General features: G+C 43.8%; 2 protein-coding genes and 1 long non-coding RNA gene across 6 annotated transcripts; 1 reads left to right on the plus strand and 2 right to left on the minus strand.

Moving 5' to 3' along the window:
* Positions 1–65,561: 65,561 nt before the first annotated feature.
* On the minus strand, positions 65,562–68,737 carry LOC142488651 (uncharacterized). The gene is made up of 3 exons (XR_012799561.1): positions 68,448–68,737; positions 67,930–68,040; positions 65,562–66,773 (listed from the first exon to the last, which is right to left on the minus strand). It is a non-coding gene; the product is annotated as an uncharacterized LOC142488651 (long non-coding RNA).
* A 56,964-nt stretch (positions 68,738–125,701) lies between these two features.
* Positions 125,702–168,065, plus strand: ICE1 (interactor of little elongation complex ELL subunit 1). Of its 4 annotated transcripts, XM_075586026.1 has the most exons (21): positions 125,702–125,991; positions 127,234–127,379; positions 129,640–129,698; positions 133,606–133,640; positions 135,312–135,330; positions 135,867–135,978; positions 137,092–137,168; positions 140,399–140,436; positions 141,723–141,805; positions 146,122–146,161; positions 146,260–146,316; positions 149,167–149,250; positions 149,365–149,418; positions 149,560–149,945; positions 152,196–157,088; positions 157,825–157,993; positions 162,485–162,645; positions 162,800–162,990; positions 163,831–163,937; positions 165,509–165,607; positions 166,175–168,065. In XM_075586026.1, exons 2-21 carry the CDS (start codon positions 127,293–127,295, stop codon positions 166,363–166,365), a joined length of 6,942 nt encoding a protein of 2,313 aa, XP_075442141.1. In that variant the 5' UTR covers positions 125,702–125,991; positions 127,234–127,292; the 3' UTR covers positions 166,366–168,065. The 4 variants fall into 4 exon arrangements, with proteins under 4 accessions (XP_075442141.1, XP_075442142.1, XP_075442143.1 ...); XM_075586027.1 differs by lacking the exon at positions 149,365–149,418; XM_075586028.1 differs by lacking the exons at positions 125,702–125,991; positions 127,234–127,379; positions 129,640–129,698; ... (4 more) ...; positions 140,399–140,436; positions 141,723–141,805 and adding an exon at positions 142,250–142,453.
* Positions 168,066–171,828: 3,763 nt separating this feature from the next.
* GALNT12 (polypeptide N-acetylgalactosaminyltransferase 12) lies at positions 171,829–239,599 on the minus strand. The gene is made up of 10 exons (XM_075586031.1): positions 238,014–239,599; positions 211,188–211,357; positions 207,316–207,505; positions 198,788–198,973; positions 193,796–193,913; positions 192,728–192,904; positions 189,325–189,456; positions 183,889–184,002; positions 182,587–182,742; positions 171,829–176,824 (listed from the first exon to the last, which is right to left on the minus strand). Exons 1-10 carry the CDS (start codon positions 238,433–238,435, stop codon positions 176,687–176,689), a joined length of 1,803 nt encoding a protein of 600 aa, XP_075442146.1. The 5' UTR covers positions 238,436–239,599; the 3' UTR covers positions 171,829–176,686.
* Between the last annotated feature and the right edge of the window lie 48,759 nt (positions 239,600–288,358).

Here is a 288,358-nt window from a genome sequence, read left to right on the forward strand (position 1 = left end):
CAGATAGAAGATCGAGTTTTGATACAGACTCATCTGATAACATGGACAGGCCTTCCGTGTCCTTTTCTAAACAGAATTCAAAAGATAATAGAGATTCTGAGGATGGCTACTTCAAAAACACTTATATGACTAATTCAAAAGAGGATAGATCCAAACCCAATCCCTCCACTACACAGCAGGTACAGTCAAAAAACGGAAGGGGTGCAGAAGGGGGAAAAAGAGCAGAGAAAACATCAGGCTCAGACAGCAAGAGGAAGAAATACTTCTGAATCCCTCACTCAGTAACATCATTAACATCTCTGATACCCCCCTCACTCACTATTTTTACTCACACACAATTATTTTATGTTTGATTCACTATTTTATCTTCAGACACAGGGCACGGCTATGGGGACGTCATTTGCGCCCTCATATGCCAATCTCTTTATGGGTCTTTGGGAGTCCACACACATTTTCGGTGATCACAACATCTATCGTTCTAATATTGTTTTCTATAAACGCTATATAGACGACCTGCTTTTCATTTGGGATGGGGACTTGAACACATTACACTCTTTTATAGACACTTTAAACACTAATGACATGAACTTAAAATTCACTTTTAATACAGATGCACATGATATCAATTACCTTGATGTGACACTCCATGGTGGCCCAGAAACCGTTATCTCTACAGATATTTTTACCAAGCCTCACTCTCGCAATTCATACCTGTATGCAAAAAGTTGCCATCCCAGATCCATGATTCGTGGGATTCCTAAGGGGCAGTTCTTACGCTACAAAAGACTCTGTTCTGACCCAAACAGTTTTCTTCAACATTCAAGGGACTTGAGTCATAGATTTGCTGATAGGGGTTATTCAGAAAAGGACATAGAGCAAGCATTTGGTTATGCAGACTCCACTGATAGAACCATGTTATTAAAAAAGAAAGACAAACACACATTGGTTAAGGATGGATGTATGGATAACCCTTTATTCATAACCAAATTTAGCAGGCAGGCTCCACAGATACAACACATTATATACAAACACTGGAATGTGTTGAAACTTGACCCAGACCTTGTACCGTTTGTTTCCAAACCCAGATTTGCATTCAGAAAAGCAAACACTCTGGTCAGTTCACTTTCAAAAAGCCTTTTTCAAACAGCCCCACCATCCAAGATTAGTAATATCCCTAAAGGGTTTTTTTAATGTGGGTTCTGCAAATGCTGTCAGTATGCAACACCCACCAAAAGAGTGACTACTGTGTCTACAGGGAAGAAATTCCGAATTTCATCATTCATTAATTGCCACAGCAGCTATGTGGTATATGTGATATCATGTGGTTGTAATGCCAAATATGTGGGTAGGACCATACGTTCATTACATATCCGTATATCTGAACACATAAGACTCATTAGGAGAAGGGACCTACTACACCCGGTCTCCAAACATTTCACTATGTGTCCAAATGGTGGCTTGAAAATTTTTAGTTTCTTTGGCATTGCACATATTCCCATACACATCAGAGGGGGCAATCGACTTAACAAGTTGAACAAAACAGAGATGCAGTGGATTTTCCAATTAGACACCCTGCACCCCCGTGGTCTCAATGTAGATTGGGAATTGCAACATTTTTTGCATGAATGATCATTATGCATATTTAATTGCCTCCTTTCTCCTCTCCCGTCCCATCCCTCCTCTCCCCCTCCCACCTCCCCTTCCTTGCCCCCCCTCCTCCCCACCTTACCCTGCACCCCCCCTACTCCCACCACCCCCCCCCCCCCTCTCCCCCTTCTTTCCCCCCCCTTCTCCCCCCCCCCTTCTCCCCCTTCTTTCCCCCCCCCCCATTCACTCCTTCCCCCGCCCCCCCTCCCCCCCCACTTTCCCCTCTTTCCCTTCATTCCCCCTCATCCACTATTAATCAAAAATTTTTTGATATTTTTCCTATCCACTTCCATTCGATCAGTGTTCTAGTTAAACTCATTTGCATAATAATTTTAATGGAGATGTATTTATCTTACAATATTATGTTTAACTATGTTTAACAGACTTATGTCTCTTATATGTTGTCATCTCACAACGTGCCCGTTTTCCACTATGTTTGCATGTATTTCTTCTCAGGCATTACATGTTCACTATACCTCAATGTCATCTAGTGTTGGCACGCTTTTTAAATTGGTTTTTAACTTTGATTGATGTTAGGCTCATTACCCACCCTACCTGATTTACTTCAGGGACAGGTGTTTTGAGTTAATGTTTGCCTATATATCTTTGTATCTCACAGCTGATGGATCACTCTTTGACGAAGGCCTGCGAGCCGAAACGCGTCAGAGGATCCACCAGCTACTGATGTCTGTTCAATAAATTTTCTTTTAGTCACCACCTTCGTTTTACCCTGTGTTCATGGCTGTGCAGCGCTATACTTTCGGCTTGGCTGAATGATTTTTCCTTCTTGTAGAACCTGCCTTTGGCCCAATTCAAGGAATTCTCTGCTTGAGATGTCAAAAGCAAGTTCAGTCCCAGTTTCACCTCATTAAGGATCCCCAGTGGTAGACTGTTTCCGTGTCTCTGATGGGCCGTGGTGAGATTTGCTATCCTATCTTTAGCTGCCCTGATTTTATCTTCCCTTTCCCTCTTCCTTCCCAAGGCTAGGCTGATAAGCCTTACTCTCATGGTAGCTTCCTGATTCAAGGCCAATGTGAGTAGCGTGACCTCACAATTCACACTGTGGGAGGCTCATAAAGCCCAGTCTTCCTCCACTAGGTCTCTTAGATCAGGACCTTTCAACAGGGACTCGTTCAGTCTCCATTGAGAGTTTAGTGGCCGGATGATTAGGCCTGAGCACCGGATTTCTACAGGGGCATGGTCCGACCAAGAACACATGTATCCTGGCCTGTGAATTCTGGGGATTAGTCTTGTTGGGGCAAAGATGTAATCAATTCGCGAATAAGAGCCGTGCATCGCGGAGAAAAATGTTAACACTTTGGCCAAGGGAACAGTTCTCTCCATATGTTGACAGCTACAGATTCTTGGGCCCTTTGAGTAGGACTCTAGTGCCCTCCTTCCTATGGCATGTTTGGTGGCATGTTTTGTCCATCTCTGGGATTATTGCCAGATTGAAGTCTCCTCCCAGGAACACCTGCCTCACCGCTACCTTTTCCAGAGTATTAAAAAGTCTGCAACAAAAAACAAACAAAGATGCCCAAAGCTACTTCCAATGTGACAAAAATACACAGTATAGTACCATATATTCTCTTGAAAAAGGGTCATTTAGTTTAACCCTTTGGCCAAAGCATCTTAAGCCTGCTGCCACTTTCAAGGCATTACCGTTAGCAGGTCCTAACACTCCCTGCGTTAAACTTCTTATTTACCTGTATAATTACAGGAAGAATGATCTGCATTGGATCTGTCTTAACCTGGCAAAAGGAAACTGACCTGCCAACTAGGAAGTGGGGATGGACAAGTTTAAACCTTGGGTGGGAGGGGCCACTACCCTCCCAAAAGCAGCTGAGACCAGCTGCACACATAGATACCCAACAAGCTCTGAGAAACCCCAAAGTGGCAGCAGGCTTTTGACACTTATATACATATATATTTGTTGGTAATGTTTGGGGTTTCTCAGAGCTTGTTGGGTATTGTATGCCTTTATTTATATAGCGCCAAAAGTGTACTCAGCGCTTCACAAAGAATACAGTATAGGGAATTTTAAAAATACATTAAGTGCAGCAAACATCAGACAATGGGAAAGGAAATCACTGCCCCAAAGAGCTTACAATCTAAGAGGTTTCTGTGTGTTTATTAAAAAGTCTGGACAGAAATTTGGTGCCGGCTTCGTTGGGTGCGTATACGTTCGCTAGTGTTAGGTCCTGACCGTGGATCGAACCTGCCACAATCAGGAATCTACCTTCCCTATCTGCCCTCACTGTAGTGGGCTTGAAGGGGATGGAGTCACCTCTTTTTTTGTACTTGGGTTGTAGCGTGAAATGTCTGTAGCGTGAAATGTCTATCGAAACAGGAAGACACTCTGCTTTGTTTAAAATGGGTCTCCTGCAGTAGAATTAATGTCTGCTTTTAGTCTTTGTAGTCTGATAGGACCATGCGTCTATTACATGGGTTATTAAAACCCTTCACGTTGTGAGAAATGATTTTCAGTGACATTGGTATTTGAATAGGGCCGCCACTTCAGATTTTCTGTGTGTTGTTACCAGCCTCAGGCTTGGTGTGATGTGATAGGAGCAAAAGTTCAATAGCGCACTTGTATCCAGGTACAGTAGGTATATGTTAAAAGATAGAAAAAAGGAAAAAAACACACAATAGTGCAACACAGTAAAAATAAATGAAAAATCCCCGAAAATATCGCAATAGTCTTACATTAAGTGCGAGTAATATGGGCCTTTCGGTTATTATGAGTAACCAACTCTAGTTGTAGGTCATCAGCGGCAGGGTAGACAGGATGCTCCCAAAAAATAGAGGAGAGGACACAAGGAGAGTGCAGATAACTTTATATAGACATAGTAATAAAAATAGTAAAACTCACAGGCAGAGTATAGTCATAGGCAGTGGGACCACCCTGGGTCAAAAAGTGGTAGAAAGTCCAATGGAACCTCTTCACAGGAACCTCTTGGGGGCCGTCCACAAACAGGTCACCGGATCAGGGGTGTCCAAAAGATCTTGGGCGATCCTTCACTGTACAGCAAACTCTCCTCCGCTTGCAGTCTAGCCCTATGCGTTTCATCCGAAAACTTCTTCAAGGGGAATTGTAGCCATATCCTCTGTTGTCCTATCTTCAATGTCCTGTGAGTACGCGCCCATCTGGGGCTTCGGGTGACATAAGCTTGACGCGCTTCTTTGCATGTCATTAACTTCCCTATATCCCAGACTTCTTGCGTGTCAAAGGCATAGCAGCGGGGAATGGAGCTGACGTCATCTGATCTTGTTGTGCTGCAGATCAGCACCGCAAGTACTGCTATTGGCATGCATACTGAGAATTATGGGAAGTTATGAATACCACCCGATGAAAAACTAAACATTACATTTTATGCTATAAGTTATGATTAAACATAAAGGCTGGATACATCTATGTGGCCACATATATAATAGCAAGATAGGAAGGAAAACATATGGTTCTCCTAACAGTTCTTATAAGGGCATAACATAAATAAAAGCACATATGCTTTACATATAAAACCAATAGTGTCGATGGATGATAATTTCTACACTAGAGAAAGATAATATTAATTTAGTATAATTTATAAGGGTTGTAATTTTATAGTCTCATTTATTAGTTTTATATGTGTCTTTTATTGCATCTATGACCTCCTATTTTTAGAATGTACTGTATCTTTATTTCTTTTTTATAACTCATATTTTATTAATCGCTATTTTATAGTATACCTTTTTAATAGTTATCTTTGTTACAGTCTTTTTTGTATTTAACCTATTTATTCATTATGCATTTTCTAGGTATTCTAGGTACCTGTGGTATTAATATTATCTTTCTCTAGTGTAGAAATTATTATCCATCGACACTATTGGTTTTATATGTAAAACATACTGTGATATGTGCTTTTATGTTATACCCTTATAAGAACTGTTAGAACCATATGTTTTCCTTCCTATCTTGCTACTATATATGTGGCCACACGGATGTTAATGTTTAGTTTTTCGTCGGGCGGTATTCATAACTACCCATAATTCTCAGTGTGCATGCCAATAGCCAGTACTTGCGATGCTGACCTGCAGCAAACAAGATCAGATGACGTCAGCTCCGTTCCCCGCCTCTATGCCTTTGACATGTAAGAAGTCTGGGATATAGTGAAGTTAGACAGACAACGTAGCGCGTCACGCTGACGTCACCCAAAGCCCCGGATGGGCGCGTACTCACAGGACATTTAAGATAGGACAACGGAGAATATGGCTACAATTTCCCTTGAAGAAATTTTCGGCCGAAACGCATAGGGCTAGACTGCAAGCGGAGGAGAGTTTGCTGTGCAATGTTACTGTGAAGGATCGCCCAAGGTCTTTTGGACACCCCTGATCCAGTGACATGTTTATGGACAGCCGCCACGAGGTTCCTGTGAAGAGGTTCCATTGGACTTTCTACCATTTCTTGACCCAGGGTGGTCCCACTGCCTACAACTATACTCTGCCTGTGAGTTTTACTATTTTTATTACTATGTCTACATAAAGTTATCTGCACTCTCCTTGTGTCCTGTCCTCTCTATTTTTTGGGAGCTTCCTGTCTACCCTGCCGCTGATGACCTACAACTAGAGTTGGTTACTCATAATAACCGAAAGGCCCATATTACTCGCACTAAATTAGAGTAAGAGTATTGCGATATTTTGGGGGATTTTTCATTTATTTTTACTTTGTTGCACTATTGTGTGTTTTTTCCTTTTTCTATCATTTAACATATACCTGGACGTAAGTGCACAATTTAACTTTTGCTCCTATCACCCTTGTAGATTTGGACTGAATCCACCTGAGAAGCAGCACCCAATACAGGACAGTATTCGCTTATTTATTTATCTTATAACTTTTTTTCATATTCACTCTTTTTTATTTATTCACTGCAGTATTTGCGCTCAATCTCCTGTTTTCATCTTAGTTTGATGTGCGAATGTTGGAGGTGGAGAATTGGGCTAGTTTACCACCTTTCAGTATGTAGAGGGAGGGCTCTAACGGAGGACGGGTGAAAAAAAAGGCTGTGCAGGATGCCCAGAGTGGGCAGTGCCCGAGGCCTGAGGTCCCTTGGGATAAGGGGGGTGCCAAGGGGGGATTCGAGGTTCACACAGAGACCTGTGTTACTTGATTGGAGGCGCATTGCAGGGAATACAGTAAGGCTGACTGAGCACCATTCAGCGACCCCTGGGACTTGGCAGAATGTAGAACACAACCAACAATAGCAAGATATTAAACATATTCAAGCTTATCAGAGTATAGAACATAACTAAATCTAGCGTTGCATAGATCAAAACAAAACGTAGAACTATTTTTTTTTGAGTAGAGGAAAAAGTCAAGAGTCAGGCCAATTAAGAAAGACGCAGAAGGTCGCTATCTCATTCTCACTGGAACAATCCATGAACAGCCCATGACATTGGCCTCCATATATGCTCCTTGTGTACAAGAGGCATCTTTCTTTGACAGATTCTTTCGCCTGTTGAGTTCAGTAGCTAAAGGATATTTCATAATTGGAGGAGATTTCAACATTACGATGCAATCTTCCCTGGACAGGTCAGGAGGAGGCGACTCTGATAATAAAAGAGCTCAAGACACCCTACGCAGTGCATTGAAAGACATCCAATTAGTAGATATATGGAGGGAGTTGCATCCAACATCTAGGGACTACACCTTCTACTCTCACCCACATACCTCGTACAGTAGAATCGATTATCTCTTCGTTTCGTGTCACATGGTTCCGAAGGTCACTAATGCAATGATCCATGATATTTCATGGTCTGACCATGCACCAATCGAGCTTAGGTGCAACAATATTGTGACCAGTCGACTAGGCGCAAATTGGAAACTCAACGAATCTATCCTTAAAATACCCGAAATTTGTACTACAATAGCTCAGGAAATAACTCAATTTTTTGAGGTTAACACAGGCTCTGTGGAATCCCATACGGTCTTATGGGAGGCTCATAAAGCAACTTTAAGGGGCATAATAATCAGTATTACCGCCAAAAGAAAACGAGTCAGAGATTCCAAAATTCGGACGCTCCAATCCAAATTACATTCCCTGCTATCAAATCATAAAACCAATTCAGATCCAATTACAGCAAAGGAACTGAAAGACACAAAAATCGAATTAAATATGCTATTGACTTCCCGAGCAGATAAAACTTTCTCTTAGACCAACATAAGGAGTTATGAAAAAGCTAACAGGCCGGATACGATGCTAGCTCGAGCACTAAAAGATAGGCAATCTAAGTTTAACATCCAAGCTATACGCTTAAAATCAGGTATTCCCACGGCCAACCTTAAAAAAATAGTAGAAGAATTTGGTTCGTTCTATGGTTCCCTATACGACGGAAAGAAAGTGGCACACAATAAAAACACGAGCAGTGCACTGAGAGATTTCTTGGCCAGCTCAAAACTGGAGAGATTGATAGAGCGTGACAGAGAAGCTATGGGTGCTGACTACACATTGGAAGAAGTGTCGCAAGCCATCAAGGAACTGAAACCATCAAAAGCACCAGGTCCTGATGGCTTTTCGGGGCTGTACTACAAGAAGTTCTCTGAATCACTCGCCCCACAGTTGCTCCATATGTTTAACGCTATTTTAGCAGGAGCCCCTATTCCCGAGGATATGCTACGGGCGTCTATATCACTAATACATAAACCTGGCAAGGATCCGCTCAATTGTAAAAGCTATAGACCAATTTCTCTAATCAATACCGATATAAAAATATATGTCAAACTTCTGGCCAATAGATTGAGTCTAATCCTACCCAGACTAATACATCCAGATCAAGTTGGGTTTGTTAAGGGGAGGCAGGCAGCGGATAACACCCGGCGATTCATTGATCTGTTAGAATTGGCAAACAAAAATAACACAAAAAGCATGTTATTAAGTCTGGATGCAGAAAAAGCTTTTGATAGGATAGACTGGCCATATCTACGAGAGACGCTCACGGCATTTGGCTTCGGAAATAGGGTGAGTGGAGCGATTATGTCACTGTACTCAGGCCCATCTGCCAGAGTCATACATCAGGGCTTCCCCTCAGACACTTTTCCTATCAAAAGTGGCACGAGACAGGGGTGCCCATTATCTCCCCTCCTGTTTGCCCTATGTATTGAACCCCTGGCGGCACGTATTCGAGAAAATCCGGATATCTCAGGGTTAAACGCATACTCCCAATCACACAAAGCGGCCCTGTATGCAGATGATATCCTATTAATCATCTCAAAACCCCTCACATCATTACCTAATCTATTTGACCTTTTAGATAAATTCTCTAAGATCTCTGGGTTTAAGATAAACCAATCCAAGTCTGAGGCTCTGAATATCAATCTCCCCGGACATATAGAGAAACTACTGAAATTGAATTTTAACTGGCAAAAGAATTCACTCAAATATTTGGGGATCCGTATCACCAAAGATGCAAAAAACATCTATAAGGCAAATTATCCCAAACTAATTCGGACTCTAAAACAAGACCTAATCAGATGGTCCTCCAAGAAGAATTCTTGGATAGGAAGGATACACAGCGTGAAGATGAATTTACTTCCCCGTATCCTATACCTCTTCCAGACATTGACTGTGCCACTCAAACTGAAGGATATACTCTCACTTCAGTCTGAAATATCCAACTTTATCTGGGGAGGTAAAAAACCGAGAGTAAATAAATTAAACATGAAGAGACCTACTTTAGCAGGGGGCTTAGCGGTACCCTGCCTGTTGTCATATTTTAAAGCAGCTCAATTAAGCCAGATCATTCAATGGCATTCCGACCCTACTGTAAATTAAAAAGATGGGTGGAGCTAGAAACTGCTGCTTGCTCCCCATTAGAGCTTAATAATCTGATTTGGCTACCTAAATCGTCAAGGAAAGACACTTTGTTCCCACTCACCTCAACGACTAACTCTTTATCTGTCTGGGAAGTAACAAGACTGAAAAACTCACTCACATCAGCAAACTCGCTGATGTCACCTATTTGGAACAATCCTAATTTTGCGCCGAGTGTTATTGGTCATAATCACTCAATCTGGAGACACAAAGGATATGATAGACTCAAAGATCTGGAGGGCTTCGATCTAAAAATTAAATCATTTGACCAACTCAGATCAGAAAATGATATTCCCCATGCTGAATTCTACAAATTCCTTCAGATCAGAGCATTTTATAATAAATTCGCCCCATACCCCCCATTGACGAATTTCGAAAAGCTCTGTCAGGCAGAAACCGACACAAAGGGACTCATATCTACAATATACGGAGAGGTAGTCGAGCCTGCAACTTCAAAACAACAAATGCCCTCATTTCGTACCCAATGGGAGAGAGACCTTGGGGAGACCTTAGAGGACGAGGAATGGAATACTATATTTTTAGGAGCCGCAAAAAGCTCGATGTGCACCACACTGAAGGAGAACACATATAAAGTCCTCATGAGATGGTACCTCACCCCACTCAAATTATCTAAGTTCATACCAGGGTCCTCTCCATTGTGCCCTAAACAATGTGGAGGAACAGCTGACCTGTTACATATCCTGTGGTCCTGCCCACGGATATCCCCGATATGGGAAAAGATCAGAAATTGGATCCAGAGAATATTTGATCTCACAATTCCCCCAGACCCGTGGCTGTTTCTCCTAAACAGACCTCTAAAGGGCCTATCAAAATCCAACAACAAACTAATTGCACACTTTGCAATCGCCACGCGGTGCGAGATCGCAGCATTAGGGAAACGCCCCAAAATTCCAATTATCCCAAAGATTCGGAACCGTATTTGGTATATCTGCCAGATGGAAAAGCTAACAAGCCTAGTTAATGATACTGGTGACAACTACTTAAAAGTTTGGGCCGCATGGCTAGCTCAGACAGACATCCCAGGGGTAGAGCGTGACACAATTGGCTATAATAGTAATAGATGCGTTCTCCTTGGGTGGAGTGGAAAATAAGTTTACGGCTGGATCACCATTCCCACACATTATTAACTACTTATGCTGCCACATGATCTTCTACAAGGTTCCATAGTTCATGAGCCATCTTAGTAGACTCCTGAAACCTCTACATCCTCACCCTATACGTTCCCTTTCCCCCTTCCACCCCCCGCTACCCTACCCCCCCTTTTTTTTTATATTATTTATTTATTTTATTTTCCCTTGTTTGTAACAAATATTATTTTACCATGGATACACATAACCTAAAATAAAATCTTTACCTACGCGGCGGAGTAGGGCTCGAAAAACCGCGTGGGCTCAATAGATATGTTATACCTACATCATTATGTAATATATGCTACCCTGTTCACCATGTATTGGATATGTTTTTCATGTATATCATGTATTTACACACCAATAAAATACAAGTTATAAAAAAAATAAATGTGGCAGGCACAAGCCTTTACCTATCTGTGGGGCAATAACAGCCCTATAATGAAAACGAGCATATGCATTCCCTCATACATGTTATGTTGCTGTCTGGTAGAAGGTTACACAACATAACATTGGGTGTGTAAAGACAACATGGTTGTGCAGCAGTATGAGTTTAAAGCTTCTCTTCCTGTCGCTAAGATGTTAACAAATCACAGACCCTTTACATAATTTGGTTAAACTTGCCCTGTATGCATTGGTCATTGTCATTGCTTTCTCAAATATTCATTGGAAATCAACAGCAGTACATAATTGCACACCTGTGCAGCCTTACACACACCTGAATTAATCACTTGCTGATAGCAAAGCATTTCACTGTGACCACTGCACAGCATAGGAATGGCGGATGCGCAACTGCAGCTCATACATTTTTGCTTTGCTAAACGAAGATTTGTTATTCAACATTTACACAGGGCAGGACAGCTTCAGGACAGACACCATGACGGGCCCGACGAGAGGTTGGAGGAGGGGATACAGGAGATACGGCAAGACATGGTGGAGGAGAGAGTGGACAGGAGACAGGGAATAGTAGAATATAGGGCAGAGGACAATAATGACTTCCAACGTCAAATTGAGAGACAACAACAAATTAGGATACGGGAGAGAAGGCGTAGAGTTCCTAGACTACGTATGATACGTGAACGTACATTACTGGAGGGCCTAACAGAAGATGAAATTTGTACAAGATATCGCCTAAGTTCTGTTGCATTGCTACATTTATATTCTGAATTGCAGGAAGCTTTAGATAGGCCAACAGAGAGAGGGCATGCAATTCCTGGCATAGCACTAATGCTAAGTAGTATTCATTTTTTAGCATCCGGATCATTCCAGAGTACCGTTGGAATTGTTGGTGGACTATCTCAATCAGCATTTTCAAGAGGCCTTGACATTTTTCTACGTGCTATCACTAAACTGTCTCGCAAATACATCCATTTCCCCACTGACAATGCACAGTGGATGGAAGTTAAAAATGCATTTTATGTTGTGGCAGAGCTGCCATGTGTCATGGGTGCAATAGATTGCACCCTTGTCGCTTTAGTACCACCGTCTTTCAAGGAGTATGTCTATAGGAATAGAAAACACTTTCATTCCATAAATGTACAGGCTGTATGTGACTCCACTATGAAAATAATGAGTGTTGTGGCGAAGTACCCTGGTTCAACACACGACTCGTCAATTCTAAAGAATTCGTCAGTTTTCCATGCTTTTAACACTGGATATTACGAAAACGGATGGCTAATTGGTAAGTGTATATGTATGTTCATGGCCTATGAACAAAAGATGAGTTTCATGTGTGCAAGCATGTGAACATATAACTTTCTTCCATGTTTTACTGTGCTGACAGCACATGTTTACTTTGTTTTCTTTTTTGTCTTTTTATTTCCTATTTTTAAAGGAGACTCAGGATATGCCTTACAGACTTGGCTATTAACACCTGTAGCAAGACCAGTTACAGTGGCGGAGCAGAGTTACAATGTAGCACACATTGCAACTAGGTGCATAATTGAACGAACTTTTGGATTGCTTAAAAGCAGATTCAGGTGCCTCGACAAATCAAGGGGTGCATTGCTATACAAACCGTCGAAGGTTGCATCGATAGTTGTGGCTTGTTGTATTTTGCACAATATAGCGTTGGCTTACAATGTACGCTGCAATGTACCTGACATAATGGACGAGGAACCTTTTGCAAATGATGTTGTGCCTCAGGAGCAAGCACCCAATGCAGTTGCAACGAGAAGACATGTAATAGTTAACTATTTTTCTGGTAAGCAAAGTAATCGTTATACATGTTTTGTAAACGCTGTGCATCATAACTCCCTGTGATAACGTAACATTTTCAATTACATAGGTTGAGGGTTGATGATACCATGTGCTGACCATCTATAACATTGAACACGGTAAGTGGATGTGTTGACTTTACTGTTCATGAATGTTAAGCATATTATATTTGCACAGAAAATTTTACTAGCACATATCTATGTCCTTTTTGTGAACGCTATGCTGTATACATGTCCCTTTCAGTTCTATCCTGCATGTATAACTCTTGTCCCGTTATGTGCTACACTGTTCTAATCATCATTGTACATAGATGTGTATAATGATATGACAAATTTCATTGGATATAATGAGCACAGTTCAATAGGTTCAGTGCACATAAGACAAGAAATAGTATAAGCATGAACTATGTGTACTACAACACTTTCGTCTTTCTGTTACAAAGTTAATATACATGGAGTAATGGAATTAATATGTTGTGTTCAAAGATAAAGACACACAATTACAGAAAAAATTGGACACCTTAGAAAGGGACACAGATAATAATAAAACCAAAAAATTACATAGGGATGAAGAAGATTATAGAAAGGGGGAGCAAAGGAACTGGACTCTTAATAGAACATATAAAAAACATTATAAACAAGATGTGGCAGGACGGCCTCGCGGCGGGGTCAGTAAGACGCTAGACACAGTGGGAAACTTTAAACACTAGTGGTTTATTAGCCACAACCAAAATAAGTACGGGTGCACTGTCCCTTTAAGAAACTACTTTCTTGAAAATTAAAGCCTAGTCCCGTTAAGGACACTAACTCACTTCTTGAGCCCTTACTAACAGGACAGCCAGCTAATCTGGTCATGCCCAAAACATGCTATACAAAGGATAACTGATACGTATAAGAATAAAGTCTTATCTGTTTTGCCGCTCCAGTAACAAACAGGAACACGGTTCCGGGGAGCAGGCTGTGTCCAGCCTCGCAGCGATCTTGATCTTTATCCTGGGTTGGGGTCCCAGCTGGTCCCAGCAGCAAAGCTCCTCGCAGGACTGGGGGACCAGAGCAGCAGCAGCTACGGCTTCCTAGCCGGGAGAAGTCTCTCCACCCTCACGTGGAAAAACAAGCTCACCTTGTGTGAGCAACTTCCTGCTTTTTAAAGCACTTGTTTCACTGATAGTTCAGCCCCTGTTTAATTAGGCTGCAGCTGTGCTTTCTCTGTCTGAGGAGATTAACACTCAGTGATTTGGCTGCAGCATCTCTCCATTCACTGTCACAGCCTACTGTGTCACATATCCCTCTCCCCAGCGAAACATTGTCCTGTGGAGCGGCCCGTGCACCATTCCCGTGCACCAGCATCTTTGTCGCCAATGTCTGACGTCGGCCCTTCCCTCCCCCCTTTTTTTTTCTTGCCTTCCAATTTAGGCATTTTCTTTTTGGGGTAATTACCAGGCCATCTGGGCCTGAGGACTGGTACCTCACTATCTCCTTTAATTCAGATGCAAGACTGAAATCTTGTAAAACTATGGAGTCCTCCAAGGCTTGTTTGGCTTCGTTAAGCTGCACTCTTAAATCTGCAATCATTAACTGTAATTTCCTTGATTTCGCGGCATCCGCTGGTATATCCACGCAAACAATTGGCTCTCGCAGCTCAGAGACTATTTCTGCCACAATCTGAATTCTCCGGTCATCATCTTTAACAATACGGAGCAATAATTCCACTAGACACGTTATAAGGGAAGTTGGTGTTTTAGGTATTACAAGCATCTCTTGTAGGACAGCAAGAAGGCGTTTCCTGCCGCCTCCTTCACTGGTATCTAGACAGCCGACTATAAGAATCAGCTGCTGACCTATAAATTCTTTAATCAGCATGTCTTCAATTTGTGTCATATCCGCTTTTTGTTCTTCTGTGAGAACAGCAGGGTTTTGAAGATAACTTAAGAGATAGTCTGCATAGACAGCGGGCTCTGGTAAAACATGTTCCAGTGCAGCCTCCCCTTCATCATCCTTTGACTTTTTCTCTACCGCCACCTTTTCCTTGGACTGCTTCAGTGACCCAAACGTCTGTCTTGGGCTTGTAAGCTTTTCCTCCAGCTTCATCTGAGAAACCTCGTGCTGGGCAGCAGTAGAGTCCAACGTAGCGTCCCGCTCAGACTTTAGAGACTCGAGCTCCTTGCCTAGGTCACACTTTTGTTTCTCCGCCATCCTGCGGCCAGCCCGCTCAGACTCCAGGTCCTTCCTCAGGTCTTGAAGCAGTCCTTCTGCCTTTCTTCTTTCACTCAGTACGGCTGCTAGTTCATCTTCGTTAGAATTGAGTCGCGATTCTACGTCTCCTAGCAGACTCAGAGCAAGGCTTAAATCTGTCTCTCTTTCTTTATTCTGGACCTGCAGCTGCTGGTGCTCCTCCCGGACCTTGTCTAGCTCAAGCTGTAGCCGGGCCCCCTCATTGGTCGTGTAGTCCAGCCGCTTGTGGATATCAGCCATCTCAGTTTCATGGTGCAACATCAGGCAGGCCACCTGACGGACGGACACCTCCTCCGTCTTGGCGCGCTGCATCTTGTGCTCAGTCATCTGCGTTTGCAGCTCTTCAGTTCTTGTCGCCAGTATCGCTGTTGCTTCTGTCTTCCAGGCTTCTTTCTCCTTGGCATACTGACTCATGGAGATGGAGTTGTCTCTCTGCTTCTCCAGCTCTTTCTCCAGTCTTTGGACCTTCTCATGTTCCCTCTCACACAGAGTCACCTGGCTTCTAAGCTCCGCCTCCAGCGATGCTCTTGTGGCGCTCAACGTGATCTTTAGCTGCTCCAGGGCGAGGCATTCTTTTTCCAGCATTTTCTCTGCATTCTGCAGAGCAGCCTGTACTTCATTTTTTTCTTGCGCCAATTGCGTCTTCACTTTCTGCGCTTGGTGAAGCTTCTCAGTCCCATCACTGACCTGACCAGTCAGGTTTAAAACCTCTTCCTTCAGGTTTATATTCTCCATTTTCACAGTCTCTATATCCCTTAGGACCGTTTCATTGGCTTTCTTCAAAGTACCCAGCTCTGCCCCTAGCGATGCTCTTGTGGCGTACAGCGTTGCCCTCAGTTCCTCATGCTGTTATGTGGGGACATACTGGGTACTCAGCCGTTCCTGTAGCACTCGCTGCTTCTCCTTGGCTGCTTGAAGACTTGCATGTAGCTCTTGCAGCTGGCTCTGCCATAAGTGCGTTGCCTGTGTGTGCTGCTGCAGGGAGACACGTTGCATCCTCTCTGCATTCTGCAGTGATGCACTGTTTTCTTTAATGCCGCATACTCTTGTATAGCTGGGAGTATGTACACCTCTGTACCTTGGCATTAGCTTCTCGCTCCCTATTCAATTGTTCCTGCAAGACATCATAATCACGCTGGGCAGTTTGGAGTGCAGAAATTAAGGCCTCTTTTCCCTGGATCAAGGATTCAGCTTCCCATTGCTCCTCCTTTTCCTTTGCCACCGTTCCTGTGACAATTCTGCCGGTCACTCCGGTCTGCAGCACATCTCTGCGCCTTTCTGACGCATGTCCTGACAGCGCAGGTTCAAGTGGCTTGGTCACTTCCCCTGTGATTTGAGGAACAGTTTTCTTTTTGCTTTATTAGCTCCAGAGATATCAGTGGTACTGGGCACACGCTCACTGGTATCAGCTTCCACATCTTGCTTGCACTCATAGGGCGTTGCTTGCTTTTGCAGCTGTTTGTCTTTGAAAATTTTGGGGCACACATCTTCCATGTGACCTACATTATGACAGGCCCAGCATACTAACTTCATCTGTGGGTACGGCTCTCCTCCAGGGGCCACATACGAGTCGTCATCATCATCATCATCATCATCATCGTATGGCCTGAAGGGACACTGTTTTGTATAGTTATGTACATTGCAAAACTGACACTTGACGGCGGCCATTTTAAAACCCCGTTTTTTGTTTGTTTTTGTTTTTCACACCCGACGAGGCAGACTTTGCACAACACACGTAAGTTGTACGAGCTTTACAATCTTTGAACCTTCTGGGTTCTTCTTAGGGCAACTTCTTTGCAAAAATCCATTTTCACTTTCTTTTTTACCAGACAGGGCAAACTTTACCTCACAGCACTTGCTAGCTGCAAATTCACTCACTTCAGCAAAAGGCATTAGCTTTACACAGCAATCCTTTCATAGCCGACGGGGCAAAATTTACACTCAGCGCTTGCTAGCTGTAACTTCCATGCTTCAGCAAAAAAATCATTTATTTTTTTTTCCGCTTGAGTTCAGTGTCTCAACACATCTTCATCTACTGACCCCCAGAGGCGTAGCATCCCACCCCTGCTACCACCTGTGGCAAGACAGCCTCGCGGCAGGGTCAGTAAGACGCTAGACACGGTGGGAAACTTTAAACACTAGTGGTTTATTAGCCACAACCAAAATAAGTACGGGTGCACTGTCCCTTTAAGAAACTACTTTCTTGAAAATTAAAGCCTAGTCCCGTTAGGGACACTAACTCACTTCTTGAGCCCTTACTAACAGGACAGCCAGCTAATCTGGTCATGCCCAAAACATGCTATACAAAGGATAACTGATACGTATAAGAATAAAGTCTTATCTGTTTTGCCACTCCAGTAACAAACAGGAACACGGTTCCGGGGAGCAGGCTGTGTCCAGCCTCGCAGCGATCTTGATCTTTATCCTGAGTTGGGGTCCCAGCTGGTCCCAGCAGCAAAGCTCCTCGCAGGACTGGGGGACCAGAGCAGCAGCAGCTACGGCTTCCTAGCCGGGAGAAGTCTCTCCACCCTCACGTGGAAAAACAAGCTCACCTTGTGTGAGCAACTTCCTGCTTTTTAAAGCACTTGTTTCACTGATAGTTCAGCCCCTGTTTAATTAGGCTGCAGCTGTGCTTTCTCTGTCTGAGGAGATTAACACTCAGTGATCTGGCTGCAGCATCTCTCCATTCACTGTCACAGCCTACTGTGTCACAAAGACTATAAGAAAAATACATACAGAGACAATGATTTATTTCACGAAAGGATAATATCAGGAGAAACATTCAACAAAGAGAGACAGAGAAGTCATCAGAGGGAAAGAACAGATAGAGACACTGATAAATCCCCTAGAAGAGATTCAGATAGAGGTAGGGATAGAGCCAATTATACCCCTATAAATCAAACGAAAAAAGAGAAAAGGGAGGAAGAGAGACTTAACAAGAAACTTAACAGAACTAACTCTTTAGACTCTAGAGACAGAGAGGAAAAGAAAAAGGGACCAGAGAAACACACTTGCATGGATTCCTCTTTTTTAGGACCGGGAGAGGGCCCTTCCACTTTGTGGGACGGGAAGAATGTATCACATCACAAACCAGAGAAAGGACAAAATGGAAACTCCAAAAGAGGAACAGAGTCAGAGGAAAGAGGGGTAGAAGAAAAAGGGAGAGAAACAAAAAGGAGTGCAAAATAAATATGGATAATGTCTTTAACCTAAGCAATGCCTCTTTAACTGATTAACAGAAAAGTATTTTATCAAAAGGGTTATCATTTGCACCCATGAAGGGACAGTAATTTCGATTTATTTATCGATGCAAATCATTACCTTAGGAAACTTACAGTTAAAAGGTATTTTCTAGGAAGAAATTTGGAAACAAAATTGGATAGACAGGTGCCCCCAATTGTAGAGCAAGAAAGACAATTTGTCCATACAGGGTTAAGACCCAAATCAACTTTTTTCCCACTTTGCCTCTGGTAATCATTTGGAGGTTTTCTTCCAAACGATTACGAAAGATTTTGAGGATCTGGCCACAGAAGAGAACAAATTGAATCAAAAAAGAAAGGTTGAAAATCTCACTAAAATTGAAAAAGAGGGCCTAAAACAACTAATGGAAAACGAAAATGTAATAATAAAACAGGCGGACAAGGGAGGGGGTGTGGTCCTCATGGACAAACCCGATTATGAGAGAGAGCATTAAGATTGCTTGGAGATGGCAATACATACAAAGTGCTACCTTCTAATCCCATTAATGGTTACACAGAGGATTTGAAAAAATTATTAGATGAGGGAAGAGAGACCGGCATATTGGACGAAAAGGAATATAAATTCCTATATCAAGATAAAGCCAAGATGCCGGTCTTTTACTTCCTTCCGAAGGTACACAAAAGTGTAGTCAATCCCCCAGGCAGACCAATAGTCTCGGGGATTGACTCACTAACAGCTAATCTCTCCATGTATATCGACACTTTCTTGCAAAAATATGTAGTGAAACAAAAATCGTATCTGAGGGACACGGTTGATTTATTGAATCTGCTAAAAGATGTGGTATGGGAGGAACACTACATCCTAGCAACATGTGATGTTGCATCATTATATACTGTGATCCAGCACACACAGGGATGTGCAGCAATTAAAAGATTCTTACAAGAGGACAAGACCTTGCCATTGTCACAAATTGATTTTATTAGTAGTAGTATTAATTTTATACTTCATCACAATTATTTTTGGTTTGGGAACACTTTTTATCTGCAACAGTGTGGAACGGCGATGGGGACGAGGTTCGCGCCTAGCTACGCCAATCTATTTGTAGCAGATTGAGAGGAAGCTAACATCTGGCAGAACTGCGAGCTGGGTGCGGGCCTTGTCTATCGTCGTTACATTGATGACGTGTTTATTATTTGGAGTGGGGGTGAGGAGAATTTATTGGCATTTTTGGATAATATGAACACTAACACATATAATCTCACATTTATCAATGAATGGAGCCATTCAACAGTCAATTATTTAGATCTAAACTTTTACATAGAAAACAACGTATTAAAAACAAAAACTTATTTTAAAGACACTGATAAAAATAACTTTATTAGAAGAGATAGTTGCCACCTTCCAAGGTGGATGGATAACGTGCCAGCCAGTCAACTAATTTGCATCAAAAGAAATTGCACAGACATGGAACAATGTAATATACAATCAGAAAAGATTCAGAATAAATTTTTGGAGAAAAATTATAACAAGGAAATGATTGTTAGAGCAAGGGATAAGGTTGATAAGATCGATAGAAATGAACTACTAAAAGTAAAAGAAAATAAGCAAAGAGAAAATGGTAAATTTGAATTTGCTTTCATCACCGGATACAACAGGGAGGCAGGAAGGATCAGGAACATCATTACTAAGCATTGGGAGATACTGAGAAATGACCCTATTTTAGGCCAGGTCATTCCAGACAGACCTAATATTATTTTCAAAAAAGCCAACAATTTAAAGAATAAACTGGCCCCAAGTGCTCTTAGAGATAAGAAATCCAGGGAAAACAGCTGGTTAAACATGAAAGGTATTTTCGGATGTAAGAACTGCACAGCTTGTCGGTTCCTATCACCTGAGCATAAACACTTTACTTCTACTGTGACAGGCGAGAGATTTTACATAGACACTTTCATGACCTGCAGGACAGACCATGTAGTTTATCTCTTAGAATGTTCCTGCAGGTTACAGTACATAGGAAAAACTATTAGGCCTGTACGCATAAGAATAATTGAACATCTGAGTGGTATAAATAGAAGATTATTAAACCATAATATACCAAAACATTTTGTAGAATGTCATGCTGGTGAACCCACAAGCTTGCATGCAGTTCAAAGCAATAGAAAATGTATTACCGCACTGGAGGGGAGGAGATAGGGGATCAGAGTTGATCAAAAGGGAGACATTCTGGATCCACCGTTTAAAAACACTTAGCCCCAAAGGTCTTAACGCAGAAATTGATCTTGCACCTTTTCTGTTGTAAACATGGATATACTAATGATGTTTCCTCTTGCTTTTTCCTGCTCCAATCATTTCGTTTCAGCCTTCTGCGTCATCTTATATGTATGTACAGTACCTTGTTTTTCCCTTAATTTGTGAAATTGTTTCATGTCTGTGTTATTAGACTGTTGTAAAATGGTTATCTAAGTATGTTTAATATTCTGTTTATAACAGATGTGTCAACTATCTAAGAAGTTAATATGAACATGTGATTCATATGTATACATTGATATTGTTACATTTAACATCATAGACTGTATTTAGTAAGTTAGACTGTTGGGATTGCAACAATTAATGTGTTCTGAAAACTTATTGAAACCTCTCCACTTTACTGATTATGTAAATGAAACGTCATCATTGATTTCACGTTTAAACAACCACTAAAGAATTATGAATTAAATAAACACACAGAATTAATTATTATGATTAATATAATATATACACTTATATAATTTAGATAAGTTTATCTTCTATGTGCAAGGTCTCGCACCACTGTCCTATTAGATCTATTGTTAGGCTGTATAACTATCATCACAGCCACATAAATATCATTAGCCTCCAGTATATATACATGTACCTTATATTAAGCATAATTAAGTAGATAAACCTATATTGATTGATACATTAAGTGTAGCACCCATTATCTCCCCCCTGTCCACTGTTAGGTTATTTAACCATTATAACATCAAGGAAGTTATTATCATGCATCAGTTTATACTTATGCATTTTGCATAGGATCTCATTTTGGGTATATTCCACTTTAATTGATTTAGTTTTATCACTATGATCCACCACTCTGGTTTAAATTAAGAAAATACCCTTTATATAAACATTTATCTCTCTCCCCTCCATTATTAAATCATTATTATAATACACTCGAAGTCTTAATCCCTAACTGATGACGGTTCATGATTTGAATTATGTATTTTGTATTGTCAAAATGTTATATCTTTGTTATTATGATTATTGAATTATTGATTAGAGCAGCCTTGCTTAATTATATTGCACTACAGCGCCAGGGACATTGGGGCTTATGCAGAGAGGAAAGTTATATAATTGTGAAACGGCAATAAAATAGCCACAGAATTGCCGTTACTTAAGGTCTTATGCTGAAAACGTTGTTACCTCTTTTTACACATGGTGTCAATTTCGGCGAGTTCCGATTTGCCTTAAACTCGCCATACCGTAGCGCGAGCTGTATAGCCAACATGTATCTGTGCTGGTCTGACGTGTGACCAGTACCGCGCGGCTCTCGCGAGAGCGGGAGCGTTTGAGTGACAGTTTTTCATGTACCTCAGCAAGAGGGAACACTCATTTTTCGCGCTCAGCGTTTCTGTTCCACCACAGTGAACCATCTCCCCGTGACATATTACAGTAACCCTGTCGCAAACTTACAGTGTTGTGTGTGTTCTGTGTTGTATTAGGAGAAATATATGATTTTTGTGATCTCTTTACACATCTGGATGTACCCCTAGCACTGTAAACTCTGGTTATCTGCGGCTTGATTTGCAGTCAGTGCCGGTAGCACCGTATCCCTGTAGCATACTTGAGTTACCCTTTTGTAAAGGTTGCTGTGTGTGTATCCTCAGTTTATTTGATACATATATATCAGTATTTGTCCTTGGCCGTCCTATTTTGTTGTGCTTACATTGTGTTTGATTGTATCCTTTTGTTTTTTTAGTGTGTAATTTTTTGGTCTTGCTTGTCAACAGTGCACTCTTACTCCTGAGAACCGTACAAACATGGCTGACGCTGAGGGGGTTCACTCTGTAGGTCTTTCTGATGTTGCACTCTCTTTTGGCGTGCCTCGTTTACTTCCCGGAGCATCATCCTCCTTTGCAGGCAATGCGACGGCAACAGTGGGACGATCAGGTCCTGTAATTCTGCCTGATGTTCAGGGTGCAGGAGTTAATGTAGTTAATGTAGTTGGTCGTGGTGGTGTAGGTTTCAATGCAGGTATGACAGCAATGGTTAGTGGTGCATCTGTGTTGAGTGCAGATGCTGGCGTAATAGCGGTGTGTGGTGCTGTGAGTGGTGACGGTGTGTGCGTGCGGGGTGCTGGTGTGCGTGTGAGGGGTGCTGGTGTGGGCGTTAGGGGTGCTGGCGTGTGTCAGGGGTGCTGGTGTGGGAGTGAGGGGCGGTGCCCGTGTGCATGGGGGACATGTGCGTGGTAGTGCTGCAAGAATGACAAGTGGAGGAGTACTGTCAAGTGGCGCACTAATGCCTGGTTGTGGTGGTAATGTGCGGCGTCCAGGGATGGCTAGGGCTCACAGAGGAGTCATTCGGTCGTCTTTGGGGACCGTGGGTGGCATGTTCGATGTAGAGTCGAGTGTGTGTCCGTCAGAGAGTGTGTATAGTTATTGCGGGTCAAGTGAGCGTGACCTGCAGTCCCTTCCTGTAGAGGAAGGAGAGTGCAGTACAGGGGACCATAGCACAGAAATAAAAAAAAGAAATAGAAAGTTTAATGATGAGGAGAATCGTGTACTTGTGACCGGTGTGCTCGAGCACTATGATCGTATTTTTGGCCACCTAGCAGGTACAAAATGACATTAAATGTATTCCTATGACATATGTATGTGAAAATGATCAGTGGTCATATTGCATGTTGTGCATACTGTTATCCCGCTGAAATAAAACAGAACTGTTGTAACATGGTATCTACAGCAGCGCATATCACTCAACTAAACAATTGCAGCTATCCCCAAAAACATAAGCCTCCGCAATAGTTCTACAAAATGTGAAAAAGCTGAACTATCACATGCACTGTTAGATGCCATGTAAGAAATGTCAATAAAAGTACACGTGCAATAATGTCAACGATTTATTGTCTCCTGCACAACTCAAGGGAAAACATCCGCCGTTACCAAGCGCACATGTTGGGAGGAAATACGAGTTGCAGTCTCTGCATGTGGACGTCAGCAGAGATCCCACGACAACTGCAGAAAGCGGTTCGATGATATCAAGCAAAAACTTAAAAAAAAAATACAGCAAGGGATCTTACATGCGTCCGCAACTGGCGGAGGTCCTGCAGCGGAACAATTTATATTGTCTCCATTGGAGGAGCAGCTAGCTGCCAAATTTCCAGCTGTACAAATATCTGGTGTGGAGGGTGATTTCGACATAGGCGTTTACCAGCAGCCTTTCCCACAAGGTTGGTTAAAGTGACACGTACCTATTGTGTATCAAATATGTGTATTTTGTACATTTTTTCAAATCTGTGTCAATGTAATTCTATGTCACAACTGTGTTTACCAATATGTTTACCAAGTTGGTGAACAGTACCATAACATTTGAAATGTCTATCATAAAACTAGTACCAACTATCCAGTTTGTGGAACGTTAGCACATAACTGCAAGCTCTCCAGTAACAAATCCAAGCATGCAAACGTATCCCAATTTGCTGCTATCATTGATATTGTCAAGGAGGATGTTTATGTTTTTATTCAACAATTGAACACAGCCTACAGATGGTTATCATGCTATGTGCATGTAAGTGTCGTTGTAAATGGTGTGTGCAGTTGCATCGCATGACTCATCGCCAATGGTATATCTTTTTCTTCACAGTGTGTCACCTACAGATGAATACACAATGGCCATGGAAAAGGAATATACTAATGATACGGCAGAATGTGTCTCCTACCTCAATGGCTGCAGAAGAAGGTGAGATATTAACAATGCAACAGAATGTATGTGGGTGTGCATGCACAAACATATGTCGGACCATGGTAAACATGCAGAAACTGCATTGGGTAGGTGTTGTAAGACTGTGACGAAGACAGTGCTACTGTCGATCAATTACCCGCATAAAGAAAAATTTTATGACAGTGTCAGGTTGTGTGATGTGTGATCGAACTAATATAACAGTTATGTTTCATGCTATAGTGCATTCTTTAAATACACATTAGATACATATGCACAGGGTTTACTTTCCTATGCATTGGTGTTGTATGTGTTCTGCATGCTCTCGCACAAGCATGACACTAAGTATTTAACTCACATTGATGTTGCTCGAAAGGTTACTTAATATGAGATTCTCGTGGATCTGTGTATGTTGCCATAATGGTTTCCCTTTACTGGTTTGTGGCATTGTATTGGCATGGCTGTACAGTTACGTGCCTTTAACAAACCAATTGTAACTCGTACAATTTTATGTTGGTTGTCAGTGTTTACAAAGGGACAAACACAGAAAGTATGTGGTGCATACATGAAGGCCTCATGTTCATGTCGTCAGTTACAGCATTGAAAAGGACCTTTCAGTTATTTGTTTGTCATAAGGTTGTTGCAGTTTCCAAAACCTATAAGGATGTGCCATTAAGGCCAGTTGGAATGTACGTGTGTTCTGTATCTGAAATGTAATGTTATGTTTTCCTGTCCTTTCACAGAAATGATAATTGTACGTACGGTGTCTCGAAACCTCCTGCAAAGCAGCAGTGTTCCTGAAGTAATTACAGGTTCACAATCAAGGGAAGAAACAAGCAATGATGCAAATGTAGGGATTCAAGAGCACCTTAACACTTTCGAAAGATGTGAGGACAAAATGATGCTCCTTCATCAGGACAGACATGAACAGTTAATGGGAGTACATGGTAAACTGTTGTCGGTAAATTATTGAGATAAAAGACTTAATGAAACACACCAACGAACTGTATGAAAACCATAATGCCTTTATGGGTGAAATTGCCGACACACAAACAAATTGTTGATCGAGACAATGTGCAAAGGCCTGTGTCGACAAATAGTCCTCCAGTCGTAGCTACACGCCAATTACCATTGTCTTCCCCATCGGGAGTGGGTGGGCAAGTGGAACATATATTGTTAATGAGTTAATGTTCAAGAAAAAATATTGATTTTTATAAAAATGTTTTATTATTTTGTGTTACCGATTATTCATTTATTCCAGCCCTTTGTATTCAGTATGTCTTTATCGAAACCAAGTGGTAGTAAAACTAAACGAAAAATCGCTGACGAACATCGAAATTTCCAAGAAAAGTGGGAATTGAAGAATTTTTGCTGTGAAGTAAAAGATAAAATAATCTGCTTGATATGTAATAATGCTATTAGTGTACCAAAGTTATATAACATTAAACGTCACTATGAACAACATAAATCAAAATATGATAATTACGAAGGATTAATGAGACAAGAGAAGTTGAAAGAGCTCAAGTTGTGACTGAAAAGACAACAGTTCATGTTTACTAAAGTATTACAAGAAAGTGACGCGGCGGTGCATGCAAGCTACGTCTTGTCGGAGTTGATAGCTAAACACTCGAAACCTTTTACCGAAGGTGATTTCATCAAGGAATGTCGAATTAAAGCTGCAGAAATTGTTTGTCCTGGAAGTGTGAAGGCTTTTCAAGTAATCTGTCTCGAAATACATTTGCGGAAAGAGTTACTGATTTGGCCGGCAATTTAAGTGATCAGATCAAAGCAAAATCATCAAGTTTCTAAGCTTTTTCCACTTCCTGTGCCGAGAGTACGGACATTGGGGGCGTAGCACAATTAGCTGTGTTTCTTCGTGCTTGCAACATGGATTTCAACATTTTTGAGGAATTATTGGAACTAGTACCGATGCGTTGCACTACTACAGGACACGATATATTTAATTGTGTTTATGAACTTCTGCAAAAATACAATCTACCTCTGTCAAAATTAACTTCTGTAGCTACAGATGGAGCTCCTTCAATGACTGGAAAAACCAACGCTTTCCTGGCATTACTGCGAAAAAAACAAAGTGAAATGTAAGACGGATCTAAGATTCATCATACGCATTGCATTATACATCAATAAGTATTATGCCCAAAGGTAATAAACATGGCAAATGTGTTGTCATCTATTAAAAAAAATGATTAACTTCATAAGATCTCGAGGCTTAAATCAGCAACAGTTCTCTGCTTTCTTAAGTGAATTAGAAACGAATATTCCGGTTTGTCCTACTATACCGAGGTACGTTGGTTATCCTGCTCCAAGGTTCTTTAACAATTCTGGGACTTGAAAGAAGAAATGTCAGTTTTTAATAACTAAAAATCAAGACACAAGCTTGTTTTCTGATCCAGTATGGTTGCAAGATTTATCCTTCATGGTTGATATAACAAAACACTTATACGATTTAAATTTAAAACTGCAAGGAAAAGATCAGATCATTACTAACATGTGTGACCAAGTTAAAGCATTCAAATGTAAGCTAGTTCTTTGGGAAAAGCAGTTGAAAAATTAAGATTTAACGCACTTTCCGACATGCAACATGAACAAATCAAGTTTAGGCGAAACTGCATCGTATCAAAAATACGCAGAAATTTTTTAAGTCTTAGAACTGAATTAAAAACAAGGTTTGCAGATTTTGATTCTTTGGAAGACAAGTTTTCTTTGTGAATCAGTACCTAATCATATGCATCATATGGATGTGATTAAGATCTAGTGCGATTCACATTTGAAGGCAAAATTCAGTGAAGTTGGCGTGCCTGAATTTTACAAATATTTGCCAGCCAGGTTTGAAAATAATCGAAAATTCGCATATGAAATTATTTCCATGTTTGGAAGTACTTATCGGTGCGAGCAGTTATTTACACTTATGAAAGGAAATAAGTCCCCCATCAGATCCAGAATTACTGACATTCACCTTGGATCAGTTTTGAAAGTAATCACTGCGAACAAGGTTTCCCCCGAAGTAGGAAAGATAGTAGCAGAGAAGAGATGCAAAGTGTCAGGAAGAAAACATTAATTGTATCGTTGTTCTTGTTGTTTTTTTTATACTGTACTTTTCGAAATAAACCTACGTTTCTATGAAAATTTAAGTTTTTGTTTTTTTGCGGCCCACATAAACTTAAACCTTGTTTAATTGGCCCGTGTTAGCCTTTGAGTTTAACATGCTTGGTCTAAATAGTATTAGCTGTGAGCTCACCAATGACCAGTTATTGGATGTGGTTCATCAGCACATACAATGTTCGCAATACAGTTGACTGCTTTCTCAAAATACGTATAGAATTGTCTCCTTGGATAGGGAACACAATGTGAGCATATATACTGTATGCCTCTGTCGCACAGAAGTTAGAAGTGTATATGCAACAAGATGCATGTCTAACTGATAACATCTCTTCCGTTAGTGGCAGTGAAAAATATTGCTGCCCTGATTTTAAAAGAACAGGCCAGTGCTGCAAACACAGCTGAGAGCAGGCACATCAGGTGTATATTGAAACCTGCAGGCGCAGCCTTTCCAATCACTGACATTTCGAAAGAGGCCAACACTGTTAAGCATGTTTTACAATGCTTCACAACAAAACACTGATGGTTTGGGTGCATCATACAACATTTCATTGTTGATTGCTAAGTCTAGAAAGCCACATACAATTGGTGAAGAAGTCATCCTACCAGCAGTTAGTCAGGTTCTGAGTTCTGTTTTACATAAGTCACCACATGATATAATTAAGACGATTCCTCTCAGCAACAATTCAGTGCAAAGACGCATAGATGAAATGGCTGAGATTGTGGAAGATACACTGTGCAGCACACTAAGGACAACAACATTTGCATTACAGCTGAATGAGTCAACTTTACAAGGCAATGAATCTTTGCTTCTCGCTTATGTATTCTTTAAGACGAAAGTTTGGCTGAAGAGTTATTTGCAAGGCAACTCAAAATAGATACTAAAGAAGATTCAATATTTTGTGTTATTGAGCAGTTCTTCAAAGAATAGGAAATTTCGCTTACTAACATACTTGCTTGTGCAAGTGAAGGAGCACCATCATCCTTGAGAACAAGGCTATCTAGGGAATGTAAAAACAGAATCAGTCTAGAGACTATTTTTAGGAAGGAAACTAGAAACTATGGGAGAAAAGGAGAACAGAACAGATACTTTAAACCAAGGACATAGTATTACAAACACTCCCCAAGATATGATAATTTTGGAAATAAAAAAAGGGCCGGAAAGAGAGAAAAACCTAGCAGGGCATCTAAAAATAAAACCACATTTGAATTTCTAAAAAACCTACAGTATCTTTAGGGGTAGATATCAGGATTATGAATCAGGTAGGAACTAACCTGATTCCTCTCTTTTAGAGAACAGAGAGAATACAGCTCTAAGAATCAACTCAATCGAGGAGGATACCAAGGAAAGATGGTTCCACAAAAAACGTTTTTCCCCATTTGAGGGCTATATCGAGGATAGCATCCCCCCAAAGGTGAAAAAGAGACAGTGACGAGACTCCACAGGGGTAGTAGGAGGTGCACAAAAAAAGAGTAAGTGACAACCCCTAAGGGGATTTTCAATCTATGTGATATAGCACTTTCAACGGACCAAACATCGGTGCTTAATAAAGGTCCTAACTTTGCACTGTCTTTGGGACCTACTGTAACACGTTCAAATTATTTGTCGATGCAAACAAATTTCTAAGGAAGTTAATCTTGAGACGCTATATTCTTAAATGCAATTTAGATGACTTCAAAGATAGCGTAACAGAATTACTATGATTATGAGTTCCGAATATTATCTGCAAGAAGCGAATATAATTCTCGGGGACTCAAAAATATATCAAATTCTTCGTAGTGATCCTACCATAAAGTTTCAAAAAGATTGGAGGAATTTCTTATAAATGGCAAATCAATTGGCATTATCAGTGATTCCGATTGTAAATCTCTCTTCAATAAATTGCCTAGATTATCTACTGTATTTTTTACTTTATTCCCAAAATCCACAAGTGTCTGCAGAATTCACGGGGAATACCTATAAATTCTGGGATTAATTCCATCTCATAGAACCTTTCCGAATATATTGATTTCTATTTACAAAAATATGTGGTTAAATTGCCATCTTACTTACGAGATACCACTCAACTAATCAATCTTTTGGATTAAATGATCTGGGAGAAAGATTTTCTATTCGTGATTTATGTCACAGCCCTTTACACCAGTATTGAACACACAGGGGCTTATGCAGAGACGTACGAGAATGCAAATTGAGCCATTTTTTGGCCAAAATAGTCGGCAGAAAAACTTTTCCTGCCGAGAACATGGCGAGAATCCTAAAATCCGCCAGAAGTGTTTTCGTGACATTAAAATTCGGCAAACACGTGGAGAGAACCTTTTATTCGCCATGTTTATATAACGTGGTATTTCAGTAGCCCCGATGCACAAGAACGCGCCATTCTGGGCGATTATATGGCGCGTTTCAGTCCGCCAGCAAAAGCTGGCAATTAACTGCAGTTCGCCGCCGCTAAAATACTTATGTGAAATTACATAGACATTTTCATGTGTGGCCTCGCTGAAGGGGGGGTTCAGAGCTATCCACTGTTAATACGTGATTACGTGATTACACTGATTCCCCTTGAGAAAGGGCACCAAGGTGCCTGAAACGCGTAGGGTGTTTATGTATTAGTTTTTTGTTTGTTCTTTTTTTCTTTTTTGTAGTCCTTATTAAAAGTTTTTATTCCTCCACTTGGTGAGCTGTTGGTGCTTTTCTTGGGGCTTCAGCGATTCAACGTTCCAATCCTCATCTTGTTTGCTGCCACTGCTTGATTGGAGTGACGCGCTGAGGATCGGAGGATTCGTGGGTGCTGGCGGCTGTTCAACTCTCCCCCGTGAAATCAGGTGTTTACAGGGAGAGGAAGATTTTTCCGGACGGACCGGATGCACCATCACGTGCTTCCAGCACTCGGGAACTCGGCGCCATTGATGGGAGACGGCACAGAGGACACCTAGGACGGCACCGTCCCCTCTGCGGAGAAGACTGCGTTGGAGGAGGGCTACACGAGGGATCCATAGAGGCGCTGACCCAGGCCTTCTATACTTCCAGGATCTCAGGTAGCGTTCTCCATTGGAACTCCTCCCTTACACACGCAGCCTTACTATGTCTCCCCCATCTGCTTCCATCCTTTCCACACCCACGCTGTGGATTTCCCTCGTGGCTTACCTCAGCAGCCCCACATATTATTAACTCTTATTTGACTTTTTTGAGCTCTCTGTTTTGAGCTGTCAGTAGCCTCACAACTCATCACTGTTAATACGTGGCCTGAAACCTCCCTCTAAGATTTATCACAAGCTGAAATAAAGGAAAAACATATAAATTTGTTACACGTATTGTTGAATATGTTGGTAAATGAATGTGTTATGCATCTGTGAGCATTGTATGGTTGGTGAACCTGTGTAGATCAAGGTGAGTATGCAATGTGTGCGGGGTGCTAGTTTACTTGTTTCTGGAAGTCTACATGGCCATCCTAATTTCTGCATGAACAGAACGGTTAAATCAGCAGTGGATATAGCGTGCACAACATCAGGCGCAAGCCATAAGCATACAATGTTAGCGCGACCATAAATTGCACCCATCCCAGCATACATGAATATATTAATTATTTAAATATCGTTGAAATATGTTAAAAAAGATCTCAAGCATACTACTGATTATGGAATATATCTATCGCAATGCATGTGTATGAGCAGGTTATTCAGGAGCAATAGGCAAATATGCATGTATATATATTATTACTTAACTCTCAAAAAAATGTGTACAAATATACATATATACAGTAAAATATCAAAATATATATACATATATGTATATAATACTCCATTAACCACATAACTTCACAAACCGTCTAACCATGCGCTGGAATGACACAGTACTCAAGCGATGGACCTCGGTTATTCCGCTTTGTTTGCACGCTTGCCAGTTGTATGTTTTGTTGATACACAAAATGTCATGCAAACACCTGTAACTGTTAATAAAAGTAGTACTATGTAAATCGTTTACGTTCAGTCCCTGTTACGGTTTGTAACCGTGCATGGAAGTAGCTGTTATCTATAGTAAGTGCTTAACCCATTGTCATGCAAAATTCTCAACACATAACCACAATGTAACTCAACCCACCCTACTCAGCATAAACCATCAAATCCCGCAAGACACCGTGAGGCCAATCCTCGTTCCCTTGTGGAAAATCCCCTAGAACCCCAAAACACAGTAGTAGAACACTGCACACAGCGTAACGACATTTTAAATTTTTTTACAATACTCATCGTTACCCAACCAACAGCACATAGCATTAATATTTATGAAACAATGAAGCCAGTACTTACTGTATTGGTTCGTGAGTGTTGAAGATCAGTATGGGTGACGTCACCCGTACGCCAACACAAAGTATAGTGGCGTAATGAAATTGTGCATCGATAAGTTGAAATTCTTATATACAGAATAGTTACACAGTTAACATATGTGGATCTGACCATAGGATTTGCTATACCTTTCTATATAAATGTGTGTGCAAAAGTAACGTTTGTGTTTCACATATTTGTGTATGTTCTCATGTATGACACAATGTGCGGAGACATCTCACGGGACATTGCATGTATGCATGTGCAACATATTACCTGGCCTTCACACCATGACATCCAAATTGTTAACCACTCCATTGTAGGTACCTTCAAAGTTGATACGTCAAAACAGAAAGCAGCTATCCACAGTACTGAACAGTGGATAGCAAAATAACAGTGCAAGGACACATTACTGTTGCATGTAAACAGTATTGCCATGCAGTTCTCAAAATGATTAAAAGCTCAGCAATCAGTACACGAGTGACACACAACGTGTTACATGTGTCCTAAAGATTGTCCCATAAACACTTGACAAAATGCAAAGTATGACCTTTGAAACTAAGTTGGAAAAAAAAAACAACACATACGCAACATTGGTATGCTACAGCAAAACCATAATGTATCAAATAATAGTGTGAACTACCATGTTCATACACACATTACATTAAAGTACGTAAATGAATACATGAATGAAAGAGCAATATTGAAGTACGTGTGGGCTCGAACATGCTCACATGCAGTCTGCCAGATCTCAATTGATATTGCAGTGTGTTCAGTTAATTGTACACATACACATAACAATAATGAAAAGTGCCAACGATGTTGTGTGAACATAGTAACATGCTCTGAACCGTTGTGAAAGCACGCATACATGTACTTTATTGTACAGCGTGCAGTACTTCAACATCTATATACATGACCATACCATTGTCAATGAAACACAAATTCACACGGCAGGAATGAACAAAAAATAAAACTTAACAGCGACCATAAATCGCATTCCATCGCTGTCCTTACCAGTACATGACCATTGACGTCCGTAATCGAGAACTGAAATGTATTCCAATCATGCAAGTAAACGAACAAGGAGCACAGGACATGTGCAGAAATCGTAATCCGCAATACAAAAATCTGTATTGTTTTTTTAAACCATTCCGTTGCTGCTTAGATGTTCCTAGTATTCCTAAAGGCTTGTGTTGTTTTCATCCAATTTTTGAAGTAATGGTCCGTGTAGCTCCTTCATGTGTTTTGCAGGAGACTTCCTGTGTCCACAGCGTTAGAAATGGAAATGTGACGAAATATGTTTTTTTAGCCATGTGACGTCACATGTGACATTTCATTTTTTCACGGGTCTTATTGGAGCGGTGCACACATTCGTAATTTTTTTCGACTCACAAAATTGATGATCTAATTTTAAAGGACATGTACTCAGCCAACCGTCATGGCTGTCCTTTCTTTAACTGTAACATGACGTCGGCCAAAAATAAAATGGGTCTCGTCACATGTTACAAGGCACAATGAGATTGCGGATATTCATGGAACTATCTCATTCGCTGTCGTTCCATGTGTCCACAGCTTGTTGTTAGTTTGAACGTCATATTAAAGGTAAATGTAGCAGATGAATTGTCATTGGCTGGTTTCCTGTACTTTAAGGTATGTCGAGGAAAAGAAGGGATCCAGCGCTCCACGGATTTCTGAATAAGAAAGATTTATTGTGCCACACAACGTTTCGACCTTATGGTCTTTATCAAGTGCCTAGTCATGTGTTTATGAGTTTATGGCAGGTACTTCCTTGAACCAGCAGCACCGGTAAATTGTATGCATCTTTCTCTTTTTTGTGGAGTGCAGCCTTAACCCCTCTTACACTTTAAGGTATGTCATCATTTTTGTCAGCCTATTTGGAAAACACATGGTTTGCAACGACCAATCATAACCCTGATAAGTTAAGGATGCGAAATGTGACGTCATAGGGCTATAAAAGTCCATGTCGTGTCATTTTGTTGGTCGACGCTGTAGGGTGAGGACCTTAGCTATCAAGAAGATGGATGGACGTGGCACATCGAGATAATGCTACAACTACAATGTGACGCAGACATTGCACAAGACATACGAGCTAGGAGCACAGGCGGAATGGATAACAAATTGAAGATGTATCGAACCCAATTGGATTACAAAATATTTTTTTTTTGTGTGTTTCCTGGTTCAGCCTGTCAAAGTTTTTCCAGTCATCGCGCTGGGCCCCTAAGTCCGTGTTTGGTCGTCAAAAGGTATGTACCTGCAATAACAAATGTTTGATTTTCTTATATATTTCAGTGTGTCTTTGTTTTACCAATACATACTATTAGTATTGATGGCAATGTTAAATATATGTTTTGCATTACATCCCAAGGGCACTATATCCGTGATTTACAAAGTATGGAGTTGATCCCCATGAGGATAACAGAGTTAATCAATGTGTTGAAGCTTTATTTGCGGCCCCAGTTTGACATTGTCTGCGGTACATGCCGTTGGCAATGAAGTTCATTCGTAAATAGTAAGACAATTCCATGGCTATTGCGTTTGACGCAGCGTACATTTTAAATAGTGTATGTATATTGTCATGTTCATTGGCCAACATTGTTTACATTATGTATACACTGGTTTTTGTAATGGCATACTTTATGCATTTCAATGCGGTTGCCGTCTTCTTCAGGTACATGTACAATAGAAGAAATAGGCGTGTGAAGACTCGATTGGAAACATAATTCTCTTGTCTACTTTTTGCCTTAGAATTTGTAAGTCAATGTAGGAGTGCTTAGTTAATTTTTACAAATGCAGTTCCGCGCTTTACATACAGCAGTAGTTAATAATGAGCAGTACACTTATTGCAAAAAATAATTATGTCACGAATGTACTTAGGTTTGGAAGGAATAGATGTAGTGCAAAATTTATGTTAAAGTGCTATATATATATGCATATTTTCTGTCTTTCAACAGTACCAGGAAACTTCACAATTACATTTCAGATGTTTGCACATGCCCATAATTAGTCGCATAAACCTTGTTTTGGAGATAGCGTTGTGGTCTTTACACAGTACCCTGTCTTGTTGCACGTTAAATCAACAACAAATATTGGTTTTACCCATATGTATATTTAAGGAACAGTGTGTACATGTATATTTTTTTATTGGTGTATATATATTTATACAACTATATATAAATATATATATATATTGACGCTGAGTGTTGAATGGTCGTTTGAAGAGCGTGGTTTCAGGGGAATTTCATTCTGAATTGCATGCCGCTTTTATGATGTCTGTGACGTAACATGTGGTCAATGAAGAAGAGTATGTATTCGCTGCACGTTGTTTGTCAAGTGAAATAAATGTTACAATTTGCTTTTAGCGCCGACATTCAGTATTGAAATGATGCTGTGCTTTTGTGTGAAAGGGTAACATTCCTAAATTGCAGTATTTCTATGCCTCCATGCGTGTTGGGGCGTGGGTGGCAATGGGCCACAGGGGATACTACCGGCGATGTATGTCTCAAAGGGTATTATTGTGTGGGTTTGTACATATTTTCCTTCCCTTCGATAATATACCTGTTTGACTTTGAGGGACACAGGCAGAGTATACTACCGATCATGTAGTGAGATTGCAATGTGTGGTTTGTATAGAAGTCTAGATTTGACTGTTGAGTCGCGAACATAAGCGGATGATGCTGTTAGTATGACAGTTAGCAGTTTATCTTGTTGTCCAGGTAACATGGAAGGCTAATGTTCCACGTGACAACACGTCACGTACTGTTGTTGCAGGTTCAACGTAGCGTACTCCTTTGTTCCTTAATTTTGGGTGGCAACATGGTGTTGTAGTTTTTAAAGTGCATTGTTTGTTGAGAACGTAAAAACATGTTTTATAACAGTTCATGACTCTGTTTTTAGACTAGAAGCGGCATTTATAACAAAATCTGTATGCATGAAAAATGTACTTATGCACGCTATGCTCATTAGTGTCATTCTAAACTGGTGAAATGTTATTTAATTAAATAATTGTAACGAAGGAGTTTAACGCTGCTAAATCTAAAGTCGATAACCTGCTGTGTGCGCAATGGTGTTTTATATACATAGTCGTTATTGTACACTGCAAAGCGATAGTGTCATTAATATTTGCAACATTTTGACACATTGCGGTATGTTTGTATTGGTTTTCACCAGCGGAACGGCTTTGTGTTTACGACAGTGAGCATAGTAGTTTGCTACATTAAGGTCATGTTTTTATATCCGTGTCTGCAAATGAAATGTGTGTGTGTAGCGGCACGTGACAATAAAATTGTCACTTAACAACAGATATGGACATCCATTTACGTTGGTTAAATCACTTAATGGCTGTGTTTGCAGGTGATATAACGAATGGGGCTCATGGCGGGAGACCCCCGGTCCATGTGAAAACATTTACATGCAGATGTTTGAAATGGACGCGCGAATGGCTGAACCATGTGTTTACACGCGGCCTATACATCCATGACGTCATGCCCTATTGTTATGATACTTGTATACACCTATTTTCCTTCATGCACATTGTGACAGGGGCAAGCAGGGCATTGTGACAAATATGTTTATGTGCAACCCAGGCCGTAAAAGCGCCACACACACACGAAATCTCACAGCGTTTATGCATTATAAATGTGGCAGGCACATTTGGCGGCGACGGTGAGGAAGATGGAGCCTTGATTTCTGAGCTCCTCTCCCACCGGCATTAATAAAGCTAATAACAGCAACAGATCCCACGATCTAACTATATAAACCATAAAGAAAAACTTATAAACATCCAAGGATGCCAGCAGGCAGGGTGGCCCGAGCTAAAAGTCAGCCGGTCACTACATATTTTAAAAAGAAAGCAGAGACACCAGCGGAGAAATCAAAGCTTCCCGCTCAGCTTGATAACATGGACCCTGACAGTGATCCCTCTCAGGAGGATGAAAGGGACGAGGAGATGGTCAGACGAAAGGACTTGAAAGAATTTTGTGCCAAGATGCAAAAAAAATTTAAGACTGAATTATGGGTTCTTAGGAAGGAGGTGGACGCACTTGGGGAACGAACTGACACCCTGGAGAGAAATGCTGATGAAACTACAGCCACCATTGCACAGACACAGGATCAAGTCTCCACAATGAATGACAGAATCAAATTTCTGGAAGATAAAGTGGAAGATGCTGAGAATAGAGACAGAAGGTGCAATATAAGGCTGAGGGGTGTCCCAGAAAGTGTCCTCGACCCTGAGGATTTCACAAATAGCTGGCTGGAACATATTTTCCCTGATAAACCAGAGTCTGAAATCAAACTGGACAGATGCCATAGAGCTCTCCGTGGCAAACCTCAGAAAGGTGACCCCCCAAGAGACATTGTGGCCCGCTTCCACCATTTTCGCACTAAAGAGGAGGTCTGCAGACTTGCCAGAGAGGATAACTCCCTAGCCTTTGAAGGAGTTAAAATACAAATATTTCAAGACCTAGCACCGGCCACCTTAATCAAACGAAAAGCCTTAGCACACATCACTAAGGTTCTCAGGGATAACAACGTGAGGTATAGGTGGTTGTTTCCCTGCGCCCTCCTATCCATTAAAAATGGAGTAGCACACACGCTGCGGAGCCCTGATGATGGTGAGGGATTCTTAACCAAACTTGGTCTCACCGGAGCGAACCATATTTCACCCCACATCGCTCCGACCCGTTCCAGCATCCCAACACCCACCTGGAGCCGCGCTGGCACCTCGAGCACCAGAAAACCCACCAAAGATGGCGCAACCGGGTCAGCAACAGGACCTGCTAAAGATTAAACAACTATACGTGCTATGCCATGCAGGATCCCGCACTCATATCCCCCCACCCTGCACTAGAGGAACCGGAGTGCCGCCGGAATACTAAACTACTGACTCCCCGACTCTCTGATATGGACCAGCCTTACCTAGATGTCCCCTGGATGTAAGACATCGTTTATCACCTGGAGCCGACATGCACCCAACTTTAGCACGGCAGCCATCTTACCAGGCTCCTTCCTGGTCTTGCGCGGGAAGCAGAGTGGCTTTCGCACGCTTCAGGAGCTGACGTCATCACCAGGCGCCCTCTTCTCGCGAGATCACGGACGCCACCGGATGACATAGGCACTGATCTCGCGAGATCCAAGATGGAGGCCGGGGATTGTCCGGGAGGGGAGTGAGGTGGTAGGAGAAGTGCTGAAATAGTAGCACTCCCCTCCGACCGCCCCAGACAGTTTGAAGTCCAGGCCAAAGTGCCTCACGGGGGTCACTCACACATACAGTTCACCCAAAACAACACAGCAAATAAAGAGTCCCCCCTACACACCCATTTAAATATTGTTATATTCAGTAAATTAAGGTTATACCATAAATATAAATATAAGTAGATATGGTTATATTATAGATATGGTTATAGACAGTGTTTGACAAACCTATACATTTGCTCGCCCCGGGCGAGTGGATTTAACCCTTGGGCGAGTAAATATTGGCCCAAGCAGCACACGTTTGGTACTAGGTGGCGAGTAGATTTTCTTGTGTGGCGAGTAGATTTTTTGGTGATTTGTCAACCACTGGTTATAGATATGGTTATAATATAAGTAATAAAATATATATAATGTATATAAATGTATATAAATCATCAATTAACATGGTTCATAATATAAATGATTAGGATATATTTTATATAGTTAATTAATTAATGGTTTATAATATAATTAATTAATTCTGATATATTTTATATACTTTCTACATTCATAGTGGGGTTCCAGAATATTAAGCACAGACGCCATAATATAGATTTGATATATATGAGCTATGTAATAGTTGTAGATATATAATGAAGTATACACAAGTAAGGGCATATTATTGATAAATAAGCTGTATATGTTAACATTTATTTCACAAAGATGGTTATATGTATTTTTAGGAATATGGTTATGTGTATGTATAGGTGTTTATGCACAGATATGTATGTATATGTATGTACGTATATATATATATATATATATATATACATACAGTATATATATATATATATATATATATATATATATATATATATATGTACAAGGGAAAGTTTATTTGGATATGTATATGGATATATAGATATATATATATGGATGTGTATGTATTTATATGTGCCCATATAGGTTATATGCCCACAGTAGCGAATATATAGTGTATATAGTTAAGCATAGGTATATTTTAGTTATATAGGAACAGTTAGTTCAAATTATATAAATTACATACTATATGACAATGGACGGTCTAGACAAATCTGAAAGCGGACGATTTAGACAAATAATAAAAATGACAGGTTGGATGAGTGCGGAATTCTGATGGGTTTGACAAGGTTGATTAGTTAGTTTGTTAAGTTAATTATGACAGATACGTTTTATATGTGTATCTCTCCTTCGTGCATGTACCCCCTTTCTCGGTCCTCAGTTTGGAAGGACCGTTACCAAGACCCAGGGTGGTTGATCTACACTTTAGGAGACTGGCCCATCATGAAATTGGAGCCAGACACCGCACCCTCTGGGCGCAGGAGCTACTCTCAGGGGCTCCCGAGATACGCTCTTGTATCCGGTGTTTTTCTTTTTTATTATTTATTTTCCCTCCCCACCCTTCCCTGCAGCAAACCCATCGTTGTTTCCCATGTATTGTCTACCTATCCCCACCCTTTCCCTCACCCCTCCCTCCCTAGGATGTATGATATACAGGCACCACATCAAGCTGACATAGCAGGTATGAATATTACTGTAAGAAACCCCAGGAAAAACATCAAGAGTAAGTACAATGCTCACTTTACATATTTTCTCTTACACATGAAAAATGGTGCTTACACGTATTTCACATAATGTAAAGGGCTTTAATAGCCCGATCAAAAGAAAGCTGTCTTTCACAGATTATAAGAGAAAAAAGACGGAGGTGTTATTCTTGTTGGAGACGCACTTCAGCAAGAATAACTCACCTGGGTTTTTAGACAAAGGCTTCACTCAATTTTACATGGCTTCAGCATCTGTCAAGAAAAGAGGAGTGGCCATTTTATTCCATAATACCATACCCTTTGTACTCCAGACAATTAAGAAAGACGCAGAAGGTCGCTATCTCATTCTCACTGGAACAATCCATGAACAGCCCATGACATTGGCCTCCATATATGCTCCTTGTGTACAAGAGGCATCTTTCTTTGACAGATTCTTTCGCCTGTTGAGTTCAGTAGCTAAAGGATATTTCATAATTGGAGGAGATTTCAACATTACGATGCAATCTTCCCTGGACAGGTCAGGAGGAGGCGACTCTGATAATAAAAGAGCTCAAGACACCCTACGCAGTGCATTGAAAGACATCCAATTAGTAGATATACGGAGGGAGTTGCATCCAACATCTAGGGACTACACCTTCTACTCTCACCCACATACCTCGTACAGTAGGATCGATTATCTCTTCGTTTCGTGTCACATGGTTCCGAAGGTCACTAATGCAATGATCCATGATATTTCATGGTCTGACCATGCACCAATCGAGCTTAGGTGCAACAATATTGTGACCAGTCGACTAGGCGCAAATTGGAAACTCAACGAATCTATCCTTAAAATACCCGAAATTTGTACTACAATAGCTCAGGAAATAACTCAATTTTTTGAGGTTAACACAGGCTCTGTGGAATCCCATAAGGTCTTATGGGAGGCTCATAAAGCAACTTTAAGGGGCATAATAATCAGTATTACCGCCAAAAGAAAACGAGTCAGAGATTCCAAAATTCGGACGCTCCAATCCAAATTACATTCCCTGCTATCAAATCATAAAACCAATTCAGATTCAATTACAGCAAAGGAACTGAAAGACACAAAAATCGAATTAAATATGCTATTGACTTCCCGAGCAGATAAAACTTTCTCTTAGACCAACATAAGGAGTTATGAAAAAGCTAACAGGCCGGATACGATGCTAGCTCGAGCACTAAAAGATAGGCAATCTAAGTTTAACATCCAAGCTATACGCTTAAAATCAGGTATTCCCACGGCCAACCCTAAAAAAATAGTAGAAGAATTTGGTTCGTTCTATGGTTCCCTATACGACGGAAAGAAAGTGGCACACAATAAAAACACGAGCAGTGCACTGAGAGATTTCTTGGCCAGCTCAAAACTGGAGAGATTGACAGAGCGTGACAGAGAAGCTATGGGTGCTGACTACACATTGGAAGAAGTGTCGCAAGCCATCAAGGAACTGAAACCATCAAAAGCACCAGGTCCTGATGGCTTTTCGGGGCTGTACTACAAGAAGTTCTCTGAATCACTCGCCCCACAGTTGCTCCATATGTTTAACGCTATTTTAGCAGGAGCCCCTATTCCCGAGGATATGCTACGGGCGTCTATATCACTAATACATAAACCTGGCAAGGATCCGCTCAATTGTAAAAGCTATAGACCAATTTCTCTAATCAATACCGATATAAAAATATATGTCAAACTTCTGGCCAATAGATTGAGTCTAATCCTACCCAGACTAATACATCCAGATCAAGTTGGGTTTGTTAAGGGGAGGCAGGCAGCGGATAACACCCGACGATTCATTGATCTGTTAGAATTGGCAAACAAAAATAACACAAAAAGCATGTTATTAAGTCTGGATGCAGAAAAAGCTTTTGATAGGATAGACTGGCCATATCTACGAGAGACGCTCACGGCATTTGGTTTCGGAAATAGGGTGAGTGGAGCGATTATGTCACTGTACTCAGGCCCATCTGCCAGAGTCATACATCAGGGCTTCCCCTCAGACACTTTTCCTATCAAAAGTGGCACGAGACAGGGGTGCCCATTATCTCCCCTCCTGTTTGCCCTATGTATTGAACCCCTGGCGGCACGTATTCGAGAAAATCCGGATATCTCAGGGTTAAACGCATACTCCCAATCACACAAAGCGGTCCTGTATGCAGATGATATCCTATTAATCATCTCAAAACCCCTCACATCATTACCTAATCTATTTGACCTTTTAGATAAATTCTCTAAGGTCTCTGGGTTTAAGATAAACCAATACAAGTCTGAGGCTCTGAATATCAATCTCCCCGGACATATAGAGAAACTACTGAAATTGAATTTTAACTGGCAAAAGAATTCACTCAAATATTTGGGGATCCGTATCACCAAAGATGCAAAAAACATCTATAAGGCAAATTATCCCAAACTAATTCGGACTCTAAAACAAGACCTAATCAGATGGTCCTCCAAGAAGATTTCTTGGATAGGAAGGATACACAGCGTGAAGATGAATTTACTTCCCCGTATCCTATACCTCTTCCAGACATTGACTGTGCCACTCAAACTGAAGGATATACTCTCACTTCAGTCTGAAATATCCAACTTTATCTGGGGAGGTAAAAAACCGAGAGTAAATAAATTAAACATGAAGAGACCTACTTTAGCAGGGGGCTTAGCGGTACCCTGCCTGTTGTCATATTTTAAAGCAGCTCAATTAAGCCAGATCATTCAATGGCATTCCGACCCTAAATTAAAAAGATGGGTGGAGCTAGAAACTGCTGCTTGCTCCCCATTAGAGCTTAATAATCTGATTTGGCTACCTAAATCGTCAAGGAAAGACACTTTGTTCCCACTCACCTCAACGACTAACTCTTTATCTGTCTGGGAAGTAACAAGACTGAAAAACTCACTCACATCAGCAAACTCGCTGATGTCACCTATTTGGAACAATCCTAATTTTGCGCCGAGTGTTATTGGTCATAATCACTCAATCTGGAGACACAAAGGATATGATAATCTCAAAGATCTGGAGGGCTTCGATCTAAAAATTAAATAATTTGACCAACTCAGATCAGAAAATGATATTCCCCATGCTGAATTCTACAAATTCCTTCAGATCAGAGCATTTTATAATAAATTCGCCCCATACCCCCCATTGACGAATTTCGAAAAGCTGTCGGGCAGAAACCGACACAAAGGGACTCATATCTACAATATCCGGAGAGGTAGTCGAGCCTGCAACTTCAAAACAACAAATGCCCTCATTTCGTACCCAATGGGAGAGAGACCTTGGGGAGACCTTAGAGGACGAGGAATGGAATACTATATTTTTAGGAGCCGCAAAAAGCTCGATGTGCACCACACTGAAGGAGAACGCATATAAAGTCCTCATGAGATGGTACCTCACCCCACTCAAATTATCTAAGTTCATACCAGGGTCCTCTCCATTGTGCCCTAAACAATGTGGAGGAACAGCTGACCTGTTACATATCCTGTGGTCCTGCCCACGGATATCCCCGATATGGGAAAAGATCAGAAATTGGATCCAGAGAATATTTGATCTCACAATTCCCCCAGACCCGTGGCTGTTTCTCCTAAACAGACCTCTAAAGGGCCTATCAAAATCCAACAACAAACTAATTGCACACTTTGCAATCGCCACGCGGTGCGAGATCGCAGCATTATGGAAACGCCTCAAAATTCCAATTATCCCAAAGATTCGGAACCGTATTTGGTATATCTGCCAGATGGAAAAGCTAACAAGCCTAGTTAATGATACTGGTGACAACTACTTAAAAGTTTGGGCCGCATGGCTAGCTCAGACAGACATCCCAGGGGTAGAGCGTGACACAATTGGCTATAATAGTAATAGATGCGTTCTCCTTGGGTGGAGTGGAAAATAAGTTTACGGCTGGATCACCATTCCCACACATTATTAACTACTTATGCTGCCACATGATCTTCTACAAGGTTCCATAGTTCATGAGCCATCTTAGTAGACTCCTGAAACCTCTACATCCTCACCCTATACGTTCCCTTTCCCCCTTCCACCCCCCGCTACCCTACCCCCCCCCCTTTTTTTATATTATTTATTTATTTTATTTTCCCTTGTTTGTAACAAATATTATTTTACCATGGATACACATAACCTAAAATAAGATCTTTACCTACGCGGCGGAGTAGGGCTCGAAAAACCGCGTGGGCTCAATAGATATGTTATACCTACATCATTATGTAATATATGCTACCCTGTTCACCATGTATTGGATATGTTTTTCATGTATATCATGTATTTACACACCAATAAAATACAAGTTATAAAAAAAATAAATGTGGCAGGCACAAGCCTTTACCTATCTGTGGGGCAATAACAGCCCTATAATGAAAACGAGCATATGCATTCCCTCATACATGTTATGTTGCTGTCTGGTAGAAGGTTACACAACATAACATTGGGTGTGTAAAGACAACATGGTTGTGCAGATCATTATTTACAGTCACTCGTGCGATCTATGCCTTCTTATATCAGGGACAGCAATGACCTCTTGGAGCAAATTACATTTATTGATTGGAAAGGAGGTTACATCTGGGTAACACTGGATGTGACCTCCTTGTACTGCTGCGGCCAAGTTTATTCGAGCATTTGCCCGTTCTTGGCCGCAGCAGTAGCCTGGCGCGCGCCCGATAGTGACGGGCGCGCGCCGAAGCAGCGGAAGAGCGCCCTCCGATCGGGGCGCTCTCCCTACCGCTGCCGGGTCCCCCGGAACCCCCTGCCGCTGTCCCGCGATCGCGGGACACCAGGGCTCCCTCGGGGAGCCCCTGGACGCGCGTGCAGGGGGCGCACGCTCCCGAAGACGCGTGACCGCGCCGAGGGGCGGCCACTAGCAAGCCGGGAAATCTCCCGGCTTGCGGATCTGGCCGCAGTGTGATTAAGTGTGTCGGTAGTGTATACTATTATTGCACATCACCATGGGATGGCAGCTGTCAGGTTCTATTTAGATCACTCCACTCTTTTACTCACACAAAGTAGCTTTATTATGGATTGTATGCACTTTTTATTAAATCACAATTTTTTTTTTGTTTGATGGGGCTTTTTATCTCCAAACACGTGGAACTGCTATGGGTACCAGGTTTGCTACCTCGTATGCCAACCTATTTTTAGGTTGGTGGGAGTCAGTCCACGTGTTTGGAGATAACAACCCCTATTGACAATTTATCACGTTTTATAGGCGACATATAGATTTAATTTTTATTTGGGATGGAGGGGTAGATTCACTTTTATTATTTATCGAATATCTTAACACCAATGATTTAAATCTAAAATTCACTTACACATGATTTTCATCACATTCAGTATCTAGATTTATTGTTATTTATCGATATGAACATGATCAGTTCTGATGTGTATAGGAAAAATAACTCACGTAATACTTATTTGAGGGCAGACAGGTGTCACCCCAGGTTTCTTCTTAATTCCATTCCCAAAGGACAACTTATACGATTGAAAAGAATATGCTCCAATAATGAAGATTTCCTTAAACAATCACAGGAACTCTTAGCCAGGTTTGAAGAAAGGGGCTATTCATACTCTAATCTCAAGAGGTCATTTGATGAAGTGGCAGGCATGAGTAGGGATGACCTTGTGAACAAAGAAAAATGAAAAAATCTAATGACAACTGGGATAGTGCCAGCCCAGTTTTTGGCACTCAATATAATGTACAAGCAAATTGTATAAAAAATAATGTAAAAAAAGCACTGGGCTATTTTATCTGCAGACCCATTGTTACAAAAGGTTTACACAGGAGGTCCACGCTTCGTGTTTAAAAAAGCTAAAACTATAGCTAATTATGTATCTAGGAGTCTTTTCTCTTCTCCCAAACTTGTACAGGGTGGGAACCTCCCTAAAGGATGTTTTAAATGTTTGAAATGTGTTTCTTGTGCCCATATGGAGTCATGCTCTAATTTTACATCATTTAATACAGGACAACAATTTCCTATCACATCATTTATCAATTGCAATACCACATTCACAGTCTATCGACTCATTAAATTGGGAGATCTTACTCACCCGGTTGCCCAACATTTTACGAATTGCAAATTTGGAAACATCAATAAATTTAAATACAGAGGTATAGAACATGTCCCTAAACCCATTAGAGGAGGCAACAGAATTGATTCATTAGATAAAAGGGAACTCTATTGGATATTCACTCTTAACACAAGAATACCAAATGGTTTAAACTCAGATTGGGATCTGAGCCCATTTTTACATCAGATAAGCCAACAGAGATTCTTATGTCTCCTTTTCCAATTACTTAATATCACAAAAATGTATATATATATACAGCTTTTGCTGGTTTAATTCTCTCTCAGACGTTTAGTAACATTAAAAAAAAAAAAAAATTATATGCATTGACGTTACTATTAATATACATGTACTTTTTCCATCAATAGTGCAGATAACATCTGTACACGTTTATATGGTCATTTCATTCTCGATTTCTTTTAGGCATCGGATACACAGATATGATCTGAACTATCGTTTTTGTACCTGATGCCTTGGATTCATTAAATATTTTCTTTTTATGGGACACACTCTCTTGCAGTTTTTTCTTTTTTCACTGTCTACAGTTGTGCTCCAACTTTCCTTTGCCTGCCTATATATATATTAAGGTACACAGTATTATCATCAGTCTTCTATATGGGCTCATTTAATGACTTGTTCACATAAAATCATCAAGGGATTCATTGTTATTAAGCTTTAGGCTTTAGGACTATGTCAGCTTTTTTTCTGCCTGCAGTTATTTTTTTGCTAATGCCTTTTCTCCTGACAGTTGAGTATGCGCATGCGCAGTGCAGTAGACAGTGTTAGTGGGTGTTTGGAACGCAGACGGAGCCTATGATGCCCTAGATGATGATTACAATATGTGCAGCAGCATAGTGTGTGGCTTTGTATGCATGATCCAAGTCTCTTTGGTTTCCGCAGCAATTTTTGTATTATCCCCTTTCCCTCTGATGACGGACATACGCGCGGCCATGTTTACAATGTGTACTGTTGCTAGTGATGCTGGCGGGACTATATTTACATGCTCCATACGATCAGAGGATAGGGGCAGGATACAGTTAGCTGCACAGTAGCTGCTATATGCTGAAGTGTCTAGACAGCTGCTTTTTATGTGATAGCTTAGGTTAATCTTACAGAACTTTCTTTGTTGACTTATATCTCGGTAACCATATGGTGACACATGCGCAGTCTAGAGAGATAATAGGATAGATGTAACCAGCAACAGGTTTATTGAATTTCTTCATTAGGTACATGGTGCTTGATTATGACATCACTGGGACTTCCTGGCTTTGAATGCTGATTTAGTTCTAACATTGTGTCTGGGGATACAGCTGTTGTTAATTGTCTAATTATGTCTTTGTCACTGTATATATAGGCGTAGATGACCTAGGCGCAAAAAAAACATGCAGGCAAGAAGAAAAAATTATTTGTAAATTGTGTATCCAACACCATAAATAGAACGGAAAGACACTCGCAGCTGATTGGAATATGAATATACTTGTCTCTAAGTTCAATATTAGATCTCAATCAGCTATTCAACAATGTTGCATCCGTAGAATATAATAATTGAACCCTTGGTTAGTATATCAAATGTCCAGGCTGATATTGTGGTTTAATCAGTGCAGGGCTGAGAAGGATATTATCTTTGGAATATTTATTAAAAGACTTATGTAACCAACAACTGGTATACAACCATATTAATACATGCAAATTAAGCAATCTATGAGAGAGGATCACTGATGCTGAGCTGTATATGGAGACTGACTATATCCTTTAGACACAGTTCCTTACACGTGAGGTGTATAGTGAGTAAGAATCTCAGTTGTTCACCTTACCCACTATGATGATCTTCTGGGTGGTGGGTCTGGGGCAAAACTGCTTGCTAGCAGTGCAGTAGTGTAAAACGCAATTGCGAGGATGTGACGAGGGAGGAAGCGGTTAAACTGATTTGCTATGCATTACTGTGTTTGCCCTGTCCCAGCCATTTTTATCCCCCATTTGCAGGCCATTCACTGCCTGCAAGGTTAAACGACAAGATGCATTGCTTGCCATACCCTCTAACCTACACATGATGGCAGTCTAGCAGCTGGCATTTCAATGAGAAATACTCATTCTAAAACGAAAGACCCAAGAAACCAGATTTTTGAGGTGCAAGTACAGTACGACACCACATGCATCTACACATAAAAATTACAGTTATAACACAAACGGAACATGTTGTTTTAATAAAGTGTGTAAAAACTGCAGATCTTAATTAAAGGCAGGAGGTATTTTTTTAAGCCCAAGCAGGAATTCCGTGGACATTCAGCTGTGATATGGGTGAGAGAGCTGGGGTATTTTTATGACTGAGCCTCAAAGGCATCCAGCTGATTTAGCATCTCCCTGTCTAAATGAGTGTCAGTCATGAAAAGAGACCCATAATATATACACCTCCGGCATTCTGAGGTATAACAGATGACAGGCTATTGACACCTCTGGGTCAAAAATCAGACGCAGCGGCGCCAAAGTATGGGTGTATCCCATGTATGCTAAGTGGCATGGGTGTCAACCTGACCCAGGCGCTTTGCATACCGGACAGCCTTTTTGACTGGTATTATGAACTGTGGGCAACCTGGCTATTGGTGGGGTTTTTTTTGTTCCCACTAGGCGATTGGATCCACATGTTAAAGATAGCTTTGGCCAGGCTATAACTGGCTCCCCAGGTATCCCCAGTGTGATTTCTGAATTTTGATCCATGTTGTAAAGATGCAAGACTTTGTTTCAGCACAGCGGCAACTGGTCCAGGAGAGAAGGGGGTTAATAACAACGTAACCACAGAACTTTTATACCAAGGTTGCATTTCTGGCGCTGGCAAGGAAAGGACAATTTATTTCATTCCAGGGACAATTTATTTTATTCCCTTATCCCAGTAAGTGTTGTTTTAAGTGTATTCTGCAGATGTTGTGTGTTTGTCTATTAAGGAAATAAATCACAATTTATTTTGCAACTTGTTCTGTTCAATCAAGTACCCAGAAATATAAATGTGTTGATAAAGTCCATCGTGACAGAGGGAGAGGTGAGAGATGGGGGAAGGGGCTAGCCTGCCTCTCCTTCCGTCTGTTAACTCACCCCTCTTCACGGTACCCGTCTGGGGTATTCCAAACAGGAGTTCTTCAGCGTCTCCAGACACGCAGCTTTCCTCCTGCTTACCCGACCTCACTCACCGCTTCTGCATCACGTGGGGGTGTTTTACTCTAGTCGCGCGAGATTTCAAATTAGGAATGATTTCGTCCCATGTACTATCCGAGTTGTAGCCTATTCCACTCTGGCTACCGGCTCTTAGCAATCTGAGGGGGGGAAAAGGCAGTCCTCCCACTCTTGTGATCCTCACTGCAATAATAACCTACGCGTTTCAACAATAATGTCTTCGTCAGGGGTTAATGTACTGTCTATCCCTACTTTATATAGGCACCTCCACCCTTACACTGATTAACAACAGATGATGATGTTTGACAATAATCAACCCATTAGAATTATAGACAATTTTTAAACCGTACTTATACAGGTAAAAAGTAAAAAAAATACATAGCGCAATTAAATATTTAAATAAGCTATAGTTCATTGTTTATCAAAATCATGTATTTTACAGTGTGAGACTGTTCTGTATTCAATAACCAACATTTAATATAAACCAACACATTTAAGACAATAATTATCTTATATCCATTTTATTACATATAGTTATTCCAGGTTTTACATAATTGGAGTTATTGGGATGGGAAAAATATATGACTTTATAATATTGAGCAATTACACCACAATTCATAGATCATCAAAGGGATAATATCCTCATTATAATGAAAGGGGTCTTAATATTTCATTAAATTTGCTTATTTAATACACATTTATTTATTTATGCATATCATGAGAAAGGGATTACTTAAGCCAATAATTATTTATTATACAAACCCACTCTTTTTAATTATATCTTCTATTATGTGTACAATAATTTAACCCTCATATTTTTTATATATTTAAGAGCTCTAATCATAAGATATGTGTACTGAATTACATTTACAAGTAGTAAAACGTATACTATCACAGGAGGTGTGGGATAATACTATATTGTAAATATTTATATACTCCAATCCATATATTTTGGAGAGTTGATCGATATATTGGGGAATTCTTAAACCAATTACTATAATATCAGGGAATATATTAAATACCATTTGAATGATACAACATACCAAGAAGGCATATTTCTACCGTAAACGGAATATCACATTAGTATGTTCAGAGATACTTAGTACACGAATAACATCCTTATACACTTGTGAAAGTAACTGATTCATACAATAGGGAATACAGAGTAATGGAAAAAACCGGAGCACAGCCCACCAGCACATCACAGGACACAAAGGTCTTCTTTAGAATGGTTTATTGATAATAGAACATAGGGCAGAGTTCCTAAAGACGCTCTGACATGTTTCGCGCACAGGGCGCTTTATCAAAGAAAGCTCTTTTTTTTTTTAATAACTTAAATTTTTATTGAGTTTTACAGATATATTGTACAACAGAACATGACATATAAAATGTAGTATGTCTACATAAGATATAAACTTAAAACATATATTGGGTGAGTCCGCCCGGCTTTTCGAGCCCTACTCGGCCGGGCGGCATACTATTGTCTAATAGTTTGACTGAACAAGTTCTTGCGTTTCGCTAAAAAATGTAAGAAATATCATCGAACATATACCCACACAAATAAGCCAACAAACAAACAAAAACAAAAAAAGGTGGTGGGGGGAGCAGGGAAGGAAGGAGGTGGGGGGGGAGGTAGGATAGGCAGTGTCTGTGGTATTACACCTCCTTTTCGCTTGAAACGTTCCAAGCTGCGGTCCAGCTTGATGTAGACGGGTCCTCCCTTATGTCCCTGTGGAATCTCAGTGGTGCTATAGGGTTATGTCCTGTGTCTCTAGATTGGAGATATGCGCTCCCTCCCGAGGAGAACGCATCTGTTTCTATCATAGCCAAATTGAATCTCTCTCCACCCCCGGGATATCCGTCTGGGCCAGCCAAGGCGTCCAGACTTTTAGATAATTGGTGCCAGTGTCGTTAACTAAACTCGTTAACTTCTCCATCTGGCATATAAACCACATTCGATTCCGAATCTTTGGGATGTCGGGGCGTTTCCATAATGCTGCGATCTCGCACCGCGTGGCTAGTGCAAAATGTGCGATTAATGTATTACTTGCTTTGGTGAGGCCCGTTAATGGTCTGTTCAGAAGGAACAGCCATGGGTCCGGTGGTATTTCAAGATCGAAAATCTTCTGGATCCAATTTCTAATTGATTCCCACAATGGGGAGATCCGCGGGCAGGACCACAGCATGTGTAACAGGTCCGCCGTTCCCCCGCACTGTCTCGGGCACAGCGGGGAGGGACCCGGCACAAACCTTGATAATTTTAGTGGGGTGAGGTACCATCGCATAAGGACTTTATATGCGTTCTCCTTAAGAGTGGAGCAGATAGAGCTCTTTGCCGTGGCCAAAAATATAGCCTTCCACTCCTCATCCTCAAGGGTCTCTCCTAGATCTGTTTCCCATTGGGACCGGAAAGAGGGTGTTTGTTGTCCCTGTCCAGCAGAACTAACTACCACACTATATAACTGTGAGATAAGTCCCTTAGTGTCTGTTTCTGCCAGACAGAGCTTTTCGAAAGAAGTTAATGGGGGATATGGAGCAAATTTATTGTAGAACGCTCTAACCTGGAGATATCTAAAGAATTCTGAGTGGGGCATATCATTTTCCTCTCTAATGTGATCGAACATTTTGATCTTCAAATTATAACCCTCCAGGTCTTTAATACGTCTATAGCCTTTTTGTTTCCTAATACCTAATAGGCCAGGAGCGAATAGGGGGTTGTTCCATAGGGGGGGTCATCATAGTATGTGTTGACGTGAGGGAATGCCGCAACTTATTTGCCTCCCAGACTGCGTGAGTTGGTCACCGAGGAAAGCGGCGTGGCAGCGGATTTTCGCGCTGTTTTGGGCATCCAAATCAAGCTGCGAAGCTCCAATGGGGAGCAAGCAGCGCTTTCGAGCTCCACCCACCGTTTCGAATTTGGGTAGGATTGACATTGAACAATTTGGCTTAATTGTGCCGCTTTGTAGTTGGAAGAGGTAAAGGATACGGGGGAGTAAATTCATTTTAACGCTGTGTATCCTACCTATCCAGGAAATTCTCTGGGAGGTCCATCTATGTAAATCAGATTTTAGGGTCCGGATCAGATTGGGGTAATTGGCTTTATAAATGCTATATTATAAATCTTTAGTGATGCGGACGCCAGGTATTTAATACTCTTCTTTTGCCAATTAAATTTGAAATTCAGTTGAAGTAATTTCTCAGTATGTCTAGGGAGATTGATGTTGAGAGCCTCAGATTTAGACTGGTTGATTTTGAACCCTGAGATCTTTGAGAATCTATCTAACAGGTCAAAAAGATTTGGCAGGGAGGTGAGGGGTTTTGTAATAATCAAGAGGATGTCATCTGCATATAGGGCCGCTTTGTGAGATTGTGCATAAGCGCTCACCCCTGAGATGTCTGGGTTGCCTCTGATTTGTGCCGCCACTGGTTCAATGCATAGGGCGAATAATAGGGGTGAAAGTGGGCAGCCCTGTCTCGTGCCACTTTTTATTGGAAATGGCCGAGAGGGGTAGCCCTGATGTATGACCCTGGCGGTAGGGCCTGAGTAAAGCGCCAGAATCGCCTCACTCATCTGATCTCCAAAGCCGAATGCCGCAAGCGTCTCTTTCAGATAAGGCCAGTCTATCCTATCAAAAGCTTTTTCTGCCTCCAGACTAAGTACCATACTTTGGGTGTTTGTTTTATTAGCCAATTCTATCAGATCAATAAATCGTTGGGTATTATCCGCTGCCTGCCTGCCTTTAATAAATCCGACTTGATCTGGGTGTATAAGTCTGGGTAGGATATGACACAATCTATTGGCCAGTTATTTGGCGTACAATTTAATGTCTGTATTAATTAGTGAAATTGGCCTGTAGCTTTTACAGTCCAGCGGATCCTTACCAGGCTTATAGATTAGCGATATGGACGCCTGCAGCATTTCACTGGGGATGGGAGCTCCCGCTAAAATCGCGTTAAACACTTGGAGCAGCCTCGGGGCGATCAGTTTGACAATTTTTTTGTAATATAACCCCGAAAAGCCATCCGGCCCAGGGGCCTTTGATGGCTTCAGCTATTTGGTTGCCTGTAAAAGCTCCTCGATAGAGAAATCTGCCCCGAGGGCCTCTCTATCCGTAGCTGTCAATCTCCTTAGATTTGAGCTAGCCAGGAAATCTCGCAGAGCCCCGCTCGTTACAGGATTATGGGCCACCTTCTCCCCATTATATAGAGATTCATAGAATGAGCCAAATTCTTCAACTATTTTCATCGGGTTGGCTGAGGTGGACCTGGATTTTAGGCGTATGGCTGGGATATTATATTTCGACTGCCTGTCTTTGAGCATACGCGCCAGCATTGTGTCCGGTTTTTTTGCCTTCTCGTAAAATTTCCTTTTTGACCAACTCAGTGAATTCTCAGCTTTTGAAGTCAAAAGTAGATTCAACTCAATTTTGGTGTCCTTAATTTCTAGAAGGGATTGCGGGTCTGGGCTATTTTTGTGTTTTAAGGAGAGTGAATGTAATTTAGATTGGAGTGTGGCAATTTTGGCTTCTCTTTCTCTTTTCCTTTTGGCCGTGAGATTAATTAGCGTGCCTCGCAATGTTGCTTTATGAGCTTCCCATAATGTGAGGGGGGAGTTGACCGATCCTAGTTTGAGGTGGAAAATTTGTTTGATTTCACTGCCAATAGCCTCACACATCGAAGGGATTTTTAGTATAGATTCATTGAGTTTCCAATTCTCTCCTGGTCTAATGGCCTGAATATTATTGCACCTTAGCTCTATCGGTGCATGGTCTGACCATGAAATATCATGGATCCCGGCTAGGGAGACCATAGGAACCAGTTGACATGAGATAAAGTAATCAATTCTGCTGTATGAACCATGAGGATGGGAGTAGAATGTGTAATCTCTGTCCGTCGGGTGCAACTCTCTCCAAATATCAGTCAACTGATTAGTTTTGAGGCCCCTACGGAGAGAGATCCCGGCTCCTTTATTATCTGCACCTGTCCCTCCTGACCTATCTATATGTGGTTGCATGACATATTGATATCTCCTGCGAGCAGGACGCTCCCCTCGTGTAATTTAGGATCTTAAAGAAATGATCGAAGGACGCATCCTGCTCGCAAGCTCTTTGATTCTAATTCTCACTGTCTCTTTCATCCATTTTGCGCTTTGGATAATAGCCCTATCAAAATGTGATAAATAAATCCATTTAATTGCCCTGTCGGTTTATTTACTAATTCCTTCTCTACATCATCTGCCTTAGATTGTTATCTGGAGTTTAACAGCTGTGTTAAACTCATAAAATCTTTATAAATCAGTATTGCTTAGGGTTACCATATGTCCGTATTTTCCCAAACATGTTCGGCTTTTTGGTCCTTAAATCGCAGTCCGGGAGGAATTTTGAAATATCTAAAAATGTCCGGGATTTTGCATTTATTATTTTTATTTTGTATTATTTTGCTCTTCCAGTGCCTGACGAATCTGTACCCCTAGGAGTGAAAAGGCCATTGGGAGTCCATGTTGACGACACATATGCGACGCACAAGCTGTGTTATGTGAGGTAGTGAGTGTGCGGGAGGCTATCTAGATCTAGTTGGAGGGTTATAAATCCTGTTACATCACCACCTATTCGGCTCCTCACCCATACAGTATTCCACTTCAGTGTCGGCTTGATGGCAGTGCCATCGGTGACTGTGCTCCAAGCCCCGCGGTTAAAGAGGCCCCGCGGTTAAAGAGGCCCCGCACTCTTCCTCACAACAATTAAACTTATTTTCGTGGAAGAGCGCAGGGCCTCTGTAACTCTCTTACCTTCTCCTTCGCCATATCTTCTTGAAGGGTCCCACATCATGGCGCCGTGACGTCAACTAGCATGGCGCTGCCATGACAACGGCGTCACATCATGTTATGGCAATGCGACACTATTTTATGTTGTGGCACGATGATGACGGTCCCTGCAGGAAGATGCCACACAACACGTCTGCACTGAGCCCCACAATATTCCCTGTTCAGGACTCTATATAACCATAGTTCTGGAGGGGGCAATATAGGTGGGAACTGTATACTTGCCTTATGCTACCTGGAACCTAGATTTACCCATTTAGGGAAATTCACTCGGATGTTAAACCTGCAAATTTACCATTGCAACTACACAGCATTATATCATGTGCCACTGAGCACTTCCTCGGCAATATATCACGGCAGAGGTGACTGTATGCTGCCTCCACACGTGGGATTTTCTCATATGGTATAGCCTCCTCACATTTTTAATATACAGTATTACTATATTCCCCACTAGTAATAATTGTATTCTGTGGTTTATTTTCAATATATCATTAAAGGTTAAGTTTTATCTGCATCTTTCAAAGCTGTGCTCTACAAGTGGACCTTTTCCATTTGGGACTCGTATTCCTACCAGTATTCAAATATATTGTTGTTTATTGGTTTTGGACGCGTCAAGTTCGCTACATCGTTCAGTTTTCCTTCTGGACACGAATGATCCTTTTTCCATAGTGCAACATCGACAATTTCAGTGTCGTATCTGAGTTCATACCGCACAGTCCTCAAGAGCTCATTATTTTATATTTTATTTTATTACCCCAAACACAATGTTAAAACGAAAGTGTAAATTCACTGCACAACTAAAGATGAAATTCCTGCGTTTTCGAAGTGTTAGAGAAGAAGGGAAGCGGAGTGCTTGGAATGTAGACCTGTACTTACAGTACATCTCTGAGAAAAATAAGGCTCTAATGATCTACAAACTCATGTAAACTCAGACAAGCACAAAAAAGCAGTTCAAGGAGAGAGCTCATCAACAAAATGTACAGATTTTGTAAAACCAGGCAGCACATCAGAGGATGTCTTCCAGATATGGGGAGCGCAGGAAATTCACAACGTTGGTACATAGAATGAAAAATATATATATATATATATAATAGTCTAGCCAGTTTTACAACAACTCACTAAATGTGTAGGTGTGCTGGTTCCTCTCACACATTTTCTTTAGGTATATAGAATATCAGAGATTCAACCTCTCTATGCAGCAATTGTTTTTTTTCCCAGTGGCGTTTCTATGGATGCAGCAGCCTTCCTCCAATATATCTGAAAAGTAAAATATAATAGAAACAATTGTAACATCAACTGTATATAGTGCAAATAAAATAAAACCAAACAATATCAACGTGATTGTGATAAAAACGCAAGGTCTAACTTAATCCATACATGCATGAAGTGATGGTATTCAGCATATGTAAGAAAAAAGAAAACACAACATAGTGTAATACTGTTAAACTTAAGCAGGCTAAACTACATAAATAAGGAACATATAATTCATCAGAGGTAGGGGGAAAAAATCCAGAAAGGAAGATAAAAAAACGAACATTTAATAATGAAATATAAAAAACATGTACTGTCAGCCAAATGAACAAGTCAGAGGAAAGAGGGGGGGTGGGGGGAGCTCAGAAGAGAAAAACATCACCGACACGTAAGTCAGTAATCACCAATATATTTAATATCAGTAAATACACCCCGACTGAGTCCGAAAAGAGGGTTCTAAATAAAGGCCTCTCTTTCGCACCTGTCAATGGCACAAACAGCTTCCAATTGTACATTGAAGTACATAACAACATGAGGAAGCTTTCACTGAAGAAATATTTCATAAAAGACGGTGTAACTAGCCAAATTGGTAATAGTATTTCTGTTCCACATACCTCCATCAATCTTCAAACCACCAATGGCAGTACGCCATTTAGAAATAAATCAACTTTCTTTCCCAAACATATATGTGGTCCTTTCATTAACACATTTGATGAGATGGTAATGGAAGACTTAGATAGTCAAAGTCGTGCATTTAGAATTACAAAAGACAACTTAAGTGCGGAGGAGAAGATAGCCTTAGGGAAATTGGAAAAAAAATTAAGCAATAGTTATAAAACCGGCTGATAAGGGGGGTGGGGGGCTTGGTGGTTATGGATAAAAAATACTATATTAAGGAGTCTATGCGAATTCTACAAGATGTCCATACGTACCAAGCCCTCCCCTCTAATCCTATGGCTCAATACCAAACAGAATTGGCCACACTATTGAAGATAGGACTAGATAATCAAATTATGTCACAAAGAGAATTTGAGTTCTTAAATGTATTGCACCCAAGAATTCCATTGTTCTATATAATTCCCAAAATACATTAATGTCTGGAAACACCTCTGGGCCGTCCCATCATCTCCGGCATTAAATCTCTCTCAGTTTATAGACTATCACCTACAAAAATATGTTGTAAATTTACCATCATATTTGAGGAACACAACCCATGTACTGCAGGCCCTAAGGGGCATCGAATGGAAGCCAAACTACGTGTGGGTAACAGGAGACGTAACTAGTTTGTATACGGAAATAGATCATCAACAAGGCTGTCATGCCATTAACAAAGTGTTGGAGAGTGACCCGGATGTTTCCCCTGAATTGAGATTCTTTCTTGTGTCAAGTATTCAGTTTATTCTCACACATAGGGGCCTATACAGAGACGTGCGAATACATGCCGTTTGGCATGTATTCGCCAGAATTAGCTTCCAGAATGCAGAGAGGCGTCCTGGAGTGGCGAATTTTGAATTATTCGCCAGTAAATTTTCAAAGCTGCATGATTCCGCCAAAGTGTTGGCGAGAAGTGTTTTTTTGGACAACATCGCCATGTTTATATTGTCGCCATATGCAGGAAAGGATAATGTGAGATATTAGCCATGTCTGCTGTAATTTTCTGCGCTGAACTCGGCAATAGAGAGCGCCAGGAAAAAACGGCAGTATCCGTCCCGATCCACGGCAACTGCTTTGTGTTGCTGTCACACACGCTTCAGCTGCTCACGTCACCCAAAGACGTCCGCAAAGTTTCAACGCTGTCCCCTGCTGTAATGCCAAGAATGCAAGTATGAAGAAGTGCAATGAAGGGCCAATGAAATGCCTCTTATTGCCACTCTTCTTCATGCTGCATTCGTGCGCCCTCACCCCCACCTCACCCTTACCACTCCCTCCCACAAAGGGCATCTCCTGTTCTGTTCGATCACCTATCACATTGGCAGCCTCACTCACCCCCTTTCCTCCCGCACTCCGTTGCGTTAAAGGCATGTGGTTGTCAGGAAGCCGTCCCGATCCACGGCAACAGCTTTCTGTTGCTGTCACACACGCTTCAGCAGGTGACGTCACCAAAAGACGTCCGCAAAGTTCCAACGCTGTCCCCTGCTGTAATGCCAAGAATGCAAGTATGAAGAAGTGCAATGAAGGGCCAATGAAATGCCTCTTATTGCCACTCTTCTTCATGCTGCATTCATGCGCCCCCCCCCCCCCACCTCACCCTTACCACTCCCTCCCACAAAGGGCATCTCCTGTTCTGTTCGATCACCTATCACAATGGCAGCCTCACTCACCCCCTTTCCTTCCGGACTCCGTAGCTTTAAGGGCATAAACTTGTCACAAAGTAGTAACAATAAAATTTATCAAACCTTACATCTACTAAAACTTTTTTTTCCAAGGTGATGATGCTTCCGTCACAAATACGTGCAACATGCCCCGGCACTTGCAGTCCTGTATTTTTGTATAAAACAGCAGTCATACATGCATAGTACTGAATTAATGATTACAATATGACACAGTATGGATGACCGATTGCACACGTTGCACAGGTCTGTGTTGTGTGTGATATTTTATGTGGGGCGTACCACTGAGAATATTATGGGACATGTGCCTTGTGCAGTGCGCGTGTCCAGTACTGTATATTATATAAAGAATGTGCCTTACTACATAAGAAATAACATGTTGTTCACATATGTAATGTTGTGTATGATTACATAAGTAAAGTTACAAATATATGAAGGAAATGTGTCATTGTGTTGTTGCGCCGAATGTTCAAGTACAGTCATACGTATTGTAAGTGGCATTCCATGTACGTATCATATCAGCACATGCATAATAGTTAAGCGTTACACACGACATTTGAACCGAAAATGTTGACTTATTAACACAATACTTGTATCAATTTTGGTACTTTCGGGAAAATGGAGGCAACAATCTGTACAACAGTTTCATCATTCTGCTTGTGCCAACTCTATTGTTACAGCGTCAACATACACCTGATCTCATTTTTGCTTGTATATTACTTTTTATTATTCTGTAATGGTACATGTTTCATAAGATGTACAAGTATAGGAACAGTAACATGAATGTGACAGTTGTAGTAGCAATGTTGACACGGGGTTAAACAATCGGCAATGAAATGGCAAAAAGTATGTAATGTTAACATGTGTGTGACACGTACATTATTCATGTTTGTACACATGATGTTCACGTATGTTGCATGTTCTTCATAATTATGGCACATGCATAATAACATGTTCTACCTGTCATGACTGTGATGAAACTGTACAAGTTTTGTCTGTGCTGTGCTTGTAAATAAAGTTTCACTTGTTCACTTTACCTCAGTTGTGTGAATGTGAACTTGCACTTACCTCAGCGCAAGCACAGACATATTTCATTGACATGGCAGATGAAATGATAATGCAATTTTTTTTGGGAAGAAGATTACTAGTACAGGATAGAATGAGGAGGCAGGAGAGGAGACTTCTGCGACAGGCAGAAATAGTACAGGACCCAGTCGAGGACAGGAGACATGTTATACCACAGGAGAGGGTGCAGGAGAGGGGAAACCCCAGAGGAAATAGGAGGATGCAGGGCATGATGGAGGGCAGACGAGAGGAGAGGCGTCAGTTCATACAGGAGAGGAGACAGAGAAGGAGAAATGTGTTGCCAAGGCCACGTCTTGTACGTGAACGTACATTTTTGGAGGGCTTAAGTGAGGAAGAGATAGTGATCAGATACCGCTTGTCGTCAACTGCAATACTTGCTCTCTATGCGGTGCTAAGATGTGATCTTGACACAGTAACAAACCGTGGGCATGCCATTCCCGGAATAGTAAAAATGCTCTGTGCACTTCATTTCCTAGCATCTGGGTCTTTTCAGACCACCGTTGGTATAGTCGGTGGCGTTTCACAGTCTGCCTTTTCAAGGGCACTAACATTATTTCTAAATGCACTGTGTAAACGTGCCAGAAATTACATTAGTTTTCCAAAAGACCACACAGGATGGCTTGCCCTGCGTAATGGATTTTACCGAATTGCTGGCCTTCCTTGTGTTATGGGAGCCATTGACTGCACACACATTGCATTAGCGCCTCCAAATATTTATGAACACGTGTTTCGTAATAGGAAACATTACCATTCAATTAATGTTCAGGTAATATGTGACCATAACATGAGAATCATGAATGTTGTGGCGAAATATCCTGGTTCCTGCCACGATGCATCGATATTGAGAAATTCCAGTGTCACTACTGCTTTTGAAACAGGATTTTTCCCATCTGGATGGCTTGTGGGTGAGTGCAGTGAAATAGCAATATTTGTACGCGTGTGTTCAATGTGTGAATATTTATTCAGTTTTTGTTGAGGTGCATAGCTAATGGCTACTGTATAAAAAATTTGAAATTTAACCAAAACTTTTCATCACTTTTATAGGTGACTCTGGCTACGGTGTACATAATTGGCTGTTAACTCCGCTGCTGAACCCCACCACCTTGTCAGAAGAGCGGTACAACGCAGCACATATAGCGACTCGTTGCGTTATTGAACGAACGTTTGGCTTACTCAAAAGTCGTTTTCGCTGCTTAGATACATCTGGAGGCGCGTTACAATATAAGCCAGAAAAGGTCTCGCAGATTGTAATGTGCTGCTGTATTCTGCATAATGTGGCGTTAAGTCACAATGTCAATATAGCTGTGTCAGAGGAAGTGCAGGAAGATGAAATAGATAATCTCGCTGCTGAGCAGGAGCATACAGCAAGTGGAGTGGAGACTAGAAGACATGTGATAGAAACGTATTTCGATGGTACGCAAACTGCATAGTATTGTCTTCTCTGACTATAGCGAGGTTACAGTGTGTCAAAAGTAATGTTGTTTTTTTCTTTTCACAGTGTAAGACATGGATTCAAAATTGAACCTTCACATTCCCTGTGTACAAAGTACCTTCTATGAGTTACGTGTTCCACTATCTTATATGCAACGGTCACATCGTTAGTAGGAAATCATAAGTAATAAAAAGTGTGTTATAGTTCAACATAAGTGTTTTGCTCTCTGGGTGGTCTTTTGCTTGTGAATTGTCACACGCAAAGAATGTGTGAATGTCTGTGGTTAATCTGTGACTTTGTAGCAGGTATGTAGCAGAGGTTTAAAATGTTTATTGTAACTGAACATGTTGGAATGTGTTTCAACACAATGTTTCCGGTTTACTATGCAATGTGTGCAGAAATATTGTGTAACTATACAACACAAATTGGAACGCAAGCTAGCAATGCTGAACATGTGTGTTGACGGTGGGGAAAAAATATCGGACGCCAAACCCACGAAATATATAACCCCAATGTGTATGTTTATTGGCTAATGCATAGGTGAACAATGGGTTAATTAATAAACAGCAATGTCTTCACAGGCAATCTCCATCATCTACAGATATATAGTTAGATATAAACACACATGTTATCATATCAATTTGTTGTAAAAAGAGTAGAATGTAAAGTGTTGCAAAAGAGGGGGAGCAAAATGCTGTAGAAATACATGGCAAAGTTGAAAGTACAACAGTCTGAACACAACATTAATGCCATTACAACCTGCTATAAAGACGGAATCAATAGCCACACATTACTCATTCATGAATGAAACGGTACAACTATTGCACAACAATGTAACAACTGATAAGGCGATAAATACTTAGGGGACACATTCATAAACGACTGTGTCAATGCATGTGCAACTAGCATGATAACATTTTTGTTGTACCGTGACATAGCTACCAAGACTACGGCATGTAACAGCTTTGTGCACATACAAATCAATACGGGCCAGCAGATTGTAGATGCATTCATTAATGGCATGTATGACACTTCAAAACTGCATTGTAAAATTACAGGTGTCAAGTAATGCAAGGTGTTAACATACATATGTGTAAAGTGTATGTTAAGATGCGTGATGTAAAACATACAAAAACATACAGTAACGCTAAACAACCGTAACAATTGTGAAATAATGAACCTTGATCACGCCGATGTAATACGTGAACAAATCATGTATGCATGAACCTTTTGCGTCACATGTTAATATAAATGAAACACATGCAATCACAGACCTACAACACCATAGGTAAGGTCTCAATAATAATGTGTGCAGGATGTAGTAAACATACCAATATATTGCAATTTTTAACACACTGCTTACAAATCTCAGATTAGTACACATATGTGGATTTAAAACTGTCACCGTCATACTAAGGAAAATTAATCTGCACACTGATCATGTGTTAGTGTAATAAAGTTCTGTACTGCTCTTCACTACGGTTTCAAACAACTATTCACAGTGACAGTCAACAGGAAACATAATTACAAACTAATACTGCATAATAACAAAATAAACATGTACACATATCAGAACACAGTTATCCATAATCGTGAATAATAGGAATGATGTAACGTTCATGTATGTCATAATTTACAGTGTACTGTACGCCACTGTGTTCATTCATTTCCAAGCTCATATATATATAGACGTGCTGCTCACTGTGTTAGCCTCCCTATGATAAGCACTGTCAACGGAGTAACAATCCCCGATGGCGGCAATTCCTGCTATTTCGGTCCCCATCTTTTGTGAGTGCGGCATGGAATTTGCCCTCTTCAAAGATGGCGGCGACAACCGCAAAACACCGGAAAAGCAGGGGCATATAAATATGTGAAATGGGGAGCAATGATCGACCGCATGATGTTGTTACGTCGTCATGTTATCCTTCTGCCGCACAAGCATATTCCAGCTAAATTATTGCTGCGTATGCAGTATATGCCTTGTAAGGTTCATAAATTAAGGGTTTACATTAATTTCTTCAGGTACTACACTGCTTCTCGAACAACTGCTGTGCTTCTCGTGCACTGTATTCCTGGGTGTTCAGAACCGAGTAATCAGTCATACAGGAGATACACAGCACTGGAATGTGTGCCGTAACGGGTAGCGAAATAGACGGACGCCGGTCACGTGACCCGGAAACGTTTTGCCTGGATCTCATCCCGGAAGTGCTTAATTGCACTTACATTTCGTGTACCCTTGTTGTGACTGGCGTAACAGCACTGTGTTTCTGTAAATATGACCCTACTCGCATGCGCTATTATTATTATATATGCTATAGCACTGGACGATCTCGGCAACATGACTTGAATGGAGATTGAACCTCTTGATGGGTACAAAACCGGAACCGTTGTCTGCAATTAGGTTACGTGTGCGAGCGTTATGTTATGTACCTGTGCTACGCACAATTCCTGAACTTAAAGGTATGGTTCTGTTAGGCACTGAAACAAACGCTCTGCCGACCTTTGTGTGTTGCATCTTACGATTACGTTATTATGTTACATGCAACATGTTGTACTGTCGCTGAGGACACAGCGCTTTCACTTGTGTGTGTACGTTAACGTTCACGACGAAAAGCATAAACATAGATGTGCACGCTGTCACCTTCTTCATGAGTTACGTTACTGTTTATGTTTACATGTATATATGTGTATATGTATGTCCGATCACCCGTGTGGTTGACGGCATATGTGTACGTACATATATATATATGGCTCAATATAGGTACCTGTTTAGACATAAATATATATACATATATTTATATATGTAAATAGATATGCCTATGTTTCAGTCATGCATGTGTGCACAATATAAGCGGAGCAAGATAATAATTTTATTAAGTGTTGAAATGTATGCAAAAAATATTTCAATCCCTCTAACATTTTCCCATCCGTGCACTGAATACATGTCATTCATGTGACAATGTGTTGAAGGAACCACTACATTATTGACCTACGTCCAGACGCAACTGAATACTTTAATAATCTGTGAGAACGTTTCTGACATTATGCATAAATGCTGCACTGACACAGTGTACTTGTTCGTAGAGGCACGTCACATATCGTCTGCATTGAACCTGCAATGTAATGTACAACTGTACATATTAAAGGCATTTATGTGTTTATGCTGCTCTTCTATGGCTACAGAGTTATACTTTGAAATAAACTTTTCATTGCAAGTACTCACACATTTATTGTCAAAGTTTGTACTTGTTTACATACACGTATATAACATGTATACTGTTCACAGCAAGGTGTTTACATAGACTTGCGCAGCGGTGCTAGGTTCCACTGTGCCCGCATTCTTCATCCTTAATGAAGCGTCTCTTCTTCCTCCTTGTGTGCAGTCTTTCTGTGAACAGAGAGCCACATTAAGTGAACTGTGGCTATAATTCAGCATTATGTCAACTAACAATGCGGTGCATGATGCGCACCATTAATATTTGAGAAACAAGGGGTTTTACACACAGATACATGTGGAATAACACTTTATAATGTCTATTGAACTGCATGCGTGAGAAAGTTGTTCCTGTCACACTCATTGTTGTATCCAATTAACATGGTCTGTAAATGTACTGACACGCTTATTTCCCTTTATTACAACATGCTCACATGATGATACACCAATGATTATGCAGCATGGAGATTTCCTACTAATGTTGTGTATTGCCTGTTCATAGACAGGTGATGTAGTATTGTTTGTTATCATGCTAATCTGTATTATTGATACAGACCTTTAATTTTATGTTGTTAATTTGAACGACATTATTGATAGAATGTAAAAATATCTAGCAAATATGGCAGCCACAGTCTTGAATGTGTCACAAATACTATTGACTCAAACAGTACTAACATCAAACACATACTAAGTAAGTCATAATTTATAGCAACAGATGACCGTATACTTTATAAAGGTTTTGCCATTGATAAGTTGTCTAATCTGCGTGCATGCAATGTATTGCGCTCTATTTATATGTAATAACTATACTACATTATGTAACACACGATTAACACTGATAGTCTACATGTGGTAGTGTTACAAGCCGTTACTACAACAAGTCACACAAATTATGTTCACTATACCTTTACAAATGAACGAAAGTTATTGCAGGACCATTCATATTCTCCATCAACATTTTCTCCTTCACAGCTTCTGCTTCATCATTTGCTGCGTTTTCTTGCACATTAACACCTTGATGACCACAGCATGCTCTATCAGCGGAAGCTGTTTGGCTGTGGATGAGCATTGATTGTCTAGAAAGACCACTATCATTCCCCCATTCATTATGCTGCTCATGCTGCATGTTTCGATTCATAACAATATCTGTAGAACATTGTCCTGTGATTTTAGCACAATCCTCTTTATTCATAAGGTGACACGTATCCACGGCAGTGGCACAGGAAACAAATGTGCCAGTTTCTTTTAGAACGTGACAACAGAAACGTAATTTCCAGGCCCCCAAGTTTTCTCCTTCACGAGAACTTGTTCGCACAAAACAGGCTTGTAAACATAGATTCTTCCTGATTCCATTTTTCCAAGTGATACTTTGCGGTGCCAATTTGTAATATTCGTAGTTATTTTCTGCGTATGCATAAATTTCCCTTACTGTTGCTTGTTTGTCCACCTTATTAGAAATTGCTGCAACAATTATTTCTTTATTAGTGACTTTTGGTCTTTGCTGCAGTGCATCGCGTGTATCCATGTTGACCATAGATGAATGTGTAAAACATTTTTAAAAAGCATATATGAGCGTTAAACTTGATGCAGAAATGTAACCTTTTTATCTGCTCTTTCTCCTGTTCAAGGTTATTGTACAAAGGAAAGTCTGAAAAAATTTTACACTCCCTAACACAGATGTTTGAAGGCAGCTTTAAAGGAAATAATTCAGAGACATATAAATGTACAAATACTTTAATTTGGCATTGCATTTTGTCAGTACAATATGATGAACTTTGTGTAAACGTGTAAATGAAACACAACAGTACAATATCTAATTCTCTTGGTTTGCTGACAGTTACACTATGAGCTATCCCATGTAAATGATAGGTTGTGTATTGCAACAAACTATTTTTTGTTACATGTGCCAGGCAACAGAATGTGCAAAAAGTTGTTCAAGTATACACGGATAGCCTGTTGTAGCTGTAGTCACATAAACATGGCTTGTGACAGTTTCTTTAAGAGGCTGAAACATGTATTTGACAGTAAACTAACAATGTGTGTTCGATGAAAGCTTTAAATGTTTATACATAAGCAAGATGCCTTGGTACAGCTTTCTGCTTTTGCTGTGTTTAAACAAAGTCATAAATTTGTTTACTTGCATGTTTTGGAACGGGTAACGCGAGCAGCAACTGCACTGCGTGCATATTTACCTTTTCTCAAACATTTTTTACCGGGTTGGCTAGTAACACTCTGCGGGCACTCATTTGTGCTAATATTTTTGGAATCTGTCTGACTACTCACAACACTGCCTGATTGCAGCACATCAGATTGACAGGACACGCCACGTGTGGATGTGGCAGTTTCACTAATTGCTGATGTGTGTGCGGTTTCTGGTTGTACAAGTTGTAACAAGGGCACGCCAGTATTATCCGCTAAGTTAAGATTTTCTATTTGTTGATCATTTGCAATATTTTCATAACTACGGCATGTTTCTGTCTGCTGTGTTGCAATTGCACCTTCCGCTTGTGAATTGTTAGGGCAGGTGACTTGAAAACTATCTGTACCCTCCAAAGTGGCTAGAAACGTGGATGGCAGAAATGACGTCAAAACAGTAGAACTTTGGAGGTCATTTTTTTTCAGTAAACATGTAACTATTGCCTCCATGTACGAATTATGTTTCCGAAGTTCTGTTACTGTATCTTTCAAAATGTCTTTTACCTCAACAATTTCCCTGACCATTTTCTCATGCACACACATTAATTGAGTGTGCTTCTCTGAATTGCTTTGAAACAAACGTTGCTCTGCCTCCTGAATGGACAGCAGTTCATGATGGTTGCCGCTGTCAAAATCCATTATGTGGTCAGTTACATTACTTGCTACTTCTATGAGCGGGGAACATGGATCCTCAGACACATTCATGAAATTCCTGGTTTCTTCGCTCGGTCTATCTATGGAAGACATGATTCGGGTTCAGATAAATAAACAGAGTGTACCACAAAACATTACTATACTATGCCACAATCTGAACACAGTAACCGCACAAAGTTAAGTGGTAGCCGCAGAAAGTAACAACCATGCATATGTAAGCAACTATGCATACATCAGTTAGGCAGCACAAACAGTTGTTGTGCAGCAAAAGTGAGGTACAAGTATGCAATGCAGGACATTACATTCCGAGCGACAAAGGTAACTGTGTGTTCCAGTTTTTACTCACATGGGAGTGTAGCTGAAAGCATTGGAAATAAAGTATTAACGCATTTACATTCATAAAAAGCCATAGGTACTCATAGTACTATAAATATTTCTCATTAGCATACTATTACTTCGCCCATCATGACAATGTTATCGCTTATCAAGTATGCCCGGTATATACATAATATAGCTATTGACAACAAAAGTGGCCAATCTGTGTATCATCCTGTCACAGTCACTTTGACCTATAACACAGCATTGGCTTCAGAAAGATAACCTTTACTTATTACTTCACATTTCTGTTGCGTGACTGTTCATGTCAAACATGTGTTTGCATTGTTTTTCATCACATTCCCTCATTTAACCGTGTGTCAGAGCCTTGTCTCGGTGGTTAAATAAGGGAGTTGTATCTATATTGTGTGTTCATTTTTTTCACCATCCCTGTCAGCACCACCTCTGTACCCTAATTGTAACTAATTTTAGCGCTCTCACACACGTCTCACAACACTTTCCAGTAACATTGTCCAACCATGGTGCTGCGGTAGCTACTGATTGAGCACTTAATTTTAACGGGAAAATTTAAAACCTAATCATACAAAGGCAGATACTAGAATTTCTACGTCGTACTAACTGACAATGTTTATCCCCATGTGCTACAGATTGGCATTTAACATAGAAGACACACAGCATGTGACATGCACAGCTTTGTTATTAGTGCGTGGGTCTGTTACGTGACATGGTTTGACACAAACCACGCACTACCAAGTCATATAGACATGCAATGCTGTATCGTTAGTTTGGTTATGGACTGTTATTGGAACAAGTGGAAGATAAAATGTTAGCAAGGCACAATACATGGAAACAACAGTTTACAACTGTGTGAAGGATAACATATGTAAAAAAACAATGTACCTTCAAAATCTGCATCTGAATTTTCCGGGGACGTGACTTGTCTTTACATGCTGTCTTGTAGAGTGTCATTAAGGCAATTCTCTGACACAGCTGATGGCGACACACTGACCTCTGCAATGTATACATGCATAACATTACCTTAACTAAGCACTACTGTCATTGCTGTTACCTTGCATACTGAGTAATGTCTCATGTGTGTGAACTAGCCACGTTTGATGCGATTGTAACAGTCAAACGTGTTAGGAAACGTTACATTCATCATTGCTGGCAAGCACTACAGTTGTAATATAGTTTTCTTTCTGTGATCATACACTGTGCTACATTGTTTATCTCACAGTATTGTCAATGTTGCTGTGACTGCATCAGTTTCAGAATGAAAAGTCAACAAACACATTGACATTGCATTGACACAGTATTGCCTCTTGCAGTGTATTGTTTTGTTTGCAATAGTAAAAAGACACATCTTTTGGTCATTATAATGTGTTTGTGATGATAGAAAACTTGTGCTAATTATTCACCTTCATAAAATTCTTCATCGAACACACCTATATCGAAATCGCCTTCCAATCCCTCAACTTGTATAGCTGGCAACTTCGCACTAAGCTGCTCCTCTAGTGGTGTCAGTTTTAAATGTGACGCTGGCGGCCCTCCGCCTGTTCCGCCGGCATGATTTTTAATGGTCTGCAATTTAACTTTTAATTTTCTTTTGATGTCGTCAAATCGTTTTCGGCAGTTGTCATGCGAGCGCACTTGGACACCACATCCTGAAACAGCTTCACGGATGTTTCTCCACAACGCCCTCTTCACCGCTGCAGATGTTTTTACTTGAAATACACATCAAGAACACAGTTTACATGAATATTTGTTAGATTAAAAAATTTTTGTCAAACTGCAAACGATAATGTGAAAGGCAATATATATCTTTTTACTATGCAGGTTGCTCATGTGTCACTATTTGTTCAGAAAGTGGAACAAAAGCAACTGCATTGTACATTAGCTTTCTTTACACACAATTTCCACACACGCCATAGCATGATAGCAGAAACCCTATGTAGAGGGACAGCATTCCAACTGTTGTGCCATGCCATCATTTAACCTGCCTTTATCTCTGGGTGGCATCAACACAGTGCATGACATCATCGGTAGACGGTGGCATGTATTAAACCTTTAAAAGTTACCAACAAGATGGCCAAACAGGCGATCATAGTTCTCAACAATTTCCGTTACTAGTACCCGATTTTCCTCGTCACTGAATTTAATGTTTCGTTTTCTCCCATCATGCTGTGATTGTGTATTTGTATGTGGTACATGCTGGTCTGTTGTATCTCCATCTTCGACATCCATGGACATCATGCTGATTTCCTGGTCAACATGCTGCGATTCCTCAATTGCATCAGCATACACAGTGGCATGCGTTGTTACCATGGGGGCTGCATGCACATTTGTGGGAACACTACCACTTGCACAAGCTGTTTGGCCTGCACTAGCAGACACAGCGATAGTAGGACTGCCACGAGTATGCGTTGCAGCCCTCACACCGCCACGTACAGCACCACGTCCAGTAGCAGGCACACTAACAGCCACAACACGACGCAAACTACCACGCACAGTACCACGCACACTAGCACGGTCACAACCCCGAACATTACCACGGACACCACAACGCACACTTCCTCGGACATTACCACGTTGACTACCACGCACATTTCCGCCGACACTAACGCGCACAGTACCAGACAGTGCCACGCACACTACCACGCTCACAACCACGAACATTTGCACGCACACCACGACGCACATTACCACTGACATTACCACGTTCCATACCACTGACATTTCCACTGACACTTCCACGCACACTTCCACAGACATTACCACGCACACTGTTTGGGGAGGTACCCGGGCGCTATCTCTGTTTGTCTTATTTGATCTGTGGAAGTGTATATGGAGAATGGTGTTATACTGCCTGTAAGTGATTTTCAGGTGGTGTCCTCTTGTGACTCGGAACCCCAGCAGGATCTATCCAGGACCCTTGTAGGCAATGAATATAAAAAGGGGGATGGGGGAGCACAATCGTCGTAAACAGGCAACAGTATGGATCTAATGAATGCTCTTAATGTGAAGCAGTTGTTACCATGAGCAAATTAGGTAGCTCAGGTGGCTAATGTCTAATTGGAAGGGAAGACACACATAGGTTTGTATGTATTAATGAGTTGGTAAGATAAAAGTATATATAACTTACACGGCCTTGTGTAAGCTCAGTCACATCAAGGTTTCTTTGGGGATCCCGTGTTCTGCGGTTGATGCTTTTCTTCTTGCGGTGTAGTTACTTCTTCTTGTTGTCTATGCCGTTATCTTCATTAGTTCCAGGTGCCGCTCCAGGGGGATTTCCTCTCGTATAAACAGAGAAGGGGGATAGGATTAAAACATATACATATATACGTTAATAGGGGGGAAGGGTGACGTGGCTATAAACCAATGGACAATATGATAATCTAGCACTCACACGGGCTAATGTGAGTGTGTTCTTATCTTGGTATCTTGCTCATGTAGGGTTATTACCCGATCGGAGGCAAGTGATGAAAGGATGGGGTATAAGGTTATAAAAAGTGAAAATATATCTGTGTACTCACACTGGCCCGTGTGAGTATTGAGATATATCTCAAGTGAAAATATATCTCAATACTCACACGGGCCAGTGTGAGTACACATTCCTAGCGGTATCTTTCTTCTTCTATTGCTGGTACAGCTGAAGTGAAGATGGGAAGAACACATACAAAGGACACTAGGGTCTTCAGGGTAAAGCTAATTTTAATGAATATAAAAACACAAAAGATAAAAAACAGAAACCAAGCGTTTCTGTGGGACAGTAAAAGCAAGGGAGGGGACAGTGGGGTGTATGGTGGTAGGGGGTCTCCTCTTCCGCGTCCGGATGGGGAGCTACAACTACACCTCTGTCTCCTCTGTATAGTGCTGCAAAGTATTCCAGATGAAAGAGCAACGCGTTTCGTCCAAGTACTGGACTTCCTCAGGCTCTGTAGATGTGGACTTGCTGTTCCCAGCCTCTTTTATGCCAGGTTTGGCCAATCCTGGCCTTGGTGTGGTCTCCGTCCCGCTTTCTGATGCGACGGGACGTCGCCATCTTGTAGAGTTGCGCGCGCATCCCATCTTCTATTGGAGTCGCGCGTGTGAGGAATTCACTAATAAAGTTTTTTTCATTATTGAGGAGTCGCGCGTCTTGCTGGCATAGACAGGGCAGCCCCATAGTGTCCATGGATGTCTCAATAAAGTTTGCTATTGAAAAAAAGGTTTAGTATTGTGGAAATGGAGAAGTTGCGCACGCAGTCCCCTGCATACTGCGTAATTGTCTGCCCTGTTAAGGGTCTCTTGGAGTTCTCTGGATGTCGTGGAATTTCAAAGGGGATAAAAATGACTTGGAGGGTGTCCAAAGATGCCTCCGATGATGGCTACATTGGCATTGATGAATATAACGTGCCATAATCCTCAAAATGTGAGAAAAAAAAAACCACGCACACTGGCATTTCCACGCAAATTCTGCCTGCCAGCAACATTCGCCCCAAAAACAGCATCATCATGACTGACACACGGTGATTCTATAGACACTGCAGTGACACTTGTTGACACTGAAGGAGCACAAGATTCCAAAGCGGAAAATGTTGCATTCTGTACAACTGTTTCATGTACACTAACAGGACCGGCCACCCCACTAACTCCAGCAGCACGGATCGCTGTGGAACTTCCAACCACACGCACATGTGTGCGTGCTGAAGCAGTGGAAATTACATTTCTGACTGCATGTGCACCACTTCTCCTCACAGTACTAACGCGCACTACGGACATTCTTATACTTTGCACAATGTCGAGTGCCCGCTACTACTGTGCTTACACGCTCTGTCTGTGACTGTATTTGGCTGCAGATAATAGAGAAAGTGACACTGTAAACACTGTGATATTTTCACTGTATCAAGCGTTTACGTGCTTCTAGCACTGTGACAGACACAAAGGCGCCGTTTCTCTGCTATGAAAATACAAAGAAGCCGTCCGTCAGACGCTGTGACAGGAATCAGCTGTTTACTTCACAAATTGCCCGCAACTTGAAATCACGTCTCGCGAGACTCACGAGAGCTACTTCAAAACACACTGCATGAGATTCTAGCCGAATGCAAGTACATCCGTCAGTAATGGCGACATTAGCTGTCGCCATTACTACAAATTGAGACTTTATAGCCAATCTGCTGTTTCTGCATAAGGTACATTAAATACGCCAAAATTTGTCACTTCTCAAACAATGGAGATCTATTTTCCCGATCGTCTCTGCATAGGCCCCATAATTTTTTTTAGTTTTAATCACTATTATTTAAAAACATGTGGGACGGCCATGGGACCAGGTTCGCACAGTTACTCCGACCTATTTATGGGCGTATGGGAAGATAACATCTGGGCTAATTGCCCCCTCGGTGCGGACCTGGTGCTATGGCGTCGCTATATTGACGACATTTTATTTATTTGGAAAGGGATTCTAAATAATTTATGTTTATTTATTTCACACATTAATAACAATGACCATAATTTGATATTCAAATGTAAAAGTAGTGTAGAGAAAATTGAGTTTTTGGATTTGGAGTTATTAATAGTTGATAACAAAATACATACGCAGACATACTAAAAACTAGTTCAAGCTAATAATTACCTTTTAGCTACTAGTCACCACAACCCAATGTGGATTATAAATGTCCCTAAAGGTCAATTTATTAGATTAAAACGTAACAATAACAGTAATGACAATTATTTGACAGGGCAAAGGAACTAAAATCTACATTTCTCGAAAGAGGTTATAAAGAACATCTGGATGAAAGTCTCTCAAAAGTACAACAATTGAATAGACAAGATCTGTTAAAATATAAAAAGAAATCAATTAATATAGGTGGAAATGTACCTTTTATTACACGATATAACCAGGTGGATCCGGCCATACGAAGAATCCTGAATAAGCATTGGCCAATCCTGTTAAAAGACAGGGATTTGGTTGGGATTCTTCCAGGAAGGCATTAGGTTATATTCACCAAAGCAGAAAACTTGAAATCCAAAATATCCCCATGTTGTCCAATCACTAGAACAGAACAAATACGTTATTTTAATAATAAGGGATATACTTGTTGCACCTGATGTACTGCTTGCAGATACCGTATAAATTCTACTAAATTTAAGTCTAATGTTACGTCACGTAAATATCAAATTAAAACATCCATCCAATGTACTAGCCCATACGTTGTCTATCTGTTGGAGTGCCCCTGCAGCCTGCAGTACGTGGGGAAGACAACCAGGCCTGTCAAAAGGAGATTGTATGAACATATATATATAACATCAAAAGAGGCCTGGTTACCCATAATGTGTTACATCATTTCAAATTGCTACAGAACCAAAATCCACAGGGACTGAATTGTATAACGATAGAAACATCCATTCAGAACTGGAGAGGTGGTGATAGAGTGAAACAGCTATCTAAAAGGGAACTATTTTGGATATATGAACTTAGAACCTTGACCCCTTGGAATTGAACGTTGATTTTAGAATAAATGTTTTTCAGGAAGAATAAATTGTATAAATATGAGTATGTTGATATCTGGATAAACTAACTAACAGTATTGCTATGGTATGCTTTTACCAAACTTTGTGGCATGTTGCTTATATTAATGACACCAGCCGACTGTTTGGTTATGTGTATTTTGGAGTCCAACAGTCTATTGATATCAATAGCTGAACATACTATAGTTACATTACTAATAGCGTTATAAAATAGCTTTAATTCAACAAACAGCCGCAACATGTTATCATGCATTATATATTTGTTCTAATTAAGGTCCAATGAGTGACTCTTTGTAGATAGATTTATTCTACATCTACTAATGGCCCTATTGATATATAAGAGTTCCCCAATCTAATTTGTGATTGATATATGTGGTGTAAATTGACTTTCAATTGACACTTGTATAGCAATGTTAATTATTATTGTATAAGTTGTTTGTTGCTTTATGTTTCGTGTGTGTAGCCAGGTCCCCCTCTGCCCGTCGCCCCTCACTCACCTGGCTGGCGATCGCGGGTGCCGCCGAGCCCAATGGCGGACCCGTCGGCGATTGCAGGAGTGAGGGGCAGATGGGAACCGGAGCGGAAGTTGCCGGGGCCGCGGGCGTGTCGCTAGGGCTCTCGGCGGCTCCTGTGCAGGGCGCCGCCATCTTGGAATAGTTGCACATGCGCAGTAGGTTCGGGCGGCCGGGACAGTTGCGCATGCGCGAGCAGCAAGCGCACAAACCCTAGCCGACCAGGGAAGGCTCTTGGACGGGACTACGAGTCCCATGAGCCTTAGGGGACCCCATGTGACGCCAGGGAGCCAATAGGGCTTTAGGACCTCGTACCACTGGGAATTAGATACATTTCGCGGGGTTGGAAGCGTCAGTGGAAGCAGGGAGCTGGGTAGGTGAGGGTGCAGGGGAGCAGTAGCCCCTTGCACTAGGCCAGTCACCCCCCACAGGCCCCAGATAATACTTTCCCTTGCCCCCAGTTTGTGGTTGCTTCAGGGACAGGCCTTAAGTTAAGGAGATCTGCCCCTTTAGCTATTTGGTTAAGTAAGGAGACGTGTAGTGGCACGCAGCCTGATTCCTGGGTCTGGGATCAGACCCTTCTATATATAAAGACTATCTTCCCAGAGACTTATATACCTAAAGACTATCTTCACGGAGGCCACGCCAAGCAGCGACTGCGGCCTGCCGGCTGCAGACGGATCCTCGCCAAGGTACAGACGGTGCGGAGCCGCGGTGATATTATCCACGCCGGAATTTACCCCACACGTAGGAGGACATCACGTCGGAAGAGGCGGATCCAAACCCAGTGGTATAGCGGCACCCATGGATGGAGCCCGGCCAGGTATTTATAAAGAGTGCACCAACACGTCACGGTATAGCGCTATCTCCAACACACATTGGGTGGGTTTGGACATACGGGACATCAGGGAATTGGTGCCCAGCACCCAGGTACTTTGGAGGAGGAGATACATATGTGGATGTGTGCATCAAGGGAAGTTACATGTATGTTGGTTATATGCTAATGGTTCTTGTTATTATCCTGTCAGTAAAACTGTTATCCAATCACGTGTGGTATTATATATATGTGGGTTCTGATAAGGGCATACTCCCACCTCGTTGGGATCCCCGCTGCACCAAGTGTAAGTACACCCTAGGCTCCCAGCGGCGGAGACTCAGGTCTTATGTTATCCTAACAGGTGAAGCAGTACCAGTAATACCGTACCCCAGGGGTACACCCGTTACATTTGGAGGCGCTGCTAAGATTCAGACCTGGGGTGCCTAGTAAAATTTTGTATAAATATCCAAATTGCTCATGTTCTCCCCGTCCAGCCCGGAAGTCCACGCAGGGGCCTTCAAGGTCAGAGAACCACCCAGTCATGTAGTAGCTGTAGGGAACGTCCCGGCCACAGCGTCCGCAAGCAAAGTACGAGATTTATTAGGGAGACTTCTGGGTATTGACACTTTGGAGCGCACAGGGCAGCGGGAATATGACTTCAACTTTGAATGGAGCACCATGCTATTTACGGCAGGATGGGAAATATGCCGGGAAAATGTGCCCCAGACCTTACAAGGCCTGGAGGCCCCGCCCGGGGTTTATACGTTAGTATTCGCAGCCCTACCCGAAATCTGAGGTATTTACCTCCCCAAGCTCTCCAATCACTGAACTGGTCGCAGATGAACCCTCTACCAGTGACTGGCAGACGATAACGCCCATCTCAAGTACCCCTGCCAGTACTTCTCGCCCATCCCGAGTGACCTTTTCTTTAAGTGCATTAGAGGGAGCCACTAGCTGGGCCAGGAGGCAATCACCATCGTCCCCTGTCCCTGATGGGCCCTCAACAAGTGCTCCGGCGAGCCCTACTGAAAATTTCGAGACTGATTGTGGCCCCATCCCTGGAGGGTTCCCCCTAAATATGACTGTGCCTCAATTTATGGAAACAATGACCCTCGCCTCTCAACCTCAAAGTTACCGGAAACTAAAAGCCCTTTTCCGGAACACTACCGACACCTACCGGAGAAGAAGGGTTTGAAATATGGAGAGAACATACCATCCATATACTAGCTGAATGGTCGTGTCCAGAGCCGGTCAAGCGGCAAAGACTAGTGGAGAGTCTCCAACCCCCAGCTGCGCTACTGGTTCGAACGCATCGGGAAGTAGAAGGAGAGGTGACGGCTTATGAGTTGTTAGAAATGCTCACTCAGTCCTTTGCGTATGAAGACGATGAAGATGAGCTGATGGCAAAATTCAAAGCTCTTCGACAAAAGGAAGGAGAAGACTTGTCTGCATTCGTCCGCAAGCTCCAGCTGTCCCTAGGGAATCTCCTGTCAAAGAAGATTGTGGTGGCCGCTGAAGTGGACCGGCATCGATTCAAGCAACTACTGAAAGGTTCGTTGCCTCAGCACCCTACCGCTATATGGATGCGAGGCGCCCCGGTCACTGCAACACCACCCAGCTACATGGAATTAATGCGGCATATCCGGAGGCATGAGGTACAACTGCATTTTCACACCCCTAAGAAAGGAAAGGACGGCCGCAAGGAGGATGCCAAGGAAGCACCAGTACCTAAAGAAAAGGGGACCAAGAAGGAGAAAGATGTGGAGGCTACTGAAGTGTCACGATCGCTCCCCCGGTCCTCAGGCTGGGCAAGATCGCGCCCGGACTTACGCTGTTACAACTGTGGGGAAGACGGACATATCGCAAAGTTCTGCTCAAATCCTCGAAAACCCCATACGGTCGCCAAGTCCTACACGTAAGGGCACAGCAAGCCCTCACTTCCTTCTCGGCATTACCCGAGGAGATAGAAGAATCATGGGGTGCTGTCCCAACTGAGAATCCACAACCAGACGCTTACTGCCGAGTAGGGCCCACCGCCATAATCAGAATCGTCGTGGAGGGGATCTATTCTTCAGCATTGATGGATACTGGGTCACAGTGGACCATCATCTACCGTCCATTTTATGACCAGCACCTCAACCATCTGCCCTTGCAGTCCGCCGATAAGATGACTTTGTGGGGGCTGAGCAAAGATGATTACCCCATCGACGAAATAGTGGCGGTCAAGCTAGACATCCTGCAGTTGAACACCAACAAGTCGCACCCCATGTTGGTGGAAGCCCTGGTCTGCCCGGAGGCTCGAGAACATCCCAGTGCTCCCATCATACTGGGCACGAATGCAGATATAGTGAGGTCGGTGATTCGCTCCTTTCTGCAAGAAGCCGGTGTGTGAGCTACCGTTGGTATCCCTGAATATAGCCCCTGGCCTACGGGAAGAATGCTGCCGAGTGGCGTATGAAGAAGAGTATGGCGATATCTTTTATCTAGAGCAAGGATTACTGGAGATTCCGCCAGGGGGAGTACTGTGTGTGACGGCGCTTATCGCGTACCCCAAACGGTATGAACAGGACCGATACTTTTCGCTAGAGACCCTTCCCGAGTCTGAACTCCATTGGGGATATCGGATGATACCTGAAGTACGAGAGTGGTCATCCAAAGTCCCCAGGAAGGTTAAGGTGGCTATCCAGAACATGACACTTCATACGGTGTCACTGGAACGAGGACAACGGCTGGGTAGAGTTTACCCGGTGGATCCTGTAGACGACACAGCAAAAGTCCAGGCCGCCCGCGTAGGAGGAGAGCCTGAGGTGCAACAATTTGACTTCGGAGAGTCTCCCCTGGAAGAGGAATGGAAGGAGAGGCTACGTGCTCAGTTGAGAGAGAGACGGGAAGGATTCTCCACTAGCGAGATGGATGTGGGATGCAGTAGAAGAGCTCAGCACACCATTCGTCTGAATGACTCCGTTTAGAGAAAGGTCTCGGCGTATAGCCCCTCGAGACGTGGAAGATGTGCGAGGTGTCTTGAAAGAGATGGAAACAGCCGGTATAGTGACCGAATCTCGAAGTCCTTATGCCTCGCCAATTGTGGTGGTCCGCAAGAAGAATGGGTCCGTGCGATTAAGCGTGGACTACAGAACTCTGAATAAACGTACTGTGCCTGACCAATACATGCTACCACGCATAGAAGAGATCCTCTGTGCATAATCCGGAAGCCAGTGGTTTAGCATGTTGGACCTTCGATCAGGATACTACCAGGTTCCCATGAGTACGGCTGATCAAGAAAAAACAGCGTTCATCTGTCCGTTGGGCTTCTATCAGTTCACCCGGATGCCCCAAGTATCTGCGGTGCTCCCACCACCTTCCAACGGCTTATGGAGAAGACGATTGGAGACATGTGTCCTCGTGAGTGTCTGGTATACTTAGACGACATAATTGTGTTCGGAACAACTCTCGAAGAACATGAGACTCGGCTGATGAAGGTGCTGGATCGATTAGGTCAAGAAGGATTGAAACTCTCCTTAGACAAGTGTCGTTTTTGCCGGACCTCGGTCACTTATGTGGGCCATATAGTATCGGCAGATGGAGTGGCCACTGATCCGGCCAAGGTAGAGGCGGTGGTGAATTGGCCGAGACCCGAGAATGTGATGGAACTGAGGTCCTTTCTCGGGTTTTGCGGGTACTATCGGTGGTTTGTAGATGGATACTCCAAGCAGGTGGCTGTGCTGAACAACTTGCTGAAAGTCTATCCAGAAGAACCCAAGCAGAAGACCACTCTGAGAACACCCTTCGGGGATCGGTGGACACCAGCATGTGAAGAAGCAGTTATTTAAAGGGCTTAAGAAGAGTTTAACGGAAGCTCCAGTCCTGGCTTATGCTGACCCTGAGAAGCCTTACATCTTGCACGTAGATGCCAGCCTTAACGGATTGGGAGCGGTGCTACATCAGAAGTATCCTACTGGGCTGCGACCTGTGGCCTATGCAAGTAGAAGTCTGACCCCTAGTGAAAAGAACTATCCTGTCCACATGTTGGAGTTTCTTGCCCTCAAATGGGCCATATCTGAAAAACTACATGACTATCTCTACGGGGTTACTTTCGAAGTCAGGACAATAACAATCCGCTGACCTATGTACAAACGATAGCCACATTAGATGCGACCGGTTATAGATGGATGGCCACCCTCGCCAATTACCGTTTTTCTCTGAAATATAAGCCTGGACCTCTCAATATAGGCGCCGATGCTCTATCTAGAAGATCGGGATTGAGCGAGATCTCCGATGATGGGCCTTGGGAAGAAATCCCGGGACCAGGGATGAGAGCCATGTGTTCCACTGCTGCTATTGTAAATGATCGAGTGGCTTTCTCAGAGTTAAGAGTCGCGGATTCTTTAGGGGGTCGACCTCAAGGCCTTCCAAAAGCTTACTGTCACCCTGATGGCATGGGTCTAACCCAAAACGTTATCTTCACTTGGAAGGAATTGGTGATAGCACAGACACGTGATCCTGCGGCTAAGGGCTTGACCCCGCTGCCTACTACAGCGTCCGCTGTGGCGAACGCTGCACGGACGAGCCCTTACCTCCATGGCGCCGGGCCCGCTGCGAGGGGGGGGCCGCAGCGATGAGGCGAGAGCTGCTCCTGCTCTCAATAGAATTGAGAGCTGCTCCTGCTCTCAATAGAATTGAGAGCAGGACTCGCTACGGAGCGCAAAGCCACGCCCCCCGGCGGTTCAGCCAATAAGGACGAACCTGTCGGGTGACATCATGGCCACGCCCCCGTCACTCCCCCGCCACGCCCCTCGGTCTCTCTTACTGCAGCTCCCTGCAGACCAGGTAATCGGCTGCACGCGCCGCCAATCTCGCGGGCGCGCATTGCAGCTGAGTTACCGGGGCCTTAGCCTAAGGCTATCCGAGAGGTGCTACACAACAATGATTCTTCCCTAGTGAAACGGGCTCCTTCCAATGATGTAAGCCTCCTCATGCGAGAATGGGACAAGTTTGTGATGGATAACGGGCTACTCTATAGGGTTGTTCAATTCCACAATCATCCTGACTGTCGACAACTCTTTCTACCCCGGCAACTGCAATGCCTGGTTTTAAGATCACTACATGATGATCATGGACATTTGGGAGTGGATAAGACTCTGGGTTTAGTGCGAGACAGGTTTTTTCTGGCCAAGAATGAGGGAGTCCATTGACCAACACTGCCGGAAATGTTTACGATGCTTTCATAGGAAGACCCTGCCCCCACTCGTGCTGCCCCAATGGGCCATCTCAAGAGCCTATGGATGTAGTATGTATGGACTTTCTGTGTATAGAGCCAGATTCAAAGGGTATAGGGAATGTACTAGTAGTGACAGATCATTACACTCGATACACGAAAGCCTTTCCCACAAAAGATCAGAAAGCTACCACTGTGGCTAAAGTGCTGTGAGAGAAATATTTCGTGCATTATGGCCTGCCCAACAGGATGCATTCAGATCAGGGACGAGATTTTGAGAGCAAGTTGATCAAAGAATTGTTAACACTGTTGAACATTCAGAAATCAAGGACTACTCCTTATCATCCCGAGGGAGATGCACTCCCGGAAAGATTTAATCGGACATTGCTGGATATGCTAGGCACTCTGAAGGATTCCCAAAAGGGGGAGTGGAGCAAGCATGTAGAGGCTTTGGTACATGCCTACAATTGCACTATTGTATTGTATTGTATGTCTTTATTTATATAGCGCCATTAATGTACATAGCGCTTCACAGCAGTAATACATGTGGTAATCCAATAAATAACAGATAATATAAATAACAGATCATGGGAATAAGTGCTTTAGACATTAAGGAAGAGGAGTCCCTGCACTAGGCACGAGTCCACCGGATACACACCATACTTTATGATGTTTGGAAGAGAAGGCAGATTGCCAATTGACATACGCATGCGGGTATCTACCGATGGGGTACCCAATATGGCTCACTATAAATATGTAAAAAGACTCCAGGACAGTCTGCACCATGCTTATCAGTTAGCAGAAAGAGCTACCGCCAGACTGAACGCCAATAACAAAAGGAGGTACGATCACAAAGAGACGCAGTTCTTCTACGCAACTTAGGGATCCCTGGCAAGCACAAATTAGCCGATCGCTGGAGAGGGACCCTTCCAAGTAGAGTCCCAAATGCCGTGTCTCCCTGTCTATCGCATACGTGACGTGAATGGCAGGGTCAAGGTCTGGCACCAAAACCATCTATTACCTATCCCACAACTGGGAGCAGGTGATCCAGAAACAGTAGTAGATGACAGTGAGCCCGAAGCATCTACCGGGAATTCAGGGGCCACAGAGGAAATGATTCAAGACCCTTTGGAGGGAACATCCAAAAGAGATTGGTGGGCACCTCCCGAAGGAGCAACGGGTAATGGGCCTGCGTTTCAAGCACCATCTTCCGAAAGTTTATCATGTAATCAATCGTTAGATCCTACCACCCCGAGTTTTGTGCCACAAAGAGACAAGGTTCAGTTACAAAGAGACAATGTTCAGTTACAAAGAGACAATGTTCAGTTACAAAGAGACAATATTCAGTTACAAAGAGACTTTCTCCAAACTGGTTCACCCTCTTATTTATTTATAAAATATTTCACCAGGAAGTAATACATTGAGAGTTTCCTCTCGTTTTCAAGTATGTCCTGGGCACAGAGTTAAGACAAATAATACATGGTTACAAATACAGTTACATAAATGAACAGGATATACATTATATACAAGACATTGCATGCACAGTTAAAGATAATATATATTATAGGCGTATGTAACAGTTACAGACCAGATTAAAATGTGAGACAGCCTTAGATTTGAAAGAACTTAAACTGGTGGTGGATGTGAGAGTCTCTGGTAGGTTGTTCCAGTTTTGGGGTGCACGGTAAGAGAAGGAGGAACGGCCGGATACTTTGTTGAGCCTTGGGACCATGAACAGTCTTTTGGAGTCAGATCTCAGATGATAGGTGCTGCATAGGTGCTCTCTGCCAGAGAGTCTAGGCCTCAAGCCTACGATGATATCTCTCATGATGAAGAATTGGAGACCGAGACTCGCAAAAGTCAGCGAGTGAGACGCCCTCCCACTAGAGTGGCTTATGATTCATAAGGGGCACCTCACTATGGGTCTCAGCAGCAAGATAAAGCCAAGCTAGCTTCGATTATAAATATGTTTGTTGAAATGTACAATCTCGTACAGAGCAATCGTTAAGTTGTACTCAAGGACTTGCTTTTGTTATTATTATAATATGGTTATGTATGTTTTGGTTCAAGCGGGGACGTTGATTTTTTTAACCAGGGGGAGGATGTAGCCAGGTCCCCCTCTGCCCATCGCCCCTCCCTCACCTGGCTGGCGATCGCGGGTGCCGCCGAGCCCAATGGCGGACCCGTCGGCGATTGCAGGAGTGAGGGACAGTGGGAACCGGAGTGGAGGTTGCCGGGGACGCGAGCGGCCGGTTGTTAGGGCCGCGGGCGCGTCGCTAGGGCTCTCGGCGGCTCCCGTGCAGGGCGCCGCCATCTTGGAATAGTTGCACATGCGCAGTAGGTTCGGGCGGCCTGGATAATTGTGCATGCGTGAGCAGCAAGCGCGCGAACCCTAGCCTACCAGGGAAGGCTCTTGGACGGGACTATGAGTCCCATGAGCCTTAGGGGACCCCATGTGACGCCAGGGAGCCAATAGGGCTTTAGGACCTCGTACCACAGAGAATTAGATACATTTTGCAGGGTTGGAAGCGTCAGAGGGAGCAGGGAGCTGGGTCGGTGAGGGTGCAGGGGAGCAGCAGCCCCTTGCATTAGGCCAGTCACCCCCCACAGGCCCCAGATAATACTTTCCCTTGCCCCCAGTTTGTGGTTGCTTCAGGGACAGGCCTTAAGTTAAGGAGATCTGCCCCTTTAGCTATTTGGTTAAGTAAGGAGACGTGTAGTGGCACGCAGCCTGATTCCTGGGTAAGGGATCAGACCCCTCAATATACTGTATAAAGACTATCTTCCCAGAGACTTATATACCTAAAGACTATCTTCACAGAGGCCACGCCAAGCAGCGACTGCGGCCTGCCGGCTGCAGACGGATCCTCGCCAAGGTACAGACGGTGCGGAGCCGCGGTGATATTATCCACGCCGGAATTCACCCCACGCGTAGGAGGACATCACGTCCGAACAGGCGGATCCAAACCCAGTGGTATAGCGGCACCCGTGGCTGGAGCCCGGGCAGGTATCTATAAAGAGTGCACCAACACGTCACGGGATAGCGCTATCTCCAACACACATTGGGTGGGTTTGGACATACGGGACATCAGGGAATTGGTGCCCAGCACCCAGGTACTTTGGAGGAGGAGATACATATGTGGATGTGTACATCAAGGGAAGTTACATGTATGTTGGTTATATGCTAATGGTTCTTGTTATTATCCTGTCAGTAAAACTGTTATCCAATCCTGTGTGGTATTATATATATGTGGGTTCTGATGAGGGATCCCAACGAGGTGGGAGTATGTCCTTATCAGTGGAGGCAAGTGTAAGTACACCCCAGGCTCCCAGCGGCGGAGGCTCAGGTCTTATGTTATAATAACAGGTGAAGCAGTACCAGTAATACCGTACCCCAGGGGTACAACCGTTACATGTGTATGTATTTTTATTTTGAGCAGGCAGAGGTTTAAGGTAGATGATTCAGTCAGTTATGATTTTAATCTTTTTTAATTACCTTTTTGGTAGTGTGCTTCCCTTATTAAGCAAATTGCGGGACTATTTAAGAAACTAGGACGTTTCTAATTTCCATACACTAAGCCCCTGAGGAAGCGTAGGGATCTGTGAAATACGTAGGGCGGAGCTACCATATCCCTATGTCATCGCAGACTGACGTGCACATGCTTGCGAAAACATCTCTTGGAGGACGTTTGCTCATTTTTTGGCGGTCTGCCTGGGATTTGTTGCCTGGAGATCGCTGCATTAACAACACGAGCGGGCGCAGCAACTTCAGGGTGGATACCGAGTAACGAGTTGGACACCAGTAGGAGGGGGACTGGCCGAGAGACCCGCGGAGTCGGAGGAGCCATCTGGCCACCAGCTGGTCTGGAACGAGTGCCGACGGGACTTCCCGGTCTGCGGAGCACTGACGGCAACCCCAGTAAAGAACGTATTGAAGGTGCATTTCCAACTGTCTTCCTGTAAGTAGGATTCTCATTTTCGCGTACATGAGGAGTGAATTAATTTGGCTGACAGCACTTTTTTTATATTTCATTATTAAATGTTCTTTTTAATCTTCCTTTCTGGATCTTTTTTCCTACCTCTGAGGAATTATATGTTCCTTATTTATGTAGTTTAGCCTGCTTTAGTTTACCAGCATTACACTAAGTTGTTTTTTCTCTTTTCTTACATATGCTGAATACCATCACTTCATGCACATATGGATTAAGTTAGACTTCTTGCGTGTATATCACAATCACGGTGATATTGTTTGGTTTAATTTTATTAGCACTATATACAGTTAATGTTACAATTGTTCTTATTATATGTTTAGGTGCCAATCTGTTTTTCCAATCTGTATATTTTTCTGTCCTGGGTGGTCAGAATTACCGGATAGGCAGCCGCACTATTAACACTAAAGTATTTAACGTAAGTGGTAGTTACACCTATTCACAATTTTCCTAAATAGAATAGCGCAACACATTTTTCTTTTTCAAAAGTAAAATAAACTCAAATAGTATAGTCTGTCTCACAATTTTAAAAAAATACAAGTACCGTAATTTCCGGACTATAAGCCGCAACTTTTTTCCCACGCTTTGAACCTCGCGGCTTAAACAATGACGCGGCTAATATATGGATTTTTCCCGCTTTCAAATTTTTTTTTCCAAAAAAACACATTCTGTGACGTGCTCAGTTTTTTGGCGGCATGAAGCCGAATAATTGCATAATTGCCGAACGGGTTAAGGTCAAACAACTTTTTTGTTTACCGTTTAGATTAAATCAAGCGCGCTCAAACTTCCCATCATTCTGAATACGGTAGTCATTTTGTCACCCTCATAATGGCAAAGACACGGAGAAATGCATATGATGCAGCTTTCAAGTTGAAGGCGATTGATCTGGCTGTTGGAAAAGGAAATAGAGCTGCTTCACGGGAGCTTGGTCTTAATGAGTCGATGATAAGACAGATAAGACGATGGAAACAGCAGCGTGAGGAATTGACTCAGTGCAAAAAGACAACTAAAGCTTTCAGAGGGAAGAAAAGCAGATGGCCCGAACTAGAAAATGAGCTCGAAGACTGGGTCAACACACAGAGAGCAGACGGCCGAGGTGTTTCAACTGTGCAGATCCGACTGTGCAAAGCCAAAACAATTGCCACCGCAATGAAGTTTGAGGATTTTAGAGGTGGACCATCGTGGTGTCTCAGATTTCTGAGACGTAAAGGCCTGTCCATCAGGGTACGGACGAGTCTGTGTCAGCAGCTCCCTCCCGACTACGAGGAAAAAGTTTCAAACTTCCGCAAATTCACTGATGCAAAGATAGCGGAGCATTCCATTGGCCCGCACGACATCATAAATATGGATGAGGTTCCTCTGACGTTTGACCTGCCTCTCACTCGGACTGTCAACAGGAAAGGCGAATCATCCGTCACGCTGAAAACAAGTGGGCATAAAAAAACGCACTTCACCTGTGTTCTGAGCTGCAAGGCATCGGGAGAAAAGCTTCCACCGATGGTGATTTTTAAACGCACGACGATGCCAAAAGAAAAATTCCTGAGAGGAATTGTTGTGAAAGTCAACAAGAAAGGATGGATGAAGGAAAGCCTAATGCATGAATGGCATACGGAGTGTTACGGCATGCGACCGGGAGGATTCTTTCACAGGAACACGGCATTGCTCGTTTTGGACAGCATGAGGGCCCACATAACAGATTCGGTGAAAGAAGCCATCAGGAGGACAAACTCAATTCCAGCTGTGATTCCTGGGGGCACAACAAAGTATTTGCAGCCACTCAACATCAGTGTAAATCGTGCATTTAAGGTGGCGCTCCGTGTTCAGTGGGAGGCTTGGATGACAAGTGGGGAGAAATCCTTCACTAAAACGAGCCGCATGCGAAGAGCAACTTATGGTCAAGTCTGCCAGTGGGTCCTGACAGCGTGGAGCATTGTCAAAAAATCCACTATCATCAACGGGTTTCGAAAGGCTGGACTGCTGCGTGTTGAAGAGGGCTCAGCGGGGGATTTGCCTCCGGATGAAAGTGACGAGAGTGACAATGAAAACGATCCAATATCGGATGAAGCAATTCTGAGGCTATTCAACTCCGACACCGAAGGAGATGACTTCAGTGGTTTCAGTGCACAGGAGGAGGAAGATAGTGACCAATGACTTTCTTGGTAGGCTACTGTTTACTGCTAATTTTTTATTTTTTGTTACATGCCGTGTTTCGTTAAAGCCGTGTTTCGTTAAAGCCTATTTATTTTTGTTACAAGCCGTGTTTCGTTAAAGCCTTTTTATTTTTGTTACAACCCGTGTTTCGTTAAAGCCTGTGTAAAGTTCATTTGTTTCAATGTACCGGTAGGCACCTGCGGCTTATAGACATGTGCGGCTTATTTATGTTCAAAATAATACGTTTTTTAAAATTCAGTGGGTGCGGCTTATATTCAGGTGCGCTCAATAGTCCGGAAATTACGGTATGCAAAAGTACACTCACATTTTGCATAAGTAAAATGCGCATTTGAATAGTAGGAGCTGTGTGTCTGTGCCGTCTCTCTCGACGATTTTTGCCTGCCCTGTAGTCACTTCTGCAATCCTACATCTCATCTGAGGGCATAGGCAGCTACACTACCTATAAAATATTTGAGTGGAACAAACACACTTCCACATATATTGAGTTGTTGTAAAACAACACTATTATATATTTATTTTTCATTCTATGTACAAACGTTGTGAATTTCCTGCGCTCCCCTTATCTGGAACACATCTACATCATATACAGTATAAACCTGAGAAAGGTCTACAAAAGGTCTTTAGTACAGGATAATATTCAGGAATACTTAATGGAAAACAAAATGAATAGTAAGTCAGCATGGATTTATAAACGATAGGTCGTACTAACCTTATTAATTTCATTGAGAAGGAAGGTAATTAGGAATTTAGACCTGGGCAATACATTTTGGAAAAGGCTTTGGATACAGTTCCACACAAGTGGTTAGTGTAAAAAATAAAACAAATTGGACTCAGTAAAAATATTTGCACCTGGATTGAAATCTGAATGACAGAGAGTTGTCGTAAATTGAACTTTTTGCGGTTGGGCTACAGTTGTCAGTGGAGTACCTCAGGGATCGCTACTGGGATCCCTGCTTTTTAACTTGTTTATTAATGACCTTGAGGTTGGCATAGAGAACAAAGTCTCCATCTTTGCTGATGACACTAAATTGTGTAATATACAGTAGTAGAATCAGAGCAGGATGTAATTTCTCTTCAGAAGGACTTGGAGAGACTGGAAACTTGGGCAGGTAAATGGCTTAATACAGATAAATGTCAGGTTATGCATTTGGGATGCAAGAATAAAAAGGCGTATTACAAATTAAATGGGGATAAATGAGAAGAATCTTTGATCAAGAAGGATTTACGAGTGCTTGTAGACAGAAGGCTTAGCAATAGTACCCAAAGTCATGCAGTAGTTGCAAAGGAAAAAAAGATCTTATCTATCATTAAATGGGTAATGGATGGAAGGGAAGTAAACATAATTATGCCCCTCCATAAAGCATTAGTAAAACCTCACCTTGAATATGGAGTACAATTTTGGACACCACTACATAGAAAAGACATTATGGAACTAGAGAAAGTGCAGAGAAGAGCCACCAAATTAATAAGTGGTGGCTAATCTGACCTATTAGGAAAGGCTAGCTAAATTAGATTTATTTACATTATAAAGGGGGCATCTAAGAGGGGATATGATAACTAAAAACAAATATATTTGGGGACAGTACAAGGAGCTTTCAAAATAACTATTCATCCCAAAGGCAGTACAAAGGACACAGGGTCATCCCTTAAGGTTGGAGGAAAGGAGATTCATCAGCAACAAAGTTCTTTACAGTAAGGGCAGTTACAATGTGGAATTCATTACCCATGGAGACTGTGATGGCAGATACAATAGATATGTTCAAAAAAGATTAGACATCTTTTTAGAAAAGAAGGATATACCAAATAAGTAAACATGGGAAGGATGTTGATCCAGGGAGTAGTCTGATTGCCAATATTTGGAGACAGGAAGGAATTTATTTTTTCCCTTATGATATATCATTAGATATTTCACTGGGGGTGAGGGGGGGTTGCCTTCCTCTGGATCAATATACTGTAAACACAAATATAGGACAAGTATCTTATCTAAATTTAGCATAGGTTGAACTTGATGGCATGTCTTTTTTCAACCTCATCTACTATGTAACTTCTCCCAATACTATCCAAAGTCATGGGAAAATGTGTTCACTCCCAATTAAGCGATTACTATACCAAGACAAATTCCCCTAGCCAATTCCAATCTGACTTGCGCCCCAAAACACTCCACGGTAACTACCCTGCTAAAAGCTTGTACATACAAAAAGAGAAAGAATCCCTGTATAACAAGCACTCTTCCTCTACTAATTTTGATTAATTAATTTTATTGTGATTATAAAGGAGACAAACAAAAGAGTTAAGACCTAAATGATGCTAATGTGGTAGATGCCCGCTCATCCACACAGAGAATGAAATAAGTGTAATGTACATAAATTTTATATTTGATTCTATGTGAATAGCACTGGATAAATCAATCTGGTTGATATCAACATACATGGAATATTAAATCCCTAGTATATACAGTACAAGCGTTGGTAAATAGGCCATGAGGCGATGCAAATTCCATGATATATCCCAGGAATTAAAGCATCAACAGCTATGTGCGCCTATAATCACACTGTTCCCTGTATTATATGGTCTTGTACCAAAATTACTGTAGTGTTGTTTGATACATAATCAGCCATTTATTAGGCACATATCAGACCATGTTCGTAGTGTACTAAGTGTTGACCACAAAATATGACCTCACACAGTTAAAAATAATTCCCAATATCCAAAGACTTTTCAAGTACACACGTATTGTCAGACTGTGCGCACACAGCGTTGTTAAATCAAAAAAGCTCTGTGGGAAAAATACCCAGTGAGGAAGGAAAGGGAATATACCAACCGCCACCTGTATTCGCGGGCTAGTTCACCGAATCAGCACATGATCACACATGCCTGTGAGTCAGGTAATCACCCTTCACAGCTTAGTGTATCGTAGATGTGTACCCAGAAAAACCGGAGCACTGTCCTCCAAGCGGTTACCCCTCTAGCACTGGCTATTTCTAGTGGATACCTCCTGTGGCCCACAACTTAGTTTAACTGACTGAAACACAAGGCACACAAATTGCTGTAAAATTACCCGCTAACAAGCGGAACTAGCACGGACCGTAGCCTAGTACTGCGGTCGCGTCCCTGACGTCACTAATGCCCACGTCATTGAAACCCGATGCACGTTTCGTTCCCGTAGGAACTTCTTCGGGGGTGGGCGGATACCTGCAAACTTCCTTCTATATATATCCCTCTCGTTGTAATTGGCTACCTCTGAGCCAATCGGGGTTCGCCCATATCGGACACTTGATATTGACATTGAAGGTGTTGCGTTATTAGCCCTGTTTAAAATCACTGTAGCATGTATTAAAAAACATAAATCGACACAATGATATGAACTACACAATGTGTAAACTGGGTAAATAGCGCATCATACACACAGAGTCTGCGCATCCACCAAAACACTTAAGGCAGTTAATGATCAGTTACTTAAACCATGCAGAGTGACATTTGTGGTTATGTGTTTAATGGGAACCCAGGTATTTTGGGCTAATCCATACATAACACTATTTTGAGTTACCTGGCTACCTTGCTACGAAGGACACTGATGTAAATTCTCCTTTACTCGTCAGACCACATGATCATCATACTATTCTATATATTATGTATAGAGAAATGGTTCTTATCAGTTCTTAGAAAAGATCTCCACAATAGTGTTATGTTATCTCTCAGAGTACCGCTAAAAGTTTGCAATGAAATCCAGTGTGGAATGAAACGGGGACAACTCACTAGTGAAATATTCCTAGATCATGCAAATGCTTTTGATCATGTTATCATCTTGCTTAACAAACTCCAGTGCTCTGGAATAGGGAAGCATGCTTTAAACTGGTTTCATTCCTACTTATCAGGTAGATCCCAACATGTGCTATCTCAAGCTCTAACTCCAACCCTTGGATATCACCTGTGGCGTCCCGCAAGGCTCTGTTCTGGTGTCCCTACTCTTCTCAGTGTTTATCAATGATCTTCTTACAGCTTGTAAGGGAGCGTCAAAACACATGTATGCAGATGACACAATCTTATATGCACACAGCCATAGCCTCTCCGACCTTGGATTTCCCAAAACAAATTGTTTTTAAACACTGACAAGACTGTAACAATGGTATTTGGATCCAAGGCTAAATTTCTAAAGCTTCCAATGACTGAGCTCCAGATCAGAACCAACGCTAAAGCCACTCTAACTGTTACTAGTTTTAAATACTTGGGCATATGGTTTGACTCACATTTAACATTCTGGATGCACATTGATACCCTGACATCCAAAACCTACAGATGCAGCGGCCGTTATTCGAAAAAATCATGGAGCTGTTTTCGTGTGGGCTGCTGTACTCCACGTGGCATTAACGCGGCCAATCGCCCCAGGCACCCGTGTTTATCGCAGTTGCTTTGTTTGAATTTCTTGGATTCTGTTTCTTTGTGTGCAATGAAATGAATGAATTGTAATGTGTACAGTACTGTGCTACTGTGTCAATTTCAGTGTTTAACACTGTTACTGTGGGTTAGGAACCTCGCTCAAAAACCCCTAGATGGTGTTAGCGTGCTGCCAAGGGAGTGTAGGTATAAAGATAAAGAGATGTGCCTAAAGGAGGCACCAGAGGTCCCTTTTGAGAGGCGCACAGCAAACCTTTATAGTATAATGTGGTCAGGGGTGAACTAATATACATAAAATAAAAAAGATTTATTTAATAACTTCGTTAAAATCGTGTAGTGTAGTGTGATGTATATGACAGATAAAAATAGACTGGTAAAGTCTATAGTACTGCTCAGTTATCCTATTCACTACCAATGGTGAACAATGCTAAAGAGATGGTTATACTAAAGTTGCACTCATAAGAGAGCTATCAGGGTGTGAAGTATTGCTGCTTGTAGCTGATCACTGAGTCCAGACTAAATGGTGTACATCCGTTTGCTATCGATGCTAAGCCTCACATAGGTGTCCTGAGTATGCAGGGGATATCTGCTAGCAGAGAATAGCCAGTATGTAAAGGCTCTTAATGGGCTAGACCCTGTGCTTATATCATGGACGTGGTCACCGTGGAGTCCTGAAAGCACATACCCAGCCAAAAAAGGTAAGTAAGATGGCTGTAAACTGCAGGCGGTGTCTTATACTGTAGCGCTAACAGCACATATATTATAATGTTTAATTACTCTGTATCACCAGGACTGGTGGAAATATAGTGTTCTGCACAGTGGTACTGTGTTTATTATTTTTATTGGAGTGATCCCTCACTGTGCATGTGTCACAATGTGCTTTTGTGGATCAATATTTTGCACATCAGAGCAGGTGAGATCAGTACACAGTAAAAATCACCTATGAAAAACGGGTCAGGTTTTTCACTACAGGTATATGCAGTTTTAACCCTGAAGCCTAGTATGCTCTCAGAACAGGACAAAGGGCTAAAATAACAGTTTTTTTAGAGAGTGCCCTTTCTCGGTGCTTCATATCAGAGTAGCTGTTCTAATGTTTATCCTCTTCACACATATATATATTGACTGCCAGATATAGTTTAAACGAATCAGATCCCCAGCTGCACATAGTTAAGTCCTGGATCTAGGCAGGGAAAGTGTGTATGTTTCCTAGGAAGCTCCACTAGAAACGGGTCAGGTTTATGCTACAGGTATATACAGTATGGGGTATTCCCCTCTGTGTATTAACATATAACTGTGGTGTGCATTTGAACTCTAGTGCTGGACAGGATCGCGATCTCACACTGTGCAGGGCTTGCTTGCTACAAATAATTGTTTGTCACAAATGGAGCAGAGTTGAAACGGTAAGTAATAAAACTCTACTGATGAAGTTTTTAGCCCTGAAGCCAGTACCATCTCGTTGGTGTGGGTTGGAGGTCCAGCTATATATGATTAAATGCTAGTTTTTAGGTAGATTCCCTCAGTACACAGTGAGTATCCCCACTGAAAAACGGGTCAGGTTTTCACTGTAAATATATACAGTTTTAATCCTAGAGCCTAGTGTGCTCTCCAAATGGGAAAAAGGGCTGATATAACAGTGTGTTTGAGTGCCCTTTTTCAGTGCTTCACACCAAAGTAGCCGTTCTGATGTTTAACCTCTTGGCACATGTACTTGCTGCCAGATACAGTATGAATGAATCAGATGCCCAGCTGCATATAGTTAAATGCTGGATCTTAGGCAAGGAAGGTGTGTATGCTTCCTAGGAGCCTCCACTGAAAACGGGTCAGGTTTTTTATGTGAGTATATACAGTGTGGAGGGGTTCCCCTCTATGTGTTAACATATATATTTGCAGTGTATATTTAGACTACAGTGCTGGACAAAATCGCAATGTCACACTGCACAGAGCATGCTTCCTGCAGATACTGTCGGTAGGTTCTCCAGAACTCCTCTGTTCACCGGGTGATAAAAGCCCAGCCTAGAAAGTTATAAACACCTCTTTAAATGGGTGTATCAGGAATAGTAGCCATGAGCATTGTTCAAACGTGCAAGTAGCAAGTATGAATACCATAAGTGAGTTTATTGGTCGTGCTAGGTAGTAAACTGGTAGTACTTTGTCGGCAAAGACCTGACATGCGGCATGTTTCGTCGCTTCTTGCGACTTCTTCCGGGGTGGGCGTGTCTGCGTCCCTGGCGGCCCCTTTATACCCGGTGGTTGCCATGGTAGCCGCGGGACGCTTAATTGCCGAGATTGATAGTGGTGGTGCAGAGGTACTGCATCCCACATGTAAAATGTGTTAAAAGTCATCCTGACCATGATGATACATTGTGAGAAATACATACACTGTCTCAAGATAATGCAAAGCATAGACAGCCTGTTTAGAAGATGTTATAGGAAAGGAGTGAATACAAAGCCCTCATTCATACCAGATGGATAGTGTGTATTAAGGAGATAGATCCATCTGGCTTCACATTGCAATAGCTTTTTGTCCCAGTTTCCTCTACGAATACTGGGTGGTATATGATCTATTCCTTGGAAAGTCAGAGTATTGATCTGTCCTGCATGGAAATCTCTGACGTGGCGAGAGACAGGGGTGTCCAGTGAATTTCGTATGGCTCCGATGTGCTCCAAAACCCTGCGTCTCAGTTCTCGTTTGGTTTTGCCAACATACTTCTTGCCACACGTGCAGGTGATCAAATAGATGATGCCAGAGCTTTTGCAATTCATGAATTGTTTGATTTTGAATGCCTTTGTATCCCCAGTGTTTGTAAACTGTTTACTTTCCTTCATGTAGGTGCAGGCTTTGCAGCCATGACATTTGTAATATCCTTGTATGCTAAGCCACGTTTTACTTCTTTTATTTTTTGCAGAGAAATGACTGTGCACCACTTGGTCCTTGATATTGGCTGACCGTCTCCATACGATTGACGGACGATTTTTTAAGACCAATTTCAGGTCATTGTCAGTTAGTATATGCCGATGCTTGGACAGGATACTATTAATATCTCTCCACTGGTTGTGGTATGTTGTGATGCACCTAATTTCTTTCATATTTGATTTCTCTTTTGACTTATTTTTAAGGAGATCATGGCGTGTGGTGTTGATGGCCCGGTGGTACGCTGTCTTTAGTTGTCGTTTCGAGTATCCTCTCGCAAGGAAATTGTCCCTCATTTCCATACTTTGCCTTTTAAAGGTTTGGGTATCTGAACAATTCCTTCTAAGGCGCAAATATTGGCCTGCGGGGATACCTCTAATGAGAGGTTGGGGATGAAAACTGTCAGCTTTTAAATAGCTGTTGGTGGCAGTTTTTTTCTTGAAATTGCTTGTGGATAAATATCCATCATCATTTACAGTAATACGCAGGTCCAGGAACGTGATTTCTGTAGCACTTATCTCCGAAGTGAGCTTTAGATTGTGATCATTGGAATTAAGTACACACAAAAAGGTTTCTAGCTCCTTTTTGGATCCTCTCCAAAGTAATAGGATGTCATCTATATAGCAGATCCACAGGTCTACATGGTCAGTGTATAGTGACATACCCTCGGAGAAGACACTAACCTCCTCCCACCAACCTAGATACAGGTTGGCGTACGTAGGGGCACACGTAGTCCCCATGGCTGTGCCTTGTATTTGGAGGTAGTATTTTGAATTAAATAAAAAGTAATTGTGTTTCAGTACAAATTCCAATAGCTCTACAACAAATTGATTGTGATCAGAGAAGAGGCGGCTGCGGGACGAGAGAAAATGTTCGACTGCCAATAGACCAATGTCATGTTTTATACTTGTGTACAGGGATTCAACATCAAAGCTCACTAATAAGGTGTCAGGTGTAACCTGTATCCCTTCCAGTCTATTCAGGACGTCCTTTGTGTCCTGTACAAAGGATGGCAAAGCTGTCACAAATTTTCTCAACACTTTGTCAATATAGATACTGGAATTTTCGGTGAGGGAACCGATTCCGGAGACTATCGGTCTACCTGGAGGTTTAATTTTGCTCTTATGTATTTTGGGGATACTGTAGAAGGTGGCGATGGTGGGTTGTTTTGGTGTCATAAATTCACGTTCTTTGGTTGTTATCACCTTTGTTGCTACGCCCATTTCCAGTATCTCATCCAGAGCTTTTTGAAATGTTTCAGTGGGATCTTTTGGGAGAATCCTGTAGCATTGTTTGTCTCTTAGTAGTCTATGATTCTCAGCTAGATAGTCCTCAGTTCTCAGTATCACTAGGTTGCCTCCTTTGTCTGCTGGTTTTATTGTTATTTCAGACATTTCTTTTATCTCTTTCAGTGCATTGAGTTCCTGTTGACTCAGATTGTTTTGTTTTTTTTGTCGACTTTAGACCCTCCAGATCTCTGGTGACCACGTCCATGATATAAGCACAGGGTCTAGCCCATTAAGAGCCTTTACATACTGGCTATTCTCTGCTAGCAGATATCCCCTGCATACTCAGGACACCTATGTGAGGCTTAGCATCGATAGCAAACGGATGTACACCATTTAGTCTGGACTCAGTGATCAGCTACAAGCAGCAATACTTCACACCCTGATAGCTCTCTTATGAGTGCAACTTTAGTATAACCATCTCTTTAGCATTGTTCACCATTGGTAGTGAATAGGATAACTGAGCAGTACTATAGACTTTACCAGTCTATTTTTATCTGTGTCATATACATCACACTACACTACACGATTTTAACGAAGTTATTAAATAAATCTTTTTTATTTTATGTATATTAGTTCACCCCTGACCACATTATACTATAAAGGTTTGCTGTGCGCCTCTCAAAAGGGACCTCTGGTGCCTCCTTTAGGCACATCTCTTTATCTTTAACACTGTTAAACACTAAAACGCAATTTGTGCACTCGTGTCTTAAGGCGGGAAGGGGCAGTACGATTGGAAGAAATCCCGCGCCATGAAATGGGTATTCTGAGGTATACAACACTGGAAGTGTTCGAATAACGGTCGCTGCATCTATACTGTATGTCAAACTAGGTGTACTTTACAGGAACAAATCCTCCCTAAGTCTGCTGGTCAGAAAGCGTATCGCACAGCAGATGCTAATGCCAATTATTGACTATGGGGACATAGTGTACGGCTAGGCAACCCAAACCCACCTTAGCAAACTTGACACCCTCTACAATTCAATATGCAGTTTTTTTCCAATGCAACTACAACACACATCACTGTGAAATCCTCAAAGAACTAGATTGGTGGGGGGCGTGTCCAGGACGCCGATGAGAACGGTCGGGTAGCAGAGGAGCTCCCCAGACCCAAGAATAAAAACAACGAAAGAAGCGCTTTTCCCCCCCAAAAAAACTGGCAGAAACTGGGATAAAACCTGCAGGAAACCCACACGAGTGTAATGGCAGGCAAACAAAAAGCCCAAACAGGCCAAGGAGTTACCCGCTTCTTTTCCCCGTCTCAACGGAGCTCGGAGGCTGCCACAAAAAATCAAGATGGCGCCGGCTGCACACACTCACGCGGGACCAAGCATCCAGCAATGGAGCGCGACTGCACAGAAACGCCACCGCCACCAGAAGAAAGCCCTAACGCGGGACTATATGCAAGAGTTGATCACATCTATGTTAAACAATCTCCACACTTCATTAAAGGTGAACTTAAATGCTGCGGTCTCCGAATTGAAGCAGGAGATATCAGGCCTCACTGAACGCACCACGGTGCTAGAGACTAAAATGGCCGACGCATCACAGGCCCAAGAGGACGCCGCGAATGAAATTTACCGGCTGGGGGCTGAAGTAAGCAGCCTTAGGGACCAAATGGAAGATCAGGAGAACCGAGATAGACGACAAAACGTCAGAATCCGAGGGATCCCGGAATCGGTTCTCCCAGCCCAGATCAAACCCTATCTGCTGGACCTCTTTCAGTCAGTATGTCCAGACCTTACAATCAGGGACTTAGAAATGGACAGGGCGCTTCGGGCCCTAGGACCAAGGTCGGACGACCCTAACCGGGCAAGAGATGTGATAGCGCGGGTCCACCACTATTCCATAAAGGAACAGATAATGGTGGCTTGTCGTGCACAGGAGCCAGTCAGATATAAGGACTATCATCTCCAAATATACAATGACTTGTCCAAGCGCATGGCCCTTAGGAGAAAGGAAATGCAGCCACTTACTAAACTACTCCGCGAAAAGGAGATTAAATATAAATGGGGCTTCCCATTTAAATTGCTGGTGCAAAGAAATGGCAAATACCACACTATCAGGCACCCAGAAAATATGGCGCACTTTGCCAAAGCAATGGGACTGAACCCGCCAGCGGAGTGGAGTGAGGACCCCGCCAGAACCCAAGGCCCGGACACACTGGACCCTCCGGTAAGAGCTTCTGAAAGACTGGCGGGACAGAAGCAAGGACAACCCAAGTGATGTGTCCAGAGGCCTCACAAACAAGGCCACTCCAAGTTACTTCCTACAACCAGCCAAACACACCAGCCTACTACCTGATGGATTTCCCCCTCCTCCCTCTCCCCCCTCCCTCCCCCCCCTCTTCACCCCCCTCCCTCCCCCCCCCTCTTCACCCCCCTCCCTCCCCCCCCCTCTTCACCCCCCTCCCTCCCCCCCTCTTCACCCCCCTCCCTCTTCCCCCCACACTCCCCCCTCCACCATTCCCCCTCCTCCTCTCCCTCCCTCCCCCCCCCCATCTATACGTGATCCACGCCAAATAATCTCCACAGGGAGAAGGGTTGGAACTAGGATCTTCCTGCGTATGTCAAATAAAACTGTATGTCAGCCGAAAGATTAGCCCCCCCCCCCTACTTCCCTCCCCCTTCTCCTCCCCTCCACACAAGAATGATGGTTAGGCAAGAACAGCAAAAAGGAAGCTGACTGAGAACCAGTAAATGCCATGTCTATGCTGTAAATGCCACTGTATATGGAAAAGAAATGTATGACCCCCCCCCCCTTCCCTCCTTCCCCCCGCCTCCTCTCCCCACCCCCCCCCCCCCCCACAAGACCCACCGCCTCTCCTACCCATTCCTGCCCTGGGGAAAACCTGTCAATCAATATCAGCTTAAAAAAGTTGCAAGACAATGGGTACACAAATGAACAAATGCCTTGTTTCTGCCATAAACCTGATGAAAACTGTAAAGAAATGTACTACGTGATCCACGCTAAATAATCTCCACAGGGAGATGGGTTAGATCTAGGATCTTCATGTGTTTGTCAAATAAAACTGTATGCCTCCCGAAATATTAGCCTCCCCCCCCTCATTCCTTCCTCACCCCCCCTCCTCCGCCCCTCCTTCCCTCCCCCCTCCCCCCCCATCTCGACAAGAGCTTCTCTCCACACCCATACCAGAATGATGGTTAGGCAAAAACAACAAAAAGGAAGCTGACTGAGAACCAGTAAATGCCATGTCTATGCTGTAAATACTAATGTATATGGAAAAGAAATGTATGACCCCCCCTTCCCTCCTCCCCCCCTCCCTCCCCCGCCTCTCCTACCCATTCCTGCCCTGGGGAAAACCTGTCATCCAACATCAGCTTAAAAAAGCTGCAAGACAATGTGTACACAACCGAACAAATGCTTTGTTGCTGTCATAAACCTGATGAAAACTGTAAAGAAATGTATTCCCTGAAATGCCCCTTGCCCGCGCCCCTTCCCCCCCACCTCCCCCCTTCCCCTCCCCCCGCCCTTCCCCACCCCGGCGGAGACTTGTCAATTTACACCAGGCAAAAAAAAAAAGTTGCGAGACTCAGGTTACAAAAATGGAAAAATGAACTGTTCATACCAAAAGGTTGATGCAAACTGTACAGCAATGTCCTCACTGAAAATGCCCCCTGTTCCCGTCCCCTCCCCCCCCTCCCTCCCTCCTCCTCCCCCCCTCCCTCCTCCTCCTCCCCCCTCCCTCCCCCCTCCCTCCCTCTCCTCCCCCCCCTCCCTCCCCCTCCTCCTCCCCCCCCTCCCCCTCCCTCCTCCTCCTCCCCCCCCTCCCCCTCCCTCCTCCCCCCCCTCCCTCCCCCTCCTCCTCCCCCCCCTCCCTCCCTCCTCCTCCCCCCCTCCCTCCTCCTCCTCCCCCCTCCCTCCCCCCTCCCCTCCCCCCCCTCCCTCCCCCTCCTCCTCCCCCCCCTCCCCCTCCCTCCTCCTCCTCCCCCCCCTCCCTCCCCCTCCTCCTCCCCCCCCTCCCCCTCCCTCCTCCCCCCCCTCCTCCCCCCCCTCCCTCCCCCTCCTCCTCCCCCCCCTCCCCCTCCTCCCCCCCTCCCTCCCCCTCCTCCTCCCCCCCCTCCCCCTCCTCCCCCCCTCTCTCTCTCCCCCCCCTCCCCCCCATCCCGGATGAGACCTATCAAACTGTAATAGCTCAAGAAGTTGCTAGACCAAATGTACAAAAATGAACCAATGGAATGTTCTCACCCAAAGGTTGAGGTACACTATAAGGCAACGTACTCCCTTATACGCCTCCCCGAAATTGCAAAACTGCCTGGGCCACACAACTGACGTATATGGCATAATAGCACACAACCTGGAAGACTCACCAGGCACTCCCCCCCCACCCCCTTTTTTACCCTTACAGCTACCCCCCCCCCCACCCCATTCAAATGCAATACAACACATCAAAACCAGAACAAGGTAACAGAAAGGGGAAAAGCACAATACGCTAGCAACCTAGGGTCTGGACCCATCTGTTGCACACCGGTCCTTGGCACCGGAACCTCCCCAGGCGGGCAAATTTGCCCAAATGCCGGTCGCTACAAGGCCTGGCAACACTATATTAGGACCTAGAAAGGACCTAATCCTACCTACTCTTTATCCGCTGACCCTGTCTAGTAGTAAGAAGAGGGGTGTGGCTATCCTTATCAGACAAGGCACCATGGGCGTCCGCAGGAGGGGGCAAGGGGGGGCGCTTGCCCCCCCTGGATCCAGGGCCGCCAACAGGGGGGGCACAGGGGGGACAAAGGATACTGCTTCCCGGGCCCCGTGGGTCAGGCCGGTGGGCCGGTGGGTGGGTGCCCCTGGCGCCGCGGCAGGCAGCTGTGGTAGGCTAGCCTATGCTGCTACGCAGGAGGAAGCGCAGCACACTGTCATTGGTAGCACTCGGGAGTGATGCGGCTCTCATTGGTAACACTACCTACCAATGAAAGCCGTCTCACTCCCAAGTCGGGACCAATCTGTGCTGCAGCCGGGACCGCCATTGCGCTGCGGTTATAAATTATGTCCGTCCCCCCCCCTGAAAAAATTTCTGCGTTCGCCCATGCAAGGCACCCCATTTAATCATGTCAAAACAACAATGGACCCAGAGGGTAGGTTCCTAGTGGTATATGGCTCCCTGGCGGGCTCGGCAATTGTTCTGATCAATGTACTGCACCGACACACTTTATTCGAGCAAATACCCAGTATGTACCTGGCAGATACCTGGAATGCACCGCTCCTCACCTCTGACAAGCCCCGTTGCGTTTGCCTTCCCAGCCTGGGTTCATGCCTGGCTGACGGGCGGCTGATCTGTTAAATGATAATGATTAGGATTTAATAGGCTGCAATGCTTCGCGTGTCTACCAGATGGCATAAATTCATGAATTGTAATGCAGTATATATATATATATACTGTGCAGTATTGCAGCCAGCGGGAATAAAATGCTTCAATCCCTGCTTGGAAAATACCTCAATGCACTCGGGCAGAAAACAGTCACAAACCTCAATACACCCGGGTATACCCAAATTCGTGGGACTAGCCGAGCTCGAATAAAGTGTGTCGCCAGTGTATACGCCCCGAACGAGAACCAAACAGAATTCCTACAAACTGTTCTCGAGGGCGTTGACCCGGGATACCTGTCATCGATGATAGTGGGAGACCTAAATATGGTCTTAAACCCCACCGAGGACAGATCAACCAGTGGGTCCCCCCCGTACAACCCACTCCCAAATCAAGGGGAAAAGGTTTAGGGGGATCCTGAGCGAGTTTTCACTAGTGGATGTCTGGAGATCCCAGCATCAGGGCCAGAGAGACTACACATTTTACTCAGCACCTCACCAGACTTACTCTCGAATAGACCATTTTCTGATCACCAAAAATGTGATGGCGGCAGCCATTGAATCAGACATTGGCTCAATCACCTGGTCCGATCATGCCCCGATCACCCTGACACTGTCAATCCCTTTCGAAAAAAACAACAAACTACTCCTGGAGACTGAATGACTCACTTCTAAATCATCCTGAGATAGAAAGAGAAATCAGATCCTCACTTAAGGACTATTTCTTTTTCAACACAGGAACAGTCTCCTCTCCAGCAATCCTATGGGAAGCCCATAAGGCAGCCATCAGAGGGAAATTTATTTCCATCGCATCCCACAGAAAAAAAGCCCACCAAGCGCTAATCAAAGAGCTTACAGATAGTATAAAAGCAATAGAGCACGCCCATAAGGCTAACCCCTCAAAAAAATATACAAAACATTGCTAACTGCTAGAACAAAACTTAGGCAAACCCAGCTGGAGGACGTTGAAAAGGCCCTCAAATGGATCAATCAACAATATTATGACAAGGGCAACAAGGCCGACAGACTCCTGGCCAGTAAACTAAGAGGGGTACAAAAAAGATCCCAAATAACGGCGATCAAGAGTAGGTCTGGTGAGATACAATATAGTGACAGCAAAATTGCAGCGGAATTCACAAAATATTATACAGAACTCTACAATTTAAGAGCTAAGAACGGCCGACCTGAACCGATAGCATCAGAACTTATAACACAATATTTAGATAAATGCCAACTCCCCACACTAACGGAGGAGGAAAACACAGTCCTCAACGCTGAGATTTCTAAAGAGGAACTGGAAGAGGCGGTCAAATCATTAAAGATCACTAAGTCTCCTGGCCCTGACGGCTTCACCAATGTCTACTACAAGAGATTCTTGCCTACCCTATCCACGCATCTCTTAAAAACATTCAACCATTTTATGGAAGGGAACCAAATCCCCCCAACAATGTCCCTGGCCAGATTGGCTATTATACACAAGGAATTTCTCAAAACATCCAGGGGGAGCATATATGGGAATAAAAGAACAAAATACACAAATTTAAGTGCAGACGTTTTTAAACAAGTGGAATTATTAAGCAGCGTCTTGGCTCGTATAGTTGCTCTACTCACAGGACTTAAGAGTTAATAAAGGCAGTTGGCAAATTGGGTTGCCACCCATGTAGGTAACTGTGCACCGGACCCCCTATCGAATTCTCCGTCAGCAAAGTACGCATGTAAAATGAGAGAGAAAGCTACAATGTCTCTGGCCAGCTTGGCTATTATACACAAGGAAGGCAGAGACCCGATGCAATGTGGAAGCTATCGTCCAATCTCCCTTCTTAATAGTGATCTCAAATTATATAGTAAAATTCTGGCAAACAGATTAAACCCCATCTTACCGAGGCTAATTAATATTGATCAAGTAGGATTTGTCGCGGGGAGGCAGGCCTCAGACAACACCCGGAAGATAATCAATATGATTGATCATGTCCACCTCGCAGGCACCAAAGCACTACTTTTAAGTCTAGACGCAGAGAAGGCGTTCGATAGAATAAACTGGCAATTCCTGGACCACACTATGTGCAAATTTGGCTTTAAGGACGCATATTTACAGGGGGTCCGTAGACTGTAACAAAACCCGTCGGCAATGGTAAAACTACCAGGGGGCAATAACCAGAGATTCGAGATCACAAATGGAACTCGGCAGGGATGCCCCCTATCTCCTCTCCGCGCTAACGATAGAACCACTGGCATCGGCAATACGACTCAATAAAGACATCCAGGGAATAGAAATTGGACACAGGCAGCATAAAATATCCCTATTCGTAGATGATGTCATCTTAACCCTTTCCAAACCCCAAATCTCTCTACCCAGCCTTCAAAAAAAACTCCGAGATTTTGGAAAAATCTCAGGATATAAAATAAACAATGACAAGTCAGAAGCCCTGAACCTAAGTCTGCCAGAGCCAGAGGTGAAACTCCTCAAACTAAACTTTAATTACCGTTGGAGTTCCTCCTGTATCAAATAGTTAAGATATCGAGGACCTACCAATCCCTATATCAACACAACTATCCGACCTTGTTCCTTAAAATCAAACAAGATTTGGAGAAATGGGGAGGATACCAGATATCATGGATCGGGAGAATGGTCTCGGTCAAAATGAATATACTCCCTAGATTATTATACTACTTCCAGACTCTCCCGGTCCACATCCCTGGCTCAGAATTGAAAAACATCCAAAAGCTAATCTTCCACTTTATTTGGCAGGGAAAAAAAACCAGAGTTTCCAGAACAGTTCTCCTGGCCTCAAGGGGGAGAGGAGGAATGGGAGTCCCAGACATCACAAGATACTACCTGGCCGCCCAACTGCGACAGGTGGTAGTCTGGAACGCTAACCCAAATCAATATTGTTGGCTGGATATAGAAACACATTATGCCGGGACGCCTTCACTGCCGGCCTGCCTTTGGTCCCTGAGCAAGGAGGACATGCAGAATAGTAAATTCAAACTAGGCCCAATGAGACACACATGGGAGACCTGGACGAAAAGCAAACTCAAATATAAGCTCACAACACCAAAATCCCAATTTACACCAATTCATAAAAATCCGAAATTCCCTCCTGGCTGTGAGCCCAGACAATTTGACCAATTCCAAGCAAAAAATATCAGAGCGATTGCCGACCTCTTGAGCTTCGGGGAGTTCCTGAGCTATCAAAACTTACAAACCAAATATGAAATAGTAGGGCTGAACGTCTTCAAGTACCTACAAATTCGGCACTTCATTCAAACACTATCCCCAACGTTGGAATTTCCCCCTCTCACAGGCTTCGAGCGGCTCTGTAGAGAAACAGCTCACCAGAAAGGTCTAATAACGCAAATTTGTGCAGAACTAGAGAGGGCCATAGAAGCCCCCGCACACGACTATATGCTACATTGGGCAGCAGAATTGGATATAGTTATAGACCGAGAGGATTGGGAAAATGCCTCAGGGACCTCTATATGTACCACAATCAAAGAAAATATATACAAAATATTATTTCGCTGGTATCTCACTCCAGTTAGAATAAATCAAATCTACCCTCTGGCCTCCGATCTGTGCTGGAGAGGCTGCGGTCAAAAGGGGGACATGGCCCATATTTGGTGGACATGTCCGGAAATTCAGAAGTACTGGGAAACTACACAAATTTAATAAGAGAAGTCACAGACCTCACAATATCCATTGACCCGCTGACCTACCTGCTGGCCAGACCCTTAGAGACACTGGACCGACCAACAGACAAATTAGTCTCCTTCATTCTTACGGCGGCTAGATGTGCGGTGGCAGCTGCCTGGAAGAAAATGTCTCCCCCTTCTAAACAAACAATAATAAAAAGGGTGCAGGAGGTGATGGAGATGGAGAGACTATCTGCCTTTCTGAAGAGGTCTACTACCTCCTTCAATAATATATGGGACCCATGGCTAACACATATGGCTCTCCTGCGCCGAACTGCCCCATAACAGTAAAAAGAGTTACCATGATAAAACAAAGACCCGTGCTGTGGACTCCAAGGAGGAGAACAATGTTTTGTTTTGCTTGCTGCCTGCCTTGACCTTGTAACTGAACCTGACTACCCCTTGCCTGCCGCCCACCTCGACCTGAGAACCGGACCTGACTACTCGTTGCCTACCTTGATAAAGTGCTGTTACATGAAACGCGTAGGTGCTTTCATGTAGTCCATGTATTGTTAATAGCCTGCAATAAATTTTGATCTGCTCTTTTGCCAATTTGGAGTTGCCTTGGATATTTTTCCTCTTTTGCATAGCTGGAAGCTGGAATTCGTTGGCAGTGCTGTCTTCACCTGCTATCTTCTGGATCTTCTATTTGGATGGATTGCATGCCGCAGATATTTGGATTGTCCCCACAAAGTATACAGGTAAAGGGCTGCACTGCCCCACAATGGTTCCTGTGAATACTGGACATTGCTTTATGTGTTTATACTAATTGGGTGGTTATTAGTGTGTCAATCTTTGTGGATGTCAGCTGGACACCACTAGGCACATATCCCTCTCGGTTACCTTCAGTGACTATTTTCTGGACACTTCATTAATATCTGGACACTTGATATATATGTCTCTTAGATAGAACCATACCTGATTGTTGAGCACCATATCTTACCTCCATTTGTACTCTTTGCCTGCCGCCTGCCTCAACCTCGGAACCAGACCTGACAACCCTTTGACTGCAGCCTGCCTCGGAACCGGACCTGACTACCCCTGCATCACAGGCCTCTGATCCCAGGCCAAGGTCGCCAAGGTCAATGTATTACTTCCTACCTCTGCCCTGCAGTCAGCAACGTTACAATAAGAAGGTACTGAAGTAATAAGGGGAGCTGGGTTCGACAAACTAGGAACAAAGTGAATACACCTCCTTTGTAGTGTTGAGTGTGGGCACTAATGGAAGTAACAGAAATCCTGTATGTTTGGTAAAAAGAAGTACATCGTCTACAGTTTGAATGTGAACAGTCCCCGTACCTGGGAACCAGAATATTACAAAAATTCCTGGCGCCCATTATTATACATCGTTGCTACCTCATTATCCAGCTGCCTGAAGCCAGTATCCTGAGTCAAGGTAATCCATGCCGAGTAGTAAAACATTGCACAATGATGTAAACTCCCTAGGAGCCAGCAGAAAGCTGAAATACAGAAAACTGCTCCCTCATAGCAAGACACAATGGCTGTCATTATTTACGGGCATTACAAGGCTGATAGAAAGAATGACTTCAAGGCCGAAAACATCTCTGTCACAGGACAAACCACCAAGTCATTGACATTTTTTTTTAGCATGAATTTTGTGAGATTTACCTTTTGCACATGCATTCACTCATGAGTGTATTCCAAACACACATCCAAGAAAATGAAAGGGATAGCAATTCTGTTGTGGAAGTGCTGAAAAACTTTAACTCTGTTCACACCATCCTTCTTGAACACAAATCACAACTTTATGTCCTGGAAAGTTAAGGGCTACTGGCACAAAAACACATTAAAGGAATTGATGAAGAGTGTGACAAATTCTGTGCTGAAGTACATAATATGTAAAGCAGATGCTTATAATATTTGGAGAAGTGGATTAGACTCCTGGAAGACTTCTCATGTTTCAAGTGGATTTCCCGAGTCAGACACCGAATTGGACTGCTGTGGAACCTTGTATGAAGTGCCTGGTCGATAAGGGGGTGCAAATTGATTACGTGAATTGTTTTGATCAGGTCACAAACCTGAAGAATTTTACGGCAAGTTGCAATAGTAATGAAGAGTTCAGTGATTTTCTAGCACACCAGAAGTGGACCAAATATTTTGAGAAATCCAAAAACATTGTGTGCCATTCAGAACTGTTAAAGATTGCACAGTTCTTCTTTGCAATTTCTTGTCACAAGGTAGAGCGATTTTTTTGACCGATGCAAAACCAGTGATTAAAACAATAAACAGTGATAATATCTTTAGTATATGTAGCAGTGCTTCCCCCACCCTCTGGGAAATTCCTCGACTACCAGCTCCAAGTGTGTAATGGTGCTATTGTGCATCTAGCTGCTGTCAGCAGATGTGTGATAGATTTGTTTGTGGCATACGACACATTGGGCACTGTTTTCCCTAGGATCAATTACGGGGTCCATTGGTATAGAAACATCAAACACCCTGGTGATCTTTCTTATAATTTTCCTTCAAAAGGTCCAGAATATATGAAATAATGTGCCTCTACAGCCACAATTTCTCCAGCACAGCGCATTCGCTCCCTTATAAATATGTGCAATCCTATTCGGTGTTAAATACCATCTCATCATAATTTTATACCTACTTTCTTTGATAATGGTGCAGAGACATGAGCTCGCTGCTGCCTCCCAGATCTCTGCCCAATCTTCTTTAGAAATCTCTGCTCCTATATCTTTTTCCCATTGAGTCATATACAGGTGTTTTTCATTTTTGTCCCGAGAGCACAGTCTAGAACATATATTTTATATCAACCCTCTTTGGTGTGTTTGTACTGTGCACCTTTCTTCAAATGTGGTTAATTGTGTATCCCCTTGCAGGAAAGATTTTGAAATGATAAAATGCCTAATTTGTGTGTATCTGAAAAACTCAGCGAGTGGAATATTATATTTCTTTCGTATTTCTTCAAATGTATATATTTTCCCCTGAAACATAACATCTTTAATCCTAAATATTCCTCTTAAGATCCAAATATTATTCCTACCCAGTATACATCCTGGGGGAAATGCCTCATTCCTCCATAGAGGGGTTATAAGTGACGGTCGTCCCTTTAATCCCTTTCTTCTCTCCCAACTATCCCAAATATATAATGTAAATGTAATAACCGGTTGACTGTATACCTCTTGCGGTCTATTCTTTTTAGGGATCCACAGTACTATACAGTATCAATATTCTGCTTCGGGCTCTCATTTGTCTCAATGTCCACCCATATAAAATATTTATTTAATACTGGCAAAGCCAGTCAACCTTCTGACCTTAATGAATTAAGCACGGTTCTTTAATTCTCGTTGTTTTCTTTCCGCAGATAAGTGAAAATTTTACTTTGCATATCATTTAAAATTTTGGTTGGAATGGAGATTGGAAGGCTATGAAACAGAGTAGTTAAGGAAGATAATTAATCTTTACTGATATTATTCTGCCAATCCATGATATACAGTACCTGTTCCATTCCTCCAGATCTCTCTTTATTGTCTAAAACAGTTTTGGGTAATTGGCCTTATAAAGTTCTGAAAATCTAGCAGTCAGATACACCCCAAAATATTTGATACTATTTTCTTCCCATTTAAAATTGAAATGTAGTTTTAGTAATTGTAATGTCCTTGCCTCTACTCCTAATGCCAGTGCTTCTGATTTCGTGTTGTTTATTTTATAATTTGACAAAAAATTGAATATTGAAATCGCCTCAAATAGATTAGGAAGTGATGTCAGTTGTTTGGTAAGTGTTAGTAAAATATAATCTGCGTAAAGTTATTTTATATTCTTTAGATTGTTTTTTCAGTCCTTTGATATTTTTATTGATCCAAATTTTATTTGCTAACGGTTTTAGACTCAGTGCAAATAATAACGGAGACAATGGACAACCTTGTCTGGTCCCATTATTAATATTAATTACACCGGAGCTTATCGCGGCCATCTTTAACATTGCCCCTGGTTAGTTATATGGCGCTTTAATACCATTTAGTATATTTCCCGATTCCAAATTTTTCTAGAGTTGTAAATATACACGACCAGTCCACGGTCAAATGCTTTCTCAGCATCCAGTGAGATTAGTAACGTAGGTATTTTTGATATATTTTCTAAATGTGTGAGATTTATTACTCCTTATATTATCGGCTGCTTGTCTCCCTAAAATGAATCCCACCTGATATGGGTTGATTATTCTAGGTTTGAAGGATAATGCTGCACTCCCCCCAAAAAAGGAATAATTATCAATAAATACCGGTGCTTCTGGTTCAGGAATCTCTGTTAGGTACTCCCAATATCATATGAAAGGAAAAAACCTGAGCACTGCGGATTTCTGCTTAAAAAATTTATTCAGCCAATGGTCTGACGTTTCGGCCACAAGGGCCTTTCTCAAAGGTAAATGGCATAATGAACGAACAACACATAAAAAATTCTATAAGTAGACCCCACCACGTGTCCTTAATTGTCCCTGATTGAAGTAAATTGCCTTCTGCGTCCCTTTCAAATGATGTGTAGGGCAACGCTTCAGCCTCATTTATTCCTCCCTCTCTTTCCTCCAATCCCACGACATTGTGACGTCATCAGTAGGTGTCTCTAATCCTCCAAGTCTCGCGATGCTTGTGATGTCATCACATGTTGTCCCGTCTCCTCAGTGCTCTGTTTTGCCATTCTGATGTATGCCTTTTTCCTTACTCATTCCAGACGTAGGGCGGTGCTTATCAACAAGGCATGGGGTGGTGCTTATCCTCCATTGCTCCATACACATTCATCTAAGTGTGACGTCATCATGTTCTCTGTAGTTCGTTCTCTATGAGGATTTGTCAGTATACAAAAAAGAGGCTTAGAAAATACCTATTTCAGCCCTTTAAATTATTCAGAAGAAACAGGGTACAATGCTTAACCCCATTAAAAATGTTAATCTTTATTTTATTTTAAAATACTTAAAAACTCCAGAGGTATGTATGATATTACAAATCCCATATTAGAAAAACGTACAAACCAAAACACTGATCAGAGAACTCCAGCAGCAGCAGCAGGTAAAGAATCATCTCTCAGTAAGAAAACAAACTAAGGATAGATTATCGTGTAACCCTTTTGGATAAACCGTATCCAACGTGAATATCCAATACGATTCACGTTGTAATAAAAATATATTTTTATCCAATCCTGTCATGTTGTTTTTTTACCTGTTCTATACCCATTACTCTGAGTGAAGTCACTGAATGTCTGAACTCTCTGCAGTTTAATCAATTCCGTCTCCTCTGTTGCATTATTAATCTTACTTTTATGCTTATACTAGCGATAACGGGGGGGGGGAGAATAACCCTCGCTACTGCTAAATACCAACGGAGTAAGGTGCTGCAATCTTGGGTGAGTGAAGAATGTAAACTAAGAGAAAAAGGACCCCAATTGGGAGCACTCAATATAAATCTCTTGGAGGGGACACTGGTAACTGGATACAAATACATCTCTAAAGTATATGGTCAAATGTATAATCAGTCTTATTAAAATAATTTTATTCAGAGCTATGCTCCAATTTAAATTAAATGAGAAAAACAAACACACACACCTGAACAGATAGTCCTAGCGAATAGGGACTAAAAGAAAATATACTGATAAAATCTGATGCTTCCAATATGCTGCTGGCAGAAACAGGGATAGATCAAACTACACTGTCAATCTCATAAATCCTAGTGGATAAATGTGTATCACTTCACATGCTGAAAAGTTCCAGCCTCAGAGCCACTGCACTAAGGTACCCCAAAAAGTCCAAAGTGGGGTATATCGCAGTGGTAATGGCTAAGCTAAATGATGTTCCAGTACTTGGATTAAATACAGTATTCCCTAACAGATGGCCCCTGTGGTAATGTACTCAGGACCTACAGGTTTCCTAGGACTGCTAAGAAGATGGTCACTGACAGGATTAACATCTATCTTCTATAGTGACAAGAGATCTCCAGACACATCAACCTAATGATGCCCTCTTATCCCGGACCGCTTCAATGTCTGTAAATTGTCAAGCAATACCTAGATGAAATTTGGTGTTGTGTGCTGGATCCCAGATGAGCCTCGTATATGGCTCACTTAAGATCACTCCTTGCACAGCTAGGTGAGTACTTGTATATGATAAATATAGCCACATGTTGGACCTGGAGCGAGCCCTTTACTTGGCTTGCTCTGGGTCTCTCTTTGCACGGATTAAGTACAGATACATTCAGAACTGGAAATCAGTCTTTTTGGTGGATCTCGAGTGAGCCTAGTATATGGTTCACTCAGGATCACTCCTTGCACAGCTAGGTTAGTTGTTGTATACAGTGTATACACTCGTGTTGGACCTGGAGTGTGCCCCTTACATGGCTCATTCTGGGTCACTATTTACACGGCTTTGGTTCAAGTACCTTCGGAAGGTGAAACCTGCATGAATACCGACAAGGGCTGAGTATTCGTCTCAAATACACATCTCTTCTCCACCGATAGGTGTAGTTGTAATATAAGATAATGTACGAATATACATGTTGGACCCTTGGTGAGCCTAGTGCTCGGCTCACTTAGGGTCACTGCTCACATGCTTAAAGTCGGAATTCTGTATAGAGCGGGAAGCCTGCCATGATATAGATGCTGCCTTCTCATAACTCCTTCATGTGAGTAGATCTATTCAGTGTTTACGCATAATTCTCGTGTCAAATAGTGTATACTCGTGCGTGTTGGACCACGAGTGAGCCTAGTATATGGTTTACTCAGGGTCACTGCTTACACTGTTTAAAACGGGACTGCCTACAAACCCGGAAGCTTGCCGGATTGGAGGTTGTGAAGGTAAGTAATATGCCTGCAGCGGGGGATGTCGCTCACACAATGATAGTAGACTAGCTTCCCCAAATTGCATCCGTTATCTAAAACAAGTTAAAGTCTCGATAGTCAAGTCTGCAAGGGGCATTCTTGTATCGATCCCACAGCAGACTTGCTATATATGAGCGTTCTCAGATCCGTGGCCTGAGATACTACTCTGTGACGTCATCACGTCTTCCGCCGACGTACGTTTCGCTGTAGCTTTCTCAGGGCTGGAAGTGAGCACCTGATGTGGACAGGTAAATATAGGGCGTGCTCCATCCCTATTGGTTAAAATTCATGTCACTCAAAGATGGTAAAGACATGTAGTAAACAGCAAGGTGTCTTAATGATGTAATATACTATATATCATGACAGACTGGGGGATAATATTCGACCTTTACACCTAGATTACAGCTTATATCCTAATGTTGTGTGTTATTTAGGATATGTTATAGTTAAGGGACTTGAGCACGTGCTATGAAACATGTTCCTTTTGAAGAAAATCACATATACCTCACATTTGCAATAACAACAGTTGTACCCTAGTTCCTAAATAAATGGGTAGAACACAAAGTCCTCATTGAGGCCACGAGGGGAGATGGTCCCAAAGGTGTAAATCCACCTGGATTCCTTTTTCAACAGTTCTTGATCCCAATCACCTTTCCTTATCCCAAGGGGTAGATGGTCTATGCCTGTGAATGTCAGGACCGAGCTGTCCCCTTTATGATCTTCGAGGACATGTCTAGCCACCGGGTTATCAGTTTGATTCCTGATCATCCCCAGGTGCTCCAAGACACGTTGTCTAAAGGGACGCCTGGTTTTACCGATGTATTTCTTCGTACAAATGCACTGTCACGTAAATGACACCTGTTGTTTTTTTTTTTGTCCAAATAATTTTATTAGGCAGTTAGATATGGAAGCAGGTACAACAAGCGATATAGCCTAACATTTTTAAATCGACATATTTTTTGGGGGAAACAGATTGACAACCTCAGTTGTCTGAAAAGAGGGGGGGGGTGCCTTCCAAGAGGGGAGGCAGGGGGGAGGGGGGGGGAGAGGGGGGATGTAGTCTCGCAGGTAGTTTTTGTTCTCTCAAGGAGAGGGGGTAGTCCTCTGTCTCGTTGGAGCTGGCTGTCTGACCCTATTGCAGGAGATCCATGGTTCCCAGATGTCCTCATGGGCGGGGAGTTCTTGTCTCACTATGGCGGTAAGTCTTTCCATGATCATCACCTCGCTGACTCTTTTTTTGATCGTACCAAGTGCCGGCGTGGTTGTTATCCTCCAGGAGGCCGCAATACAGCATCTTGCCGCGGTCAGAATGAAGGATATTAATTTCCTGGTTGGCCGGACTATGTCGGTCATTGGTGCAGCCAACAGGTAGGTCAGTGGTTCGATAGGTATTTCCAGGTCGGTGACCTCTTTTATCAAAATTTGGACCTTGGCCCAATACTTCACAATTTCTGGACCGGTCCACCAGATGTGGACCATGTCCCCTCTATGACCACAGCCTCTCCAACATAGGTCTGATGCCAGAGGGTAGATCTGGTTTAACCGTGCTGGGGTAAGATACCAGCCAAACATAATTTTATAAATGTTTTCCTTTATTGTAGTACATAGGGAAGTTTCTGAGGCTGCCTGCCAGATTTCCTCCCAAGTCTCTCTGTCGATATTTATATTTAGGTCTGCTGCCCATTTGAGCATATAGTCATGCTCTTTGGGGGTCGAGGAGTGCTCTAGAGCACCATATATGTCCGAGATTAGACCTTTCTGGTAGTCCTTTTTCTCGCAAAGGTGTTCAAACGTCGTGAGAGTGGGGTATTCTGGTAGAGGGCATGTTGTCCTAACAAGGTTTCTGATTTGGAGGTATTTAAATGTGTCCAATTCTATAATTTTATATTTGGTCCTCAGTTCTTGGTAGCTCAGAAGCCTCCCTAGGCTCAGTAGGTCCGCAATCACCTCTATACCCCGTGTGTTGAATTGGTCGAACAGTTTAGATCCACATCCCGGGGGGAACTTTGAATTGTTAAAAATAGGGGTCAATTGGGAACTTTTGGTGGTAAGGCCGTATTTGTATTTACATCTAATCCATACGTCCCACGTGAACCGTGAGGCCTGTAGTTTAAGATTGTGTGTATGCCCCTCTCCTCTGTCCAGGCTCCAGAGGCAGGCTTGCAGAGAAGGCATTTTTCTCTTTGTACTCTATGTGGATCCTACAGTTAATGGGTACCATAACGCTGGGTCAAAAAAGGGGTGTAACGCGTAACTTGGGACAATGGGGAGAGTCCAACATGGAAGTATGTGGGGTTAACAGTTTTACAGACCGTCTGTAGGTGCTTCTCCGCTGGAAGCGACTCGTATGTCCTGCGCCGTCAACCCCCTCGTGGAGGGGAGGAGCAAACGAGACCGGGGGACCGTTAGGTGAAGCTTTAGGGAGCCATAACTAGACCTCAACAGCCGAGGGGGGGTGACAGCGAACCGTCTGAGGTCAAAGCTGGTGCGGGGTTCGGCGGTTGCCGTACGCTCGGTTCCTCTGGTCGGGTTCCATCTTCCGGGGACACGTGATGCGGAAGTTGGTGTCAGATGGATGGGGACCGCGAGAGGTGGTGACGTCAGCTTCATCTCGCTCTGGATGTGGCGTGGTGCTCCTCGGCGGGGTGAGGCCTTCCCGGGCGCCATTTTGTGGGGATCCGATACCCACGAGGCAGGCTCCATCCTCCGGTCTTCTGCGATGCGGCGGCTGGAACCGGGGATGTTTGTCAGGAGACGGAGTCTGTCGTTCGTCTGGGAATCGATAAGGATCTTTATGCGGAGGTAAGTGGTATGGCCTCGTCAGATGCGTCTTTATGCAGAGGCATGCGGTGGGGCCTCTTCAGGCGCCATTTTGTGGGGTGTCTGGGAGGAAGATGGTGTTCTCCCGGGAGGACTTCATTGTTTGCTGGGGGTTTCCCTTCATTTGTCTCGGGACTGCCTCTGCTCCGCAATTCTTTCCGAAGCTCTGACAGGTTGGTCCTCTCTGTCTCGGGGTCTGTTGCCAGTTTGGTGGGCATATTGGAAGGGTTCCGCGGGGAGGCCCAGGGTCTTTGCCAGTGGCTCCATTTCCTCGGGATGTCTGATGGCGAGGAACTTTCCCTTGTGGGATATGATCAATTTAAAAGGGAACCCCCATTTATATTTAATTCCTTTTTCACGAAGGAGTAGTGTAAGGGGGCGCATCGTCGGTCCACGGTAAGTTTTGAAAGGTCATTATAGACCTGGAGTGGCTCATTTTGGAACGTGATCGTGTCCCTTTCTCTGCTGGCTCCGATCAGTTTGTCCTTTGACAAAGGCCCCACGGGCTGAAACGCGTCAGAGGACCCGTTAGCACACTGTTTAAATCAAGCTTTTTCCAGTTAGCCCATCAGCCTTCCTTCGTTTTTCCATTTTGGCTGTGCTGCGCCTTTACCTCCTGTGGGAGGGTTTCCTTTGCATTATCGTCTGCTGCAAGCACGCCGGGTTGCTGTTGTCTTCCTCGCTATTCACCGCTGTTCCCTGCTGTTCCCCGTTGATTCTGAGTGACGTCACAGCCGCCGGTCACGCGACCACCCACTGCGACGGAGCAGTTGCAGGAGGGTTGGCGGCAAGAAGAGGTGCATCATATCGTGAAGTTACGGCGCCACATACTGATTTTACAGTCTCTATTGGGCGGAGAATCATAATGAAACCAAAGTGATCACCAAATATTTGGAGGGTGAACAAGCGAGAAGGATCATTAAGTCACGGCATCATCCACTTCACCTAAAAGTGAGTCTTTCTATCTCAGTGTCACTAGAGCTTATTTGGAGCCAGCTGCTAGGAAGGACAATGTTTATATGCTTAAATGTATACTTGTGTGGAGTCTATAACCAACATCAATGATTATGCTTGAAATAACATATGACAGCACCTTAATTCTTCTGAGCACCTGATGGGTTAAACATTTTGTTTCACTCATGTACATAACTCTTTGAGCAGGTCCGGAGTACCCTTCCACAGTAAGATCACATTGTCGATGAACCTGTACCACATTATAACAACTATATGGTTAGTGTTCTGTTCCATCCCCTCTTGGAAGACTACTTCCGCTTCCCACCAGCCCAAGTACAGATTTGAGTATGATGGGGCACATTTTGTCCCCATTGCTGTTCCTTGGATCTGGTGGTACAGTGTTTTATTGAACAGGAAGTAGTTCCTTTTCAGTACGAATGACAGGAGCTCCAAGACTAATTTATTGTGGCCCCTAAATTGTGTACCTCTGGTACTCAAAAAATGAGATATGGCTTTCAGGCCAGTATCATGGGGGATACTGGTATAGAGTCCTTCTACATCAAGGGACACCAGTATGGTGTCAGGCGTAACATTTACATTTACGTTATACAATTTTGCAAAGTATGTCCTTAGAATCCCTTAGATGGGAGGGTAGGGCCACAACGAAAGGTCTAAGGATATGATCGATATAGTTGCTGGCAGGCTCTGTTAGACTGCCAATGCCAGATACTATCAGGCAGCCCGGTGGTAGTATCTTTTTCTTATGAACCTTCGGCAGGCTATAAAACGTTGCGATCTTCGGGTATTTCACCAGAATAAAGTCTTTTTCTTTTGTGGAAATAACTTTTCTCATCAAAACATCAGCCAGAATTGTATTAAGTTCTGTGTTATACTGGTTTGTTGGATCGTATTTGAGGATCTCATAGCATTTTCTGTCTGATAAGTGTCTTATGTTCTCTTTCATATAGTCCTCATTGTTGAGGATCGCCAGATTTCCACCCTTATCCGCAGGTTTTATTATAATCTCAGTGTCTTTCTCGAGTTCTTTAGTGCCGTGATTTCACTAGCACTAAGATTGTTACTACTCGAGACCACTAAATCTTCAGTGACTAAGTCCACAAATTCATTTATTTTAATTTGGTGCATAGCTCTGAATAAAATTATTTTAATAAGACTCATTATACATTTGACCATATACTTTAGAGATTTATTATTTGTATCCTGTTACCAGTGTCTCCTCCAAGAGATTTATATTGAGTGCTCTCAAATGGGGTCCTTTATCTCTTAGTTTACATTCTTACTTTTATGCTCAATATATCTTGTTTTAAGCATACGTTTCGTCTTGCCAATATAACATAAGCGACATGGGCAAGTGATCTTATATATGACAGACATCGTGGTGCATGTGATCCTTCTTTTGATTTTATATTTCCTCCCAATCCTAGGGTGGGTGAATTCAGTACAGGCAGTCCTCGTTTTACAACGCTTCGTTTTACAACGCTTCGTTTTACAACGAATGGCTTATCCAACGCTATGCAATGCATACCTATGTTCATTTTTACAACGCCAAAACGGCTTATCCAACGCTCTTACGACGCTTTGCAAAGTTGTTTGTGTATATAATATATATATATTATACTATATAATATATTATATTTTTATATTATATTATATATTATGTTATATTATATATATAATACAGTATATACACTATATAATTTATGTGTGTGTTGCATATCTTGTCTGCGTAACATATTTTGTGTATTTTAGCATTAAAAATGCCTTCAGGAACGGAACCTTTCATTTAAACAGTGTTCCTATGGGAAAACGTGTTTCGCTTTACGTTTCGATATCCAACGCCATTTTGAGTAACGCATTGTGTCGGATAACCGAGGACTGCCTGTACCTGTATTGAGGCTGTTGCACACTGAACAGTTGCAGCACCGATAACACCCTGGTTTCGGATTATCAAGAAAGTGGGGTACAGTATAGCCTCCCCTCTATCTGCACTGATTAGTAGATCTTTAAGATTTTGCCTCCTCTGGTACGCAAATCTCGGTTGCAATTTACACGCCTCCTTTAAAGTACTATGACTGTTCAGAATTTTCCAGTGTCTCAAAATGCTCTGCCTTAGGAACTTACTAGCTGTAGTATATTTTGTCACGATCGTTATCCTCTCTGTATCATCATGCTGTCGACATTGCGTGATTGGACGTGTGAACGCTTTCTCTATTGCTGATTTAGAGTGTCCTCTGGAAAGAAACCTTGATTTAATATCATATGTCTCTTCTAGTTGGACCGGTCTGTAAACAATTTTTGTGGCTCTAACTTTCTGTGAATATGGCAACATCTGTTTAAGATGAAAGCTCATGGCATGTAATGTAGTGTTCCTGTCCGTGGGTTTCCTGTATAGATTTGTATTTATCTTATTCCCACTTTTGATGAGCAGCACATCTAAGAATGAAATTTGTGTGTCGCTCCAATTTTTTGTAAGCTTTACAGGTGTGTCCAGATTGTCTAAATAGTCAAACAATTCCAAACGTTTATTAGATGTGCCTTCCCACAGAAAGAACAAATCATCGATGTAACGACAAAAGAAAAGCATTTTGGGAAAAAACGGAGAATCATATATGTATCTTTTTTCAAAATTGGCCATAAATAAATTGGCATAGGAAGGTGCCACATTGTTTCCCATTGCCGTACCTGATATCTGCAAATAAAAATCCCTCTCAAAACTAAAATAATTTTTATAAGATAAAGTGCAACAACAGAAGAATATAATCGACTGGGGGTCCTATCAGCTGGATCTCACAATCTTTGTCTCACTACATCCAGACCATCAACATGTAGTATAATAGTGTAAAGATTAGTGACATCCATTGTCACCATGAGGTAGGTCTTAGGTTGTTTTCTTACTGAGAGATTATTCTTTACCTGCTGCTGGTGGAGTTCTCTGATCAGTGTTCTGGTTTGTATGTTTTTCTAATATGGGATTTGTAATATCATACACAACTCTGGAGTTAAGTATTTTAAAATAAAAATACAGATTTTAATTTTTAATGGGGGTTAAGCATTGTACCGTACTGAATAATTCAAAGGGCTGAAATAGGCATTTTCTAAGCCTCTTTTTTGTATACTGACAAATCCTCATAGAGAACCCGATAACGTCACAATTAGATGAATGTGTATGGAGCAATGACTGTGTATGGAGCAATGGAGCAATGGAGCAATGTGTATGGAGCGTACCAGAGGAGGCAAAGCACCAACCCATGTCTAGTGGATAAGTCCTACCTCTGGAATGAGTGAGAAAAAGGCATACATCATCAGAATGACAAAACGGAGCACTGAGGAGGCGGGACAACATGTGATGACATCACAAGCATCGCGAGACTTGGAGGATTACAGACACCCACTGATGACGTCACAACGTCGTGGGATTGGAGGAAAGAGAGGGAGGAACAAATGAGGCTGAAGAGTTGCCCTACACATCATTTGAAAGGGACGCAGAAGGCAATTTACATCAATCAGGGACAATTAAGGACACGTGGTGGGGTCTACTTATAGAATTTTTTGTGTTGTTTGTTCATTATGCCATAAAGTCCAACGTCACTAGGGGGCGCCATATGGTAGCTCTGACGTCATCAGGTGGGCGTCAACATCCTGGTTATGTGGCAGGATGGGGAGGGGTGAGTATCAGGGGGGTGGTATATATTTTGACTGTTTCATGTGTTTGGTAGCCTTCACCTTGAGAAAGGCAGTATTTGACTGCCAAAACGTTGGACTTTATGGCATATTAAACCTCCTTTTGAGTAAGACCTTGTGCCTGCTTCTTCTTCTTTGTACTGGAACATTTGGGACTACAGGAGCTCCCCAGGACCAGCGCACCGGCAGCTAAGTACCCCACCTCTATTACCATTGATATTGAGTGCGTGTCTCATCCTCTGTCTTTGTTTGTTCATTATGCCATTTATTTTTGAGAAAGGCCCTTGTGGCCGAAACGTCAGACCATTGGCTGAATACATTTTCTTAAGCAGAAATCCGTAGTGCTCAGATTTTTTCCTTTCATTTGATTATTCTAGGTAACAGTTTATTTAATCTTATTGCAATAATTTTACTATACATTTTAATATTGGTATTGATCAGTGGGATAGGTCTATAATTACTACAGTGAACAAAACTAAGAAAAGTAACCCAACTTGTAGTACTCTAAATCCCTCTGCTGATTGGTATTTGAGTGAATTAAAATAAATCTTTAATGGTCACAATATCTAAAATAATGGTGATTAAAATTAATAGACTGTGGACACGCTGTTGATCCTATGTCGAGTGCTGGAGGCACTCTGGATTACTTAATAAAACAGATAGTTGAGCTTGATTGAATCAACTGTCTGAAAGGGGTCTGGTATGCAGATACACCTTACTGAAGGTCTGACTAGGTATAATGAAGGAGTAATGGCACTAGATATATATATTAATGTCTGATATCTCAGTATCCAAGTGATTACTTAACTCCTACAGCAAAACTTTAGCTCTTAATTAGCAGAAAGCTGTTGTTGACATAACAGCTTGTATAACGAATAGCGCTCTCCTATCGGTGAATACATGTTGTAGTAAGCTACAGTGTACCGGTGCTCTATATTAGTGTTAATTGAGTGTTGCTCTCATAACAAATATGGCCACCAGTACATACATGTGATACTGAGCGGCAGAACGAGTGTGCTGTTAGAGCTCTTCTGAAATGTAGCACTGATAACACACTGTAAACTGGTGACTAAGTTGGTCTAATGTTGAACACACATATGTATTCTATGCTTCCTCAGTAATAGATACAAGTTGATCAGTGGTGTGGCAGTTTGTATAACAATTGCCCATATTCATGAAGGAGCACAGACCGCTATAGCCAAGTACTTTATATGTAATAGGAACTATAAGTTATTCAGCGGTGTGGTAGTTGGTATACCAATTGCCCATATTGATGGATGAGCTCATATCGCTATAACTAAGTCCTATCTGACACAACAGAAACTATATGTAGCCAGTAAACAATATATTGTAGTCTGACAAAGTAAAATGAACACTCATACCTAGTGGACCTGAAGAACGGAGACTACCACTACCCATATAATGTGGTTACAGTCTCCCTCTGGCAGGAGCAAGAAACAGGCAGCTTGTCGCCTTGCGAGCAGAATGCTGCCTTGTGTATCTGATTCCTGCTCGTGCACGTGAATGGAGGTAGCCAACACGCGCGTTTCGCGTATCGAAACGCTTTCTCAAGGCTTTTGTCAGTCGAGGGGTCCCATAGAACAGGGGCGGGTTAAATAGTTGTGTCCCACAATTTGATTGGTCTAAATATTACCTGTTAGCCACTGTATGTGCTTGTCTGCATTGAGCTTGTAATAGACGATAGCTGTGATGTTGACACTTCGTGACATATGTGGCTATTTAAGGAAACACTAAAACAAAGCACCCTAAGTATAACCAGTCAAAATGTGAGTTAATTGGCTGTTATACAGTAATAAATGGTGGGGCTTTTTTGCCCTTTTCTTGTCCTCATGACCATTAAATAATTATTTTTTATGGGAAATGCACTCTCCTGTTAATTTTTATATGGACATTTGTTGTAGTGCTCCACCATTCTTCCTTTTTCTCGTTATACAGTAATAACCTAACTTACACCGTAATGTCTTACTGACTTTGTAAGGAAGGTATAGGTGCATAGAAGAGTGCCCATAGTTGGGCAAGGGAGGGATATGACTTCCTCTCATAGTGATGACAGGAAAATAAATAAAAAAATGAAGATAATTGGCGATCACAATTTCCCATGATACTTATCTATTTATGGGAGAAAATTAATGGGGATATCAACAATAGCCCATCAGTGGATACAGCAATTCCACAATTGTTGGTATTCATATCCTAAGTCGATCAGGATGGTATAATTACAGGATTGAAAGAACCCCACTAGCGAGAGATGGAAGCGAGGAAGGACTCTATAAAATTACTATCCAATGGTTTTACTCTACAGGGAGATTAAAAAAAGCCAGGAGAGGTAACTACGCCGGACAAAATTAATGGTAACACGGTTCGTTTGAGCTCAGATAAAGGATGTAAGCAAAAAGCCTTCATTAAGACCATTAGCAAAAAGTGTTTTAAGAGTGTAGATCTATTTGACTTATTTTTGCAGTAGTCTGGTGTCCCAATCTCCCCATGTGGGGCCGCATGGGATCTGGTCTACACCCAAAAATGTAATGGCTGTGATATCTCCATGGTGGCAGTTGCTTACGTGTCTTGCCAGGGGTTTATCAGCTTGGTTGTGGATTGTGCCCATATGTTCAAGTTCCCTGTATTTTAGTAGGTGCCTCGTTTTGCCTACATAGATATTTCCGCATTTGCATTCACCCTGGTAGATGATACCTACACTAAGACAGTTGATAAACTTCCAGATCTGAAACCCCTTAGATTTATCCCAATTAGAAAATTATTTCGTGATTTTTATGAACTGACAGGCTTTGCATCTGTTACAGCTGAAAAATTCCAATATTTTTGGCGATAGCCATGTTCTCGGTTGGATTTCTCGCAAGTGGCTATGAACCAGATGTACTCGTAAGTTCCGAGCACGCCTACTAAACATTGATTTAAGGCTGTAATATGTATTTTATGTTTGTGTCAGCCCTGATGATGTGCCAGTGTCATTGGAGTATATCTCTTGCATTCTGCCATTGTTTGTTAAACGTCCCTACAAAGCGTACCAGTTTGTCATTAAGCTTAGTTGTAGTATCGATCAGTAATTCTCTGCGATGCGTATATTTCGCCCTTTTGTAGGCTTATTTAACGACCCTTTTGCTGTAGCCTCTTACATAAAAACGCCTCGACGTGTATAGATTGTGTCTCAAATTCCTCATTGGAGCTACAGTTCCTCTTGAGGCGTAGGATTTGGCCTATGGGAATACTATTGACCTGTGATTTATAGTTGTGGCTACTTGCTGTAAGTAGACTGTTGGTCGCAGTAGTTTTTCTAGATGGTGGTTTCTATAGAATCGCCTTTACCTCTTGAGATGCGGATATCTAGAATCACGATGGTGTTCAAATCGTATTCTAGAGTGAGGTGTAAGTTCAGTTGGTTGTTGTTCAACGTATTAATGAACAGTTTCATGTGTCATACATGTGTCAACTGGCCCCTTCCAAAGCATCATCACATCATCGATATAACGTATCCATAAATCGATATGAGATGTGTACATATCGAGTTGTTCAGCAAAAACTATCTGCGACTCCCCCCACCCTAGGTAGAGGTTGGTGTATGAAGGTGCACATTTGGTCCCCATGGCCGTTCCCTGAATTTGGTGATAGAACTTATTTGTGAGAACAAATTCAAGGTGATCAGTTATGAATGTGTTATGAGTTTGGTGTAGTCGGCCTCTCGTGTTGAGAAAATGTCACCGCTCTGATGCCTGCTTTGTGGTTAATGCTCGTATAGAGTCCTTCGACATCTAGACTGACGAGTAGTTTCCTTAGAGATCACTATGCTCTCTAATCTTCTTAGGACATTTTTAGTGTCTCTAAGGTAAGAAGGTAGAGATACTACAAATGGTCTAAGTAGGCGATCAACATAAGCACTCACTTTCTCTGTCTGATTACCAACTCCTGACACGATGGGTCTGCCAGGTGGGGGACTCTTCTTCTGCATCTTAGGCAGACTATAGAAGGTAGCAATTCTAGGGAATTTAACAAACATGAAGTCAAACTCCTGTTGGCTAATGACTTTTAATGTTAGTCCCCTATTTAGTTGAAACAACGGGTAAGGAGGAGGGAGGGGAAGGGAAGAAAAGTTGAACCCCTGCTCAGCTAAATGATAGAAAAAAAGAATAATGTGAAGATAAGGTGCTGGACAGAGAATTGTGTAAACAAATATACCATAAGAGAAAGACCTCCGTTTCAAAATAGCACTCAAATATCTATGGTAGTGTGTGTAAATATTAAAATTAATCTTTAATAAAGTTGGTTAAAATAGATGGTGCAACAAAATTAATAAAATAAGAGTAGCATCCGAGGAGTACCTAATAATTAACACTTGCAACTGCTGTGTCAATATAATAGTGTAATACAGTTATTAACAAAAGTATTACAGTTAGTCAAATGACTAAGTCTATAGGTACTGAGTACTATTTAAGCCTCTAAGATGAGCTCTATATGATTAAAAGACTCTATGGGAGTCTAAGCTGGAATAATGCCAGCAGTTTATTGATCACAGCTTAGATAGCAGACCCCTAATGTCGGTCTATATTGTGGTAATATCCAATCGCTTATAATCCTAAGAGTATGGACCGCAGCTAGCATGTATATGATATAATACTACCCTCTGGCCTGGAGGGGAGTGTAAGTAGGGTTAATATTATACACTTATATGGCAAGTGGCATCCTGTAGTGTATAGGTAGTATCTATATATTTTGAGGTGACAGTGCTTGGTAAGGCTTCTATCTGCTATAGTCAGGCGGAGAGAACATATAGCGTAATGATGGTATACGCAGCCTATCTCCTCCGATATTGCAGCTGTGTATCACTATTTTACTGCTGCAGGAAACATTTCCACTGCAGCTAAGCTGTTACACGGTAAGTATTTGAGATACTGACAAGGAGCCTGCACAGATACTTACTCTGTCAGAAATGCAGTATAATAGTATCCTGAGGCTATCCACTATAATCACATGGACAGAGCTTATCAAGCAATAATGGCATGCAGAGCCTCTCACCTCCGGTATAGAGGCTATGCGTCACTGCTCCTTTGCTGCGGGATATTCGTAAGCCAAATGTTCGTAAGCCAAATGCACTTGTTTGGTATAGCCTCTATCCGCTGTAGTCAGGCGGAGAGAGCCTCTTACATAGTAATGATATGCACTGCCTGTCTCTTCCGGTATAGCAGCTGTGTGTGGCTGTTTGCTTGCTGCAGGAAAAAAAATTCCCTGCATCTGATCTGATACACGGTGAGTTTTAAAGATTGAAGCTGTGACCGAATAAGACTATATTGATGGCGTTACGAACCATTCACCTCAAATATCGCAACCTTAAGTAAACCTAGATGGATAAATCACACCTTGCTAGCTGTCTAAAGGGTAAGCTGATATTAATCACATTGGAAAAGCCCGTCGACAATCATTTCGTGTATGCTTTTTCAATACTGTCAGGCTATTTAGAATAGTAGTGCTATCTGTCATGTATTGACTAGTATGATCTCTTTCCAGGACTTCACAGCAGACCAAGTCTGAAAGAAGTCATAGATTTTCCGTCTTAATAGTCCTCAGTACATAGAATTACCAGATTACCCCCTTTGTCCGCTTGATTAATGACAATTATGCTATTGGCTTGGAGCTCTCCGAGTGCCTTTTTCTCATTCCAGGATACATTATCCATTGTGCGGTGATGTGGAAGTTTCTCAAGATCGGCTGTCACCAGATCCACAAATACATAGAGGTTAGCGTAACTATCACCAAACTGTAAGAATTTGGACTGTGGTCTTATGCTAGTATACGGGCCCACACCTGGTGGTCTGTTTGATTCTCCTTCTAGAGCTATATCGTCTGTAATATGATGCAATATGGAGATTGACCCTTAATCCCCTGGGGATTAGTTCATCTTTTAGTTATTTCTCAAACCTGAACACCTCCCACCATGTTTTAAGCTCTTATTTGTATACACTGTACAGCGCATTAAAATAGCTTGAGGTGGCAGGTACTGGGCCAGTGTCTTCAGCTATGTAATCAATGGAGAACATACTGTCTGCCTCCTACCGCCATTCTAGAAAGTTAGGAGGACTTGACAGGAATCCTGTCATGATGAATGTAGTGAGCAAGCTGGGGAGGAGAGAGGTCAATACAACCTCAGGTGCAATATGGTATAACAATAAGGAAACCCCGCTGCAGCTAAAGTTGTGGATATGAATACAAATGTAAGGGAGAGATGCTCTAGGGTAAGTTAGTGAGAGAACAAAACGAAAAGTAACCCAATTTATAGCACTTTATATCCCTCTGCCAATTCGTATTTGAGTGAATTAAAATAAATCTTGAATGGTCACAATATCTAAAATAATGGTGATTAAAATAAATAGACTGTGGACACGCTGTTGTGCTGGAGGCACTCTGGATCCCTTACTGAAGAGCAATAAACTGCTGATGAAAAAAATGCGATCTACAGAGAAATGTGTGGGCACGTGAGAAAGAAAATTGAAGAACTGCTGAAAGGAAAAGATACACTAGATATAAGGAGGTACAGTAAAATTTAAATAATTAAACTTCACTATTTCTTAGATACTCAATAGACGACATGCAGTGCACAGCAAAACAAGTAATCTATTCTATTTAAAAGCACATATCATTGTAATTGTGATTTTTTTTTTAAATAACTCTTTTATGATGTGCTTTGGGATGCCAGCCTAATGCTATAAAAAAAATAATTACGTATGAAAAGTACTCAAATCTGTGAGAAAACTAGTTAAGAGTTGACAGGTCTGTAGTTTTAACTTTCATCATTCTCTTATATGCACACAAATGATCCTAATAAAATGTAAGCTCATTATAAAAAAAAATACATAATATAATGATATATCTTCTCCATGCTGTATAGTTTGTTTTGAGATCAGAATGACATCCCAAATCTTGTTCCTTGTTGATATTGGACCTTTCGATAAACGTGGTTATGCTTTGCACAGGGGCTCTTATTATCCGACATGTTATATAGCACAGCCCTGAGGGCTGCTTATAATAATGCTCCTGTTCTTGGTGATAGAGGAAGGTTAAAGGCTATAAGCAACAGCAACCCGGAGCTTGTAATGAGTCCTCACACGTAAAAATAAAAAAATAACCTATATATAGATACATTGCAATCGTTTTTTTTATAGCAGTTTGTACGAGTGTTTCTCTTCAGAACATGCCTATGCCCAGAATGGCGGCAAAACTCCCACTACGTCACACCGGTAGTTCACAGCTACACACGTGCACGCGCAACAGTCCGCGGTATGGCAGGAGCATGCATTAGCTTGAATTGCGCTCCAAGCCTCGAGCCGGCACAGCCAATCAGACACAAAATTGGCGTAGATGAATTATGTGTGTATCACGTTATCGAGTCACGCCACTCTAGTCCAGCAAAATTGAATGTGGTGGCGGAGAGAGGGGGGGAGTAATCCTAAAACGAGGCTTGGAACGCGACGTTACTCGTCCCCCTCTCGTGCTGTGCTAGCTGGTTGGCCTGACGCCGTGCGCGTGACATCAGAGCGTGCAGAGGCGGTGGCGGCATCGCTAGTGTTGTGTTTGTCTTGTGTTCTTCGGGGTTCTATAGAGTGTTGGGGGGGGGGGTCAGGTGCCCCGCGAGCCAGGCGGAGGACCCAAAGGGACATGGCCGTGAGGCGCAGAGACGTCATCACCGGGACACAGAGTGCGGGCGCACGAGACAGCGCGAGGAGGAGAGCAGAGGGAGGAGCTACTGCTGAGGAGTTGTGTACGGTGTCTGCAAAGATACATACATACATACATGCGTGTTCATTAGTAAGTGTATATATGTCATTTGCTGAATTTTTTTTATATACATATATACACTTGTAATTAATCATGCACCTGTAATTTCAATAAGTATTTATATACAATATATGTATTTAGTGCAGTTAGTAATTTGTTTACAGTAAGTGTATATAGTGCCAATGCAGGTACTGGGTGTGAAGAATGTGCACATGGAGATATATACACATACACATAGTGTAGTATCCGTTTTGCTTATTAAGACATATTTATCTAATAGTTATTTCTATGCTCCTGTAAGTACAATGAGCAAATATTTATATGTAGTGTGTCTTTTAAATGTGTACAGATATACCCATTGTATTTATTTAGCCTGTGTAGTGTTTGCCAAGTATAATGTATTGTACATGTATGTTTAATTGTGAGAATATATGATGTATTGTCATTATATATTTTGGAACGTTGTTTGTTCGCTATGCATTTGGACACCTTATTATATCGTAACCAAATTTTACACGTTGGTTCCTGAGATCAAGGAGCGTGTTTTTGTCTGGTTTTGGAAATGGGATGCATTCTTATTTTATTTCTGAGTTATTACAATTTCTCTAAGAAAGTCAGCCCGTGGGTGTTGTACCTGGTAGGCTATGTGTATCCAGCTCGTGATATTTTACTGGTGACATTAGCCTGGTGGTAGATGAGGAGCAGGGAGAAAAAAGTATTTATTAAAAAATAAGTTTTACCAGGAAGTAATACATTGAGTTACTTCTCGTTTTCAAGTATGTCCTGGGAACAGAGTTATAACAATACATGGTTACATTAAAAGAACAGGGTTAAACAGTCAATTCACGGATATAGTTGGAAAATTGGGTACATGGGATAAAAGGGCTGGGGAGTTTCAGATTGAAATAGAGGCTTTAACATCAGTGGAGAGGGAGGACAACATGAGGGGGATAAGGTTGGTTTCTTATCATTCCTGGTCAACTTTCAGCTAGTATTACATATACGCTTAAGTATATCTGTGCTTGTTGTGCATATTCCCTAAGAACATGTAGTTTGTGTGTATACCATGTATGTCTGCCGCTGTTATCTATATGTTTAGTGTGACATGTCAGTTTGTTTCTATTTCTGTGTGTTGTCTGTATGTGAAAGCAGTTTCCTAGTCAGAATCTGGTGTCTTTTAGTAGCTGCCCTGTGTTGTGATCCTGCCTTTCTTGTGCCTGTAGCTGTTTGATTTTGTTGATTTTGAAGACTGTCACTGTTATTTTTTTTCAGGCCCATTAATTCCTGTCTCGCCCTCTTGTCGGGGGGTGAGGAGATCGGAGATTCTCACCATGATGCCTGGGGAGACTCACTCCAAGCCGACTAGCATCGGTTCTGAGGCGGCGGGCACCTGTCAAAACTGCACAGCATTACAGCAGGTAATAGACACCCTGGAGTCAAGGTTCTGACCATAACCACCACACTTGGTGTGATCTGGACTCTAACTTCTGTGCTTTTGTCAGTTTGTATCATATAAGGGTGGTGGGATCCTCGGCACTTTGCACATATGTTATTGTGCATATACAAAATATATATTTTTCTTATGTTTAGAGTTAATATCCTTTTATTTGCTTTTAGCTTTGTTACTACATTTTTCTTTCTTTCTAATATTTTTTTTGCCAGTCTCTATAAACGTGCACACCTGGGTCCTGAGACCCATAACTTACGGGAGTGCTTCTTATGCTTCAATGAGGGAGCAACCACTGATTACACTTTTTGCATGAACTGTTAGCTGACATATCCTTATTTTTGTTATGCTCTTCTGTATATTGAAACAGCAATCACATTGGGATAGTATGAGCCGGGGGGGGGGGGGGGGGTTGGGGTTGGGTGAATATTGCTGCACAGAAGACCAGGTGGAAGCTAAAACGATGTGGTTGTGAGTGTGTAAAAAGATGGTAATTGAAATGAAATTAAAGAGCTGTTTAGTAACTTGGCATGTTTGAAGAACGTGACTGCTGCACAGTTCTGCAGCTTGGATTAGCTTTGTGCTGATTCCACACATTTATCTTTAAGTGCACTAAGATGTCTACAAAATTCACGTGGTTCATTCCGTTTTTTTATCCCCCACTATAAACTGTCTTTAACATAAAAGGCATCAGCAATTCAAATTACTGACAGCTTCACAAGCAAAGTGTTGTATGCTCTTGATTTGGCTAAGTGGTTAGTTAAGTTGGTAACAAAGGGGATGCAGTGGGCGAAGCGTGCTTCATATATTGGTTGTATGGTGAATGTGTAGTTTATGATGACTATTTATTGAGTTTTGAAGGACTGAATAAATCAGCCTGCGAAAGTGGCAAGTTGTAGATGTAGAGCTTGGGACATTCTATCTGCGCTTAAGAGGTTTGTAGCGAATATTTTCCAAGAGCAAATTGAACCAATGGCAGGGACATGTTGAATGGGTTAAAATGTGAAACGCAAAGTTATGTTATATATGTTTTTAACGTTTGTTTGTTGACATTATATAAGGTTTGATTGCCTCCACTTATTTTTTGTGTAAGGGCTGGGACCCGCTGCGCTCGGCGGCGCGGACGGCCGCGCGAGCGTTCCCCACCAGCAGGGGAATCCTCCCTAGCCGGTCCCAGTCCCCCCTCTCTGACGGCTCACTACGCACTGTGACGCGTCAGCCGGCAGGGGATTCAAGAAAATTGTGATCCCGAGCGGTGACGCGTCACGTGGTGCGCTGATGAGCCAATCAGGGGCGGGAGCGGGAGCTGTCATCTAGCAGCTTCTTACTCAAGGTAGTGTGTGTGTGTGTGTGTGTGTTTTTTTTTGTGGCAGAAGGGGGAGGGAGCTGCTTACCTTACAGCAGCCCGCAGCAGCTCCCTCCTGCAGCCCGAGCCTGTGGAGGGAGGGAGGGGGGGGGGGAGTAACGGGTCCCTCCACTCAAGCCACGCCCCCTCCCGCCCGGCTCCCACTCCCTACAGACCGCATATCTGTCAGCGCCCCGCCTGTCTGCAATGCGGGCGCGCTGACTGAGGGAGCAGGGCCTTAGCCTAAAGCAGCTGTTTGCATAGACTGTCTCTCATTGTTGCTGTTTCTGTAACAGGGAAACACTTGATTGATGATCTTCCGCAGTTGCAATGTGGTTTTTTTGTTTTTTTTATATAGAGATGTATCACTAAACAGTGATGAATGTCTTGTGTACATTATTGTTATATCAGACCACAGCAGTTGGCTCATTTGGAATAAACCAGCTATCGAAGAATGCTAAAAGTTGGAGTTTTTTTTTTATTTCCAAAGTGAAATCATCTATGAGGGGGGACGCACTGACAGGCACTATAATCTGAATGCACTAGGTCACATTAGTCATGAGAAGTGTGGCATCAGAGTATTAATACTGTGGTTTTGTTTTTGTTTTTTTTTGTTTTGTTTTTTTGCTGCTTCGATTCTTCCAAAAAAAAAAACTTGATGCTCATAATGTCAAGCATCAGCCATTTGTTAGAAATTCCCCCCATGCAGGATCTGTTACACCATAGCCTTCAGTCCTTTGTCATGTTTTGGGATGTGCAATATTTCATTAAAATGAAAAACAAATTGTACTCGAGGATTTCTGAAATGCCGCACTTTTGTTTGTTTGGACATTGATAAATATGCATTCTTATTTACATGTTTCATGTTATCTCCTTTTATTTACAGAATTTAAATGAATATGTAGCAGCTTTGATTGCACTCAAGCAAAAAATAATAGAGACAGAGTAAGTATGTTTTAAACAATGTACATTCACAATATATGCTGGAGCTATAGCTCTAGCATGGTGGCTGATCAGGTCCATGTAGGACCTGAAACGCTGCTTCTGCTGTTTGTCACAATTAAACCTACTATGAATTTACTACAAGAAACCTGTAAGTAGTGATCTGCTTGGGGTTATCTGTCACCTATTTTTCATATGACAGGTTAAGTCACCACTGCAACTAGTCGCTTTGTGTGGTGGGGGGAGCAGAAGAATTAGGCTGCGCTATAGTTCTGGCGTCGCGTCAAAACAAGTTTACTTAAGCCATCGTGTGCAGCTATTGTAGGTGCAACAGCTTGGTCGCGATTGCTGGAAGCCAATTAAAAATTGATTTTTCGTCGACCGCCGCGTGATGAGTGGTTCAGCTAATGAGGAAGGACCGCTAACGACCCCCGCCACACCCCCCAGTCGCGGTCTCTTGCCTCCTACACTATAGGCAAAAAACGCTGCGGCAACGGATGATGTGTCGCCATAGCCAGGATTATACGCGCAGCTTTAATCATTTGGCGGGGAGGGGGGGGGGGAGAACTGCAGGACTCTGACCATCCCTGCTCCCCATGAGGGGAGGAGGTTGTGTTCTGCTTTGTGTGCTGTCTGTCAGTGTGTGTCATTCAGACACTAGACTCTGACGTACAACCCGGGCACAGTACCACAAGATTAGCATAAAGCAGAAGTATTGCCAATAGTTAAAGATCACAGCCAGGGAAGTACAGACCTGTAAGCCTGACATCAATACCATGGAAGGTTTTGGACGGGATAATATTCTGGAATACCTAATGAATAACAAAAATATTAGTAATTGTAAAATAATTAGTAATTAGTCAGCATGAATTTATGAAGATGAGTCGTGCCAAACTAACTTTTTTTATTTTTTTGAAGAGATAAGTAGGGATTTAGACCAGGTTAATGTTGTCTACTTAGATTTTGCAAAGGCTTTTTATATGGTGCCACCTAAGAGGGTCGTGTACAAGATAATGGAAATTGGTCCGGGTAAAAATATTTGCACCTAGATTGAAAAGTGGTTGAAGGATAGACAACAGAGTTGTGGAACTTTTCAGGTTGGGCTAAAGTTGTGAATGGAGCAGCTCAAGGATCCTTACTGGGACCCTCGCTTTTTAACTTGTTTATTTATGACCTTGAGGTTGGCATAGAGAACACATTTTCCATCTGTGCTGATGACACTAAATTGTGTAAGGTAGTAGAATCGGAGGAGGATATCATTTCTCTCCAGAAGGACTTGGAGAGACTGGAAACTTGGGTAGGTAAATGGCAGATGAGGTTTAATAGAGATAAATGTACGGTTATGCATTTGGGAAACAAGCATTAACAGGTGATTTACAAGTTACATGGGGCAAAATTAGATAAATTCTTGATGGAAAAGGATTTAGGAGTGCTTATAGACAGCAGGCTTGGCAATAGTGCCCAATGTCAGTGTCCCGATCAGGGTTGGTCTGACTACCAGGGATCATACAATCACTAGACGGAATCTTGCTACAATTTGATATTTGAATGTTAAAAGGCTATTCTGCTATGACATTTTGATTGAAACTTTAAAATGATACAGATATTGTGTATGCAGCAAGAAGCTACAAAGAGCAAAACTGTTGCAAATCAGTTACTAAGCGAGTGAAACAAATGACCTACTGATCTGACGCCGTTTTACATCTGTTTCTGCTCTTGTCTATATGGGCTGCAAAGAGAATTTGTTTGCTCTTTCACTATAAGCGAATTTAGGATCTATTAAGATCTCAAGTAACCACATACTGTATAAATCTGGTATAAAATAAATAAATATGTATATATTTAAGTAAATATTAATGCAGGGCAAAACTTGATTCACAATCTAGAGTAAATGTATGGATTAATGCAAGTATCTGTAACAAGAGGTTACCTTTCATTTGATATGGCCAGACAGGTTTATAAATTAAATACCTAGAACTGGTATTTTATTTACTTACCTAAGTGACCAATTCTTTTTAGTTGAACAACATTAAATGCTATGTTTTAAATTACATGTCATAAATCATCTGTACTATGGTGCCCCGAATAGGGAGTCTTGCTTATAGTGATTCTGTGCACTAATTGTTTCCTGTATGTATATCTCCTAGGCAGCATATAGTATCTATAGGACAGGTTTGAGCGGGGTTATCATTTATCTATTGTAAACGTTGAACCCCATGAATATTAGGGTTAGATGAGCTATTGTGTACTTGCGTTTGCCTTTATCTACACCCTAATATTCCACTAAATTATTTTTGATACTGCATAATGAGTTTGCACTTCTTCCTTTTTTTTTCTATTTCCTAGTTTCTGATATTTGAGCCATCTACTTGATCAGGAACGTTCCTTGTATCAATTTTCCCATAACCACGTGGTTTTGTTGACACTTTATTCACTTTGTTTCAAGTGGCTTATACACTTTCTAACACTTCACATTGTAATTTTGAGTGCAATACCTTTGTTTTTCACTGATTGGGAATAGGCAACTAGCCAAGCTTCCTAGGATTTCTGGATTTCCTGGTTGCCAACTTTGTCACAGTCGCGCAGTAGCTGCAAAGGCAAATTAGATCTCATCTTGCATTAATCGGGGTAAGGAAAGGAAGCATAGTTATGCCGCTGTATGAAGTATTAGTAAGAACACACCTTGATTATGGAGTACAGTGTTTGGCACCCCTCTATAGAATAGACATTATAGAACTACGGCAGAGTAGAGCCACCAAATTAATAAAGGGGATGGAATATCTGCCTTATGAGGAGAGGCTAGCTAAATTGGATTTATTTACATTAGAAAAGAGGCGTCTAAGAGGGGATATGATAACTATATACAAATATATTTGGGGACAATACAAGGAGCTTTCAAAATAACTATTCATCCCACGGGCAGTACAAAGGACTCGGGGCCATCCCTTAAGGTTGGAGGAAAGGAAATTTCACCAGCAACAAAGGAAAGGGTTCTTTACAGTAAGGACCGTTAAAATGTGGAATTCATTACCCATGGAGGCTGTGATCGCAGATACAATAGATATCTTAAAAAAAAGTTGGACATCTTTTAGAAAGCGATATACTAGTTAAGTAAACTTGGGAAGGATGTTCACACAGGGTGAAATCTTATTGCCATTATTGGAAGAAATTATTATTTTTTCCACTTCTGAAATCATTGTATAATGTTTCACTGGGGTTTATGTTTGCCTTCCTCTGCATCAATATACTGTAAATACAAATATAGTATAAGTATCCGTTGTCGAAATGTAGCATAGGTTGAACTTCATGGACGCATGCCTTTTTTGTATTGTATTGTATGTCTTTATTTATATAGCGCCATAAATGTACATAGCGCTTCACAGTAGTAATACATATCATATAAATAACAAATAATATAACAGATCATGGGAATAAGTGCTTCAGACATAAAAGTAACATTAAGGAAGAGGAGTCCCTGCTGTAACTCTAAGTTTGGTGTTGCACAGGTTTTCTTGTAACCTCCAGCACAAGTGATTATAAAGTATATTAAAAGTGTTACCTTGTTAATATTTGCACTGATTTGTAGAAGGTCTTGTGATCATTTCTGGGTACTTTTCGTCTTTAAGGCTTATGTTGCTGCTTTTCTTAAATTAATGTATTTAAGATGATTTAAAAAAAACGGCTTTTGCAAATTGGAGGCTTTTTAGATTGTCTCTTTTATTCTAATTTAAGAAACCGAAAAGGAGTCCGGAAAGCTTTTAATGGATCTTACCTGATTGCCCGTTAATAAGTCGCATTGACCTTTTAAACAACGATAAATCAATCCTTGTATGTTGTGATCTGCTAATAATTAATGTAATGACTATACAGAATGAATATTGTGTAACATAATTTTTCTCATCTTTTGCAGCCACTTGCTTAGAGAATATCAGCAGAAGTGTGATGATATCCTTTACTACAAATAAATACAGATATTACCGTTTTATGGCGTACAATATCATTGTTCACAGGTTGCATTCACTCTTTGGTAACATCAGACACACAACCGTAGCAGGCCCAAAAGCCAGTCTCACAGTATTATATATTTAGAATTGTGCCAAGTGGAGTGCTACTGAGGAAGTAACCTCAAATATATACAGGCATACCCCGCATTAACATACGCAATGGGACCGGAGCATGTATGTAAAGTGAAAATGTACTTAAAGTGAAGCACTACCTTTTTCCCACTTATCGATGCATATACTGTACTGCAATCATCATATACGTGCATAACTGATGTAAATAACACATGTGTAACAGGCTCTATAGTCTCCCCACTTGCGCACAGCTTCGGTACAGGTAAGGAGCCGGTATTGCTGTTCAGGACATGCTGACAGGCGCATGCATGAGCTGTCGTTTGCCTATTGAGAGATATGTACTTACTCGCGAGTGTACTTAAAGTGAGTGTCCTTAAACCGGGGTATGCCTGTAACTGTAAACAGCAATGCCACAATGCACTTCCAATATGGCAAATTATTCAATTCTGTACGGGTCATTTAGTTCAATCTTTTGGCCAAGACATGTTAAGCCTGCAATCACGTCAAGGTAGACCCTTTCAGCATGTTCCTACACTACCTATTTTGTACTGTGTGTTCTTTGGTAAAGTCCACATGCTGTAATGCTACATCTGGGAGAGCAGATAAGCGCTTAACTGAACACAAATTGGTACAGCGCAGAATTTCCATCAGTCTTAAGATATGAATGATGCACGTTGTCGGGTTATCCCCAAAGCATAATTGCATTTCTTCTGCATTGTAAATGTTAACATGTTTCACAAGGGCAACATTTTGTTTTTGTTTAGTGGAAATCAAATTGAATCCAAGGGCAGGGATTATCAGAAATGTCTTGCTGTTCTATGCATGCTAATAATGATAACATCTTGTGTCAGAACAAGGTTTGCTGACTTACATTCAAGTAATATCCCAAGTTGCATGATGTAGCATCTGACATCTCCTATTGAGATGTAAGCCTTAAAGGGGCAGTTTTATTTATAACTCGTCCCCGGAGCTAAAACATGCTATTTTCATCTTTATCCCTTTCAGGAGACACCAAATTGAGGTTTAAATATCACACTGGCCAATAGGAAGCTGAAATGTCAGCCATATCGGCTTCATATTGGTCCATGTCACTGGGGGGATTGAAATACTCTTGACGTACCGCACTAACTTTCCTGGTACATCTTGAGAACCATAGCAGCGCTGCAGTTACCGTGTTTCAGTTCCAGGCACTCGCTGCTTCCCACCCTGGTGAAAAGTCACGTCCACGGGTTGGACGGCTCCTTTACAATGGATTAAATTCTAACGATGGCCCATCATTAAATACTGCTGTAAACATCAATGTTACCATGCTAACCTGTAGACTGCACTGGGCTCTGGGGACAGCTCTATTTAAACCTCCCATATATTTAATATTTCAAACTCCTATCTCCTGAACGAAGCAACAGCTTTTAAATATATTGCTTTGTAAAGAGCAAGAAGAGATCTAGTAAAGCAAGTAACATAAAATCCCCCCCCCCCCCTCACAAACATGGAATGCTTTCCAAAGACTTGATTGCATTGGTCCTTAACTAGAAAATACAGCTTCTGTTTTCAGAAAGGTAAGCATCTATTTTGTTTTATATTTCATGTCCCTTGAAAAGCTTTTATTTATTTATTTTTTAAACAATTTGTTATACTTTTTTCATTATCCCTTTAAGTGAGGGACTTGACCCCCCCATTAGAAATGCATTTTATTCAATTAATATGCAGAATGTGTTGCTTCCTTTTGTCTCCATACCAAAATGCTCTTCCTTTTCATTGAAATGCCAGCACTCGAAGGGCCTTCTATTATACCAATATATCCTGTGGCACAGTTCAGAGAGGGGAAAACTGTTACATTGTATACCATGCACAATAATAAGACCATGCTCACACACATATTGGTGTGATAGATGCAGGGACCCCACACACACCCCCCCAATAATTTTAGGCTGTAGATTACATGACCACTGCCCAGATTTAGAGTTACATGGAAATAGATCTGTTTACCCCCAGCTGAACGATACTTATTACAGAAATGCACTCTTTTATCACGGTGATGGGCTAGGTGTGACATGGATGTGTGTACTGAATATTTCACTGCATGTGGTTTTAGGGAGAATGACACCTTGCGGTGTCAGCTGGAACAGATGTTGCAGAAAATTTCTCCGCAGGAACAAAACCAAGAAGAGCTCCAGTCCTTAAGAGCCGAGCTTCAAGAGAAAAAGGTAAGCTGTTAAATATTTGAGGCCGGTTTCCAGATATCTAGACTTTTTTTTGGTATTCGTTGGATGGCTCAAAAATACATGACCAGTTACAAGGAGTTTGTTTGTAACTTCTTCTTAGAGCAGTGCCGCCTTGCTCTAAACCCTGCATACAGTATGCTTATCAGATCCCATATTTATTGCATCTGCTCAGTACTCTGATTCATTCAAATTTCAGGTAATTGTAAACATATTTCTGTCCTGAAGATTTGGACATGATGTTGTAATCAAATGAATTATCAATTTGCTCTGGCAGGATTATTTTCTTTGTGGCTTCTCGCCTTGGTCTTTTTCCGATCGTTGAGTCATGAACACTCATATTAGCCAAGGGGAGAGTGTCCTACAGATCCTTGGATGTTACTCTGGGGTTCTTTGTGTCTTCCTGGGTGATTTGCCGGTTTGTTCTTGGAGGGATTTTGGTAGGAGGACCACTCCTGGGTAAAGTGACTGGTTTTGAACTTTCTCCGTTTGTCTGACAGTGAATTGGTGGAGCCCCACATCCTTAGAAATGGTTGTACAGTATAACCCTTTATAGACTGAAGAGCATCAATAACTGCTTTTCTGAGGTCCTTAGATTTATTTTGATCGTGGCCTGATGTATTTTAACTCACCTGTATGGTGAAGACCAAACTCGCAAAATGTCTGGTCTGTATATAGGGTGGGGCCTCCCAAACTCACACCTGAAGATCTACCTTATTATTTAAACACCTGATTCTAATTATCTCCCTTAATTTACCTTATTAAACCAGGCTTTCCCTTGCTTATGCCCTTCATAATGACTCTTCATTACTATTTGTCTAATTCATACATCATTTTGTTTAAAAAATACATCGAATTGGATCCTATAACTCCTATGTGATATTTAAGAAAAGATTGGTTTTGAGTCAAAAAGCTTATTATGGAAAAACTATGTAATTTCTGTAATTATTTGGGATTCACAAACTTTTTCTTGCCATTGTACATATATGCCAGTTACGTTGAAGCTCAGGGATATAAAGTAATTTGCCATATATATCACACATGGTTTGATTTTGTTTTTATGCCTGTAACTTCACATTTCTGTTTCTTATTTTGCAGTCTTCCCTCAAGATTTACCAGCAAACACAAGTGGAATACATACGTGTCAAAGAGGAGTGTGCAAAACGTGATCTGGGGTTTGTAGCATGTAATCTTTTCGGTTCTGTGCAATGCAAAGCTTCCCACTTTGTTGCTGCGTGTCTATGATCAACTCAAACAAGGGACTTGAGACATTTAATGTAGCTAGTTCTGTTGCTTTAGAAGAGCGTTAAACTGCACAGTGTACGGTTCGTGTTTTAATATGTATGCAGCAAAGAGCAGTTTTTCCTGGTAAGATTTTTTGCTCTGCACATAGCAAAACTAAATCTGTGTCCTATTTATTCATAAGAAAAGTGAATATATTAACAGAGTTGATCCAAAGAGGATCAGAAAGGTTCCCTCTATTTATAGCACTCAATGCTGGATACTAGTAGACGGACAATAGTAGTCCAACAGTTCATTGCTGTTAATTGGCCTATTGACCCAGTAGAACCGGAAAGATCAAAAAATAATTAGTTTTATTAAATTCATATACTGGTTAAAAACATATATGTACATTAAAAATCCCCATATTGAAGCGGCTAATAGAGCAGCCTTCAAAGGTAAGTAAATCTCTCTGAAATAGATTCAAGCCGCTCTCTATACACATCCAAGTATATTGCTTTAGTTGCTGCTCAGGTGAGCAGATAAACAGTGGCGTAGTTGATATAGCTGTTGTGACAGAAACCAGGGGATGGTAATAAATTCCGTATATAGGGCTCCCAGGATACTAGACAGTTTCTATCCTGTTTGGCCTGGGAGTGCAGCCTTATAATACATACACTCCATCCCACAGTTTGGCAAGCGCTGGAACTGAGGGATGAGAGATCCAGACCAGAGTTTGTCTGCTGCCTGATTTCTGTCACCTGTCATGCTAATTAGGAATCAGGTATGAAAGACTGATTTCCTGTTTGCTCTGGTCTCCCCACAAGAGCCAGGAGGCTGGAAGGCTGCTGAACTACAGAGGGGAGAAGCCTCTTCCCCAAACAGGTTCAATCTTTCTGTTCATTTGTGTAAGACTGCAAAAGTACCGTGTTTTGATGTTGGAAGTGGAAAAGCCACTTCCAACCCTGAGTCAGGGATATCTAAGTTAAGTTATCGCTCAGGTGAGCAGCTTTTGTTTTGATCTGTTTTCTGTTGTATGCACTGTGGCAGTCTCAGTGCCTGGGACTGAATAAACCAGGCATAGCCTGTTTAAAGGAACAGTACGTGACGCCTCATCATTTAACCTACCCTAAAAGACCGTGTTCTAAACAGTCCCGGACAAACGACGGAGCCCCGGAGTAAGCCGTTTGTCACACTGTGAAGGCTGTATCCATGATATGGTACATATGTTCCTAAAGTATAGGCTGAATATACCCATTAACCCTGAACAAAGATTCTAATAGGGAAATATCTCACACACAGTCAAAAATCAGCTAATGTGTGTATCCCATACTCATCAGACGATAACCAAATTCAATGTCAAATACAAGTGTTTCGTGATACATCCGATGGTAGAAACCTGCAGGGTAATACTTCTGTTCAGTATAGCTTACTATTATATTAGTAGGTAACATATACATAGAAATGCTGAGGGTGTGTGATGTAAAGAAGTAAGATAGTATCTTAATTATATACCAATCTCCGTGATATTAACCCACAATAAAAAAGCATGTGCAGTATATCATATCTATGTATATATACTTAGCCTTTCACAGCTACAATGTGCCTCTCAGTCTAATGACCAGTTAGAATATCATACCACAATCAATGCTGCAACATCTGGTGACTTAGTTACATATAAGAAGTGTGGTGTACACGCGAAACGTGCGTCGGGATACGTTGGACGTCACGCATGTGACGTCATCAGAAGTGGCGGCATCTTCCGACTCAGGCAGCAGTCAGGCTTGTATCAGCGGCTGTGCTTCACTTACCAATGACCCGCCATGGTCTCCTTTTGTAATAGATTCCCACTACACTATATGCTACACTAGTTACAATTCTTATACAGGCATACCCCACATTAATGTACGATATGGGACCGGAGCATATATATGTAAAGTGAAAATGTACTTAAAGTGAAGCACGACTTTTTCCCACCATGCATGTACTGTACGGCAATCGTCCTATACGTGCATAACTGATGTAAATAACTCATTTGTAACAGGCTCTGTAGTCTCCCCTCTTGCGCACAGCTTCGGTACAGGTAGGGAGCCGGTATTGCTGTTCCGGACGTGCTGACAGGCGCATGCGTGAGCTGCCGTTTGCCTATTGGGCGCGATGTCCTTACTCGCGAGTGTATTTAAAGTGAGTGTCCTTAAAGCGGGGTTTGCCTGTATGTAACTAAGTCACCAAATGTTACAGCATTGATTGTGGAATGATATTCTAACTGGCCATGAGACTGAGAGGCACATTGTAGCTGTGAAAGGCTAAGTGTATGTATGTATATATATGTATGTGGACTAACTTATCTTCTTTACATCACACACCCTCAGCATGTATATGTTGCCTACTAATATAATAGTAAGATATACTGAATAGAAGTATTACCCTGCAGGTTTCTACAATCGGATGTATCATGAAACCCTTGTATTTGACATTGAATTTGGTTATCGTCTGATGAGTATGGGATACACGCATTAGCTGATTTTTGACTGTGTGTGAGATGATATTTCCCTATTAGAATCTTTGTTCAGGGTTAATGGGTATATTCAGCCTATACTTTATGTAACATATGTACCATATCATGGATACAGCCTTCACAGCTATATCAACAACGCACTATTTATCTGCTGACCTGAGCAGCAACTAAAGCAATATACTTGGATGTATATATAGAGCGGCATGAATCTATTTCAGAGAGATATACTTACCTTTGAAGGCTGCTCTATTAGCCGCTTCAATGTGGGGATTTTTAATGTACATATGTTTTTAACCAGTATATGAATAAAACTTTATTATTTTTTGATCTTTCCGGTTCTACTGGGTCAATAGGCCAATTAACAGCAATGAACTGTTGGACTACTATTGTTCATCTACTAGTATCCAGCATTGAGTGCTATAAATAGAGGGAACCTTTCTGATCCTCTTTGGATTAACTCTGTTAATATAACTATATTACTCCCCCAAGCACCTGCTTAAACTAAAGTTCTTACTATTGTGCTTGGTTTTATATGGTGTAAGCGGTCTCATCCATCTATGTGTTATAAGAAAAGTGAATGTAATGAATGTACAACTTTGTTTAACATCTTGTGTAGTTTAGAAATCCTCATCGAGTTCACTTATTAAATGTTTTGACATCATTTAGGAGGAAGAAACTAGAAGCGAAGCTAAAGAAGATGGAAGGTAAGCTGCTCTACAGACTAATTTCTGTCCATAGCTGTTTTGTAAAAGTTGGCTTACTTCCCCTTGAGCACATAATTATTTTAAATAAGTCTTGTATCACCCTTATTAATCTTCCTCAGTTTTTTCCTATGCAGACACCTAGAAAAGCAATGTAGATGTCATGCAGTCTTGACACCTATGTCCCTTTCGATTGACACCTATGTCCCTTTCTTACAAAATTCTCTACTGATAAGTGATAGCTGCAATATTCGTTCCTCCGTTGGGTACGTGCCCCATACCAAACGCTACCAGAGCATTCGTTACTGGTTACCCTGTGCTTTTTGGGGTTGTGGTTTTGTTGACTAGACCTGGAAATAATGGCATGTTTAACCCTATATTATCTTGCAATACCCATTCAATACAAAAGGTCAAGTATCACTCGCTCCTCCTAATACATGTCATAATAAATCAGGGTAATAGCATAATGTAAAACTAGATGGGTGCACGAAGGGGAATAGACTAAACAGAGAAAAGATAAGCTGTTAAATACGAGAGAGAGAGAGAGATATGAATCCCGGCCTAAGTGTTGAAGTACATTTTTTGGAGAGCCACAATAAAGTAGTGTGTCTATTTTGGCCGCCATTGTATCCCGTATATATTTTATATTTACACACATACACACGTGTATTTTTAGAAAATTGCAGCTACGCTTTCCTTTTTGTTATATTATGGCCGTGGCCGTTATTTTTCAGCAAACAGTGTTTTCTTCTTCCTTTTTTTTTTATTAATTATTTAATTATTTAACAAGCCGCATTACTTCTGAGGTCCTTATTCAATGTGTTTGGGAGAAGTCTTCCCTCGGCTGGGGAAGAGATCCGTTTTATACAAATAAATGAGACTGCAATCGTCTCCAGCACATGGAATCTGCTTCACAGCATATTGAATAAAGGTATTATTATTGGACTACAATTCAAATAATAACTACCAGTTCTGAGAAATTAAAGTTAAATTAACAGGAGTAGGCCACCACTTTTTTTTTACGGTATTACGGTTATTTTTTTTTTTTTTTATCTCAGCGTTTCTAAATCCGCAGCATTGCCTATATGTCCCCCAATGGAAAACTCTGACAAGAACATTTTGCAAACTGAAACAAAACATTGCAGCATGCAAATACATAATGTTATTTCTTATGAAGCCAATCTGTATGTGGTTAAATCAACATAGTGATAAATATTTATTTTGTCTTCAGAGGTTTTTTTTCCCCATAAGCTTTCCTCTTTAGTCATATGTTGTCCCTTTTACCCCAGAGGCTGCAGCAAAGCATAATCAAGATTTTAAGCAGCTGAAGATGGAAAAGAAGGGTCTAGAGAGAGAACTCAAGAAGACGCAGGTACAGTATTATATTTCTTCACACACAACATACATGCTAGTTTCATTTGTCAACATCTTTGAAGGTTTCTTTATCTTGAATGTTTATTTGTACACAATATTTTTGAAATGTAGTTTTAAAATTGTATTGAGAGATGCACACTAATGGTGTCAATTTGCAGATTTTCTAATCTCTTTTCCATACTCAACATGTCAATGAAATGGGTGTCTTTTTTTATTTATTATTTTTTTTATTTTAGAATTTATTTACACTTTACATAAAATGTGATGTAACACGTTTTAACCTCATTTTCTTTGTCCTGTTTTGTATGAGTGCTCCACCTCCCAGAGTTTTATTTTTGGTGGCTATAAGGTCTGTTTCAGTCCCTCCCATCAGTATTCTTTGTCCTACCTCTGTCATGTTTCTTTCAGCGGTCTCTGCCATTGAGCCCTTGATTTCCTAAGGGAGCCTTCCTCCAGGAAGTTGTGGTCCCTTTGGCGGGGCTTTACGTTTGTATGCGCACATACTGCCCTGTTTCTTCTCTTCACCGCTTCCTGTCAGCCTGCGCGCTTCTACTGGAAGTGACGGACGCCGTAAAGATGGTTGCCTCGACAACCAAGTGGGAGGCAGTCGTTTAGCATGCATGGACTTAACACTAGTTGGTGGTCAGTAAGTCTTCCTCTTCATTCTCCATATCTGGGCAGTTTGGTTTTGCTACATGCTGCAGTACTCCTATGCTGTACAGCAAAGATCTTAGTAGCTGCAGGCAATTTGATTATTTTTCATTATTTTGTAGAGATTACTATTCTTTCTGCCCCAACTCAAGGGTGTTAAGGAACCTAGTCCATCTGACAAGGCTGTGAGACCTAAGAAAGCTTTAGAAAAAATTAAGCATTCATGTTCTGTAGTCGGCCTGTACCAGACAAATACAAAAAGAGATTAAGTATAATGATAACCCTGCTCAAATGCAGAAATGTATGCCCTGGTTTGAAGGCTCAATGCAAGAGACCTGATCAGCTTTTCAGCAAGTAAGTGAATCACTAAAACTTTCAGGGGAATTTTCAGAAGCAACAGAAAGGCAAGAGACGTGCTCTACTCTTGATACTTTTCAAGATACGCAATTTGATTCAGACACTGAATCATCATCTAAGGAGAAATGGGAAGTTGAGGAACAATATTCCAGTTTTTCACCAGCAGGAATAGTTACATTGATTAGGCTATGAGAATCTTTTTGGAGATTTGATGATGCAAAAGAGCCCATAAGAAAGCCAGAGCGAATGTTTGTGTGTACAAAAAAAAGGTGCAGTTTTCCAGTGCATGCAGCAAAGGATAAACTTGAAAAGGAATTGCAGTAGCAGATAAAATAAAAAATCTGGTGTCTAAACGTTTCCAACAGATCTATCCTCTTCGAGCAGAAGATTCCCCCACAGAAAAACTAACTGAAGTGGATCCTTCTATTGATAGGCTAAGGAAGAGAAGAGAATGCACATAATTCCCTGTGTTTAAGGAACCTGCAGACAGATAACCAGAGCGTTCTTACAAGCCAGCATTTTGATCAGATTGTATATCTAGTGCCCTAAGTGCCTGGCTAGCAGACATGGAAGATGATCTAGCCCCAGCTATGCAAAGACAAAAGATCTACCAAATGTTTCCTACACTCAAGCCAGCCATCGATTTTCCCATTGCAGCTATACAGTCTGACCATTCAGAAGTTAGAGGTTAGCCAAGAGAGAGGATGAGGGAGATTTAGAAGTGAACGAGAAAAAGCTCCTCCCATGCATTCTCTAAAAGCCAGAGTTTGACTATCCATCGCACCTTAAATAAGTTATGGTGGGTAAAAAAAGTGACCATCACTATCCATCACCAAATATCACTTGGATAGGAGGAAGAATAAAGGACTTCAGTACCAGGTGGTATGAAAGTACAACAGAGTTGGGTACTGCAGTTAGTACAAAGATGTTATGCAATAGAATTTGAGACGTTTCAAAAGGTGGCAAGCTGCAAGATTCGGAAGGAACCCTTCTTACAAGCCATATCAAGGTTTGTGGAAATGGGAATAATTATTCCAGTATCTGATCAAGAACAGTTCACAGGAACATAATTAAAACTATTCCTAGTTCTCAGAACCTTTACCAAATTGATGGTTTTCCCAACTCCACCCTTAGGACAAGAATCAATACAGTTACATCTGGATAAATGGCTGTTAAAGGCATCGTCTATAGAGATAATCAAGAAGTGTATATACACAGAGTTCTTTGGTTTCTTTCAGATCCTGGCTGGCTAATTAATTGTCAGAAAAGCCATTTAGTAACCTGTCAAAAGCCAAGTTTCACTGTACCATTGTAGATGCCGTAAATGTCAGTGACTCCGACTCGACGCAATAAAAAATAGGAATCACAATAAGTGAAACAATAAAGACCTTCGGTTTGATGTCAGCAGCAATCCAGGCCGTTTCATGGGCCCAGCTACACATGAGGGACTTGAAAAGAAAAGTGCTCCAGAATTGGGAAAACCAATGATCAACAGTAAGCAAAAGAATATATATTTTTCCAGTCACAGAATCTGAACAAGAACTTATAATGGTATCAAATGTCAGAAAATCTCCTGAAAGGGAAGCAATTGTCTTTACCAGACTGGATAGTAAAAGTAACAGATGCCAGGAGCAGTTGTACAACACCAATAAGTGTAAGGTCTTTCGACATCTCAAAGCTTATTGGGATAAGGAGCAGTGTTTGAAGCCATGAGAACATAGTCCTGTCAGGCATTCAGACCTGAACACATTGAGGTTAATGGCCGAAAATTGAATAAGCCTGCCCGAGAAAGTAGTTCAAACCATGTCCGTCTAAAAAATGGGGTGGGGGGAGAAAGTATAAGAAGATTTAGAAGACCTTTGCAAACTGGTGTCTACATTGTCTGATTTACCCAGAAACTGCTTCAGTTAGACAGATTTTAGATTTTGAGAAAAATGTATCCCCATGAATGTTAAAAGTGGAAATAGCAGCAATTGGTTCACTCTGGGGGAAGTCTCCCACAATAAGCCTTTTTAAGAGGAACCTAAAGAAATAAAACCGATTACCAGGATGCTACCCCCAACCTGGAACTTAAGTAATAAAAATGCTCTATAAAGAGCCTTTCTAACCATTTAGTAACATAACCTTTTGACATTTAGTAGCTGAGCGAGACGGGTAGGGGAAATCCAAGCGCTTTCCTGCATATCACCATACCTGGATTTTTATGTTCTGCAAATACCACTATACTTCTAGAATCCTGTTTCACAATGACAAAAATCAGGAGATTGTTCTAGCTTCATTATGTCCAGAGCCTCACAACGAGAAGGAAAAAATTGCATAACCAAGACTAAGAAAAATGGATAGTTTTTATTTGTTTTGTATAGAGGAAAACAGAAAAAGTGTCTGTCCTTATTTGCAAGATTGCTAAATGATACCATTACAGTGACATTTAAAGTCACAAACAAAAGACCACCACGAGAGAACTTAAAAACCCATTATAAAAAGCAATACAGGCATACCTCGCATTAACGTACGCAATGGGTCCAGAGCATGTATGTAAAGCAAAAATGTACTTAAAGTGAAGCACTACCTTTTCCCCACTTATTGATGCATGTACTGTACTGCAATCGTCATAGGTGCATAACTGATGTCCCGCTTGCGCACAGGTAGGGAGCCGGTATTGTTGTTCAGGACGTGCTGACAGGCGCAAGCGCGAGCTGCCGTTTGCCTATTGGGCGATATGTCCTTACTCGCGAGTGTACTTAAAGTGAGTGTCCTTAAACCGGGTTATGCCTGTAGAAACATTTTGGGCTGAAGATATGCAGAACCGTCTCCTTGATAAATATGCATACTTCTATTTAATACTACAACCATGACGTATCGTCTTCAGTGGAAGCATGATTTGGGCGGAACGTTTTTGAGGCAGTCGTTTCTTATAATACACACCTTAATTACTGCTATTACATCAGGCATCCACTGCAGTTTGGAAGATGAAGAAAAATTATTTTTCATACAAGTCAAATGCTATTTCTTCTAGTCCAAAAACGGCAGTGCAACAATATTGCCTTCCAAATTTTTTTGACCTATGTTAACGCTAATCTGGAGCAGTGCGTTATTTTTAGTTTTCTCATTTTCTCACCATAGACCTGCTATATAGTAACACTGGGGGGAGAATCCGGAAACATCGCTATATCCACCAAAAATAAAACTGAGGTGGAGCTGTCCTGCCAAAAGGGACAACAGACCACAGCTGTGCACTACCATAATTAGGCTAGAATAAATGAGATTTGCCAGTTAAAATTCACTTTTTTTTTTTTTTATTCACAGGAAAAGCTAAATGGTTTTCCGAAAGTGAAGCGCAATAAAGGTAAATCGTGCGTGTGCGTGTGTGCGTGCGTGCGTGTGTGTGTGTGCGCGCGTGCGCGTGTTTCGGTTTTCAATTCTATTTTGTTCGTGTATTTATAGCAATGAAAAATGCTCAGACCCAGATTGCAAATGAAGAGACTGTGAATGTTGACAAAAGTAAGTCTCTTAATAATTACTCTGGGATATTTCTAGAAATTACTTTACACTAACACTTGTTTAAAAGTTGGTGGTTATTTTATCTAGACTGGTTTATATAAAGGGCTTCTTATTTTTCTCCCACTTATTTGATGCCATTATTTGGGACCTCTTGGAAGCAAGTAATATAAACATATACATGTCTTTAATAACACATTTTGCAGTAAGACGATGCAAGATCATGGTTACATTCATATAATCCATGGTTTTCCAGCAGGGATTTGGCACTCATCCCTAAAGGGTTCGGTGCAATTTTTAGGTCACTTGAACATTGTACCAAATACAGAAGAATTTACAATGTATCCGATCCCAGACACGCTATTAGAGAGGGTTGGGGTTCCTTACAATGCATCTGATCTCAGACGCGCTATTAGGCCTCGTCCAGGCTCTTCGCTTGCGTACTGAGGCGCAGGGAAAGCGGTTGCTTTCCCTGGCCTTGCGGTTGCTTGCCCTGCGCGCCGGCTGGGGGCGGGCCAGTGGCGTCACGGAGCTGGTTCGCCCTCATTGGGTGAACCGCTCATGTGACCGGCCTGTCACACCGGCAAGCGGGGGAATTTTAAAATCTGCTAAGACCTACGCTTCCGCGCGCTTGCGGAAGCATAGGCGTGCCCCTAATAAAGCCGCTCTAATTGCGACTGTAGGGGCTGAGTACTGAGCGGGAGCGCGAGTCAGCACGCTTCAGCAAGCAAGCAGTTAACATGGCCGAGGCCTTAGAGAGGGTTGGGGTTCCTTACAATGCATCTGATATCAGACGCTATTAGAGAGGGTTGGGGTTCTGCAGAATTTGACAATATACTTATAGGTTTCCTTAACCAAAAAAAAGTTGCCAACAACTGATATGTCATTGAAATGTGTAGTCAGGCGTGTGATATTTTGCTGAACCTGTTTCATTAAGATACTAGCTGATATACCCGGCGTTGCCCGGAGGCAGGGAGGGGGCGGTGAAAGGCGGGGGGGGGGGCGTGTCAAAGGCAGGGGGGGGAGCCTCAAAGGCAGGGATTCCTCCCCCTACATTTCCTCACCTGGCAGCATGTGCTTGCTCCTCGTCCTGCCACTGGTTCTCTCCCCCATTCGTGGCCTCCGGCGACTCCCGGTGGCACAAAGGAGCTATTGCGTGGCCGCAACTCCCTGCCGCCCTCCTCCTGCTCCTCGGGGATGTTGACCGGGGTAGCGGCGTGTGGGGGTGGGGAGTGAGCCGTAGAGAGCGTGCTCTGGGCGGTGGGGGGAAGTGGTTGAGCGCCGGGGAGCGGGAGTCCTTCCGGAGGCTGCCTGCCCACTGCCTGTCCCCCCGCCGAGGAGGGAGGGAAGTGAGCGCCGGGGAGGGAGGGAAGTGAGCGCCGGGGAGGGAGGTGAGTCCTTCCGGGCGCCGCCATGTTAGCCACTCGGCGAGGCTGCCTGCCCACTATCTGTTCCCCCGCCGGGGAGGGAGGTGAGTGAGCGCCGGGGAGGGAGGTGAGTGAGCGCCGGGGAGGGAGGTGAGTGAGCGCCGGGGAGGGAGGTGAGTGAGCGCCGGGGAGGGAGGTGAGTGAGCGCCGGGGAGGGAGGTGAGTGAGCGCCGGGGAGGGAGGTGAGTGAGCGCCGGGGAGGGAGGTGAGTGAGCGCCGGGGAGGGAGGTGAGTGAGCACCGGGGAGGGTGGTGAGTGAGCGCCGGGGAGGGTGGTGAGTGAGCGCCGGGGAGGGTGGTGAGTGAGCGCCGGGGAGAGAGGTGAGTGAGCGCCGGGAAGAGAGAGTGAGTGTGACCGAGGGGGGAAGAGAGTGGCAGTTGGGTGACGTCAGAGCCACCAATCTGATTGGCCAGAGGCTGAGGACCAATCAGATTCACCGCAGATAGCACTAACCTTTCGATTTTATATATATATATATATATATATATATATATATATATATATATATATATAATTTTTTTTTTTTTTTTTCTTATTATAAAATGTTACGCAAAATCTGTTCTCAGACCTCCATATACAGCTTCGCTTAACAGCACAGCAGGGGCTTTCAGTCTCCCTCCTGTGGTCTTGTTGGGGCTCCTGACAACCATTAAGGTTATTTTAATATAGATACTCTGTATGAGAAGTAACATTTTGTCTGGTATGAAATACAATTGATACTATTGTTACTGGCCTCCTACGTCACTTGCTAGCTATATGGCATATAGAGTAGCAATATCTTATATACTAAGTATCTGTATACTGCTACATCTAAGGACACCACATGTGTAGTGACCATATTAACTCATTACTGTTGGGCTGCGCTTATTGTGCCGGCGATAACGACGCGACGTCGCGTCAAAACAAATGCATTGCCGCCATCGCTTGCGCTTATCGTAAGCGCGGCGTGACGGCTTGGTCGCGATCGCTGAAAGTCATCTCAATTATTTTTTCCCAGCGACCGCAGCCTGACGTCACAGTCGCCAGCACTAAAAGCGTAGCCTCAGATGGCAGCAGTTCCACCTGACCATCTATCTATCCAGTAATACAGCAGCTTTTAATTGTATCTTATTCAGTACTTTGTCTACAGATATTTACTAGACATGCGTATAACATTCACTTGGACAGGTTAATCCTCCATAATAGCTGCAGGTTCTGTGCTTTACGCACGTTTTAATAATACATTTCTTTCTTTCTAAGTGATATTATTGTACAAGCGCATTTAGTTCTCTAGTGAATTTATTTTACTATTAATAATATTAAGTTAATTTTTTATTATTACTCACTACTCACCCCCAATTGACTGCAATACACCATGCTTTTTTCTTTCTCCTTTGTTTAGTTTTTAAATTAATTTAATGTGCTTCTCTTGTACTTTTATTTTAAGGAAAAATTAAACTTCTGTTGGAAGAACTTTGGGGATGTGTAGACTGCTCAACAGATAAAAGCCAGAATGACCTAAAGATGTTAGGTGAGACCTTGCATTTATTTTAAACTTGTTTTTTTTTTTTTTTTATTTCAAGTAATAAAATAATATTGCTGGTAAATGATCAGTCTAATTTCTGCTTTTCCTAATTTGTGTCAGAGGATCATCTCCACAGAGTCACAAAGGTCAAAGCTAGCAAGCTGGTGAGAGACGGTAGGTATTAAATGCAATAATTTGTTGTATATGCATTGTAGCAATGAACATGCAGAGTGTGTTCTCACTTTTGAATTAAGAATGCAAAGGCATAACACATTCATGAGCACATTACCTTTGTTTTTTTTTGTTTTTTTTCAGAAAAAAGTGGAAGAAAAGGTAGAAAACAGAAGAGCTCTGATGAAGGCAAGATGCCTCCTAGCCATAGCAGCCCTCTAGCATTAGGTCCGATGCTGATCAACCCTGCGCCATTACCCGTTATCCAGGCGCCGTGCCAACCTAACAGAGGCAAAGAGTCAAAGGCGAACAAGAGCTTTGATGAAGCTGTGCCAGACTGCAATGGTGACAGCGCCTTTTACGAGGATAAAACCACAGACCTTTTTGTCCCCAGAGATTTGATAGATAGCAACTCGGAGTGTTCTGATATTGAGAACAATGAGAGCGATTATTTCCTGGAAATTCTGGACTGGGCGAAACCTCTTCCGCCTCTCTTGTCTCCAGTACGGTATTCACCATCAATCACACAGGTGGGTCTGGATTATTGAAATTTGCCATATTTGTAATTAACAAAAGTGTTGGTCACCCTGAAAGAAACGTTCTGAGGAAGGTTGTCACTAATCGAAACTTTGGATTTCTACTTTGGCTCATATGTAACAAAGTGCTTTTCTTTCCCAGTGCCCACAACTTTCAGTTTTTTGATCTGATCAAATGTGACTTTGGGGGACCTGGCAAGGATCCTCTGGGCTGTGATCACCGATGCTACAGTATTACTATTACATTTTCCATTGGCTATTAAGAGTGCACTTCCTTGCAATCAATCTAAATTATATAGCATATTACAATGAGACTTGAGATACTGCAGCAGGCTTGACATCTGTTCTAACAAATGTTTTTGTTTTTAAATATATACAGAAGAGGTATTGTCTTTGCATAGAACAGTCTCCTGGGAGATATGTGCAAATCCTGTAAAACTATAAAATCATTCTAATAAATATGGGATGAAAAACCCACAATTGAAATAGGGAATGCGTAACACATACAAATAGAGCAGGTGATCCATCATTCTATGACGGCCCAACCAATGGGTGTTGCATGACTATCAGCAATTTCGTCCAATTTTAAGCTCAAAGACCAGCAGAAATATAAAAATGTGTAGAAAATTAACCATTTGAAGTACAAAGATTTAACTTTTTGGGTCAATAGGTGCTTACCGAAGACGTTACTGAAACATAATATGAAAGCTGTTTGAGCTCCCTGACATTGGCATATTTGGTCATGAAAATGGCATTGTCTGTGTCTCTGTGTCTCTGTGTCTCTGTGTCTCTGTGTGGGTCTCTACACACACAAGCACACACACACGCTGGAGCTCTAGACACACAACACAGCACCTCTACACTCACAACACAGCACCTCTACACACACACAACACAGCACCTACCAAAGGGATATACCAAATAAGTATACATGGGAAGGATGTTGATCCAGGGATTAATCCGATTGCCAATTCTTGGAGTCAGGAAAGAATTAATTTTTCCCCTTAATGGGGTTTTTTGTTTGCCTTCCTCTGGATCAATAAGTAAGTATAGATATAGAATAAAGTATCTGTTGTCTTAATTTAGCATAGGTTGAACTTGATGGATGTACGTCTTTTTACAACCTCATCTACTATGTAACTATGTACACACACACACAACACAGCAGCTCTACACACAACACAGCAGCTCTACACACACACACAAACTGCTGCTACACATACAGCACAACACACACACACACACTGCAGCCACAAGCAAAAATGCAGCCACTTATTAAACTTTGCACTCCCCCCCCCCCCACCTCTACACACAACACAGCACCTCTACACACACCCCACATACACACAACACTGCACCTCTATGCACACAACATACACACACACAACACTGCACCTCTATACACAGCACCTCTACACACACCCCAGATACACACAACACTGCACCTCTATACACATCACCTCTACACACAGCACAGCACATATACATACATACATACATACATACATACATACATACATATATACATATATATATATATATATATATATATATATACACACACACATACATATACACCCATAAACACTGCTGCTGACAAGCACACACTGGAGCTCTATACACACACACACACACACAGCACCTCTACACAGATATACAACACAACAGCACACACACTGCTACTGACACACACAAACTGCAGACAGCCACTTACTTATTTGCAGACCCCCCTCCCCCCCAATCCCCTGCCCTGTCTCAGCTGTTCTGAAAGCTGATTGGCTGGAAATAAATAGATTGAAACTGCACTTTGCAAGCTGCTAAAATTCCGGGCATTACTGATTGGTTAAAATTCCGAGCATTATCCAATCAGAGAGCAGGGTTTTCATAAATGCCCTGAATTTTTACTGCTTTAGCCTATAATATTAAATATCAAATTATGAGTAAAGAATAATTTGGCAATTTAAAAAATGCTGTTTTGTTTTGCCTTACGTGCATTTTTAAGAATATTTGGCCAGCCCTGTCTCATAAATGATATTACCCAAAAATGCTTTTTCTTGGTTTAGAATGCAACAATGCATTACTTTTTAATAATTAATTGCTGGTGGTCATGCAACAATGTTTTTGTTTTTTTCCTCTCCTTTGGTTGCCTCACTTGGAATGACCACAATACATGTCTCATTTTGATGATTTTTTTAAAAAAAAAATCAAATCTGTTTAATGCTATTTTTTTTTTATATTCTGAAGGAGGATTTGTTTGGAGAATATACAGATTCCAGCGACGAAGATCGAGGCAGCAGCACAGAAAGACACTCCCCAAAGATTCTCCTCAATGGCACCATTGAATCGCTCCAATCCGATATAAACAGAGCCTGTGCTCCAGAACAAACAGATTCTGTTAGTTGCTTGCACACACCAGACGTTTTTGAGAAGGTGACTGAAATAGACAATGGTTCAGACTGCATCAATGTAAATATTGCAGTTGCTGTCCCTCCAGAAAACGTAACGAGCAAAACCGCAGCTTGCCCTGCTTCTGAGAATCTCAAACAACACAGCATGGCAACAGAAATGCAGCAAAACAGGGGAGCAATATTGGATGATCCTGTTGCATTGCTGCATTCAGAAGTTATGCAAAGTGAAGATGGTGCTTGTTCATCCAATAATATATTGACTGTGTGTAAAGATTTGAATGCAACTTCAGTGTCTCTATGTTCAATGGATGTTACATCATCTCCTTTATTGGATACAAGAGATTGCAATGACGACTCTTTAGTATTGCAGTCAAAATATCCAGCCAATGTTTCAGATATCAGTACTGATAACTGTGAGAGTAATGTCACAGACAGGTTTGATAAACCTACACTGACTGAAGAAACCTGTACAAAAATCAGTTGTATGACGGATGCTGAACCTGTGCTTGATGAGTCTTTTAAGTCATTGCCTTCTGAAGAAAGGTCCATAGTGTCTACCAATGAATTTGCTGTCCAGGAAGATGTGTCAGAAGAAATGCATGTGCTAGTGCAGTATGAGGATGCCGCCTGTGCAGGGAAAGATAATTTGGACTTCCAGGACAATTTACAAACACAATTGGTTGATCCAGTGCAATCCAGTGATACGTCTATAAACCATAGTGGCCTCACTGCACTGGAATCTCTGTTACAGGAATCTGTTGAGTCTTTGCAGCCCAACAATATTTCCAAGGCCGATGGCTTACTTGAACAAGAAAAATTGTTGGCACAACAGCATGAATTTATTTATGAGAATAATTCCTGTGTAACTAAACATGATCGGAGGAGCCAGGATAATTTGCCAGTGTTACCAATACAGTCAGAAAGACTTGCAACATGTGACGAGACTAACTTATTGAGTATAAATGTAGCCATACATGAGCAGTTGGCACAAAAAAATGGTAATTTGGAGAATACAGCCATTAAAGAGAACAGATTACCAGAACATGTCCATTTTGAAGAGTTCGAGAAAAGTGTGTCAGTTGTGTGGGAAGAAAAGCAAGTTATGGAAGAACATTTGTCAGATGCCACTGTAACACCTGCATCTAAAGACATTGAGGAAACTTCAGAGCAATTGGGCACCTGTTCTTCTTTAACGTTTAGCGATGCACACACTGTCAAACATATTGATGAATCTATGGAATGGGAAACTACAGACACAAAAGATAATCTTTCAAAATCTGGGTTACAATTGCTGGAACAACATAAATCTACAATACCGAATAAATGGGGAACGTCTCCTGTTATCAGCAATGATGCTAAACAACAAACAAATATTAACCATGACCAAACTGAAAAAGATTCTGAAGCTGAAAAGAAGTTTGCATCCACTTTAATTTTACCAACTGATCAAGATTACATGACCCGTCCCATTATCTCTTGCAACACAAGGAATATTAATTCTGATATAATAGGACATTCAGAAAGACAGCTGCCACTAAAACAAGAAATCCATAGTGAAAGCCAACTAAGGGTCTTGCCTAAATCCCTCCGTGTCGGAGAGGAAGATTCTTTGTGTAGTAGTGTAATAGGCACTGACATATTTGCTTCACTCTTTGAAATTCATAGTGGGCGGGAAAATGAGAAACAGGACTGCGGAAAGGAGACAGAGAAGCAAGTTCCTGAATTGTCAAATACAGACCAAAATGAGGAAACAATTGAAAGTCTGGATTGCAGTAACCCTACATCTATTGATAGCATATCAATTGAAGAGCAGACTGCAGACATATGCACAAACCTTCGCCATGAATCACATGCAGAAGCTGAAGTTGAACACTTGCATGAAACGGATAATGTAGTGGAAGATGAACAAAGCGATATCTCTTCTACAGATGCTGCCATACCACGGTCTTCTCGTACAGTTTGTAACAAACTACAGATTTCTCCGGTGGAAGGAAAAATGAATGAATCTGAGCTACTGCCAATACAGTCGGTCACTTCTAATAGGAACAATACAAGGGATTCCCAACCCGTATCTAGCAATTTTGAAAGCATGGATGGTTCTTTAAAAAATGCGGCCAAAGATAAATCGTTTATTCCTTTGTGTGACAAACAACCTCAAAAAAATTATTTGCATAGGGAGCCTAAATGCACTGCTGAATCTAATATCCTCCTGCCTTGTGCTAAAGGAGTTTCTGCAAGATTTAGGGAGACAGTGGGGAAAGGGATTTACCATGACACCTGTGTCTCTCCAGTTGCAGATCGCAATTCTTACTTTTGCAAAGATAGCAGCCAGATAGCGGAGGACAATCCAAATACAGAAAATGAAAAGTATCCTAGGGAAGTGGCAGATAGTAAGGACACAAAAGCAGACTTCATAAACAATGATCTGCGTGAAGCACTTACACAGCTTAAAGTATCTTGCACTGGGTCAAATGCTGAAGGTTCACCCGACAAAATTCTCCACTTAGTACCTGTGAGTACTGATCAATTTACCTTGAAAAGTGCAGACAAGATGGTTAACCCCCTCAAGGAAGATAATTTAAAAGTGATGCCTGTACTAACCCAGAAAGAGTTACAAAACCTTGAAGCGGAAACATCAAAGAAGGGTAGTGACGTAAGGATTACAGAAGTGTTTGGGGAGAAGCATTTGAATATGGGCAAAAGTAAGGTTCCTGTAGATAGTGACGAATCGGAAGATGAGTTTTTTTTACGTAAAGTAAACTATGCAAAGATCTCTAATTCAAAATGTCTGTCTAAATCCACTGCAAGTATAAGTGATGATTGTGAAATCCCATTGATCAATACAGTTAACAATAATAGCACTGGTCACTTAGAGAAGGAACGTCCACCAAAGATGGCTACATTTGCTGAAGTATCCCTCGACTTGAAAAACCAAATGCCTAAAATAGAAGATAACCAAGATAATGTTTCAAAAAGTAAAAACATGCAAAAAGATGAACTGAAATGCAGTGAATTTCCCAGTGCAAAAATACAGTCTGATGGTGAAGCCCAAAGAGAGCCAGATTGTAGGTTATTTACAGAACGCTGTTCTCCGCGGATCATTTCACTACCAGAGGTGACCGTCTCCAATTGTGCTGACGCCGAGAATAACCCAGTAGTCAAACACCACAAAACCGTTTCTGTAACATTGGTGACAGACCACATTGAAGAACCCACTTATGGAGAAAATACAGAACAACATCCATCTGATGACCGAGAAAAGAAAGGGTGTCCTCTACAAGAATCAAATGGGCAACAGGTTGTTTTTTCTTTTTCTGATCATTTGCAATCGGAACAAAGTAGCAGTGTTACAAAAGCAGCCAGTAGTGTTGCTCAAGAAAGCTGCAGAAAATCACTTCCTGGAAAAAACTTGATATGGAATTTTAAAATGTCCGACGATTTTATTGATCCCCGAGAAGCTTCTGTTACTTCTGAACCACACAAAAGCCTTTTTGGACAGTGCAGCGTAAATCTAGAATTAAATCTGAAAAAAATAGATGGGCCCAACAATTTGGCAAATGCGATGCCTAATACTTCAGCGGGGAGAAGAGAAAACCAGCCTTTACATAATGTTTCTCGCGTTAGAACAAATTCTCAAAACAGTCAAATGGGACAGACCGTGTTAGCAAACGCTGACACATCTACCAAAACAAAATATTCACCTGAAACAATCAATAAAGTAAGATCAGAAATGGGTCCACCACTGCCACCATTATTGCCCCCTCTGTTGGCAACTCCTCCAAGAAGTCTGCGCCCTGTGTCCCCCTTTATGTCTTCCTCAAGTCGTTCATCCTTGCCGTCTCCTCTAGATGACCTGATTTCTCCACTGCGGGACACTCCGGTTCTGCCACTAATGTCACCGCTATCTGACCACCTGAGATACAAATCTCCTCTGTTTACCACACCCTCCCCCACAGAGAACACAAACAGAAGAATTCTATCTTCACCTTTGCAGTTTTGTGCGGCGACCCCAAAACATGCCCTTCCAGTGCCTGGGAGGCTGCCTCCCTCTGCAGTCGGAAGCTCGACGCCCCACGTTCAGGAAAATTCTGTGAAAATCTTGGACACTATGTATCCTGAGTTGTCAGCACGAGCAAGAACCTTGAACATACTCAAAGGCAACATTCAGCTCAACAGGTGCTTGCCTGGAGACGGCAAAAGTTTGCCTGTGCCTATTAGCCAGATAACCGGTTTTAAAGCCATTACATCCACTTCAACAGCTTTCATTAAAACGGGAAGCAACTCAAATTCAAAAATGAATAGTAGCAAAGACAAACTAAGGGATTGCCAAAGTCTAAGGCCTTGCAGCAACTTTATTTCAGAGAATAAAAGGGGTATGAATTCTGTCCCCATGCCAAAAAGCGCCAAACGATTACGAATGGATAGCGAGTCCCCAGTCACGGAAAATATTAAAGACTGTTTCACAACTCCTGTCAGTAGGAATCTGGACGTAGAAATACCGGACGAGTCTTGCAACACTGACTGTGATTCTGAGTTGCCTGCACACATTGCGGAAGGCACAGATGCGAATGAAGACGCAGTGAAAAATGCACTTAAAAAAGTAGAAGCGCTGTGCTTTGACCTTCTACCTGTAATTCGGAGCCATGTTCATGTGGGAAATATTCCCCAGGTTCCAGTGATGAGAGACGAGGAGAAACAAGTCATTGCTGAATTTAGCAGTGTCAAAAAGGTAAGCTGCTCTCTTGCCGTTCAGAGGTGCACAAAACTACTTTGTGTACACAATTTGCAGATGGTATTAATAGATGAATGCTGCTACATACAACATTCCAACATTTTAATACACATGCTGTAGGGTTGACCAGTCTGATGCTGGTCAAGAACTTTATGTATCAAATGTAATTTTACAGTCGCAAAAAAAGCAAAACTTTAAATCTCTAACTTTGCATGCCTAATATCACTTAATGGATTTCTCAAACAATCAGACATGATACCATACTAGAAAATGACATTTATGACAATGTTAGATTGGCATGTAGATATGAACAATTTGAACTCTGTAAACCAAAGAGAAAAAACGCTACTTTAAGCCTCTTATTTCTTTTTCTCTTCCATTCTTCCTTTGTAGAACTGGTTCAGCTGCATTTACAATAGAAGCAATTAGACATTGAGGTTTTTTTTGGGAGGGGGGGGGGGTTGGGGTGTTGGTTAAATTTGATATGGGCTTGTGGGTTTGTCAACTGATATTGTCATTTTATATGCAGACTCAATTGTACAATTGCATACGTTTTTAATTATCGCCCAGTATGTCAATATATTTCCCTTATAATTTATGGTAATAGGCCTTGCACAACACACACTTTATTTTCCCTATGCTGCTAAATTGAATAGATATATCCAGCAGCTTTGATGCAAGAACATAAATCTGAATTCAGTGTATGTAATGTGTATTTCTGAATTGTATACAGGATTTAGCAGAGCCTTTTCTACATGCTATTCTAAAGAAACTGAAGACTGAAAAGGGTTCCTTGGACAGCAAGTATCTCCAAGCTCTCTGCAGAGTTTACGTAGGGATGTGTCGTCAGCTTGGAGACCTGGAAAGAGCTCGTCTTCTCTGTTATAATATACTTAAGGAAGGTACGGAAGCAATGGCCTTGTAAAACTGTGTTAAGGTAGTTTTGCTAAAAGAAAACCAGTACACCTTTTCAACCTCAACATTTTTCAAGGGTCACTGTAACAATTTAATGAATAACTAACTAGATGTGTAATATACAGTACTTGAAAGGTTTAGCTGTCTAACTTCTAATGCTTAACCGTTACACGAGATTTTAGGGTTGAACTCTTTGAAACTACATCACTGTAGTTCTTGTTCCCATTTCACTATCTTGTGAGTTCAACTTTCTACCAAACCAAGTATAAACTGTGGAGCAGGATAATGGCACCATGTTAAAATGTTGCATTGAAATGTCTAAATATAATTGTAGTCTGAATAGTTGACATTTTGAATTGGCCAAGTGCACTTTCAAAAGCTTGTATTGGTTCTCTGTTTATTATGTGATTGTACAACAACAACAAAATAGATAGCAACTGTAGTGCCCAAAATTCAGAGGGTGCCACTTAAGGTATCGCAAATTAACTAAAATGTATTGGCATAGCTTCCATTCCTAAACTTTTTATATTTATTCCAGTTTAGTAGATGTTATAGATTACTTTTAATACCTCCTATTGTCAATCTTGATGCACATTCTTCCCATTGTTGGTTGTCATTACACTAATAGAAGTTTAATTTGAAAATTCAAAACCTCAGCATAACTAGGTGCGTAGAGATTCCCAAAATGCATTGAACATGGTTGCAAAATTATTCCTGGCAAACCGGTTCACATTTCTACCATCAAATACCAATGAATCGCTGCTCTGTCATACAATTTAATCTCATGATGCTATATCCCATCGAGACCCTGAAATTAGGCTTTTGCTGAAAAACTAAGGGATAACGTTCACTCTCAAAAGCCCTATTTTGGGTCCTTTTGCGAGTAAGCACTGAGCTGCAACCTTTTATGATTTAAAAAAAAAAAGGGGGGGGGGATCCATGTGCATGGTTTGCCATTTGTGCGAAAGCTTTGCAAAATTTCTAGCATACACACTGGCTCTCCCACACCTCCCTTACTCCTCCCATCTCCCTGCTCTGAGTGACAACAACCTCTTCTGCTCCCGTTCCCCATCTCATTGCTCTAACAGAAACCTGGCTCTCACAACATGACACTGCAGTGGAGGCTGCAGTCCTATGTGGTCTCTCACACCCCACACTCCAGTGGCCGCTGCGGAGGGATAGGTAGTCTCCTCCCGCAACCAATATCGGCTCTATCCCATGCCTCAATCAATCTCTTGCTTTCTCTTCCTTTGCTGTTCACACTGTCCAACTTTTCTACCCTCTTTCTCAGAAGGTGACTTATCTACAGACCACCTACCTCTACATCAACATGCACCTTCCTCTCTGACTTTAAATCCTGACTTTCCTTCTTTTTCACCTCTGACTCTCCTATCTTTTTACTGGGGAACTTCGACTGTCTCATGGTCTCTAAGTTTCTTTTCCATCTCACATTTAACCTCCTCTTTTGGTTTCCACCAATGGACATAGAGTTGGAAGTTTTTTAGCTGATCTTCTCTCTTCCGTCTAGCACAGGGTTGCGCAAACTTCTTAAACTGCGCCCGCTGCCCGGCAGCTGCAGAGATCGTGCCCCCCCTCCAAGGACTCGGCGTCAAATGACAGAGCGGGTCATGTGACGTCACATGACCCACTGTGTCATTTGACACGCATTGCCATGACGACACATGACATTACCCCGCAGTGTCATTTGATGCTGTGTCGCCGAAGACCCCGCAGAGACAGGTAAGGGAGTTAGAGGCCTCACGCCTCCCCTCCACCCCCAACCCCGCCTCCAGTATGCGCACCGCTGCTGTAGCACATGCCCTCTCGATCCTATCCCTCACACCTTATCAGAGCTGTTCACCCTGTCTTAGGCCTCGGCCATGTTAACTGCTGGCGGAAGCGTGCGGAGGCGCGCTCCCTCTCAGCACTGAGCCCCTACTGCCGCAATTAGAGCGGCTATAGTAGGGGCTCACCTGCGCTTCCTTAAGGGAATTTAAAAGGTCTTAGGGGAATTTAAAATTCCCCGCTTGCCCCCTGACGGCCCGCTGACAGCGCGTGCGGTAAGCAACCGCAAGGCCCGGGAAAGCACCCGCTTTCCCTGAGCCTCAGCGCGCCTCAGCGAGCCAGCAGGGAGCATGGACTCAGCCTAAGTCCCCATTCTCACCCACATGTTCAATTCCTCCTTGTCCTCTGGCACATTCCCCTTTTCCTTTATGCATGCAGTGATCACACCTATTTCCAAAAACAACTTACACCCTATGTGCCGTACTAACTACTGCCCTGTATCCCTCCTGCTGTTTGCCTCCAAATTGCTAGAACATCTTTTGTTCTCAACTTTCTTCATTTCCATGCCTTCCTGGACCCTTTACTATAGGGCATTCCTACAGCTCACTCAACAGAGGCAGTGCTTACTACAGTAGGCAATGATCTACATGAAGCAAAATCCCAACGTTACTTTTCCCTACTAATCCTACACAATCTCTCTGCTGCTTTTGATACTGTCGATCACTTTTCTCTTGCATATTCTAAACTCTTGATATCCGCAACAAAGTTCTATCCCGGTTTTCATCTTACCTCCCACATCAAACATTCTTCGTCTTCTGTTGATCTGTCTGCTGGTGTACCTCAAGGCTCTGCTCTGGGACCTCTCATTTTCTCTCTCCACTCTATCACTTGGTGACCTCGTCAACTCTTTTGGCCTTAGATCTGCGTATAATCTGCATTGAGATGATACCTATCTATTCACCCCTGCCCTCACCTACAATCCAGTCCCAAGTCTGATTCCTTTGTAATATTTCCTAGGTCCGCACTTTCCCCTGTCAATCTACTAAAACTCTAATGCATGCCCTTACCCTCTCCTATTTGGATTATTGTAACATGTTGCTAACAGGCCTCTGAACTTTCTCCTTTGCAATCTATCCAAAATTCTGCTGCTAGAATAATTTGATGTTCTCTCAAACCAGTCTCTGCTCATCTCCTACTTAAATCCATCTCCTGGCTTGCCATCAAATTTCGAATCACCTACAAAGTTCTCCTTACCTTCAAGGCCATACACTCATTTTCTCCTCCTTACATCTCAGTTTCGATATCTAACAATGCTCTTACTAATCTCCTATGCTCTACCCATAACTCTCTCCTTTCCACCCCTTTCACTTCTACTGCTTTCTCACCTCTAAACCTTTTTCCCTCACTGCCCTTTACCTCAATCCGAATATGCCAAGCACCATATCTCCCCACCTTTAAGTCGAACCTTTAAAATGTCCCTCTTTAAATAGAACATTTCAATAGTCTAGACTCGTGGCTACTGCCCCACACTCAGTTGCTCCTACCAACCATTGTTGCCAATCACTGCCATCTATTGCACATATTCCTTAACGTGCTGTCTCCCAACATACCACTAAGGCTACGCTTATAGTACCCACGACGGTTGCGTCAGGCTACAGTCGCTGGAAAAATCAAATTGAGATGACTTCCAGCGATCGCGACCAACCGTCGGCGGCAATGCATTTGTTTTGACGCGCCGTCGCCGGCACTATATGCGCAGCTTTAAGTCGTAAGCTCTCCGGGGCAGGGATTTCCTTTCCTACTGTCTGATTTTGTTTGTTGCACTTATTGTATCATAATTCCCTTTATTGTCTCGTTTGTATAGCGCAGAGCACACTGTGTGCACTATATACATAAAGTATGCATACATAAGTTGAAAGATGACTTTACAGCATAGCACAATACTGTTTTTACACACGGTGAACAAGAGATCCTGATGGCCTTAGTGTGGCACTCTGACACTACTTTGATTTGAGAGTGCTGAGGAGGGACACATCGTAAGGGAAATACTGTGTTTTTATGTGCGAATGGGCCAGAAGAAAGGATGATAGATCCTGAAATGTTGCTCTCCTTCATAGCTGCCGTTTCCTGGACTTTTTGCATACCAATAGACATGTGATGTGTATCCCATTCTGTTCAGTAATCCATGTTGTTAGCATATCTATATGTTGCCTCTCTCCTCTTCATATACGTTGACGTTTTTGAATGCCTAGATAGTCTCAGCTCTGAAGACTAGTGTGTTACCGTGTCTGTGTCACTTTTGATAGTTATATTATGATACAAGTTTTTTTTTACTTCATATGCATTTTTCTACTAATATAAAATATATTGATGGAAGATAACGGATTTCATAGATTTCTTGGTTGAGTGCAGGCTACCTATATTATATACTATGATTTATATTTAGGGTTTCAGGGCCCTTGTTCAGAGTTATCTATTTTGTCTTTGGTGGTGCTGGCTGTCATTTGTTTAGACTATACAAATAAAGTATACATTGAAAAAAAACTGTATTGTGCTATGCTGCAAAATCAGCCTTGGAAAATGTAGTTATTGCATATTCTGATGGATATCAATATCGCAACCTCAGTTTTTAGGAATTTAAAAAAAAACTGCTCCTGATTTTGTTTTCAATCTCTCCACTCCTTCCCATCCAGATTACCCAGAACCTGACAAGTTGCTCTTGTTCATATTAAACACATGGAAGGATATATTCTCCATGCATGGAGTGATCAGTAAGGCAATGCAGGCCCTTCTTAAGCACCTTGCAAAAGGAGATGTTCTGACATGTCTGAGTGCTTATCTGAACTGGGAGAAGGTAAATTCAGCTGTTCTTCTTCTGTGAAATTATATTTTCTTTCTTGAAATAATTGCGGCATCACATTTCTAAGCCTGAAGAACGTTAACGTCTTAGACCTATAAATTGCTGATTATATATACATTTTGTGATGCTGGCTGTCTCCCCTTTCCAGAGCCCACCTGTAAGTGTAAACATTGTCCTGTCGAGCGTGTTGATGGCGATACAGTTCTGTGCGGATATGAAATTTCAACCCAGCGAGCAATTCGGAGAGGATTTGACTGACAGCATTTGGGAATACGTGTTTGCTGTTGACCTCTTGTGTTGCCATCACAAATGGATGTGGACACATGACAATGTCATAAGGTACCGTTGCTCTAGCGCCTCCTTGCCATTCGGCTTCTTCCGCTTTGCTCAGGTTGCCGCTTTTTCTCAGCTTTTTAAAAGCGCAATATTCTGTACTTTTTATTGAATTGCTTTATTTTGACCACAAAGTGTCAAATATTGCTGTTTTTCTGCCATGGACAAATATTTTCGAGTAAACACTTATTTGTTTATTTTTTTGGTTACTTTTGCGATTTTCCTAAAGCTGCTGCTGCTGCTGCTGCGTTCAATTTTTGTTTTGTTTTTTGTGTGCGCCTGAACTGAAAGCAGAATGTATGTTTGTGCCTTTTTGCAGCCAGGTTTTCAAGTCTAAATGTAAAAAGACTTGAACATAACTGAAAATATGAAACGGCTGATAAAAAGTCCAACATAGAGGAATTGTAGGTTTTGTTCCACTACCTAGATCGCTTTTATAAACAAAGTCCTGTGACTCAGAGCGATTATTGCGACAGATTGAGTATCAAGTATCGCAAACTCGAGCATAGTGCCAAAACTGGAAAATTGCATCGTTTTCACTGCTGCATTTTGCATCGATTGATCAATGTACTTTGCTTCGCATGCCACCCAGTCTGACATTTTGGGAATGGTTGCAGGAGGAGTTGGGAGACAGTGCGCAATGTGTTATCAGATGTAACAAAATTCGTACATGTTTTGCTGGCTCAAATTTGTGCAAACAAAAGTTTGAGATATAGCATTCTAAATTTACTCCAAATAACTGGAGAGTGAACCAAACCTTTCCTTTGGTCTGCATTTGTTGCCTTTGCACACCACGCTTAGTGTATGAAACAATTGATTTCTTCAGGGTTTTTTCTTTCCTTTTAGTAAAGAGCTTTGGCCCATTTTGGATAAGTGGGTGAAACGTAAAAAAGGCTACGTGAATATCGCTTTCATTCCTGATATGATTGTCGCAACTGTGCTCCGTCTTGTTGGTAAGTTGATTGTTATAAGCTCTCTCAGTGGGCAAATGTTCATCTTAATGAGCAAAGAGTTGGGAGACCGACGACCGTGAATTTAAAAAAATGTATACTTTTAAACGGACTAATTAAAAAAGATCAAAGGAGTAGGAATGAAGCTGCTCAATGTTCGGTGTGTGTGTGTATCAGTTTAAAGCAGCATGAAGAAACACAGTACCTACTAAAAATAGGTAAATGAGGTAGGTTAACATCCGCCCAGTCCTTCTCTCCCTACCCCTTAGTTATCCTTTTGTTATATTGCCTCTTGGCAACCAACAAATCCTATGCTAAGGTAGAATGTGTACTAGACCCACTTGGTAGCTTCTTTTTAAAGTAGCAAGAAGAAGCGCTGTAGCTACTTAAAGTATACACGTGCACTCGAGTGACCGGTAGGCAAGGTAAATATGTTTCTCATTAAAACAACTTTCATTGGATTTTCAAGAAAATATTGATTCTTGTGTAAAAACGAATGATTAAAATGATTGATGTTGATACAGTTGTACCCTTCATATTGAACGGGACCCTGTGCATGTGTGCTTTTTAATAAGACACACAATGTTGTCTTAAGCAGAGTTGTGTGTGATCAGTCTGTTGCCTGATTTTTGCCGCACATAAATTCCATTTGATACTTGAAAAGAATGATCTTTTTCAAGTGTAACAAAACTGGCTCTGCTTGCTTGTTTCAAAGTGTTGCCGTTTGCATGATCAGCTCACAGAGATCCAATTGTATAGTGTCAACACTTCTATTGGTATACTTAGCCTTTCCTTGCTGGAGTAATCTGTGACCTGATTTTAATTTGCAATATTATCTTTAGGATAATGAATCGGAGGCAATGAAACAGCTCAAAGAAAATTCCACAATGTCGCCTTCTTTTAAAAAAAAATTGTAAAAAAAATTAATCTCATCTGAATAAACGGTATTTAAAAGAAATCACACTAGACATTGTCTTCTTACAACACACACAGCCCCCCCCCCCCCATATTAATTAAATATCGGTATTTTATATATTTGTTTTTGTACAAGTATCAATATTTTCTTTATAACCCAATAAAAGCTAAGTTTTAATGAGAACAATGTTTGCCTTGCCTACCTCTCACTTGAGAGCACGTGTATACTTTAAGTAGGTACTGTTTTTCTTCATACCACTTGTAAAAAAAAAAAAAAAAAAGAAGCTACTATGTAGGTGACGTAGACATTTTACATTGGCATATGATTTTTTTTTTTTGCTACTTGGCAATATAAAAGAAAATGGGTACGGAGAGAGGAGCTGGGCTGTCAACCTTGTACCTTGTACCTTATTTCCCTGCAAAGATACCCTGTTTGTGATATAGTTGCTGAGACACCCAATCGGTGTATAAAACGGCCTGGAAACTATTGCCTCTAGACATGAAGAAATCTTGACTATGCCAGCATATAATGGCACTCCTGGATTTCACCAGTTCAATGCACAAAAATCACTAATTTGCTTCCATATTATGCTTGTTTTTTTTTTTTTTGTTTTTTTTAGTATTATGACAATAAATTACAAGTGTTTTCTTTATTTCAGGGCGTTTGTGTCACATGGGTTTGAAAGAAGGATTTGTCACTGCTGTGAAGAACATCAGTTCTGTTATTGTTGCATTTATCCAGCATGCAAAAGAAGAAGGTAATGATAGTGTTGTGTTTTACTTAGGAAATCCCAGTTCTGTTCTATAACTGATATTCAATAAAGTGTAATGTTGCCCTAGTTGGGCACACAAATGTTTACAGAATTCAAACAACCCAACCTTGAACAACGCTCGCCTTTTTGTGTTGTTCTCCTCTTTCATTTGACAAGATTCTCTTTTTATGAATTGTTTAAATCGTGTTTGTTTTAAACTGATCTAGTTATGTGATTTCGATTTCAAAATGTGGAGATATACTGGTGGATTGCATAATGATTGAAATGGCAAAGTGAAGTAAAAGTGATTTTGTAGGGGTGATCAGATGAGGAAGTCTAGTATCAAACTATTGTGGTTCTGTTCAGACTTTTGAGCGACATTTAGAGTTATTTATTAAACGGTGTTGAGCCTCAGCATCCATGCTTCACATCATTTAGTCATTCTTTCCCTTTATCATTTAATGAGGTTCTCAGTTCAGTTTTGGATCATGATCAACGATCACGTTACAAACACACCTGCAGAATGTGTATTCTGTGTGAAGTGTTCATGTATCATTCTGCTCATATTTACAGATATGTCCTGGAGCGTGCAGTTGGCTTCTGTGTATATGCTGTGTGATCTGGCTCCCAGCGACCCGGCTGTCATACACGAGACCCTGCAGGCATGGAGAAGGACCGCTACCAACCGCATCCCACCAGCTGTCACAACTGGCATAGCAGAGGTTGGGTCTCTGTGTGCTCAAGGAAACGAAAACTTCATTTAATAATCATATTATGCCCTTTAGTACCAGGAGGATCTGCAACACAGGCACCTTTGAAACTTAAGGGGCCAAAGTGCCTTGTTTTTTTTGTTTTGTACTTGTTTGCACATTGAACTATAAGGAAAAGAGCCATTCACCATTTATTTAAAAATTTTTTTGTACCTTTTTACATTTTTGTAGCCTTTTTTTTTTTTTTTTTTGTCCTGACATTTATAATCGTGCAGCACAAAACTCACAGTAAACTTGTAAATGTTCTGTACATTAAAGGAGGTTTCGTAGGACGGGTAAAGATTTTGTAGAAATTGTGGGAAAATGCTTTTTATAAGGATTCTTAAAATAAATCTGACTCAGACCATTCAACAGAATAAATATTATCATTCATTACTATTTTGTTTTAGCTAGTGTGCCTAAATCCTGCTAATACTAATTCAAAAAAATTTCTGGTTTCTATAAAGCAGCACTTCATACTCCTAGATTGTACTGGCAAATTATCAAACTGCAACGTAAAGCAGTACTAAGTATCACTCCACACTTTTAACTAGCCAAAGTTTCTTCTATGTACTCCAAAACAGAGACCACGCTATATTTGCTCCCACCTAAGTGTGCTCCCAATCAATTAGCAGTTCATTGCTTTGCTTGGACCTGTATCATGATGTAGAGTATAAGGCCATTGCTAACATCTCATTCAATCTCTGGCATTGTACGTTACATATTGACAAAAGTCTGAGGGCTGAAAGTAAACGTGTTTTTCTTTCCATATACTGGAGTGCAAGCTTTCTCTCTCTCTCGGATGCCACGTCCCAAAAATAACTTTAGGTCATTTTGCCTTCTTCTGTTGCCATCTGACCACCTCTAAACACCAGAAGCAGGACGCCCTATTGTTGGGAGGAGTTCTGAACATCACTTTGAGTCGGTAAACCACTGGTGGTAAGCACCGTGCTAAATAAGTGATCTGGCATATTGGTCACATTGAGGTTAATTAAAGTGGTATTGTCCTGAAAGAGAAGAATATTTGTAGTGCTGGAATTAGAGGGCGGGGGGTCATATCTTTTTACATTGTAGGAAGTTCTTTCGGAAAGGGTCATTCTTTTCCTAAATTACTGCTTTAATAGAATTATGACCCACCTCTACAAAAAAAAATTCAAATACTATAAAAGGTGGTCATTGTCGATCCCATCATGAGAAGTTCATGGCTGGAAAAACAGAGCAGAAAAATCTACGATCAATGTCAACCACACATTTTGTACTTAAATATGCAGCCTCTTAGTATTACGACTGCACCGTATATGCCAGCACCCCACATGCCAGCACCCCACTTTACCCGAGGTTTACTTGCATGTTTTGTGCTGTCCACATAAGCTATGGAAGCTGTTCCTTGTCCTTTTGGCACTTTATCAATTGACTGTATCATTTTCTGATCATTAACCATGTATCAGTTCACTGTACAGTTTAAAGAAAAAAGTAATTAAAAAAAACGCAAAAACAAAAAAAAATATCATAGAGATAACCGGGGAGTCCCTGTGAATGTTTGTATTTATAGTATAGGCCTATAATGTGATTCACATTTGATGTTGTTCCACTTTGGAATTTTTAGTTTTTGTACATAGAAAACCTATTGTGTATACTTGGTTCAAACTACTTGCTTCTTGATCTGTTTAATATGCATCGGAGATATTTTATAATAAAACTGAAAAATTAACTAAGCTGTGCATCCCGTGTCAATGTCTGCTTCTGTGATTGTGCAGCAAATAATTGGCACAGGTTCACATTGTGTCACCACATGCGACTTTAACTTTGTGCATCCTAAGGTAGGTTTGGCTTCCGGGTCATCTCTGTAGCAATCACATGACCAAGATCTTCCCCCAACAAAAGGTTGTGATCTCTCCTAGAAACAATGCGCGTCAATGACATTGGATAACATAAGGCCACCCAGGGTACTACTTAATGACATTGCCCAAACGCCATGTGTCATGAAAAGGGTTAAAGTACGGTACATAGAAATGCAATTTATATACCCACAGGTAAGGTACCATACTGTATGTACATAAAATGCCTCACTCTTGAACCCGGTTTTCAATATTTTTACCACTTGTATAGTCCTAAATTACTGGGTCTTACAGATGGGTTAAAACCGTTTTCCATTAAAGAAAAGGACGAGGTTTGGTGTGTAGGTCTACATTATGGCCTACTTTTAATATTCAACAAGCAACAGAGAAGCCCAATGCTACATCCAATATGACAAAAATACAAAGTAAAATACTTATTTATTCTCTTCAAAAAGGGTCATTTAGTTTAACCCTTTGGCCAAAGCATTGTAAGCCTGTGAGCCACGACAAGGCAGACCCGTTCACAGGTCCTAACACTACCAGTGTTGTTTGACTATATTAAAAGTAGACAAACAGTTATGAGTCCCCCAGTTGGCTAATAATCAATGGCAGCAGAGGTGGAACTAGTGCTGGGCGAGCGGGCGCAGAATTCAGTTTATTTTAGAGTTTTTGGGGACATATTCTCAGTTACGAGATTTCTGTTCCGTGTGATCTGCCGGACGCCTCATCCACTTCCATGGGACATCCGAGGTAGATTGTAAGGAGCGGCAATCTCAGAGTTTTGAGCATATGCCCCTTGAATTTCAACTGTCAGTAGTTGGGGGGGAGAGGGAGTTGGTGGAACTTGCCCCTGGCATCAAAATACATTGTTGTTCCTCCTGAGTGGAAATATCATTTAGATGAACTGTACATGTTTGACAGCTGGATTTATAGATGGCTCCCCTTCCAAGATTATTGATTATTGGCAATGGTTATTAATGTCTAGGAGTCAATGACTGGACCTAAACTGTTGTCACATTATGTGGTGAAAAGGGGTGTGAGCTGAGCATGCACATGTTAAGTGAAACTTCTTTGTTTAAACAATTGACTTACAGTATGACAAATAAACGTAATATATGCTTTTTTTATTTTAAAGTATGTAAAGATCGTTCTGTTCAGGTTGTGTGTGCGTGTGTGTCGCTGATCCCAGTACCACCTCTGGTTTATGCTCTTTACCCAACCCAGCTCTAAGTTTTATGTCTGCGCATGCGCGAGGGGAATGGCCCAATCGGCACGTTCCTTACTTGCGAGTGTCGCGCTCACTATGTCCAGCGAGGAGGGTGGGGGAGATGTTTTAATGCGGTTACAAGTTTTAGCCACACTGGGTGTAGGAGCGCACGTGATCGTGCACACGCCTGGCAGTAACGAATTTTCGTCTCCATGAAGCTGTTTTAGTCCTATGAGATTTTGGTTTCTGGTAGGGTGCCAGCAAAGAAGTTTCACTTCAAAAACAGGTTAACATTTGGTAGGGGTGAGGGGACTGGCAACACTCATAGTTACTGTAAACATGAGCTTTAATCTAAAAATAAAATTTGGCTTTTAATTTTTTTTTAAAGGATCACAGTAAAGAATTATGAAATTAGATATTTACAATAAAAGGAGCAGTTATGTTTGATACGTGGTGTAGTTTGACAGAAAAAGGGAAATATGTGGATTTTTTCGTGAAGTTGACAATAGCATACCTGTGAGGCGTTATTCAACAATATCAGTATGTTTTTGTTGCACTGTTTTCTTTTTATTTTCAAAACCCACAATGGCAACCTACTTGCAAACGACTCAATTTATTTTGTCATCTTTTTATAGCTCCCAAATATAAAAAAACAAATGTTTTACACCTGCTGTCTAACTTTTATTGGATAATTGCTCTAATGTTGCTGTTGGCGAGAATGCACTTCTGGATTTAATATTTGTGGGTTACTCCCAACACTTATTAGGGGTAGCCTAAGGTAAGTTTTATAACCACGGATGCAGTTTTACAGCATTTTTCACACACACTGCACAGCATGTGGAGTTTTAAATCCTGGATTGGTGGGGGGAAAAAAAAATCTGCATGTAATCCATGATCGTTATTTAAAATGCTGATCGAATAGGGTCATTTACTTGCCAGAGCCTGGTGCAGTCTGAAATTATAGATGACAATGTTCTGAATAATCTCTATTAGTATTATACTAGCAAGAGTCTGGATTTAATTAAATAGAGACGGATCCGAACAGCAAGCAAAATTGATTTCCAGAATTACATTTAGTAAATGATTTGTGATTACCAGAAAACTGCTATGAGTGAATCACATGGCCAAAGGACGCTAAGGAATCCCTTCTACACCAAGCTTGGTCCCACAGTACTAAAAACATGAGCAACGGTCTGGAGGAATGATGTGGTCTGTTTACTTGTGTCCTATTTCAGATTCTGCTTGATTCTCACAAAGCTTAGGTAGACATAATTTTTCACCATATTGCTTGCTTTCAGATTGCTTATAACCACATCTGAAAGTTCAATCCTCAAGAGGACCAACAAACAGGCCATTTTTTCACAATTTAATTAATACTTAATTAGAGCTAGGTTAATTGACTATATTAGGACCAATTGCTTAGGTATCTGTGGCTCTGAAAACCTGACTGATTGGTTGCTTTTGAGGACTGCTCCAAGTGGAGCACTGACCTACAAGGAGATCGTCAAATCTAGTGTACATAGGAGAACATGGGCTAGATTAACAGACGCAGAGAACGAAACCAAGATAAACTAAAAACACAGGCTTGAAGTTCTAGATTTCCCACTGTGTAGCTGGAATTAAAACTGCAGTTCAGGCAATATCCTGCATGTGTTTTTTTTTTAATAAATCAGTTGCGTAGTAAGAAAAAATACTTTTAGCATTTTCTGTTTTAAAAAAAAACAACTTTGAAAGACCTATTTTAACAAGCATGCTTGTTCCTATAGCAACGATTTACATTCCCCATATTTAAAGGTGTCGCCAAACTTTGCCGATCAATAGACGGAGAACAAATTTACCGGCAGCTATGCAGTTTTTTTAGGTAAGTAGAGATTGCCCACATGAAACTATTGAAGTTTAAAAAAAAAAAACGGGAGCCTGAACTGCAGCTTTAAATAGTGGAGGTGGAGATTTTAGGTGTTTGAAGACTTTGCACCAAGAAGGTTATTCTGCCATGGGTGTGGGAGCCTTGAAATTAACAGGTGTGTTTGAACCTGTAAATCATTTGGGTCGGAGTCGGACAAGGGTTGATTACACGATGCTGGATGTGTAACTGATGGGTTGGGGGGGGGAAGACTCCCTAACAAGCTAGAGGCATACGGTCATGTCCCTCTACCAAGATGCATGTTAATCAAAATTCTGGTCCAATAAAGTCCAAGTTCTCTTCATCCTCCCATTTCTGTAAATTGATATCTTAACACCCAGTCAGACAGGCCTAATACTGCACATATCCTAACTAGCTGAGTTGCATACCCAATTTCATGCAATAGTGGTTAAACATGCAAATTAATTTTATGCAGTGTATTTTGAGAACTTGGCAGGTTTGCAGTCCTCTGAGGGTAGGATTATACTCACACCCCATACATACCCCAACAAAACATCAGAAACTGGTAATTCATGAAAAACTTTTTTATTTCTTCCCATCTACCGCTCGTATTCACCTGAATCAAAAGTGCATTAAAAACAAACTATTTTACTCATAGTAAAGTAGAAAACCGCTCAGCGGAGTCTATTCAACGGAATGTAGGAGGTCAAAATGTAGCCAGGTCTGAGATTCAAAAGCATTGATAAGTTGTGTAATACATATATAGCAGAATAAGGTGCATGAAAGGGTTAACCCCCGTGACCGGCGCTCCAGAGTATAGGATAAAGATTAGTAATAAAGTCCATAATAACAAATCCTGTAGGCTGTACTATAATCCCTCCAACGCCATTACTTAAAAGGTGTGAAAAATGAACACAGGTGGCGGGTGAATATAGCGGAGGAAGGGAGAAATGATTAATCGGAACCCCCCACAAATGAAGTGAGAGATTGGAAAGTATTCCGCCTGTAAACTCTGCAACCCCCACTATTCCTGCTAACACACTGGCTCCGGAACATCAGCAAAATATTTAGCTGCTCAGATGCTCAGACAAGGGAAAACAGCCAGGATCCCGGATTGTACAGAGGGCGTGCTCCAGCCGAAATGTAGTAGTCAGAGGTGAAGGGAGGAAGGCGATGCACAGCTCACCGGTAAAGGAATCAAACTGCAATCAATTAAAAACTAACTTTATTGATGCACACGTCTATGGCAACTCTGATACGTATCGTACTTGACGGGGTACTTTGACAGAGTTGCCATAGACATGTGTCTACCTGTTTTTGATCAATAAAGTTTGTTTTTCATTGATTGCGGTTTGGTTCCTTTACCGGTGAGCTGTGCATGGCCTTCCTTCCTTCACCTCTATATAGCAGAATACAATTATTGCATGTGATTAATCCCCAACTTTGAAGACTTTACAATACAATTTTTGTCGCTTGTTGCACAGGGAAATAAATACACTTGCCTAAGAACACAGCCTGTAGTGGGATAAGGACAAGGGTTTACCTGCTTCACAGCCAGTGCTGCTCCTACTAGACATGGGCTTCTCAAACGTTTCCATATCGTTGTTCACTTCAAATGTTATAGTTTAGAGGACCGCCAGAATTACACTCATCTATGCGCTTTTAGATCTAAAGAACAGCCTTTTGGTAGTGATGGAAAAGGCAAGGCCTCCAGGAGAGAAAAGCCAGTAGTGATTTTTGAAAGGCGCCACCACTAAAGTCTTTGGGAATCACTAGTGGTCCAGCGAACATACTAGGAAATGCCTCACTAAGTTAGGCTAAAAAGGTATTTAGTGAAAATCAAAACGGTGATTCTATGGGTTTATTAACCAGTCATTTTTGTCATCCATTACGGAGTGACATCACAAAGCAAATGCACACGAGTCAAATATCAAATAAAATAAATAAACAACCTATAACAATAGCCAGTAAATGCCCTCAACTTGATTTCAACTGTAGCAGTGTATGGAATACGAACCACAAGGAAAGGCTTTATTTTAAATTAATGAATGAGCATGCTTGGCGATTGTAGTGGTGGTTTTGGTTATCTATCAGTATCTCTGGGATGCACACAAAGTAAAAAAAGGTAACATTTGTTGGTGCTTTTGATAAGCCAGACTTTAAAAAGCACATTGAGCAGTTTAATGCAAGTGCACCATGAAACAATTGCATTACAAAAACATTCTTCTACATATTGCTATTGCTTTTCATAGTTGTTTTTTTCTGCTCGTCACACAGAATGCCATTTTGAGGACATTCAGATGAACAGATTTATTTTCCGTTGAATAGACCCATACATAAATAGACAAACAAAATCAACGATGAGAGAGAGATATATAGATATCTATATATCATAAATCTATAGCTGGATTCAGCTAATGCATGACATATCTATAGAAACAGTAAGAGTAAATCAAATACAGTATTCCCAGCCTATCTCTTGCTGTACAAAATAAGAAAGTTACATTGTAAACCTTTGTAACCATTATGGCCACTTGCATAATTATTCCAAAAATATATATGAAACTATTTTCAACTTAACCAATTTAATTGTAGGCACATGTCCTTTAATAAAAGGAGGTATAAGGCATAACTTGATATACAGCCTATACCAGCTGCAGCTCAATAAAAAACATTGTAAAGTATTTGAGTACTTCAGTATTACGTGAGACCATTTTTAATTGTTAGTCAAAATAAAAAAAGCGTATCACCTAATACTGAAGTACTCATTTACTATGCACTATCGCAACTGGACTAACACGGCTATTTCTATAAAATATTTCAAATACAAATTTGCCTATGTTAAAACAACACAGTTCTGTTGCAGTAGATGTTTTAGAACGGATACTTCAACATTTTAAAAGGTGCATTTTGTTAATATTCTAATAACCATCCTCAGCACAAGAGGGGTTTCTTTATCTAAATCGAGGCTTACGTTTTGTTTGTCACATTTAACTTACTAATTTTTTTTTTATTTCAAACTAAATAAAATGAGTGTCTGACATCGGTGAGTTTTCACTACATTAGAATGCAAAAATGTACTGAGAAAAGCATTAGAGAATTGAGGTTACAACCCGCAGTATGAGTAGTTGGACAGTCTCCATCTTTTTCTAGATTAGGTCGCTGTCCACTGCAGGGAGCGGTACATTTTGCTTTCTGATCAAGTAGACCTACAGATGTAGCAGGCGTTATTGCTCCCACAGGTGAGTTGCATCGGGAAACACACACCCCCACGCCGACGGGAGCAGGTGTCATGATATAGGTATTAGCCGCGTGTGAAAAAGAGGTGGGGTCACTACACCATCTGGAGGTGCAATCACGTCTGCAACATCTGTATTAGGAACTCCAGGTATTCTCCTTTGGATTTTTTTTCCCCTCTGACATTTTGACAGAGTAGATGGGATTGCACCTTGGAGAGACACAAAATAAATTGTCGTTTATTTTCAGCAGATATTACTTGTGAGAACAAGTTTAAACGACCTGATTTAGTCAACAAAAATACATTTATGTAGGGGTAAGTGCACTCCAAACTTATAACTGGTGGCGATATTTGTTATGTGAACAGCAACTTTTGGTTGCAATCCCCAACCTTGATTACGGTGTTTAACGGCAATTTTATTTATCAACCTATTCGATAAAACCAAATGTCCAGAGTGGCTTTTTACCAAGGCGAGAGATATGTCAGCGCTACTTTAAATGCGATGTACGCAAACAAGTACTTCATGCTACATTTCATATTCACATGCTATTGATAGCGCTAGGTATCATAGTTCAATCAGGATTTCACTTCATTGTATAACTAGTGCCATTTACAGCAGAGTTAAATCAGTTTTCGTGTATGCAAATCCCCTGCATCTACAGTAGCCCATCTATGGGTAAATAATGAGTAGATTATTTGAAATTACCACCTTAATAACTAATCACATTCTAATTTTTAACACAGCTACCTTTAATGAATCTAGTCCATTATGGTTTATAAGCAGCCTTCTGTGTGGTAGTTATTAGACTGGCAGCTCTTTTCTGCTGCTTCAGTCTGAGATCCCAAAACAAAAAGTTGAAGTACAGGAAGATAAAGAAGTTTAAGCATAAGATTGTGAGTAAAATTGTACCCGCTTATCTATGCAAAATCAACACTGTGACCAATATCAGAAATGTGCAGGACTCTTTGAGCTCATAATAAATACCGCCATCAGTTATACAAGTCAAAAGGTTCTCCGGTAAGTTCTTGGTGAGGGACCTTGAAGTGAAAAAATTACCATTCCTGGACTCTATTATAAACGGAGGATGCAAATTGTCAGGAAAAAAATATGATATGTTTTATAATCTACGAACTGAAAATTCTTAAAACTGAGAACCATAAAACAGTGAGCAGCCTGTTTATATGGCAAGATTACCTGCCCATTTTAACCCAGTTGTAATATGTATACCAGTTATAAACAGCTCATGATCCGTTTCATGTAAACAATATGTTAATCCAGGTTAACCCTTGTAGTAAAGGTGGAGCCTGAAGCACTTTGTAAGAAGGCTTTGTGTTATATGGCAGCTGTTAACACTATACTATTGCATTACTATAACTAATCACCTCTTTCTGACCCCTATATAATATGGTGTGAAGTACAGTAAAACACAAATAATTAGCTTCTATGTACTTAAATAGAACTTAAAGTACCAAACCCCCTCTACTCGACTCGAATTTTCCTTTTTATGATCGTGAAGGCCTTTTGCTAATGTATTTAGCAATGCCGCCCTTTTTACAGCCTGTAGTGTATTGTGCAGATATCATTGGCTGAATATTTGCCTCCCAACAAAATTAAAATGGCCACCGACTTCCACCCATATGTAAACAACCAGCGGTTGTCATGGTGCCGCTGATTCCATTGACATAATCGGTCAAAAAGGTATAGGTTTTTTATACTAGGGGGCGGGGCTGCTACTTGTATGTATTGTTAGCTGTGGCCTTGTTTCCATACTAAACAAGAGGCCTGTACTTTTCCAGACACCAAGCTTTGGTTTATAATTTGCATTACACTTGTTTATATTCTTCCCCCCATTCATATAAAAGGCACCAGTGGGAGTATAAAAACAAAAATAATAAGTGTACATTTTTATGACGAATTAAAACATTGCAACGATTTATCATCTGCTTCAAAACGGAGATTCCATAAAATGAAAAAGAGTTTGTGCCAGTGATAACTCTTCGCTGCATTAGTTTCTCGGAAGCTAACAGAAAAACAGATCCTCTCAACTCCTGTCCAGTTCAACATTACTGCTCTTCTTTATACGGAAGAGTGTTTTGGCTTGAAACCCCCATAAACTTTGGATTGTTGTAGACCACAAAAAGGTATCTGCTGGCTCTAAAATTCTCTTATTTTTACGCCAAAGTTGAACTCAGTGTCTCTCTTGGAATAACCATTGCTGGTGGTCGGACCCTGTGCACGGTCGCAAGAGAGGTACAATATGTCCGGTCTCAATGTTTCTTTCGGCTTGTACACACTTTTGGGTTTGTTGATGGAGCAAGGTACGATCCTGTGAAACAACATATGAACAGCAGGTCACAAACTTTTAGAATAGCTTACTAAACTATCAGGCTACCTGTCCCGCAGAAAAGTAGTGTGTTCTTTGTTTGTTTACAATGAAAATTAATAGGTATTTGAAAAGAGGGATATTCGGATGCATAAATATTTTACTTATTCAGCCCTAAAACACTTACATGGGCAAACAAAGCATGACTGAAGAAAGCATAAGGCCAAGGACCCGATGCGGTCGGCGGCAGCGGGCCACCAGCCCCTTTCCTCCAATCTGGAGGTCCCCGCTGGCTCCTTCCAACATGGCTGACTGTGTGCTGTGACGCGTCAGCCGGCCAATGCTGCAAGCTTCTGGTGATCAGAAGCGCTGACGCGTCACGTGGTGCACGAGTCAGCCAATGAGGGAAGGAGGGGAGGAGGAAGGAGCTACGGGAGGGAGGCGGCTTGGGAAGGAAGTCTGTGAGGCAGCCGTGCATGGCTCTCCCTTCCCTCCCCCCTACCTTTTGGAGGGAGGGGGGGGGGAGGAAAGTGTGTGTGTGTTTCACACAGCCCGGGAGGGGGGGGGGGTGTGGACGGGACGGCCGCGCCCCCACTCGTCATTGCCCCTGCCCACCGACCCGTTTGGCAGCACGCATCACAGTTCACTGCTGACCGCAAATCGCGGTGCAGTGAGTTGTGCCGCCGGCAAGCAAGGCAGCCGGGCGGACGCGTGCAGCGGGGCCTCAGCCTTATACTTCAAAAAAGTGACACACTGTGCTCATTTGCATGTCATTTGCCAAGAATCCCTGGCTGCAGTGGAAGCAGTTTTTGCTAAGAGATAATGGGGAAAAGCAGGTTGGTGGACCGCTTATAGTGCCGGCGACGGCGATGCGAAGTCGCGGCAAAACATATGTATTGCTGTTGTTGCGTGTGCTTATAGTAAGCACGATGCGACGGAGAGACGCAAATTTTTGAAGCTGGTCAAATTTGATTTTTCAGAGGCTGGCGCCACATGTGACAGCCTCTGAACCAAAGACCTGGTCGCCCGCAAGCGGTATTTTTATTTACTTCAGATTATACATTTGCCAATAAACTCACAAATGGAATCTTAGTGGTGAAGGCATAAACAGTTACCCCAATGTGAAAGCACCGAGCATGGCACAATGTTTCAGGTCAGAGGCCCTGCATCACATATTTTCTATATTTCTTTGTTTACTTTTATTTTTTTATATTGGAAAATATATACAGCTGAACCCTGTTATAACGCGGTCCTTGGGGGCCACAGAATGAGACCACGTTAAAATTTCACCGCGTGATACTGACATCTCTCCTCTTTGTAGCTGTCAGCTCTCTTGCGCTGCATCACAGAGGAGGGTCGCAACACACACATCCCCTACACTTTTTTTTTTAAAACATTCAAATCAATGCTTAATTGATAACGGACACATACACCATGTGGGAATTGAACATTAATACATTAATACATTTTAAATAATACACATGCAGGGATCGAACTCAGGACCTTCCATATACTGGTATCAATGCTTTACCTCTACACCACAGGAGTGGTGTGACAAGACAGACCCTATAAATATATTTATCCTCTACAGCACATTGCCACATAGTAATATGTTTACATAATATACATAGTACAATGTACGGTTTACTATGTACAGGCAGTCCTCGGTTATCCGACACAATGTGTTACTCAAAATGGGGTTGGATAGCGAAACGTCTTAAAGCGAAACACGTTTTCCCCTAGGAACACTGTTTAAATTAAAGGTTCCGTTCCTGAAGGCATTTTTAACACTAAAATAAACCAAATATTTTACGCAGGCAGTAAGATATGCAGCACACACATAAATTATATAATATATTATATATGTAATACAGTATATACAACATAAAATATAATAATATTATAATCGAATATATTATATAGTATAATAAAATATAATATTATATAATATATGTATATATTATATACATATAAACAACGTTGCAAAGTGTCGTTAGAGCGTTGGATAAGCCGTTTTGGCGTTGTAAAAATGAACATAGGTATGCATTGCATAGCGTTGGATAAGCCATTCGTTGTAAAACGAAGCGTTGTAAAACGAGGACTGCCTGTACTATGTAAATTTGTTATTAGAGTCTGTGACATCACACAATCCCTGTGGCGTAGACTCTAAAAACAAACTTAACATATACATACAGTACTGTAGTACACAATGCAGTCCATTGCAATGCACTCTTAAGGTTAAGTATATTTATAGAGTCTGTTTTGTCACACCAAGCCTGTAGAGGTAGAGAATGGTACCAGTATAGGATAGGTCATGGGTCATTTATAATTTTTAAATTATAAAATAAATAAAATTAAAATTTATAAATTATACAATATAATAAAAATAAAATAATAATTTATTATTATTATTTTTTATCATATATAAATTATATCATATCATAGGGGAGGGAGGGGAAAGAGAGAGGGGGAGGGAAGAGGGAAGGGGAGGGAGGGAAGGGGGAGAGGGAGGGAGGGAAGGGGGAGAGGGAAGGGGAGGGGGGAGAGGGAAGGGGAGGGGGGAGAGGGAAGGGGAGGGAGGGGGGAGGGGGGTAGAGGGAAGGGGAGGGGGAAGGGGAGGGAGGAGGGAGAGAGAAGGGGAGGGAGGGGGGAGAGGGAAGGGGAGGGAGGGGGGAGAGGGAGGGGGGAGAGGGAAGGGGGAGAGGGAAAGGGAGGGAGGGGGGAGAGGGAAGGGGAGGGAGGGGGGAGAGGGAAGGGGAGGGAGGGGGGAGAGGGAATGGGAGGGAGGGGGGAAGGGGGAGGGAGGAGGGAGGGGGGAAGAGGGAAGGGGAGGGAGGAGGGAAGAGGGAAGGGAGGGGGGGGGAAGGGGAGGGAGGGGGGGGAAGAGGGAAGGGGAGGGAGGGAGGGGGGGAAGAGGGAAGGGGAGGGAGGGGGGGGAAGAGGGAAGGGGAGGGAGGGGGGGAAGAGGGGAGGGAGGGGGGGAAGAGGGGAGGGAGGGGGGGGAAGAGGGGAGGGAGGGGGGGAAGAGGGGAGGGAGGGGGGGAAGAGGGAAGGGGAGGGAAGGGGAGGGAGGGAGAGGGGGAGGGAAGGGGAGGGAGGGGGGGAAGAAGGAAGGGGAGGGAGGGAGGGGAGGGGGGGAAGAAGGAAGGGGAGGGAGGGGGGGAAGAAGGAAGGGAGGGGGGGGAGAGGGAAGGGGAGGGAGGGGGGGGAAGAGGGGAGGGAAGGGGAGGGAGGGGGGGAAGAGGGAAGGGGAGGGACGGGGGAGGGGGGGAGGGAGGGGGGAAGAGGGAGGGGAGGGAGGGGGGGAAGAGGGAGGGGAGGGAGGGGGGGAAGAGGGAGGGGAGGGAGGGGGGGAAGAGGGAGGGGAGGGAGGGTGGGAAGAGGGAGGGGGGGAAGAGGGAGGGGGAGAGGGAAGGGGAGGGAGGGGGGGAAGAGGGGAGGGGGGGGAAGAGGGAAGGGGAGGGGGGGGAAGAGGGGAGGGGGGGAAGAGGGAAGGGGAGGGGGGGAAGAGGGAAGGGGAGGGGGGGGAAGAGGGAAGGGGAGGGGGGGAAGAGGGAGGGGGGAAGAGGGGAGGGAGGGAGTGGGGGAAGAGGGAAGGGGAGGGAGGGGGGAAGGGGTGGGAGGGGGAAAGAGGGGAGGGGAGGGAGGGGGAAAGAGGGGGGGGAAGAGGGAAGGGGAGGGGGAAGAGGGAAGGGGAGGGAGGGGGGGAAGAGGGAAGGGGAGGGAGGGGGGGAAGAGGGGAGGGAGGGGGGGAAGAGGGGAGGGAGGGGGGGAAGAGGGAAGGGGGAAGGAGGGAAGAGGGAAGGGGGGAAGAGGGAAGGGGAGGGAGGGGGGGAAGAGGGGAGGGAGGGGGGGAAGAGGGAAGGGGAGGGAGGAGAGGGAAGGGGAGGGAGGGGGGGAAGAGGGAAGGGGAGGGAGGGGGGAAGAGGGAAGGGGAGGGAGGGGGGAAGAGGGAAGGGGAGGGAGGGGGGAAGGGGAGGGAGGGGGGAAGAGGGAGGGGGAAGACGGAGGGGGGGAAGAGGGATGGGGAGGGAGGGGAAGGGGGAAGAGGGAAGGGGGAAGAGGGAAGGGGAGGGAGGGGGGGAAGAGGGAAGGGGAGGGAGGGGGGGAAGAGGGAAGGGGAGGGAGGGGAGGGAGGGGGGGGAAGAGGGAAAGGGAGGGAGGGAAGGGGAGGAGGGAAGGGAAGGGGAGGGGGGAGGGAAAGGAAGGGAGGGGGAGGGATGGGGGGGAGAGGGAGGGAAGAGGGAAGGGGAGGGAGGGGGGAAGAGAGGGAAGGGGAGGGAGGGGGGGAAGAGGGAAAGGGAGGGAGGGGAGGGAAGGGAGGGAGGGGAGGGAGGGGGAGGAAGAGGGAGGGAGGGGGGGAAGAGGGAAGGGGGGGAAGAGGGAAGGGGAGGAAGGGGGGAAGAGGGAAGGGGAGGGAGGGGGGGAAGAGGGAAGGGGAGGGAGGGGGGAAGAGGGGAGGGAGGGGGGAAGAGGGGAGGGGGGGGGAAGAGGGGAGGGGGAGAAGGGAGGGAGGGGGGTGAAGAAGGGAGGGGGGGAAGAGGGAAGGGGGGGGAAGAGGGAAGGGGGGAAGAGGGAAGGGGGGGGAAGAGGGAAGGGGAGGGAGGGGGGGAAGAGGAAGGGGAAGAGGGAAGGGGTCAGATGTAGGGGGCTTAGAGGGAAGGGGAGGGAGGGGGGGAAGAGGGAAGGGGAGGGAGGGGGGGAAGAGGGAAGGGGAGGGAGGGGGGAAGAGGGAAGGGAGGGAGGGGGGGAAGAGGGAAGGGGAGGGAGGGGGGGAAGTTTGAAGGGGAGGGAGGGGGGAAGAGGGAAGGGGAGGGAGGGGGGGAAGAGGGAAGGGGAGGGAGGGGGGGAAGAGGGAAGGGGAGGGAGGGGGGGAAGAGGAAAAGGGGGGGGTGGAAGAGGAGAAGCAGGGGGAGAAGGAGGGGATGGAAGAGGAGAAGCAGGGGGGAGAAGGAGGGGGGTGGAAGAGGAGAAGGAGGGTGGGGGAGAAGGAGGGTGGGGAAGAAGGAGGGGTGGGGAAGAAGGAGGGGTGGGGAAGAAGGAGGGGGGAGGAGGAGGAGGGTGGAAGAGGAGAAGGAGGGGGGAGAGAAGGAGGGGGGAGGAGAAGGAGGGGGTGGAAGAGAGAAGAGAAGGAGGGGGTGGAAGAGAGAAGAGAAGGAGGGGGTGGCAGAGGAAGAGGAGGGGGTGGAAGAGGAGGTGAGAGAGGAAGAGGAGAAGGAGGGAGGCAATAGAGGAAAAGGAGAAGGAGGGGGTGAGAGAGAAAAGGAGAAGGAGGGGGTGGCAGAGGAAAAGGATAAGGAGGGGGTGGCAGAGGAAGAGGAGGGGGTGGAAGAGGAGGTGAGAGAGGAAGAGGAGAAGGAGGGGGGCAATAGAGGAAAAGGAGAAGGAGGGGGTGAGAGAGGAAAAGGAGAAGGAGGGGGGTGAGAGGAGAGGGGGTTGATTTTTTGGCTGGAAAGTAGCATTTTTTTATAATTTGTCGAGGCCTGCATATGTCATACTTCAGTTAGACTGTTCCTTTTTGTTCTTTACCAAATCTAGTTAACAACAGATGCAGCAAGACGGTCGAAGAAAGAAAAATCAGCGAAGCTAGGGACAGTGTTTGCCACGATCGAGCTGCAGGGGGGTCTATACTTCCGGATGGGTCCCCCTGCATGGGTAATACTCCTGGTAGCGGCACAGAAGACACTTAGTCTTGCTACATCTGTAGGACCTCACTGCTGCTTCTCAGTTTATAATTGCTAAACGTGGGTGATCTGAAAAGTTACCTCTCTGAAAATGAACTTCTGGTTTTCAGGGACGTCTTGTTCATTTTCCCGACATAGGTACATTGTTAGATGGTCTGAGTTCAGATCTACCGCAGCGCAGACTTCAGGCTGCCGTGTGTTGTACCGGATTTCATTATACGATGTGTATTCAAAGAACTGAAAAATAAATACAATTACACACTTAGGGGAGGGGATATATATATATTAGTGCCAGAATATTTACCTAACCGCAACTAAGAAAAAAATTATCAACTGAACCAGAACATTTACAAGTCTTCTTGTATATAAACGTAATTCTACTGCACCATATGAAGATATAATGTCTGCAAAGCTCAGCCTTACCGATCCATCCATGGAAACCATGTTCCTTTCACAAAAATGGGGAACCACCTCATATTTAGCAGCTGTGTTTACCAGGACGTCAACCATGTCTCACATGGCTAATCATTGATTCTTTCTCACAATTTAAGTTTAAAAAAAGCGTAGAGCAGGTAAACACTTAAAGTAGAAAATATATATTTAATAGAACATAAATTAGGGTTTCCGGTTGTAAACCGAAAAAACACCACCGACCAATCATTGTTTTTTTTTCCCCGGTTAAACCCGATAAAGACCGGAAAACTAAGAATTCAATTGAATTTAGCCGCCAATGATTTTTATTGGGGGAGTGTATGAGAAGAGGCAACAGCACCAGGCAGGCAACGGGAGGAGGAGATCCAACCAGATACTGCAATCCCCTTGCCCAAGCACACCGACCCCTCCATTACCATGTCAGGAGGCTTCTGTGGGTGAGTGTGTGGGTGAGTGTGTGTGTGTGTTTGCATGCGCCCCAGTTTGCACCTTGGGGAGTGTCAGTAGGAGGAGTTGGGGAGCTACATGATGTACAGTTTAAGATGTATCGTATTTTCTCTTGTATAGCGCATATAGTATACACAGTGCTGTAGATAGAATTTTTGCAAGCACGAGTCCCAGAGTGCTTACAATCTATCTCCCTGTGCCTCAGGCACCAAAAATTAAAGTCAGTTACCCAAGGTCCCAAGGAGATAACACCAGGATTTGAACCAGGTCCCCCTTATTCAAACTCTGTGTCGCTGGTTTCAGAGTTGGTGCATTTACTACTAAGTCGCTCCTTTAGTCTTAATTCTTCGTTGAAGAACAGGCCTCCATTTATAAAGCTAATAAGTGTACTAGAAATATTAAATGAAATATCTTAAGATATGGGATTGCCCCTACATTGACATGTATAGCAATTCAATGTTCTGAAAATGACTGGAAAGTTTGAGAGGCAACAACATTTCTTACCTGATTTTGTCCCATGCCATGACATTGGTATAAAATAATCTTCTCTCCCGTAACATCATGTTCATTTGGAGGATTGTAGTCAAAGCAATAGTTGTCCATCCCTTTGTTCTTCAGCTGTAGAATCAAAAGTGACTTTTTTAATGTCAGATCAAACATATTCTAGATATGTTTCATGCATTGTATCGCATTGTCATCGTAATGTTTTGTGACAACATGGATGAACAGGAACTATTTAGAGAGTAGATAAGAAAAGTTACTTGGCACACATACTGTATAATATTATATAAACTCTAATGTCTGTCATTTTTTTTCATTGTAAACCTACTTAGTCTCTGGTGTACCTGTCAAGTTCCTGTACAGCGATCATCTGTTTGGTTCGATAACAATGTGATGGCAACTTTATAGCATATTGAACAGGGATCTAAAAATTGTGTGTAATGTAAGTCACTTGTTTGTATCTTGTCATTTACTGTCGTTGTAACTCAGTGAAACAACAATACAGGTTTTGAGCCCTTGTGCGTTTGATGGTCTTGTACTTGAGAAACACGTTACTTTCATCCTACATAGAGAAAATAGTAAGTCACTAATGTACAGTTCAAATTTCACCCAGTTCAAATCAGCATCAACATTTTACCCGAAATTCGCAAGGGGTAATCTAGTTGAATCATTCGCGGAGATGGTCACAGCGGATATAGAGAGGCACATTTCATCAGAGGGAAGGAAGAAAGAGAATCTGAGTTTTGATGAAAGGCAGGCGATAACTCAATTGGAGAACAACCAACAAATAGTTATTAAATCGGCGGACAAGGGGGGAGGTATTGTCGTCATGGATGCGTCCTACTACATAGAGGAGTCTGGGCGCATACTTGATGACACAGACACTTACCTCCCTTTAAATCATAATCCAACATCTAAATACCAGGATATATTAAAATCTTTATTGGAGGGAGCTATAAACGACGGTGTTATAAATGATAGGGAATATGAATTCTTGTTTAATTCACATCCAAGAATCCCTATCTTTTATATGATACCAAAAATCCACAAGGACATCAACAGACCACCTGGTCGCCCGATAATTTCGGGTATTGGATCAATTACTTCTGCATTGTCAGAGTATATTGACCACCATTTGCAAAAACATGTAATTAATCTGCGTTCACATCTAAGGGACACCACACATATTTTGCAAATCTTGGGGGATCTTCCCTGGCAATCAAATTACATTATAGTCACAGCCGATGTAACATCGCTTTACACCGTGATTTGACACTCCAAGGGATGTGAAGCAGTACAATCAACATTAGAAAGTGACAAATCTATGTCCATTCCACTGGTCAAATTCTTGATGGAGTCCATAAATTATATACTTAGACATAACTATTTTTCATTTAAAGATCAATTTTATCTTCAGACATGTGGCACCGCCATGGGTACGAAGTTCGCCCCCAGTTACGCGAACCTATATATGGGTAAGTGGGAAGACGATACCATCTGGTCTAATGAAGAGCTGGGGGCGAACCTCATCCTATGGCGGCGCTACATAGACGACGTTATTTTTGTGTGGGGGGGTCCTGTCTGTGAACTGGAATCATTCAAATTGTATCTCAATAACAACGATAGGAACTTGGTCTTTACATTTAAAGAAAGTACCAACTGTATTGAGTTTCTAGATTTACAGCTATACACAGAAGATAACATCCTAAAAACAAAAACTTACTACAAACCAGTACAGGCGAATACCTATTTACTGGCAAGTAGTCAGCATAATCCAAATTGGATTAGAAACATCCCCAAAGGACAACTGGTCAGAATTAAACGCAATTGTACTGACCCCGCTGTCTTTGACTCCCAAGCACAAGAATTAAAACAAAAATTCATTGACCGTGAGTACAATAAACATCAGTTGGACAATGCCATTAAGACCGTCACAGCTATGACAAGGTCAGACCTGTTACAATATAAACCAAAAGATAAGACAACTACAACAGGTAATACAGTGGCCTTTATTACAAAATATAGTTCACTTGCACCCCAACTAGTCAAAACATTTGATAAATATTGGGGTTTGTTACGGCAAGATGACATCCTAAAAGATTTTTTGAAAGATAAGCCGGAGATTTATTTTAGAAAAGCGAATAATTTAAAAACAAAAATATCCCCAAGTTGTCCTTTCAGCAGAGATGTCCCACACACAAGAGACAGCATCAAAGGCTATTTCCCTTGTGCCAAATGCATAGCATGCCAATATAGTGTCAAAATACAAAAATTTGTTTCAAACATTACAACAAAAGAATATGCAATCAGAACACTCATCAATTGCCATAGCCAATTTGTCATCTATTTGCTGGAATGCCCGTGTGGCTTACAATATGTGGGCCGCACGGGCAGAACACTGCAGAGAAGATTAGGAGAACACATATACAATATCAGGAGAGGCTTTGAGGCCCACAATGTGTCACTCCACTTCAAACTTAAACATGCACAAAGTCCAATGGGACTAAAATGTCATGCTATTGAATGTCCCACATTCAGCCAAAGAGGGGGGGATAAAATTAACATCATTTCCAGGAGAGAATCCTATTGGATATTTGAACTGAAAACTCTCAGCCCTCTTGGGCTGAATGTGGAATTCGACTTGACAGCATTTCTCAAATAATAGCATTTCATAATCTATACATCTGCATTACTATTTTCCACATTTATATTAAGTTTGTTAGAGCTTGTCCGCCAACACTCTTATCAATGTGGATGCGCCTAGCCAGTATCACATATCACTAAGTATATCACTAATAATGCACAAACTTAGTTAGTACACCAAATTAATTTAATTTATTATATATTAATAATTCAATGTTGTTACACTTATAAAATTATAAATACACAAACTAAGTTACTACACCAAATCAACAATTTATTACACATTTAATGTTTTTACAGTTATATTATTTTACACTTAGATTATTATAATTTGATTTTATATTTACTTATTTATCAGACTAATGAGAATCAAATAGTTGCACTATTAATTATAATCAATGTTTTAACACACTTTTAAAATAATAATCACATTAAGTTTCTTGTTCAATTTGACTCTAAGAATTCCTCCCTGTCCATGTGAGATGTGCCTCTCCATTTTGACCATTTCCAAATAGGACTTTATTTAGTGGTCCTATACATATGTATTGTTCTACAAATGACATGATTTGATGTTTATTACATCAAATGTGTCATTTTTCTGGCTATTATGAAATATACAACTAACAGATTGAATTGTGAAATTATCAGATTAAATTATCTAACTGTCTGTATTATTATATAATAGTCTTTATAGTGTTTAAAGAATCATTATTTAGGATAGAAATTTGTTTATTTGATCCACTTTGTTGTAGACTCCATTATGCAGATAAAGTGTTGGTATCACTGTATTAGTAATTGTTAAAATATCTGCATCCTAATATTCATAGATCGTATTGTATCACACACATGTATAGCCTTGGTTAAGGTGCTGTATTTACTCTGACTTTTTGGTTAACATCTATATACCAATCAACCCTTTTACCAATAATCAATCCAATTAATTATATTGGGCATCAATTGGGTTTTAACAAACAATATGGTCTCAAGAAACAACAGCACAAAAACCAATCGTTATTCATGTGAGTTATTTGTATCTGTCATTCTATTGTTATGCATGTTGTATATATATATAAGTTTTTGCAGGGCATTTATCCTTGCAGCAACTATTCATTCACTGATTTATCTATTTAATCAACTATCTTGTGTCTCTATATCTCCTTGTACCAATGATATGATCAAGGCAAATGTTTATGGACTCATTATCTTTTGGACCCGCCTTTCTGGGAGTTCCCATTGATCAATTAGAACATTGGGGGTATATAAGGAAGCCCAACCGGTGTAGCATTCATTCCCTGACGAAGAAACACGTGATCGAGTGTTTCGAAACGCGTAGGAAGGTATTCTGGTCATCCAGGGACACCGTAGCTGAGTCAATCCGGCGGTGACGTCAGCGGAGGAGACGCGCGAAATCCACGCGGTGTTGTTGAATGCACGAGTATTCCTGAGATCTCCCCGCACGCTCTAAGCAGACGTCCGGCACCCCACAGCAGACGGCTACCCCTGGCTAAAGACCCCGTACCAATGCACATGTCCTACTCCAGGACGGTGAGTAGGATTTCGGTTTTACCTCTGGTGGAGCAGCAAGGCTTCTCTCTGCTTAAATGCTGAGAAGCCCCTATCTCTTTTATTAACAGAAGATAATCCACTGTTTATTTTACAGTTCATGTTTTATTTCAATTGTAGTCACAATTGTTTTAATTAATAAATTGCTTCATTTTCCATCCACATGTCTTATATTGTCTAAAGGATAATACACTATTGAGTTGTTTGTATTTCTATTGTCTCCATCTCTGAGTTTATACAACAGAAACCTCAGCACAAGACTTTTGTTCCAGCCACCTACCCTCAGCGCCATAAGAGGTTTTTCTATCCACACTAATGTACAGTACTGTGTGCACTCACTTCTCCTAAGACCTCATTAAACTTTTCAGTCAATGAGGACGATGCCCGATAATGAATGCCTAACCCGGCTTCAGAGCTAAATGAATTCATTAAGCACATTGAATATTACTGACATTTACTTGGAAGCCTGGGACATGAAACTCATATTTGTTGCTATACTGTATATTCAGTTGCTACCAGCCACCCTTGGGTGCTGGCTCATCTCTTGGCGCTCACAGTTTGCCCACTAATTGGGCAAAGTAGGTCTTATCTGCTGTAAATTTCTAGGTAGCTACATTTTAAGTATCTCATTAGTATTTCGCCCAACCTGGTTGCCTCCCCTTTTGCATCACAGTTTAATACAAACACCTGAAAATGAGCACTGCAATAATGACATATACTGAGTATGAAGGAGTAATGTACCACTAACGCTTATGAGAAGACGAACAGGACCCTATAATCCTAAAAGCATCTAACCCATATGGCTTCCCCTAATTACCCACTGCTCTCTAAATACCTACAGTACTTAGTATTTTAAAGGTCCTTTTCTCATCCATATCCTACACCCATCATACCAAAGTTACCAATGGATCAGCAAGTATAAACATTTTAAAACCAGGACCTGAAGTAAATTGACAGGTGAGCAGTATCACATTGCAGAACCGTACAATAGGGTGCAATGTAATGCATTGAAGGTGGCTACAGCAGTCAAAAAATTACTTAACAATGTATTTAGGTTCTATTTTTCCTCCAGAGAAAGATTTTATGGAGTAGGCCTGTACACATCTTGGTAGATTTATTTTCAATTTGGAGATGGACTGGGCTTAAATGGGTTTTAATATGATTTTGTATTAAAAGCACAAAATTATTAAAGGATATGTAAATAAACAACCTCTCATTTGTTTATGCACCTACCATTCCAAAGTAACCTTGTTTATCCTCCGGGACATGAATCTCTGGGTAAATGTTCTCCAAGAACCATTTGAAATTTTTGCACTGGAGTTTCTCTCTAAGTTGTCTTCTCTCTGTCACATCCCCATATGGCTCCTAAAACAAAGAAGAAGAAATACTGTATAAAGAACTCACTCGGCTCTTTCTATACCAGGGGTGACCCACCCATAACCCCGCGAGCCATGACTGCGTTTGGAATGGGCCGCGTGATGATACTCGGGGATCAGCCACTCCTCAGCTGCAGCATCTTATCATGCCATCCCACCCGCCACCCACCGGTGCACTTGGCCGAACCCGAAAGTATGAGCCTGCCCAGAAGTCAGTGGGTGAGTGAGGCAAGAGGAAGGGGAGCAAGTGAAGGAAGAGGAAGGGGGTTGAGGGAAGAGGAAGGGGGGGTGAAGGAAGAGGAAGGGGGATGAGGGAAGAGGAAGGGGGTGAGAGAAGAGGAAGGGGGGATGTGGGGTGAGAGAAGAGGAAGATGGGGGGTGAATGAGCAGAGAAGAAGAAGAGGGGGTGTGAGTGAGGGAAGAGGAAGGGGGGCGAGTGAGGGAAGAGGAAAGGGGAGGCGAGTGAGGGAAGAGGAAGGTGGGGGGAGGTGAGTGAGGGAAGAGATGGGGGGTGAGTAAGGGAAGAGGAAGGGGCGCGAGTGAGGGGAGAGGAAGGGGGCAAGTGAGGGAAGAGGAAGGTGTGGGGAGGTGAGTGAGGGTGGTGAGTGAGGGAAGAGGAAATGGGGGCGAGTGAGGGAAAAGGAAGGGGTGGTGAGTGAGGGAAGAGGAAATGGGGGTCAGTGAAGCAAGAGGAAGGGGAGCGAGTGAGGGAAGAGGAAGGGGTGCGAGTGAGGGAAGAGGAAGGGGTGCGAGTGAGGGAAGAGGAAAGGTTGCGAGTGAGGGAAGAGGAAAGGGGGGGAGTGAGGGAAGAGGAAAGGGGGAAGTGAGGGAAGAGGAAAGGGGCGAGTGAGGGAAGGTGGGGCAAATGAGGGAAGGGGGGGCAAATGATGGAAGGGGGCGAGTGAGGGAAGAGGAAGGGGTGGGGAAGTGAGTGGGGGAAGAGAAAGGGGGGGCAAGTGAGGGAAGGAGAGAAGGGGGGCAGAGGAGGGGGTGACAGTAGGACAGTGGCCCGTCATCAAAAAAAAATTGCCCACCGCTGCTCTATACCATGGTTAATGGAACATATGTTTATGTGATAAGGAAGTGCCTCATGCATGGAGATACCAGAAGAGAAAACAGTGAAGCGGTATTGTATAACCAGTAGGGTGAAAGGTGTATTTACTCTGCCAGCATCGTTTGAGTATTTTTGTGTCCACACAGCACATGTGGGTGGTAAAACCTCTGATGGCGCTGAGGGTGAATGGCTGGAACAGAAGTCTTGTGCTGAGGTGTCTTTGGAATGGCTCAGAGAGGGAGACAAGAGAAATACAAGCACCGCTATGGTGTATTACCCTTAAACAATGTGAGACATATGTATGAAAATATGGAGCATTTAATGGTTAAAACAATTGTTATTACAATTATTACAATTGGTATAAAATGCGAACTGTAAAATAAACAGTAGATGATCTTCTGTTAATAAATGAATTGAGGGCTTCCCAGCACTTTTGGCCGAAAAAAGCCTTGCTGCTCCACCAGGTAAAACTGAAATCCTACTCACCGTCCTGGAGTAGGACATGTGCATTGGTACGGGGTCTTTAACCAGGGCTGGCCGTCTGCTGCGGGTTACTGGACGTGCTGGAAGCGTGCGGGGAGATTTCTGGAGTACTCGTGTTCTCAAACAGCAGAGTGGATAGCGCGCGTCTCCTCCGCTGACGTCACTGCCGAATTGGCTCAGCTACGGTGTCCCTGGATGGCCACAATACCTTTATTATTTATTATTATTGTGGCCATCCAGGGACACCGTAGCTGAGCCAATTCGGCAGTGACGTCAGCGGAGGAGACGCGCGCTATCCACTCTGCTGTTTGAGAACACGAGTACTCCAGAAATCTCCCTGCACGCTTCCAGCACGTCCAGTAACCCGCAGCAGACGGCCAGCCCTGGTTAAAGACCCCGTACCAATGCACATGTCCTACTCCAGGACGGTGAGTAGGATTTCAGTTTTACCTGGTGGAGCAGCAAGGCTTTTTTCGGCCAAAAGTGCTGGGAAGCCCTCAATTCATTTATTAACAGAAGATCATCTACTGTTTATTTTACAGTTCGCATTTTATACCAATTGTAATAATTGTAATAACAATTGTTTTAACCATTAAATGCTCCATATTTTCATACATATGTCTCACATTGTTTAAGGGTAATACACCATAGCGGTGCTTGTATTTCTCTTGTCTCCCTCTCTGAGCCATTCCAAAGACACCTCAGCACAAGACTTCTGTTCCAGCCATTCACCCTCAGCGCCATCAGAGGTTTTACCACCCACATCTTGCATATCTGGTTGGAAGATCCCAGATTAAACCTCTACGGCAGCTCCAGGACTACCTACTCTCTAGGACTGTATCCCAGGTTTTGTTTTCACTGTTTGTTCAATATTGTTGCACTAGCGCTTGTACACACTTATTTTTTTCCACACAGCACATACAAGATATGTTGTCTTGATAAGTATCCACAGTTCCAAAATTACACTTTACAAGCTTGACCCCCACATCTTTCTTTGGCACTTTCTATAACAAAGATCGTTTTGTTCACAGCTGCAGAAGATTCAATCTCAACCACCCTAGTGTACATCTGCATTGCCCCAAAGGCGGACAGCCTGATGGGGCTCCCCAAGAACTGCTCCCCTCTGCACAGGACCAGAGTGCTAAGGGTTAACATGTGCTTGTACTTTGTGGAACGTCAACCCCACCCAGTTGAATGTTAATGAGCCAAGAGGACACAAATATCTTTTTGTTCAGAGCTGCAGCAGATTCAATCTCAACCACCCCAGTGTACATCTGCGTTGCCACAAAGGCGGACAGCCTTTGGCGCAGCCGAACATCAGCGAAGGGCAGCCAAAGGGTGTGAGCCATTTGCTGCCATTCGCTGATGTTCGGTGATGTTAAAGCTGCTATATTGCAATCTGAAACTCATAAGCCCTTTATCCCTTGTACCCAATTTTCCAACTCTATCTGTGCATGAAATGTCTGTGAAGTCACTGTATAACCCTGTTCTTTTAATGTAACCATGTATTTTTTTTATAACTCTGTGCCCAGGACATACTTGAAAACGAGAGGTAACTCTCAATGTATTACTTCCTGGTAAAACATTTTAATAAATAAATAAATAAATAAAATATATCTCTCAGTATGTCTGTCCCTCCCATCACTGACCCCCCTTGTAAATGTCCAGCCACCCAGGTTGATGAACCCGTTCTATTATTTTATTCCAAAGTTCCCAAGCTCACCAAGCGGGCATGTGGGTTTCGATGGTAGTACAGTTCTTTATATTCATCCATCCACACTTCAGCTGCTCGGACGCTGTTGGCCAAAGCCTTACTACGCGAGTATGGTGCTTGTTTGGGGAAAACATGACCAACATGGGAACATGGGTGAACTTCAAGACTTCCGCCACACTGCCAGATCTACAAGAAAAGACCAACAATACATACTGAATACAACACATCTTGTTCATGTATAGCAGAAAGAAGAGAGGACAAGATACAACATATATATTTCCACCAGCCCGGGGTATATTCGATATCACGCACATAGCACTTTGGGACTACACTTAGTATTTATTTGGTTGAAATGTCTTTGAATCCCGGCTAAGGGCCTTATTCAATGAGATCTGAAGTGTTGTGATTGGCCCAAAAATGCTATTTAAAATCAATAGCAGCTTCCGAATTTACTGAGATAATAAGTGCCTACAGTAGTTATTCTTTAAACTGGATTTGTGCCAATCTGGGTCCAATTGCTTAATACTCAGTTTGCAGTCACTGGGAGTTTCCATGCGATAGTGCCCCAATCAGTACTGTTGCCGTTTAATACATAACCCCCTATGAGCATATGGCTTACGTATGCCATATCAAACAAACATGCTCTGTTTGGGACATTAGTCTTTGATGGAAAGTAACTGCAAGCCAGTTACGCTCTGCTAGTTGGAAAAATTATTTTATTAAATACACTTTCAAGGTACCGTACCACAATTTCATAAACCATATAAAATACGTATCATTAAATAGGTTTATGCTTTGTTATTGCAATCTAACCAAACAATAACGGATTCTGGTAAGAAAATACATAGTGTTGCCCATAGGACTATGCTACATTTTTATATGGAGGACGGGTTGCAAAATTAGGACTCGCTGAGCCTGTACCTAATCATTTTGAACCATCAGGCGAGACTTGTCAATTAAATAAGTATTAAATAACTGTTGCAAAAGTCAATCAAAGGCGTGGTTTCTTATTTAAGAAAGTTCAGACTAAGTACGTGCCAATAGTTTATCGGCACAATTATAAAATGGGTTACTCACCCTAAATGAGAATTCAAGGTTTTCTCCGCCCCACACTTCCATTCCAGTATCGTAGGAGCCGAGATACTCAAAATACTTCTTACTCACGGAAAACAGGCCACCAGCCATGGTTGGGGAACTAAAGTATTAGAAAACATTAGCTTTGTGTTAATAATGATATAAAGCAGCAATCTCCCCCATTCACCACGCTGCCCTTTTTGGCAAGGATTCTGAACAATGGGGTCTCTTTCTGAAGGACTGTGATACCACATCCTCCCTCGTAGTTCCAAAGAGATATTACGTAAGCAAACATTACAGATGTCTGTTGTGCTGCGTCCCGTCTTCTCCCGTAGCTTCAACGTCACAAATGCCAATCTTCTGAGCAGAGGGCTTCGCAGGGATACTTGTACTGATTACACTGACATGATTGTTGTTGTTTATGGAACTGCCTTTTTAATGTCATATACTGTAGTTTTTATTCTTTAATATTTGTTGCGCTTTCGACTTTTGCACTACTGCTAATGTTCCGCTGATTGAGTTACCAACACTCTGCCAACAATCGGTCCTGCATAGATGTCAAAATCATACTTGAGAAATTATGTTTGGCACCAAAACATCCGGTGTGGTTGGGTTTGCACAGAGATATAAAAAAAAAAAATCTAATTCACATTGTGGCATTACATGATACAGGGGTTAGGATACCACGAGGCTCGCGTTCGCGTTTTTTTTATTTTTTTGTCATGAGATATCTAGAAATCTTTATCACATCATTGTATATGGTGTGTGTCGAGTGATATTTTCTTTTTTTTTTGCATTATGAATGTTGGAGACTTGAGCGGAGCACCTTGTGTACCAGGACTCGAGATAAGGAAATACTTTTTTTGGCATGACTAACTGTGTAAACAGGATTTCAACTCCAGTTCAAACGGTTAAATTGGCAAGGCCCTGACATTTTTCAAGGAAATAATATGTTCATTTCAAAGAGTTAAAAAAAGTCATTGTTAAGTATATCAAACGGTATTTAAGTTGCCTTTATTCACTTGACTGGCAAAAGAGATTCGATGTGGATTAGCACAGATGTAGCAAGACTTGCTGTCCCCGGCGCTGCGAACGAACAAACAAAGTCTGCGTCGTCAGAGACAGTGTCTGCCACAATCGAGCTGCGGACGTCTATACTTTCGAATGGGCCGTGCGCAGTGTTAATCCTTTGGTGCTGCGACAGCCACGTGACTGACCATGGCATCGCCCCAGAAGACAGTAAGGCTTGCTACATCTATAACTTGAACGTTATTGCCAAAAGAATATGACCATGCTACACAGACTGTGATTAAACAAACACCATTGTTTTAAGTTGTGTGTTCCTCATGTGACATTCTATTCTATTCATCTCCGTATTGATATTGGTCTTGATTAAGGACACGAGAAAATATCAAATGAAAGCAATGGAAGTTACCATCTGCATGACATGAAAAAAGGGTGTGCAAGACAAGGCATCTCCCACCAGAGTACCAAACTACTAAAGAAAATACTGTGGCTACAAATGACACCAATAAGTGCAGAAACTGGTGCATCCTATTATAAGTGTGCTACTCCATTCCTCCCCTAATTTCCCTTAATCATTCCTCATACTGCTTATTGATGGAAGAAAAACATATTTGTGTTTCCATTTGTGTAATGCAGTATTACAGGAACGGGAGTAGTACATGCTCTAGTCTTAAAAATGGCTAAAAAATATCATAAATCATAGACTAAATCTGTTAAATTCCGGCCATTATTAAAATCCCTGCTCTCTGATTGGATAATGCCCGGAATTTTAACCAATCAGTAATGGCCCAGAATTTTTGGCACCCTACCAAGTTTTTCAGCCAATCAGCTTTCAGTTCTCATTTACAAATAGTGAGATCAGCACTCAGTCATGGTAGGTTATTGGACAGGAGGCAGCAGCATGGCACTGACTCCTCCCTCACCCTGCCTGCAGAGAGCTCCGCACAGGAGAGTGAGGAGAACGGTGTCTGTTGTGTGTTTTGTCGATGTAAAGGGGCCAGCCGAGTGTTTTATTGGTGTGTGTCTGTCTTCTGTTGGTGTGTGTTTTGTGGGTATGGAGGGGGCAGCAGAGTCTGTTTTGTTGGTGTGTGTCTGCTGTGTGTGTGTAGAGGGGGGCTGCAGTGTGTCTGTCTTGTGTGTGTGTTTTGTGGGTGGAGAAGGGGTGCAGAGTGTTTTATTGATGTGTGTGTGGGTTTACAGGGGGCTGCTGGTGTGTGTTTTTGTGGCTGTAGAGGTGGCAGAGCCTGTTTTGTTTGTTTGTGTGTGTCTCTGCATTGTGTTTTATGGGTGCAGAGGGGGGTTGCAGTGTGTTTTGTGGGTGGAAGAGGGGTGCAGAGTGTTTTGTGTGTGTCTGCAGTGTGTGGGTTTACAGGGGGGCTGCGGTAAGTGTAGAGGTGGGGGGGGGGGCTGCTGTGTGTTGTGGGTGTAGAGGGGGCAGCAGTCTGTTTTGTTGGTGTAGAGGGGGCTGCAGTGTGTATGTGTGTGTCAGTGGGTGTAGAGGCTGGAGGAGGGCTGCAGAGTGTGTTTTGGTATGTATGCATCTGCAGTTTTGTGGGTTTACAGGGGGCTGCAGTGTGTGTTTGTGGGTGTAGCGGGGGACTGCTGTTTGTGGTGTGTTTTGTGAGTGTAGAGGTTTGAGGAGGGCTGCAGAGTGTATGTTTTTAATGAAAATTAAAAAAAAAATAAGGCTGCATTTAGCCTATAATTAAGTAATAATCCCTGAAGAACAGGGCATTTACTCTGCAGTGTGTGTCTGCTGTGTGTGGGTTTACAGGGAGGCTGCAGTGGGTGTAGAGGGAGCTGCTGGTGTGTGTTTTGTGGATGTAGAGGGGACGGGGGTCTGTTTTGTTGGTGTGTGTGTCTGCAGTGTGTTTTGTGGATGAAGAGGGGGGCTGCAGTGTGTGTGTATGTCAGTGGGTGTAGAGGGTGGAGGAGGGATGCAGAGTGTGTTTTGGTGTGTGTATGTGTCTGCAGTTTTGTGAGTTTACAGGGGGCTGTAGTGTGTGTTTGTGGGTGTAGAGGGGTCTGCTGTGTGTAGAGGGTGGAGGAGAGCTGCAGTGTGTTTTGTGGGTGTAGTGGATGGTGTTTTGTGGGTTGCAGAGTGTGTTTGTGTGTATAGCAGGGGGCTGCAGTGTGTGTGTGTGTGTGTGTGTGTGTACGCGTGCGCATGTGTGTATATAGAGGGGGCTGTGTGTACGTACATTTTCCTTTTAATAAACTTGCAGTAAAAGCATAAGAATGTAGACAATGCTGATAAAAATCAATATGACTACAAAAGTGTTTATCTTTTATGAAAAATTAAAAAAAAAAAAAGCCTACATTTAGCCTATAATAGTAATAATCCCCTCAGAACAGGGCATTACTGGCCAATAATCCCTGGCTGGGTTAAAGTCCCTCGGCTTCGCCTCGGGCCTTCAACTCTTCCAGCCACGGCATTATTGGCCAGTAATGCCCTGTTCTGAGGGGATTATTACTTAAATATAATTTTTATGTTGCATCCTATTGATATGAGACCAATTCTGACATGCACTTTACATCTACATTTTGTTATCTGCAACACTACTGTAAGTGACATAGTATAGCAACTTGCAGTGGCCCGCGGACCACCTGCTGCTGTTCTCTTTATGTCCCAGCGAGTACTCTAGCTTTCATTGCACTTGCTCAAGTGGCCCAAAGATATTTTTCTCATTAAAACTAACTTTCAAATAATATCCATCACCGTAAACCGTGATACCATCTATCCCGACACCAAAGCCCGTTGCCTAGGTAGTTACATTTTACTCCTCCCTTTTCTTCTCCATTCACATTCAAAGCAAAAATTTGACGCAATTGTCAATCTACAGCCAAAATCCCATCCGGATTATTGTAACATATTGCATATAGTCTGCTGCTAGAATAATTTAACTTTCTCCCAAAACAGTCTCTGCTCATCTCCTCCTTAAAGAGACACTGCAAGTGACACTATGTTTTGAAGCAGGGGGTCTCCGAAGTTGAATCATGTTGATTTCAGCTCCGGGAACCTCCACAGGTGCTGCTGGTAGGAGCCCTAGCTGAGTTCACAATATGGCGGTTTAAAAAGTCCATCTTTAAGCGGGAGCTTTAAACTGCTCAGAGATGCCGACAGCACCTACGGAGGTAAGTATCTCCGGGGGTCCCCGGAGTTCAAATCAACGCGGTTCAGCTCCGAAGACCCCCTGCTTCAAACCTACTTTTTTCTTTTAAAACATAAAATAAACAGTGTCACATGGAACGCCCCTTTAATCCCTCTCCTGGCTTCCCATCACATTTTAGATCAAATACAAAGTTCTCCTCGTTACCTCAACTCATCTGCTCCTTCCTACATATCAGCTTTTATCTTTCATTATGTCGCTGCTCGTCTCCTGCGCTATAACGTACCCAGAACTGTCTTATTTCCACCCCTTTCTCCCCTACTGCTCTCTCGCCTCAGATTGTTTTCTCCTCGCACTCAGTATACGCACCCTCTCTCCCCAGCTTTAAGTCAAACGTTAAAACTCACCTCGTAAATGAAGCATTTAATTAGCCAAGACTTATGGCTACTGTCCACAGTCGCTCCTAGCAACCCTTCTGGCCAAGTACTGCCATCTATTGCACTTATTCCCTCGCTTGCTGTCCCTGTAAGTCCCAGAACATACCACTTAGATTGTAAGCTCTCCGGGCAGGGAATTTCTTAACAATTGTCTGATTTTGTTGGTTGCACTTATTGTGCTATAATTCTCTTTACTGTATTGTCACTCTTGTAAAGTGCTGAGTACACTATGGGCACTATATAAACCAAGATATACATACATATGATATATAAATAATGTCTGTAAAGCATTCACAGCCTTATTCTTTTAAATATAAAAATGACATTAGACTATTCTTTTATCCTAGTGACTTTTTAGGAGCCAAATTTCCCTCCCCAAACTTGTTGCATAGCACAGACACTGTAAATGATTAAATACATACCTGATGACGTCAATGGGAGACCGCCTGCGCTGTTGCTCTTTCTGTGGGACAGTATGCCAAGTGAAGACCAGTCTCCAATCAAACCCACCGATCTGAGGCTCCCCAGCATTACCCAAATACTCAAACGTATTCCAATCGATCACATCGATTACTGGGCAAATCACAGCCGACTCCTTTTCCCGGATCCTGCATAGAAATGCACAGTTATAGAAGGAGTAGCAACGACAAGCGGAGTCTGCACTGCTTGGGGTCTGTTTTGCTATTCTCAACTGGTGGCTCTCACCGAGCAAGACATTCCTTTGTCAATTTGGCAATGAATATTATCCTCCCAGGATGGCGATATGGCGTTGGTGTGGGACACACAACATTCTTGCCATGTATTGGATAGTGCGGTGGTAACCCCTGCAGTCAGACCGGAGACTACGTACACACACAGCTGCACAAATAGGGATTTCCCAAACGTAAGACCAGGGGGTGTCTAGAAGAGACCCCAAAAATGAGATATTACCCCTAGCATTTTTTTTTTTTTTTACAATAAAAAGATTGCGGCTTTGAGGTAAACACAGACCTACAGACTAAAGATTCAGGATTATCTCCGCAAAGAGTGAAAACAACACATGCCACATGGAGAGATTTACTAAGCGGCACGAGCCGTTTTACTCTCGGTATTATCGGTATTAAATGTACTGGTAATAGAAAATATGTACATCCCTTACCAAGTCTGCCCATTACCGTTAACATTTGCATGTCTATGCGCAGAACCATAATATATGCACTATAAACACTGGATGCTGACACTGGGGATTCTCTGTGAGACATCTATAGCTTAAAACATAACAGACTTTCCAGCTCATTAAATGGACATCTCTGCATGTTGCGAAATTCCAGATAAGTCAGATAAATTCCAGATAAGGCCTCCATATATATATATATATATATATATATATATATGCAAATATAGCTGTATGCTCATCTGCATGTCTTAGGCAGGTCTGCAACCCTGCCTTTCCCCATTATCACCCAGCATACAGCACTTCCACTGCAGCAAGGGATTCTGGGAAATGACATGCAAATGAGCACACAGTGTCACTTTTTGCCTCAATAACCATTTTTAACATGGTTCCCTATAGGCTTAAGCTTGCTGCATGGTCACAGCTTTGAGCACAGCCAGGGTTAAGGTGCATACCCAGAAAACCACCCACAGACAGCTGTTTCGACCTTGATGGGTCTCATCAGTGTGGGGTTGATTTTACTGGGAATGCAAGAGAGGCTATGGGATAGGCTAAACCATAATACTGAGTTAAGTTATGGTGAGTAAAAAAAGTGACAAAAACCCTCCACAGGAAAGCAAATATGCAAATATAGCTGTATGCTCATCTGCATGTCTTAGGCAGGTCTGCAACCCCGCCTTTCCCCATTATCACCCAGCATACAGCACTTCCACTGCAGCAAGGGATTCTGGGAAATGACATGCAAATGAGCACACAGTGTCACTTTTTGCCTCAATAACCATTTTTAACATGGTTCCCTATAGGCTTAAGCTTGCTGCATGGTCACAGCTTTGAGCACAGCCAGGGTTAAGGTGCATACCCAGAAAACCACCCACAGACAGCTGTTTCGACCTTGATGGGTCTCATCAGTGTGGGGTTGATTTTACTGGGAATGCAAGAGAGGCTATGGGATAGGCTAAACCATAATACTGAGTTAAGTTATGGTGAGTAAAAAAAGTGACAAAAACCCTCCACAGGAAAGCAAATATGCAAATATAGCTGTATGCTCATCTGCATGTCTTAGGCAGGTCTGCAACCCCGCCTTTCCCCATTATCACCCAGCATACAGCACTTCCACTGCAGCAAGGGATTCTGGGAAATGACATGCAAATGAGCACACAGTGTCACTTTTTGCCTCAATAACCATTTTTAACATGGTTCCCTATAGGCTTAAGCTTGCTGCATGGTCACAGCTTTGAGCACAGCCAGATGAGCATGCAGATGAGCATACAGCTATATTTGCATATATATGTATATACAGTATATATATATATATATATATATATATATATATATATATATATATATATATATACACACAGTATATACACACAGTATATACACACAGTATATACACACCGTATATACAGTATATATATATATATATATATATACACACACAGTATATACAGTATATATATATATATATACACACACACACTATGATTCTTGCTCTTGTTGATCCACTGAAAAGTAGCACTTTCTACAACAAACCTAGACTGCTCTAGAATCAAACTGCAGTTGGAAACAGACAGGCACACTCAGTTGACTTTGCATCAGATGTGACTGATTCTGAAACTATTTTCTCCTGCTTGAACTTACTATTTTTGGGGGGCATATACTTTTGTACATGTTTCCCTTTTTGAGATAGATACATATATACATATAATATATATATATATATATATATATATATATATATATATATATATATATATATACATATAATATATATATATATATATATATATATATAAAATATATAAAACTGTGGAGAGAGAGAGAGAGAGAGAGAGAGAGAGAGAGAGAGAGAGAGAGAGAGAGAGAGAGAGAGAGAGAGAGAGAGAGAGAGAGAGAGAGAGAGAGAGAGAGAGAGAGAGAGAGAGAGAGAGAATGCCAGCACACACTGAAAAAAAGGCCCCATCTATAGGCAAGTGTGGTGCACGGTAAAGGGTAAATAGTTAGAGTCTGTGAGGATCCCTAGAGATGCAATATACTGGCGCAGCACAAGAGATAATCACATAAAAATGGTTTATTGGGTCCAAAATGCACACACATAAAAGTGGTTTATTGGGTCCAAAATGCATATGATTATCACTTGTGCTGTGCCGGTATGCTTATTACTCAAATTCCATAGTTTTTCCATGATAACCTTCAATCAAAACCAGTATTTTCTTAAATATACAATAGGGTTTATATTAAGTAATTCCATGTCTTTTGAAACAAAATGATGTATGAATTAGACAAACAATGGGTAATTAAGAGTCAGAGTATGTGAAAAAATAAGTGAAACCCTGATTTTATCAGCTAAATTAAAGGGGTAATGGACGACTTGCCATCATTGACACAATCATGAATTCTGCATTGTATCTGAAGATTCAAGAGGAGATTATCAAGCTATCCGTCTGTGAGCTGAAGCTGAAGCGAAAGTTGATCATGCAGCAAGACAATGATCCTAAACATACAAGCAGATCTACAAAAGAATGGCTGCAGAAGAATAACTTTGTGGTTTAGTCAAAGTCCGGACCTAAACCCCATCGAAATGTTGTGGCAGGAGCTGAAGTGACCTGTCCATGCAAGGAAGCCCTCAAATGTCACTGTGCTGAAGCAGTTTTGTAAGGAGGAATGGGACAAAATTAATCAAAATTCGATGTGAGACTGACCAGCAATTACAGAAAACACTTAGGGGCCTATGCACTAAGCAGAGGTAAGCCACTTATCGCAGCCTAAATGCCAAAAAGGCCTACAGCGATTCAGTGAACCCCGATAAATCGGCGATAAGAGAACTTTTCTGCAAGTTTTTTTTGCAGAGAAGAAGAAAAACGCCAAACAAGCGGCGATAAGCCACTTATCATCACGTTTTCAAACTCGTGCAATTCTAGTATCCCCGATTAGCTTATCGAGGCTAATCGTGGCTCTAGAATAGAGATTTCCTCTCAAAATCGTCCCGCCAGGAAAAGTTGGCAGGAAGGTGGTGAGAAGCTGCCGAGAAGCGGCGAGAGGGGGCTTAGAAAAAAAAATACATTTTTCCTGCATCGGATTGATGCCGGGAGTCTCCCGAGCTGATGTCCATTAATATCACCCCCGGAGACACCCGGCATGAATCCCATGCAATAAAAATGCATTTACAGGCAACTTCATTACCTTAGCGGCTAACCACTAAGGCAATGAAGGGGTTAAGGAACAACATCAGCTTTATTGGGGGCAGAGGATGTGAGTGAAGCGGGTACTTGGCCCTTCATTCACACCCTCTGCCCCCAATAAACATTACAATATGTACTAACCACCAATACACAACGCACCCCCTGTGCCCCACATAAAACCATAATTTTTATACACAGGATTGATACCAGAGGCCGACGGGGGTCCTCCAGGTGGTCCCCACGGCTGTCTCGGGGGCCTCCAGGTCCTTGGTGGTCCCTGCGTGTGTATGGGGGTCCCCGGGTGGTCCCTACGGGTGTCTGGGGGCCCTCAGGTGGTCCCCAAGGGTGTCCGGGGGTCCTCGGGTGGTCCCTGCAGGTCCCCGCTGGCCTGCGGTACCAATCCTGTTGCACAAAAACTCATTTGGAAGACATTGCAATAAATACACCTCCCCCTAACATACAGTACAGTAATGGGCAAAATAACTGTTATCTAGGTATGGATAATAGCTCATTTACCCATTATTAAATAAAACATTAGCCAGCAGAGCATAAATAATGTAAATAAACCTTTCTACTTACCCCTGCTATCATGAAGGGCGTCCTCGTCGGCATACTGCTGGTCCATGTCCTCCGATGCCAGCAATAATACATACCAAAATACAATCTAATGGCCCCTAACCCCTTAATAACCTTAGCGGTTAATAACCGCTATAGTAATTAAGGGTTAACCCACCCTCCCCCGCTACCCACCCCAGAAACACTATACCCACCCTGTACCCATTGATTGGCATAGTGGTACATCATACCAATATACAGATGCAGCCACCATAATCTGACCACTTGCCTGGGAAAATACTGGGGCTATCTCACAGTAAACACTGCAACATTTATGTCAGATTCTGCAGCCAGACTAATGGCCCATTGGATTAACACAGCAGGTGTTCCTGCAGTCCGATTTAGTTTGAATGGGACTGCAGGGACCCACGCTGTGTTAATCTGATGGGCCATTAGTCTGGCTGCAGAAATCTCACCGCAATGTTGCAGCATTACTGTGAGATACACTAGCCCCAGATCTTCCAAGGCAAGTGGTCGTACAGGTGGCTGCATCTGTAATATGGGCATGATAAGCCACTGTAGCAGTCAATGGTCACCCTAACAAAAAAGCATAAAGGCCCAAAATACACAATAATAAAACATATACACAAGCACCTAAACACCAGAATTCAATAAATAAAAGCAATAGCCAACATATTCAATTAATAAAAGCACTAACAAACAAAACAATTAATTATTTTTAACTAGTAGCCAACAAAGCGATTGATTAATTATAATACTAGCCAACACATCAATTCAAACCAGGAGCTATTTTATATGGGTATGATATACCACTATGACAATCAATTGGTGCAGAGTGGGTAGAGTGGTAACGGGGTGGGTGGTTAGGCCTCCGGGTGGGTAGCGGGGGAGGGTGGTTTAACCCCTTAATTACTATAGCGGTTATTAACCGCTAAGGTAGTTAAGGGGTTAGGGGCCATTAGATTGTATTTTTTTTGTATTCTTGCTGGCATCGAAGGACATGTACCTGCAGTATGATGACGAGGACGCCCTTCATGATGGCATGGGTAAGTAGAAAGGTTAATTTACTTTATTTATGCTGGCTGGCTAATGTTTTTTTTAATAATGGGTGAATGAGCTATTATCCATTTCTGGATAACAGTTATTTTGTCCATAACTGTACTATATGTGTTGGGGGGGAGGGGGGAAGGTATATTTATTGCAATGTCTTCCAAATTTGTTTTTTTTGCAACAGGATTGGTACAGGATTGGTACTGCAGGCCCACGCGGACCCACGGACCACCTGAGAACCCACAGGGACCACCCAAGGACCCCCCACGGGGACCACCTGAGGACCCCTGGACACCCGCGGGGACCACCGAGGGCCCCCAGACACCCATGACTACCCGAGGGCCCCCAGACACCCGTGGGGACCACCCAAGGGCCCCCAGACACCCGCGGGGACCAACAAGGGACCCCGTTGGGGCCCACAGACACCCGCGGGAACCAGCTGGAGGCCCATGGACACCCGCGCGGACCACCCGGGGACCCCCGCCAGCCTCTGGTATCAATCCTGTGTATAAAATAAATAAATTATGGTTTTATGTGGGGGCACAGGGGGTGGGTGGGTTGTGTGTTGGTGGTTAGTACATATTGTGATGTTTATTGGGGGCAAAGAGGGTGAGTGAAGGGCCAAGTTCCCGCTTCACTCACCCCCTCTGCCCTCAATAAAGCTGCTATTGTGCCTTAACCCCTTCATTGCCTTAGCGGCTATCCGCTAAGGTAATGAAGCTGCTTTAATGTAATTTTTAGTATTAGTGTGTGGGAGCAGGGGGTCTCCTGAGATGAACTGCATTTCAGCCTCAGGGACCCCCTGCTTCCCAAGTTACAGACCCAGATATGTCACGTGATACGGACGATTTAAAAATGGCAGCTATACCGGCACCCGATGCCCAATACCAGGGCCTGTAACTCGGGAAGCAGGGGATCCGCGAGGCTGAAATCAAAGCGGTTCTGCTCAGGAGACCCCCTGCTCCCGCACACTATTAATAAAAATTACATTAAAGTAGCTTCATTACCACAGCAGATAGTCGCTAGGGTAACTAGTTTGTTTCATTTTTAGTTTGGGTTTTTATACTAGTGTATTGTAGCAGGGGGTCTCTGGAGCATAACCGCATTTATTTGAGGTCCGGGTACCCCCTGCTTCCCGAAATACAGGCCCCGTTATGGGGTGCCGGTTTCTCCTATGAAATGTATTCCCACACCACGTGACCGTGAGATTCAAATGCATAGGAGATACCAGCACCCCATAACGGGGCCTGTATCTCGGGAAGCACGGGGTCCCCGGATCTCAAATAAACGTGGTTCTGCTCCGGAGACCCCCTGCTACAATACAATAGTAATAAAATATAAATGAAAAAAAAAAATTCCGGGCGAGATTTGCACAGGGAGAAGCGGCTCTCTCTCTGCAGCAGATAGAAATCGTAGGGTGAACCCTTTTAAGAGAGACGATCATCACGTCGCCGGCTACTCGCCGGTTTTGCAAATGTTGCTATCACAGGTATTCGGGCCTTTGTGCATACCGTGATAGCAACGCTGTAAAAAATGGCAATTTAAACAGCCCGGCGATTCTTTTTCAGCGGTGCTTAGTGCATAGGCCCCATAGTTGAAGTTATTGCTGCTGAAGGGTTTTCCACCAGGTACTGAATCTAAAGGTTCGCATACTTTTTCACACATGGATATTTGATGTTGAATCATTTGTGGATAAATAAATGCTGAAAAAGTATCATGTTTTTGTGGCATTTGGTTGACCAGGTCATCTTTATCTATTATTAGGACATATAAATTTAATCTAATAACATTTAGCTTTGAAATATGTGAAAATCCTAGGGGGTTCACAATCTTTTTCTGGCCACTGTAATTACCAAAGTAAAAATATGTAAACTAACTGACTTATCAGGTTTTCAAATGACAAGACTGACATTTATCCCACTAGGACATTGCTGCCTTTGAAGCAGGTGAATTGAGTTTGACCGTCACCTCCTTGTGACTTTGCACTAATCACTTTATTCCCCTCACAAGCGACTGAGCCTGAAAAAGTCTGTACGCAACCCTGCCTACATCTATACTATAATTCTAAGTTGGATTCCGTTTGTTTGTTTCTTTGTATGTCCGAAGCATCGAAATCTCAGAAACGGCACCACGTAGCACAACGAAACTTTCCGTTTGTAGGTCAACGGAACTATTTTGGGCTTCCAATGTGACTCACCTCCCAAATTATGGACATTCTAAGTTTCCCTCGGCTGTCCAGCAAAAATGTTAGAGCAGGAGCGGGGGGGCGTGGCTACTAAGGAAGGGGGGATGTCCTTGCCTGGATCGGGGCTGTGTGTGTGTGTGTGATGTGAGATGTGCGGAGGAGATTTGCCAGCGGGGAGATGTGCCAGCTAGCAGCGGGAGATGTACCAGAGGGGGTTGGGAGATGTGCCAGCTAGCGGGGGAGATGTACCAGCGGGACGGGGGGGGGGAGGAGACATATGCAGGCAGCGGGGGGAGATGTACCAATGGGGGGGGGAGGGGCCAGGAACATTTGCCACCAGCGAGGGAAGATGTACCAGCGGGGTGCGGGGAGATGTATTAAATATTACATTCCTCGGGCGAAGCCGGCCACAAAAGCTAGTATTAAATAAAACAGGGATCAGAAGGATAACGTTATGTGTGCTGTGCACAGTATAGTACAGCAATGCGCAAAGTGGGGGCACACACCCCCCCTTACCGGCGGGGGGCACGGGGTTTACAGATGCTCCACGCGATTCCCGGAGGCACTTAAATTAAGTGCTGGGGGAGCTGCAGGGCCTCTGTAAACCTACTTACCTTGATTCAGCCGGCACGTGGAGACGAGTCGCCATGGCGACGTGCCATCATAACGTCCAGACACCGGGAATAAAGGTAAGGAGGAGGAAGAGGGAAGGGGGCGCACGGAGAGGAGGACATCCAGCAGGGGAGCGCAGGGAAAAAAGTTTGCGCCCCCCTGGTATAGTATACTGCATGTTGGTCATCATACCTTTCCAATAATGGCTCCAACCAGCCTTCATGGCACTCACAATGACAATCAAGGAAGGTCAAAACTTCGCCTTTAGCTATGGAAGCTCCCAGGAGACGAGCTCGTACTAATCCTTCTCTCTTGGTTGCTCGGATTAATCGCACCTTCTGTAGCGTCGAGACATATTTTTCCAAGCGCTCCTTCAGGTGTTCTATGGATAAATGAATGAGGAAGAGATTTGTAATGGAATCCGCGCTGGCACACGGTCCCACGTATAAACGGAGTGGAACTGGAATCCCCTTGCAGCCGTCAACAGGGGTACTCCATAAACTCCCAAGTGAGAGCTCCCAGGGGAGGTCTCACAGACAGGCAAAAAGAAAAGCAACCAACGCACTGAGGATCAGTTTAAAAAAAGGTATGTATTATTAAAAAAAAGTCCACACAATGGACGACATGTTCCTATTGGCGAGTGTCACAGGCCGGTCCGAGATAGAGTTGGAGTTCCACCTGGCTGACTGTGATCGTGGTCCGGACTCACTCATCTGCTGGTTATATCGGCTTTCCTTCTCCCGATCTGCCTACACCCCCTCCTTCAGTATATTTATCTAAATTATTGTTGTCGTTTTAATCTGTCGTCCATTTTGTGGACTTTTTTTTATAATATATATATTTTTTTTTAAACGGTCCTCAGTGCGCTGTTTGCTATCCGTAATGAAAAATAGATGTTATATTAGTAGCAAGCAAATATCATTGCACTTTAACATCCAAAACATTGTGTCCACTTGCATCTTTTACGGATAATCCTTAATCCTGTTTGGCTCACACTTATTCGTTAAACCTCTTCACATACTCAAGCAATATGCTGCTATGCCTCTTTTTTCACGTAAACACACCTGCCAACTAACTCCAGCTCAACTGTTTGATAATGCATATCCACTATTGGCTTTGAATTATAATTTTCTGTTAGTGTAAGATCTGAGGAAAGACTTACCTGCATCTTAATCAAACTGTTGACCTTAAATTAGTTGTCAAGAATTAATCCTTTTAAAGCAGCAGTTGAAGCTGCGTTTTTTTTTTTTTTACATTTATTTTTCCCCCTGTAATGTGTGCATCAATACAATCAACACAATGATAAGTAATTAGCTAAGTTGCCGATCGATCGGTGAAGATTCGGCTCGGGGGTTCACTAAATGTCCGTCAGTGCAGCAGAAGAGGACCAAAATATGCAAAGTTCAGTGGGGAAGATCATGTGACCAGGCAGTCACTCGATACAATTGGTGCACTGCTAGAGAGAGGGCAGGACTCAAAAGGGGTATGCCAGAGCCTGTTTCAGAAGAGGAAGGCGATGTGACATTTGTAAATGGTTGCTATAGAAACAAAAATGTTTGTTACATTATAATACATTAAAAATATCATACAGAGTTGTGTGAATATATATATATATATATTTTTTTCTCTCATAGTACAGAACTGATTTATTTAAAAAACACATATGTAGGATATTACTTGGTCTGCAGCTTTAACATGAACTGTACGCGTTTGTTCGAGCAAATTAAGTCAGAGGTTCTCAAATCCAGTTCTCAAGACCCCCCTCCCCTTCAGGACAGGTGGCTTAATCAGTGGCTCAGTCTTCAGATTGAGCCACCTGTGCTGAAGCAGGGATATCCTGGAAACCTGACCTGTTGGGGGTCCAGAGGACTAGAGTTGAGAACCTCTGCATTAAGGCAGGGGTGCACAAACTTATCCCTGCGCCCCCCTGCCTGCGACCCCAGCCCCCCCACCCTCTGCTTGGCTCCGGCATCATTTGACGCCAGGTTGCCATGGCCACGCGTCGCCCAGAAGCCAAGGTAAGGGAATTTACATGGTCCCCCGGCATTTCATTTAAATGCCTTCGGGGGAAGCGCGGGGCCTCTGTAACCGCTGCGCCCCCCGCAGAAAATCTCGTGCCCCCCTGGGGGGTACGTCCCTCCAGTTTGCGCACATAAAATATTGATGAAACAATCCACTAATCCACCCATGCGCATATTTAGGGGCGGGAGAATTTCGATGGGGGGCGCGGGCGGTTACAGAGGCCCCGCGCTCTTCCCCACGGCATTTACCCTATTTCCTCGATTCTAAGACGCATCCTTGATTTAATAAAAAATTTTGGGAGGAAACCACCCACTCTATTAAATGTGCAGAATTTTTATTTTTTTAACTAGCAGACTATACCATACATTTATCTACACTAGAGAGAGGCAAATACAGAATGGGGAGAGAGAGACAGTATCGGATGAGCGGAGAGAGAATGGACGGATGGAGGAAGGAGAGAATGGAGGGAAGGGGGGAAGGAGGGAATTGGGGGAAGGAGTGAGGGAGAGAATAGAAGGAAGGGGGGAAGGAGAGAATGGTGGGAAAGGGGGAAGGAGAGAATGGAGGGAAAGAGGGAAGGAGAGAATGGTGGGAAGGGGGGAAGGAGGGAATTGGGGGAAGGAGTGAGGGAGAGAATAGAAGGAAGGGGGGAAGGAGAGAATGGTGGGAAGGAGAGAATGGTGGGAAGGAGAGAATGGTGGGAAAGGGGGAAGGAGAGAATGGTGGGAAGGAGAGAATGGTGGGAAAGGGGGAAGGAGAGAATGGTGTGAAGGGGGGAAGGAGAGAATGGAGGGAAAGAGGGAAGGAGAGAATGGAGGGAAGGGGGAGGGAGAGAATTGAGGGAAGGGGGAGGGAGAGAATGGAGGGAAGAGGGGAAGGAGGGAATGGAGTGAAGGGGGGAAAGGGGGGAGGAGAGAATGTAGGGAAGGGGGAAGAGACACACACACACCGACACAGAGAGACACACACGAGACACACACACTGCTACCGCTCCGCCGGACAGCTGATAGTCGCGCACGGGCCGGGGGGAATGGAAGATGCAGCCGGCGGCACTTCCACAACCGCACCGCCCAGCTGATAGTCGGACGGGGGAGCAGCAATGGGAAAGGCAGCCAAACCGCAGAGCCGGGCAGCTGAGGGGTTGAAATGGGAGATACAGCTGGCGGCACCTCTGCAGCTGCACCGCCCAGCTGATGGTCGCCCGGTCAGGAAGGGGGGGGAATAGGAGAGGCGGCCGGCACTTCCACAACTGCACCGCCCAGCTGATAGTCGCGGGGGGATCGGCAATGGGAGAGGCAGTCCAGTCGCACCGCCGGGCAGCTGACAGTCACACTGGGGGGGCAACGGGAGACACAGCCAGCACTTCGGCCAGCCGCCAATGACACAAGCTTTTGGTAAGCACCCCCTAGAAAGTTTTTTCTTCCTTTCTTTTTTTAAAACATCGATTCTAAGACGCATCCCAATTTCACACATGGGGAAATGGGAAAAAAGGTGCGTCATAGAATTGAGGAAATACGGTAAATTAAATGCCGGGTGAGGCCTCTGTAACTCACTTATCTGCTCTCTGCCGGGTCTTCGGCGACACGTCGCCATGTCAACGCCCATCAAATGACGTGGCAGGGTCACGTGATGTGATGTCACATGACCCGCGACGTCATTTGACGCCGAATCATCGGAGGGGGGGGGGGGCACGAACATTGAGGCTCCCGGGCAGGGGGGCACAGCTCAGGAAGTTTGCGCATCCCTGCACTAATCTAAGGTGCCAGCAATGCGAGGTAATCACGTACCCAGTGGTTGTATAACACAAATATAGAAGGAACAACCGAGAGCACACGGTCAGGGATATAGCGCAAGAAAAGCCATAATAATATACAGTACTATACTTTATATACGAATAGTAGCGAACATTGGTTTAAAAATACATATCATTTTATATTAGTATTATAATTTAGATTTTTTTCACAATAACTCAAAAAAAAAAATATATATATATATATATATATATATATATATATATATAAAATACTGTATATCTCCCCTACCTTTATCGCTATAATCGTCTACAATAATTATTTCTTCCAAGAGGATGTCTGGAGAGGTTTCAAGGACACTGTGGACTGTTCGTAGGAGGGTTGACCAGGCCTCGTTGTAAAAAGCAATGACGACAGAGGTTTTGGGCATCTTGTAATAGTTATATTTCACCGTCTTACACCTGCAAGGACAATAATAGCCTTTAAAAGTGGTAAAACCTTAAACTGCAGTTAAAAAGAGAGCTTTAAAAATATGCATTTTGATGTCAACAAGCTTGCGATAAGATTGCTTTGCAATGTGTTGTTGTCCTCTGTGGCACTCGGTTAAATCCATCTGTGGTCTGGTGGCCAGCGGACCTTTGAACTTTCATTGTGAAGACTAAATAAAATGTTTAAGGGACTTTTTTCCCAGCTGTTAAATCTCAGGGGTTTATTTCCCAATGGGTGCTATTCTATATGGCACCATCTGATACATTATTTCCCATTTAAGTGAATGTCCAGTAAGGGGTCTTCTGGTGCCAGTTGACGTTTTATGACGGGGCGCTGCTTAGAAACTAAGGACCATAGTGACCAATGACCAAAATTATTATATAAGGCCAAGCCAACCAAATTCAAATTGAGCAACCATAAATTGATACCACCAGAACTACGAGGTGCAGCTTCTGCCAGTCCTGATTGCAGTAACTATTTCTGTGTGTATACAATTATAGGTGTATTTTGTATGTATACATGCATACACACACATATACAAAAATATATATATATATGTGTGTGTGCGTATATACAGTGTTCGACAAACCTATACATTTGCTCGCCCCGGGCGAGTGGATTTAACATTGTGGCGAGCTCCTATTGGCCCAAGCAGCACACGTGTGGTACTAGGTGGCGAGTAGATTTTTTTGGTTTGGCGAGTAGATTTTTTGGTGATTTGTCGACCACTGTATATATATTTATACACACATACATGCACACCTTGATTGCACGAATATGGAGCAGTGGGTGTGAGCGTGCGCTTAAAACAAGACATTTTCTGCTAAGAATGACTCATACAATTACACCAGGACTCTTCAACTGGAGCCCTGGGACGGAAACCCTTGCTGTGGCTCTTGGATTCTCTGCTCCTGACAATTTTACCCTTCTTGCTAAGGCAGCTAAAAGCAATTCTTCACACAGAACCTCCTTTTATAAAGTTGAGGTCATATAAATAGATATGGCACACGTGTTCTACAACCTTGCAAAATGTTGAAATATAAGTACTTCTCATGTCTTTAAATGAATCTAAAAACACATTACAATAAGCTTGTGGCCCTTCTAGCCAATCAGTTATAAGGGTTTTAAAATATATCTACTTCTAAATGTTTTCCGATCTGGCCCCTTTGGAGAACTAGTTGAAGAGCCTTGTACTACGTCTTACAGACCCTGCACACTATACTCCGACATGAAAACACTCGGCTTTCAACAAAAACAAAAATCCCTTCTCCAAAATTGTTGACTCTCCCCAAGAAAATATATGATCTGTCTTTCTACAGCTTCCCTCTCCTGATCAGGTCTGCTGAAGTTTTCTGGGTGTCTTCGTAGCAGTCTTAATAGTGAACATTGTGCAAAGCTGCAGCTACAATATTTCACAGAGTTCTCATGGCTGAAGCTACAGATTACCATTGTGCTGTAAGAAGAAAAACCCACAGACTAATTGTCAGGTCATGTGCAATCCGATCCATACCAGCCTACAGTGCACTAGGACACTTTCCACTACTCCCACACACTGGAACACACTGGAACACGTCAGAGAAGGTTTTTTATTACTTAAAAGGCAGCACAAGAAATGTCTCCCAGTCACTGTTGCACCTGGTACATGGACAATGTGGCGGTGTCAGATTTCACATCATGCAACAAGGAAATGGTCTTGTTCCACCTCTACACTATCACAAAGGGTGAGTTTAATGGTGCTCTTTAACCTGCGACCTCCCCAGGCCAAATCCAGCCCTTGAAGGGTCTTGGGGTGGCCCTTGCACTACCTGTCCCTGCCAATATAATAATTGCAGTGAAGTGCACATTTTTATAGTGAAACTCACTTTAAGCGTAGTTAATATAATAAATAATAATAATAATAGCATGTTCTTGCATAGCGCTGCTCGTTTTACGTAGCATTTTACAGAGACAGTTTGCAGGCACAGGTCCCTGCCCCGTGGAGCTTACAATCTATGTTTTGGTGCCTGAGGAACAGGGAGATACAGTGACTTGCCCAAGGCCACAAGGAGCCGACACCGGGAATTGAACCAGGCTCCCCTGCTTCAAACTCAGAGCCAGTCAGTGTCTGTACTCACTGAGCCACTCCTTCTCCATATATAAATATAAATATAAATATAAAATGAGAAAGATATATTGTGGGAAATGCTGGGATCATACAAATGAAAATAAAACTAATAGTACAGATTCCTGCAAAATGTAAGTATTACATCTTACCTAAATTACATTACAATGCTCTTGTGGCCCTTCTATATATATGGTATAAAAATATTATGGTATAATTCAATGTCAAATAGGGAAAGAAAACCAAATGCCTGTGATTCGCTATCTCCGCATTCTGAGAATGAACAGACTACATAGCCAAATTGTTTGAATAAAGTCACATAAATCAGGGGTGCGCAAACTTAGGAAGGAAAGATATACAGGGATATACCAAATAAGTAAACATGGGATGGATGTTGATCCAGGGAGTAATCCGATTGCCAATACTGGAGTCAGATAGGAATTTATTTTCTCCTTATGAGATATCATTAGATGTTATTTCACTGGGGTGTTTTGTTTGCCTTCCTCTAGATCAATATACTGTAAATATAAATATAGGATAAGTATATGTCGTCTAAATTTAACATACTGTAGGTGGAACGCGATGGACATGTCTTTTTAAACCTCATTTACTTTGTAAATATATTAAGATTTTTATAAAATAGCAGGTCTGATAAATAGTTATATTTAAGTATGTAATTAGCGGTGTTACAAATCATGATCTGCTCTACTGTTCCTATTGGCTTAAGCATTTATGAACCGACCAATGGGCCGCTTACCCTTAGATCACCACAGATAGTGCGAGTACGTCGGTGACAGACGCCACACAGTGTGCGCGACCTGAGACAGTTCACAGGGACACACCCCTTGCGGGAGATCCCTCAAGTGGCGAATGAAAAGGATCCGGTAGATGCGGCGTGGGATCACTCTGCGGTCTGACGAGATCCAGGCAACCCTATAGGCTAACACTGCCCACGTGGTAAGCAGCCCCTAAGGCTGCTGAGAACTGTAGTTCCTTGCGAAGCCTATTCTACAAAATGGCTGCCGTTTGGAGCACTGCGCATTCACCAGGACTCTATTGCGCATGCGCAAAGGCACAAGATGGCGACCCCCGCTTGCCGGGTACACCGCGGGCTCCGGCGGGCCAACTACCCCCCGCAGCCTCCACTGAAATGCTCCCTGCACCGGCAGTCCGACCCCCGATCGCTAACCTGCAGCCTCCCCTGCATGGCACAGAAGTAAGAGGGGGGCTCAGCTACATCCTTCCCCTGGTGGAGTCTCCAATGGCCCCGCTTGGAACAACTTAAAATATATGCACAAAGTTACATAATGAAAATGCATTATTATCATACAATTTAACTGATACATGCTGTAAACAAGATTGCTGTAAAGAAGCTCAGTGAACATGGCTATGATCAAAGCCAGCTTGCTCCGAGCCATCTGCTGAGATGGGGGTGCCCCTAACGAATCGCATGCCACTCTAGTGGGAGGGTGCCTCACTCGCTGACTCCTGCGAGTCTCTTCTTCAGTGTCTCCCACTTGGGAGAGTCTATCATAGTTTCTAAGGAGCAACTCAGTCTCTGCAAAGTCTTTTTGGGGGACAAAACTTGAGCTTCTGGGATCCAGAGGACGGCTTGTTGAAGCTACCGAGGTGGGTACATGAGGTTCGGGCCCATTACCCGGTGCTTCTTAGGGAGGTGCCCACCAATCTCCATTTGAACTAGTGGAGGTTCCTTCCGCAGGATCCTGATTATGTTCAACTATTGGATCTGAGTGCTCTTCAGACACCTTTGGCTCACTGGCTGTTACTATTGTATCTGGTTCGGGGTCACTTTTGCCCACTTGTGGGATGGGCAGCAAGTGATTTCTGTGCCAGACCTTTACCCTGCCATCCACGTCTCGTATGCGGTAGACAGGGAGGCCTGGCATCTGAGATTCAATTTCGAAGGGCCCGTTGCGTCAGCGGTCGGCCAGCTTGTGTTTGCCGGGGATCCCTAGGTTGCGTACTGTAGGTGAACAGTGTCTCCAGGCCAAAGATCCCGATAGGGGACCTTGTGGTCATACCGTCGCTTGTTGCATGCGTTCAGCTGGGCTGCAGCTTTTTCCTCCAATTGATATATGCGGTGCTGGAGTCGTTTCACATTTTAATAGTGAGCCATAAGAACTCAACAAGGCACCAGGAAGAGGGTTTGCTTATACTTGTTCACTGATTGATATCTGATATCTGCATATGTTCTGTGTCTTTCACAATATTCTTGTATCTACATTCAGTGGTTGATATTTGATATCTCCTTGATAAAGGACCTGTTGGTCCGAAACGCGTAGGAGGTCCTTGTCTTTGTCCCCTAAGGGGGTATACTTGTCTCTTTTCATGCACTAATAAAGAAACAGCATTTTTACTCCACACCTGGCTCCCTGGCTGTGCGCCATTCGTTTTTTCCTCTGGCTGTACCTGGATTCTGGATCCTTCATGGCTGGCATGCCTATCAAGCACCCCTGGAGATGACGTGAGTGGGTTTTATTGGTATTAGATTTTTATAGTTAAGTTTTGATACTTACAAGTCTACATTTGCCTACCCACTCCCACTGGTATCTCCAGGGTTAAAGGATTTATTGTTCATTATATTGGATGGAATCATTCTGGGTTAGAGCACCCTAACGTTTCTAGATATTTGATATCTGCTTATGTGATTTGCCCTCTTTAGACTTTAGATTTATATCATTAGCTGAGTGTGGGATCATTTGACAGTGGGGAGGGAAGGCTTAGGGAAGTACCTCTGGGACCCTTTGGGACCAGGGTGAATGGGCCAGATGAAGAGGTCACCCCTCGAAACGTTGCCCCCCTAGTTTGCTTTCCTTTTTCCATTTTTGTGATTTTTTGCTTTTCTTTTGTGTTTTTTTCCCCTTCTCCTTCTTTCCCCTCTACCTCCTATATTTTCATTTCCTCTATGGTGATATTTATTCTTGCATTGGCGTATTGGCTATTGTTGCTATATTTTCAGTTTATTATTAGTGTCATTAAATTATTCATTTGCCCTACACTGGTATTCCCTTATATCTGTAGCTGTGAGACAGAGAGTGCTGGTACTGTTTTTTGGATTGTTAGTACTTCTGAAGGGTATTAGGGTCCCTTCCTGTTCCGTGCACCCTGCAACCTTGCTGAGTCATTGTGTCAGAGTGCTGTCTATCACCCCCCCCTTTCTACCATATTGGGTACCCCATCAGTAGATACCCGCAAACGGATGTCCACAGTCAGTCGTGCCTCTTGTCCGAACATCATGGAGTACAGTGTGAACCCCCGCAGATTCATGCCTAGTGCTGCTGTAGGCATGCACTAGCGCTTCAACATGCTTGCTTCATTCAGCTTTCAGGGAGCCATTTAGGGTGCCTAGCATGTTGAGCAGGGTTCGGTTGAACCTCTCCGGCAGAGCGTCTTCTTCTGGATGATATGGAGTAGTCCTAGACTTCTGGATATTGAGCAATTTGAGAAGCTCCTTGATAAGCTTACTCTTGAAGTCTCTTCCCTGGTCGGAGTGCATCAGATTTGGCAGACTGTAGTGGATGAAGTATTTCTCCCACAGCACTTTAGCCACCGTTATTGCCTTCTGATCCTTGGTAGGGAACGCTGGGTCGTACCGCGTATAGTGGTCGGTCAGCAGCAGCACGTTCCCGATGCCTCTTGAATTGGGCTCTATGCACAAGAAGTCCATGCAGACTGGATCCATGGGACCAGAGCTTTATAGGTGACCCATTGCGGCTGCACGTGTGGGCAGTGTCTTCCGCTGGATACACCTCAGGCACGTCCGGCAATGGCGTTCTACAGACTCCCGCATTTTGGGCCAGAAGAATCGGTCCCTCACTAGTCCGAAGATCTCATCAACCCTATATGTCCGTGGTCGTCGTGCAGGGACTGTAGGACAGGGTACGGTGGGCTTCTGGGTAGAACCAACTGTCTCCTGTCGGGGTGATTGTGGTAGGGGACGATCCTGTAGAGGTGGCCATGCTCTATATGGAACTTGTCCCATTCCCTCATGATGACCGCGACTGTGTCGGTAGGGGCACGATTCACCAAGGAGGGGCTGTTCTGTTGGTTGGCCTGGCGTATGTCTCTAGCCACTGGATCACACATCTGGTACTGTACCAATTCTTTCCATTCTAGGATGGTGTCCTGGGTGTTTGACATGCCTTTTGGATGGCACTATGCGGTAGGGAGTGCCTTGGACTGGCATCCCAGCGAATCGGCTACTCTTAGTTCAGAGAATGCCACCCTGTCCTTCACTATTGTGGCCGTTGAGCACATTGCCCGAATCCCAGGGATTTCTTCCCACGGGCCGTCATCGGACGTTGTGCTCAGTCCAGGTCTTCTGGACTGATCATCGGCTCTGATGTTTAAAGGCTCCGGCTTGTACTTGAGGGTGAATTGATAGTTGGACAGTTCCACTAGCCACCTGTGGCCGGTGGCATCTAGTTTGGAAGATGTCAGAATATAGGTCAGCGGGTTGTTGTCTTTCCGGACCTCGAAGGAAACTCTGTATAAGTAGTCGTGGAGCTTGTCGACTACCGCCCACTTGAGTGTGTGGAACTCCAGTTTGTGGACTGGGTAGTTTTGCTCGCTGGGTGTCAAGCTTCGGCTCACATATGACACTAGGCGGAGGCCAGCAGGGTTCTTCTGATGCGGCACAGCTCCCAGCCCGTTTAAGCTTGCATCTACATGTAGGATATAAAGCTGCTTGGGTTTGGCATAAGCGAAGACAGGTGCTTCCGTGAGGCTTTTCTTGAGGTCAATGAACGTCTTTTCGCAGGCGGACGTCAACTTGTCTCCGAAGGGTGTCCCTGCGGATGCGGCCTTCTGACAAGATTCCTCTGGGTAGATCTTCAGGAGGTTGTTTAGAACCTTGGCTTTGCTGGAGTAGCCTTCTAGGAAGCGGCGGTAGTATCTGCAAAATCCCAGGAAGGACCGCAGTTCCATCACGTTGTCTGGTCTGGGCCAGTTCACTATATGACCCACGTAGGTGACTGATGTGCGGCAGAACCGGCATTTGTCCAGGGACAACTTCAGGCCTTCCTTACCCAGTCTGTCTAGTACCTTCAGAAGACGTTCCTCGTGCTCTTCTAGAGTCTTACCGAATGTGATGATATCGTCCAAGTAGACTAGGCACTCCTGGGGATTCATGTCCCCAATGGTCTTCTCCATCAACCTTTGGAATGTCGCCGGGGCACCGCAAATGCCTTGGGACATTGGGTGAACTGGTAGAAACCGAGGGGACAGACAAATGCCGTCTTCCTGGTAACCTCAGAACGCTGAACCATTGGCTTCCTGACAACGCGTTGAGGATTTCTTCTATCCGCGGCAGAGTGTACTGGTCGGGGACCGTACAATGGTTCAAGGTTCGGTAGTCTACGCATAGGTGGACTGACCCATTCTTTGTGCATACCACCACGATCGGGAGGCGTAGGGGCTACGGGATTCCGTTACAATGCCATCTTCATCTCCTGGGAGCGATGCGTCTGGAACGCTGGCGTGGCATCATTCAGCCGGATCGTGTGCTAGGCATTCTTGCTGCAGCCCACGTCCATCTCTCTGGTGGAGACACTTTGCGACGCTGCTCCAATTTGGCACTTAGACATTTCTCCCAGTCCGCTGGCAGGGTAGATTCACAGAAATTGAACTGCAATCCGGCAGGCTCTTCTTCCACGGTAGCGGCTTTCACATGAGCCAGCGTTTCTACAGGTGTAACCGGGTATATCTGACCCAGTCTTCGACCGAAGTCAAGTGGTATAATGTAAGGCGAGATGTTCTGGATGATCACCTTGATCCTCCCAGGAATCGAGGATTTCCACTCTCTTATCTATGGCACCATCTTGTACCCTCTTATAGCGTCTTCTTCGGGCGTGGTGTCTAGGGAGATGTACCAGTCGGCCTTGTCACGGCCCGGATAGATCACACCGCGTCCAAGTGCCTCACTCCCCCTAGTGGAATCTCGGTCAACCCCGCTTTGTTATTGAAGAGTTGACCATATCCCTCTTGGGCAGAGATCCTACAACACTCTTGTTTGAGTACTGGATGGATCCGTAGAGAGGATAGGGGTAGTTTGACGGCTTTGTGTGGGTAAGCCCAAATCACTGCCCACACCACATCAGCGTTGGTCCCCAATATGATTGGGGAACTTGGATGTTCCCAGGGCTCGGGACATATCAGAGCCTCCCCCTCCATGGGGTGGGTCTTGTTGGTGTTTAGTTGCGGTATATTCAACCGTAATTGCACCCCACCGTCAATGGGGTAGTCTTCATTGCTAAGGCCCCATAGCTTCATCTTCTCCGACGACTGCACAGGCAGATGTTTCAGATGCTGATCGTAGAATGGTTGGTAGATAATAGTCACTTGTGACCCTGTATCCAGCAAGGCCGAAGAGTATATACCTTCCACAAGGACTCTTATATTTGCTGCCGGTCCCACTCGACTGTAGGCGTCCGTTGGGGTGCTTCATCGGGGCTGGGCGCTGTGGCACTCTCCGATGACATGGAGGGTATTTCTGTCAGCTACACCGTGAAGGCCATGGCCCCAGGAGTGGTCGTCCACAGTTAGAGCAGCGGTATTGGCGGCTGGCATTGGGGCCAGGGTTAGGTGCCGGTCATAGAAACTTTTGGGGTGTTTGACGAGGGAGTTCCAGGGGAATATCCTCCTCAGGATCTGCCTTTGCACTTGGTTTCTTGGGTGGGGCTCCTTTACTCTCTCCCTTGGAAGAGTCACGAGGCGTTCTAGGTGTCTGAAACTGCAAGATGACCTCTTGATCTTGTATTCGATCCATCAGGTCCTCGTAGTTGGGAGGATTCTCTGTGGAAAGGGTACAGCAGATCCTAGCCACTAATGGATGGTTAAGTGCGGCTCCCCACAGGAACTGCTTTGTCCGATACTCATCCAATTTGGCCACACGAATGACCTTCTTCTTGATCAGGGTCCACAGTGCCAGCTGCAGCCATTGAAGAAACTCAGACAATTCCTCATTAACCTTTTGCTGGAGGGTATGAAACTGGGTCAGCAACGGAATGGGGTTGTCCTTTTTGCCATAGGTTGTGGCTAAGGCCTGACTCAGATCTGAGCCTCTGCCCCCGAGTGGCACTCACGATACAGTCGTACTATGTTAGTGGCCGGGGGCCAAAAACACTCTAGGACTTGCTCCCTTTTGATAGCATCCGTACACGACCACTCTGGCAGTACTTGCACCGCATGGTCTCTCCATTCTTCAAACACTTCTTCGCCCAGCGGTGTGGGGTGCACCGCAGAGAAGGCTTTTAGCTTGCTGTAGTGGTGGCCTTGTGCGGACTGCGTTAGTGCCTCTACCAATTGGGGTACAGTTACTCCTATGTCCGAGTTTCCCAGTGACAGGCGACTGTGGTACTGAGGCTGGTGGCTGGGAGTGTGTTCGGGACTGGCCCCGTACCCTCTTGGGAGTATGTAAGGGTTTCTGAGTCTCTGTCCGGAGGGGCGTCTCTAGCATGGTCCCTGGACTGAAAGTTACCCTGGGTAGGAGTGGGTCAGAGTATAGTAATGAGCATGTCGTAAGCAGGACGTCATTTCTCCAGTGGGTATAGGGAGGGCGTGGAGTTTCAGCCCGATACGGTACCTCTGCTGGGGGATTCAGACTAGACGTTATCAGTGGTAGGGGCAAGTCTGGGAAGATCAAGGGATAACCAGTGGGCAGGGCTTCTGGAAACTGCAGAGCCCGAGGGGTATCTCCCTCCTGTATTTCGCGGCCAGCACTAATTAGAACAATAGTCCAGTGATATTTGGTGTGTCACTTGCGGCTTACATCCCGGGCACGGGCAAACCCGGGGAATTTGCTCAGGGTGTTGCAGATGTCTCGCAGGCGTGTGGTTGCGGGGACATCTCCCACCGCAACCACGTGGCTGGGGACTCCTCATATTGGAGAGCCCACTGGTGAACCTCTTGAGTGAACAGCATAAACATGTTTTCGCTAATTTAACTACTGGTTGGGCACCCCAGGTCTGAATCTCAGCAGCGCTTCCAAATGTAGCCCCCTTTCTTCATGTATAAGGGAAACTACCCATGCTGCCGTTACCCGAGTGGCAAACAGGAAGCCTGATCCTCCGCCACTAGGAGCCTGGGGTGATTAAGTTTGTTAGCATACAGTGCCTCCACCTGAGAAGGATCCTAACACAGTAGGATAGCCCCTCGCAAGACAATACCGCAGTAAACACACGCATGCAGGTATGATAAGAGTATTTACTGGACACGCAACTTAGTGAATAACTAATATACACACAATATTACACAAAGGACTGTCCCACAGTACTTGGGGTGCAGTGGCACCAGTATCCCTAGTGTCCTTTCCCCAATGTCAGTCCCCACCCAAAAGTGTGTGGAGTAGCACGGAGTAGCGCTACGCACAGTGTGTATGGCCATTGGTGCACGTGGTACCTTTCCTGATCTCAGTCCAGACCATGACAACCTGAAGATGATGATCCGTCAGACCGCAGAATGATCCCACGCCGCGTCTACCGGATCCTTTTCATCCGCCACTGGAGGGACCTCCCGCAAGGAGTGTGTCCCTGTGAAATGTCTCTGGTAGAGTGCCGGTGGTCTGGTCCCAGACCTCAGGCCACGCACACCGCGTGGCGTCTGTCACTGGCGTACTTGCAATATCTGTGGTGATCTAAGGATAAGCGTCCCTATCTGGGGCCTTCCCTGTAGAACCACAAGCTATAATGAGTCGGGGTCTAGCTTGGACCTGGGGGGGGGGCGGAGCACTGCCCAGCAGAGCACTGCTCCCTAGACACTACCTTCTTCTTCTCTGGCCTGCTCCCGACTGGCGTGGTCCCCGCAGCGCGCCAGATGTATCTCTTGCTTCGCGCCGAGATCCAGGAAGCCCTATTGGCAACCCTAAGGCTGCTGGAAACTCTAGTCCCTCGCGGAGCCTATTTCACAAAATGGGCGCCGCTTGGAGCACTTCGCATGCGCCGGTACTCTATTGCGCATGTGCGAAGGCACAAGATGGCGGTCCCCGCTTGCCGGGTACGCCGCGGAGCTCCGGCGCTCCAACTACCCCCCCCAGCCTCCACTGAAATGCTCCCTGCACCGTCGGTCCGACCCCCGATTGTTAGCCCGCAGCCTCCCCCGCTCGGAACAGAAGTAAGAGGGGGGCTCGGCTACACATATATCAATTGATTCTGCAATACTTGAGCCAACGCTTATTTGTGTCATATTCCGATTACAGATGAACAGTCAGAAGACAGATGCATGAGGGCCGGTGAACAATTATTGAAAGACCATATTTAGGGACTAGACGAATGGTGATCTATTCTGCTGAATGTACAGAATGGTACATCTAGTAAGTATGACATTTCCTAGTGGCTTTCATTAGTAAAAGGCATGATTTCTTCAATCAACAGGAGAGAAATAAGAGAGCTCAGTCTGAACATTCCACTGACAATCAGATGTGAAAATCTGCATGAAACTACCAAATCGAAGAAAAGCCATATTCCATAAATACCCGATATTAAATAAATAGTGCACTAAAAACAGAATTTGTGAACAATAGCTACACTGAAACAAACTACCTCTAAGTACACTTTAAATTGAACACGTTGGAAAGAAGCCCTAATCCTGTTAATCATTAGGGGTTTAACCCCACCCGCTGCTAAGTAGGTTAGGACAGTTTTCCTTTCAACGTACAGTATAATCGACTGTAGGTCAGATTTAAAAGCTTCCCAACTTTAAAATGAATAATATCCTTTATTTTTTTATACAGCACTGATCAAAGACTCTCAAAACCGCCTCCAGTACAAGTAATTTCAAGATCTCAGCATTTTAATCTGGACTGTAAATGTTACAAATCATTATCTCTTAACTGTCCATGAAATGTCTGTAAATTTAAGGTTTAACCTCTGTTCATTTAATGTAACCATGTATTGTTATCAGAACTCTGGCCAAGGACATACTTGAAAACGGCAGGTAACGCTCAATGTATTAGTTCCTGGTAAAATATTGTATAAATAAATACTGTACTTGACGCTGTGCGAAAAAAGATACAACGCTGGTTAAACAAGAAAGTTAAATGTCTGCACCAAGGTGTCCATTGGTTTTATAATTTTGTTGATTTCTTTGTCCTTGAATGTGTGCATGTGAAAAACTTCAACTGGCTTTAAGGCAAGCAACACATGGCCGCCTGTTTTTGGACCAGGCATGTAAATTAGGTCGCTCTATCTATACTATAATTCTAAGTTGGATTCCGTTTGTTTGTATGTTTGTATGTCCGAAGCATCGAAATCTCAGAAACGGCACCACGTAGGACAACAAAACTTTCACTGGACATTCTGCTGCGGATTTGTAGGTCAACGCAACTATTTTGAGCTTCCGATGTGACTCACCTCCCAAATTATGGACATTCTAAATTTCCCTCGGCTGTACAGCAAAAATGTTAGAACAGGAGCGGGAAGCGTGGCTACTAAGGGAGGGGCGTGTCCTTGCCTGGATTGGGGCTGTGTGTGTGTCTCTGTGTGTGTGTGTGATCTGAGATGTGCGGGGGAGATGTGCCCGTGGGGGGGAGGGGGGAGATGTGCCAGCTAGCGGGGGGAGACGGGGGGAGATGTACTAGCGGGGCGGGGGGGATATGTGCCGGCAGCGGGGGGAGATGTACATTTGCTGCCAGTGAGGGGAGATGTACCAACGGGTGGGGGGGGGCGGGGAGATGTGCCGGCAGCGAGGGGACATGCCACAGCAGCGCGGGGAGATGTGCCGCCAGCGGGGGGGAGGTGGGGGGCCGGGGACATGTTCCGGCAGCGGGGGGAGACACACAGACAGGGAGACACACAGACAGACACACACACACAGACACACACTGATAGAGACAACTCTCACAAGCACTACATCCAGCAGAGGGGGGAGGGGAAATGTATTCAATATTACATTCCCCGGGGCAAAGCAGGGCACAAAAGCTAGTGTAATTATAATCATAAGCCTGTGTGCTTGGGACCGAAGACACTGTAGCATTTGTTTCCGGAAGCGGAACATCACTATTGGCTCCATGAGGCAGGAGTGTGGGACTGTGTACATCTAGCACCAGTTCCTGGGGGAACGTTGATGCGCATCCGGAAGTGGAATTACGTAATCGAGACCCCCACGAGGACCCGGTAACAGCACAGCAACATTGGCGTTCATTCCTACCTATGATTCTGGCGACAGACCTTTTCATGCACAAGTTCTAGCGACCTTTGTGAGTTGCATTCTTTTATTGTTCATTACTAACCTATCTTACAGATTTATGCTATGGAGCCTGCGCTTTCTATTTTTGTTTTTAGATGGTTGAAGGAGTTGGTTTACCCTGAGAAGAGCTGCTTGGAGTCTCCGGCATCATTATCTACTTGGTTTATTATTTTATATCCTTTGACACATTTTATCCCTTTGTATGATCCCTTTCATCCCATTCCTCATCTTTCCTCTGTTTTTTCTTTTCTTGTGCATCTGCTCTCTTGTTAATTTTGCCTTTTTGTTATATGTTGTTTGTTATAGGTATTCTATATCAACAATGTGTTTATTTATTATTTCTGTCTGCCTTAGCTTTATCCTTATCCAGTTGGCAATATAATGTATCTACTATTTCAGCCTCATATTATACTGGGGTTATATAGGATTTATGTTCTCTTTACCATGGCGCTGTAATTTATCTTTTTGTCTTCTATATGTAAGTATATCTTTATTTATATAGCGCCCACAGTGTTCTCAGCGCTGTACAAAGACAATAGGGAATTATAATAATACAATAAGCTCTACAAAGTCAGAAAACAGGAAAGGAAAGCTCTGTCCCGTAGAGCTTACAATCTAAGGCTACACTTATAGTGACGGCAACGTCAGGCTACGGTCGCTGGAAAAATCAAATTGAGATGACTTCCAGCTATCGCGACCAAGCCGTCGCTCCTTCGCGCCGCGCTTACTATAAGCGCACGCGACGGCGGCAATGCATTTGTTTTGACGCGACATCGCTGTCGATGGCACTATAAGCGCAGCCTAAGGCATGTCATTTAAGATAACAATATGAACATGCAATAGAAATTATACTTAAGCTCTTACTGTTAACGAGAACAAAACGGAGAGGAACAAAGGAAGTCATACTACTCTTATGCCTTAGGCTACAATTATACCAGCTCCGGCTGAGCGTGCACGCGGTCTGGTGAATTAGTCAATGTGATCCAGCAAAGCGGCATGTGAACTGGAGTCAGGAGACAGCCGGAGGAGACAGGGAGGCGTGGCGGAGGCGTGGCCGTGAGGGGTTCACCCTCATTGGCTGAACCGCTCACGTGACACGGCAATCGCCTGCCGAGAACAAAATCTCACGTCTGTTCTCCTGTCCCTGCAGATTCAGGTGGCGCGCGCAGCGTCCTAAGTACGTACATTTTAATTGTCTTCTTGCTATTTGTTTTTGAGCAGCGCGGTGTTGGCCCCACGGCATCGCCGGCCGTGTTTGGTATCATCATGGCCTTAGAGTGGAAGCGCTTATGTATGGAAAGTACAAGGCTAAATGGAATATACATTAGACGAAGGGAGTTAAAAAACAAAACAGTGGTTATTAATGTGAAATTAATTAAACATTGTGGTAAAGCTCTTTGGACCATAATTTAGAAAGGTTACTTTAGTCCTCCTGCATGGGGAACTGTGCTGTGCACTTATACAGGGCGATAGTGCTCTCTGTACAGCCTTATCGGCAAAATCCTATCCTCAGCACAGTAATACAGTTTGCTGTATTAGCAATGATTGCAGTGGCTCCTTTCAGTCAAAAGCAATTATAGGATTTGCATGCAAATACACTAAGTACATCAAATAGCCATGGAACAGGGACAGGGCGTGTTCAACAGTGGGCTCACCCTTCATGTGAGCAAAGAAGGGCGGGTAGCCGTGTGTGAGGCAAGACGTGTCTTTTGTATTCATCACTTCGTTTAACACAGATTTAGCAGTGTTCATAACACCAAGTGGAACGGTACAATTATAAGAAACTGATAACTGCTTTAATTACAATATATATGTTTCTGTTGTCTGAAATGAAGAAGATAACTTTACTATTGTGAGAAGTCAGTTTTTAAGGCCATGTCTGACTGCAGAAGGATTGGAGCAGAGACTCCAGCCTTCTTGTGATCAGAACAGGGTGATAATAAAACTGCATCATCATTTATCTATGAAGCGCCAACATATTCCACAGCGTGGTACAATGAGGGTACAGAGTGATGTAATCATCAACAGGATGACACACCAAATAAGGACAAACACAAACAGATACAGAAGGTAATGAGATCCCTGCTCGTGAGAGCTTACAATGCAGAGGGAATAAGAGGCAATGGTAAAACAAAAAGGTAAAGTTGTTGCTCATTGAGTGAGTGAGTATGCCTCGGGTGGAGTATGGTCCAATCACACAGCTAGTCACATTAAGGATTGGGGATGTGGATGTAGGGGGTTTTAGCATAAAACACACACACACACACACACACACACACACACACACACACACACACACACACACACACACACACACACACACACACACACACACACACACACACACACACACACACACACACACACACACACACACACACACACGCATCCTATGACAACATTTTAAGGAAAATTATTCTATGTGGGTCCTGCAAATGGAACACTGCACATTCACTGTAATAAGAAAAGTGCACAGCATAGAAAGAAAGCAAACACACCACTTCTTTCTTTTATTGTGTTGCAATTATTTTCTGGAAGGGTGTCCCAGATCTCTCAATACAAGACTTCAGAGCTGACATTTTGGCACATGTCTTTTGCAATCATGCCAAACCTGTAAATCATGAGCCTCTCAAGGTTCATATTTAATATGCATTTACATACCTGCTACAGAGCTCCAGGTCAACAGCAGTGCTTCTGCCCTAGTTTCGGATTCCCATTTGCTGGTCTCATAGTTATAGATGCGTGAAACATTCTCACCAAAAATGGCAACATTTACAAAATGTGCTGAATAAATGTTGGTTCACATGAATTTGACTAAATACGAAAAGCCTCAGTGCTACATCCAATCTGACAAATAATACTGTTAAACACTTATCTGTTTTCCTTTTCATAAGTGAGGGTCATTTAGTTATCGCCTCTATTGGAGGGGGAACTGACTTAATAGACAGGTCATTCACTGGTGCATAATAAGACCTGCCATTTAAAAGTGGAATGAGTGATCTTGAAACCAGAGAGAGGTCACAGACCTCTAAACAATTGTTTTAAATGGCAGTTCTTGCTAAGCACCTGTGAATGACCCGGTCTAAGACATTCACCGTGACTCACATCGCCGCCGAAAGCTTCCGCCACCGGCCACTAAGGTAAGTGCCTAACACTAAAACCCCCTACCCTAAACCCCAACACTAAAACCCCCTACCCTAAACCCCAACACTAAAACCCCCTACCCTAAACCCCAACACTAAAACTCCCTACCCTAAACCCCAACACTAAAAACCCCTACCCTAAACCCCAACACTAAAACTCCCTACCCTAAACCCCAACACTAAAACCCCCTACCCTAAACCCCAACACTAAAACTCCCTACCCTAAACCCCAACACTAAAACCCCCTACCCTAAACCCCAACACTAAAACCCCCTACCCTAAACCCCAACACTAAAAACCCCTACCCTAAACCCCAACACTAAAACCCCTACCCTAAACCCCAACACTAAAACCCCCTACCCTAAACCCCAACACTAAAAACCCCTACCCTAAACCCCAACACTAAAACTCCCTACCCTAAACCCCAACACTAAAACTCCCTACCCTAAACCCCAACACTAAAACCCCCTACCCTAAACCCCAACACTAAAACCCCCTACCCTAAACCCCAACACTAAAAACCCCTACCCTAAACCCCAACACTAAAACTCCCTACCCTAAACCCCAACACTAAAACTCCCTACCCTAAACCCCAACACTAAAAAACCCCTACCCTAAACCCCTACCCTAAACCCCCTACCCTAAACCCCAACAATAAAACCCCCTACCCTAAACCTTTACCCCAAGCCCTTACCCTAACCGCTAAAATCTTAAATTAACCCCCTACCCTAAACCGTAATAAAAATGACATTAGAAGCGGCCGGTGGCGGGGATTCCAGCGGTGGATCAGCTGCGGCGGAAACTGCCGCGACCAAATGTCTCATTCCATCAATGACCTGTCTATTAAGACAGTATTCCCTCCATTAGAGAGGTTATGAGCGCGTTTGCAGGTACAGTATTGTTAGGACTTGCAAAAGAGGCGATACCGTGACTTGGTTGCAGGCTTACAATACTGTGGCCAAAGAGTTTAACTAAATGACCCTCACTTATGAGAAGATAAACAGATAAGTATTTAACTATATAATATGTCATATTGAATGTACAGTAGCACTGAGACTTTTTGTCATATTACTTGGGGTCACAATCCCAGTAGCACTCCTTCTGACACAAATAATTATGGTGAGGTGTGTTTGGGTTCTGAGCTTGCAGGGACTGTGAGTGTTTCACATGAATTTTACCTTCAAGTCTCTTGCACTCCCGATATTCTGACCAAAACAAAGTTGTGGATAGTTCTAGATTTTGTACAATTTTTGGGAAGCATAAGCAAGATGCCAATAACTTGCAAAACGTTGCTATTTTGTTTTTATTAGCAAAATCTGAAAAATGTGTCACGGGCGGCTATTTAGCAAAGGATTAAAAAGCACAGTGTGTGCATTTGTGACTTTGCCAATTTCTTGGAAGAGTCACAAAATGCTTTGCTAACTGATCCAGGATAACTTTGCACATCTTTGTTCTCAGCAATTTTATTACAACGTGGTAAGATCAGAAGCAAGACCGGCCTGGATAATTATCCTGCGGTTGTCCTCAAATTAGTTGGCAGGTACGTTTATTTAAGATGCACTTTATTGTCATCTCTGGATTGTAAACTCTCATGAGCAGGGCCCTCATTACCTTTTGTATCTTGTTGTGCATGTTTGTCCTTATTTGTATGTAACTCTGTTTATGGCATTAACAAATCTTTGTACCCTCATTGTACCATGCTGCAGTATTTGTTAACGCTATAGAAATAAAGGATTATGATGATGATGATAATAATAATAAGTCATACAGTATATATTTCAAGTGATACTATGGGCACATGAATGCCCATAGAGAAAAGGCACAAAGAGATAAACAACAAGCTGTAACTTTGCTGCCAGGGCCTGCAATGCAATTATCTGCAGTCACCGGTCACTCTAGCAGTAAAGGCAGTGTATGTAAAGAATGTAACGATTTCAGAGTGAAGCATTCTGGACAGTCGACCATGTGACTTCACAGCACAGAACCACTAAGGCTGCGCTTATATTGCCGTCGACGGCGACGTCAGGCTACGGTCGCTGGAAAAATCAAATTGAGATGACTTCCAGCGATCGCGACCAAGCCTTCGCTCCGTCACATAGCGCTTACTATAAGCGCACGAGACGGGTGCAATGCATTTGTTTTGATGTGACGTTGCCGTCACTATAAGCGAAGCCTAGGGCAGGGTGGCCAACTCCAGGCCTCAAGGGCCACCAGCAGGTCAAGTTTTAATGATATCCCTGCATCAGCACAGGTGGCTCAGTCAGTGGCTCAGTCAATGACGCAGGGATATCCTTACAACCTGACCTGTTGGTGGCCCTTGAGGACTGGAGTTGGCCACTCGTGCTCGAATGAATATGTCCATTTGAGATTGGCAGGCTGCGTTGTTGCAGCGTTGAGGTGTAATACAGAAGCACAAACCATTCTCTGGCGGAAAGTTTTAATTTCCAACCGTTTTTGGAACATTAGAAATGTAATATTTCCTGTTCCGGGGGGTGATCCCATAGTAGTCTCTATTCAATGAGACTCATTGACACTGATGATGCTAAAAACCAGTCAGACCAGCTCCAAACACACAATTACACGCCCCTCTACCATACATAAAGAAACAGGGAAGATACCCGCTCAGCCTGTAGAACGAGCAGGTGCCTTAGGGTGGGCAATTACAAAGAACAAAACCTGTTGTCAGAAGATACCCACCTAGTGGGACAACAGCAGAAGGGTCCCATTGTTGCTGGTTTGAGATTCGACACAGACACGGGGACACACAGTGAGTCACAGAGACACGGGGACACACAGTGAGTCACAGAGACACGGGGACACATAGGCAGTGACAGAGACACGGGGACACACAGGCAGTGACTGAGACATGGGGACAAACAGGCAGTCACAGACACGGGGGACACAGGCAGTCACAGAGACACGGGGGGACACAGTGAGTCACAGAGACACCGGAACACACAGGCAGTCACAGAGACACCGGGACACACAGGCAGTGACAGAGACACAGGGACACACACGCACTGACAGAGACACGGGGACACACATGCAGTGACAGAGACACGGGGACACACAGGCAGTGACAGAGACATGAGGACACACAGGCAGTGACAGAGACACGAGGACACACAGGCAGTGACAGAGACACGAGGACACACAGGCAGTGACAGAGACACGGGGGGACACAAGCAGTGACAGAGACACGGGGGGACACAGTGAGTCACAGAGACACCGGAACACACAGGCAGTCACAGAGACACGGGGACACACAGGCAGTGACAGAGACACGGGGACACACAGGCAGTGACAGAGACACGGGGACACACAGGCAGTGACAGAGACACGGGGACACACACGCACTGACAGAGACACGGGGACACACATGCAGTGACAGAGACACGGGGACACACAGGCAGTGACAGAGACATGAGGACACACAGGCAGTGACAGAGACACGAGGACACACAGGCAGTCACAGAGACACGGGGACACACAGTGAGTCACAGAGACACGGGGACACACAGGCAGTGACAGACACAGAGACACACAGGCAGTCACAGAGACACGGGGACACACAGGCAGACACAGAGACACCGGGACACACAGGCAGTGACAGACACGGGGACACACAGGCAGTCACAGAGACACCGGGAAACACAGGCAGTGACAGACACAGAGACACACAGGCAGTCACAGAGACACGGGGACACACAGGCAGTCACAGAGACACAGGGGACACACAGGCAGTGACAGAGACACAGGGACACACAGGCAGTGACAGAGACACAGGGACACACAGGCAGTGACAGACACAGAGACACACAGGCAGTGACAGACACAGAGACACACAGGCAGTGACAGAGACACAGGGACACACAGGCAGTGACAGACACAGAGACACACAGGCAGTGACAGACACACAGGAAGGGAATTTACAAAGAAAGCAGCAAACACAGAGCAAGCCATTCCTTCCTGAAAGCCACTCCAGAGTAGTCCCATAGTTGCCTGATATTAATATCACTATAATACCAACTTATCAAAAAAATTTGTTAACACAACATTACTAAATGTCCAACTCTGGCAGGTACGCATTCATTTAAATAGTTCATTCATTCTTAGGCCTGGTCATGAGGAGGGAGGCCAGGAGTTACTGTGCTGATTTTGACACTTGTCAAAGAATCATTTTTACCACTGGACAAACTCGCACAGTGTCAATAACCAAAGATCCGGCAAACCCTGAATGACAAACTTGCTAACGTGGAAACAGGATCTAGGATGAGATAAGCTATTCAAAATAACCCCTTGGAACACTTACGTGTCTCAGAGCATATTGCAGGTGTGTCAACGTGTACACTTTGACTTGGCCTCTCACCAGTGTTCAGTAATCAATGAACGATAAAGAATGCGTGTACCAAGCAGTATAATAGAAGTAAATACCATATTACAGCTGTGTAGAGGAACTGAATATTTGTCAGCTTTCACACGATATTCAAAAGTGGCACTAAATTAATTATTTGCAACAGGTCAGCTGGTAAATAATTAAACAGGTCGTTCCCCACACTGCAAAGCAGTGATTACTTGTGGAAATGTACTAAACGCTTTTCTTTCATGGACAATTTGCACTTTTTCACTGCAAACCAGCTTCTGTATTGCATTTTCCTTAGAACAAATATGGGAAGGAATAATATCTTTAAAATATATATATATATATATATTTTTTTTTAGCTGGACACTTAATTGGGGGTTATTGATTAAACGGTGATACACAGAAACTCCCTTTGATATGGGCACCAGCACTGATAATGGTATAACTCCCATTAGATTGGGAACCGGTACATTGGAAAAAGTCTCATCTGCATGACTGGGGCAAAGAAAAGTGCAGCAAATGCATTAAAAAGGAACAATCCATGTTAAGTCCCCACTCCCCCCCTCCCCCCCCCCCCCCCCCCCATATTTCAGCCTCGGAGACCTCCTTGGTTCCCGAGATACGTACCAGGAAATGTGGTATTTCCGCAAATTCAAATCCCGCCGCCGAACGTTGACGACTCCTATTGGCCCTTGTAACGCAGGCGGTTTACAAAGCCATTTTATTTCCACTGGAGGGGACTGTACCGGCGCTACGTTTACTATTATGTATCCTGGAAACCAGGGGTCCCTCTCCCCCAAGATTCAATCAATGCGTTTCAGCTCCAGAGACCCTCTGCTCCCCACCATGTAAATATAGGGTTGGGGGAAAGAGTTCAAAACTAAATAAATTAATACTAATAATAATATTAGGGGTAGCTACATTCCAATTGAAACAAATGGGAGTTTCTTCTTTGATAATTCTTGTGCAGTATTTTTACATTAGTTTTGCAGCCAGGGGACTTTGATAAATGACCCGTTATACTTTTTTTTATCAACGTGCTACTTTGTGGCCACGCTGATTATGTTTCCCTTTAAAGCAGCATTTCAGGTTTATGGTATTCCAGATAGTTTCGCTTTCAGCCCCACAAAGAAACGTAAACCAAGTTTGTTACACATAACTCAGCAAAGGGAAAAAAAAAGGTGCAGTGCATAAAAATAGTTTTCCTGGTGTTCATACACAGACCCTCGGCAATTTGTCTAAGGCTGCGTTTAAAGTAGGCGCACGTGTGTGACGGAGCGCATGGCTTTGCACGCACCTGTCGCCCAGGTGAGGTGTGCACTTTAGAAGGAGATGATGAGGAGGCGTGGCGACGCGTCAACAGGCTGGTTCGCCCTCATTGGTTGAATCGCTCACGTGAAAAATACAAAATAAGTTGTCTTTTCAAAAATCTGCCATGTGGTCACTCTTCATAGCGCCCCCCCACTGTGGCCAGCCCGCTAGAGCTGCTGCACTTTGTCGCATTCACTATAATCTCTTCAGCTATAAGGGGGTGTAGGGAAGCCCACCAGCACCTATTATGGGGTCAGGACAAAGAGTTGACCTGGGCCCCCAAGGTAGACACCAGCGGTGGAGGAGGGCCAAGCCGGGTCCCGCATGACAGCCAATCACAGAAGTTGTGCCCGACTTCCGGTATCGCCTGCTTTCTGGCGGCTCAGCGCCTGTATAGTCCTGGGCCCAACAAAGTCTGTGTCAATGGTGAGGGTTCTAGAAAACAGACATAGGTAACCAGAAAAAAAATGCAGGAGTAACCATCCCAGTAGAAAACAAAATTAAGAAATCTCTGGCACACCTCCTCAATAAAAGCTTAATTTTCATCACACATCATTCAAAAGGTTCGCCATCACTAGTGGATAAAGAGTAGCACAACATTACAAACTAAGATCACCATCTTCTCTTTTATTTTGCTAAACACATTGTAGTCTTTGTAAAACAGGTTTAAAAAAAAAAAAAAATTTTTTTTTTTTTAGTTAAGGAGCCCTATAATTATATTGTGAAATTCTGGGAACCTCAACCCTCCTCCGCCTAATAGCGCGTCTGAGATCAAATGCATTGTAAGGAACCACTGTAACGGTGAGGGGGTAACCAGACTTTATAGTAAAGGTTAAGCCCACTTGTTTACCCCTGGACTGTGTTTTGGGGGTCCTATAGTGTCAGCTCTTGGACCCGTGTATTGTGCATGCATTACTGTACCATGTGATAAAATATGCGACGATTGCAATTTTTTATGTTTTACCCTTTGCAGGAGTGCTAGCAAGTGGAGACGACAGGCTGTGCGTTTCAGGGTAGGTTTGAGAGAGAATCTTCTTTCAGATTGCGTCTATGTAGCGGGGTTCCAAAGTTACTAGAGACCCGGGATTCAGGTTAGATTCCCGGCTACATTAAAGCGCAGTGCTCCGGTCAAAACCCTACCATGAAAGCGTTGTTGCGGCTCACCGCTAGTCTGCCTGCTTCAGCACAGATCAGAGGGTAAAACGGGGCAACGTATCCCTAGACCTGTACCGTGTTCCCCAGTATAATGACGGGATGCCCAGTGTGTGCCCAGACTCCCTAAACCTAGTATAAAGGTTTGGGGGTTGCTCTATCCAGAGATAAGGCTGTGAGAGTTTTAAAAGTAAAGTTAAAATGTTTAAAAGTCTAGTTTGCTGTGTAAACGAAATAAAGGCTAGTGTAAAGGGGACAGTTTTAGTTTTTACACTCTATTTACACTCTATTTCATACTCCAAAGGACTGTAATACATTTTAGCAGCAGAATGTATAAAAGTATATTTTATTAAGCAGCAGTGTTTTAAAATATGTTTTACTTTATACATTAAATCAGTCAGGGTCTTTGTCCTGCAAGCTTCAGAGGGGGGCTTATGGCTAATAGAGTGTGGAGCCATCAAGTCTGATGCTGGGTCCGTAGATGAAAGTCACACATGCTGGCAGAGGTGTGAAAGCCATCTAAACAGGATGGCTGAGTTACGTGTTCCTGTCCTGGGTGGATTGCAGGCCATTTGGGCCAGCAGTCACCTCCCAAGACTGAGAGGCACCTAGCCTCTGCATGACAAGTAGGCAAGATGGCGTTTTTCGCACATGCTCCTTTGCCATGCTGAAGCTCAGGTGCCATGCTTTGACAAACCTGGCAAAGTGTGTGAGTGCCTAGAGATGAAGTTCCCATGCTTGTGGGTTGGCAGTAATGCTGTGGGACGTGGGACTGACTTTGCAAATGTTATAAAAAAAGTTAGTAGCCAGCCCAGAGAGGAGATTGCTAAGGAGATCCCCAGAGGAGAGATTCCTAAGAGATCAGAACACCGATCCAAGTTGTGACTCCAAGCCCAAAGAAGCCTTGCGGAGACAGCAAGAAAACAGCTAGAGGTAGTCCTCGTTTTCCGACGTTTCGCTTTCTGTTGGATGCGTGAAAACCACGGCGGATGAGGTTTTTTTTTACTGCATTATGCGCCGTCGGAAAACGCATCCAACGGAAACCGCCGCCAGTTAACATGGGTCCCACATCCGACGCGGGTTTGCGGGACGCATTGGGTCGGAAAAGCGAGGACTCATTGTACAGGACTTTAAGCAGAAAAGTTTCTAAGTCAGACTTTCAGTACCATTTGGAGTGGAAAGTGCGGGAGCTGCTGGAGGCTCATGGCGATTTGAGCTCCAGAACCTTTTGGGCTAAGTCCCGGTCAACCAACGGATAAAGACTTTATTTCAACTAGGAAAGTCAGTTTGTCAACCCCAGACCCCCAGTAAGTGTATTGTTTTCTGCCTATGGTAATTCAATGTGTTTGCCTGTTTCTGCGGAATAAATTACAATTTATTTTACTTATTGGCTTTGCTCAGTGATATGATCCGGTATAAATTTGTAAGAACCTGGTCGCTCGTGATAACCACAACCTTCTCTAATAGCGTGTCTGAGATCAGATTCACTGTAAGGAACCCCAACCCTCTATAATAGTGTGTCTGAGATCAGATGCATTGTAAGGAACCCCAACCCTCTCAAATAGCACGTCTGAGATCAGATGCATTGTAAGAAACCCCAGCCCTCTCTAATAGCGCGTCTGAGATCAGATGCATTGTAAGGAACCCCAACCCTCTCTAATAGCAAGTCTGAGATCAGATGCATTGTAAGGAACCCCAACCCTCTATAATAGCGCGTCTGAGATCAGATGCATTGTAATGAACTCCAACCCTCTCTAATAGCGTGTCTGATATCAGATGCATTGTAAGGAACCACAACCTTCTCTAATAGCACGTCTGAGATCAGTTGCATTGTAAGGAACCCCAACCCTCTCTAATAGTGTGTCTGAGATCAGATGCATTGTAAATGTTTCTGTATTTGGTACAATTTTCCAATTAACTGAAAATTTCAGGGAACACTTTATGGATGCCTGGGGAACCCTGTTGAAAAACACTGTTCTAAAATGAAATCCAAGAAACTTTTTCCCTCATTACCTAAAGTATTTAAAGGTCTATTTATTAACCCACTTATTGCCCTTATGACATTCACTGAACATCAAAAAGCCGGCATGCTCTTCAGAAGAGGCGACCATGATCTCACCAATATTGGAGGACCCTCCATGTCATTGGTGAGCATGAAGCAAACATATAATCACTCCCCAAGAGATCGTGTGGCCACAATGCGGTACTGCCCCAGGACTTCCAGCAGCAGAGGGATTCAGGTGCAATACACAGTACCAGTGTCTATTCATTAATACTATAGGGCCAAAGGCTGTAAGACTGCAGGGTCAGATACTGCACATCACATTAACATGTCACAAATGCCACAGATGTTTGGTTGGATCTACCATTATATTTCCTCTAAGACGGAGAAGGAGCTTTATTAGGAAGACAGACTATTTCCAAATTATACATTAATATATAATGCATCTTTTTCGTCAAATTACAGACAACCTGAACATTTGACTAAAGTCTGGATTTTCAATATGTTTTTGGGCACCCTTCCACAAATATAACTTCATTTGAAATATGCATTTTCAGATCTACCCCGGGGTCTACGATTCATAGCAAGGAAACCACACCCTACTTTACGCAAGGTTGTGTTTTAATCTAATTTTTAAATCAGATTGTTAACCAGACAAGAATATGTCACTTCAAATCAGGCAGATTTGAAGAGAAAACAATATGGAGCAGAAAGACACAGAATTGAATACAACCAAATTATAATATCCGCGTGGGGTAACTCCCAATATTCATACTCCCAAAATCTCAAACTGGTGCACATGGGGCAGAACTGGAGCAAAGTAACGTAATACACTGGCACAAAGACGGGCAAAATTAAAAGTGTCTCTCTTTGCTTCAAAACAGTATTGACTAAGCTCTGATGTGGGGCATGTCACTGCAATCCTGCATTAATTGCCATTGACTTGAATGGCAGTTACCATGGATCACAGTGCAATCTCCCCTATAGATTGTGTACCAATGGGGTCAGTCCCACGTCTAAAATGTGGTATGGCATCTAATCATCACTGTTCCTACAGAAGACAAACACCAGACATAAAAAGATAGTTACAAAGTCAAGTGACAGCTTTTTCTAACTTTGTAAAAATACAGAAATTCAAGTATTGGTTCTTTCACTGCCACAGGGGCCAAAAGTGCATTTCTATGCAAGAGTATAAAAGGAGCCCTTCTGTTTTGGGGTTCCAAAACGCTTAGTCAACTCGACACACAGTGATACTACTTTGTACTTTATTTCCCTTATAACCCTTTTGCTGTCAGCGGGGCCTGAAGCCACAGGGTTATCGTCTCCCCACCCAGGTTTCAGGATTGAGACTTACATTGGATTCCACCTCTCCTCCAACCTGCGGTGTAGGGAGATCTTCTCACTGAGGTAGATGTTGATCTGGTGCTTGTTAATGCTCTCCTCTTCCAGCTCCTTCTCCTTCCCCTCCAGGTTGAGCTTCACGGCCCGCCCAAACTCACCCAAAGCATTGGGATTTAAGTGTGGCTTCTCATACACCGGCCTCCTAAGCTGCTCATAGTCCAGTGCAGCTTGCTGGGCATCAGGTACCGCCCTGCGGTCATGCAGCTCCTCCACTTCATGATTCTCTGAAGTTTGGTTGTCACTGTCTTCTCCACCTCTGCTCAGCAGGAAACCAAGAACCACCATGCAGGCCACTGCTACCAGCAGAAGCAGCCCCTTCTTCCTCCTCCACGGTACCCAGATGGTTGCCAAACCACGGCGTCTCTTGCCCATCATCAAAAGCACGCTGTCTGTACTCACAAAGTGCCTTAGGAAGGGCTAAGGGATTGTCACCTAGGCGTACTGTACACTGAATCACTGCGTGTGTGTGAGAGAAATAAACTGGGTGACTTGGTATGTGTTGGGAATCTGCTGGTGATGGGGATTTGCTTTTCCAGTTGCACCTGAGACTATGTGCGTATGTGTCTATTGTTCCAGGCTGTATGACAGGTAGTGGGTGTGTTAAATATTAGGAGTTCCCTGTCGTGTTTCCTGGCTACAGGTCTGCACCCCTGTATTTTCACAAATCACCAATTATGTGAATTCTAGTTTGTGTGTTATGTATATTTCTGCACCCAGGTGTTTGACGGATACTTTGTGTACGTGTGAATATCTGTAAGGAGAGAAGAACAAATATTTTGTGTGGGTGTGCTACTGTAAATGTACGTCTAAATTTATGTGCGTGTATATATCTGTTAGCAGGTGGTTTATAAATAGGCTGTGCTTGTAAATATATATATATATATTTTAAATAGGTTGTGGATATAAATATGTTACCAGTTTGTATAACATGTTGTGTATCCACAGTTTCTATATATGTACATATGTGTAAGAACAGGTGTATAGCAAACAGTATTTGTGTATAACTGTGGTATGTGGTTTATTCCTACAGCAACGTGCATGACAGATTGTGTGTATATCAGTGTGTGAGTTCAGGCAGCCCACCTATCCAGAGAGAAGAAATTGCTCACAGCAAAGTTATACTCAGTGGCTCAGTCTTCACATACTGTACGGTACAGGTTACTCCAGTCCAGGCAGATGCAACCTCCCTCTCTCTCGTATCTTTTTGTGCTGGAGGGTGATTCAGCTAACAACATGCACACATTAACCAGGGCTGAACTTCACATGCATATGTAGGCACATATCTTGTAAAATAACTTCTTTCTTCACCTCCCCTCACTGGGTGACTTTCCATTCACAGGTTGACTCCCCTCTATTCTTCACTACTCCTGCGTTCTCTTCTTGTGGCCAGTCTGCTTCAGTGTAATGTGTGTCTCTGAGCTGTAACCAGCGTTGCTCTCTTGCTTGATTCACAATCACAACCCTGACAGTCTTAAACTCGTAATCCCTGTGAAAGATCCCAGCACCTCTACTTCTTCCTCTTCCTTCTGTCATCTTCCCCTTTTCTCCCACGCCCCTCCCCTAGCCTGACTCCTCCTGCTCCCAGACGTCAGAGATTTAAACCTCCTGTGACACAGGCCACTGACACTTGGGGGAGAGTTTTGACCCACAATGGCATTTCAATACATGATGATTTTTTGTATCAGTCATTCTATGAGATACTGAGAGTTCATATGTTTCACCTATTATAGGCAGCAGCAAAAGTGACACAACAAAGGGCATAGATATTACAGTGCAAGAACACATTTGTTCTGCCAAAATACCTAGCAAGTCTCTTCTTCAAATGAGAAGCTCTGTACACCAGATCAGGGGTGCGCAAACTTCTGGTGCTGCGCTCCTCGCCTATTCTCCCCCAGTGCTCACGCCCCCCCCCACCCTCATGACTGTAGTGCCAGCGTCAAATGACAACGCAGGGTCATGTGACGTCACATGACATGGCGACACGTTGCCATGGCGACGGGCATCAAATGTCGCCTCGGGGTCATGTGACATCATGTCACATGACCTTGGAGCGCCATTTGACGCCGCGTTGCCATGGTGACGCGTCACCCGAAGCTGGCTGGATTACGGTAAGTGAGTTACAGAGGATTCATTGGGACCCCCGGTATTTAATTTAAATGCCTTGGGGTAGATCGCGGGGCCTCTGCAACCGCCGCACCACCCCCCAAAAAAAATCTCGGGGCGCACCCCTCCCCCCCCCAGTTTGCGCACCCCTGCACTAAATTATCATGCTGCTCCTTTAAAAGATATCACAATTGGCCCATGTGTCTACACTTCTCCAGGGTTAATATAGCTACTAAAACCAGAGTGGCCAACCTAACTGGATGTTGGAGCCAGAATTTACCAGTGTCATTGTCAAAGGACCACAAGAAGAAAAAAAATAATACCTGTATACCCTGGCGCAAAGCATAACCAGTGTATAGTGCCATCGGATTATGCTGTGTGTCAGTGTATAGTGCCGTCAGGTTATGCTGTGTGTCAGTGTATAGTGCCATCTGGTTATGCTGTGTGTCAGTGTATAGTGCCATCAGGTTATGTCCTGTGTCAGTGTGTAGTGCCATCAGGTTATGGTCTCTGTGTCAGTGTGTAGTGCTGTCATGCTATGCTTTGTATAATAGGTATAGAAAAAAGGTGCACTCACATGATCCCTTGTTTGGAGCTGTCTCGGGTGCACGCCATGCGCCAAATTGCACAATCCATGAAGCAATGTATTCTCCTTCAATCTGATTTCACTTTAAATAAATCCAATATTGTTCCTCTGGAGTTTTGCCTTTTTTTTCTGCTACGAAGATTATGCTTTGTGTCAGTGTGTAGTGCTGTCCAGCTACATACTGAGTGTCAGTCTGTGGTGCCGTCAGGATATACTCCTCGTCAGTGTATAGTGCAGAATATAACTTGACGGCACTATACACTGACAGAGGACATAACCTGACAGGCACTATACACTAACACATAGGAGAGGGGGGGAAGAGGGGTGAAAAGGATGGGATGGGATTGTGACAGTGAAAGGTGACAGTGGTGTGATTGTCCCTACCTTGCTCTCCAGTCTCCACAGCCAGCACCACATGGCGCTCTCAGCAGGCAGAGTGCATACTCACTGTACCCTCTGCTGCTTGGGAGCCCAACAGGGGTTGCTGGTCCATTGGAGCTCAGGAGAGGAGCTCTGATTGTGCATGTGCAGCCGGCAACGTGACCTCACACGGCTTTGCTTTGCCATGGCAACAGAACAGAATGGCACAGCTCTGGAGAAGGAGGGCGACACCGAGTAAGTGCCTAAGGGCGGTATTTTTTCAAATCTGACACTGTCAGAAGAAGAGAAGCCAGAGCACATCTTCACCAGCTTGCCAGTCGCTCGTGCACATGCATGATCGGAGCTTGCCGGCCGCACATGCGTGATTGGTGCATGCCGCCTGCACATGCCCACAAGTGGCCGGCAAGTGGCGATCGTGCATTCGTGGCTGATAATTGCCGATCACGCATGCGCACGAGCGGGTGGCAAGCACCGATCGCGCATGCGCGGGGTGGCAAGCACCCCCAAATTCTGGCGCCCTAGGCTCGGGCCTAATGGGAAATCCCCACTGTTCTGTACACTGTCCGCAGTCAGAACCATTTTTATTTTTTCCCCTTGAGGGACCACACGCAGATCTTGGGCCACAGGTGGGCCACCCCTGTACTAGAACTTGGAATACTATTTATACACTGTAGAGTGAAACTTCATTTAAGTTTACGAGACCATGGGTGCTATATCTACGTGTCTAGCTCCCAGTGATTGCAAATTCACTCACGTGATTGTAGTGGCACTTGAACTATTACTGTTTTTTTTGTCACATCAGTCTATTTAATGTTTAATATATTTAACTATTTAACATAATTGTAAAGGGACAATTGAATCAACGTAATCGGCAAAGACAATGACATTAAAACCTGCGGGTGCAGAAGAGCCAATCATTTTTTTTAACTGGGGGCACAGCTTTTTAGGCATGATTTGTAAAGGGTTAACGGCATATTAAGAACAGGAAATATTTTACGGTGGATTACCTACAGGTGCGCCGACGAGTATTCTAAAACTTGCCTTGGAAAATCTGTGGCTATCACCAACAAGATCCAGGTACATGCAACATTTCAGTGACATTTCTGCAGAAAGAATAATGGCCCATCGGATTAACACAGCAGGGGTCCCATTCAATCTGAATGGGACTGCCAGGGACCCCTGCTGTGTTAATCCGATGGGCCATTATTCTTTCTGCAGAAATGTCACTGAAATGTTGCTGCATGTACCCAGGTCTTGTTGGTGATAGCCCCAGAATTTCCAAGGCAAGTTTTATGGAAGGGAAGGGGAGGGTTAATTCCCACTTGTGATGCTAACCAGGAGTAGGCAATGTTTGATCATGGTATAAAAATATAAACATCTTCATAGCATAGGAAAGTTCATAAGACTCAGGATTCCAGATAGTCCAATGTTAAACACACTCCCATAGATTATGCCACTAGCCATATAGGTAAGTCTTATGTGGTGGTCTAGGTAACTGTGTGTAGGACTGATCACATAAATGAAGTAAATGGATTACTCACTGCTGACCTTGGGGATATCCTGGTCCTGTCCTGGTCCTGTCCTGCGTGCTCCTACCCAGAAACAATTGAAGAGAGTACAGGGAAAACGGCGGTGCATCTGCTGCTGCTGAAGATTGGAAACCACAAACTGCAAACCACAAAATATCCTAGGTGCAAAAATTTATTTTAGAGCATAGTAACAGCCAAAAAGAACACTCTGACGCGTTTCCCGTGGTATCCCACGCTTTATCAAATAGATACCACGGGAAACGCGTCAGAGTGTTCTTTTTGGCTGTTACTATGCCCTAAAATAAATTTTTGCACCTAGGATATTTTGTGGTTTGCAGTTTGTGGTTTCCAATCTTCAGCAGCAGCAGATGCACCGCCGTTTTCCCTGTACTCTCTTCAAGGCAAGTTTTAGAATACTTGTCGGCGTACCTGTATTTTTCTATAAAGAAGTGAAAAATGATGTCTTTAATATATAAAGAAGTACTGGTACACCTGGAACCATTATTCTTCATATGATATACTGATGATCATTTGAATGCAGGAGAACAAAATAATTTTAGCCAAACAAAGTTCTTAAAACACCATTTTTTTGTGCATAGTCTCTTTTTATTAAGTCACGCAAATAATTCAGACAGATACAGCCAAATACAATTTCAACAGTTGAATGTTCTGGGTAATTAGAAAGATTTAGGTAACAAAGTGAAGTATAAAACAGTATGATAGATACAAACCTCAAATAGGCAACTGAATATAAAAATAATGTTACAGGATAGATAATAGACACGAAAATTATAAATAAGAACATTTTAGTAACAAAAGAAAAAAAAGGCAAAACAGTAATAATGAAGAGCATTTATCATCATCCTCTGGGCAGGTTATTGAGGTCTCATAGGTTTCATATGATTATATGGTTTCAAATAACTGTTGCGTTTGAGAGGCTTTTTTAAATTAGTTTTTGAATAATATGAAACAATATAAATACAATAATTAAACATACATAGTAGAATGATATATATGTATCAATATATATATATATATATATATATATATATATATATATATATATATATATATATATATATATATATATATATATACAGTGTTCGACAAACCTATACATTTGCTCACCCCGGGCGAGTGGATTTAACCCCCGGGCGAGTAAATATTGGCCCAAGCAGCACACGTTTGGTACTAAGTGGCGAGTAGATTTTTTTGTGTGGCGAGTAGATTTTTTGGTGATTTGTCAACCACTGTATATATATATAAACCCTGTCTTCCCATAAGAGAAGGCACAAAAGCAGCAACACTCAGATATAGCAAAAAGACATGTATTAGCAGTGACAAAACAGCACACTATAAACCCAACGTTTCGGTCCTGGCAGGACCTTCCTCAGGGGGGTCCTGCCAGGACCGGAACGTTGGGTTTATAGTGTGCTGTTTTGTCACTGCTAATACACGTCCTTTTGCTATATCTGAGTGTTGCTGCTTTTGTGCCTTCTGTTATGGGAAGACAGGGTTTATATATTGATTTCTATGGAGCATGCACCTTGACTTTACATTTGTTGCTTGGAGTGCTGGCTGCTGCTTATAACTATATATATATATATGTAGCCCTCTTTCCTACTGCTCTAGAGTGACTACTGGTACTGTACACACCTGCTGGGTCAGAGAGATCTGAGCATCTGCTAACTGGGAGCTTGGGGCAATAATAATACTTTTGGCAGCGCCTCCACTTACCTAGGATCCCCAGTGAGTGAGATTCCCCTAGGCAAGAACAATAGTAACACACTTCAGTTTGGTAACCATTTACTGATATGCAGAAGTAGAACCTTATCTTATAACTATAAGTGAGAACGCACATAATATGTATATCATTGAACTGTTTACATGCAATAACATCTACCCGTGGCTCGGCCACTCTCGTATAGAGAGTTGTCACTTCCTGTCACCGCGTGCACCCCTGACCGTGTCCACTATAATATGTATATATGCGCAGTTCTCTGGCCACTCCACCCAGTGTCCCCAAAGAGTCCTCCCCAAGGCGGGATCAGCGCCTGTTGGTACCAGGGTGGTGCACTTATAAAATACCTTCCGGTCACTGTGGTGACCGGCAACAAACTTCGAAAAGTATCCGCCGATCCAGCGCAGTCTCACACAAGTGGATGATGTCCAGCAGCTTGGGCCCAAACGACTGTCACCACCGCAGCTCCGCGACACTGTGTCCCTATCCGACTATGCAGTAAATGAATAGTTGTCACTACTGTGACAGAAACCAGGGGATGGTAATAAATTCCATATATAGGGCTCCCAGGATACTGAACAGTTTCTATCCTGTCTGGCCTGGGAGTGCAGCCTTATAATACATGCACTCCATCCCACAGTTTTGGGCAAGCGCTGGAACTGAGGGATTTCTGTCACCTGTCATGCTAATTAGGAATCAGGTATGAAAGACTGATTTCCTGTTTGCTCTGGTCTCTTCTCCAGAGCCTGGAAGGCTGCTGAACACAGTGGGGAGAAGCCCCTTCCCCACACAGGTTCAATTGTTCTATTCATTTGGCTAAGTCTGCAAAAGTACCTTGTTTTGTTGTTGGAAAGTGGAAAAGCCACTTCCACCCTGAGTTAGGGAAATCTAAGTTAAGTTATCGCTCAGGTGAGCAGCTTTTGTTTTGATGTGTTTTGTTGTATGCACTGTGGCAGTCTCAGTGCCTGGGACTGAATAAACCAGGCACAGCCTGTTTAAAGGAACAGTACGTGACGTCTCCTCATTTAACCTACCCCAAAAGACCGTGTTCTAACCGTCCCGGACAAGCAGCAGAGCCCCGGAGTAAGCTGTTTGTCACACTACCTATATAGGGCGTCCCTGCAGCACCACAAGCTTATGGTGACTCAGGGCATACACTGGGGCCTGAGGGGGAATCTGGCCTACGCAGGTGGGTCACTGACCCCCTGCACACACACAACCTCTCCCCTTGCTCCTCCGGTGCCCTCTGGCTAGCGTGGTCTCTCCCCCACGCTTCCCTTTCATCCTGTCAGCAATTCCTGCAATCCTATTCGCTCCCTGGCGTCAGGTGACTTCGCTGAGGCTCCTGGGAGTTGCCTCTCTGTGATTGGCCAGCCGTTCGCGCGCTTTGCCCTGCACATGCGCGAACTCTCTCTGCTCTGGCAGTCACCCCTACTATTGCGCAACAACATGGCGGCGCCCTGAGCTGCCGGGCCGCCGCGGAACATCCGAAACACTCCCTCAAAAGGCACCCTGCAGCGGAGGTGGACATGCAAATCGTAACATCCCTACATATATATTATTATTATTATTATTATATAATTATTTTTTGATTATTGAAGCTCGGCTAACACAGTACTGATACCTCTACATGTGTGTGTATATATATATATATATATATATGTATATATATATATATATATATATATATACTGTATATATATATATATATATATATATATATATATATATATATATATATATATATATATACTGTATATATATATATGATATTTAAACCACTGAACACTACAATACTGTCAAATTATCTATATAATATAAATCTAGCATGGAAAAAATACTAAACTTATAAATATCTACTATGCCTTTACCCTCCCATAACCCCCCCTCCCACCCCATAGCTCATATATTATCTAAGAATTTTGTAAAAACACTAGACATTGCCACAAAATAAAAGACACCGTCTTGATATCTGGGACCTATTCATTTCAGAATAAATAAATCTATGCATTTATATGGAGAAAAAAACTATATATATGTAACGGTGTTTGTGAACCGGCCTGACCCACCCAATCTCACATTGGCCCCTGTGGTCTAACCGATCCCCATTACAGTGTGATAGTGTCTGGTGGTGCACCTGTTGGCAACAGGACTCCTGAGTCTCCCGCATGATGGTGTGTGGGGAGGACCCGTCCAGACAGGCAGCTGAGGTAGTGTGCTGAGTCCTACCTAGTTCCAGTGCAGCGCCTCCACCTCATCAGGGTCCCTTCGGTCACTTGGGGATGGTCCTGGCGAGGAACTCCTCTGTGGTGCTCCTCTCTGTACAATCATTCCACACATGTACACGAGAGGGTTGGTAATTAAGAGCATCTTTATTACGTGAGGTGGGCTAACTGCTAACTGCCCCTCGCAGTAGTTTCTCTAGCCACTCATCATCATTCAGTGCTCCCCTTTGAAAGGTGTAATTCTCCTTTAATAGGGATTCCCTATCCCAGCCGGGATGTCTTTACCCTGTGCCAGGTCCCTGGACACAGTCTTCTTACTCAGCTACTATAACATAACTCTACTCTTCTCAGAACTCTGGCAGAACTAACTTTTTGACACAGTGCTGTGCCTTATGTACACTCTGGAAGCTGACACACCTCTGACATCACTAACCATGGAGTCAGAGCCTGTGACCACTCCCATCCATACACAGGGCACCTCACCAGGGTGTGAGGGCAAACCTCCATAATTACTGCTGGCATGCCCACAACTTACCAGGCCTTACTGTCAGCAGGAGAGATGACTGTAGCCATTTTACATGTCCGCTACATATATGTAGCCAGGTCCCCCTCTGCCTGTCTCCCCCCCCCTCACCTTGCTGGCGATCGCGGGTGCCGCCGAGTCCAATGGTGGTCCCGTCAGCCGGTCGCAAGAGTGGGGGCGGTTAGGATCCTGTGTGGGGGTTGCCGGGGACGCGTGCGGCCAGTTGCTAGGGCCGCGATCGCGTTGCGAGGACTCCCGGCGCTCCCGAAGCAGGGCGCCAGGGCACCGCCATCTTCATTGTGGTCGTGCATGCGCAATGGGGTTCCTGACACAGTGGCTAGCATGGAAGTTCGCGCATGGGCAGTTGCAGCGCGCGAAACGCCACCAATGAGGAGAGGGCTCCAGTTAGGGACTACAGGTCCCATGAGCATTAGTGGACCCCACGTGACGCCAGGGAGCCAATAGGGCTGCAGCATCTCCCTGCAGGGGAGATTAGATACATTTTTGCGGGGTTTTGCAGCAAGGCTTTCGGTGTCAGGAGCAGCTAGGGGAAGGAGGTAGGGTGCAGGAGCCAGTGACTCCCTGCACTAGGCCAGCAGCCCCCTAGGCCCCAGATAGCCCTGAGCCACCTAGTAGCTTGATTGTTGTAGGGACAAGCCCCAGGTTAGGGACCCTGCCCCCTTACTATCCAGCGCCAGTTAGGGACACAGCGGACGCTGCGCTTCCTTCCAGAGGCTTGGGATCAAGCCTGCTCAGCAGAGAGAGCGGAGCCGCACCAAGGGTGGACCGCCCTCACAGATCTTCTCACCGGAGGAACTGGACATCACTCTAAAGCTCGTCTGATCCTTTGTGAAGAGTCTTTAACGCCCAGGTGCCGTCGCACTGGGCAGGTAACGTTACGCACGTGCACACACGAGAGTACTCTCACATAGTAGCAGCGTTGACCATGGGACAAGGGTGGTTATTCTGTGGACACGGTGTGGGGGTACACGGTGGTGGGTGTGGAGATTATGAAATATCCTTATGCAGTGCTAACATTTAATGTGTTTAGTAAATGTTATGCTCCTGACGAAGCCGGAAGCAGTCACAAATTGTGGGCTGGGCAAAACGCGTTGAGTGAAGATTCTTGAACCAGTGGAGGACCCGTAGTTCTTGCCGCACCTCAGAGCCGTGACGTCAGACGCCTACCGGGATGCAAAGCTGACAGGGAAGCTGCGACTTAACACTGCAGACGGAGGACACTTGGATGATCCAGGGGAAGGCGGTGAGAGCGGTGACTGATCCACAACACACTAAGTTTGTGTAACATGCCTGATTTTATCTAGCACATTGTAAGTGCACATTTTATATTTGTTTTTTATATAAAGTACATTACCCACATGATCGCGCTATGTAGTGCTTTTCCCATTCCTTTGCATACCGTTCCGCCCTACTGAGGGTAAAAGCCTAGAGGGAGAACCACACACCATCATCATCACGAGGGTTGCAGCCCAAACTGCAAGAGGCCTTTTTATCTCTATCATCTTGTAACTAGGAACACCATAGAGCCAAGACTTCTATCAATATCTCACCCATTGTTAATACATCTGCACTTAAATTTGCACTATTTTCTTCTTTCTTATTTCCCATATATGCTCCTCCTGGATTGTATGAGATCAAATCAGACTTATTGGAACCCGTGAAACAGGTCCCACCAGAGGGTTTGAGCAGGGTTATAATTTACGTTAATATTATTTGGCACATATGGTATATTGCACTAATTAGTTGCACTTATAATTGTTCACATTATCTGAGTTGTTTGCGCCTTAATTCACTTTAAATCACCATATATGCAGTAAAGCCTGTTCTGTTTTACAACTGTTTGCTTAACGTGATTGTTTCCTGTGAGGGCCTCCTCCCACTCCGTTGGGATCCCTCCCAGGTGGAGGCGTTGCACCATGAGATCGTATTATATGTATGTACCCCAGGCTCCCCGAGCGGCGGCTTAGGCTCCTGAGAGCCACACAGGTTACACAGCAGATAGTAGCGTCTGTATACACAGGGAATACCCGTTACACATATGTATGTTTATATATATATATATATATATATATATATTATATATATATATATATATATATACATATATATATATATATATATATATATATATATATATATATATGTATATGTATATGTATATGTATATATATATATATATATATACATACATACACATACAGTGGTGTGAAAAAGAAAGTACACCCTCTTTGAATTCTATGGTTTTACATACTGTATCAGGACATAATAACAATCCTTCCAGTTCCTTAGCAGGTCTTAAAATTAGGTAAATACAACCTCAGATGAACAACAACAAATGACATATTACACAGTGTCATGATTTATTTAACAAAAATAAAGCCAAAATGGAGAAGCCACGTGTCTGCCTCACAAGCCGGATACCGACTACCGTGTACCGTGTGATACAGCTCCGGCTCTACCTCATAGCTCAGGTTTAACCTCACAGAAAACCGTCACTGGAGAGGGTAAGCAAGATTTTCATCTAACTTATATGTTGGCAAAAACATGATGATTACCCCATGTGACGTGTCGTTAGTGAGTGAAGGAGGAGAAGCCGGGAAGACGTTGTATATGAACAGCAGCATGTAGAGGAATAAACCTCAATGTTCGGCGCTACTAGCCCAATAGACAAGCGTGCGTCATGCAGAGGCATCGGTACTCTGATAAAGCGCCCCTGGCGAGAAACGCGTTAGAGGTTTCTCTTTTTAATTAGGTTATGTTTCAATAAAAGTTTTTTGTTATTTTTTTATTGGCCTCCAGTTCCCCACTTTTTGCTGTGCTCTCAGTTTTTTTCTTCTACGTTGTATATGAACATACCACTCCAGTCCCCACCACCCAGAAGATCGTCACTGTGGATGGTAATGAGGATTGTGACAGTATAATTATTGGCAGAGACACTATATGCCATATGAGATGGTTCTGTGTATTATAAGTGTAGCCCTCCTACCCCCACCCTAAGTGAGATCTAGGTGGGCAGGTGTATCTGACTACGGACCAGGGTGGTGCTGTACCTGGTTTGTAACTAGGAGAGCCGAGCTTCCGCCACGGGGAACCTGGGGCAATACAATACTATGGATAACTACTTACAATGGGTGCAGCGCCTCCACCTGCGATGGCTCCCACCAGAGGGGGAGTAGTTCCTCGCAGGACATTCAATAACCACATACAACGGAATTGATAATGACTAATACTTTTACTACCGGCATAGCATGAATACAACATCAACACATAGGCGTCACGGCGGACGCTACCGCTAACTTGCACCACGGCGGGTGCCCACACTTTAGGCGCCACGGCGGACGCTACCACCTCCCCAGAGTGATCCCACCCCCTGTCCAGTGCACCAACCCAATGTCTCGCACACCCAGAACCTGTACCAATATGTGTGTGTGACTGCGCAGTCACTATGTCGTTTGATAGGCCTTGTTGGTGCACATGAGGGTGTAGGTTACCTGCCCGGGCTCCAGCCACGGGTGCCGCTATATCACAGGGGTTGGATCCGCCGGGATATCCTCCTACGCGTGGGGTGAATTCCAGCGCGGATAATATCACCGTACAGCTCCGCACCGTCTCTACCTTAGTTAGGGTCTGTCTGCTGCCAGCAGGCCGCAGTCACGCTAGCTGGGCCTCCGTGGAGATAGTCCAGCTCCCTCTTAGCAATCCGAGCAATGGCCGTGATACACTCCTAGCAAATATATAATGGGGCAGGGTCCCTAACCTAGGGCCTGTCCCTACAATACTCAGCTGGGATGACTCAGGGCTATCTGGGGCCTAGGGGACTTTCTGGCCTAGTGCAGAGAGTCACAGACCCCTGCACCCTACCTCCTTCCCCTAGCAGCTGCAGTCACCAACTGCTTTTCTCTGTCTGCTTTGTGCTGCCAGACTCACAGCTCTGCCTCTGACTACCGCAACAATGTTGCAGACCTCCAGGTGCCTCTTACTGACAGAGGCAGCACAGCAACAGGAACTCACTCTAACAACTAACAACGCGCGCTCGCATACCAGAAGGAGGGGGTGAGTGTGCAAGGGGGGAACCTGACTACATCCTCCCCCTGGTGAAACCATCAACGTCCCCGCTTGAACTAACCCATGCATAACAATATTATATAATAAAAATACAGTGTTGAAATACAACTTAACGATCACTCTAAACGAGATTGTACAGTTCAACAAACATATTTATAACTGAGGCTAGCTTGGCTTTAGCTTGCTGCTGAGACTCATAGTGATGTGCCCCTAATGAATCATAAGCCACTCTAGTGGGAGGGCATCTCAATCGCTGGCTCCTGCGAGTCTCAGTCTCCATTTGTTCATCTTGGGATAGACCATCATAGGCTTGAGGCCTAGACTCTCTGGCAGAGGGTGAACCAGTTTGGGGAAAGTCTCTTGGTAACTGAACACTGTCTCTTTGGGGCACAAAACTCGGAGTGGTAGGATCTAACGGTTGGTTACTTGGTGATAATCCTGATGAAGGTACTTGCATAGCAGGCCCATTACCCGTTGCTCCTTCGGGAGGTGCCCACCAATCTCGGTTGGATGTTCCCTCCAAAGGATCTTGAATTGTTTCATCTGCGGGCCCTGAATTCTCGGTAGACTCTTCAGGCTCACTGTCGTTTATTACTGTTTCTGTTTCGGGTTCACTTTCTCCCAGTTGTGGGATAGGTAACAAGTGGTTTCGGTGCCAGACTTTTACCCTGCCATTCAGGTCACGTATGCGATAAACAGGGAGGCCCGGCATTTGGGACTCTACTTGAAAAGGCCCCTCTCTCCAGCGATCAGCTAACTTGTGCTTGCCGGGAATCCCTAAGTTGCGTAGGAGAACTGCGTCTCCCGGTTGGAGCTCTCTATAGCGTACTTTGTGGTCGTACCTTCTTTTATTATTGGCATTCAGTCTAGCGGTGGCTCTTTCGGCTAACTGATAGGCACGGTGCAGACTGTCCTGGAGTCTCTGCACATATCGATAATGAGCCATGTTGGGTACCCCGTCGGTAGATACCCGTAGGCGGATGTCGATTGGCAGTCTGGCTTCTCTCCCGAACATCATGAAGTATGGGGTGTACCCTGTGGACTCGTGCCTAGTGCAATTGTAGGCATGCACCAAGGCCTCAACATGTTTACTCCATTCTCCTTTTTGGAAATCTTTCAGAGTGCCTAGCATGTCCAGCAATGTCTGATTAAATCTTTCAGGGAGCGCATCTCCCTCTGGATGGTAGGGAGTAGTCCTTGACTTTTGAATATTCAACAGTGTTAGCAACTCTTTGATCAGCTTGCTCTCAAAATCCCGTCCCTGGTCAGAGTGCATCCTGCTGGGCAGACCATAATGCACAAAATACTTCTCCCACAGCACTTTAGCCACTGTGGTAGCCTTCTGGTCCTTCGTGGGAAAGGCTTGAGCGTATCGAGTGTAGTGATCTGTCACTACTAGCACATTTCCTATACCCTTTGAATCTGGCTCTATGCACAAAAAGTCCATACAAACTAAATCCATAGGCCCGGAGCTTTTGAGATGGCCCATTGGGGCAGCACGGGTGGGAAGTGTCTTCCTATGAATGCACCGTAGACATTTCCTGCAATGTTGTTCAATTGTCTCCCGCATTCTAGGCCAGAAGAACCGGTCTCGCACTAAACCCAAGGTCTTATCCACCCCCAAATGTCCATGATCATCATGTAGTGATCTTAAAACGAGACCTTGCATACGCCGGGGTAGAAATAGTTGTCGACGGTCAGGATGATTGTGGAATTGAACAACCCTATAGAGTAGGCCGTTATCCATCTCAAACTTATCCCATTCTCTCATGAGGAGGCTCACATCATCGGGAGCAGCCCGTTTCACCAGTGAAGAGTCATTTTTGTGCAGAGCCTCTCGGACAGCCTTAGCCGCAGGATCATGTGTCTGTGCTAGTACCAGTTCCTTCACCGTGAAGATAACGTCTTGGGTTAGACCCATGCCATCGGGGTGGCAGTAAGCTTCTGGAAGGGCTTGAGGTTGACACCCTAAAGAATCCGCTACTCGTAGCTCGGAGAATGCCACTCGATCGTTTACAATAGCAGCAGTGGAACACATAGCTCTCATTCCTGGTCCTGGAATTTCTTCCCAAGGGCCATTGTCGGCGGTCTCACCCAGTCCCGATCTCCTAGATAGAGCATCGGCCCCTATATTGAGAGGTCCAGGCTTATATTTCAAAGAAAACTGGTAATTGGCGAGGGTGGCCAACCATCTATGACCGGTCGCATCTAACTTGGCCGTGGTTTGTACATAGGTCAGCGGATTGTTGTCTGTTCGGACCTCGAAGGTGACCCCATATAGGTAGTCATGTAGTTTGTCAGATATGGCCCATTTGAGGGCGAGGAACTCCAATTTGTGAACTGGATAGTTCTTTTCACTGGGAGTCAAACTTCTACTTGCATATGCCACAGGACGAAGCCCAGTGGGGTACTTCTGGTGTAGCACGGCTCCCAATCCGTGGAGGTGGGCATCCACGTGCAGAATGTAAGGCTTCTCCGGGTCAGCATAGGCTAGAACGGGAGCCTCGGTTAGACTATTCTTCAGCCCCTTAAATGCTTCTTCACAAGCGGACGTCCACCGATCCCCGAAGGGGGTCCTTGGGGTGGTCTTCTTCTGCTTGGGTTCCTCGGGATAGACCTTCAGCAGATTGTTCAACACAGCCGCCTTCTTGGAGTATCCGTCCACAAACCGTCTGTAGTATCCACAGAACCCGAGAAATGACCTCAGCTCCATCACATTCTCTGGTCTTGGCCAATTCACCACCGCCTCCACCTTGGCCGGGTCGGTGGCCACTCCATCTGCGGACACTATATGACCCACATAAGTGACCGATGTTCGACAGAAGCGGCACTTATCCAAGGAGAGCTTCAGGCCTTCTTTCCCTAAGCGATTCAGCACTTTCATCAGTCTAGTCTCATGTTCTTCGAGTGTGGTTCCGAACACAATTATGTCGTCTAGGTATACCAGACACTCACGAGGACACATATCTCCAATCGTCTTCTCCATAAGCCGTTGGAAAGTGGCTGGAGCACCGCAGATACCTTGGGGCATCCGGGTGAACTGATAAAATCCCAGAGGACAGCCGAACGCCGTCTTCTCTTGATCAGCTGGGCTCATTGGAACCTGGTAATACCCAGATCGAAGGTCCAACACGCTAAACCACTGGCTTCCGGACAGTGCGCTGAGGATCTCCTCTATTCGTGGTAGGGTGTATTGGTCAGGCACAGTACGTCTGTTCAATGTTCTGTAGTCCACGCACAATCGAACAGACCCATTTTTCTTTCGTACCACCACAATCGGTGAGGCATAGGGACTTCGAGATTCGGTCACTATACCGGCCGTTTCCATCTCGTTCAGTACACCACGCACATCCTCCACATCTCTGGGAGCTATACGGCGAGACCTTTCCCTAAATGGCGTGTCATCATTCAGATGAATCGTGTGCTGAGCGTTTCTGCTGCATCCCACGTCCATCTCACTAGTAGAGAACACATCTCGTCTCTCTCTCAACTGAGCACGTAGCTTCTCCTTCCATTCTTCCTCCAGGGGAGACTCTCCGAAGTCGAATTGTAGTGCCTCGGGCTCTTCTCCCACACGGGCAGTGTGAACGGTCACTGTGTCGTCCACAGGATCCACAGGATAAATTCTACCCAGCCTTTGTCCTACTTCAAGCGGCACAGTATGTAGAGACATGTTCTGGATAGACACGGTAATCTTCCTGGGGACATTAGATGGCCAATCCCGTACTTCAGGTATCATTCGGTATCCCCAATGACTCTCAGACTCGGGAAGAGTCTCCAGCGAAAAGTATCTGTCGCTTTCGTGCCGACTGGGGTACTTGATCAGCGCGGTCACATGCCTCACTCCCCCTGGTGGAATCTCCAATAACCCTCGCTCTTGATTAAAGATTTCGCCATACTCTTCTTCATATGCCACTCTATAGCATTCTTCCCGTAGGCCAGGGGCTATTTTCAGGGATGACAATGGTAGCTCGCCGGCTTCCTGCAGGAATGAGCGAATCACCGACCTCACAATATCTGCATTCGTGCCCAATATGATGGGGGCACTGGGATGTTCTCGAGCCTCCGGGCAGACCAAGGCTTCCACCAGCATGGGATGTGACTTGTTAGTGTTCAACTGCAAGATATCCAGCTTGACCGCCACTATTCCGTCTATGGGGTAATCATCTTTACTCAGTCCCCACAACTTCATCTTTTCGGCTGACTGCAAAGGAAGATGGCTGAGGTGCTGGTCGTAGAATGGACGGTAGATGATGGTCACTTGTGACCCAGTGTCCAGAAGTGCTGAAGAGTAGATCCCCTCCACGACGACTCTTATTACAGCGGTGGGCCCTACTCGGCAGTAAGCATCTGGTTGGGGCGTCTCCTCTATTGGAGGCCTCCCCGACTCTTCGGCAACATCCTCGGGTACGGTTGATAAGGACGAGATTGCCTTCCGCACGGTTACGGTGTAGGTCTGGGCCTTAGTGGGTCTCTTGGGGTGCGAACAGCTCCTTGCAACATGGCCCTTCTCGCCACAGTTGAAGCAACGGAAGTCTGGGCGGGGACCCGGACTGTCAGGTGACCTAGGAGCAGACCCAGGCACCTCCGGGGTGGCCGTATCCTTACCGCTCTTGCTTCCCTTTGCTTTGGGCACTGTTGCTTCCTTGGTCTCCTCCTTGCGAGGGTCTTTGGCCTTCTTGGGCGTGTGCAACCTAGTATAGGCCTCATGACTCGTCACCTCATCCAGTAGGTCTTCTAGAGTAGGGGGGTCCCCCTTCCGTAGCGCGCATCTGATCATCACTACGATATGGTGAGTGGGTATGGCTCCCTGCAGGAATTGAGTGCGCCTATACTCATTCACTTCTGAGGCCTTGATGACTTGGCGGGAACGTAGATCCCACAAGAGCAATTGGATCCGTTGTATGAACTCTGATAGGTCTTCCCCCTCTTTCTGGCGGAGATTGTAATACTTAGTCCATAACTCACTCACATCATCTTCCTTACCGTATACCCGGTTAAGAGACTCCATCATCTGGTGTGCGGTAACCTCAGTATGCTGATCTTTATACATCTTGATGGTAGTGGACGCAGGCGGGCGCAGGCACTCCATGATTCGTTGTCTTTTCACCTCATCAGGACAGGTCCACTCTTCCAGTACCTGTGAAGCATATTCCTTCCAAACATCAAAAGCCTCTTCACCGGTGGGGGTAGGTTTTACCCCTGAAAAGAGTTTTAACTTGCGGTATGGTTGAGAGGAAGGGGATTCGTGCTTGGGCCCAACCAGTTGTTGGATGGCCTGGGCTAGTAATTGGATTTCTCCCATTCTACTGGGGCTGAGGTTGGGACTTGAGCTCCGTCTGCTGGAGCGACAATTAGCACAGGATAATAAACTGGCCTCATCCCCGCATATACTTTCGGGTGGGGACAGGGACATGCACATACTAGTCTCTAGCAAGTCTGTAATGGGGCTACAGGGTTCGGGTTTTATCGGCATTTCAGGATATATAACAGGACACCCTGAGCTGAGGGGCCCCGTGGAACCGCAAGTTGGATGGGCCTTGCTCTGGCGACAATTCACATCCCCCAGTGATTAATACGGTGCACCATGACCCGTCTGGGTCGGAGCGGCGACCCAAGATTCTGGCATCTTCTAAGCCTGGATACTGCATTAGGATTAAACATAGTTCATAGGATGAGGCATTGGCGGGAACTTGTCCTACAGCAAGGGTTTGTGAGGGCGGGACTTGCCTTTTTACCGCCCACGTGTACACCTCTTGGCGGGAAGGTAACGTGTAACCTAACGACATTTTCACTGAGCTCGGGAAGAGTCTCCAGCGAAAAGTATCTGTCGCTTTCGTGCCGACTGGGGTACTTGATCAGCGCGGTCACATGCCTCACTCCCCCTGGTGGAATCTCCAATAACCCTCGCTCTTGATTAAAGATTTCGCCATACTCTTCTTCATATGCCACTCTATAGCATTCTTCCCGTAGGCCAGGGGCTATTTTCAGGGATGACAATGGTAGCTCGCCGGCTTCCTGCAGGAATGAGCGAATCACCGACCTCACAATATCTGCATTCGTGCCCAATATGATGGGGGCACTGGGATGTTCTCGAGCCTCCGGGCAGACCAAGGCTTCCACCAGCATGGGATGTGACTTGTTAGTGTTCAACTGCAAGATATCCAGCTTGACCGCCACTATTCCGTCTATGGGGTAATCATCTTTACTCAGTCCCCACAACTTCATCTTTTCGGCTGACTGCAAAGGAAGATGGCTGAGGTGCTGGTCGTAGAATGGACGGTAGATGATGGTCACTTGTGACCCAGTGTCCAGAAGTGCTGAAGAGTAGATCCCCTCCACGACGACTCTTATTACAGCGGTGGGCCCTACTCGGCAGTAAGCATCTGGTTGGGGCGTCTCCTCTATTGGAGGCCTCCCCGACTCTTCGGCAACATCCTCGGGTACGGTTGATAAGGACGAGATTGCCTTCCGCACGGTTACGGTGTAGGTCTGGGCCTTAGTGGGTCTCTTGGGGTGCGAACAGCTCCTTGCAACATGGCCCTTCTCGCCACAGTTGAAGCAACGGAAGTCTGGGCGGGGACCCGGACTGTCAGGTGACCTAGGAGCAGACCCAGGCACCTCCGGGGTGGCCGTATCCTTACCGCTCTTGCTTCCCTTTGCTTTGGGCACTGTTGCTTCCTTGGTCTCCTCCTTGCGAGGGTCTTTGGCCTTCTTGGGCGTGTGCAACCTAGTATAGGCCTCATGACTCGTCACCTCATCCAGTAGGTCTTCTAGAGTAGGGGGGTCCCCCTTCCGTAGCGCGCATCTGATCATCACTACGATATGGTGAGTGGGTATGGCTCCCTGCAGGAATTGAGTGCGCCTATACTCATTCACTTCTGAGGCCTTGATGACTTGGCGGGAACGTAGATCCCACAAGAGCAATTGGATCCGTTGTATGAACTCTGATAGGTCTTCCCCCTCTTTCTGGCGGAGATTGTAATACTTAGTCCATAACTCACTCACATCATCTTCCTTACCGTATACCCGGTTAAGAGACTCCATCATCTGGTGTGCGGTAACCTCAGTATGCTGATCTTTATACATCTTGATGGTAGTGGACGCAGGCGGGCGCAGGCACTCCATGATTCGTTGTCTTTTCACCTCATCAGGACAGGTCCACTCTTCCAGTACCTGTGAAGCATATTCCTTCCAAACATCAAAAGCCTCTTCACCGGTGGGGGTAGGTTTTACCCCTGAAAAGAGTTTTAACTTGCGGTATGGTTGAGAGGAAGGGGATTCGTGCTTGGGCCCAACCAGTTGTTGGATGGCCTGGGCTAGTAATTGGATTTCTCCCATTCTACTGGGGCTGAGGTTGGGACTTGAGCTCCGTCTGCTGGAGCGACAATTAGCACAGGATAATACACTGGCCTCATCCCCGCATATACTTTCGGGTGGGGACAGGGACATGCACATACTAGTCTCTAGCAAGTCTGTAATGGGGCTACAGGGTTCGGGTTTTATCGGCATTTCAGGATATATAACAGGACACCCTGAGCTGAGGGGCCCCGTGGAACCGCAAGTTGGATGGGCCTTGCTCTGGCGACAATTCACATCCCCCAGTGATTAATACGGTGCACCATGACCCGTCTGGGTCGGAGCGGCGACCCAAGATTCTGGCATCTTCTAAGCCTGGATACTGCATTAGGATTAAACATAGTTCATAGGATGAGGCATTGGCGGGAACTTGTCCTACAGCAAGGGTTTGTGAGGGCGGGACTTGCCTTTTTACCGCCCACGCGTACACCTCTTGGCGGGAAGGTAACGTGTAACCTAACGACATTTTCACTGAGTTCGGGCACCCCAGGTCTGAATCTCAGCAGCGCCTCCAAATGTAGCCCTCCTACCCCCACCCTAAGTGAGATCTAGGTGGGCAGGTGTATCTGACTACGGACCAGGGTGGTGCTGTACCTGGTTTGTAACTAGGAGAGCCGAGCTTCCGCCACGGGGAACCTGGGGCAATACAATACTATGGATAACTACTTACAATGGGTGCAGCGCCTCCACCTGCGATGGCTCCCACCAGAGGGGGAGTAGTTCCTCGCAGGACATTCAATAACCACATACAACGGAATTGATAATGACTAATACTTTTACTACCGGCATAGCATGAATACAACATCAACACATAGGCGTCACGGCGGACGCTACCGCTAACTTGCACCACGGCGGGTGCCCACACTTTAGGCGCCACGGCGGACGCTACCACCTCCCCAGAGTGATCCCACCCCCTGTCCAGTGCACCAACCCAATGTCTCGCACACCCAGAACCTGTACCAATATGTGTGTGTGACTGCGCAGTCACTATGTCTGTTGATAGGCCTTGTTGGTGCACATGAGGGTGTAGGTTACCTGCCCGGGCTCCAGCCACGGGTGCCGCTATATCACTGGGGTTGGATCCGCCGGGATATCCTCCTACGCGTGGTGTGAATTCCAGCGCGGATAATATCACCGTACAGCTCCGCACCGTCTCTACCTTAGTTAGGGTCTGTCTGCTGCCAGCAGGCCGCAGTCACGCTAGCTGGGCCTCCGTGGAGATAGTCCAACTCCCTCTTAGCAATCCGAGCAATGGCCGTGATACACTCCTAGCAAATATATAATGGGGCAGGGTCCCTAACCTAGGGCCTGTCCCTACAATACTCAGCTGGGATGACTCAGGGCTATCTGGGGCCTAGGGGACTTTCTGGCCTAGTGCAGAGAGTCACAGACCCCTGCACCCTACCTCCTTCCCCTAGCAGCTGCAGTCACCAACTGCTTTTCTCTGTCTGCTTTGTGCTGCCAGACTCACAGCTCTGCCTCTGACTACCGCAACAATGTTGCAGACCTCCAGGTGCCTCTTACTGACAGAGGCAGCACAGCAACAGGAACTCACTCTAACAACTAACAACGCGCGCTCGCATACCAGAAGGAGGGGGTGAGTGTGCAAGGGGGGAACCTGGCTACATAAGCTAACAGATACAGAGATACACATATATTGACTGTGATTTACAGCATTATTGGATCCTATAGAGAACTCTCTCCCTCGTTTTTTGCATACTATTTGCATTTTTTTATAGCTTAGATAATTTTTTCAAGCTAATTATATGTTTTAATAAAATGACTATACTTTTTATTGTTGCATGACCTATCTCTGACTCACATTGGAATAGAAGGATTTTTTACAAGTCTATAGGATTGCATGGTGATTCCTGAGTGAATATTTAAGTTCCTGTGGAAGTGGTGAAAGATCGGACCAACACGCCAGTACTATGTCCATTGAAGAGCATCACAAGTGGCCCTTGTATCTTCATACTTCAACTACATGAGCAATTCCATACATATCTAATTCTCCAGTTGTAAGTGCTTTCTCATTTTATATAATTCATTTACACAGATACACTACCTTCTGTACTGTTTTTTCCCATCCCCTCTTGTTTTTATCTTTGCGCTTAGGTAATCTACGCTATCCTCATTTTCTCGACCGTAGTGGGGTCGTGGACCTCATTGGCAGCATTATAAACTAGGGAAAGTTAGAGACTGGTAGTACCTCCCCCAGTGTACTATATTGTGGTGTGTATATATATTTCACATTTATCATTTGTTTAAAATTAGAATTTTGTTGCGCTTATTGTTCTTTCACACACATATATATATATATATATTGTGACAAACGCCCCTCTTTTGTAGTGCTGACGTCTGTCTGGGTTCTTCCCGACACAGTCTTCTAGGGTTATTTAATACAAAAACAGGATCATGCAAAGTATTAAGCTGCTTAACTCAGGCTTCTGCCTGCTTTATTTTCATCCAAGTAAGGTACTGCAGCTTTAACATGTGTAGGTTAGAGGTACTCAGATACTTTCATTCAGCAGTTCACTCATTTCATTGTTACAGTATTTCCCACACTGTTATTTCAAGTAAAAAGAAACCAAATTATATAAACAAAATCCTATCCCTTTCAGGGATCTAACTACACATAGAATCAGTCTCTCTAACAGCTGCTGGCCAACTAACCTGGTTCCCCAGCTTAAAACAATGCTCTCTCATTTAGGGTCACTTAGATACAGCACAGTCTTTTAGCAACAGCAGTAAACATTTGTTTGGTCTTATCTGTTCGTGGTGGGAACTCGGTCCCGTGTCCAGGCAAATCCTCTGGTACTGTGATACGTGGAGGGGCCGTCAACCCCGATACTGGATGCAGGGGAGCAGCGATACCCCCAGCCTCCAGGCTCCAAGGAGAGAGAGAGAGAAATGCAAAACCTCTCTGCTCTAAATACCTGTGCATGTGATTAGAAGAGCAGGTGAGGGAGAACTAGAGCCATGGTAATCTGTGGTCTGGATTTTCCATCCAGCTGCCTGAGTTAATGGGAAGCTGTGGAACGGATCATTTGTAACTATTCCTGCACTTTCTGCTCTAAAATGGGGCAGAAAGCTGCCTAACATCTTTGGACTATGTCACATATCCCCCTCCCCAGCTCACACCTACTGGGGTGAGCGGCCATGGACCTCACTGGGGTGAGCGTCCTACCTGAAATACTTGAGCTAACTCCTCAGTACAACATTAAGTATTCACATGACACGAATATGAACTTTTTCCACGGCAATTATGGACAATAGGTTTCGTCATAAGAGACTATACTTGGCAAACATATTTTTTTTTTTTGTTGCTCTCTATTAGGGAACTATTTTGAAAAATAAATGTCTAGCACACATTCTTGCAACCCAGGATCTGCTAAATATATTCACAAAACCAGACAATTTCTATTACCTCCCTGGGTTTTTCTACTCTAGAATATGAACCTCATTATAAATTTACCAACCGAAAAGGGCATTTTTTTTTTTTTTTTTTTCCATACTGTAAGCAACCAATATTTTTTTTTTTTTCTTATACTACAGCCTTGTAATCTTAAGGGCCATCAACCCTGTATATTAATTTGTAGTTTAGCTACATTTTCAACACAGAGAACCAATATAACATTGTAATATTGACAAAAATGCTTATTTGCAAAGTTAAGTGTCCGTGACATAGTCCACACGTGTAATAAAAAAAATAAATCGGTCAGTTCCCCCAAACATTTTTTTTTTTTTTTTTGACTTCCAGTCTATTGCATCCTTTGACTTTATTTCATAGCCCGCTGCAACCTGCAAATGACTGGACTGTTTCTTTAGCTTCTGATGAGACCCTTGGACCGGATTCTCCTTGGCTCCACAGTGTGGTCCAGATTGGTGAGATATGGAACTATTCAGGCGCCGTGTTAACCTTCGTTGTTTTTTCTTTTCAATCTTTGATTTCCCTTTTGTGGCCATTATCAGGCCTTTGGGTTTTGGAGACCTAGTTGCCTCTGTACAAACGTAGTCCATATTAACCACGTCATCAGGATCTGTCAACAAGTTTGTGTTTTCAGGAACTGCCACCCACTTGGCTAAAACATCTTCTGTGGTGTCCTGGGTGTGTCCACTGGTTTGATAATCTTCTGGACAACGTAAATGAAATTGAGGATCTGGATTTTTGAATCCCAGATCAGGGAGAATATTCTCAGGAGGGTGCCTATCTGTTTCTGGAATAACAGCAGCACAATCAAAGTCAATTCTTTCTCCTTCCTCTTTGTCATCAGTGAGGGCATTGAGTTTACGTTCCCTGGTCTCCTTTTGTGACCGTGTCTCTTTTAGCCTTGGAATCTCTTTCTCCAACTTCATCTTTATAGCAAATCGTAATATTGCAACAGCATTGAAGATACACGTATAGGAACGTACAGCTTGCTTGGTTAGGAGGTAGGATTGATAGCCCGACTGAACCACTTTAGCCGCTTCTCCCATGTCCGTCATCTGTTTCAGAGCGAGGTTTAACTCTGTTTCATTTTCTCTATTCTTGACCTGCAGCTGCAGGTGCTCCTTCCGGGTCTTGTCCAGCTCCAGCTGCAGCCGGGCCCCCTCATTTGCCGTGTGGTCCAGCTGCTTGTAGATATCGGCCATCTCGCTTTTATAGCGCAGTGTCAGGCAAACCACCTGACGGACGGACACCTCCTCTCTCTTGGCGCACTGTATCTCGCGCTCAGCCATCTGCTTCTGCAGCTCTTCAACCTGATCGTGCCAGACCTCCCTCAGGGTCTTCACCTCTTTCTGGTGCTTGCTCTGGGTTTGCATCAGCGCCTCCATTTTTTGGAGCTCTGCAGTTTGTGTCGCCTGGATCGCCGCTGATTCTGTATTCTGCAGTGCTTCCTGCATTTCTAACTTTTCCTGGATCAATTGCTTCTCCACTTTTTCTGCTTGGTGAAGCTTCTCATCACCTTCACTGATCTGGTCAGTCAAGTCTGAATTTTTCTGTGTCAGACTTACATTCTCTCTTTTTACAGTCTCTAAATTACTCAGGGTATTCTCATAGGTTTTCTTCAATGTACACAGCTCTGTGCTGCGAGCGTAGACCTCATGGCGTGAGAGTTCCAGCTCTGCTTTAAGCGCGCTAGCCTCTTGCCGAGAAACCCCCAACTCTGTGATGAAGTTTTGCACATCTTTCTGGGACATCTCATAGCATAGTTTCCAGTCAGTTCTTGTTTTCTTTGATTCGCTTGGCTCTCTGCCTATGATGGTAGCAGTAGCCTTTGTCATCTCTAGGCGTGTCGTCATTCCTGGGACGATTGCGCCAGGCCCTATGGGCTGTTGCTCATCTCGGCGCCTTTCTGACGCATGTCCTGACAGTGCAGGTTCAAGTGGCTCGGTCACTTCCCCTGTGACTTGAGGAACAGTTTTCTTTCTTTTTGCTTTATTAGCTCCAGAGATATCAGTGGTCCTGGGCACACACTCACTGTTATCAGCTTCCACATCTTGCTTGCACTCACAGGGCGTTGCTTGCTTTTGCAGCTGTTTGTCTTTGAAAATTTTGGGGCACACATCTTCCATGTGACCTACTTCACGACAGGCCCAGCATACTAAATTCATCTGTGGGTACGGCTCTCCTCCAGGGTCGTGATCATAGTATGGCCTGAAGGGACACTGTTTTGTATGGTTACGTACATTACACAACAAACATTTCACGTCGGCCATTTTAGAAACCCGGCAGGGACAATTTGCTAGCTGCAATTTCACTTACTTCAGCAGCTTACATACAGCACTTGCTAGCTGCAAATTCACTCACTTCAGCAAAAGGCATAAGCTTTACAAACAGCACTTGCTAGATGCAAAATTTTTTTTTTTTTTTTTTTCTTCAGCAAAACATTTTGGTTTTCTGTTTGGGTTCAGGGTGCTATTGCATCCACACTTCGCACATTCTCTGTGTATGCTAGAAGCACAACTGATATACACAGCGGGACAGACTTCACTCATAGCATCTGTACTTTAGTTCAGCTGGGCGGCCATTTTAACCCCCCGCATTTATTTGCAAACCCACAGACTTTTTAGTGTCTGCCCGCATTCTCCACCATATGTGACAAACGCCCCTCTTTTGTAGTGCTGACGTCTGTCTGGGTTCTTCCCGACACAGTCTTCTAGGGTTATTTAATACAAAAACAGGATCATGCAAAGTATTAAGCTGCTTAACTCAGGCTTCTGCCTGCTTTATTTTCATCCAAGTAAGGTACTGCAGCTTTAACATGTGTAGGTTAGAGGTACTCAGATACTTTCATTCAGCAGTTCACTCATTTCATTGTTACAGTATTTCCCACACTGTTATTTCAAGTAAAAAGAAACCAAATTATATAAACAAAATCCTATCCCTTTCAGGGATCTAACTACACATAGAATCAGTCTCTCTAACAGCTGCTGGCCAACTAACCTGGTTCCCCAGCTTAAAACAATGCTCTCTCATTTAGGGTCACTTAGATACAGCACAGTCTTTTAGCAACAGCAGTAAACATTTGTTTGGTCTTATCTGTTCGTGGTGGGAACTCGGTCCCGTGTCCAGGCAAATCCTCTGGTACTGTGATACGTGGAGGGGCCGTCAACCCCGATACTGGATGCAGGGGAGCAGCGATACCCCCAGCCTCCAGGCTCCAAGGAGAGAGAGAGAGAAATGCAAAACCTCTCTGCTCTAAATACCTGTGCATGTGATTAGAAGAGCAGGTGAGGGAGAACTAGAGCCATGGTAATCTGTGGTCTGGATTTTCCATCCAGCTGCCTGAGTTAATGGGAAGCTGTGGAACGGATCATTTGTAACTATTCCTGCACTTTCTTCTCTAAAATGGGGCAGAAAGCTGCCTAACATCTTTGGACTATGTCACAATATACACACACACACACACACACACACACACACACACACACACACACACACACACACACACACACACACACACACACACACACATACACACACACACACACACACACACACACATATATATTCTATATACTATAACTTCGTGCATCATCTGGTCTCGTTATGATAGAGTTATGTATTTCCAAATAAGATAAGAAAAGAAACCAGATATGCATAAACTTAGAGTGTTTTTGTCGAAAAGAATAAGTAATGCTCTCTAAAGCACATATCTCCTATGCTCTAGTCAACCCTTGTGTCCTATTTGGTGCCCATACTGTACATTCTTCCAGTTAGAAGCAATGCACAATCTGGCGGCTAATAGTAAATGTGTGATTAGAAAACTGGAGTTATATTTAAGGACTTTTTATCCACATCTACTGCACCCAACAAAACCACTACAGGATCCAACTGCATACTAAAACCAGTCATTTCCTTTATGACTTCCAAAACTTGTATCCAAAAGGTTTGTATTTTAGAGCAAGACTATAATATGTTAAAAAATGAACCTTCCATGGAACAGTTACGCCAACATCTATCTGAGACTATAGAATATATTTGTTATAATCAGGAGGTTACCAAATACAAAAGAAATAGAACCTTATCGGAATTGTCCCTATGAAGAGTACAAATGGATGACGAAAATGCTCTAAACCATATTTAAGACCATTGAGTATCAGAAATTGTATGCCCCACATCTCTTTCAAAAGCTGAAAAGTACTTGGGTTGTTTGTTACTATAGATGCGACTAAGTATATTGTAGATACTTGATATAAGATTTGAAATTCTTTCAAAACTAAGGCTGTCTCACATTTTAATCTGGTCTGTAACTGTTATATAAGCCTATAATATACATCTTCTCTAACTGTGCATGCAATGTATTGTATATAATGTATACCCTGTTCATTTATGTAACTGTATGTAGCCCTGGTAAGATTAGGGGCTATATTTCTATCCTCCTCCTGGTATAATTCCTGTTAAGGGCAGGTTGCCAGGAGTTATCATGGGTTTTTTCCACTTCTGACACTGTGCTGAGTAAGTGAAGGTAGGTCACTTGACCCTGTGTCCAATCAAGAGGCACAGGGGCGGTACCTATTGGAAGTTACAAAGAGCACTGTCACTTCCTATTTAGTGTGTCAGACAGTGTGTGTCTAGTGTGACAAGTAGTGAGTTAGTTAGGTAAGCAGCCTATGAGTAAAGCTGATAGAAGGTAGTGAGGTGGACCAAATACCTCTTACCCTGCATAGGGGGTAAGGGAAGAGCTAGCCCCACTCTCTCTGGCCCTGAGTCCAGAGTGGGGGCAGGGACCATCACAAAGGAGAACAGCTAGTGGACATTGTATATCAACTGTACCTGTCTGCTGCTGCTGGAGACTGAATAAAGGAGTCTGCTGTTAAAAGGATCATTGTGTGAGACTGGAATATCTCATCCCTGGGAGGGGGATTTCTGTGGTAGGGATTCCACCCCGCATTCCTGGGGCTTACTACAGATGGAGGCGCTGCACCATTGAAGAACGAAGGCATCCACCCCAGTAACCTGTCCTGTTGTTCCCCCATGACACCGCGGGTGACTCAGGCCCTCCTGTTGCCAGCAGGTATGCACCACACAGAGACATGTAGTCAGACCACAGAACACCTTAGCGGACTATCTGCGATTGGGTGGGGGTCTATGGGTTACATGTATTTGTAACCATGTATTATTTGTAATATTAACTATGCCCAGGACATACTTGAAAACGAGAGGTAACTCTCAATGTATTACTTCCTGGTAAAACATTTTATAAATAAATAAATAAATAAGTAGATGCAGAAAGAGTAATGCTATCCTCAAAAAGTGTAGTTTCTTGTATTGTAGCTTTCTTAATATTTGGTTGTGATATCAAATGTAAAATTTGAAAGTACTGAAATCTACTATTTTCTGCAAAATGAAAAAGATTTCATCTGATTCTGGTAATAAAAATTGGACACTTTATGGCACCCTCCAGACTCCCATGGGTCATACAACTCTGAGACCAATGCAGGGAGTAAATTCTGGATTTTGCATTATTGGAGTCAGAGGTGAAGGAAAAGAAGATCATTTGAATTTCCTGAATGTTGAGTCCCATATTCCCAGAGTAAAGCCAATTATAGGATCTTTATATAATTCCTTAGGTCTATTTTTTTTATGTAACCAAATAATCTTATGTAAAGGAATTTTAGTGATGACATTCTTTATATCTACCCATTGTTGGATACCAGCACATGCATACCAATCCCTAAGAGTTCTTAAATGGGATGCTAAATAATAATTATGCATATCTGACAACCTAATCCTCCCTCCCCTTTTTTTCCAAAATTAAACGTGTTAGCTACCCGAGGAGGTTTATGATCCCATACAAACTTCATTATTTTAGATTGAACCAAATCTAAGATGCTTTTAGGAATATTCACAGGTAAAGCTTGAAAAAGATATAACAGTCTTTGTAAAATATTAATCTTTGTATTTATAATCCTGCCAATCCAAAGAATCTCATAAGAATGCCACTGTAGAAGATCATTTTATATATCTTTAAGAAGATTTGGAAGGTTATGTTTATATAAAGTATTGTAAGAGTTGGTAATGTGAGTACCCAAATATTTCAAATACATTTTTGCCCATATAGCCTGGGTCAACCTGGTCCCCTGTTTGTCCCTTTACCTTTCCATAGGAGTATAGCAGCAAGAGAACTGCAAGTTCCAACAGGCTCAGAGGCTGGAGTCCACATGTTGCCAGGCAACCAATAGGGTTGAGAGATTATGGCAGTTGGGATTTTGACAGTTAAGGAGACTGGGAGTTGGAGCCAGGGCAGACAAGGGGAAGGGAGGGTCTGAGTGTCAGTGGCACTCAGACAAGGCTAGAAACTCCCCTTAGCTCCCAGAAAGGTGCCAATCACGTGAAGCGGGTGACTGCTGCAGGGAAGGCCCTGTATACACATTGAACCTCTCCATAGTAGAGGTTCTGGGTACACGTAGGATCAGGTATCTGATAACGCCAGGATATACTGAAATAGCTACCACCACAGTTAATTCAATTGTATAACTGTGGTACACACTATAGATTTGATAGCTATTTTCATTTCCAGTAATAGCATTCAGATTCAGCATACTGACGTCTCCTTTCATTTTTAATTTATTTTAATTATTTTGGTTCATTGTTTACCTCACTATACCTATATTTTAATTAATGTGTTAATAAAAGTTATATTTTAATTTGATAAGGGTGTTTCTCCTGTGCGACACACTTGGGAGATCTTTCTACCTTTGTTCATGTTGGGATCTACCTGATAGGTAGGAATGAAACCAGTGTAGCCATGCATAATAATGACTGCATACATCTTCCCTGTTGGCAGTAAGTCCTGGTAAGTACAGGCCTGCCAACAGTAGTTATGGAGGTTTTCCCTCACACCCTGGTGTGGTGCCCTGTGTAAGGAAGGGAGTGGCTGTATGCTCTGAGTCCCTGGATAGTGACATCAGAGATGCGCCTGCCCCCTGAGGTATAAAGGGCACAGCATTGTCAGTTTGCTAATTGTTGGCCAGCAGTTGTGTGAAGCAGCTGGTAAAATGTATGCTCCTGCATAAGGGATTGGAGGAATACTTTTGTGACCCTAGTACTGTAACTAGCGGTAGCAGAGTGACCAATTAAGTCTGTCTAAGCCACACTGTGTCCAGGGACCTGGTGCAGGGGTGATATCCCTAGGAGAAAGGGAATCCCACTTCAATACGGGAGGGCGTACCTGGCAAAGGGACAGCACGACGAGATGTGCGGCTAGAGCCGGCAGCTGCATGGGGCAGTCTGCTACATCCCAAACCACAATAAAGATGCCATGTTCAAAGATACCCCCGCTGTGTGAGTGTGAGATTACTCTGCAGTGGCAGTCACCACCGAGAAGGAGTTCCTCACCAGGACCATCTCCCTGCGGAAGCATAGATCCTGATGAGGTGGAGGCGCTGCACATGAAGTAAGTTGGACTCGTAACCACTACCTCAGATATCTGTCCTGCTGCCATCCTCTATAACACCAAGCGGGAGACTCAGGAGTCCTGTTACTAGCAGGTGCACCACCACACACGACCTTGTAATGGGGACCGGTTAGACCACACGGGCCAATGTGAGATTGGGTGGGTCAGGCAAGGGGTGTCCAGCCGTTACATTTGGAGGCGCTGCTGAGATACCTGTTAACAGGACAGGCTTTTGCTAGGCACACAATAGGAAACAGGGAGAGTGTCTGCTGCCACTTTGTGCTGTGTGGGACGGAGCCAGGGGTAGTCGGAGAGCTGCTGGAGCTGCAGGCCGCACAGACGCCTTGGGATCCGTTAGGGGTTAGTGAGTCTGGAGCAGGGGGCTATTGCTGTTCTAGTCGCCTTGAGGTAGCGCTAGCGGGGGACGCCGGAAGGGGTAAACTGGTAACGTAGGGCAGGAATTCTGGAAGGGTCCGCACTAGGCTAGCCAACAGTAGGTCGACGCCCAAAGTACTGCATGGAAGAGCCAGAGTACTCTAGTCTCCATTCCAGACCACTTACCAAGGAGCACAGACTGGAGGAAAGCGTCACAGTAGACACAGAAAGAGTGAGCCTAGCCTGAGGTAGTGCAAACACGAGTCAGATCTACGTTAGGTACACAAGGTGGTGCACAAGGCATGTTTGTTGTACGGATGTGGTAGCTGCCCCGCAGAGCGGAGCTCCATGTACAAGAACCCCGCGTTCAACGATCAAGAGAGACCTGTCGGAATGGAGGATCTGCATAGAGCAGAAGGTCCAGGATGGCAGGGAGAGAGAACCGCAAGAATGGAGGATCTGCATAGAGCAGAAGGTCCAGGATGGCGGACAGAGGAAGAACACGCATATGACTTGTGCGTGAACGAAGCAGAACAAGCTACAGGAGAGACTCTTGTGTGTTTGCTCTGGAATGGCGTGAAAGCTGTGGCTGCGCCGTGTTTGTCATGTTTTTGTTCTCGGGATGATACCCCTGAGAATAATGAGCCTGACAGTGTTATCAGATGGGAGGAACGAAATGGACTTTGTTACACCTCAATGAACAAACAGCCAGACGCTACCTCAAATGTAAGTAAGGACAATACTTACCAAAATGGCGGTTCCCGCGTTCCCGGGACACCGCGTGGGCCAGCTGCAGAAAGTCTTGCAACTTTACAGTTTGCTAATTGTTGGCCAGGATTGGCGCCAACGAGAAAACTCCACCCCGTAGGGGAGTTTGGCGCGAAAGCTGGAGCCGTGCCCTCATGGACTATGACTCACTCTGCACCTGTGCTGGGTCAGCCTACAAGTCTACGAGACATCCCCCTAGTTTCAACCAGGGGGAGTGGTTTGCAGTTCCACTGGATATCGATGAAGAAAGAAGGAGGAGGGGTTGCCAAACCCGCCCCTGCCCTTCAGTTGCGAAGAGCCATTGACCAGTACAGACCTCTGAAACGAGTGCCTCCGCTGGTGAATATGGCTGAAGTTGCTGATAAAGTGGACCAGAGTCCGTTGATCTCTACTCATCCCTACTCGGCTCCAGGAGGCTTCCTGATCATCCGTGTAGAGGGTGTGGAGACTGTGGCGTGTCTTTGCCTGCAGTGCAGACTGCCGGGCGGAGCCGTGGGCAGCGAGGCCCGATGCCCCCACTATGGACTGCAGTACATGTGGCCCATGACCACTTTTGTACCGGTACAAGCTGTGGGAGTAGCAGGAAATGTCCCGATGCCGATCGACGAACAGTCGGGAGCACTATGGAACGAGAGTGCAGGTCCCGCAGAGTCGGAGTCAGGTTTGGTGCTCCCGACGGAGAAACCCAGCCATCGGAGAGGTGACCACCGAGGAGCCCATCGCCGGTCTCCTACTGGGATGCCCAGACCGAACAGCGGGTTGGAATCCTCGGACGAGGAGTGTGCTGGGCTGTCGAGTGCGATGGTCATGGAGAGAGACTGCCATACTATTGGTACGCCATGGAGAGATGCCATTCCCCGTGGTGTGGAGACGCGGAGTCGAGTGTCTCCAGTACCGCGACCACCCGATCGCCGGAGTCCCACTGCCGTGATGACCAGTGGATCGGAGGGAGGTCGATCCACCCCGACCCTGCGAGGTAGTAAGATGACACCGTGCCTATTGCAGAACCAGGGGGTGGAGGAGAAGGAAGAGCGAGTCCAGAGCCAGACTGGATTGCGCAGCAGACGGGCGTTGCCGGATGTCCTCGTGGAGGAAGAGATCCCGATTGGGGATCCAACCCAAGATGGCGTCGAAGCACGTGCGTGCGCGGAGGAGATTCCGGATGACCAGAGCAGCATCGAGTGGGAGGTGCTAGCGCCTCTGCGGTCGAGCAGCGGAAGTCGATCCCCTACTACCAGGGGGAGTGGGCGTTCGAGTCGGAGAGCAAGAAGCCCAGCTGCTGGAGTCAAGAAAGGACTTTGTGGCGAAGTCAAGGCAGGTATTGCTGGAGAGCAGGTCGTAACCCTGTCAATACCTACAGTTCGGTCCCGTCCCTCAACCCCGTCCACTCCCAAAGTTAGCCCCAAGGCCCTAGTTAAAGCCCCTGTCCCCGTCACCCCGTCATTCGGGTCCACTTCTAGTTTGGGGGTGTCAGGGGATTCCCGGGGTCCTATCCAAGAACGGACTGGAAGCCTGGACTGGGGAACGTCCGATGATGGATCGGAGGGTGGAGGGAGGATTTCTCGACGTGGGTCGATGGCCAGCGAGAGTTATAGTGCGCTGGGTCTGGAGGGCGGACACTGGTCACAGAGTAAGAGCCAAGTGGGGCGATCTGAGGGTACGTCCGGGGTATCTTCGGGTGGGCCTGATGAGGAGTCGATAGAGGAGTCGATAGAACCTAGCTCTGAAGAATGGAAGGAGACTAGGTGGTGGGCCCCGTTGTACGAGGGGTATGTCGCTTGGTTCGACCGCACCCGATTTATCCTAGAAAGGGAGGGGGTGGTTGATCACTGGTGGGCTGCCGGTGACTTTGATGACGAGGCATATCTTAGGGCCCTAAGGGTAAGGTGGGACCGCATCCGGGCAGGCCTTATTACTCCACGGGGATCCGAGGGGTTGGATGACCCGGTAGAGGCCGATGAGCCCCTATCATGGGTGCTGCCTGGGTCGGCTGGCAGAAGTAAGTTGACCAGGACTTGCCGAGCTGAACGGGTTATTGTGGCTCAATACAGAAGGTCGCATGGGCTTGATTATCCCTATGTCCCGGAACCTCTCATGAGAGAGATAGAGGAGAATAGAGAAAGGTGGCTTAAAACCGATATTCAGCAATATATCGTAGATAAAGGGGGAGCCATTAAAGGAATTCAGGCTGAGCAGAGGGTGTCCCAACTTATGCGGGTCTGGAAGATAGGACGCAGTGTGTACATGCACAAAGTGGTATATTGCAATGAGCGAGGGTTACCACGGGAATACAGCGTGACTGTGCATGATGCCGCGGGGCGGGAGGTGAAGAAGCCAGACCCTCGACATTATTATTGAGTCCCAGAATATAGTGGTCTGCTGTTTCTTTAGCGCTCCCTGCTGGTCAGTGAGTGAGATGTGCTTACATTATTATGACAATGTGATAATGTTTGCTATGTTATTTGTGTGTTCTTTTGCAGTGTTTCCTGGCGCAAGGTACACCAAATTTAAGTCCCAGCCGGGACGGTGGGTATTAACCAGGGGGAGTATGTAGCCATGCATAATAATGACTGCATACATCTTCCCTGTTGGCAGTAAGTCCTGGTAAGTACAGGCCTGCCAACAGTAGTTATGGAGGTTTTCCCTCACACCCTGGTGTGGTGCCCTGTGTAAGGAAGGGAGTGGCTGTATGCTCTGAGTCCCTGGATAGTGACATCAGAGATGCGCCTGCCCCCTGAGGTATAAAGGGCACAGCATTGTCAGTTTGCTAATTGTTGGCCAGCAGTTGTGTGAAGCAGCTGGTAAAATGTATGCTCCTGCATAAGGGATTGGAGGAATACTTTTGTGACCCTAGTGCTGTAACTAGCGGTAGCAGAGTGACCAATTAAGTCTGTCTAAGCCACACTGTGTCCAGGGATCTGGCGCAGGGGTGATATCCCTAGGAGAAAGGGAATCCCACTTCAATACGGGAGGGCGTACCTGGCAAAGGGACAGCACGACGAGATGTGCGGCTAGAGCCGGCAGCTGCATGGGGCAGTCTGCTACATCCCAAACCACAATAAAGATGCCATGTTCAAAGATACCCCCGCTGTGTGAGTGTGAGATTACTCTGCAGTGGCAGTCACCACCGAGAAGGAGTTCCTCACCAGGACCATCTCCCTGTGGAAGCATAGATCCTGATGAGGTGGAGGCGCTGCACATGAAGTAAGTTGGACTCATAACCACTACCTCAGATACCTGTCCTGCTGCCATCCTCTATAACACCAAGCGGGAGACTCAGGAGTCCTGTTACTAGCAGGTGCACCACCACACACGACCTTGTAATGGGGACCGGTTAGACCACACGGGCCAATGTGAGATTGGGTGGGTCAGGCAAGGGGGGTCCAGCCGTTACACCAGTTTAAAGCATGCTTCCCTATTCCAGAGCTCTGGAGTTTGTTTAGAAAGATAACATGATCAAGAGTATCAAAAGCCTTTGCAAAAACTAGGAATATTGCACCAGTGAGTTATCCCAGTTCCATTCCACACTGGATCTCATTGCAAACTTTTTGCAGGGTAGTTACCGGGTTTGGGGCGAAAGCCAGATTGGATTTGGCTAGGGAAATTTGCCTTGGTATAGTAATCGCTTAATTGGGTGTGAACACATTTTTCTATGACTTTGGATAGTATAGGGAGAAGAGAGATTGGCCTGTAGTTTGAGACAGTGTTTTTGTCCCCACTTTTGAAGATTGGGACAACTTTGGCAGTTTACCAGGTGTAGCCCTTTTTCTGAACCCTCCCAAAGGAACTACTGGTCACTGTACAACACCTGCGGCTCCAGGAGATCTGAGCCTCCGCTAGCTGGGAGCCTGGGGTAACACTCATATACTTACTTAGCGCAGCGCCTCCACTTATCCAGGATCCCCGTGATCTGAGATTCCCCTGGGCAAGAAACATACAACACCATATGATTGTAACTGGTTTTACTAATAATAATGCACGGTAGCAATAACACAACATGTACACTTATACTCTAACGGTATAACCTTAACGTGTAACCTTAGTGGCTCGGCCACTCTCATCAGGAGCAACGTCTCCGTCCCCTCACCGCGTGCCCCACACACCGTGTCCCTATATATTAATGTGATGGTATAGGCTCAGTTCTTTAACCACTCGCTCAGTGTTCCTAAAGAGTTTAGCCTAGGGCGGGATCAGCGCCTGTTGACCGGTGTTGGTGCACTTGTTGTTATAGTACCTGCCGGTCACGGCGGTGACCGGTACCTCTTCGCAAAGGGTCAGATGAATCAGCGGTCTGTCTCCTGGGTCTCAATGTCCAGCCGTCTGGTTCCAGACGACTCACCAGCAGACCTGCTCCGCACGCTTGTCCGTTTGTACCTAGCTGGTACTCAGTAAGGGTGATGCACGCTACTACTATAGGCCGTCCCTGCAGCACAGCAACCTTTGGTGTCCTAGGGGCCTACGGGATAGCCTGTCCTATGCAGGTGGGTCACTGAACCCCTGCACCCACACTACCTCTCTCTTCACCTCCCTGATCCCCTCTGACTACTTCTCCCTAACCTCTGCAGCAAATGCACTGCACTCACACTGAACCTGCAGCAACCCACTGCACTCACTCGGTACCTGCAGCAACCGCACTGCACACACACAACCTGCAGCAACCCACTGCACTCACACGGTACCTGCAGCAACCGCACTGCACACACACTGTGCCTACTTGTCAGCGCTCACAGCACTACCAGCCGTGACACTGACAAGACTGCACACTCACACCTAAGGGCAGAGTCCCTAACCTTGGGGCCGTCCCTCAGTACCTACCCACTACCCTGGTGGGGATTGGGGCCTGCCTGGGATCTGGGGAACTACCTTACCTGGTGTAGGAGCCACTTGCTCCCTACACCCTTCCTTCCCCTTCCTGCTCCCAGCATAAACTGCCAAACGTGGTCCCCGCAACATTGTAGCCTTCCTATGCAGGTGAAGCGGCAAAACCCTATTTGCTGGCTGGCTGCACGTGATTTGGGTGAAAGGGCAATCCCCAGAGGCTGCTGGGAATTGTAGTTCACTCAGGACCTCTTTAGCATTGGGACCGCGTGCGCTACCCTTACTGCGCCTGCGCGATCCTGTAATGGCTACCGCGGTGGTTGTATGCATGTGCGACCTCACGCCAACCTTAACATTGCTGCCAGCACTCCTGGCACTGTACAGCGCGTGCGCGGCTACACTGCACGACCGCGAGCAGACACAATGGCGGCCCCCACTAGCTGGGTGCGCTGCAGAGCTTCGGAGCGCTCCCTGCTCCGGCCCCCACCTTCTTGGCGTGCCGGCGGTTCCGTCGCTGCCTCCGGCGACACCCGCGATCGCTCGGCACGCTACAGAGGGGGTCTCTGGAGGCAAAATAAGACAGGGGCTACACAGGTCTTAGGGATATGACCTGCAGACAGGATAGAGTTGAGTATGGAAGCAATTGGTTTGGCAATGGCTGGGGCACCAAGTCTTAGAAACTTAAATTGCAGTACTGTAAGTCAGGTCCACATTGGCTGCTAAGTTTTAATTTGAGGAGCGCTTGTGTAAACTCCTCTTTGGATACTGGGACAATTTGAAAATTGTGGGCAGAGTTGGGAGAAGGTTGGGCTATAGGGGTACTCCCAGAATGAGGTTCATGTATGTAGTTCGGGTTACATGTAGTTCAGGTTACGGAGATACGTGGCCAAAACCCTGCTCCCCAATCAGATGATAAGATGTCAAAGTTATTTCTTCTTTATGCTAAAAGAATTTCCATCCCCAAATTCAGCAATTTGTATTTTTTTTGTGAGGAAAAGTCACCTTAAAAGTCACCTTAAATCAAATGCAGCGTCAGAGGGAGCTTCCATGGAAGCCTCGGCAAGCAGCAGCCTTCTCCTAAGCAGCTATCTTGGAATCTTGAGAGGCTTTTCAATCAAATGGTCTCATTTAGAATAGACTAAGGAGCCCACCGTTTTATTTTTTGAACTCCAACTAAGGGTCCCACATGTTTTTAAACGTACCTATAGAGGCCTGTGTAATGTCGCTTAGTCTTTCCATTGTGTATGTTTTACATACCTTCGCTATCCATTTCTCTAGATTGTGGGTAGCTACCGTACCTGCTTCCATAACACCGTAATGGCACTGTAAGAGATGTGTGCAGAGGTATGCTAATAGAGACCGATTTTGGTGAAATTATAACCTGGCTTTATAGAGCCTGATTCTTTAAACTCTATACAGCATGCAAAAACAACATAAACACCTACTCCATTTTGGAGAATAACTAGAAAGTATATGCCCTAAGTATCTGTGGCTGGCTGGATAAGCCAGTTCCCAGTCCCAAAACATATACTATATTTCTCAAGGAGCAATGTATAAGAAAGTCTGATCTGGTTCTCCAGGTGCAGGCTTTGCAGTCCAGCCATTCCCAGGAATATCAGTCTGGTCTTTCCGTTGTGTGCTAAGGAAATCTTTGTGTCCAGGCATAGAGGTCTGGTCCCCTTGTGTCAACACACAGTCCTCCTGTGTTCTCATCATCATTGTGTGCTAAGGAAAATCATTGTGTGCTAAGGAAAATCTCTATCTCTGTTTCTCACATGAGGATTTTTCTCAGAGCTCTCATTAGCCAGCTGGAGCCTGGCTAATCGAGTGGCTGCAATTAACCAGCTCCCTGCTGGATTGAGAGATGTGAGGCAGCTTTCTTTAAACAGGGATAATTCCCGTTTACAGGCACTTATTGACGTTTTTAACAAATGGAGAATCAGAAATGCAGTCTCCGAAAAATGTTTAAAATGAGGACATTCCCACCAGATGTATAATAGAGTGTCCTTCTTTCTACACCTCCTCCAACACCTATCAGTGACCTTCGGAAACATAACTTTCAGTCTAGCCAGTGTATAATACCACCTAAAGACTACTGTATCTTGTAAACAATTGCAAAAGTTCTTATTGAAATTTATGAGGAATATGTTATGTACTATCTTGTCCCATTCTGATAAATCTACGCTACTGTTGAAGTCTATTTCTCACAATTGACGGAGCGCATGGCGTCGCGCATGCCTGCTGCACAGGCGATCCATTGCCTGGCAGGGGAGACGCAACGGGGATGCGTGCTCGGTATGTCACGTTACCAGTTTGCCCTCACTGGCTGAACCGCTCATGTGACCAGCCCGTTGCACGACAAAATCAAATTATTTTGCCTGCATGCAGGGTCACGCTTCAGGCTCTATGGCCTTCCTCATTTGTTCGCGCCACGCAGACTATGGACGTGGACTTGGAAGCCTGCCAAGTTGTTTCCAGAGGCCCCTAATGTCTAAAGATTGATGCAAATGGTGTGGGTATTCTTAACAGCAAGACGTTTTGCTCATAGTTGGATATATAACTGAGTAATAATAATAATATTGTCTATACCGCCACAACTCGGTATTCACCCAAATATATTTGATCTGAAAGTGGTTGAAGGGTAAAATTTTGTCTATGAAATTATATCTCCTATTCTGACAATCTCAGCAACCCCTGGGATCATTGTATCATTGCTGGGGGAAAATCTGGATTGCAGATAGGTGTCAAAGGGAACAGGAATGTGGGGATATAATGTGAGACAGTCACTTTATCCCATACCTAGAGTAAACCTTCCCTTAAAGGAGGATCATATAGAATCTTAGGCCTGCTTAATCTTTCACATACAGTTTAATTGCACATGAAATTCATGGCATGCCTCTATTTCTAATTGCACCCATAGTTTGTATTTATTATTTGTATGCCATTCTAATATGTACGTTAGTTGGTTCGTTACATAGTACTTCTGGAAATCTGGAATACTCAGATCCCCTTTTTGTCTAATCTTGTATAAGAGAGATGTTTTCAATGTCGTCCATTTTCTCTGCCAGATGAACGTCTTATTCAATGCCTATAATGTATCTAAAAAAGTGTTTTGCTAACTTTATAGAGTAGGTATAAACCCTTTTCCCCCACCCCTTTTTTTTACCAGGGGAGTGTCCCAGGTCTTAGCCCCGGTAGTGGGCAGTACCTAGGCCTTGGGCACACCCCTCCTGGCACTCTAGGGAGCTGTTTCCTGCAGCAAGGGCATAGATTAACCTTAATATTGCCTGTGCTGGTACCAGGATTTATGTGTTAGGCAGGGAAATTAGTAGTCCAGGGGATACCTGGCTACATGCTCCCCCTAGTGGAACTCTCACATCCCCGCTGAGCCACCCAATTTATAGACCATCCGTAAATTGGAGAACAGGAAACACAACTTTGAAAATATTGCATAACATTGAATAACAGATCCTCCCTACACTGAAGAATCTACTGTATACACCTCGCTAGTAGTGCTTTAGATCAGGTTTGCGAACCTTCCTGCCCTCACTATCCAGTACTGGCACCGAATAGCAACACTTCTGGCCCCTCTCTGAGATATACTCAACTGTGTCCAAATAAATGTTCCTGCCTACCTTCCATATGCTCATTAGGTAGGACACTTTTTCTTCATTGTAATAGTATGCTACTGTGCAGCGGGCAGCTGGGTAATCTAACACGGACTCTCTGAGCAATTCCTCCCTATTGGCCTTTGCCTCTCTCAGGAACATAAGTGTAATCGTAACCGTGTGAATTCCTATAATGTTAGACCACTATACGATCCATTCTGCTATTAATTAAGTTCTGCCAAAAGGCTTGCCCTGGGAGTACCGCAAATAGTGGCTCTGTAGATAGGGTTTCTTTCTTCACCACCTCCAGGCCTGAAGGGGATATCATCCCTAGTCTGATGTCTCTACTCCGATCCCTAAGGATCTCTGCTGTTTCTTCAGGGGTAAACTCTCCCTCTTCCCACCAGTGGTCCACTGTGCTACCTTGCATTAACAGACATCTAGTCCTATTTATGTGTGTCACATATCCTTGAAACATTGGATCCCACATGGTACTACCATCTTCATACTAGAGCTAGGTATTTCATTCATCCCGCATTGAACCCACAGTAGATGGTGGTCTAGAACTACCAGATTTACAAGATCCTTCCCTTGAAGACATAGTGGAATCTGACATCCCACCCCTAGGCACATCATCATCAAATCCCTCCCACACCCCATTGTCCTGGGTAAGTTTAGGTAAATGATCAGTGTCCTGGGTAATGCTTGGTGAGGCCTTAATATCAGAATCGTATCCCTATGACTTAGGCGTCTGGCGCCTACGTCGGCCCATCACTGCAAGTACCTTGTGGTGATCAGGGTCCTTAGGGGCCTTACGATCTCTGGGCTTGCCGTGGGCACGGCACTGCTGTAAGAAGCGGTAAGCCTCGACCTTACTCCCCTGGAGCTCAGGTCACGACTTTCGTATCCGACCTGGTGGCCAAAGTCAGGATGACGACTTCCGGTTGCACCGGAAGGGTGACAGCATCAACTGGAAAAGAAGTACCACCGGTAACTCTAAGATGGTTGCCACCACAGGAACCAGCTGGGCCAAAACACCATCGTCGTTCATGGGGCTGTGGTCATCGCAGGAACCTGTGGATCAGATGTATCCTCACCGCTCTGCTGGGCTGATGTCATCTCGTGGGCCTCCCGGCCAGAAGCAAGCACCTCTGACACCTTCGAAGATCCTCCGTGGCATCGGACGTCTTCTGCTCGGATGGGGTCACCTGCGATGACATCACAGATGGTTGGCAAAGCTCCCTCTCGCACTGGGCGGCCGTTCTCACCACTCCCGGTACTCCAGCTTCGATCTCCAGCTGTCACTCCTGTATGCCCGCAGACCTGGCAAGACCCCAGTACTGAGGGGGGAAAGGTATTACACCACACACCCACAGCAGTGGGAGCAAGCCCGGAGTGTGGTATAGCATTGCTGGGCCTGTAGAAAGAGTGGTAGCGATACTTGCAACGTCTTTAGGAGTATGCGTAGGGATAGTCGTGTCCGTGTGCCAATGTCCAAGGGGTCCAGAGAGTAGAGTCGTCGGGGTACAAAGCCATGTCCAAGGGTTCCAGAGAGCAGCATCGTTGAGAGCGTAGCAAGGTTCAAAGGGGTACAGAGAGCAGAGTAGTCCAGAACAAGCAAGGGTCAAAGCCAGGGAAATCCAAAGGTGAACACAGGAGCAGGATACAGCAGGGACACAGAGGGAGCACAGCATAGGTCAGTACACAGGGAAACAGGAACTATGCAGAGCGAGGAAGAAGTGGACAGACAGGGATTATAAAGGAAGGTGCACCAATGACAGAGAGGGGAGGAGCAGAGAGAAAAGTGGGAGAAGATAGAGATAGATCAGGGAGAAGAGAGGAGGAGACAGAAGGGGCAGTCAGGGGAGTGACCAGTAGGGATTGGGAGGAGGAGTCAGGATCGTGGCAGGGCAGAGAAGAGGAGCGTGTGAGCGTGCCCTCTGTAAGTTGAGGGTGCGCGCGCACAGGCTGCGAGAGCAAAATGGCCCGCAGGGACCGGGAGGAGCACGCAGAGGGCAGACAGAGCCCGGAGGAGGAGCGTCTGCATGTGCCCTGCGTGAGCGGAGGGGGAGCACGCACAGGCCGCGTCACCAGGTGCTCGGAGCGCCGCGGGAACCGCGCAGGAGGGAGGCAGAGGAGCGGACGGGACCGCCAGGGGTGGCAAGGTATTGGTTGCGGGCGTAGCGGGTGACTGGGAGTGGGGAGCATCATTGCAGGAGCTCGGGGACCGTGCGGGTGCGCGAGGTCTGCGGGGCATGTGCTGAGGAAATGGGAGAGAAGTAGAAGGAACGGGACAGGAGTGGGAAAGGGTAGAAGGGTTAACAGGAGATGGGACAGGGGGAGAGAAGGAAGGGGAAGGAATCCTCTGGATCATCACAGTATCCACCCCTTGAGGATCGATCTCTGAGCGATCCAACTAGGGCTTGAGGGGGAATTTCCAGTGGAAATTAAGAAGAAGTCTTGGGGCGTGAATATGGCATGCTGGAACCCAAGAACGTTCTTCCAGACCGTAACCTTTCCAGTGAACCAGGAATTGCAGATTATTCTTAGACCATCGGGAATCAATAATAGATTGGATCTCATATTCTTGTTGACCAAGAGTGGAGACAGGATTGGGTTTCCGAGAGGGAACAGGAAAGTGAGGACTGGGTATGAAGGGTTTGAGAAGGGAGGCGTGAAAGACTGAAGGAATCTTCATGGTCGGAGGCAGTTTGAGGTGGTTGGCCACAGGATTGATACTCTCCAAAATTTTGAATGGACCTAGGAATCTAGGAGATAATTTTGGTGATGGTGTTTTCAGCCTGATATTTTTTGAGGATAACCACACTTGGTCGCCGGGTTTGAAAGAGGGCCCAGGTTGACGATGACGGTCTGCTTTAGTCTTTGTTTGGCCACGGCCGATTGTAAGGTCTTGAGGATCCTTTTCTAAGATTCTTGAAGATTGACAACATGAGAGTCGGCCGCAGGAACGCCCGAAGGAGAGGGTGAGAGAGGAAGGCAACTGGGATGGAAACCGAAGTTAATAAAGAATGGGGACTCCTGAGTAGACTCGTTTCTTAGAGAATTTATGGCGAATTTGGCCCATGGCAGAAGATCCACCCAGTTGTCTTGTGAGTCCGATATGAAACATCTTAGATATTGTTCAAGGGTTTGATTCATCCTCTCTGTTTGACCACTGGTTTGAGGATGGTATCCTGAAGAAAACAAGAGAGAGATACTGAGTCTTTGGGAAAAAGCCCGCCAAAACTTCGAGATGAACTGTAATCCACGGTCAGAGACAATAGAAATGGGAACGCCGTGTAACCTGAAAATTTCTTTGGCAAAGACATCGGCCAAGGTGGCAGAGTTAGGAAGACCCTTGAGGGGAATAAAGTGTGCCTCTTTAGAGAACCTGTCTACAACGACCAGAATGGTGTTCATCCCTTTGGAAATGGGCAGCTCAACAATGAAATCCATTGAAATATGTTTCCAGGGTTGTTCCGGAATGGGAAGAGGTAAGAGAAGTCCAGAATGTTTGTGATGGATTGTCTTACTCTGGGCACATACAGGACAGGTCACCAAAAAGCCTGTTTAATGAGATCTGCTGTCCTTTTGAAGCCTGGATGACCGACTGCTCTGGAAGAATGACCCCAAAGTAAAACTTTATGGCGAAAGCGTGGAGCTGCGTAAAGGCGACCTTCTGGTACCCTGAACCTGCTGGGAATGTGAGCTTGAGCCTTGTTGATCTCATCCAACACATCGAAGTTGTTCGCAGAAATAATACATTTGGCAGGAAGAATAGGTTCCGTGGTTTCGCTAGCATCGGTTTCGGTGGCGAACTGGCGAGAGAGAGCCTCCGCTTTGACATTCTTTGTACCCGGGATATATGAGATGGTGTAGTTAAAGCGGGAAAAGAAGAGTGACCAGCGGGCCTGGTGGGATCCCAACCGACGAGCCCCCTCAATATATAACAAATTTTTGTGGTCAGTGAGAATAGCAACTGGTTCTTTGGACCCCTCCAACAGGTGTCTCCATTCTTGAAGAGCCAGTTTTATGGCCAAAAGTTCACGATTACCAACATCATAATTCCTTTCGGCAGATGAGAATTTCCGTGAAAAAAAACCCCAGGAGTGAAGTTTCTCTTGGGGAGAAATCCTCTGGGACAGGACTGCGCCGGCTCCTACGTCCGGGGCATCGACCTCCAAAGTGAAGGGGAGGGAGGTATCCGGATGACGAAGGATGGGTGCAGAAACCTCAAAAGCATGAATAGCCTCAGGAGACCAGGAAGCAATATCAGCGCCCTTTTTGGTCAACGCAGTGATGGGAAGTGCAATAGAAGAATTTTTTTTAATGAATTTCCTGTAATAGTTGGCAAAGCCAAGAAAACGCTGCACAGCCTTGAGTGAATTAGGCAGCGGCCAATCGAGAACAGCTTTCAGTTTCTCTGGATCCATGGAGAAGCCTTGGCTGGAGATGATGTAGCCTAGGAAGGCCGTAGAGGACTGATGGAACAAACACTTCTCCATTTTAGCATAAAGATGATTAGAACGGAGTCTAGAAAGCACTAGTTTGGTATGTTGAATGTGTTCCTCCTAATTTTTCGAAAAAATTAGAATGTCATCTAGGTAGACTATAACAAATGTTCCCAATACATCGCGGAAGATGTCGTTCATGAAGAGGCCCCCTGGAGACGATCGAACAGTTCTGAGATAAGCGGAAGAGGATAGCGGTTCTTCACCGTGATTTTATTGAGTATGCGTAGGGATAGTCGTGTCCGTGTGCCAATGTCCAAGGGGTCCAGAGAGTAGAGTCGTCGGGGTACAAAGCCAGGTCCAAGGGTTCCAGAGAGCAGCGTAGTCGACAGCGTAGCAAGGTTCAAAGGGGTACAGAGAGCAGAGTAGTCCAGAACAAGCAGGGGTCAAAGCCAGGGAAATCCAAAGGTGAACACAGGAGCAGGATACAGTAGGGACACAGAGGGAGCACAGCATAGTTCAGCACACAGGGAAACAGGCACTATGCAGAGCGAGGAAGAAGGGGACAGACAGGGATTATAAAGGAAGGTGCACCAATGACAGAGAGGGGAGGAGCAGAGAGAGAAGTGGGAGCGTGTGCGTGTGCCCTGCGTGAGCGGAGGGGGAGCACGCACAGGCCGCGTCACCAGGCACTCAGAGCGCCACGGGAACCGCGCTGGAGGGAGGCAGAGGAGCGGACGGGACCGCCAGGGGTGGCAAGGTATTGGTTGCGGGCGTAGCGGGTGACTGGGAGTGGGGAGCGTCATTGCAGGAGCTCGGGGACCGCGCGGGTGCGCGAGGTCTGTGGGGCATGCGCTGAGGAAGTGGGAGAGAGGTAGAAGGAACGGGACAGGAGTGGGAAAGGGTAGAAGGGTTAACAGGAGATGGGACAGGGGGAGAGAAGGAAGGGGAAGGAATCCCCTGGATCGTCACACCAGCACAGCGTCGGACACTTTGGAGAGTAGCTTCCGACAGGACGCCACACTCATTACCGTAGATGCAGGTAATGGCTTTTCAGGCAACACATTAGCAGAAGATGGCCTTGGGGTCATCAGCATGTAGCTGGCGGTAGCATGCAAGTAGCGTTCCCGCACCTGCTCCGCCAGGGATCGTGGTTCATTCTCCCAGAGCATTTCAACGGTATCTCGCACACATAGTCACAAATTGGGTCAGAATTGAGACCGCGCCGTTCCTCCTCGGCAGCCGCTTCTAAGGAACCCGCTCCCAATTCATTAATCCAGGCAACATAGTCCCGGCTGTAGCCCTTATCCAGGCAACGCCGGTCCGCGGGGCACATGTCATAAAGAGCCAACAAGCAGCCCTGATTTTCTCTGGGAGAGGCATTCTCCATGAGCTTCTGCAGCTCACAAATAAAATCATAGAAGGCCCGCATGTCCTTCTGGGTAGGCACGGGTGGTGGCGGTACTACTGGCTGAAGATGAGGTGTTCCACTACTCTTACAGGGAGACTTGACTGCCAACACCCCGCCAGGGAAGTCACAGCGTGAACATACGCATTGAAGAAAGTTCTCTCCATTAATCTGCACTAACAGGACTCCTCCTGGTAACATATACTGCGCAACGGCTTTCTCGACCATCATATTACTAGTACAGGAGAAAGCTACTGTAGAACAGGCCTGTCTCTGTCGAGTCACCACGTGCATCTGAGGGTGCGATAACAGTATCCGGCTACGTCCCTAGTGGTGTCACAGCAATCAGTTCAGTTCATTGCCTCCTCCCCATGGTGGATCCAGGTGTTCAGGCACTAAAAGATGGGCGCGCGACCTGGTCCACCTGGACCAATTTGGTTTTGTCCCGGGGAGACAAGCGTCGGACAATACAAGTAGAACCATCGACCTGATAGCCCATGCTAAACAAACAAACACCCAAGCTCTGATATTATCGTTAGATGCGGAAAAAGCATTTGATCTAATTGATTGGGACTACATGAGAGGCACACTAAAAAAAATTGGTCAGGGGCCGTTTCCTCCGATCTATTTTGCCCCTTTACACGTCTCCCACGGCCAGGGTGCTTTGCTCAGGAACAACATCAGAGGTCTTCCCAATTAAAGGAAGCACCAGACAGGGATGCGCAGTTTCCCCTCTGTTGTTCGCCCTCTCCCTCAAACCAATGGCTAGCCATATCAGAAAGAATCCCAACGTAGAGGGTATCCCTGTTCTGGGCAAACAATACAAAATAGCTTTGTTCGCGGATGACGCACTCCTGACACTGGCTAAGCCACTTCTATCACTCCCAAACCTGTTCCAGGAACTTGGGTCCTTTAGTAAAGTCTCAGGCTTTAAAATTAACGGAAATAAGTCCGAGGTACTAAACATCAATTTGCCTAAACCAACAACCAAATTAATCTCAATAAATTTTGATTTTAAGTGGTGTAATAAAGCCCTGAAGTATCTCGGCATCTTCCTGACAAACAATTATTCAACTCTATATAACGCAAATTACCCAAACCTCCTTAGGTCTCTCAAAAATGACTTAACCCGATTGTCTTCCCATAATATCTCCTGGATAGGTAGAATCAACTCAATTAAGATGAATCTCCTACCCAGAATTTTATATATGTTTCTAACCCTCCCCATTCCGGTCCTATCGTGTGAGCTCCAGGATTTGCAATCCCACATAAAATCTTTTATCTGGAACAACAAGAACCCTAGAGTAGCCAGGTCCATTCTTAGCCAGCCCAGACTAAAAGGAGGATTGGCTTTACCGTGCCTACTCTCCTATTATAAAGCAGCCCAATTTAGCCAGATACTAGTCTGGCATTCAGAAGCAGGAAATAGGAGATGGGTAGAATTGGAAGCCGATCTGCTCGCCCCTCTGGAATTAAGGTCAATACTGTGGTCCCCTGGGATCTCTCAAAAAAAGGCTGCCATTTGTTTACCCTCAATATCTCATAACCTGAAATTGTGGAATAAAAATAAAAAAATCTCTGGGCTCGGCTCTGACAGATCAGGGATGACACCACTGTTTGCTAACCCGGAGTTCTCCCCGGGTATGACAAAGTCAGTTTTTGACAAGTGGAGGTCAAGGGAGATCCACAGGATAGTGGATGTTGTGGACAGGGAGAAATCCAGGGTCCTCCCCTTCGCCGCCCTCAGGGAGCGATAAGATCTTCCAGGTGGTGAAGTTTTCAGGTATCTACAGATCCAGGGGTTTATCCAAGGGGGAGGCTTACCCCACCCCCTGACACTTTTTGAAACATTGTGTCGCAAAGCCCCACTCCAAAGAGGGTCGACATCGACTATTTACTCCTCAATCTTTCACCCTTCCCTGGAAAAAGAACTCTCTTTCATAGCACACTGGGAGAAGGATTTAGGCCAAACTCTGGAACCAGAAACATGGGGGGAAATATTTGAAGCGGCAGCCACAAGCTCTATTTGTACGCTGATTATGAAAAATGCCTATAAAGTTTTATATAGATGGTATCTAACCCTGGTAAGGCTAGCTAAGATGTATCCAGGCACGTCCTCTATGTGTCCTAAAGGCTGCAGCCAAAGCGCCCCATTCACTCATCTGTGGTGGCTGTGCCACAAGGTGTCAGTGGAGAAAGGCTCACAGACTGACTCAGAGAGTTTTAGGTTTCAATTTCCCTTTCAACCCATGGGCGTGTCTCCTAAATAAACCCCTGGAGAACCTGGATAGATACCAGAATAAACTTATTAGTCACATAATGACAGCTACGCGCTGTGCTATAGCCGAAGCGTGGATGAGTCCAAGCCTGCCGGTTCTCAGTCAGATAAGAACAAGAATTTGTTACTTTCTCAAAATGGGGAGACTTACTGTGATTCTAAGAGACTCCTGTTCAAAGTTTCAAAAGGTATGGCAACCGTGGCTGATCTATGAAACTCTTAACCCGCAGGACCACCCACCCATAGATCAGTCCAATATCCTCCAATGAGAATCCCTGCGCTATCCAGGTTACCTGATGGGTAAACCACACCCCTCCCCCCCACTGTTTTTTTCAGTGGACATGTATAATGTATTTCTATATATGCGAAGTATGATTGTCAGGATTGTCAGGAATGTTGCACTATTCATCCCCCACCTCCCTCTCACCCATTACCCCTCCTCTTTATTTCTGTACCCTTCCCCCCCTCACTCCCCCAACAAGTGTTGGAAAAAACTAATAAAAACTTGTTAAAAAAATGGGCGCGGCTCCAGCTTTTGCGGCAAGCACAATTTTGCAAAGAAAAGCTTGCATCTTGCAAAGCTTGTCACGTGGTTCTCCCGTTTTAGCCGGAACCGCTATTGTATTGCTGCAGTTCCTTTAACGGAGGTTCTGGCCCCTCGAATTTTGAGAGCCCCCCCTGGGACACTACCCACACATACTGTTGAGAACTTTTTGGTGGATAGTCATTTTGTAGTCCCCTTCAGGCAGTTCCGGCCCATTGAGACCCCAGGAGCTCCAGATAATCCCTCAGTTATCGCCTTGATACAGTGTTTTCAGGGACCTCTCAGTTTAGCATAGTGGAAGATCCTTTCTGCTGCAAAAACCCGCCTGCTTGCATCTCAGATCTCAGCAGCGTCTCCAAATGTAATCCCTTTTCCCCCACCCTAACGAGATTTGGTTCTGGTCACCGGGTGTGGTGCTGCTCACCTGTTAGACTCTCAGGATTCTGAGCTTCCGCCGATGTTAGTGGGGATAAACAGGACAGGTTTTTGGATATGATTATCATTACTCTTCGGTGCAGCACCTGCATCCAACAGGGCTTATCATGGATAGGTGCAGTCCCTGCAGGGCACCTCTTTACCCTCCCCCTGAATGACTGCATCCTCAGGCAGGAGTCAAATATAACTGGTGGTCT

Source organism: Ascaphus truei, chromosome 2 (assembly GCF_040206685.1).
Source record: "Ascaphus truei isolate aAscTru1 chromosome 2, aAscTru1.hap1, whole genome shotgun sequence".
Lineage (NCBI taxonomy): Eukaryota > Metazoa > Chordata > Amphibia > Anura > Ascaphidae > Ascaphus > Ascaphus truei.

Excerpts from the sequence above, each read along its gene's own strand:
- GALNT12 (XM_075586031.1), bottom strand. The coding sequence starts at position 238,435 with ATGATGGGCAAGAGACGCCGTGGTTTGGCAACCATCTGGGTACCGTGG. Across the intron at positions 182,743-183,888 it reads ATGGCATGGGACAAAATCAG|TTCTTTGAATACACATCGTA; the intron begins GTAAGAAATGTT and ends TTTATTTTTCAG. Across the intron at positions 176,825-182,586 it reads AGAAGTTCATTTTCAGAGAG|GATCGTACCTTGCTCCATCA; the intron begins GTAACTTTTCAG and ends GTTGTTTCACAG.
- ICE1 (XM_075586026.1), top strand. The coding sequence starts at position 127,293 with ATGATGCCTGGGGAGACTCACTCCAAGCCGACTAGCATCGGTTCTGAG. Across the intron at positions 140,437-141,722 it reads GAAGCTAAAGAAGATGGAAG|AGGCTGCAGCAAAGCATAAT; the intron begins GTAAGCTGCTCT and ends CTTTTACCCCAG. Across the intron at positions 141,806-146,121 it reads GAGAACTCAAGAAGACGCAG|GAAAAGCTAAATGGTTTTCC; the intron begins GTACAGTATTAT and ends TTTTATTCACAG.